This window comes from Cheilinus undulatus, linkage group 1 (assembly GCF_018320785.1).
Source record: "Cheilinus undulatus linkage group 1, ASM1832078v1, whole genome shotgun sequence".
NCBI classification, from domain to species: domain Eukaryota; kingdom Metazoa; phylum Chordata; class Actinopteri; order Labriformes; family Labridae; genus Cheilinus; species Cheilinus undulatus.
Window position 1 is genome coordinate 1,777,132 of NC_054865.1, and position 288,358 is coordinate 2,065,489.

The following is a 288,358-nucleotide window of genomic DNA, read 5'->3' on the forward strand; positions in this document are numbered from 1 at the left end:
GGTTTATCAGGGTCCATTCTCTGGGTTTATCAGGGTCCATTCTCTGGGTTTTTCAGGGTCCATTCTCTAGGTTTGTCAGGGTCCATTTTCTGGGTTTATCAGGGTCCATTGTCTGGGTTCATCAGGGTCCATTCTTTAGGTTTGTCAGGGTCCATTGTCTGGGTTTATCAGGGTCCATTCTCTGGGTTTGTCAGGGTCCATTCTCTGGGTTTATCAGGGTCCATTCTCTGGGTTTGTCAGGGTCCATTCTCTGGGTTAATCAGGGTCCATTCCCTGGGTGTAACAGGGTCCATTCTCTGGGTGTAACAGGGTCCATTCTCTGGGTTTATCAGCGTCCATTCTCTGGGTTTGTCAGGGTCCATTCTCTGGGTTTATCAGGGTCCATTGTCTAGGTTTGTCAGGGTCCATTGTCTGGGTTTTTCAGGGTCCATTCTCTGGGTTTATCAGGGTCCATTCCCTAGGTTTGTCAGGGTCCATTCTCTGGGTTTATCAGGATCCATTCTCTGGGTTTATCAGGGTCCATTGTCTGGTTTCATCAGGGTCCATTCTCTGGGTTTTTCAGGGTCCATTGTCTAGGTTTGTCAGGGTCCATTCTCTGGGTGTAACAGGGTCCATTCTCTGGGTTTGTCAGGGTCCATTCTTTGGGTTTGTCAGGATCCATTCTCTAGGATTGTCAGGGTCCATTGTCTGGATTTTTCAGGGTCCATTCTCTGGGTTTGTCAGGGTCCATTTTCTGGGTTTATCAGGGTCCATTGTCTGGGTTTATCAGGGTCCATTCTCTGGATGTAACAGGGTCCATTCTCTGGGTGTAACAGGGTCCATTCTCTGGGTGTAACAGGGTCCATTCTCTGGGTTTATTAGGGTCCATTGTCTGGGTGTAACAGGGTCCATTCTCTGGGTGTAACAGGGTCCATTCTCTGGGTGTAACAGGGTCCATTCTCTGGGTGTAACAGGGTCCATTCTCTGGGTTTTTCAGGGTCCATTCTCTGGGTGTAAAAGGGTCCATTCTCTGGGTTTATCAGGGTCCATTGTCTGGGTTTATCAGGGTCCATTCTCTGGGTTTATCAGGTTTATTGTCTGGGTTTATCAGGGTCCATTTTCTGGGTTCATCAGGGTCCATTGTCTGGGTTTATCTGGTTCGTTGTCTGGGTTTGTCAGGGTCCATTGTCTGGGTTCATCAGGGTCCATTGTCTGGGTTTATCAGGGTCCATTCTCTGGGTGTATCAGGGTCCATGGTCTGGGTTTTTCAGGGTCCATTCTCTGGGTTTATCAGGGTCCATTCTCTGGGTTTGTCAGGGTCCATTCTCTGGGTTTGTCAGGGTCCATTCTCTGGGTGTAACAGGGTCCATTTTCTGGGTTTGTCAGGGTCCATTTTCTGGGTTGTCAGGGTCCATTCTCTGGGTTCATCAGGGTCCATTCTTTGGGTTCATCAGGGTCCAGTCTCTAGGTTTGTCAGGGTCCATGGTCTGGGTTTATCAGGGTCCATTGTCTAGGTTTGTCAGGGTCCATTGTCTGGGTTTTTCAGGGTCCATTCTCTGGGTTTATCAGGGTCCATTGTCTAGGTTTGTCAGGGTCCATGGTCTGGGTTTATCAGGGTCCATTCTCTGGGTTTATCAGGGTACATTGTCTCGGTTTGTCAGCGTCCATTGTCTGGGTTTTTCAGGGTCCATTCTCTGGGTTAATCAGGGTCCATTCTCTGGGTTTATCAGGGTCCATTCTCTGGGTTTATCAGGGTCCATTCTCTGGGTTTTTCAGGGTCCATTCTCTAGGTTTGTCAGGGTCCATTTTCTGGGTTTATCAGGGTCCATTGTCTGGGTTCATCAGGGTCCATTCTTTAGGTTTGTCAGGGTCCATTCTCTGGGTTTATCAGCGTCCATTCTCTGGGTTTGTCAGGGTCCATTCTCTGGGTTTATCAGGGTCCATTGTCTGGGTTCATCAGGGTACATGGTCTGGGTTTATCAGGGTCCATTCTCTGGGTTTATCAGGGTCCATTCTCTGGGTTTGTCAGGGTCCATTGTCTGGGTTTGTCAGGGTCCATTGTCTGGGTTTATCAGGGTCCATTGTCTGGGTTTATCAGGGTCCATTGTCTGGGTTTATCAGGGTCCATTCTCTGGGTGTATCAGGGTCCATGGTCTGGGTTTTTCAGGGTCAATTCTCTTGGTTTATCAGGGTCCATTCTCTGGGTTTGTCAGGGTCCATTGTCTGGGTTTATCAGGGTACATTGTCTGGGTTTATCAGGGTCCATCATCTGGGTTTTTCAGGATCCATTCTCTGGGTTTATCAGGGTCCATTGTCTGGGTTTATCAGGGTCCATTCTCTGGGTTCATCAGGGTCTATTCTCTCGGTTTATCAGGGTCCATTCTCTGGGTTTATCAGGGTCCATTGTCTGGGTGTATCAGGGTCCATTCTCTGGGTTTATCAGGGTCCATTCTCTGGGTGTATCAGGGTCCATTGTCTGGGTTTATCAGGGTCCATTCTCTGGGTTTATCAGGGTCCATTGTCTGGGTTTATCAGGGTCCATTCTCTGGGTTTGTCAGGGTCCATTCTCTTGGTTTGTCAGGGTCCATTGTCTGGGTTTGTCAGGGTCCATTTTCTGGGTTCATCAGGGTCCTTTGTTTGGGTTCATCAGGTTCCATTCTCTAGGTTTGTCAGGGTCCATGGTCTGGGTTTATCAGGGTCCATTCTCTGGGTTTATCAGGGTCCATTGTCTGGGTTTATCAGGGTCCATTCTCTGGGTTTATCAGGGTCCATTCTCTGGGTTTATCAGGGTCCATTCTCTGGGTTTATCAGGGTCCATTGTCTGGGTGTATCAGGGTCCATTCTCTGGGTTTATCAGGGTCCATTCTCTGGGTGTATCAGGGTCCATTGTCTGGGTTTATCAGGGTCCATTCTCTGGGTTTATCAGGGTCCATTGTCTGGGTTTATCAGGGTCCATTCTCTGGGTTTGTCAGGGTCCATTCTCTTGGTTTGTCGGGGTCCATTGTCTGGGTTTGTCAGGGTCCATTTTCCGGGTTGTCAGGGTCCATTTTCTGGGTTCATCAGGGTCCTTTGTTTGGGTTCATCAGGTTCCATTCTCTAGGTTTGTCAGGGTCCATGGTCTGGGTTTATCAGGGTCCATTCTCTGGGTTTATCAGGGTCCATTGTCTATGTTTGTCAGGGTCCATTGTCTGGGTTTTTCAGGTTCCATTCTCTGGGTTTATCAGGGTCCATTCCCTAGGTTTGTCAGCGTCCATTCTCTGGGTTAATCAGGGTCCATTCTCTGGGTTTATCAGGGTCCATTCTCTGGGTTTATCAGGGTCCATTGTCTGGGTTTGTCAGGGTCCATTTTCCGGGTTGTCAGGGTCCATTTTCTGGGTTCATCAGGGTCCATTCTCTAGGTTTGTCAGGGTCCATTTTCTGGGTTGTCAGGGTCCATTGTCTGGGTTCATCAGGGTCCATTCTTAAGGTTTGTCAGGGTCCATTGTCTGGGTTTATCAGGGTCCATTGTCTGGGTTAATCAGGGTCCATTGTCTAGGTTTGTCAGGGTCCATTCTCTGGGTTTTTCAGGGTCCATTCTCTGGGTTAATCAGGGTCCAGTCTCTGGGTGTAACAGGGTCCATTCTCTGGTTGTAACAGGGACCATTCTCTGGGTTTATCAGGGTCCAATCTCTGGGTTTATCAGGGTCCATTGTCTGGGTTCATCAGGGTCCATTGTCTGGGTTTATCTGGGTCCATTGTCTGGGTTTGTCAGGGTCCATTGTCTGGGTTCATCAGGGTCCATTGTCTGGGTTTATCAGGGTCCATTGTCTGGGTTTATCAGGGTCCATTCTCTGGGTTTATCAGGGTCCATTGTCTTGGTTTATCAGGGTCCATTCTCTGGGTTTATCAGGGTCCATTGTCTGGGTTTATCAGGGTCCATTCTCTGGGTTTATCAGGGTCCATTGTCTGGGTTTATCAGGGTCCATTCTCTGGGTGTATCAGGGTCCATGGTCTGGGTTTATCAGGGTCCATTCTCCGGGTTTATCAGGGTCCACTCTCTGGGTTTGTCAGGGTCCATTCTCTAGGTTTGTCAGGGTCCATTTTCTGAGTTGTCAGGGTCCATTCTCTGGGTTCATCAGGGTCCATTCTCTGGGTTTTTCAGGGTCCATTCTCTGGGTTTGTCAGGGTCCATTCTCTAGGTTTGTCAGGGTCCATTTTCTGGGTTGTCAGGGTCCATTGTCTGGGTTCATCAGGGTCCATTCTTAAGGTTTGTCAGGGTCCATTGTCTGGGTTTGTCAGGGTCCATTCTCTGGGTTAATCAGGGTCCATTGTCTAGGTTTGTCAGGGTCCATTCTCTGGGTTTTTCAGGGTCCATTCTCTGGGTTAATCAGGGTCCAGTCTCTGGGTGTAACAGGGACCATTCTCTGGGTTTATCAGGGTCCAATCTCTGGGTTTATCAGGGTCCATTGTCTGGGTTCATCAGGGTCCATTGTCTGGGTTTATCAGGGTCCATTGTCTGGGTTTATCAGGGTCCATTCTCTGGGTTTATCAGGGTCCATTGTCTTGGTTTATCAGGGTCCATTCTCTGGGTTTATCAGGGTCCATTGTCTGGGTTTATCAGGGTCCATTCTCTGGGTTTATCAGGGTCCATTGTCTGGGTTTATCAGGGTCCATTCTCTGGGTGTATCAGGGTCCATGGTCTGGGTTTATCAGGGTCCATTCTCCGGGTTTATCAGGGTCCACTCTCTGGGTTTGTCAGGGTCCATTCTCTAGGTTTGTCAGGGTCCATTTTCTGAGTTGTCAGGGTCCATTCTCTGGGTTCATCAGGGCCCATTCTTTGGGTTCATCAGGGTCCATTCTCTAGGTTTTTCAGGGTCCATTTTCTGAGTTGTCAGGGTCCATTCTCTGGGTTCATCAGGGTCCATTCTTTGGGTTCATCAGGGTCCATTCTCTAGGTTTTTCAGGGTCTATTCTCTGGGTTTATCAGGGTCCATTCTCTGGGTGTAACAGGGTCCATTGTCTGGGTTTATCAGGGTCCATTCTCTGGGTTTATCAGGGTCCATTCTCTGGGTTTATCAGGGTCCATTGTCTGGGTTTATCAGGGTACATTCTCTGGGTTTATCAGGGTCCATTGTCCGGGTTTATCAGGGTCCATTCTCTGGGTTTATCAGGGTCCATTCTCTGGGTTTATCAGGGTCCATTCTCTGGGTTTATCAGGGTCCATTCTCTGGGTTTATCAGGGTCCATTCTCTGGGTTTATCATGGTCCATTGTCTTGGTTTATCAGGGTCCATTGTCTGGGTTAATCAGGGTCCATTGTCTGGGTGTATCAGGGTCCATTCTCTGGGTTTATCAGGGTCCATTCTCTGGGTTTATCAGGGTCCATTCTCTGGGTGTAACAGGGTCCATTGTCTGGGTTTATCAGGGTCCATTCTCTGGGTTTATCAGGGTCCATTGTCTGGGTGTATCAGGGTCCATTCTCTGGGTTTATCAGGGTCCATTCTCTGGGTTTATCAGGGTCCATTGTCTGGGTTTATCAGGGTACATTCTCTGGGTTTATCAGGGTCCATTGTCCGGGTTTATCAGGGTCCATTCTCTGGGTTTATCAGGGTCCATTCTCTGGGTTTATCAGGGTCCATTCTCCGGGTTTATCAGGGTCCATTGTCTGGGTTTATCAGGGTACATTCTCTGGGTTTATCAGGGTCCATTGTCCGGGTTTATCAGGGTCCATTCTCTGGGTTTATCAGGGTCCATTCTCTGGGTTTATCAGGGTCCATTCTCTGGGTTTATCAGGGTCCATTCTCTGGGTTTATCAGGGTCCATTCTCTGGGTTTATCAGGGTCCATTCTCTGGGTTTATCATGGTCCATTGTCTTGGTTTATCAGGGTCCATTGTCTGGGTTAATCAGGGTCCATTGTCTGGGTGTATCAGGGTCCATTCTCTGGGTTTATCAGGGTCCATTCTCTGGGTTTATCAGGGTCCATTGTCTGGGTTTATCAGGGTCCATTCTCTGGGTTTATCAGGGTCCATTGTCCGGGTTTATCAGGGTCCATTCTCTGGGTTTATCAGGGTCTATTCTCTGGGTTTGTCAGGGTCCATTCTTTGGGTTTGTCAGGATCCATTCTCTAGGTTTGTCAGGGTCCATTGTCTGGGTTTATCGGGGTCCATTCTCTGGGTTTGTGAGGGTCCATTGTCTAGGTTTATCAGGGTCCATTGTCTGGGTTTGTCAGGGTCCATTCTCTGAGTTTGTCAGGGTCCATTGTCTGGGTTTGTCTGGGTCCATTCTCTGGGTTTTTCAGGGTCCATTGTCTAGGTTTGTCAGGGTCCATTCTCTGGGTTTTTCAGGGTCCATCATCTGGGTTTTTCAGGGTCCATTCTCTGGGTTTGTCAGGGTCCATTGTCTGGGTTTGTCAGGGTCCATTCTCTGGGTTTGTCAGGGTCCATTGTCTGGGTTTGTCAGGGTCCATTCTCTGGGTTTGTCAGTGTCCATTGTCTGGGTTTGTCAGGGTCCATTCTCTGGGTTTTTCAGGGTCCATCATCTGGGTTTTTCAGGGTCCATTCTCTGGGTTTGTCAGTGTCCATTCTCTGGGTTTTTCAGGGTCCATCATCTGGGTTTTTCAGGGTCCATTCTCTGGGTTTGTCAGGGTCCATTGTCTAGGTTTGTCAGGGTCCATTGTCTGGGTTTTTCAGGGTCCATTCTCTGGGTTTGTCAGGGTCCATTGTCTGGGTTTGTCAGGGTCCATTGTCTGGGTTTGTCAGGGTCCATTCTCTGGGTTTGTCAGTGTCCATTGTCTGGGTTTTTCAGGGTCCATTCTCTGGGTTTGTCAGGGTCCATTGTCTAGGTTTGTCAGGGTCCATTCTCTGGGTTTGTCAGGGTCCATTGTCTAGGTTTGTCAGGGTCCATTCTCTGGGTTTTTCAGGGTCCATCATCTGGGTTTTTCAGGGTCCATTCTCTGGGTTTGTCAGTGTCCATTGTCTGGGTTTGTCAGGGTCCATTCTCTGGGTTTGTCAGGGTCCATTGTCTAGGTTTGTCAGGGTCCATTCGTCAGCTCACCATATTTCTTAGTTCTATATTGGACAACTTTGCCTTAGCTGCCTCTGACCACAGGAGAAATATTTTAATGAGCCGCCATCTTGGAGAGGGGTTGCCATGGCTCAAAATGAATGTAAGTCTAGGATGGCAGGAAGTCTGTCACATGTTAAAATGTTCATAACTGAAATGTGAATTGTTTTTGACAGGAATTGTTTTCTCACAAAGCTTCGACGTGTATTTTTGATGCTCCATCTTATATATAAATTATTCTATATAAAATTACCTCTGTCCTTTTGGGGCCCACATCGGGGCCTCTCACAGCCCAGGAAGAATGATCTCATGTAGATATCGCTGAGCTTGTTCAGTCTGAGCCGTGTTTAGATGTCATTTGTCTTTCTGTGAGCTTCATTGTCCCAACAGATGGCCCAACAAGCCTGAGCAACAGTTTTTACAGGTAGTGTCAGCATTGGTAGCCCTACCTCTCACTTAGACGTAGAGTTTACTGGAGGGTTAAGTACAGGGAGCTTAAAGGAAGCGTGTGTCCATTAATTGAAATCTTGTACATGACCACTAGATGCCACTATATCCTTCACCCTGCTTCTTCAAACATTTGTTTCAGACTCAGCTCTGACTTCCTGATGCTCAGAGCTCCACCGTGACAGGTTGACTCCAGTCATTAACTCTGTCTATCTTTCTGCACATCCAGCTTTCTTCTTCCCTCTTCAGTGTGGACTGTCGACAGTTGATGGAAGATGAAGATCTTTTTATGCAGTCAACTGAACACCAGACCTCCTCTTCTTCTGTCCTCTTCTCCCCTCTCACTGATCCTTCCTCAGGAGACCTCGTCCTGCCCAAAGCCTTCCTTCGTTTGATGATGAGCTCTTTATCATGGAGGCCTCTCAGCTCTTTCTGAACTCTCCTTCATGAGGACTTTTTTCTTCTTTTCAAACTCCATCCTCATTATCCACATCTGTGCCCCCCCTCTCTCTGAGGAGCTCGTTTCCTCCTCTGGCTTCTCCTTCTGTTGTCGTCTCCTCCTCATCAACATAAAGATCTTCTCTGTATCTCTCACACGCCAGTACCTTCAAATGAAAAATGCAAAACTTTGCTGAAAAATATTGACATGCAGATATTTTGGAAAATATAAAAGGACTGGTCTTTTGCAACAGGGACTTCAGGTTTTTTAAACTTCTAGGGGACGGTTAAATGTCTGAAATCTTTAAATAAATACTTTATATTCAACATCTTCTGTGTGCATTTTGCTTTTTTTTATTGCATTCTGAGGTTTTCCAAAAATATATACATATTTTTACCAGCAGATAAATTCAAATGACTATTTAAGGATGTAATTTTAATTTTGTTTTATCTTTTTTTTCCTGATTGTCATCACTACTTGTCCTTTCTTTGTTGGAATAAAAAGTAAAACTCCACTGAATATCTACAAAGATTCATGGTGACAAAAATCAAATGTTGAAAGTAGAATAAAGAGATAAATTAGAAAGTGATTTAATAAATTTGAGGGTTGATTTGATGAAAGTTGTTGACGTCTACCCTGAAGGCCTCCTTCATTAACCCTCTGGTATCCCTACAAATCGCTGCCTAATTTTCCTCCTAGTGCATAAAAGCACAGGGAGGTTATTACTGTAAATAAAACAGTTATATTAGTTTATTTTTAACTGTTTAATTTTTTCCTTGTTTCATCACCTTGTGCCATTAACAAAAATATCAAATACTCAATAATTGCCATATCTTTTAACCCTTCAATTGCCATGTTTGTAATGTAAGCAAATGATTTTTTTAATGAAAAAAATAAAAATTGATTTTTTTTTCAAGATACTACGCTCAAAGTGAAAAACGTATTCATGGCTGACTGCAGCCTGGCATATGTCATTGATTAGTAGCATCATTGGTTAAAATGCATTATTAGTTTTTCTGTGAGGTCAGTTTTTCTAAGATACTCACGTTTTTCACCCTTCTGTGCAGAAATGCACACCTTTAAATCATGTTATAAATATCATACATTTAAAACTGTTTTACTGTTATTAATTATATTATTCTCATTTAAGGTCAGCCCTAACCATAAATGTCAAATACTCATTCATTTTAATTTTTTAACCCTTTAAATGCCATGTTTCATTGATGATGTCACTGCATTTTTAGATGCAAAATACACAAAACATGATTTTTTTGCAAGTTACTACATGAAAATGAGAGAACTTGTTTTTTGATTATTGCACAGACACACTCACAGACTCACACACTGATCTGCACTGAAACAAAACCTCAGTTAGTGAGAAGGGGAGCAGAGGGCAGTAGAGCACTGAAATCTGGTGGAGAAAACATGGATTTCCTGCCCTCGCCCATATATGGTAAAAATGATGTCACAGGGTAAAAAAATGGTCCAGGTGCAAATGTAAAGCCCCAACTCTCAAATGAAGCCCAGAAACCAGGAAATGCATGATTCATGTCTTAATGGCGTATGGATCTAAAGACAGCAGGGATATTAACGCTATAAAAAAGGTTTACTTTATTTCTGTTGGCCTGATTGTTGTGGCCGGGACAGAATTTTGACAATTGTGCAAAAATGAACAAAAAATACAAAACATGATAATATTAATTGTGAAAGAGGACAAAGTTTCTTTTGTTTGTTTGTTTTTTTTTTAAATAACAACTAAGTATGCATTTTTAGCACAAGGGGTACCAAAGAGTTAGATGAAAAAAAAACGTTTGAACTGTTAATGGTAAATAATTAATAGGAAACTTCTAAATGTTAAAAATTTGCCACTGTTTTTGTCAAATTGCAACAATTTTCATCAAATCAACCTCAAATGACTTAAATTAATTATAATTTATCGCTGCATTTGCATCACTTTATAATTCAATTCACATGAGATTTTAGCACATCCACTTGTATCATTTAATTTTCGTTAATCATGGTCTTTAGTTCCCAAACATTGAGAAAATATGCGGATCCACGTCAGCTGGTCAGGCCTGGTTTGGTTTAGAGAAGTTCCCTCTCTGGCCGCTAGATGTCGAGGAGTGTCTCAGAGTGATGCTGATTGGCTGCCAGAGAAGAAGAAGAAGAAATTACGGAAGTTCGGCTTCCAAACAGATTCCCGTTGGAAGAGTAAAATACATTAGCTCATCTTCCTTTCCTAATTTATTTTCAGTCTTGGAATAACCACTTCTGAATAAGACCATGGGCACCAGGGATGATGAATACGATTATTTGTTCAAAGGTAAAACAGAGTTTTTTTCGTTATTGTGACAGCTCTGCTTTCCTGTTAGCCGAGAGGCTAACATGCTAACAGGCCAGCTGATTAACTGTCAGGCTAGGCTAGCTTAGCAACCGTCAACCTTTGTGCTCTGACTGGTTTTCAGCGAGCTTTCCGGGAAATGTCAGCAAGTTTAGTTCATCTACATGATCCAAAGCGATCTTTTTCTCAACAATAGAATCATATCTAGTGACCAGGTGGTCACGTTATATCGGCTATCGATTAACGGAGAGCTTCTTGATCGTTGGCTAGCGTTAGCTGTTAGCTGCTGTTAGCTTGTTTCAGTGGGCGCGGACCAGCCTGACGTCGGACACACCTAAACGTTAACCGTTATCACATTTCCTTCATGAGACACGCTCTAGGAAAGAAAGCTACTAGAAATATACCAGGAGAACGCCAGATGAATGAAAGAGAGGTAAATGTAGTGAAATAGAAAAGTACAGTTTTAACCAGACTGAACCTAATCATCGACAGAACTAAAAGGAGGTCAGAGAGAGTAAACAAACACCTACATTTAACTAACTACTGTTAAATTTATGATTTATAGCTTAAACAGTGTTATTACAGAATTATTTGCTGTATTTTATCCTTAATTTTTGGCTGCTGCTGAGTCCTCTTATTTCTCTGTTATATTGAAACTTGTCGTGTTTTCACGTTATGAAGTCATGAAAGTGAAGTTATGTTATCTATTTATTTATCTATTTATCTATTTATTTATTTATTTACCTTTATATTGAAACTTGTCGTGTTTTCACGCTGTGAAGTCATGAAAGTGAAGTTATGTTATCTATTTATCTATTTATTTATTGATTTACCTTTATATTGAAACTTGTCGTGTTTTCACGTTGTGAAGTCATGAAAGTGAAGTTATGTTATCTATTTATTTATCTATTTATCTATTTATTGATTTACCTTTATATTGAAACTTGTCGTGTTTTCACGTTGTGAAGTCATGAAAGTGAAGTTATGTTATCTATTTATTTATCTATTTATCTATTTATTTATTTATTTACCTTTATATTGAAACTTGTCGTGTTTTCACGCTGTGAAGTCATGAAAGTGAAGTTATGTTATCTATTTATTTATCTATTTATCTATTTATTTATTTATTTACCTTTATATTGAAACTTGTCGTGTTTCACGTTGTGAAGTCATGAAAGTGAAGTTATGTTATCTATTTATTTATCTATTTATCTATTTATTTATTGATTTACCTTTATATTGAAACTTGTCGTGTTTTCACGCTGTGAAGTCATGAAAGTGAAGTTATGTTATCTATTTATCTATTTATTTATTGATTTACCTTTATATTGAAACTTGTCGTGTTTTCACGTTGTGAAGTCATGAAAGTGAAGTTATGTTATCTATTTATTTATCTATTTATCTATTTATTGATTTACCTTTATATTGAAACTTGTCGTGTTTTCACGTTGTGAAGTCATGAAAGTGAAGTTATGTTATCTATTTATTTATCTATTTATCTATTTATTTATTTATTTACCTTTATATTGAAACTTGTCGTGTTTTCACGCTGTGAAGTCATGAAAGTGAAGTTATGTTATCTATTTATTTATCTATTTATCTATTTATTTATTTATTTACCTTTATATTGAAACTTGTCGTGTTTCACGTTGTGAAGTCATGAAAGTGAAGTTATGTTATCTATTTATGTATCTATGTATATATTTATTTATTTACCTTTATATTGAAACTTGTCGTGTTTTCACGTTGTGAAGTCATGAAAGTGAAGTTATGTTATCTATTTATTTATCTATTTATCTATTTATTTATTGATTTACCTTTATATTGAAACTTGTCGTGTTTTCACGCTGTGAAGTCATGAAAGTGAAGTTATGTTATCTATTTATCTATTTATTTATTGATTTACCTTTATATTGAAACTTGTCGTGTTTTCACGTTGTGAAGTCATGAAAGTGAAGTTATGTTATCTATTTATTTATCTATTTATCTATTTATTGATTTACCTTTATATTGAAACTTGTCGTGTTTTCACGTTGTGAAGTCATGAAAGTGAAGTTATGTTATCTATTTATTTATCTATTTATCTATTTATTTATTTATTTACCTTTATATTGAAACTTGTCGTGTTTTCACGCTGTGAAGTCATGAAAGTGAAGTTATGTTATCTATTTATTTATCTATTTATCTATTTATTGATTTACCTTTATATTGAAACTTGTCGTGTTTCACGTTGTGAAGTCATGAAAGTGAAGTTATGTTATCTATTTATTTATCTATTTATCTATTTATTTATTGATTTACCTTTATATTGAAACTTGTCGTGTTTTCACGTTGTGAAGTCATGAAAGTGAAGTTATGTTATCTATTTATTTATCTATTTATCTATTTATTTATTGATTTACCTTTATATTGAAACTTGTCGTGTTTCACGTTGTGAAGTCATGAAAGTGAAGTTATGTTATCTATTTATTTATTTACCTTGTTAGGGTTCTTATGTCACCAGTCTGTCACCCATTATAGTTAACTTTCATAATACCACTGGGATGAACCACATTAGTGGAATTATCTGTATCAGCAAATATGTGCATGAAAAAGGTAATTATCAGCGCCATCAGATATGAAAATCTCTGCCAGCTGAAGTATTTGCCAGACACATCAGCAACGTAAATTAAGGATGCACAATATTGCATTCCTGTTAGAACATTGGATTTTATATATGTCCTTAAAAAACGTTTGTAGAATATCTCCACCAAAATATCTACATTAGTTTAAAAAGCGACAATTTCAAGTGTTGCATTTTTTTAAAAATGTAACCTGTTAAGCCCGAGCCTCTTTTATTAGGCTACTGCTCCAAATTTCCAGCCCATCTTTAAATGAGTATAACTCTGTAACTCCAAGGTCTATTTGAACGATCAGGGTGCCATTATGAAGAGGGCACTTGTGAAATTTATTCAGAAGTGTAAATATGTTTATATATGTTACTGGATCAGAGAAAATCAAGTTGGCAAGTAAAAATTTTTTTTTCAATTTTAGCATAAACAGTGCTAGATAAATGTATTAGACCACCCTAACCCTAACCAACGTAAGGTTTATGCCACAGCTGCCCTAAATTAACAGCATTGGTAATTACCAAAATCATTTTTATGTTTCTGCAATGGTTAATACACCAATATGTAGAAGCTCTTTAACCCAAATGATATTTTTAATGCTAAAATAGAATTATTATTGTTATCCATGAATTTTCAAATTTACTTTTTACAAAAAAACTGAAAAAATAGTAAAGCACATTATTATTTCTTGATTTATATGTCAAATTATAGTTATTTACTGTTATTCCTGAAGAGAAAAATAGTTTTAGTGGTTGAATGTTATGCTTGATTCATTTCTGACTTCTCAGAGAAGCCCAGTGAGCCGGCTCAAATTTGGGTGAATTCAGTTTGAAATTCCTCATTCCTGTTCAAAATGGTAAAACGTGGAGAGCTGACTGAAAATGAAAGAGTCCGCATTAAAGCACTTCATGACGCTGGATGGTCTCTGAGACAGATATGACAGGTGGTCTAATACATTTGTTAAGAACTGTATATCCCATAGAAATAATGCAGTTGAAGAATCTCCAGTAGGCCAAAGCACCACATTTTGACTTTACCTCTTTCAACTTTCATGCCACTAAAGGGTTATCAGCACAAAATAAGAAAGATTTTAGTAAAAAAAAAAAAGAAAAGAGCTTGGGTTAAAGAGCTTCTACTTATTGGTGTATTAACCATTGCAGAAACATAAAAATGATTTTGGTAATTACAAATGCTGTTAATTTAGGGCAGCTGTGGCATAAACCTTACTTTGGTTAGGGTTAGGGTGGTCTAATACATTTGTTAAGCACTGTTTATGCTAAAATTGAAAAAAAAAAAAAATTTGGCGAAAATGAAATTTTTTAACTGCCAACATGATTTTCTCTGATCCAGTAACATATATAAACGTATTTACACTTCTGAATAAATTTGGCCTGGTACATCTCATTTTTATCTTATTAAGTGGTCCTAAGATGATAACAGACTTGAAGTTTAAGGTAATGAAAATTAATCATTATCAGTAATGAAGTCGTTTGATTTTTGAATGGCAGGTTTGCATCATGTTTTTAGTTCAACACTGAAACTACTGACACTAATGGCTTCACTTGAATGTATATTGATTCCAAATATCAGCTGTCAGTCACCTAAACTACGCATAATTGCGGTCAATATCAGCCATTAAAAAATAAAATAAATCAACCTCTGATCATGACAGTGGGCCACATTATGTATTATTAAAAGTGACCCAGTGATTTCCTCCTCCACGGTACATCTGCTTATGCAAACTTGTCCTTTGTAATATATGTAGACACTCCAGATTTAGAGTCTTGCCCCAGCTAGATGATGATAAAGGAGGTAAATGAGCATGAAGAGCACCAAAACAATGGACTCAGATGTGCATACTTTTTGTATCAGCATGTGAAATGTTGAAAAATGTTCTGTTTTAAATCAAGACATTATTCGATAAGTTGGATGCAAACAATTAAAAAAAATGGTCTCAATAGTGAGGCAAGGAGGTGAGCTTTAGAATAATGAATGACAAAGGAGAGTGATTACCTTCAGACTGCTTGTTGAGTAAGTTTGTTGTTTCAGCTATTATAAATTTTATCACAATACATTTAAGGTATTCTGCACATGGGAGCACATGGTTTACATCCATATTTACCTTAAAATGAGAACAGGGAATACTAAAAAAAAGACAAAATGTCTTTTTTTTCATCTTGTGTTTCAGTGGTCCTTATTGGAGACTCAGGCGTGGGAAAGAGTAACCTGCTGTCTCGTTTCACCCGGAATGAGTTTAACCTGGAGAGTAAGAGCACCATTGGAGTCGAGTTTGCCACGCGCAGCATCCAGGTGGACGGGAAAACAGTGAAGGCTCAGATCTGGGACACAGCTGGTCAGGAGCGCTACCGTGCCATCACATCAGCGTACGTACCGACCATGAGGTTCTGAAGGAGCTGTTAAAACCAGTGCTGGCTAAAAATGAACATTTGCCTTGGACAGGGCAGTGTTGGTTTTGGCAGCTATTTTAAATCTAGTCTTAGTTTCAGTCTTTAGAGGTGAGCTGATTCTTGAGACCAAGGGCCTAAACTACCCTGCCTGTAGTGCAGTTTCCTGCGAGGTGAAGAGTTACCTAGTTACCAGTAGGAGAGTAAGTCACTAGTGGCCCCACGATACGATATCATCGCGATACTTGGGTCACGTTTCGATATTATTGCAGTCGTTGTTAAATGTCATTTAGTTTTGGTCACATTTTAGTCATTTTTAGGACTTAAGCACTGACCTCAGAGTGAGAACACTATTGAAACCCTTAGGGCAGGGGTGTCAAACTCAGTCACAGCAAGGGCCAGATTCTGGATTCAGGTCTAACCTGAGGGCCTAACAGGGTCAACTTTTTAACCATAAATTGTCAACCTCATTTCACCAGTAATAAAATATGAAAAAAAAAAACAACTTAGCACTGATTGTAATTGATTTTTATTTTTTACAGTTTAAAGGCTCACAATCTGAGAAATGTAAATTTACTAGTTTTAAAAGGTAAAAAAAATGAAATTGAAAAATGATGTTTTTAAAGGCAAATATATTGGAAAGAAAGTCGAAATCATGAGTCTAAAAGGTCAAAATATTAAAGAAAATTTATAATCATGAAATTAAAAGTCAAAATATGTTTCAAAATTTTAAATTGTGAGTCTTAAAGGTCAAACTATGGGATTATAAAGTCAAAGTTTGGAGTTGAAAATATGAGATAAAACACAAAATAATTTGTTAAAAAGGTCAAAATATAACTTAGAATTACGAATCTTAAAGTTTAAAATATTTGAGAAGTGGAAATTATGAGTTGAAATGCTCAAAGTATGAAATTAAAAGTCAGAAAGTTTGAGTCCTAATTGTGAGATACAAAATTGAAAATATGAAATGAAGACACAAATAATTTCTTTTCCCACATTCCTGACTTCTTATCTAAATATTTTAACTTCTTACTTTTTTAGATTTCATGACTTAACAAGGAAATCTTAAATCATCAAGGATGAGTTCACATTTTTTATACTTGCAGAAATCTGCAGACCTCAGACTGATGGGCCAGTTATAACAAAAATATGAGATAATCTTACGGGCCGGCTATAACTGCTCCACAGGCCGGATTTGGCCCCTGGGCCTTGGGTTTGACACTCCTGCCTTAGGGTGATTATTAACCTTTATAAACTCGAAAATATGTAAGCCTAATTTTAGTAAAAGAAAAAGTAGTCCTTACATTTTAGTCTTTACTTTAAGTTACACCATTTTTTACTGATTTTAATCAGCCAAATTGTAAAATCATTGTTAATATAAAGCACTCACATTAATGCTCTGTCAGTGCTTACTTTACTTCCATTAGACTGATGAAAATATAGACAGACCTCATATGCACAGTGAAGAAATATCATGGAGTTTGAATCTCCAACAGCACTAAGATTTTAGTCTCCTTGATGAACGCTAATCTTTCTTTTGTCACATATTGAAATAATAAAGATCTGTTTTAGCTAGTTGTAGTCTCATCTTCATCATGGAGAAGGAAGTCTACTGAACATTTGTAGTCATAGATTCAGTTGACAAAATGAACTCCGGTACAGGACAATATTCTCTTAATTTCAGAGCATTTTAGTATTATTGTAGTGATGCCTTTTAGTAAGACAAAACTAAACATACAGGTAATGTTAACTTTAGCAGCTATCTGAGGTATAGTCTCAGGCTGTAGTTATGGATGAATATTGGAACAATATACACGTGTAGGTTTTCTCTTCGTCACAGTCTTGTCTTCATTGTTCAGGGTCGTAGCCTGGAGCACAAACATAGAAAATGAATCATATAACCCATCATGATGCATGGTGATATCCTGTTGAAAGGATAACTGTATTTGAATAGAATGTGATGTTTGTTTTTGTGGATCCTGGCGCCTGCTTTTCCTTTGAAAGTCATTATGAAACACAATGTTTAGTCCCTCACTGTGAATTCTCCCCTTATTTCCCTCAGAAATAAGAAGCTCTCTTAGAAATGACAGTCAGCTAAATCCTCTTTGAGCATCCCTCAGCTATCCTAACCCAGCTCTGTGTGGAATCAAGTTTCTAAAGTGCTCCAGCCAAGCTCTCTTTAATATCCCATTGATTTATCTCTGATGCTAATGCTGCGATGATGAGTCTGCTGCGTCTGCCTGCAGGTACTATCGCGGGGCGGTTGGAGCTCTCCTCGTCTACGACATTGCCAAACATCTAACTTATGAGAACGTGGAGCGCTGGCTGAAGGAGCTGAGAGATCACGCTGACAGCAACATCGTCATCATGCTGGTGGGAAACAAGAGCGACCTGCGTCACCTCCGAGCTGTTCCCACTGACGAGGCTCGGGCTTTTGCTGGTAAGTAAGAGGCAGCGATGTATGGTTCAAAAGTTATTAAACTTTTTATAAACTGTGTCATTTTTTGTCATGTATGACAGAGCCGGTCTGGAAGGCCTGAAACGACCCGTCTTTACGGAAAACTTTTTCAAAATGAAACGGCAATATATCGTTTTCGTCTCCATGTGAACAGGGTCTTAGACTTTGAGACAATGGAACCAGGTTTACTAAAACACTAACTCACCTCTGGGTTTAGGACTCGTTGCTGCAGCCCTCTATTATGGCCATGCTGTTGTACATTATTCAGCATTTCAGAAGACTCTAACACTATCAGTCTCCCTCAGATTAATCTGTGCCAGTTTAGTACCAAAATTGTTTTTTTTTTTTCCTAATCAGGACATGTTGCAAACATTGATATCCTGTAAAAATGAAGAAGAGCAGACAGACATACAGGCTGTGTGTAACAGCTACTATTATGCACTCTTTAAATGTGGTCATATATCATATAAATATCACAATTCTTAACCTGTTTGCACATTATATATATCTTAAAATGTCCAGTCCTACTCTATACCACCAGACAGCTGCACAGGAAAGGAATGAATCCATTAGGAATTGCAGGCAGTCAACATCAGACAAAAACATTTAGAAGACAGTTTGAAGGAGCTTGCCTGCAATTCCTGGATAACTGAAGACATTAGATCACCCAGTAATCAGGGTCCAGGACTTGTATTGTTGTTACCATGGTATTCAAAAAGGGAACTCTGTAATTGTGTTTAGCTAGACTTTTAACAGAGTCATAAATCCTAGTATTATTACAACCTTTTGTCCTTGTAGAATCTTAATTTGTCAGTCAGTTAAGAATAGTTATTACTAAAACGGTTTCTTATTTCAGAAAGAAGAAAACAAACAAACTAATGGTGTGATGATTAGATATTTGTTCACTGCTTTGATGCTCACAGTCTAAATTCATCAAAATCGACCAAGAGCTTTCAAACCAGGCCCTGGTACAGCGATTTATGCTTTACATGAAAGAGAAAGCTCTGAGTCACGTGCAGAGGGAGGATTTTATAAATGAACTTTGACTGACTGGGATACAGACTTTAATTACTTTAAGCTGTGGAAACATGGCAGCATCCTCACAAAAGCATTGAAACTGAGGTTATAAAGGGGCAAAACAGAGGTGTGTGAGACAGAGAGGTACGACGAGTTTTAAGAAGTTAGCAAATTTTGAACACAATAGTCCTTTTAAAGGTCTGACTAAATATGGCCTGTTTGGTGTGAGTCTTGGGGCTGTGTTGATTTTAAAACTCACTTTTTTTTTACAGTACTGGTTAATTAAGATTGAAATGAAATGTTTTAATTTAGTTATTTCTTTAAATTACTTCACCAGGGAAACCTCATTTTGATCTGGGAGCTTATTTACAAGAAAGTCCTGGCCAAAACAGGCAGCTGCACATTTAACAAAGTGAGACATGAAACAGAGCCGTTAGAATCACTGATCAACCCACCCTGACTCACAGAGCTCAGGGTCAGTCGTCAAAACATCTACAGCTAGGGCCTGGCGATTATGGCAAAAATCAAAATCAGGATTAACTGAACTTTTTACCTCAATTATCCCCCCCCCCCAACCCCTGACTCTGTTCTGTAAACATTCATATTATTTTAAGACAAACAACTAAAATGAACAGGTACAGATTAACAATTTATGTTTATCTATTGAAACATTTGAAATCAAAACACACATCGGCTGAAATGAAAACGTTTTTCGTATAAAGTCAAAGCTTTCCAAGAAAAGGGGAAAAAAATGAAATAATTGGCATGGCAGGTTTTCATTGGTTAGAGGCTTTAAATGTCGGTTTTAATTGTTTTTCGATTAATTGCCCAGCTCTATCTACAACCCAAATCATCGTCCTTCAATGCCTCCAATCTACCATTAAAGAGATTTAAGGACACCAGGCCGCCAAGACAAAAATCAGATATATCACCTGAATGACCTTTAATACTCCAGAAGAAGGGACTGCAGTTATCCTGCTGTCTCTATTTTGTGTTTAACCATAAAATCTGGGATGTATGCCAGCCCAGCATATAATCTACAGTGGCTTGCAAAAGTATTCATACCCCTTTAAATTTTCCACATTTCTTCACGGTACAACCACAAACATAAATATAATTTATTGGGATTTCATGTGATAGATCGACATAAAGTGGTGCATTATTGTGGGGAAGTTCAAAGCAGGGTTAGGTTATAAAAAATATATCCCAAGCTTTGAACATCTCACTGAGCACTGTTCAATCCATCATCCCAAAATGAAAAGAGCACGGCACAACTACAAACCCATGGAGAAATGCCTGTCCACCTAAACTTACAGGACAGGCGAGGAGAGCATTGATCAGAGAAGCAGCAAAGAGGCCCATGGGAACTGTGGAGAAGCTGCAGAGATCCACAGCCAAGGTGGGACAACCTGTCCGCAGGACAACTATTAGTCATGCACACAACAAATCTGGCCTTTGTGGAAGAGTAGCAAGAAGAAAGCTATTGTTGAGAAAAAGCCCTAAGGAGCCTGGTTTGTGGTTTTCCAAAAGCCATGTGGGGGACACACTAAACATGTGGGGTACACACCAAACGTGTGGGGGACACACCAAACATGTGGGGAAACACCAAACATGTGGAAACACCAAACATGTGGGGGACACACACCAAACATGTGGAAACACCAAACATGTGGGGGACACACCAAACATGTGGGGGACACACCAAACATGTAGGGGATACACCAAACATGTGGGGGACACACCAAACATGTGGGGTACACACCAAACGTGTGGGGGACACACCAAACATGTGGGGAAACACCAAACATGTGGAAACACCAAACATGTGGGGGACACACCAAACATGTGGGGGACACACCAAACATGTAGGGGATACACCAAACATGTGGGGGACACACCAAACATGTGGGGAAACACCAAACATGTAGGGGATACACCAAACATGTGGGGGACACACCAAACATGTGGGGAAACACCAAACATGTGGGGGACACACCAAACATGTGGGGGACACACCAAACATGTGGGGAAACACCAAACATGTGGAGGACACACCAAACATGTGGGGGACACACCAAACATGTGGGGGACACACCAAACATGTGGGGTACACACCAAACGTGTGGGGGACACACCAAACATGTGGGGAAACACCAAACATGTGGAAACACCAAACATGTGGGGGACACACCAAACATGTGGGGGACACACACCAAACATGTGGGGAAACACCAAACATGTGGGGGACACACCAAACATGTGGGGGACACACCAAACATGTAGGGGATACACCAAACATGTGGGGGACACACCAAACATGTGGGGAAACACCAAACATGTGGGGGACACACCAAACATGTGGGGGACACACCAAACATGTGGGGGACACACCAAACATGTGGGGTACACACCAAACGTGTGGGGGACACACCAAACATGTGGGGAAACACCAAACATGTGGAAACACCAAACATGTGGGGGACACACACCAAACATGTGGAAACACCAAACATGTGGGGGACACACCAAACATGTGGGGGACACACCAAACATGTAGGGGATACACCAAACATGTGGGGGACACACCAAACATGTGGGGAAACACCAAACATGTGGGGGACACACCAAACATGTGGGGAAACACCAAACATGTGGAGGACACACCAAACGTGGGGAAACACCAAACATGTGGGGGACACACCAAACATGTGGGGTACACACCAAACGTGTGGGGGACACACCAAACATGTGGGGAAACACCAAACATGTGGGGGACACACCAAACATGTGGGGGACACACACCAAACATGGGGAAACACCAAACATGTGGTGGACACACCAAACATGTGGGGGACACACCAAACATGTGGGGAAACACCAAACATGTGGGGGACACACCAAACATGTGGAGGACACTCCAAACATGTGGGGGACACTCCAAACATGTGGGGGACACACCAAACATGTAGGGGATACACCAAACATGTTGGGGACACACCAAACATGTGGGGGATACACCAAACGTGGGGAAACACCAAACATGTGGGGACACACCAAACATGTGGGGGATACACCAAACATGTGGGGACACACCAAACATGTGGGGGACACACCAAACATGTGGGGGACACACCAAACATGTGGGGACACACCAAACATGTGGTGGACACACCAAACATGTGGGGGACACACCAAACGTGGGGAAACACCAAACATGTGGGGGACACACCAAACATGTGGGGAAACACCAAACATGTGGGGAAACACCAAACATGTGGGGGACACACCAAACACGTGGAAGAAGGTTCTTTGGTCAGATGAGGCCTAAACTGAACTTTTTTGGCCTAAACGCAAGGTGCTATTTGTGGCGGAAGTCCACACCTAATTCCCAGTGAGAATCTGTGGCCAGACAAGAAAGTTGCTGTTCATAGACGCTTTCCATCAAATCTGACTGAACTTGAGCAATGGGCAAAAATGTCTGTCTCTAGATGTGCAAAGTCCCCCAAAGGGTTAAAAGTTTAAACTGGATATGCCATAGCTGTCCTTCTAAACTGCTAAATTCAGATATCCAAATTAGCTGGGTTTTCAAGTTAGTTAAAAAAAATTATCAAATTTTTTCTGTAAACAAGGCCCTAACATCATGGTGGTAGCCCTTTTAAATCTTGAATGAAGCCTCCCTCCTCAAGTAGCCGTAGCCGCTGTAGCTTCAGTTAACGGCTGTTACCGTTCTACCTGCACTTTGCTGGATGTAAACATGAGAAGCTTAGCATTAGCCTAGCGTTAAACATGTTAGAACAGTGGCAAGTTTTAACTAGAAAACAGAGATAAAGTTGTATGTTGGCTGATTATGGTTATACTGGAGTATAAATACTACATTAAGCACAATGATCTTTAAAGAGGAATGAGGGCTGGTGGAGCAACTGTAGCTACACTCTATTTAGCATACAGGCCTCATATAAACCCAATGGCCCTGTGATGCGTTTGACTGTTTGAGCATTTTCTTCACTCTAGGCTAGCCAGACAGGAAAAAAGCTACCTTGAAACATTCTTAAATGTTCTCCTTTGTAACAGTTTCCATGTAATTTATTATCAATGTCTAAAAGGTGCAATTTCTGTGCAGCTGTGTTGCTCTTTTTGTCCGTCTGTTGTTGTTGTATAGTTTAGTATTAGCTATATTACAGTAGCTGTGCTCTCAGCCTGCATAGGTTTTTGTATGACAGACTCTCTGCTCACTGCCTTCCTCTGCCAGTCACTTCTTGTCTTTACCTCAGGAGTGTTTTCAGTCAAACTAGCGCTCCTCAAGCTTTATTTACTCAACAGTATTCTCCATGTTTTCTTTGTATGCAGGATTTTGATCTAATGAAGGAGAAAAGTGGTTAAAAAGTGGCATTAACACACCCTGGTTTGGTCTGTGTTGTTGTGTATTCCAGCACTTCTTGAGCAGTGTAGCAGAGCTTAAAAAACACGAGTGTGAATTTCAGTTGTAGGTATTGAGCGGTGTGTAACAGTGGCAGCCGTACCCACATGCAGCAATAATGGTGCATGTTTCAGCTCTTTATACTGGTATATTGGCCCAACTGGCATACAGGACTCAGTCAACTTTTAGATGTAAAAAATAAGTTGGTCTCATCTGCCACATTTTAAGGTAAGTAATAAATGAGAAAATGAATGATGGAACCTTTGACATCAGACAGATTGACATGTTGAGTAGGACATGACATCCCACAGACGTCCAGCTGAAAACTAAGTCTGGTGTAGCTGTGATGAATCAGAAACAAGATTTGGTAATTCCGTTTATAGGGGATGCTTTCATACTAGGCCAGTTGTTTCAAACTAGGCTGCAGCACCGTTATTGCCTTTGCATCTCATCACACTAACTCCAACTTGTGTTCATCCGTAAAGTGAGTGAGAACAGACCGCTTGTTGACTGGATTCTGATCATCATTTACGCCTTTTATTGAGAAAAATGTGAACAAACTGCCACGCTGGGGAAAGAAGTTTAGTTTTTACAGTGGTATCATAAAGCTGATATGACGCTCTGTCCCGTATTGGGGCGCGGTTGCACTCACATCTCATCTGAACTGTGCCAGAGTCCACTTTAATTGCGCCCGAGACCCCCTACCCAAGTGGGTCTGGTACCTGGTACCAGGGTGCGGTTCATTTGCATTCACACTAACCAAAATGTGAATGCAAATGAACAATACAGAAACGTTCATCCTCTCGTAAGGACCATTGTATAAGACGAGTTAAGCCATACCCAATGCAAGAAATTTAATGTAATGTTACAAAGCACCTTATTGACTATGCCTACCAAGTGTAAATAAGTATATAAATGAACAACTGGAGTATGACAGAAAAGAAAATCACAGAATTGAAGGAATGAATTAGTCTAGATTTTGGGCGGAGTTCAGCCGTCTAATGCTAGCAGCCACGATGACTGGGTGTGACAAAGTTAGTGACTGTGTCTATTTTTATATGTTTTTGTTAACTGTGTCATTTGGACAGTGATAGTGGTAAAGGTAAATTCAAGGTTGTTTATGTTAGGGTTTTCTAACCTACCCAGGAAAGGGCTAAAGATGGCACACAAACATTTGTAGTATTAGAAATAAGGTAACAGAAATCACAGAACTCTTGGAGAATTTTCATATTCTAGCAGTATCTGAAACACATCTCGATTCATCATTTGCTGATGCAGTTCTAAAGATACAGGGATTTAGCATTTTTAGGAGGGACAGGAGTTCGTTTGGTGGCGGGGTGGCATTTTATATCGGAGATCATATTCCAGTAAAAATCAGGGATGATTTGATGCCATCAGACATTGAAGCTCTGTGGTTGCAAGTGAGTTTGCCTCACATAAAACCGATATTGATAGGTTGTTGTTATAGACCACCAAGTGCAAATAGTATTTATTTAGATGCATTATGTAATATGTTAGAAAATGTATGTGGCTTCAACAATGAAATTTACTTTATGGGTGACCTGAACATAGACTGGAGCTCACATGGCTGTCCTCTGAAAAACAGACTCCAAACTGTTACAGAGGCATGTGGGTTAGCACAAGTCATCAAAGTGCCAACAAGAATTAGTTTAAAAGATGATGGTACTCACAGCTCTACATGTACAGATCACATTTTTACAAATGCAGTTAAACTTTGTACTAAAGGAGTTTCTTTACCTGTTGGTTTTAGTGACCATAATATAGTTGCAACTGTCAGGAAAGTGAAAGTGCCAAAACCAGGACCTAAAGTCATTTTGAAGAGAGTTTATAAAACATTTGATGAGGATAAATTTGTTGACGATGTGAAAAATTTAAATTGGTCAAATTTGTTACTGGAAAAAGACCCTGAGGTTGCACTAGCTAACTTTGGAGAAATCTTCTTACCGGTAGTAGAAAAACATGCACCTTTAAAAAAGTACACTGCAAAAAATGTGAGTGCACCATGGTTAGATCAAGAGTTAAAGGAATATATGTATGAATGTAACCAAGCTAAAATAAGCGCTAACATGTATGGTTTAAAATCTGATTGGCAAGTATACTGTAAGTTAAGGAAATTTGTAACAAAATTAAATAAGAAGAAAAAGAAATTGTACTATGAGAATAGGATTAAAAACATTAAAAATGACAGCAAACAATTATGGAATACATTAAATGACTTATTGGGCTCCAACACCAAGGTCACACCAGCATACTTAGAAACAGAAGGAAACTATCTAACTAAACCAACAGATATAGCTAATCATCTTAATAATTATTTTATAGGAAAAATGGATAACTTAAGGAAAAATATGCCAATAGTAGATAATAACATATCTTATTTATTAATTGAAAATAAAATTATGAAGGGAGAAAATTATGAATTTAAATTTGATAGTATAAGTATAACGAAAGTTGAAAACATGGTAAGAACTTGTAAAAATAAATCACCTGGTGTGGATGCGCTTGATGGGAAGCTCTTTCAACCAGTGGCTGGCCTGATAGCACCAGCGATCTGCCATATTATTAATCAGAGTTTTGATAAATGTTTGTGTCCACAAGAGTGGAAGATAGCTAAAATTATTCCAGTTCCTAAAAATAGTAAGTTACCTTTCTCAGGACCAAATAGTCGTCCAGTTAGTTTGTTACCTATATTGAGCAAGATAATGGAGCGTGTAATATATGAACAAGTTAAAAGCTACTTTTGTAAACATAATTTAATTACTGATTTTCAACATGCGTACAGAGAGGGACACTCGACAGCTACTGCTCTGACTCAGATGACAGACAATTGGCTGAGAGACATTGAAGAAAGGAAAATTGTAGGCACTGTCCTGCTAGACTTCACAGCAGCGTTTGATATCATTGATCATGAAGTACTATTAAAAAAGTTGCAGTGTTATGGTTTTCATTTAAATGCTTTACAATGGATCAGGAGTTACTTGACTGGCAGGATACATAGAGTGTTTTTTAATGGTAGTTATTCTGATGTTAGAGAGGTAAGCTGTGGAGTGCCACAAGGGCGCTGCCTTGGTCCATTATTATACACCATTTTCACTAATGATCTGCCGTTAGTACTGAAAAAGGCTAAGACGGCCATGTTTGCTGATGACTGTACCATATACATGTCTGCATTAACACAGAGAGAGTTAAAGGAAGAATTAAATCCTAATTTAAAATCAGTGCTTAAATGGATTGAGCAAAATAAATTAGTTTTGAATATTGCTAAAACAAATAGTATGGTTCTGGGTTCAACTCGCACTCTTTCCAATCAAACTGAACTGAATCTTTGTATAAATGACAAGCCTATCAACCAAGTGCAGGAGGTAAAGCTCTTAGGTTTTATCTTAGACTGTAAACTGTCATGGAAGAGTCACTTGGATAAGAGCAGCGAAAATGGGTTATGGTGTTTCAATTATTAAAAGATGTGCAAAGTTCTTAACACCAGAATCAAGAGGACTAGTGATCAAGGCTTTGATATTGTCTCATCTGGATTATTGTCCAGCAGTTTGGTCCAGTGTTACAGTGGATAAAATCAGGAATTTGCAGATAGTACAAAACAGGGCAGCACGGATTGTACTTCACTGTGGGCACAGAACAATCGTGTTTCTATGCATCATCGTTTATCTTGGTTATTGGTAAAAAACAGGTTAATATACTCTTTACTGGCATTCCTTAGAAATATAACTGTAACTAGAATTCCGACTATATCGTTTAAAAATTTAATGTTTAGCTTAGAAATACACACTTACTCAACTAGGCATGCAACAGGAGGGAATTTCATTTTACCCAAAACCAGAACTAACTCTATTAAACGAACGGTTATGTATAGAGCAATGTATGAATGGAATCTCCTCCCCAGACATATCGCACAAGAAAATAGTAAAACTAAATTCAAGCTTTTATTGAGGCGGTATCTTTTGACAGAACAGTGTGAATAACTGGACAAAATTGGTGGGTATTGGTCAATACTGCAACTAATGAACTAGGTTAATGCAAATAATTAAAGGCTGTTGACGTAGCTGGGGAGTTCAGTCTGTATCTGTGCTCACAGTAACACCAAGATTTGGTTGTGTGTGCATCAATCAAGTGTGTATTTGTATATAGTTGCAAATACACATATACACATCTAGTATAAATATACGATGTGTGTTCAAGAAGTTAAAAAATTAGAACTGAAACTCGAATCAAGTCAATAGATACATTTGAACATTTGAAAAGGATTTGTATTTATTTATTTATTTATGTATTTTTTCTTCAGGAGCTGTCCTTGGTTTTGTTTTGTTTTTGGTATTGTTTTTGTTTTGTCTTGTCTTATTGTAGTTACGTCTTTGATGTCTGTTAGTGCTGTAATGTCAATTGTGAAGGCAAAAGATGTCATTGAATGTTCTGTATTTAAATGTTATGTTGATGGTAAGTACTAAATGTTTTGACACTGTCATACTGTAAAACTGTTGTGGACCCCAGGAAGAATAGCTGCAGCAAAGCAGCAGCTAATGGGGATCCTAATAAACAAACAGACAAAACAAAATGAAGCGGACTTTGGGCCCAAGTGCCCAGATCTGGGACCGGGCCCCTAGTGCGAATGCCACCTGTCTGTTTCCTATGATTTAAAAACATGAATGGAGCTCAGATTGAATGTGTGTTTGAAGTGTGTTGCAGTGAGCACGCACTCTCGTGCCTGTTGGTGTTATAGCCTCCTCTCTGACATGTCTCAGTTACCGGGTCAGACTGGTCTCTTATCTGTGGAATGCCACATATTTGGTTTACGGTTAACGTGCTCTGTTGCTTAACTTTCCCCCACAGAGAAAAACGGTTTATCTTTCCTGGAGACATCGGCCCTGGACTCCACCAACGTTGAGACGGCCTTCCAGACCATTCTGACAGGTCTGTACTACATCTGAACCTTCAGCACTGACACACATAAAACAGCCCTTAAATGTACTCATTCATAACATTTACACTCCCTTCACTGTGAGCTTCAGCTCTGTTACACCTCTTTTTACTGTCAGTGACCTGAGCAGTGCTTTTTACGAGCATGATTACAGAGGGAACGTAGGTGTCAGTGAACTTCTGTTTCCTGGTAAAAACACTAAAATGCTCTAATACTTAAATACTTTTAAACACCGCATTTAGGAAGACACAATCTCTGCCATTTGAAAGACTGATGGTTCACAGGGCCCTCGGATTTCCGTGTTAACGGAATCGTGGACGGAATGGCGAAATTGGCCAATAAAAACGGAATTTACAAATCAACGCGGAAATTGAATAAATTTGACTGAAACGTCCTTTTCTTTTAGAAAGAGGAATGTATATTTGAGGAAATGTTCTGGGGGGATCACTAAAACGGGGCACAACTTGTCGCTTACTTCACAAACACTCACCGCGCCCCCTCCTAAACAACGTGAAGCATGTCAAAGCATCTGCACGATACACCGGCAAACATCATGTAGCTCTGGCAACATAATGTTGCACCTACAAGAAAACTCATCTGTGCTTCGAGTTATTTTATCTCCCCACACCAGAGAGTCACAGAGAGAGAGAGGTGTGTGTGCACGAGGCTCACAGCTGAAGTCAGCTTGAGGACCTGCTCACCCCTTGGAGGCTTCAAACTCGAGTCGGACAGACTGGAGATTTTATGAAGTCCTGCAGTCTTAATGATGTTAAATTCAAGTAACAGTTTAATAATTCCTTCCGTAGATACTGTAGATCCCTAACTTTAACGCAACCTCTTTATTAGGTTACTATCACTCTGTGGTTGAGAGAACAGAAGAATTTCTCAACCTACATTATAAACATCAGTTTCGATGTGGTTATACACATCGATGTGTCTTAAGATGTTGGAAATATCTGACTGTTAGACTGGTTATATTTATTTTATATCAGGGTTATCCAAACAACGGCTCCTGGGCCAACTGTGGCCCTTTTTCAATAAATTTAAAGTTATTTCTATTTAATTAGTGAACATTTGATTAATTTACATAAAGAAGACACTCTTTTTATGGTACAAATTAGTTGAAAGGTTAAAAAATGGAATTCCAAAAAATTAAACGGAAAAAACGGAATTTGGAAAAAAATAAAACGGATTTCATAGCGCCCTAGGTACAAAAAGCTCTAAAAACCTCCATCTGTTACACAGGACAGGTGTGTGATAGACGTATGAATCTATTAACACTGCAGTTAAAGTCCTGCAGGCCGTATAAATCTGGGATTGATCCATCACTGTTAGTACAGCAGCCGTTCATATCAGTGGTGCAGACAGTTAATGATACTTTTGATACTACGTGTTTTAAACCGCTCGTTTTCTGTTGTTTAAATGATTGATAGTAACAGAGAGTACTATAAATGTACATAACTTCAATCATCTGTCCTATTTTTGACTCAAAGAGACTCTGTCACTGTCTTGGTTGGATATATACGCTGACAGTGTGTCCTAACTAAACTGTGTCTGAATGTGTGCATGCAGCTGCACAGCATGAACTTTCTTACATCATGTTGTCTGAACGGTTCATCTTTGAGGCGTGGCCGACCCTCTGATCACAAGTAACATGACTAACAGCAAAGATAAACTGTAACAGTGTGACGACAGATGCAAATCATTAACTCAGGGAACATCATGCCTTCATTCACCAGCATGTCGAGTGGCCATGTGCTGCTTTGAACCCTTCCTGGTCCTTTTAACATGAGCACTTAAGTAACCCACATGAGCTACAAGCACAACTGAAGGGGGTTTCTGGCTTCATAACAACTTTTAAAGAGGTTCAATGTTATGTCAATGTTGATCATAGCAAGCACTTTCAATGTGTTTTTTCAATGTCTAACATCAATGTTGATTGCAATCTTCAGCCTGACCATATCACAATGTTGATTCAATGACTTTTTGCTATCTGGGTTGTCAGCGAGTTGTTGAGTTTTTAGTCTCAGACTAAGATTTTGTAAAGACTGGGGGTCACTAACTACAAGAATAGAATGTGATGTCTTTTGAGGTTATTTTCCACCAGGCATCTGGTGGAAATTCACAGCAGCATTTTTTTGGGCAGAGAAGAAGATGTAGATGGAAATGAAGATAGTATATGAGTTGATATCTCTTTCAAACGTATGTTTTTTAAAATCATTTATTAATTTGAGTAAAGACGATGCATGTTACTGCAACAACCAAAGAGCTACTGTGTCTCAGAAACACTTCAGATTAAAAGTGTATGAAAATGTGAGTCGTCTCACCACAAAACCAAACTGATTGGACTTTTACTTTGAATAACCCAAGGGAACTTTACCATACCTGTCATGTTGTAGTACTGGAGAGCGATCTTGGTCTTGTCCACCCCCAAATAACCCCCCCCCCCCCCATATCAGCACCATTGAAATGATGTCAATTCAATGTAGGGCATTTCAGCATTGAAAAATCATCATCTATACTACACTGATTCAACAACAGCTGTAACTAATCATTGAAACAACATAGATTTTTCAGCCTCAACCAAGAATAACCCATCTGACCAAAATCCAACATTGAATTAATGTCTTTTGCTATCTGGGTTGTTTCAAAGAAAATCTTGGGGTTGCTGAAAATACAGGTCATGGTGTGTTTAAAGCATGCACTATCAGAAGGTTTCAAAGAACTACAAAAATGTTGAAAAGCATTTGTGCAGAAAAAATATCATCATTTTCTCTCTCCCTTCTCCCCCCAGAGATCTACCGCATCGTCTCTCAGAAGCAGATGTCGGAGCGTCAGGAGAGCGACATGTCACCTAGCAACAACGTGGTCAACATCCAGGTGCAGCCCACTGAGAACAAACCAAAGATGCAGTGCTGTCAGAACATCTAGCCCGGCCACGGATCTGCTGCTCCCTCCTCCCCCCTTTTCTCCCCCCTCCCCTCACCCTCCCCCCCTTAAGTCCTTACCTTGCTCACAGCTCCTGAAGCCCCGCCCCCTCAGAGAAGAGACTGCCTCGGTGTACTGTGTGGTGTAGGAGGAAGGAGCCACGGCTTCCTGGCTGTGACCCCCACTCTGCATCAGCTGTACCTGCTCCCCCAGCCCCGTCCCCTCCCTCTCCACTGCCCCAGGTAAATATATCCCAGTATAAGACGTCACCGCGTGGGGTGGCCCCCCGGCAGAGCCCCTGTGTCGTCAGGCTTCTGCAGGACAGCAGGCAGCAGGCATTTCATATCACGTTAGATTTCATTACTGTAGATGCGCTGACATGTCACAAAAATGTCTTAATATATGAATGTGATGAGTTTCTTCTTCATCTTTGTGCTCCTCTTCTTTTCTCCACCTTTTCTAGGATCTCTCTCTGTCTTCTGTCATATATCTACTCTTAGGTATATATGAATTAAAGCACATCAACGTTGCTCTGAAGTGTATTCCTATATTCAAGCTGTCATATTAGCCCCACCCCCTCCTCTTTAGTGCAATGTACTGTTTCGGAAACCACGTGGATGTACGGAGCGCCATGTAAACGTGTGCTCCGGTAGTGTCATGCCATGTTGATCTGATTGCTGTGAATACGACGCTAATGAAACGTAGAAACTTGTTGAGCTTCAGTGTGTGCAGCAGGAGGCGTGAGTGAGCCAGCATGAGCTTGCATGCAGTGCGTCCTCTTCAAGTCTTTGTTGTGACTCAGTACGTTTACATGCCCTTACAGGAAGTCAATTTATGGTGTTTTTACACTAAAGCTGGACTTGAAATCCATTTAAACGTAAGTTTAACAGCCGATCTAAATCAAAGTCCTCATAGATGGAGACGGGGACAGGCAACAAGTTTCCAATAATTTATTTATTAAAAAACTAAGGATCTCATGGAATTCCTGAATTAAAATGTGTTTTTATCCATCATTTTTACTGGTGCCTATGTGTCATGTGGTCCTTTTGTCAGACGGTGGCTGTAGCACATCTTAAAGCTGCCATCAAACAACAAAAGAAGAAGAAGGCTGTGAAGTTCGGTGACCCTACCACAGTGTTAAGAAACTAACTTTCCTACTATTATTTTAGGAAACAATCCATTTTACTAAACATCTTTATGTGTTTGATCAATTAAACCAGTGATACTCAACCTGTGGCTCTGGAGCCACATGTGGCTCTTTTGTGACTCTTTTATGTCTTAATTTGAAATTTACCCAGAAAACCATAAAAAAAGGAAAGTTGACCTCATAAATTATCCATTGCAACTTACATTTTCAGTTTCCCACAATTGGCTTTGATTTTAACCAATAATTTTTGTCTGTATGTTTCCATTGCCCTTATTTGAAAATTTGCCCCTTTTTTCGTTTTTTCGCCACTTTTAGCTCATTTTTACTGCTTTAAGCCCACTTTAGCCACTTCTTTTTGCCACTCTTTGCCTGTTTTTGCCACTGTAATCCCATTTTTGCCCTTTTTCGCCAGTTTTTGCCTCTTGCATCCTGCTTTTTGCACCCCCCCTTTTGCATTTCTTGCCACTTTTTGCCCATTTAAGATGCCTTTTGCCATTAAATGCCACTCCCCCCATTTTGATGCTTTTTGCCCATTTTCCCCATCTTTTTTTTTTACTATTTTTTGCCTGTTTTAGTCACTCTTTACTAATTTTTGCCATGTATTTGTTGCTCTTTCATCATTTTTGCCCCTTTAATTCATTTTTTTGCCCCCTTTCACCCATTTTTTCCACTTTTTGACCATTTTTTCATCTTTACCCTATTTTTATTGCCACTTTTACCCATTTTTTGCTTTTTTTTTTTTTTCCACTAAGATTGTGGTTTTTGCAAAGGTATTTTTCAACAATTGGGCTTTGGTTGAGCAGGGTTGAGTAACACTGACTTAAACTGTCTGTTCAGCTTTGTATTATAGCGAAATAGATCTGTTCTTGAGCTAAAATAGGCACTAATGCAAAAATTGGTAGCCTGCTAATGGTGACTTCAATGAAGTGTTAGCATCAAGCTAACAAACATGCTTTTAGGTCCATTTCTTAGAATCTTCAGATATTCTTCCAGTAATTGCCCATAACTTTCAGAAAGTAATTTTCCTTGAAATGCACAATCCTAGTTTCAGATGGATTTACTCTTGCTTGTTTACCCCTCAGCTGGACTCTGTCGGGACTAGTAAGCCTGTGAATGCCCCATTGTGTTGACCCAGAAGTCAGGCCCATACCCCACCTCTCCAGGTATCCTCCCAGCTGACCCCGCCATGGTGCATGTGGTTGACCCGGGGCCTGGTCAGGGTTTACTGCATAAATGCTAAGCATAGCAGAAGCCATGTTGTTGTATTTGTTCCAAAATGCACAGCACTGTAAGATAGTTCATGTTTTTACCGTTTGACTTGTAATGAGTTAGCTCAGGATATGCAGTGGTGTCAGACATTCTTCTGTCAATAAATCCCATCTTTGTGGGTGCTCGTAGACTTGGTTCAGGACAGTAGTCCAGTTAAATGTCCTCATTGGGTCCTCTCCTGTGCATGTAAATGTACTGAGTGTGCTTCCAGCAGGTGACGATGTTTGGGCTTTGCATGTCTTCACAGACGGCTCCCTGCTGTGCTGCGTGTTAACAGGTGGAAGAGTCGACCTGGACTCTGTGTGGAACACTATCTTTGCCTTCAGGGTGTTATTTTAAACTGAACTAAACTGTCTACTCGGGCGTTTTCATCGCCCTACCTTACGTCTCGGTGTCGTACGGAGTGTCAAACTTCTACTGAGAAGGATTTTCTGATTGCTGCTCCAGCATTAAAGAACAGTATGCTTTCATTTTTGACTCATTTGACAACAACTATGCAGAAACTAGCACATGGCTGATTGGATTTGTTTTCTTAGCGCACCTCTTGAGCAAATGAAGGATTTAAAAAGCCTCTAGAAAGAGGAGCTTTTCTCTTATCATATTCAATAATGTTATAATCCAGAGTCGAATAGTAAATCGAGCTTTGCATGTAACCACAGAGTCGTAGTTAGGACGCACAGAGAACGTAGGGAATGAGTAAAGTCACTCGGTTTGATTTCATGAGCGTGAAAAAGTCAAACTGTTGCACTGAAACCTTAATAGATGATCTAGTAAACATGCTTTCTTGTCTAGGATTAGATGAACTGCACATTGAGAACCTGGACCTCCTTTTATCAGACTGGATGCACCGTTTTTTAAGACGGTGCCACTTTTCATAAACCAAACTGTTCAGCCCAAGGCCGGGCCTCAAACGTCTCTCCTTAAGTCCTGCGTGCTCTGAAACATGTTGAGCTTGAACTCAAAGGAAATAAAGGAGAAACTTTTGGGATTTCGGTGGATTCTTGCTAACTCCTGGTCACAGTGCCTCCTTCACCAAGAGAAAAACGCCTCTCATTCACCTGCTGACAACTGCCCATCATCCCGCCTCCCTCCTTAACCAGTAACTCTGTCCGTCTGTCCTTTAGCGAGGCAGACGGCCGTGTCGTCCCGTCACATTAAGCCTACGTACACCGAGCTGCCTCTGACTTCAACACAATGCATGGCTTTCTTTACGACTGCACCTCCACGTCGTATCGCCTTATGTAGCTAACATTGTCATTCCTGTCCATGAAATCTGCTGAGGGTTACGCTTGGCTAGCTAGGATGATGCTTCAAAAGCTAACTGTTGTGTCCAGCTGACAGACGCCTCACTAGCGATCTGTGGCTAAAACTCCCCGGGTGTGTGTTCTGTAGAAAATCCAGGTTAGCCGTGTCAGTGTGTGATGGTGTTAGCAGACATATACAATGCCTGATTGGTGTGAGTGTATGTGCGTGTAGAGGCAGAGGGTAGATCGGTAGCTCTGGAGTGTGCGAGCCTGGCTGGCAGTGCCAATGGCGTTTTTGTTCGAACAGACGGCGCCGCCAGCCGAGCCTCTTAGACTCACTAGCTGGCAATCTGTGGACAAAGTGATTCCTTTTCTTCTGAGAATCTGATTTCTGATCCTGTTTCATGTACCTCCATTGTTCTGTGTTTTTTTAAGAAGTGTGTTTTGATTTTTTTCTTTTTTTTACTATATTGAATTCTATAACTGACTGTAATTCCAGTGTAAACGTGTGAAATGATGTCATTTCAATGAATTTGGAGGGTCAAATGTGAGAGGGGGGTCAAAATGAATGGTTTTATGTTTTGTACAGATTGATAAATTGTACAATTGTGTCTATATCTTAAGTTATCAGTTCATCTTAATAAAGCGCACCAGTCATAAACCTTTACATGACCTGCTGTTTTTAATTGTGCTTCAGAGCTCAACACCTTCATTCATAATTTAATTTAAAAAATAACTTCCATATATTTCAGATTTATCTCACACAAAGTAAAATACTTCAAGACTTTTTGGTTTTTATCTTGACAATTAACGCATAAGAGCCCCCACCCATTCTGGGTGGTAAAACACATTTCTGATTTAAAAAACACCTATCTCTGATGTCAAGGATAGGAAATGTTACTTATATGTCACGTTTGGCTTTTGTGGTTAATTTATTATCATCTATTATTGGAAAATGCATTCACTTTCCAGTCTTGATTGCAAAGTGGTGTAATTTCATCTTTTCATTTGTATTTATACAGCATAAGTTAAAATCAATTAGATTTAACAAAAATCATTTTCAGGGTATTTTATCAACACATAAACCCGGTGAATGGGCCCTCCACAGTCATGATTTATTGATGACATCAATGCATGTGTGCTGGATTGGTGAAAGTGGGGCTTTTAAAACCTTTTCACCACTGTTTCTGTACATTCATGCTCACTCTGCTCATTTTTTGTAAACCCCCTTTTACCACTATTGATGCCCATTTTTGCCATTTCTTTGCCATTTCTAATTTTTGCCTCTTCTAACCCATTTCTGCTACTTTTAAAATCCCCTTTTCCCCATTTTTGCCATTTCTGACCAATTGTAGCTATTTTTAAAGCATTTAAATTTTTTTTAACAAAAGGATTGACATTTTGAGAAGGCTATTTACTACACAAATTATTAAAAAAAGGTTTGTTTCTTTGATAAGAGTGGTTATTTTTTTCCAGGTTAAATATGAACTATAGATATCACAGCTTAACTTTACTATGGACCATGGTTTTGCTGACCTCCATGGTCCTCCAGTTTGGCTGGGCCCCAGAAAGCTCTCCTTTAAGCACGGCTTTGTCTGAACATGACTATTCCTGAATGTGCATGGCTGTGTTCAACCACCTTCGGGTACAGCGGGGGTCCCTGGTCTCTGGCACCTTTATTTTGGGGGTTGCGGGCTGAAAAGGTTGAGAACCCCTGCTCTAGAAGTGTATGAGACAGTTTCTCTTATCTCTGAGGGATTCTCTTCTAAAGAACAGCAGCTGAGTTCAATGACAAGACACCACTCCCCTGAGCTATGAAAACTTTATTTAGTTTAAAACAAAAACAACCAACAAGCAAACGACAGTAAATCTGCAGTAAAACTATTATCAGGATCTAAGCTGAAGAAAAGACGTACAAGCAAGATAAAATTACAGCAGATGGAACAAAAGCAGCGAGATAAAGGTGAAAAAATGGCTGTTTACATCTGATTGTCACCATGTCCAGTTATTGCTGTTAGCAGAGCTGACCTAGCTGACCATCACGGCTCTATTTCATGGTAAAGGAGACACATTTGGTAAAACTACAGCTAAAGCAATGTGGAAAGGGGTTAAAGTAAATAAAGGTACTAAAATTTTCAGTGGTCATTGGCCTCTTCAGTGCATCTGACTTTGGCCTCACTGCAGCAGAAGCTTAAATACAGAATAAATAAATCACTGTAAGATTCATGGGAAAAACAAAGGCAAAATAACATTCTGAGAGTTTTTCAATGAGTATGAATGAAAAAGTCATTTTTAAGATTTTGCTCAAAGGAGGATCCCCAACTCTTTCCTTATTTAAATTTGGCCGATTGGAAGAAAACTGAATCTTAATGAGGAAACAGAGCTGAAGGCTGGTTGGTAGTTAAACTGAGCTGAGAGTAAACCAAGCCGCTGTGAGCGCTGCATACCTGCATGCAGCGGTGTCCGTGTAGCTCTGCAATACTCCGGCTAAGCACTAACCAGCAGCCATGTCTTTGCTAGTTCTGGTCCCATCATGCTCTCTGCTTGTTTGTTTATTGGTAACTATGGCAACTGAAAGCAAGCATATTGTCTTAGAGCATATAAATATTGATTAGCAGTTGATTAAACTGCAGTTATACCAGACATCAGAGGTCGATATTACTCAGAGACATTCTGGCTGCAGACCACCACTGTCAGACTCCACCACTGTCAGGACACAAACACACACAAAAACTTTCAAAATAAAATCGGAGTACACGTCCAGTTAGGGCTAGGTTGGGGTAAGAGCTAGTGTCGTTCAGACTCAGACATGAGAATTAGAAATACGTCCAGTTCTGCTGAAACTGAGCGTGTAAATGTGGGTAGTGGGGCGCACACGTGTTGGAGATTCCTCCTCCTCATTTACAGACATGTCAGTGGGACAGGCCACTGTTTGCTCAGCTGAACAGTTTGTGTGCAGTTGGTGTGGACTCTGCATGTGCTCTGTAAATAATCCTTCCTGCTATTTTTACAAAAAAAAAGCAAAAAAGCCGTGCTGTTCTTCAGTGGATCTGCCCCACAGAACATTCTAGAGACGGCCTGAAGAGAGTATAGACAGAGAGCCTGTGATGTCGCTCTCTATGTCATCGTTTTTCTAATATTTAGCTGTAAAAGTCACAATAAGTAGCAGGAAAACAACTATAATTGTGGCTTAGAGGCTGTAAACTACCATTGTATTTGCCTTGTTCTGAGTTCACCGTAGGGCTAAAATAAAGGGACAATTTTCCATGGCACAGTTGGTCCAGATAATTCCCACTGGTAACGAATAGTTATCCAACGCTCTGGTGTGGGAATCAGTACCAGCAAGGAATAGAAGGTACTGGAACATCACTAGTAGAAGCTCAGCGTTCTCATAAGAGTGCTGCAGGGGGCATGAGCTGTCAGGATGAGGATGAGTCAGGTAGGAACGTCTAAATAACAAAGTTATTGTTTTTATTACAAACTTTGGGCTTTTTACACCAAAACTTACAGTCCTGACCTGGAAAACCTTGATAATCAAATGTTCACTGTAGCTGACTAAACAGTGAGCTCACAAAAAAATTCATCCTCCATGAAAGAACAGCGCTAAAGCTGGGATTACACCGTGGCTGTCAGACAATTCAGTCACAAAGTTTACGACACAAATCACTTTCAGCCTGATCATGCATCATTTGGCGTGCTGTGTACAGGGGGGCACAGCAGCCTCTCCTGATTGGTCAGATGGATTTCTGACATGTTTGATGCTTTGGTCTATGAGAGTGAAACAACAAGCATAATCCTTACCTTTAGGGCATTTTTCCTTCATAAGCTGTCAGACAGCGTCTGAAATCACAATAGCAGGAAAGTCTATTTGGTGTGTCCCTGCTATAATAAAGGAAATAAACTAGCAGGTAATTAGCCGACCTGTGGAACAGGATCTGGCTGCAGACCTCGAGCAGACCTCTACACTGGGGCGTTCAGCAGCAGACCTCTACACTTGGACGTTCAGCAGCAGACCTCTACACTGGGGCGTTCAGCAGCAGACCTCTACACTTGGACGTTCAGCAGCAGACCTCTACACTGGGGCGTTCAGCAGCAGACCTCTACACTTGGACGTTCAGCAGCAGACCTCTACACTGGGGCGTTCAGCAGCAGACCTCTACACTGGGGCGTTCAGCAGCAGACCTCTACACTGGGGCGTTCAGCAGCAGACCTCTACACTGGGGCGTTCAGCAGCAGACCTCTACACTGGGGCGTTCAGCAGCAGACCTCTACACCGTGGTGATGGCGTATATTGCCTGAGCCAAAATTGCAGTGTGAGCTGATATTCGACCAAGACTGTGATAGAAAATTGCAGCGCACGCCTGGCTTCCGTCCTGACGGCGGTGGTGTTTCACTGTGGTCTGCAGTGTCCTGCTGCCAGACCCCTCTCTAGTCTTCCAGTACTACCCAGCGGACCAGTCTCAGGGCTTCTGGTCTGCCTTGTTTGACATGTAACTACATTTCCATCACCAACTTATGGCATCTGCTACAGCGTAGAAAGAGGCTGAATATGAGTGAATTCCTGCTGCTTCCTATCCCTCCTTGCATCCTGATTTTTGGGTTTGGGATTTTAATGAGCAGAAATATTAGTTTGAGATTAGTTTATAGTTTGAGACTGAAGTTGTTCCCATGTTCAGACAGTCAGATGATCAGTTTGCACCAAATGAAGCAAAGAGGAAATTCTTGGCTAACTATTATAGCTTGAACTGTCTTTGGCATGCATGTGTAGTAAGCTCGAAACAACAAAAGAAAACCACAATAATAATCACTAATGTACAGTAAATACACAACTTCTCTACAGTACATACAAAAAGAACCTTCCAGAGAGAAATATGGATCCTGGAGCAGATCTTCACATGTAAACAGGAAATAAGAAAGCAAGTGTAAAAATAGGCGACCTGTACAGGTAGTCTGATCAGACTGCAGTTTGTGCATTTCTTCACTGAGCCCCTTTGTAAGCGGGATGAGCACCGTTTTTCTCCAGAGTTGAGGCTGTACAAGGTTTCTAAAATGTTTCTTTGTATTCTACAAGAGTTTTAGATCCACTCAGTCCGACTGTGACGGTTCTCAGAGTAACTCCAGCTTCATGAAAAAGTCCAGACCAGAATAATTTACATGAGAAAGTCACTGATTTTCAGGTTTTTGTCTCCAGAGCCAGGATGCTTAAAAAAAAAACAAAGACATGTGAGCATTGGTGCGAGTAGATTCCCTCTGACGGTGGGAATAAAACTACTCCAATTCTTTGGATATAAATAAGAAAAAAAATGAAATTCCAAACTCTCTCTCTCTAATGCAAACATACTCATGAAAAGAAGATTCAGTAAAAGTGATCTCAAACCAAACATGCCCTTGAGTTCATCCTCTGAATGCTCCTCTGCTATCAAAGGTCATGAAACTGCGCCTGTCTCAGTTTGCAGTCCCGGTCCAGAGTCCAGTCTTGGTGCTGGGGGTCTGATGGGGGCGGGCTTAGAGCAGCGAGCTGGTGGGGCTCCCAGGCAGGGGGGGGCTGTGGCTCTGCATGGTGAGGCTCTGGGTGTGGGAAGGACTGGGGCGCATGGGCAGCAGGTCGTAGTGACTCGGGATGTGGCTGTTCCTGGGCAGGTCGTATGGATTCTGAGGGTACGCGGGGACCACGATGCCCCCCGCTCCCTGCACGATGCTGATGGTTGGTTCTGAGAAAAATAAAGACAGGAGAAGGAAGAGTCAGGTAGTTCTGGTTGAATCAGGTGTTTAAATAAATCAATACTCAGGAAAGAACGAGAAGGGAGAAAGGTTTGAGGTTGTAAAAGTGGATCAGACAGTTGTAACGGTCTCAGAGGCTGTACCATCAGGAACATACTTGTTTAACCTGATTTGGCCCTGGACTGGCTCTGCCGGGCATCCTAACACCCTGTTTAGATCAGGGGTGTCAAACTCAAGGCCCAGAGGCCAAATGCGGCCCATGGTGCAGTTTTACCTGGCCCGCAATATCATTTCATGTTTTAGTTAGAAGTGGCTCACCTGAATGAGGTCTGCAGATTTCCTCCAGTATAAAAATGTAAATTTAACCTTGAAGATTTAAAAAAAAAAAAATCCTTGTTAAGTTAAAAAAATCTGAAAAAGTACAGAGTAGATATAGTCAGGAATGAGGGGAAGAAATTAGTGTTTTCATTTCATATTTTCCATTTTGCATCCCAAGATTATGACCTTAATTTAGGATTTTGACTTTTTATTTCATATTTTGACATTTTAAATTCATAATTTTGACCTTTTCTCTCAAATTATGACCTGTTTGGTTCACAATTTTTCATTTTAGCCTTTTAAACTCCTAACTTTGACTTTTATTCCTACATTTTCACTTTGTAAACTCCTGATCTAGAATTTTATTTTCTACATTGACCTTTTAACTCTCTATCTCTGTGTTTGCCTTTTAAAAACCTTATTTTGACTTTTAATTTTGTATTTTGACCTTCAGGACTTATAAAATTGACCTTTTATCTCAGATTTTGAGCCTTTAAACTCATTTATTTATTTATTTAGCATTTATTTAACATGGACACACAGTAATATTGATGCTGTGATATTAAATCATTTTGACTTTTTTTTTTTTTTGAAATCTTAAAATCCTTTATCATCACTGTTTAATTTCCCCTATAATTCATTACCTGAGAAAACAGGGTTGACAGTTTTTTGGTGAAATCTTGACCCTGTTAGGCCCTCAGGTTAGACCTAAATTCAGATTTTGGCCCCTGCTGTGGTTGGCCCTGGTTATGATACATTAACATGGATTTTAACCTGATTTAAGCCTTCCAGTGGAAATCCTTCATACTATCTGATAGCTGAGCCTGCACACAGAGGGGGTCTGGGACGTCTTCAGCGGGACTAGACTGGTTGTATGATTGCACACAACAAATCGAACAAGTCATGGCTCAGTTCAGGGACAACAAACGTTCATGGTAGAGAAATGTTGTTGGTTTTGAAGATGTAGTGTGTGTCCTACAGGTGAGGTCAGGAGTAAAACCTACGGTTTATTCCTGCCACCATGTGGACCAGGCCTAAAAGTCAGAAGAAACGGTGGTGTTTCTAAAGGTATTTTTGTACCCATGTCGTAGACGTTCTTGGCGGGCGCTGTGGTCGTGGTGGTCGTGGTGATGATGGCGGCAGAGCAGCAGTGTGTCATATGATCGTGGCGAGCCGGCGACTTCATCTCCACGTAGCTGCTCTCCGAGTGTTTGCAGAGACCGGGGGGGTCATTGATGGTGGCGTACGGGTTCTCGCTGTTCAGGGAGCAGGTGCTGGACAACGAGCCCTTCATGTAGTCTGAAAGAGACCAAAGGAATAACGCCGAGGAATAACGCCACGTGTCTTAGGTAACACCCCGAACACAGTTAAACCGGCGTAGTTACTGGGCAACAAATAAATAAGCGCTTACTGTTGTGAACCACTGCTATGATTGAGGAGTGTTAGCGTTCCCTGTGGGGTGTGTTTGAACTGTTGGTGTAACAAGGAGCTGAACTGGCGTTGAACTCTGCAGTAATGATGGAAACAGAGAAGAAGCTGCTCGCTGTCGCTGCTCACTGAGAAAAAGGCCGACTGCTGCTGATCAAAACCACTAAACCCAACAGAACGCAGCCTTCAACTCCAACTAGACTCTGATAGCCAGAGAGCTTTTAGAGATGCTTCTGCAAACAAAGCTCCTCAGAACCCAGCTGCTTTTCTACAATAACAGAACATTTTTCTATCTTGCATCAAGTATTCCACAGAAATGAAGACTCAGACTTTCTGGTTATCTCATGTGTAACCATGGCGACCAGATTCATGTCTGGGTGATGAGCAGGACTGCTCTTTAGGGTCTCAGGACTGAGATTTCTGAGATTTCAGCACTGTAGATTACATTTCTGTGGACTCTGGATAAGTTTTAAAATTGCCCTGCTCTGTCTGTGACACTGAGGCTGCTGTGGATGTCAAGCTTTCCAAACAGTGCAGAAACATGGAGGCAGATTCTAGAAAAGGCTATCTTACTCTAACTAAAGCTTTAAAACAGTGTCGTTCAAACAAGAGGAGATAGAGGTTGGTTTGGGACTATTTTCATCAACCGTACTTGGTGCTCTAATGCAGTGGTTCTCAACCTTGGGGTCAGGACCCCCTTGGGGGTCGCGAGGCACTGAGAAGGGGTCTCCAAATGACCTAAAAAAACTAAGAATGTTTTTTGAATTACACTGTTGTCACTTTATATCAATTCTGTCAAATTTGAACCCATTTTCCTTATTTTTTTCCCCACCAATATTGAACACTATTTTTGCGCATTTCCTGCTTGTTTTTCCACTTCTAAACTGATTCATGCCACTTAACCCTAATGTTGCCTCTGTTGATCCATTATTGCCAATACAAACCACTTTTTATGCCCCATTTTGTCCCAATTTACCCACATTTCACTAATAATTCCATTTTTGCCAGTTTAACCGATTTCTGCCAATATCTATTTTCTCTTTCTCTTTCTGGTTTATATCAATTTTTCATCCGATTTCACCAAATTTCCACCCATTTTTACAAATTTAAGCCTCTCAGTCACTTTTAACTCCCTTTTACCACTATTTATACCACTGTAACCCATTTTTGCCTGTTTTTCTATTTTTTTGCCATTTTTATCTAATTTTTGCCACTTCTAACCCATTTCTGCTGCTAAAATCCAATTTCACCACCTTTTCCACCATTTTCTTTGCCATTATTAACCCATTTTAGCTGTCTTAACCCATTTTAATTTTTTTTTTATTTTTAACAAAAGGGATACTGAGAGGGGGTCTCCAGATTCCCCTAAAAAAGAAAAAAATAAGAATGTTTTTGGAATAACGCTGTTGCCGCTTTACAGCAATTGTGTCAAATTTTAACCCCTTCTTTTCAGTTTTTTTCCCACCAATTCAAACACATTTTTTCCATTTAACACTTATTTTTGCCCGTAGAAACTTTTTCCACCACTTTTTTCTGCCTGTTTTGTCACTTCTAAACCAATTCTTGCCACTTAAGCTTAATGTTGTCTCTGTTGACCCATTATTGCTACTATTAACCCCTTTTTACCACTTTTTATATCAATTTTTATCCCATTTTAACTACATTTCACTAACTGATATACAAATTTTTGCTAGTTTAACCAATTTCTGCCTATTTTTTTCTTTCTCAGTTAACCCTTTTTTGCTAGTTTATATGAATTTTTCATCCAATTTCACTAAATTTCCTCCATTTTTTCCCATTTAAAGCCATTCCAGCCACTTTGTAACTCCCTTTTACCACTATTGATGCCCATTTTTGCCATTTCTTTGCCATTTTTATCTAGTTTTTGCCTCTTCTAACCCATTTCTGCTACTTTTAAAATCCCATTTCGCCACCTTTTCCACCATTTTAAACCTATCATAGCTATTTTTTAACAATTTTAATTCTTTTTTAACAAAAGAGATTTACATTTTTAAGAAGGCTTCTTACTACACAAATGATCAAAAAAAGATATTAGTCTCTGTGATAAGAATGGTTATTTTTTCAGGTTAAATATAAAATATAGATATCGCAATTTAACTTCACAATTTACCATGATTTTGCTGACCTAAATGGGCCCCAGAAAGCTTTCCCCCTTATACCCCCTTATCCCCTTATGGACAGCCTTGTCTCCACATGACTGTCCTAGAATGTTCATGGCTGTGTTCATCCGCCTTCAGGTACAGTGGGGGTCCCCAGTCTCTGACACCTTTATTTCGGGGGTCACAGGCTGAAAAGGTTGAGAACCCCTGCTCTAATGAACACTGGAGCAGCAGGATCTTCCTCTCTAATGGCATGTAAAAATATAATCTAAATTTGTTGAGTTATAAATTAAAAATCAGGATATGAACAGCCTTTTCTTAAAGAAACACGTTAGAGAAGTCATTGCATGGTTGGACAACAAAGGTTAAGCTGCACAGTAACAGAAGCATACAGAACCTTTGAAGGGTTCAAATAAAAGACAGTCTGGGAAATCAACATCATGTTGCAGGGAAACAAAGATCATTCAGTTATGTAGGGGAGAGATTTTCCAGGTGTGTTTCAGGGAATTATGGGGTCAGAGCAGGAGGACGACCCCCCACCGAGAGGGGAGACACACAGAGGAGAGGAGACGGGCTCATCCTGCAGAGACACAAACACATCTGGGAGCAATAACATCCAATCAGTACCAACATCCATCAATGAAAAGATCCAATCAGGTGAAATTATTTCAAACAAACAAGGAAGAGAACAGCATTCAGGTTCAGACATGCCATTAAAGCTATATTAAATATGTGTTTATGGACATTTCTGTCCACTCCAATGCATATCATATCATCAAAAACCCAATATTATACATTAAAAGCTTATATTCAAGCATTGCTTTGGCACCAGATTTAAAAATATCAGTTTAAGACCAGTATCAGAAAATCCCCAACGACCCCCACCCCTTACACCCTAACCCTAGACATGAACCACGATGTAGGGGTAGGACTAAAGCATGATTGACACGGGATTAGGATTACCTGATAGTCCACGAATCACCCACTAACTTCAGTGTTTGGCACCGGGCATTAAGTCAGGATAAGTGTAGTCTGTAAAATACACCTTATGGACAAAAGTATTTGGCCACACCTGGTAATTATTGAACTCAGGTGTTCAATCAGACCCACAGGTGTATAAAGTCCTCACCTAGCCCTGCAGTCTCAGACATCTGTGATCCTAAACGGGTCGTTCTGAAGAGCTCAGAGACTTCCAGCATGGTTCTGTAATGATGACACCTTTGTAAGAAGACAGTTGGAGAAATTTCATCCCTGCTGGATATTCCACAGTCAACTGTAGTGAAATTATTGGAAAGTGGAAGGTTTTAGGAACAACAGCAACTTAGCCATGAAGCAGAATATCATGTTAAATCAAAGAATGGGTCAACGACTGCTAAGGATCATGGGTAAAAGTCTCTGCTGATTCCACAGCTGAAGAGTCCTGAACTTCCACTGGCATTAATGTAAACACTAAAACTGCAGCAGGAGCTTCATGATGGGTTTCCATGGCAACAGCTGCATGCAAGACTCACATCACCAAGTCCAACGCCATGGGTCAGATGGAGTGGCGTAAAGCACACTGACACTGGACTGCGGTGCAGTGGAAACATGTTCTGTGGAGTGACCAATCATGAGTCTGGGTTTGGAGGATGCTGGGAGAACGTTGGCTGTCTGACTGTGAAGTTTGGTGGAGGAGGGATAATGGTGTTTTTCAGGGTCTGGGTTAGACCCCTTATCTCCAGTGAAGGCCAATCTTAATGCTCCAGCAGACCAAGACATCCTGGACAACGCTATGCTTCCAACCGTGTGGCAACAGTTTGGGGAAAGTCCTTTTCTATCCCAGCGTGACTGTGGCCCAGAGACCAAAGGAGGACTAGAAAGACATGGTTTGATGAGTTCAGAGTCCTGACCTCAACTCCATCCAGCGCCTTTAGGATGAACTGGAACAGAGATTGTGAGCCTGGCCTTCTGGTCCAACATCAGAGCCTGACCTCATAAATGCTCTGCAGAATGAATGGACACACATTCCCACAGAAACTCTCCAGATTCTTGAGCAAAGCCTTCTAAGAAGAGTTTAGGCTGTTGGAGCTGCAAAAGGGGGACAACTCCATATTAAAGTACATGGATCTGAATACAGCGGCATTACAGTCCCTGTTGGTGGAGTGGTCAGGTGGCCAGATACTTTTGTCCAAATAATGTATCTTACATTTCTGCAGGGAAACATGGATGTGCTGCATGACAGCAGCAAAGAATAACCCACTGTGCATTCTTGTTCTTAAATTCACACAGACACTTCCTTTATGTATCCCACACATACTGAGGGAAGAAATGAGCTAATAAAAAGGAACGTTTTTACAGTAGACAGCCAAATAACCCATGGTATTAACCCCTGCTGTACATAAAGAGTGCACGCTTAATACACTTCATTACGGCTTCAGTTAAAGGAGGATCATCATCACAGGGAAATGCAACATGAAGTAAAAGCCAGGCAGTGATTTGCTGCAGGAAAAGTTCGAGCAGGAGGATTGGTTGCAGGGTCAGAGGTCGCTCAGCTGTCGACACACTGTACCTCTGTAGCGTGGCTCCATGTGGTAACTGAACCGGCGGTCAAAGCAGTAAACGCCTGTAAAAGACAGAGAGAAATAGGGATATTTAACAACTGAATATCAGGAATGAACAATAAAGTCATCTTCTTCCTGCTTTTCTTCTTCTTCCTTCTTTAAAAAGACTCAAAGATGCTGAAATAACTACATCATGATGCTGATCTAATTGTAGATCTTAATTTGTCAGCTGTGTCTGCACAACAAGACATCAGTTCTAAAAGTGAATTTTCTAAATTTATTATGCAACAATAGAATATTAAAATTAAACTCTTAAAAATCTGCAGCTGTGCTTATTTGGGAGTGACCAGCATCGGCTGGCACAAATTTTCATCCTGAGTCTGTTTCTATGAGCCGGTATCCTTGGAGTTCAGTGTAACCTGCTGTGCAGAAATAAACATTTCAAGCAGGGGAATATTGATACTGACCCAGATCACTGAGGTTACAGTAGGCCCCCCACTCTGGAGCACTGTTCCTGTGCCGCTTCTTCGTCTTCATCTATAAAACAGATTAAAACACATCAGAGAGGAAAAATGCTGCACTTCTTCCTATAGATTTGGGATGTAGTGCGTAATGTAAATTGAACCAGGATGTGATGATTTAGAAAAGACTAAAAACCCGGTATGGCTGCATGTTGGTGCAGTGGTTCGTGATGCCTAACAGAAAGGCTAGAGTCCAATCACTCAACAGGATCCATCTTTATGGACTTTTCATGTTCTTCCTCGGTTCTCTCCAGTTAGTCTCAGGGATCATCAGGATGTTTTTAGTCAAATGTGAGATGAGCCTTTGTGTTGTTGGAACTCTCCCATGATGCCATTGTTGCCCAGTCTCTTTCTGATTGTTGGATCATGAACTCTGACCTTAACTGAAACATTTTTGGAGTTTAAAAGTCTTAAATTTACTAGTTAAAAAAATCAGACATCTATGAGGAAAAAAAAGAATCACATTTTTGGAGTGTAAAAATAGTAAAACTCTTTAAAAAGGTGAAAATCATGTGGATTAAGAAGCTTTAAATTTCAGAGAAAAAAACAAATCAGAGTTTTAAATTATTATTTCTGACAAAAAAAAAACAACAACTCTATTTTGGAGTTGAAAAATGGTACATTTAAAAGAAAAAATACATTAAAAAAAAAGAAATTTAAAAATGGGAAAACAAATTCAAAAAGACTTCATTGATTATTACTTGATGTTTTGGAGTTTAAGAAGTTATGAATTTACAAAAATATGTAATTTGTAGTTCTGAGTCATACATTTATAAGAATGAATTTGGAATTTGAAAGTTCCTCTTTTATACATAAAAATATCAAAATTTTGGAGTGTAATGATGTTTGCTCATTTAAAAAGTCTAAATTTGGGGATTAAGAAGTAAATTTCAAAGAGAAAAAAAACAGAGTTTAACAAATTAAAATTTTCAGAAAGAAATTGTAAAAATAAAAAAAAAATTAAATGTTGTAAAATTACTATAATGTGCAAATTTTGCAGCTTGAGAAGCTGTGAATAAAAAAAAACATTTTTTTACAGTTTCAAATTCAGAAAATTACGAGAGAAAAATGTGAGTTCTAAAAGTCATGCATTTACAAGAATAAAATATGAAAATTTGGGAGTTTGCAATCCATACATTTATGAGAAGAAAATCATATTTTTGAGGCCTGCAGGTCTTTGGATGTTCTGGGTTCTTCCGGGACCTCCTGGATGAGTAGTCCATGTTCTCTTAGAGTCACGTTGGTAGGCCGGCCACTCCTGGGAAGGTTCATCACTGTTCACAGTTTTCTCCATTTGTGGATAATGGCTCTCATTGTGGTTGTCTGGAGTCCCAAAGCCTCAGAAATGTCTCTGTAACCCTTTCAGACTGATAGATGTCAGTGACTTTGTTTCTCATCTGTTGTTGAATTTCTTTAACCTGGCATGCCAGGTAAACCTCTCATAGACAGCGTTATGGAAAGGGCAGAGGCTTTGAAATAAAACTCTGAGGGTGATTAAATGAACGTTCTGTCTGTCAATCAGAGCAAGAAAGCATGTGACGTAGCCGCTACTGAGGAGTAAACTTCACAGAGAACTGCATAACGTGAACCATGGCGACTGTAGACATGTCAGTACACGACTTTCGTGGTTTTGAAAAGAAAACAACTCACTGCTGTTCTTTGTTCTTTTAATGAAGAAATGTTATCAAGTTCTGATAAAACTGGCGTTTTAGCAGCATCCACACTAATCTCTTCCTCCATAACTGCACTGGCCTCTTGTTGCTGCTTGCTTACGTCACGACTCTGCTGCGCCCGAAAGTACTCCCCGTCATCACTGATTAGTCCTGTCACTTTCTAACTGGGTTCAAACGGTTCAGAAAGGAGCTTTGTAAGATGGATTCACCAGTGAGAAACACGGAAACCAGCGTTCAGCCTGCTTCATTTTGTCAGACCGGTTCTATTTAAGGGGTTTCTTTAAATCAAATATTGGGTTTTTAATGTTTTGAAAAACATCACATTCTGGTTTTTATTTTATTGTTTGAGTAAAACACTCGATGTCCCAACTTATTTGGAATCAGGGCTGAGAAACTTCCCTTCATTCCTGAAGGACAAAATCCAGTGGACACTGAAACTTCCTGTCTTCGTACTTTTTGTTTCCTTTTTCTACTGCTATCATCTTTCTACTTTAACACTCCACTATTATTTCCTTTAGTCTTCCCTTATCTGAGTGTGTTTCTGCCTCCATGCTGCTTAAACAGCAGGATTTTCCTTCTGCAGATCAATAAAGCCTCTTCTTATCTTATCTCATTTTAAAATGGCTTTAAGAAAACTTGTCAGCATCCTGCAGCTCAAAGCAATAGGCTGTGGGAGTTTTCCTGTAAGTTAGAGTAAGACAGTCCTTCAACGCACCTTGTTGGAGCTTCTCTTGTGCGGCTTGGCGTAGTGTGTGGCGTAGGTGCAGGGCCCCAGGGTGCGGTAGCTGGGGTTGGAGAAGCAGCGTCCTACAGAGCTGTTACTGGGAGAGGAGTCTGCAGAGGAGAGCAGGCCAGTGCACTGCAGCCCTGCTGTCACACCAACATCAGCACGGTGTAGAATATAACCCCCCCCATACATCATTATAATAAAACAGAACAGCTGACCCAGGTTAGAATCAGAGATCTCCAGCTGGAAAAATCATTCATTCACTTTTCATACTGCATAAACTCACACAGAGCTGATCACAGCTGGAATCCAAAGCTTAATATTAGATAGAAAGAGATAGAAAGGGGAATAAACAATGAGTGTTTTTGGCAAAAAAAAAAGGTAAAAATTAGGTCATACTTTGTGCAAAAATGTCCTTAAATTCTCCCTCTGATTCAGATTTGAGATTTTTTAGCTTTATTTGGTTTGAACTCTTGTTTTTTGATTGTAAAAATGAAGAGCTGAACTTCCTCTGCTCCCTTGTCATCAGTGTTCATTTTGGCAGATGGGCTCAGAGTGGAGAAACTTGGGCTCCAGTAGGGGGGACCTGGAGTCTTGGTCCTGATCTAAAGTCTACTGCAGGGATGTTCAGGGATGTCTAAACATCCCAGATGTGTTAAAAAAGGACCTAGAAGATAAAAGGCGTTAACTAACACAGATGCAGTGGGTTCATCTCACCAGAGAGGGAGTAGTCGGTGGAGTTGATGTGCAGGGCGGGGGTGTAGGTGACGTTGGGAACATGGTGGCCTTTTTCTCTCTGTCTGTAGCGGAACCAGACGACGAGCCCAAGCATGACCATGATGAGCAGCAGCAGAAAGATGATCCCCAGCACGGCGCCGGCCGACTGGCGCTCTGAGGCGAGAGCCGGGCTGATCTTCGTGTACGGGTTCAACTCCTCCATCATCAGAGCCGCTGAGGAGGGGAAACAAGAAGTGTTGGGTCTTTATTTTCCAAAATATTGTTGTGCATTTTAATGGCATCTTTTTTTCATTCTATTTTTATAGTTGTTATAAATATACAGCGCTTAACAAATTTGTTAGACCACCTGTCATATTTGTCTCAGAGACCATCCAGCATCATGAAGTGCTTTAATGCGGACTCTGTCATTTTCAGTCAGCTCTCTACGTTTTACCATTTTGAACAGGAATGAGGAATTTCAAACTGAACTCACCTTTTTCTACCCAAATTTGAGCCGGCTCACTGGGCTTCTCTGAGAAGTCAGAAATTAATTAAGCATAACATTCAACCACTAAAACTATTTTTTCTGTTCAGGAATGACAGTAAATAACTATAATTTGACATATTGATCAAGAAATATTAATGTGCTTTACTTTTTTTTAAAGTTTTTTTTGTAAATCAGTAAATTTGAAAATTCATGGATAACAATAATAATTCTATTTTAGCATTAAAAATATCATTTGGGTTAAAGAGCTTCTACATATTGGTGTATTAACCATTGCAGAAACATAAAAATGATTTTGGTAATTACCAATGCTGTTAATTTAGGGCAGCTGTGGCATAAACCTTACTTTGGTTAGGGTTAAGGTGGTCTAATTCATTTGTTAAGCACTGTATGTCACACTGAGCCTGAATTACAGATTCATACAGTAAATAAATCAACACTTTCTGATCTCTCTCTCGTTGGTCTCACTCTATCCTCAGAATATGGTCAGCTCTGGCACCAAAAACACCACAATCACTGGAATGAGTCAAAACTGTTAAGAATACTCATGATGAAAAAAACATTTGATTTGGCATAAAAAAGGAAAATGAAGTAAGTTTAAGACTGGGGGCTTATTTTTCTCCAACAGGGAAGGCACTACATATCCCATGATCCATTGCAGCTCCTTTTATTGAAAGCTAATGATAGCTTCACAAACCTACACCCATCTTTTTTTAACTCCATCCTTACTTATCAAATCAAGGTGACGTCTTAAATGTCGTAGTTCAGAGTTTCGTGTGTAATAACATGCTAACAGCCGCTCCAGCACACAGAGACGTCACTGTAACACCCTAGGATTGTGGGCTGTGTAGTGTCTTTACAGGAGGGCATGCACAGATTTACTCCATTTTCTGGTGTGAGTGGTTTCTGATTGTTTTCTCGAGAAATTAACACAAAATCACAAACAGCTGTGGTATCCAAACATAAGAAATAGAAAAAAATATATGGATGTCTTAGGGCGTGACATTATCGACATTTGGGGTCCCGACCCACAGGAGCATGTCCCCTCGTCTCACTCTCAGGTGTCTCAGGCTAAGGCTACCATGGATGGTTATGAGAGTAAGGCCAATAATAAAAACCACCATGGAGAAAAGGAGTTTTTCTGCAGGAACCACACTGTTGAGATTTATTAAATTTTCAAAGACCCTTGTCTAACTTCTCTTCAAATGCATGAGCTGACTTATGAATAAAAGTTAACATCAAAGGAATTTGCACAATAATTTGGCCAGAGCTATAAAAATACACACATTGGTCCTTTAATATTGTTTGCACCTCACAGAGATAAAACTCCTCTGTCTCAGAAGTCTGTTTGTTTGGTCTCTTTTATTCGCCATGATGGCAGCCTCCTGTCATCTCCTTCCTCTGAATCTCTCTGAATCTTTGTATTAACTCGCACAGCAAAGCCTCAGACCCTCTCCAACTCCATCTCCTCCCCCCGCAGGACTCCATTATTCCTCACCCTGGTCACAGCGGATCCCTTTGAAGCCGATGCTGCAGTAGCACGTTCCCGTCACGTAGTCACAGGTGGCGTTGTTCATACACTCACACAGCTGCTGGCAGCCGTAACCGAACGTCCCGGCTGGACACTCTGCATGAGAGGAGGAGGATTAACACAGCTCTGGAATGATGAAGACGTCGGCTAAAGATCAGTGATGAAGATTTAATCTTCAGTTTCATTCACTCTCTGTGTCTACACGCTATCCTGTTCTCTACATTACACCAGTGTTAATTTTGGCAGCTATTTTAAATTTTAGTCTTAGTTTTAGTCTTTAAATGAAATGTCTTTCAGTTTTAGTCAAATTTTAGTCTAGTTTTAGTCATCTAGATGCAAACTAAACTTAGTTTTTGTCAGTTTTAGTCATCACAGATCTACTTTTGTTAGTCTTAGTCTAGTTTTTGTCATGGAAAAAAAGGCTGTCAACGAACATTTTTAGTCATGGTTTTAGTGGACTAAATTAACACTGCATTAAACTACAACAATGTGCACAAAATGCATCTGAAAAAAGTCAGCAGCAAAAAGGCTGCACTGGTTGCTAAATTGGTTATCAATGTACAAACCCTGATTACAAAAAAAGGAGGACACTTTAAAAATATGAAAAAAACTGAATCAAGTGATTTACTAAACAGGTTCAAGCGATATTTCACTGGATACAGCTGAAAGAAAGGGTTTTAATGCTTAAAATGCTTAACTTTTCTGAAATTTACACACATACTGAATTAAATGTCCACAATATTTTCCAAAAAAGTTGGGACAGGAGCATTCAAAGACTGGGAAAGTTGTGGAATGCTCCAAACACCTGTAACATTGACTGGTAAAAGGCTGATTGGTAACAAGGGACCTAACCATGGTTGGGCATAAAAGGGAGCCTGTAAGGCTCAGCTGTTCACAATCAGCTAGGGTCTAAAGGTCCAGACTCTCTTAAATACCATGTGGGCCAATAGTCCAGCAGTTTATAAACCATGTTCACCACCGTACAGCTGCACAGAATCAAGAGTTTTGACAGTCTGCAGTCCATCAAACCAACAAAAGATGCTGGAGCTCTGGGCTGAGGAAGACACGGTTATATATTTAATTTTCATTTTGTTTTCACTCCTTGTTTTCATTCTCAGGTTAGTTTTCATTCATTTTTCCTGCTGGTTTGTTAGTTTAGTTAAGTTTTAATTTAGTAAAATGTTCCTTTATTTCCGTTAGATTGACTTTCTTTTCTTGTGATAGAAGGGAACTGATCAGGGGCGACACCCAAAACTCTTGAAAAAGTAAATATCATACAATTTAAAAATATATTTTAATCAGCTGCTCATCAATCTTGGTTTTATTTATTCAACTAAAGACCTAAAACCGCCCTTTTGTGAAGTCTTTAACGCCGAATCAGGCAGCTGTACTCCCCAGAAGAGGGTGGCAGTGGAGAGGGTCCAAAATATTCACTTTAATACCAGAGAATAAATCGGATGTGATTATTGGAGACATGTTGTTGAACGGCAAATACATGCCATGTACTCGTGTGTGCACTCACAATTACTGACCCTCCTGCTTAAGTCCATGAGTCAGAGTCCCAGAGAACAGCTGTCTTTTTAAAAAGTTGAATACTCAAGAACCTCAAACTTCGACCCTAAACCTACCTGTAAATCACAGGGATGTAGACCAATCATAAAGGATGTGACTGTCAGTCTGCACGTGTCAAAGACTGACAATCAGGAGATTTTTTCTATCATCATTTCATTTAATTAGTTTTGTAATTATAGAATGCTGTTTTGTTTTTTTGTTTTTTTGCAAAGCCTTGTTTTTTTTTTTTTTTTTTTTTTTTTTTTTTTTCCATAAACTAAAATGATGGTTTTAGTTATTTAGTTAGCTTTAGTTATAACCTTGGAGGCTGAACACTGAATGTCTGTGACCTTTGACCCCTCAGGTGGCGCTGCATTAAAACCGTCATCATTCTGTGATGATATTACAACATTGGCTCAGGAACATTGCAGAAAAACACTGTCAGTAGTACTTTACTTCACTGACAACAATCTCACCTGACAGATCAGCAGGTTAAGTTTTGATAATGTGTCTCCTAAATATTTATCCCACATATTCATTATTTTCATCCTTACATCTGTTCTTTTCCCCTCAAAGATAGAGACAGAGACTCACTGAGCTCACAGCTCTGTCCGATGAAGCCCGTCCTGCAGGAACACTGCCCGCTGATGTGGTCACAGTCTGCCCCGTTCTGACAGCGACACACCTCGGCGCACTGAGAGCCAAAGAATCCCGAAGGACAGCCTGAGGAGGAAAACACAAAAACAACATATCCTTACAGGTTTATCCTCTCAGTGATTGTGAAAATGAGAGACGATCCATGGATGAGGGGAGAAGACGCCTGGCTGCCTCTCTGAGATTAGATAATCTGATCTGTCGCAGTGGAACTAACCAGGATCCTCTCTGCAGACTGAACCAAACCAGGATTGTCTATCAGGCAGATTTGAACAACTACACAAAGTACCAAGAGGAAACTTTTCCTTCTTCTGGTTTCTGCTGATGAAAAATAAACCCAAAGACTGTGATTCTTTTGGTTTAATTTAAAAAATGTGGTGTGAACAACAGAAAATAACCAGATTGGACAAACACATCTTTGTTTTGATAAAAAGGAATATACTGAGCCAAAGGTGGTTTAACCATGAATAAAAAGTAGGCGTTTGCCTGGGGCCTTGTGCTCTGAGGGCCTCAAAGTCTCAGCAAAGATGAAGTATTCTTCAGTCATTAAGCTGAGCATTTAAAATGGTGGCCAGAGTTTATAAACTAGTCTGATAGAACTGAGTCCCTCAGAAATGAAAGCAGAAGATGTGAGATAAACTTTTAGAACAGGTTTTAATGTATATAAAACATATCCTCCATTAGCCATTAAACGATTCATGGCAGCTGGTAAACATCAAATGTGCAATGTGCAGAAACATTCATTTGGGTTTTAATAAGGTGTCCAGAGTGCATGAAGCAGCACCAAAACTGAGAATTTAAACACAAAATTTCCCCCTGAAAGCTCCAGCATGTCTTCACATCCCAGCACAGCCATGCCTGCTAGAAAACGGATCGTCCTCCTTTAAAACAAAAGCTCCATTTCTGTAGGCATCCGTCCTGTTACCTGACACTTAGGCTGTTCAAGGTATTTAAAACAGGAAGGATGGAGGAGGGCGTGAATGATACTGGGCTGTAGTTCTTCTATCTGCCACTAGATGGAGCTGTAGGTCTGAGGTATTTAAAGTAGAAGCACGCCGCTGCTGTCTTACGTTGAGTACAGTAGAGTCCTGTCCAGCCAGGGCTGCAGTCACACTCTCCGTCTGTGGCGCTGCACTGAGCTCCGTTATGACAGTTACATGTGTGGATGCAGTCTGGACCCCACGACCCCTGAGGACACGCTGCAAAAATACACAAACGTACGCACACCGAGAGAAAGAGAGGAAACATCAGCAACTGCACATACAGAGGAACAACAGCTGGAGGCTCAGACATCATCATCAGAGTGAGATCTGCTCTGCACATGAAGCATCACTCATGTCAAATATCACAGGTAGCTAGGGCTGCAGATAGGATGAGGCATTAAAACACCTTTGATACTGCAGTGTGATAAATTAACAACATTTCTGTCTGTGCTTGTTAACAGTGAGTTCCTCCTGAATCTAAAATGAAACCTACAGTAGTTTCCTCATCACTTAAGCACTGACTAATCTAAGGGGATCTGAAGGTGGCCTCAGACTGTATGACAGATAGAGCAGGTAAAATGCACCCATGCTGATTTAGACAGCACCAAACTTTGACTGAGCAGGTAATTGATATTTGGATGAAATCACAATATGGTCTATTAAAATTTATATAACCTGACATACGTGTCTAAATATCAGTTTAATACAGCAGAGATGTTCCACTCTACACTCCCTTCAACTGTCACTTTTTAGAACAGCTCACATCTTCAACATCTTCTGATTTAACATCTTCTTCGTTGTTTTCTCCGTGTGTCGCCGTCATGTTAATAGAAGCAAGTCCTCCAAGTACGGAAATACAAGTAGATGAAAAATTTGTGAGTTTTCAGGTTAACAAGCACAGCAATAACATTACATTTATTTTAATGGATCGATTTATGATCCAAATTCACTGAGCATAGAGATAATATGAGACAGGAGATTGGCTGGCTGGACGTCGACATCGCCGCCATGTTGCCAGAGGCAAGTCGATACATCATCCAATACAGTAGACAACGTTTTTGGAATAAAAAGCTCAAACAATGAGATTACATGGATTTTAATGAATCATTTCTAATAAATGATCCATGTTAGAATAATTACTGACAGTGAAACATAAAAGCAGAATCCACTTTCTTGTATTTTCTCAGTTAAATGAAAAGATGCACTCCATGATTTAAATAAAATAATTTTATATATAATACAGTTTCATATATGTATATATGTATATATATTTTTATTTTGAATCTTCATACACATATTTATATATTAATCTGACCTTTTTATTCCGATAACTTGATTAACAAGGCCTTTATCACGCGTATATGAAGTACTTCTGGTTTAGCATTTATTGTGCCGGACCACTTCCGCCAAAATCGATCGTCTGCACGAGAAACAATTTATGACTTATTTACATATACTTCTATTTCATTATCAGTCATTATTTTTATATGGATATTTTTTAAATGATTCTTTAAAATCCATGTAATTTGAGCTTTTTATTCTGAAAACGTGCACAGTCCTTGTCTACTGTATTCAATGATGTAGAAGACTGGCAACATAATGGCGACGTCAGCATCTGGCCAGCCAATCTCCAGTTGCATATTATGTCTGTGTAAAGTGATACGTGAATTTGAATTATCAATTGATTTAGTAAAATTAAGTTATGCAATCGCTGTGCTTGTTAGTCTGAAAAGTCACATATTTTCTGTCTACTTGTAGTTCCTTATGTGACGAACGTGCCTCTACTAACATGGCGGCGACACACAAAGAAAACAACGAAGCAGACGTTCAGTTCAAGTCACTTCCGGTATGAGAAGACGAGATTTGGCGGCGCTCATCTAACTTCTGGTGTGAAGTGGAGGTCCTCGGATGCATCCAGGTCCCTCTCTATACGTCACAGGAAAGCTGTGTAGTTCATGTTCCTGCAGCCCTTAGATCTCCTCTAGAGGTTGTTCCAGACTGGGTGTGTGTATGCCAAGGTAATTAGAGTTAACTAAAACTAACTAAATAACCAAAACTAAAATTCAAAAATCATTTTAGTTAATTGAAACTAAATCAAAACTAAGCTTTACCAAAAAATGAAAACTAACTACAACTGTATAGTGCGCTTACAAAACGAACTAAAATAAAATAAAAATAGAGACAAAATATCATTAGTTTTAGTCTGTGATACAATCATACTGACTCGCACCTACACCAGAGTCTGGGGAGTAAAATGGCCTGATCTGATTGGTTAAGACTTCACACAGTGGTAGTTTTATGTCTGGAGTTGTATTCAAACATTATCACTAAGTAAATAAAATCATAAGTGAAGATTAGCCTGTTAGAATATGTTTTTAAAAATGTATGACATTCCCTCAGCGCTGACATGTATCCATAAAAAACTAAAACTACTAAAAACTAAACTAAAACGAAGTGTTTTTGTACAATAAAAACTAAACTAAACTAATAAACCAGCAGTCAAAACTAATAAAAACTAAACTGTCATTGAAAAAAGAAAGTGAAAACAAAATAAAAATAAAAAGGACTGAAAAATCCAAAACGATCATAACCTCGGTGCGTGCTGTGAGGCTGCGGTGTGTTTCACCTATGGTTTGTGTCATTACGGCATGGTGCCGCCTGTTGGCTGTGTCTCTCTGCAGCCACAGCGCCTTCTAACTTTTTAAAGTTTTACCTCAATAAATCTTTCTACAAGTGGCCACTCGTAGGACTGAGCTGGGAAAATGTCAGAATAAAAGCATTCTGTGCAGCCAGGGGAGTTTCTCCACAGTAATGCCAAACCAGGCTTTTACTTTGAAAAGCACCAACTATAACTGCAGCTGCACAGTGCAGTGTTCATTTTGACAGCCATTTATGATTTAAGTCTTTGTCTTTTGATTACATGTCTTTTAGTTTCAATCAAATTTTAGTCATTTCTACCCTTGTTTTAGTCTAGTTTTAGTCCATATAAAGTCCTCACATTTTAGTCTTTACTTTTAGTCCAAGCATTTATTTTCTTGCCTAAATCTGGTACCAAATCATGGTAGTGTGTTCTCTGCACCCTGCCAAACCTGGGGTCCCTGCTTTCTACAGCTGAGAGGAAGAATAGATACAGATGCATTGTTTTTTGACAGATTTACCCACAGTGGAGAAATATCACGGATTTTGAATGTCCGATGAAAACTAGATTACATTTTGTCAGTTTAAGTCTAGTTTTTGTCATGGAAAAAAGGCTCTCAACAAACATTTTAGTCACAGTTTTAGTCGATGACATTAACACTTATACAGTGTTTATCTATTGTGTGACATTTTCTACTGATGTGAACAGACATATCTGCTCAGACCAGGCCACTGTGGCTCTCTGTCTCTGTCCTGTCTACTTCAGCCCAAAGACACTTAGTGAAAAAAGACCATTCTTTTATTCTCTGGGTTCTCAGTGCATGATGGGTAACAGACAGAGGCAGTCTGGAGACCTGACCTCTAACATGGCGCCAAAATGAAAACCAGACCGTTACACAGCTGCCAGACATCCAACCGTGCAGCCCTTCAATTAGAACAGCTGAGATCTAGAAGTGTTAGATCAGAACAGGTGAGATCTACAGGTGTTAGATCAGAACAGCTGAGATCTACAGGTGTTAGATCAGAACAGCTGAGATCTACAGGTGTTAAATCAGAACAGCTGAGATCTACAGGTGTTAGATCAGAACAGGTGAGATCTACAGGTGTTAGATCAGAACAGGTGAGATCTACAGGTGTTAGATCAGAACAGCTGAGATCTACAGGTGTTAGATCAGAACAGGTGAGATCTACAGGTGTTAGATCAGAACAGCTGAGATCTACAGGTGTTAAATCAGAACAGCTGAGATCTACAGGTGTTAGATCAGAACAGGTGAGATCTACAGGTGTTAGATCAGAACAGGTGAGATCTACAGGTGTTAGATCAGAACAGCTGAGATCTACAGGTGTTAAATCAGAACAGCTGAGATCTACAGGTGTTAGATCAGAACAGGTGAGATCTAGAGGTGTTAGATCAGAACAGGTGAGATCTACAGGTGTTAGATCAGAACAGCTGAGATCTACAGGTGTTAAATCAGAACAGCTGAGATCTACAGGTGTTAAATCAGAACAGCTGAGATCTACAGGTGTTAGATCAGAACAGGTGAGATCTACAGGTGTTAGATCAGAACAGCTGAGATCTACAGGTGTTAAATCAGAACAGCTGAGATCTACAGGTGTTAGATCAGAACAGGTGAGATCTACAGGTGTTAGATCAGAACAGGTGAGATCTACAGGTGTTAGACCAGAACAGCTGAGATCTACAGGTGTTAAATCAGAACAGCTGAGATCTACAGGTGTTAGATCAGAACAGGTGAGATCTAGAGGTGTTAGATCAGAACAGGTGAGATCTACAGGTGTTAGATCAGAACAGCTGAGATCTACAGGTGTTAAATCAGAACAGCTGAGATCTACAGGTGTTAGATCAGAACAGGTGAGATCTAGAGGTGTTAGATCAGAACAACTGAGATCTACAGGTGTTAGATCAGAACAGCTGAGATCTACAGGTGTTAAATCAGAACAGCTGAGATCTACAGGTGTTAGATCAGAACAGGTGAGATCTAGAGGTGTTAGATCAGAACAGCTGAGATCTACAGGTGTTAAATCAGAACAGCTGAGATCTACAGGTGTTAGATCAGAACAGCTGAGATCTACAGGTGTTAAATCAGAACAGCTGAGATCTACAGGTGTTAAATCAGAACAGCTGAGATCTACAGGTGTTAGATCAGAACAGCTGAGATCTACAGGTGTTAAATCAGAACAGCTGAGATCTACAGGTGTTAGATCAGAACAGGTGAGATCTACAGGTGTTAGATCAGAACAGCTGAGATCTACAGGTGTTAAATCAGAACAGCTGAGATCTACAGGTGTTAGATCAGAACAGCTGAGATCTACAGGTGTTAAATCAGAACAGCTGAGATCTACAGGTGTTAAATCAGAACAGCTGAGATCTACAGGTGTTAGATCAGAACAGCTGAGATCTACAGGTGTTAAATCAGAACAGCTGAGATCTACAGGTGTTAGATCAGAACAGCTGAGATCTACAGGTGTTAAATCAGAACAGCTGAGATCTACAGGTGTATTTGATGAGTTTGATGAGGGAAAGCCGGAATACCATCTTAATACTCAAGCTTACATTGAGTTGGCACAGCAGGTCCCAACTCGGCAGCGGCGATCTAAAAATAGCTTGCACCGACAACTAAAGGTAACGAACCTGTTACTAAGACTTTTGGAATTGTGGCAATGGATGAATTTGCCAAAATGTTGAAGTATCCCTTTAAACAAAGACTGATTTATTGACAGAAAAACAAATCTTTACTATTAGTGGTCAGCTGTTTAAAGTAAATAAGCGCAGTGAAAAGGTCCTGAAGGGATGAAGAACAGAGACAGAGGTAAAGAGAGGACAGGTGAAGTGTCTGAGTCTCACGTTTGGAGCAGTCGTCTCCGATCCAGCCCGGGTAGCACTGACATGAGCCGTCGATGGGGTTACACGTCCCGTTGTTGGTGCACGAGCACGTCTCAGCGCATGCTTTACCAAACTTCCCGCTGGGACACACTGTGGAAACACACACAGGAAACTCTGCAGTCCACGGCTGTAATAGGAGGAGAAGCCCTTAATGTAAGGCTGTTTTAGAAGCTCTGGGAGGATATGGATCAACATCTTAGACTTTAACCTGTTTCCACAGTGTCAGCTTGACTTTTTTCACCTCACTATCTTGAGATAACAACGCTGTTTTAACAGGGAAATGGGTTAATTTCTCAGATTCTTGGTGAAACAAAAACAACCACACTGACATTTACCTGAAATTAACTAAAAAAATATAAAATGATGATGCACGGCCTTCTTGTGTTGTAGCAAGATGTCGTAGGACAGGGGTCATCAACTACATTTGCACAAGGGCCAGATTTAGTCCCTGGGGGCCGGACTTCCAAATTAGGAAAAATTAAATCCATATTTTGTTCTGATTAACATATATTTTTATTAGTATTTGTATTTTCTTTCAAAACAAAGGACACTTTTAGGCATTATGAGTGAGATCTATCCTGATGCCGTAGATCACAAAGAGACAGGCCTGTCCACAGAATCCCAGAGAATGGGCCCTAAACAATTATGATTTAGCAACAATATGAACTTTTCACTACTTCACTGCCTTATTCGGACATTTCTGCAACATTGTGTGCCACTTTTTGCTTGTATCACTCTTAAACCCTCTTTCCCGCCTTTTCACTACTTTGCTTTTGACTATTTTTGCACCATTTTGACACTTTTTACCCATTTTTGATACTCTCTACCCTTTAATTGCCTTTCTAACTCAATTTGTTTCCATTCTTTAACTCCTTTAAACCACTTTTCTTGCCTGTCTTATCCCTTCTTTTTCCATTTTTAACCCTTTTGGTCTATTTTTGCCACTTTTCATTACTTTTTTCACCATTTTTGCCACTTTTTACCCATTTTTGATCCACTTTTTGCCCCTTTTTTTCCTCTTATACTAATGGTTTGCCACATTTTAACATCTTTTCACCACTTTTCCTGCAAGTTTTTGTCCCTTTGTGCCACTCCACAACCCATTTGGATCTTATTGCACATTTTTACCACTCTCTAATGCCTTTTCACCACTTTATCTGGCCATTTTTGCCATTTTTAAGACATTTTTAATGATCTTCTGGGGGACAGACAGGAAGCTTTGGAGGGCCTGATTTGGCCCCCGGGCTGCCAGTTGATCAGTGTGGTAGGATGTTGAGAAGTGTCTTTTGGGACATCTGAATGTTAAACGGATGTGATGATGAAACATTTATTTGAACATTGGGGATATTTAACCTCTCATAAAGTATAACGCTGTATTTGATTGAGGTGCACAAACACACTTTAAAGGAACCATGGAGGGGATTACTGCTAAACTAAACTGAGTTTAATTTGATATGTAATAAAAATCAGATAGAAAAACAGGCTTAAAACAGTAGCAGCTAACATTGACCACTACGTGGAGCTGCAGCAGCCGGCACTCCTCAAAAAGAAGAAGCCTTTTTACAGAACATAACAGAGATCTTAATTCAAACTGAGAGTTTTTGTCCTGTTGAACCCTTCTACAGCACAGAGAGCCTTTTAAATGCCTGCAATCACAGACAGAACCTTTAGTGATGTTTATATAGCAGTAAATCCTTCTCCTAACACACGGGTGTCAAACTCAAGGCCCGGGGGCCAAATGCAGCCTGCAGTGCAATTTTACCCAGCCTGCAAGATCTTATCTTAATTAGAGCTGTCCTGCTGCTATGAGGTCTGCAGATTTTCTCCAGTATAAAAATGTAAATTTAACCTTGAAGATTTAAAAAAAAATCCTTGTTAAGTCATAAAATCTGAAAAAGTAGAGAGTAGAAATAATTACATAAAAAGTCAGGAATGATGGAAAGAAATTAATTTGTGTTTTCATTTCATATTTTCATTTTGCGTCCCAAGAATATGACTGAAACTTAGAATTTTGACTTTTTATTTCATATCGTGACCTTTTAATCCCATTCTTTCACTTTTTAAACTCCTGATCTAGAATCTAATCTCATATTTTGACCTTTTAGAATCACAATTTTGAATTTTATCTTCTATTTTGACTTTTTGAAGTCTTGATTTTGTATTTTATCTCATATCTTGACCTTTAAACTCATGATTTTAACTCTCTATCTCATATATTTGCCTTTTAAAAACCTTATTTTAACTTTAAATTTCATGTTTTGAGCTTTAGGACTTTTTTAATCTCAGATATATTGATGCCGTGACATTTAATGTTTTTTCCCTTTTTTTTTTTTTTTTTTTTTTTTAGAAATCTTAAAATCATTCATCATCACTGTTTACTTTCCCCTATAATTCATTACCTGTGAAAACACAGTTGACAGTTTTCAGTTCAATCTTGACCCTGTTAGACCCTCAGGTTAAGCCTAAATTCAGATTTGGGCCCCTGCTGTGACTGAGTTTGACACCCCTGTCCTAACACCTCCACCACTAAAGTCTACAAAAGTACGGACAGTTTGATGAGTTTGGGTCAATGATGCTGCGATAATAATGAAGTCCAACAGCAGCATAGGCGAGTGCTAATTAGCTAACATTAGCGTATAGACGTTAGCTAACCCTCAGCTGTGAGTCAGTGTTCTGCTGCTGCAACGTTAGTCCTGATCTTTAACTAACGCTAACGATAGTTAAAAACCAGATGCTACAAGAAAACTCAGACTGTGATTAATATCAGCAGGTAAGAAGGCGACCAGGACATCCCTGGAATAAAGTCTCTGTCCAATCAGGACAGCTGAAGACTTTCTCTGATCAAACCTGGTCAGAAAAGATGCTTGATAACAGATTTATAGGTTTATAGAAAGTAAAAGATGAAAAGCATCTTTAGAAAAGTCAAAGGAAGCATCACGACCTTCTCTTTTAATGCATTTATTATGAAACTCCAGTTAAACACTTGAACTATCGATAGCTGGTTCATTTAACGAGGACTGTTTCATCCCCTGCCTTCAAACATCTCTGATTATGATAAAGACGACGTATCAGCTGGAAAAAAAAATATTTCTGCAGCAAAAATCTGCATCTGTATGTTGCTTTGGGATGTCATTTTTCTCCTTTTATTCAGATTTGATGGAATTAATTTCTCAGATAAAATACGAAGACACAGATGCTGCCTGGTAATAAATTAACGTGCTGCAGCACGTTTGGATTTTTGCACATTAACACGAGAGGACAAACTGAGTTTAGTGTTCATTTTGATGACTTTATTAAGCATAAAGTTTAAAAATATAAAACTTTCTAAAGTCTATGGCTTTATTCCCTGGACGGCAGGAGCTGAAGAAATATCTCATGATGACATTTTCAAACGGCTCAGAGAGAGAAATATTACAGCATGGCATTAATCTGACCTGAGTGTGTCTCATTAGAACTAACTTTAATGAGTGTTTGCTGTTACACAGACACTTTGTCTTTGTAAAACACTGCAGCTGATTTATTCATTTATGAGGCTGTGTCAGCGCTCATAACATTAACGTTTAGGTAGAAATGAGCTCTGCACAGTCATTACTTTACATTTGGTTTGCATTTTAAAGCTTGTTTTATTAAATATAATATAAGATTCAGTGCTATTAAATATGAAAACACACATTAAACATGAACATATGTTAATATTTTCAAGCTTTTTTTCCTTTTTTTATTTTGTAATACCTTTGGCCCCCTACATAAAAGAACTGTGCTCCATCTACACCTGCACAAACGATAGTGTGCAATCCACAGAACATGTGCAAAGAGAAAATTAATGCAAACTGCACCCCAAGGAGAAAGTGTCCTTGGTCACTCTCATTTAATACTGTGTAAACTGAGGAATATTTCATAAAAATCTGGTGCAAATTTCCCCCTTTCTTCTGTGAATAAGCCTTGTTCTAATTTCCCTATCTCCCTTTCTGTCTACTCAGTTGCACGTGTTAGATCAGCGTTACTCAACCCTGGACAACCTGAGCCACAATCTAAGTGGTGAAAAGCGGCAAGAATGGGTTAAAGTGGCAATAAAAATAACTTAAAGGGGGGAAATGGTCAAAACGAGGCATAAAAAGGTGAACAGGGGACAAGTAGCATAAAATGCCAAAACCAAAAAGTGACAAAAATGGGGAGAAAAGGTTGCATAAAGGGCAGAAAGTGGCAAAACTGGGTGAGAAATGACACAAAAATGGGTTGCATGTGTCAAAAATGGTCAAAAAGTGGCAAAAACATGACAAAAATAAAAAGAGTGAAAAGAGACTAAAATGTGCAAAGGCAGTAAAAGGTTGGAGAATGGGCAAAAAGCAGCAAAGATTGGCATGAATTGGGGGGAAAAGTGGCATTTAATGGCAAAACACAGCTTAAATGGGTGAAAAGTATCAAAAAGCAGGACAAATGAGTCAAAAACTGGGGAAATCGAGCAAAGTGACTAAAGAAGCCTTAAAGCAGTAAAAATGGATTAAAAGTGGCAAAAAATTGCAAACTAGGGCAATGGAAATCTACAGACAAAAAATAAAGGTTAAAGCCAAGAGTGGGAAACAAACTGATTAATGTGACTTGCAATGGATAATTTACGAAGTCAAAGTTTCCCTTTTTTAAGGTTTTCTGGGGGAGTAATATTTCAAATTAAGACATAAAAGAGCCACAAATCATCACAAATGAGCCACATGTGGCTCCAGAGCCACATGCGTTGAATATCACTGCTAGATAAACATTTATTTATTTCATTAATAACCTTATCTGTTTCATTTAAAACTTATTAAAGGTCTTATTAATGCACTGTTACGGCTCCAAACATTTCTATGAACAGATTCTATCAGCTGAGGATCTGGACTGACCACGGTGAACTTCATCAACATGGAATTACTAAAGAGACGGCACTTTCAGTTTCCTGTTTACTCTCTGCTGATTTCTGCCTCCAGCCTGAACTTTCTACAACTCAGCAGCTGGAACGGCAGACTGGAGCTTCATGTGACATCACATGCAGATCCTCTACAGTCTAGCCACCACATGAGGGTATGGGTGTCTGCGGAAACACACACTATTTTGGTGTTTGCCATACCGGACCATACCAAACTCAACCAAACCAAACTGGACCACCTGATGGAAACGCAGCTTTAGTGATTACTGACAGTAGAGCTGATATCAGGCTGGGATTAATGAAGGAGTGAAGCCGGCGCCTATACATCAGGTCATGACTTTCAGCACCAGGGTCAGCTCCTTTAGCTTTGAATGGAGGGTTTCTGTTTTAGTGAGGGGATGTGGGTCCAGGTCTCTGCAAAGATTCCTCAGTCTGAAACAGTAATCTTTCCATCATTGCTGAGTTTACGGTGATGATGGCACTAAGCCACGACACGCTGCAATCCTGGTGCAAACTGCTCTGCTGATAAAACTTTATTGGCAGGTTAGCTCAGGCATATAATCTGTGCATTTTTTTAGCAAATAAGAGCTAATTCCTTAGATTTGTTTGGTGTGATTATTTATGTTTCTTATATGACTGTATATGTTTATGGTCATTTCGATATTCTACCTGCTATACTGGGGCTGCACAGCAGTGCAGGGGTTAGCACTGTTGCCTCACAGGAAGAAGGTCGTTGGTTCGCTTCCTGGTCAGGGCCAAGGTCTTTCTGTGCGGAGTTTGCATGTTCTCCCTGTGCACGCCGGCTTCCTCTCACCACCAAAAACATGCTCATTAGATGACTCTAAATTGCCCGTAGGTGTGAATGTGAGCGTACCTGGTTGTCTGTCTCTATATGTCAGCCCTGCACTTGACTGGCGACCAGTCCAGGGTGTGCCCTGCCTCTTGCCTGATGACAGCTAGGATAATAAAAAAAAAATAATAAAAAAGAAATTTTCTGGTATTGTGTGTCTAGGTCTCCTGCCATTAACCAGGTAAATATCTAATTTGTTTTTTAGTAAAATCTCATTGAAGTCCTAGATTCTGGTATTGTAAGTAGCCTGTATTAAAGATCCATAGCGCAGCTACACTAAGGAAGGACTGTGCTGTGATTATACATGGAATAAAGATGATGATAAATGTTTTAATGAAGGCTCTTACATCATGTAAGAGTTACCACAGTGTGAGTAGAGGGTCTGTAAAGTTTGGATCAAAGTGTGTTCAGGACTAAACCAGGAGAGTTTAGCAGAAATAATTAGCAGTAGAGGGACCGTTCAGACGCTCCCTCATGATCGTCTGCTCACTTTTATTAATTCTTCTTTAATAATGATAATAATACACTTCCACATGGCCCCTTAAAGGCACGAGTCCTCGCTATCAAGCAGACACCAGAACGATGCTGCAGATTCTCTGCTTCTGCATGTGAGTCACAAACCGGTCCGAGTTCCAGCTGAAAGGGTTTCATTCAGGGTCAAAGATCAGTTTTAGAGTGACTTCACTGAACCTGTGTTTGAAAATCTAAACTTAAAATGATGGCTTAAACCACCAATGTGGATGATGGGTGCGGTGCTAAGTGGGGCTAATCTTAAGTCTAGATCAGGGGCTCTCAAACGGTGTAGCAGGGTGCACTGATTGGGCCTTTTAGCAAGTCTAGGTGTGCCCTGGAAATCTTCACAAGCATACAGTAATACTACAGCTATACAGCAACTAAAATACCATTATATGTGTTTGCAACTATCAATGATTTAAACAGTCATTGTAACGACTGCATAATTTAAAAACATGCAATATCTACCGAGAACACATGTACTGTTTTTTTTTTTTTAAATTGGCCTTTATTTCATGTATAAGGTGAATATTTTAAAACAGAAAGTTGTATTTGCTCCAAGCTGTGAGTCAGCCGGCCTCTGTAAATACGGGTGGGATGACTGAAATCTATGCAGCAGAAAGATCCACCTTAGCATGCATGTGTCTAACTCAGTGGTTCCACAGTGGTGTACCCGGGCATGTCTAGGTGCGGGGTGTAAGTTTGTCTGAAACCAGGATAGTACCACCACTACTTCAGAGAGTGATACTGTGACACATGCTGCAGTTTGTGTGGATATACATACTGTAGAGTGTCCTGAGGTCCTGGGTTGATTTGATACCACTGGTCTGGATGACAAATGATTCTGGGCTACACTCACAAGAACTTCCTTGTTGCTCAGTCCCAGTGAAAAGGAGAGTTTGACCAGGCTCTTGACTTCTGTATTTGTGCTGGAAAACAGTTTAATATAACCTTGCAAAGCAGATAGATTTGCCTGTTTCTGTGTTTCTCATTGGTGAATCCATTTTGCAAAGCTCCTGTCTGGACCATCTGGGCCCGGTTAGAAAGTGACAGGACCAATCAGCAACGAGGGGCAGTACTTTCAGGTGTGGCAGAGACATGACGTAAACAAGCAGCAACAAGAGGCTGGTGCAGTTATGGCAGAAGAGATTAGCGTGGATGCTGCTAAAGCGCCAGTTTTATCAGAACTTGACGACATTTCTTCATTAAAAGAACAAAGAACAGCAGTGAGTTGTTTTCTTTTCAAAACCACGAAAGTCGTGTACTGACATGTCTACGTGGTTCACATTATGCAGTTCTCTATGGAGTTTACTCCTCGGTAGTGGCTACGTCCTGTGTTTTGTTGCTCTGATTGGCCCATAAAGATGTGACAGACAGAACGTTCATCCAATCACCCTCTGATTTTTTTTTAAAGGCTCTGCCCTTTCCCAAACGCTGTGGCGTGCCAGGTTAAGTTTAATATGGTCTGCAAATATAGGAATTTCTAATCATCAACATTTGTGTGTGTGTAATTGAGGCAGAGTAAAGATGTTTGCTTGTATGATTTATGAACTGACCCAGAGTTAGATGACTAAACTTCTGTTTTGTTTTAATTAAATAAAAGAAGAATCAAAATCATTTGATCTGAACTAGAATCATCTTTGTTTGTTATAGGCCTCCAGTAGTCTGTATTGCTGTCTTAACTATTTGTTCCTTGTAGTTTTATTTATTTTTGCATTTTATTATGTTTTATTTTATATTATATTTGTTTTGTATTAGTATTTGTATTGTAACTATTATATCTACATTTTTTATTATTATCATTTATACTTTATTATCATATACAGTGCTTAAAAAATGTATTAGACCACTTGTCATATTTGTCTCAGAGACCATCCAGCATCATGAAGTGCTTTAATGCGGACTCTTTCATTGTCAGTGAGCTCTCCACGTTTTACCATTTTGAACAGGAATGAGGAATTTCAAACTGAATTCATCCAAATTTGAGCCGGCTCACTGGGCTTCTCTGAGAAGTCAGAAATGAATCAAGCATAACATTCAACCACTAAAACTCCTTTTTATGTTCAGGAATGACAGTAAATAACTATAATTTGACATATTAATCAAGAAATATTGATGTGCTTTACTATTTTTTCAGGTTTTTTTGTAAATCAGTAAATAATGGATAACAATAATAATTCTATTTTAGCATTGAAAATATCATTTGGGTTAAAGAGCGTCTACATATTGGTGTATTAACCATTGCAGAAACATAAAAATGATTTTAGTAATTACCAATGCTGTTAATTTAGGGCAGCTGTGGCAGAAACCTTACTTTGGTTAGGGTTAGGGTATTAAGAAAACTGTTAAAGCTTTTGAATCTCATGTTTTAGTCTTACAGGGGATAGAGATGTTTTTCACTTAAATGCAGCTGATTTTTTTCCCTGGCTCTAACCGTCTCTGATATCACTATCTTCTTCAAAAGCGTCTCAATTATGGAGAAACCACAGATGAAGATGGACGGATCTTCAGGCGGTGTAAAGTCCTGGTCCTGGTCCTGGACATGAGATTTATCAAAGCTGGGTGGATTATCTACGAGCTGCTCAAAGATGCAGCGGCCAGCAGAATGTTTAATGCAGGCCGGGGCATAACGAAGGGCCGTTCATGTTTAATGATGATGAATATTTCACAGCTCTCTGCCCCTCTGTCTCTTTTGAAAATTGGACCAAAGCTGAGCCCTCTGCCTTCAGAGGAGAATTAACACCTGTTTAACCTGCAGAGGAGTTCATCCTCACTGAAATAATGATGTTCAGGAGGAACGCGCTGAAGATTATTCAGGTGAAATGAAAAGGTGGCAGGTGTTTTAAAGAGAGACAAGGGAGGAGCTTAAGGTTTGCTTTTTCCACGTATTACCTCCATTTTGAATGAGATCCAGGATCAAGGGCCTTAATTGTGTGAAACATATCGACTCTGAGCTGCAGTTATAAAAGATGTCAGCTTTCAATAAAAGGCTGAAAAGACGAGGATGTCAAGAGGATAAACTATGTACCTCTTGTGTTCTGTCGCTTTTCTAAATTACCTTCCAATAGTTATGAAACAGAGTTTTGAAGGCTCTGTCACATTTGAAGAGGACAGACGAGCGAGACAAGGTAATCATAAAAACATTACATTAGGCCGAGGCTTACAGGGCAGGAATTTCAGCTGAACACAGTAACTCTGTTGCATCGTGGCGATTCTGGCCATGGATACCTCAGCAGCTAGAGTCTTTTAGTGGACGTACACGGCGGTTGACATCCAGACATCTACATACATGCTGATGTTTCTTAAAAAGATCAATCAGCTCTAAATCTGATACTAAAATGGACTGAAGCCAGCAGATTTAGAGCTCCACCTGCTGGCTGGCTTCTGAACAGGTCATCAAACCTTCCTTCTCCAAAGTGAGAGCATAACAAAGATTAGTTTGTTGAGGTACTATACAGTTCTGGCTCCAGCCCTTCCCTCAACCGCCTATAAGGAGCTTGGGAGGAGGAACTGGGGATGAAAATGTTGGGGGTGACCTGGCAATTTGCAGCAGAAAACATACATAAATCTTAATTTTGTGTGAGACATGGTCTACTTCAATTTAAGGTATTCCACCGATTGCAACTATGCAGAACACAACTTGCCAGGTTTTACTCTGAAATCGAGCCAACCTGCCAGAGGTGCCATGCTGCCCCCGCTTCTCTATATCAAACGTTTTAGTCCTACCAGTCAATCACCCCATTTTGGCTTTTTGTATTTAAAATTTTCCCACAAATGTGTTCCTGTACTTCACTACCTAATCATGGGGATGGTACGGGGGGGGGGGGGGGGGGGTGTACTGATTACCTGGCCCATTGAGAAGCCTGAAATGAAAAGTGTTTTTTAATTTTTCTTAGTAATTAGTGTCAATATTGAATCAAAAGCAACTGAATGAATCGGTCAACAGACTGAAATTTGTATTAAATAGAGTAAAATAAAATACTGGGGGGTTCTCTGTTCCTCCCTTAATAATGTCCAAATAGTATAGTCCAGCACTGTGAAATAATGGAAGTTTAACCACAGTAGAAATATTGCTCATAAATGTGGAAATTATGATTCCAAAATGCATTAAAATGCAGAGATATTTGTAAAAACTTTGTAAAAGCCGGCTAAGGGGGCCCTGTATAATATTCTTTCTGGAGGCCCAAAATCCCTAGCTACGCCCCTGTACCTAATCCTATAAGCAGAGGGGTATCCCTTTCAAAGCTCAATTAAACTCCCTGTGATTCGTTTCTCTTCTGGCCCGCTGACTCATTCTAAAAGGAAGGACCAGGCTCCACCACCACATGCCCCGTGGGTCAGAGATGTAATGGCACATCTAAAATTGGAGGAGCTAGGATACCATACCAAAGGTTCTATTGTGAAATACCATCAGATATGGCTACCCTTCCTGGATTACTGTAATAGCCTTCCCAGTGCCAATGTTTGTGGCTGAGGCCTGCATACCCCCCACACCCACCAACCCCACCCCACACCCACCACCTAGCTAGTTCTTCTTTTGTTTTAAGTCTTCAGAATAATTATTGATGTTGGTAGTGGTCTAGAAATACGGTCGTTAAATGCCTTTGATGCACTTCATCTCTCCATGTCCAACTTGTGAGATGGTTTGTGTGGCTATGTTTTAACATGAACATATTAAATGAGTGATGTGATTGATTTAATGAAAATTAATTATAAACAGTTGAAATAAGAGATAAGTTTGTTGTGAAAATCTATGATCTTAATCATTAACCACAGCTGTGTAACTGAACATGCTCTCCTTTAAAAGGAACCCTGTACGTTTAGTCAAGTTCTCCTGAATGGACCGACATGTCTGATGGAGTTACGGGTTCTATTGGTGTTCCACTGGAAATGCTGTGTTTGAAGGGCCATGCAGCCCTAGCACTTAACTCTAACCCTCCTTTCAACAAGAACTAGGACAGCAAAGCACTGAGGAGCCCTCGCACCACGGTGCATGTCAGGATGTGTTTCCACCATCAGTGTTCATTTTGGCAGCTATTTTTACTTCTAGTCTTAGTTTCAGTCTTTAAATGAAATGCATTTTAGTTTTAGTCACATTTTAGTCATTTCTATCCTTTTTAGTTTTAGTCTAGTTTTAGTCAACGAAAATTTTAGTCTTTATTTTTAGTCTAAGCATTTATTCTCTTGTCTAAATTTGGAACCAAATCATGGTAGTGTGTTCTCTGCCAAACCTGGGGTCCCTGCCTTCTACAGCTGAGATGCAGATGATACAGATGCATTGTTTTTTTGACAGATATACCCACAGCGGAGAAATATCACAGATTTAAATGTTAGATGAAAACTACATTACATTTTAGTCTAGTTTTAGTCATCTTGATGAAAACTAAACTTAGTTAGCAGCACCAGCCGCAACCAAGCAACACTGTGGAGGCCCAGAAGGGCAGCCCGCAGTGTCGGTGTTTGGTCCAGCCTCACCTAGATCTCCCCGGGTGTCCTCCTGTAGCACCATGTAATGGTTGTGTCCGTGTCTGTGCAGCCAAACGGTGTAGTGCTTTGTTAAAGCTCCACAATAAAGAGCATGCACTAAAGCTTTGTAAATAATTTCAATCACAGCAAATACGCACTCATGCAGAGATGTTGAGCCATTATGCAGTTATTTTGGTAAATAAATGATGATAAATGATGTGTCAATAAGGGTGGTAAATTTTACTTTGGTATATTGCTAAGGCATAACCAGGAGCTAAATCAGTCTGAGTGGACAGTGGTGGGTGTGGACATCACAGGTTGCAGTAATCTCAGAAATCTAGCAGGAGTGGGATTAAGAAAAGGCCCACGCAGGACTCTAGTTTCCAAAATTTACAGCAAAATTTAAACTAATGAATATTCTACTTTGAAAAAATGCATGTTACCTTTTTTAGCCTTATAAACATGAATTTAATTTCCCTTTTCCTATTTATGTGCTTGCAACATCGTGAAACCAGCTGTCTGCCACAAGATCAACTAAACTGTAGAAACATCATCAGGGCCTGATTCCAGCCTCAACGGCTCGGTTCAGACCACTGAGACGGTCGCCGGAAAGTTCTTAAAAGGCCTCATTGTGCCATGAATCTCTGGTCTGATCTGGGCTTTACATCCAAAACTGATCTGAAGCATTAGATTAAAGATTTTTAGAGTCTGAGTCAGGAATTTCCACTGTTACTCTGCTGAATTGTTTAATGTCAGTTTCATTAAAATAAAACTTCATATTTTTATAAATTATAACACTGCAATTAAAAGTTCTGATGTAGAAAGTTTTTCATGAACCTTTATTTTTGATTTCAGTTTTACTTTGCACATTTCCTTCTCTGAGTTAATGAGAATTCATGACTAAAACTTTCCTCAGGGCTTCATTCTGTTCTCGTCTCTGCACACTGAATCCAGAGCTAAAGTTTGGATTTCTTCTAGGAGAATAAAACAAAACCTGGAAATAAAACTCTGCTGTTTGGACAGAAAGTAGAAACACAGAGAGGAGAAGTCTGACTTTTTGTGGTGAAACTGGAGAAAAACCCAGACTGACCTTGGTTACAGAGGGAGCCGAAGAACCCGGAGAGACACTCGCAGTGTCCGGTGATGTGATGACAGGCTCCGTCGCTGTGGATGCACTGAGGACACGACTGACTGCAGCGCTGGCCGAAGAAACCGGGAGAGCACGCTGCAGGAAAAACCACAGTGAGAGATGAGAGAGAGGGAAGTCCATGCAGAGTGTAAGGGAAACTTCTGATTAGTTCTTTGATCATTTTAATAATAGATTTCATGGTCCACTTAATCCTAATTTAAGCTAACGTCACAAATATGAAAACGTCATAGCTGTGCCCACCACACCTCTCTGTGTGAGCATGTGCAGGCTCGACCTGTTGGCTCCATTATCGGAGTTCTCCTGGCTCGTCTGTCTTCTTTCCCTTCTTTAATTTGTGTTAATTGATGTTCCTGTGAGCCATGCAGGCCGCTCTGCTACTCCTCTCACACTACACGCTTTTACTAATGAAGATAATTACCTAAACTGTGCACTCAAAGTCCTGAAATTTATCATTCTGGTACAGAGAGAGGCAGAGGAAAACAGCAGGGAGTCCCTGTGTTCATCAGACATTGGCAGCAGCTGCAGACCAAACGATCAGATTTAGATCTGAGCGGACGAACACAGAGGGACTAGAAATGCTGGTCTGGAAGCTCAGGATTAATCAGTTCATGACCAACACAAACATCCAATGAAAAATAAGTCTTATGTCTATTTACAACTCCAATTCCCAAAAAGTTGGGTTGCTATAAAGTAAAAACAAAATAAGAAATCAATTATTGTCAAATCTCATAACCCCATATTTGATTCTCAGTAAAACACAAACAACATATCAGATGTTAAACCGAGACATTTTAACATTTCATGATAACATTAGCTCATTTTGAATTTGATGGCAGCAAAAAAATCTCAAAAAAGTAGGGACAGGGCCATGGTTACCATCTTCTTTTAACAACAGTCTGTAAACATCTGGGAAGTGAGAAGACCAGCTGATGGGAGAGGAATGTTGTCCCATTCTTGTCTGGTGTAGGATTCGAGCTGCTCAACAGTCCTGGGTCTTCTTTGCTGGATTTTTTTCAAATGTTTTCTATCGGTGAAAGGTCTGGACTCATGCAGACCAGTTCAGGACCTGGACTCTCCTCCTGTGAAGGCATGCTGTTGTGATGGATGTGGTATGTGGTTTTGCATCATCTTGCTGAAATAGTCTTCCCTGACAGAGACGTTGTCTGGATGGGAGCATATGTTGCTCTAAAACCTCTCTCTACTTCTCAGCATTGAAAGTTCCTTTTCAGATGTTAGAGCTGCCCACGCCATAGGCACTAATGCAACCCCATACCATCAGAGATGCAGGCTTTAGAACTGAGCCAGGAGAACAAGCTGGATGCTCCCTCTCCTCTTTAGTTCACAGGACACGGCGTCTGTGGTTTCCTCTGACCACAGAACAGTTTTCCATGTCTCCTCAGTCCATGTTAAATGAGCTTTGGTCCAGAGAAGACGGCGGTGTTTCTGGATCCTGTTCACATATGGCTTCTTCTCTCCATGATCCAGCTTTAACTTTCATTTGTGGATGGCACGGCCAACTGTGTTGGCAGACAATGATTTCTGGAATGTTCCTGAGCCCAGGCAGAGATTTCAGATACAGAATCACGCCTGTTTTTAATGCAGTGGCCCCTGAGGGCCCCTTCAGCCTTGTCCCTTGCTCTCAGAGATTTCTCCATAATATCCTGTTGATGATATCATGGACTGGAGATGGAGGGATTTAATGTCTGAGCAATTTTACATGGAGAAAAATTTTAGACTCAGTTTTTCACAGATTGGTGAACCTCTGCCCATCTTTACTTCTGAGGGACTCTGCCTCTCTAAAATGCTCCTTATATACCCAGTCATGTTACTGACCTGTTGATGATTAACCCTTTAAAACCTACCATTGTGCAAGTCTGCCAGGACATATTCTTACATTTTTACATACTGTAGTACCATTTTTGGGAGTATGTTTGTTTGCTTTACATCAATATAACCCTTATATCCCAAGTTTTAATAATATGTATTGAATTATGTCTTATCTACTACAAGCAATTGCTTAAAAGTGCAATAAACCTAAAAAAATGAAAATTGTTCTTGTTTTTTTCACATATATTTCAAAATACAGAAATTGCACAGCTGTATCCCTCAAATTTGTAAACGTAAAAAGTTGTTCAATATCCTTTGGGACCACAGGAAATTTATTTGGAGTCTGTAAGTAACTTGCTTTTTGAGATATAGTCAATTTTGTAACCTGTAAAAAAACCGAGCCAGATGAGTAGTTGGACTCTTCATCCAACACTGTAATTAGTTAGAAAACCTCGTGCCAGCTCTAAAACTGTTCAGCATGACCAGGGTTTTTGCAAATCCATAACTACATATGTGTGGAAGTGTGTCAAAGGTGTGTGTGTGATGATGTCTGGTGTGTGTGGGTTGTGTGTCTGAGTGTTTTTGTAAAAAAGTAGGGCTGAAATAAGAGCAAGGGTGAGTATGTGTGCAGGCTAAGTTCTTCAATGTATTCCGTGGAAAAAACACAACTTCCGGGAAAATAGGCCACTTCCTGTTGTTGGGGTGGGGAGTGTATGAGGTAGGGACACTTAAGAATCATGTAACAGGTCATGTCCACAACGTGATGATGTTTATTTCAACGAAGGAAGTGCTGCAAATACCCGTGGTCTCATTTATAAAGATTTTTGTTATGTGCATGTTATTTTGTATTTTTACAAACCCATCACTGCAACGAAAAAGTGCTGTGAAACATGGTGAGTGAGTGAAATGTTAGTGTAACTCCTCAGGTTTTATATGCAAAAACAATGATTGATCCATCTTATCCGGTTTCAAATCTACCGCCAATCAAAAATGGAGATGCTTATCTATAGGGTTGACCTAAGTAGTTGCAAAATGTGCCTCCGTCTGTTTTTTTTATTAGTACCACTTACTTTTCCAGCGTTTGCTGCCCTCGACCTACTTTTTTGAGATGTGCTGCTGCCATCAAATTCGAAATGAGCTAATAATTTCATGAAAAACGTCTCAGTTTAACATCTGATATGTTGTTTATGTTCTACTTTGAATAAAATATGGGTTTATGAGATTTGACAGTCATTAAATTCTGATTTTATTTACATTTTTCACAGTGTCCCAGCTTTCTGGAATTGTGGCTTGTAGTTGAGTGTAACATCCAAAATAAAAACAACTTTTACCTATAACAACCATTCAGTGTTTTTTAATTGGACACATTGTGATGTCAGGTTAAAGAGAAGTTTAAATCATGCATCAAGAAGCCCATGTTTCCACAAGATCAAACTTCAAGCCTGTGTGTGATCACACGAAGCTCAGATTTACAGAGCAGAGAACCAAATGTACGAGCCTCTGGTGTGCAGATTAAAAACTCTGTTGCACAAATTTGCAAATATTCCATAAAACCAAAAGCCCTTCAGAGAAGTATTTGGAGTTATATAACTCTCCATATGCATCAAAGTTAAATTAAATTTCAAAATACTGCAGAAGTTACAGAATTAGTGTAATTCTTCCATCACTGCCCTGCAGCCACCGCGGCAGAGCTTCAGCGTCTTACTTCGTCTGCAGTTGGTGCCTCTGTAGCCCGGAGCGCACGCACATGTGCCATCCTCAGGGGAGCAGGAGCCTCCGTTCATACAGGTGCAGCTGTAGGAGCAGTTCGGCCCCCATCGACCTTCTTCACACACGCTGTCACAGTGAACACCTGCACATGAACACACACACACACACACCCCCACACAGTAACACAGTAACACAGCCAGTCTGAGTGTATGATGAAGTAGGAGCCTTTGTTCTTCAGTACCCAGCTGCTAAGTGAAGTCAAACTGACTCTCCATAAGTTTCAGAGGTTTCACTGAGGGCAGAAAAGGAGAGTGAGTGATGTAAAAAGATGAGAGAATGTTAGCAAAGACATTTAAACACCTGAGCAGGTACAGAGGCAGCAGGAGGGAAGGGGAGGGAGGGAGATGTAAGGAGGAGGATGATGGATATGAGAGACTAAACTTCTCTGTGTCTCTGTAAAAGCAGCAGACTGCCAACCGTCTGTACTGGAAAAGACCCAAGCCAGCTCTGAGTTCATCTACTGTTAAGAAACATCCAGGAGCTGGCTGACTTTTGAATATCCGACCACCGTTTTTCCTTTAAGAAGCACCAGGAGTCAAACTGTGGCTCCGCATTACAGCCAAGGTCATGTAAGGGCCGGCCATAACAACACAGCTTTTCTTGATTTTATGATAGGGATCGTCATGTGATGCTCCTCAGCCAATCAAATCCTTTGCTCTGACTGGGTGCATGAGTGAACCTGGAAATCCAGAGGTGAGCGGTGCAGACAGGAGAGTTTACTGAGAGGTTATCAGAGCGAGTCAGTGACCAGAGATGGTCTGATCATGAAAAGAAGACAGAGGGAAACAGCTTTCTTCAGAAATGGATCAACTGTGTAACGTTCACTCTCCCCCTCTTCAACCAGTGTCACGTATGTTTCATATCTCTGTCTGGAGCTCAGTCAGTAACCGTTAGGTTCTTGGGCTCCTCTCTCACTAAGACCCCTCTTCCCCTGCTCTGTTTGGTCAGGTGACCAGCTCTAGAAGAGTCCTGATTGGTCCAAACTTCTTCATGTGAGAATTCTGGAGGCCACTGTTCTCTTAGGAACCTTCAGACTAGCAGAAATGTTTCTGTAGCCTTCCCCAGATCTGTGCCTGTCATCAATCCTGTCTCTGAGCTCTGCAGGTAAATTCACAGTGTTGTTTCAAAGGCTCTGAGTACTGATGCCGATGTGATATTTCAGTTTTTTATTTGAAAAAATGTCTAAAATTCTATTTCCCATGAATTATGATGGAGTACTGAGTGTAGATTAATCAGAATAAAAATGTTGTATTTACTGTAGCATCAGGCTGCAAACTAACAAACCTGAAAAAGTGACAAAAACGTTGCACAGACATACTGCCCCCTACTGTGTGGTCTTTGCACATGCAGAAGCGTGCTCTGGAACAATATTAGTAACAGGACAGCTAAGGCAGGACCATCCCAGACCAGATCTAAGTACTTTATTGACCAAATACCTGCACAACATCAGAGACATCCTCTCAGTCTAAACCTGAATGGAGCTTATCATTAACTGTTTGCATCAGAATGAGTTTTGGAACCATTTTTGTCATATTTTCACTAATGTTCACACCTGTCTTTGCCAATTTTAACACACTTTTGCCACTCTAAACCCATTTTTGTCCATTTTAACCCTTTCCACTGCCATGATTTTGGGTTTTGATGTGTTAATTTTGAGTTACCTAGGTTTCTTGTGCTCCTTGTGTTTGTTTTTCTACTGCCCATTTAAGCTACTTTTTGCTATTGAATACTAATTATTTCCTGTTTTTGCCCATTTTTGCCACTTCTTTTTGCAATTTTCCCCATGTCTTTTCACCTATTTTTTGCCACTAAATACCACTTGTTTCCTATTTTTTTCCACTCTTGACTGCTTTTTGTCCACTAAAGTCAATTTCCATTCATTTTTGTCAAGTTTTTGCCACTTTTGGACCATTTTTGCCACCTGTAACTCATTTTTTTGTCACCCCTCACCCATTTTTGCTGTTTTCTGTCCCTTCTTCCACCTGTGGCTCTTTTGTGACTATTCGTAGCTCTTTGATGTCTTAATTTTAGATATAATGCCCCTGAAAACCTTACAAAGAAACTTTTTTGACCCTTTTCACATTTTTTTTGCCACTTTTCACCCATTTAAGCTTTTCCATTAAATACCACTTGTTTCTTTTTTTTTTTTTGCAAATTCTTTTTGCCAATTTTATCCCACTTTTGCCCTTTGTCACATTTATGCCCATTTAAGCTACTGTTTGCCACTAAATACCACTTGTTTCCTATTTTTTGCCACTCTTGATTGCTTTTTGTCCATTAAAGTCAATTTTTTTAGTCAATTTTTGCCACTTTTGGACCATTTTTGCCACCTGTAACTCATTTTTTGTTGCTTCTCACCCATTTTTGCTATTTTCTGTCCTTTCTTCCATTTTTCTTCCCATTTTTGCCCCTTTTCACACATTTTTGCTGCTTTTTGACCATTTTTCCAACCTTTATTTTATTTTTAATGCTACTTAAGCTGTTTTTGCCACTTTTCACCACTTAGATTGTGGATCTTGCAAAGGTATTTTTTAACAGTTTGGCTCAACGCTGGTAAATACTAAAGCATAAAATAATTTTTAAAAAAGATATTTGATAAGAGAGGTTAAATATAGGATATGGATATCACAGCTTAACTTTATAATGGACCATGATTTAGTTGACATCCATGGGCCCCCAGTTTGGCTGGGTCCCAGAAAGTTCTCCAGTTTTCCCTCTGATGGGCAGCCTTGTCTGCACATGACTATTGTAGAATGCTCATGTCTGTAATCAGCCACTTGCGGGTCCAGTGGGGGTCCCCGGTCTCTGGCACCTTTATTTTGGGGGTCGCGGGCTGAACCACTGCTCTAACTGACGATGTTAAATCACGTTTTTACTCTGAAGTTTCTCTACATGTTCTGAAAAATGTGTGTATCTTTATAATCACTGAGTAAAGAATAAATATATAAATATGATGCTGTGCTAAAAATGAAAGAAATAAAGAAAAACACAGGAGAGAGCACATTTCCCAGGCTGCAGTCTGTGAGGAATATTTCACATGCTCTCATCTTAAAGATCAAACTGTTGCTGTAATGTTTTCCTGAATTCTCATATAAAATGTTTGCATTTAAAAATGTCTCTTCATATGAACAAACATTTAAGGAAATAGCCCGAATTCCCCCAAATCCTGCTCAGACTTTGGGCCTTTAATCAGGGGATGGAGTGTCTCGCTCTTTCATCACTCTTGCATGTGTGTGGTTGAGTGTGCGCCGGCGTGCAGAACGGATCAGAGCGCTCTCTGCTCGCAGGAGACGGTCTGACACTGCAGCACACAGGAGACTGACTTTACATCCACTCCCAGTTACACTCTGACACATGCAGGAATAATCCTCCATCACATTTACTGTAGGTCTGTAAAAACACAGAGAGGAGGCAGAGTAAATACAGAACATCCCTCCGTCTGTCTGCAGATAATTAGAGACTTCCTCTGAACAGAAGATCTGAGCCAAGCAGGAGCCAACAAATGCAATAAACACACAATTCTCCAGATAAAGTTGGTGGAAATCAGGAAGAAGGTTGATGGATGTGCAGCAGGAAAAGGATGCGTTTCTTTAGCTTGTCTGCAGTCATGTGATCCTGACGTGAAAGTCGGGCTAGTCCATCTCTGTGTGAGCTAACGTCATGTTTATGTCTTTGTAGTTCCTAACATCTCTTTATTCAGCAGAATTTACACAGAAAGTTCCAGTACAGTTCCACCATTTTCACGTTATTCTTCACAGTTGTTTTGCTGAATTATTATTTTTGTATGTCTCCATCAGGAACGGACATCTTTAGACACTGACAGGGCCACATTTATCTGATTATTTCTGCCAGAGGGACAGGTTTTAGTTTTAATTTATTAATTCTAATTATTTAAAATTTAATGTGTGGAAGAATATATATCTGTCATCACAATCAATTATATCCTTTATATTTTCAAACTCAAATGCAAACAGTAAACTCAGTCAGCTCAACAGAACTTCAGCCAATAGAGACTCTTTCTGAATGAACTGTCTATGATGCTCACAGCAACTCTTATATCTAAATAAATATAGAATTAATGATGCATACGATTTTTACAGCAATCGTTACAGACATATATGTTTATAATTTCGTACATTTACACTATATTGCCAAAAGTATTGGCTCACCTGTATTGACTGGCATATGAACTTAAGTGACATCCCATTCTTAATCCATAGAGTTTAATATGTTGTCGGTCCACCCTTTGCAGCTATAACAGCTTCAACTCTTCTGGGAAGGCTTTCCACAAGGTTTAGGAGTGTGTTTATGGGAATTTTTGACCATTCTTCCAGCAGCACATTTGTGAGGTCACACATTGATGTTGGATGAGAAGGCCTGGCTCTCAGTCTCCGCTCTAATTCATCCCAAAGGTGTTCTATGGGGTTGAGGTCAGGACTCTGTGCAGGCCAGTCAAGTTGATCCACACCAAACTCTCTCATCCATGTCTTTATGGAGCTTGCTTTGTGCACTGGTGCACAGTCATGTTGGAACAGGAAGGGGCCATCCCCAAATCTCTTGGTATGCTGAAGCATTCAGAGTTCCTTTGACTGGAACTAAGGGGCCAAGCCCAGCTCCTGAAAAACAAGCCCACACCATAATCCCCCTCCACCAAACTTTACACTTGGCACAATGCAGTCAGACAAGAACCGTTCTCCTGGCAACCGCCAAACCCAGACTCATCCATCAGATTACCAGATGGAGAAGTGCGATTGGTCACTCCAGAGAAGGCGTCTCCACGGCTCTAGAGTCCAGTGGTGGCGTGCTTTACACCACTGCATCCCACGCTTTGCATTGCACTTGGTGATGTATGGCTTGGATGCAGCTGTTACCATGGAAACCCATTCATGAAGCTCTCTACCACTGTTCTTGAGCTAATCTGAAGGTCACATGAAGTTTGGAGGTCTGTAGCATTGACTCTGCAGAAAGTTGGAGACCTCTGCACTATGACCTCAGCATCCTCTGACCCTGCTCCATCATTTTACGTGGCCTACCACTTGGTGGCTGAGTTGCTGTCGTTCCCAATGGCTTCCACTTTGTTATAATACCACTGACAGCTGACTGTGGAATATTTAGAAGCCAGGAAATTTCCCCACTGGTCTTGTTGCACAGGTGGCATCCTATCACAGTACCACGCTGGAATTCACTGAGCTCCTGAGAGCGAGCCATTCTTTCACTAATGTTTGTAGAAACAGTCTGCATGCCTAGGGGATGATTTTATACACCTGTGGACATGGAAGTGACTGGAACACCTGATTTACATTATTTGGATGGGTGAGTGAATACTTTTGGCAATATATAGTGTATGATTATCAAAGATAATTACAGATTTTGTTCTGTTTCTCATCGTTTCCTGTCAGGTTTGATCAAGATTTCCTCTGTTTACATTTTCTTGGTATTTGCAGCTGACCTGGAGGCTACCAAAATGTAGAAATGTTACTGAGCTTTCTCTCTCAGCTCTGGTATTTGACCTTTTTATCACTCCAAAAACTAAATGAAGCTTAGCGTAAGTGCAGTCAGGAAGACTGTATTCTCCACGCTGGTTTAGTAGTTCATGCCTGCACTATCTCCCTCCTTTATGCTCTCTGCCACATCATAATCAGCTGTTCACATCACCTGGTCACACCTGTCCAATAGCGCTGCTCCACTCCCTCATTGTTAGCCTATCATATCACTGCTGCCCCTTTTAAATCTGGCTTTCTCCTTCATCAGTTCATTCATGGCGGTGTTCTGAGCGACCCTCCTCCTCCCCATCACCACCAAGTCTACAAGTCCATTGTTCAGATGGACTAAGACGACTTCTTCAGCCATCACCACCACCACCAGTGTCTGGACTCCACGGGGGGGTAGATCCTGCTCAGGGCAGACACCCTTTGATGACGCTATGTCCTTGTGGAGTTCAAGCGCCAAAGAGACTCTGACAATAATTCAGTATCACATCATCTATGTGAATAAATTTAATTCATTATCACACATGTAAAATAAAATGTGATCTTTAAATCAGTCTCCATCCTAATTCTCTCCTCCTTCCTGAATGTTCTCTCTCACTGAATTTAAAAACAGCAGCCATTTCCAATGTGCCGTTGATGGACTTTATCTTCCCACAATGCTTTTCTCCAAAGAAAGGGTGCTGTGTTCAGTGCTCACACGTGCAGCTGACGGGACATCGCAGGGAAAAATATTAAATTATACAGAAACATTCAGCTTTCTCTTTGTTCTGTTCCCAGATGTGAAACGTCTCGGTTTGATCCCTCAGAAGCACGTTTAATAATCACAGACTGATTTTATTCCACCTCCCAAAACCTGAGAGAAGATTTACAAATACAGCCATGCCCCAGTCCTGATCTGACAGGTGGATAGACACTCATCCATGTCACGGCACATATTTCACATCCACCAGGAAACAACACATAGAGAAAAGGGCAGAGACTTTACTCTCACTGAAGCCGTTTAGGTGAAGAGCTCAAACATCTCTAAGACCAAGACAGTCTTTCAGTCTGGTTCTTTGCTTTCCAATAAAGAAACGTCCACTTCTGATCAGACTGCTGCTGTAGCTGCATCCACGCTGATCTCTCCATCAGCAGCCATAGTTTACAGGACAGGAGCTACTTCCACTAAACCGACCGTAGCTACCACCTCTCTCCTCAGAAGACAGTGACTGAATTCACGCACTACTCCAAATGTAAATAAGATTGTTTCTGATGAGCCGAAACAACAAAAGGAACCTGAACATGACCGGAACAAAGCTCAGGGAGAAAAACAGTGATGGAAATGTCTTTACTGAAGTCAGAAATACAGGGAAACACAGGGCTGTGATGGCAGAGAGATGCAGCAAACACATGGGCAGTAGGGGGGATGATATAGTGCAGGGGTGTCAAACTCATGGCCCGGGGGCCGATCCGGCCCATGGTGCAGTTACACCTGGTCCACAAGATCATATTACATTCTTCTAACTGGCCCTAAAGTATGAGCTCTGCAGATTTCCTTCAGTATTAAAATGTAAACTTAACACTGATGATATCTCACATCCTTAAGTCATAAAAATGTGAAAAAAATAAAGAGTAAAAATAATCAGATAAAAAAAGAATTCATTTGTTTTCATATCATATTTTCAATTCTGCATTGCACAATTATGACTTCAACCTATTATTTGGACTTTTATTTTATATTTTGACCATTTACATTTATAATTTTGACTTTTTATCTCATATTTTGATCATTTGAACTTATAATTTTGAGCTTACCTGATAATTTGGGCTTTTTCAGTTTATAATTTCAACTTTTTATCTCATATTTGACCTTATAGGTGCATTATTTTAAATTCTTAGTCATATATTTGCCTTAAAAACATGATTGGGACTTTCTCTTTTCATACATATTTGCCTTTCAAAAGCATTATGTTAACAAGGTCCTGTTTTGACCTTTTGAACTAATAGGTTTGAACTAATCATTTTGACTTTTTAGATCTTAAAATCATTTATCATCAGTGCTCATTTTTTCACCATATCTTATTACTGGTAAAACTGAGGTTAAAAGTTTGGTTAAATGTGGACCCTGTTAGGCCCTCAGGTTAGACCTTAATTCAGAATTTGGCCCCTGCTGTGATTGAGTTTGACACCCTGATAAAGGGGAATAATGAAAAAGCTGTCAGGGGCCCAGCCCCATGGGGGGGGCATGAAGGCTAGCAAAAACATGGTCCATCCTTTCTTTAAGCAATAACAACATATCATGTTTAAGCTAAAGTACTTCAAACTGATTTAAAGGAACAAAAACAGCGGTTTCTTTTTTGGTGCTTCAGATATTGTGGACTGCTTTAAAATGTACCGTCATGAGCTGACCCATGGAACGGAACTTTTAGTTAATGCTTGACTTTGTAAAGCTGCTAGGACCTGAAAGATTCAGGATTCTGGAAAAGGTGACTATGATCCCAACACAACAAACGTGTTTCTACTTCAGCTTCAAAGCTGATCAGAGCCAGGCCAAGGCCACTGCTAGCCAGGAGGCTAACACTGACGATAAATGTGCTGATATCATTAAAAGACATCTGAGAGGGCCCTTTTCATTGGTCCTACGAGGGGCCCAGGAACTTCTGTGGTTGGGCCTGAACTCCTGTGCCTGGTCCGGATGGAGCTGTCACACAGCCAGCACCCACTCAGTCTTAGAGGGGTGTTCTAGTTAACTAATCATCATTTTAAGGTTCTCTAGTTCACCAGTAGGGTCTAAATGAATCTGACTAGTTCACCTGGAGACCTAATGAGGGTCTTTCCTGTCTTCTAGTGGAGTCATTCAGTGTTGCACCAGTAACGTGACGCTGTCAAAAGATGCTTTCGTGGTGAGTTCGTGCAGCAGCAGTAATGAAGCTTTGCCATCAGGGATGAAACAGCATTTTTACTGATACCACGTCTATAAATGCCAACAGCTTTGCAGCGAGCACAGCAGGAGCTGAGCTCACAGTCAGACATGCACACACAGTTCTGTATCCCCCCCGCCACCGCCGCTGCCTCTTTTACCACCTCCACAGCTGGCACAGAGAGGGGATCACCTCTCCCCACCTCTGCAGCATTTATTTAGTTTTTGTCAAGATGACTAAAACTAGACTAAAATGTAATTTAGTTTTTGACATTTCTGACATTCAGAATCCATGACATTTCTCCACTGTGGGTAAATCTTTCCAAAAACAATTAATCTGTATCTATTCTGTCTCTCAGCTGTAGAAAGCAAGGACCCCAGGTTTGACAAAGTGCCGAGAACACACTACCATGATTTGGTTCCAGATTTAGACAAGAGAATAAATGCTTGGACTAAATCTAGACTAAAACTAAAAAGGGTGGGAGTGACTAAAATGTGACTAAAACTAAAAGACATTTCTTAGTAGATATCCTGGCTTAAACGGTACTGTTAACAGGGCTGAGGACTGAACCACAGCTGGAATCAGACTTTACCTTTCACATTATTAGCAGCTTTCCACAGCAGTGACCCTAGCATTACTGAATGAGTGTTTTTGAAATAGTGACCGCTGACATGAGGTATTAAATCTCATAAGACAACGTGAAGAAAGCCTTTAAAGTGTGGCGAATTTACCCTTTATTCCTCACCTGCGGTCTCTGACAGATCACAGCTTACTTTATTCTCTGTACACTTTCTTGTGTGCATCATTTTCAAAGAAAAATTACTCTGCAAACTGTTCAATTCTTCTCATGGAGTTTTTTTTAACCACTGGAAGCAGAGAAAATGACAGGAGGAGAAAATGAGACAGCTGCATGAAGTCTAAGATAAACACGATCATTTATTTCAGTGAAATAAAATCTTTATTTCAGTCTGACAGGACTAATTCTCATTCACTGTTTTATATGTAAAAACTGAAATACCTGAGGCTACACACTGGAGCATGGCGAACATACTTTAGTGATGGTATTCTGATTCTAGGGTTGTGGCTGAATATTTGTCCAAACCATGCCGGTGTCCATACTGCTGCTTTAATGCTCTCAGTGTGGAATCTAATGATCATATCTGATGTTTTTGTTATATCTGGCTCCTTAGAATGAAAACCTGAATAACAATGAGAGTGAGACCAGCAGCATGACCAACCAGATACTGCATACTTCTACAAACATGGAAACAGAAAATAAACTGTCTATAGCAGGGTATCAAATTCAATCACAGCAGGGGTCGAATTCTGAATTTGGGTCCAACCTGAGGGCTGAAAGAGGCCAACATTTAACCGTAACCTGTCAACCTCATTTCACCAGCAATGAATTATGGGGGAATAACCCCTAGCACTGATGATAAATAATTTTCAGATTTTAAAAAGTGAAAATAGTAAGTTTAAAGGCTCAAAATCTTAGATTACAATTCAAACTTATTAGCTCAAAAGGCATTTAAAGTCAAAATCATGTTTTTAAAAAGCAAAGAAAGTTTAAATCATGATTTTCAAGGGTTGAAAAATGAGATAAAAATTTGAAATCATGAGTTTTAGAGGTCAAAATAGGAGATACATTTCAAAATCATTGGTTAAAAATGTCAAAAACTGAGAAAAAAATAAATTTTGAGTTTCACAGATCAAAATATTACTTAAAATTTAAAATAGAGTATACAAAAAGCCAAATTATGAGATAAAAGTCAAAGTAAGGGGCTCAAAAGGTCAAAACGTGAGAAAAAAAATTAAATTATGAGTTAAAAGGTCAAAATATTGCTAACAAATTTTAAAACTGATCAAAAAAGTTAAAAATTAAGAGAAAAGTCAAAAATGTGAATTGAAAAGGTCAAAGTATGAAATAAAAAGTCACAACCATAAATTGGCCTGATAACTGTGAGATGCAAAATCAAGAATATAAAATGAAAACAGAATTTTATTTTCCCACATTCCTGACTTTTTATCTAATTATTTTAACTTTTTCTTTCCTTCTGTTTTTTTTTATATTTTTAAGCTGGAGGAAATCTGCAGATCAGTGGGCCAGTTATAATAAAAAAATCACATGATTTGACGGGACAGGTACAACTGTGCCACAGGCCGGCTTTGGCCCAGAGGCCTTGAGTTTGACACCCCTGGTCAATGCCATCCTGTCAGTAAAACTGATGCTGTGTTCTTTATCACTCCGTCCTCCTCCATGTCTGTTTTTCTGCTAAAGTCCTGACTGATCCTGTGACTGTCAGTGAGGTCTCATGTCTGGAATCTTCACCTGGTTTACAAACAGCAGGGATGTGGTCTCATGGTCTGGACCACTCTTTGAGGGTGTGTATTCAGAAGATTATAATATTAGACTAGACTAGCCGGGCTCTCGGCCACCTCGCCACCGAGGAAGAAGTAGTCGATCTGCACGATGAAGGATTCAATGACGGCCTGCTTCAGCTTGGTGGTGGAGAGCCTGTCTTTGTTCTCAAAGTCAGGCCGCATCAGCATCAGCATCAGCATCAGCATCAGCATCAGCATCATCCAGAAGCAGATGGAGAGGTTATAGGTCATCATCAGGGCGGTCTTGGTCTGGTACTGTGCTGGCTGACCCTATTGAGATGTGTGATGATGTATCTGAAGACCTGGTAGTTCACAGATGGAAACTTCTTCACAATCTCCTGAAGAGCCTGCAGATGCTCAGTGTAGTATCTAATAGTCTGGTAGTCTAGAGCAGTGTTACTCAGCCACAGAGCCAAACTGTTGAAAAATACATTTGCAAAAGCCACAATCTAAGAGGTGAAAAGTGGCGATTAAAATAAGTTAAAGGTGGCAAGGGAGAAAAGTGGTGAAAAAGGGCAGAATATGGCAAAATACGTGGGAAGTGACAAAACAATAAGATAAAGGTGGCGAAAAATTGTCCAAAAGTGGCAATAATCTGACAAAAGGTAGGAAAAATGGGCATTAAGTGGAATTTTACTGCAAAAGGCAGCTTAAATGGGCGAGAAGTGGCAAAAATAGACAAAAAGGGGCAAACACTGAGGGAAAAGTGGCAAAAAAAGAGTTACAGGGGGCAAATATGGCCAAAAAGTGCCAAAAAGGTGGCAAAAATCATCAAAAAGGTGAGAAAAATGGGCATTAAGTGCAATTTTACTGCAAAAGGCAGCTTTACTGGGGGAGAAGTGGCAAAAATAGGCAACAAGGGGCAAAAAATTGTAAAAACAGGATAAAAGTGTCAAAAATGGGTGAAAAGTGACAAAAAGAAGTGGAAAAAATTGGCCAAAAGCAGCGAACACCAAGAGAAAAGTGGCAAAAATGGTCCAAAAGTGGCAAAACAGTGGTAAAAATGAATGAAAGGTGACTAAAATTGGCAAAACACATCAAAGAGTGGCAAAATGGGAAATAGGTGGCATTTAATTGCAAAAGGCAGCTTTAATGGGGAGAAAGTGGCAAAGAAGGCAAAAAAAGGGAAACAATTGCAAAAAGCAGGATAGAAGTGTCAAAAAGAAGTGGCAAAAATGGGAAAAATGTTTCAAATTAAGACATAAAAGAGCCACAAATCATCACAAAGAGCCACATGTTGAGCATCACTGGTTTAAAGGATTATAATACTAGAAATCAGCTGAAACTGTCTTCACATCTGTAGTTTCCCATGAATTTAGAATCAGTGAGGTTTAGAAAATAGTCCAGTCTGATGTGTGCTGTTTCACAGCAGGTTGGGGTGCCTCAGTCTACATTTTGCAGTCTTGAAGTCTGATTGCATACCCGTGCACAGACCACATTACGTCTTGTGCAGTGTGGTGTTGCAGCTGCATGCCTTTCCTGTAATGACGTTCCATGTTTCATCACTTTGGCATACAGGTCACCCTGGTGTATAAGCTGCAGGTGACTTTTAGATGAAGGTATTAAAAGTTTGGTTACACACTGGATGATGATGATGCTACAGATTCATCTAGTTTCTTTTGACTTTAGCGTGAGGTCAATGTTAACAGACATCAATAAAAGGACGTTTGTTTGAGTGTCAGCTCTTCCCTCTAACCGGGTATTAAAACATCCTTTCATTGCGTCTAAATGTAGGTACAATAAGATGAGCTCCAGCGTAGTCATGGCGACTATTCCAGCTGAAGCTCAAGCTGAAGGTTTATGCTTGTCTAAAACTCGTCCTGAGTCCCGTCTCGGCTGAAAGCTTGTTGTTCGTCCACGCTGACCTCTGGTGCCGCTGAATTATTAAAGAGAGCCGAGCCGTCAAACCCATCCAAGTCTGAGTCTGCATCACTTTCAGAATTATAGCTCAGAGTTTTTGTGTGCGTATCATTGATTTGTGGTCTCTGGTATCGTCATGCGGTGTTGCTGGTCTGGCCTCGGACTCTTTCACCTCTGAGTCTGTTCTGGTTTTTTCCACAGCGGCCTCAGTCACCCTCTGAAAGCCAACAGTGAACTCTGTCCTCAAAAGAACTCCCAGGACAGGGGTCTTTCTTTGGCTTCTTTAAGAGTCTCACTTTTTATTCAAGGCTATACCTGATGTATTACATTTAAACCCAGGGCCATGTTTGCAATGTTTCCCGTCTGAGGGATGTCTATGCAATAAGTTTAGAAATAAGTAAATAATAATAAGGTTAAAATTTTATAAGTTTTCATGCCCTAAAATGATACAGTTATCAGTACTATCAGGTTATGGTATAATTCAGTGGTGCACCAATGTGTAAAAGATGCAACAGCGTCAATGGTAGTTAGTGATGATGGTCAAATGTCAAAAACAGAAATGATCTTAAGTTCATGCTGCTGTGAGACAGAATGCCAAATTATGACAAAATCAATGGAAGACAGTGGTTTGGCAAGTGTATGCTACACACAGTACCAGCATTTGTGGATGTGGAAGCATTTGGCCGAAACTGAGAGAAGGAATGACCCGACCTTCAAGTCATATTTGTAACCCTAAGTTCCTCTTCAGTTAACCTTGTAGAGCAGAGAGATTTGTCAGACTCCATCTCTGTCATCAGGCAAATCCACTCCTCAACGTTTGTGCTGATTGAACACAGTCCGGACCAATCAGCATCATTTAAGGAGAACAAGGTGGTAGCTATGGGCGGGGTTTAGCCATACTCAGAGCCGTTTGTAATGGCTGCCATCAGTGTGGTGATTAACTCTATATAGCTCTAGTATAGCATCAGTTTGACCAGAACTGGACTGTGTTTCTGCATGAAATAAAGAATAAAATCAACACTAAAAGCTTTCAGTGATGGGAAAGATGTTCTTCACTCATCTGACGACCTGCTTCAGCGTGAGTTTGTAAGAGTTACAGGGGACAGGGTTAGTCGTTAGTCAGCTACTAGTGGAGTGATTAGCTCAGACTTAGCCACAGTGGCAGTGAGAACTGGGCAATGTTTCTTTATCTAATACAGGACAGAAAAGATGTTTTTGCTCTTCTCCAGGTCAGCTTCAGCATGAGTATGCAGTCATCACGGGTGGGGTATTCCCGTGTATCTAATGGCTGCTGCCATGGTAGCTGTTAGCTCAGATGTAGCTCAGATGTAGCTGTAGGAAAGCAGCAGTTTTAGACCTGATCTATCTTTTTTGTTTTTTTTAAAAAGAGCATAGAGCCACACTGAAAGCTTGTCTCCACAGAGAAGAGGTTTTTGCAAATCTCTCGACTGGCCTTGGCATCAATCTTATTCACCAAGCAGCTCCACCATTAACAATCTAAGGCAGCAGTAACCTATCAGCTCCATACAGAGATATGAAACAGTCTGTTTACTTATCAGTCCTCATCAGTAACAATAGAAAGGTTAAAATGGTTACTCATGTTTTAAGGAAGAGCTTGAATGAACAGATAAAAAGATCATGATGTCATATTTATTTTCTTCCCTCTCACATCTAAAGACAGTTTGTCAGCAAGCTGTTGAGTTTTTTAGTCTCAGTCTGAGATTCTGCAAAGACTGTTGGTCACTAACTACAAGACTAGAATACGAGTCCTTTTGAGGTTATTTCCCATCATGCATCTGGTGGAAATTCACAACAATAGTTTTTGAGCAGAGAAAAAGATGTAGAAACATAAAGATGGAGTTTGCATTTGAGTTAATATCTCTTATAATCCGCTGTTTTTAAATAATTTACATTGAGTAGAAACGAAAGGAAAATTAAACACCGATGCAACTTTGCATGTTACCGCTACAACCGAGGAACTATCCCGGAAAAACTTCAGAATAAAAGTACCATATGAAAACGCGAGTTGTCTCACCACGGAAACAAACCGATCAGGCTTTTACTTTGAAAATCCCAGTGGCGGTTTACCGTTCCTGTCATGTCAGCCTGGCATGAACCGACACACAAACACACAGGAGCAGAGATCTGGCTGCAGCTCTGAGCAGAAACGTTTTTAATCTCGAGTTCTGAGTGGATATTCAGCTGCTCTAGAATGATCTACACTCACATTCATGATTGAAGAACGAAGTGAAATGATGTGCTCACGCACAGCACTGGCTCCCATTGGTTGTTGATGATGGTCGCATCACTGACAAACACAGTTTGGATATTGGATATTATCGTAACTAAGGCCAGCCACACATTAGACGATTTTTTAATCTGAAACGATTTTAAAACGGTGAGAGACCACAGACTTCAGGACAATTTCCAAAGATTTTTCATCTTTAATCCTCTGAACGCACACACTAGATGACTCAGCCAGACTGTCAGATCACTGGAGACCACACACCTGCCAACCTGCCTATGACCTCGCATGATCACGTGACTTCAGAAAAAAACAAACAAACAAAAAAACAAACAAAAAAACACGGATGTCTGTCGATACCGTCTTGCTGTCTCTCCACAACAGGCTGTCCTGGCATGCGTTACAGGTGAAGCAGAAATCATAATATGAGGGAAAGACTCAGGATGAAATCATGGCTTAAATTAAGTTAAAGTTGTGTTCATGGTTGTGAGGAGTGAAAGATATTTACGATTTGGGATCTGGAGGCTCCAACGCGATTTGGAGCAGTAAAACAACCGTGTTGACACAACACACATGCAGACTACTCGGACAAACAGTCGTTTGCGACGAGGCTCCTCTCGGGATACGCCCCCATGATCGTCAGGGAGGCAAATCTTGCCCCAAATCGGGCTTACAATCCTGTAGTGTGTGGCTGGCCTAAGACTGAAGAAAGACCGCCTTAAAACAGCTAAAATGACTCTTATGACCACTGTAGACCTAATGACTGAGACAATGGGAGTGAGCTGCAACTTTAGAAAGACTCCCATGATTTTACTCCAACTTTGGAATTTTGTCTGCGACTTTGAAATCGTAGGAAAAGTTGTTTGGCTAAAGGCCGGCCTTTGTCGACCTACTTGCCTTTTTTCCACATGCCTCATGGTGTGCTGTCTGAAATTATTACTATGCATGGCTACAGCCAACATTTTCAATGACAGTTTTTAAGATTTGAACATTTTCCTCCCTGACGGTGACACAGACAGTAATGGCTGCAGCATGGATCAGAGTGTGTCCACTAAAGTGGCCTGGCAGTGTTAAAACAACCTATACTGGACACTTAGATCCATTTAGGGTTATGTTGCAGGCGTTACAGCCACCAGTGGCAGGAGGACCCTGCTTGAGATGATCAGACTTTTTGTTCCTGTTCATTATGAGCGTATGAATTTCTGAGTGAACTTACAGGCGTGCTTCTTCTTTGTCTCCTCTCAGGGGTCTATAACATTTGGCTCCTTTGTTTTGTACCGTGCCTGGGTACAATCACTCCCTCCTACCCTCTCACTCGTTGGTCTGCTTTCGCATAAGTTACATGACTCCATGTCCAAGAACATTATTATTATTATTATTATCCATTCTAAGACGCCAACAATGACTCTTCTTCTACTGAAACATCGACCATGAAGCATGGATGATTAAACAGGCCTGTCCTGCATGGATAGGATGGTTTATGAAGAGACGTTTAGAACTGACTTTACAAATGTTCGCTGACCAGTGCCCCAGTATGGTTCAGGATAGTTCAGCCACATCTTGCATGTGCCGTGCCCATTTACAAATGAATCATGCTTGTCTTAACACTGACCAAATGGAGCCTGACTTTGGGGTCAAATCCACTCAGATCCAGGCCCAGGACCACTAACTCACACTGATCTTTACACAGACTGATTGTCAATCTCATCTCCTCATAAATGGTCTTGCTCGGGCATTTAAGCTCTCACTGAAGCTGCCAGAAGTCTGATGGTTCATCACTCCCCAGCTGTCTGCATCTCTCACCTGTCCATCCTGCTACACAGCGACAGAATCCGTTCACAGGATCACAGCCGTCAGAGTTCATGCAGTCACATCTCTCTCTGCAGTCCAGTCCGTACGATCCCTCCTGACAACAGCAAAGAGAAAAACACCCATCAAAGATTGCACAGTCCTCAACACATCATAACGATCTGCTGACTGCTCTGAGGACTCACAGGACAAGGTTCTTCACAGTAGTTGCCCCTCCAGCCCGCTGAGCAGGTACAGGTCCCATTGACGGGGTCGCAGGCTGCCCCGTTAACACACAGACATGTCTGATTGCAGTTCAGACCCCAGGTACCACTGGAGCATGGGATGGAGCAGTCCACACCCTGCCAGCCTGCAGAGATGCAAGAACCATGAAGAAATGATGAGATCAGCGAGCAACAAGGTAGGATCTTTAGTAATGGTCTGTCCATCCAACTAACCAACCACCTGTCTGTCCATCCATTCAACCAACCATCCATCCATCATCCATCCATCCATTCATCCATCATCCATCCATCTATCCATCCATCCATCCATCCATCATCCATCCATCCATCCATCCATCCATCCATCCATCCATCCATCCATCCATCATCCATCCATCCATCCGTCATCCATCCATCCATCCATCCATCCATCCATCCATCCATCCATTATCCATCCATCCATCCATCCATCATCCATCCATCCATCCATCCATCCATCCATCCATCCATCCATCCATCATCCATCCATCCATCCGTCATCCATCCATCATCCATCCATCCATCCATCCATCCATCCATCCATCCATCATCCATCCATCCATCCGTCATCCATCCATCATCCATCCATCCATCCATCCATACATCCAACCATCCGTCCATGCGTCCATCTGTCCATCTATCCAACCGTCCGTCCGTCCTGCCATCATCCATCTATCCATCCATCCATCTATCCATCCATCCATCCATCCATCCATCCATCATCTATCCATCCATTATCATCCATCCATCCATCACCCATCCATACATCCATCCATCCATCCATCCATCCATCCATCCATCCATCATCTATCCATCCATTATCATCCATCCATTCGTCCATCCATCCATCCATCCATCATCCATCCATCCATCCATCCATCCATCATCCATCCATCTATCCATCATCTATCCATCCATTATCATCCATCCATCCATCATCCATGCATCCATCCATCATCCATCCATCCATCATCCATCCATCCATCCATCCATCATCCATCCATCCATCATCCATGCATCCATCCATCATCCATCCATCCATCCATCCATACATCATCCTTCCATCCATCATCCATGCATCCATCCATCATCTATCCATCCTCCCATCCATCATCCATCATCCATCCATCATCCATCCATCCATCCATCATCCATCCATCCATCCATCCATCCATCCATCATCTATCCATCCATTATCATCCATCCATCCATCACCCATCCATACATCCATCCATCCATCCATCCATCCATCCATCCATCATCTATCCATCCATTATCATCCATCCATTCGTCCATCCATCCATCCATCCATCATCCATCCATCCATCCATCCATCCATCATCCATCCATCTATCCATCATCTATCCATCCATTATCATCCATCCATCCATCATCCATGCATCCATCCATCATCCATCCATCCATCATCCATCCATCCATCCATCCATCATCCATCCATCCATCATCCATGCATCCATCCATCATCCATCCATCCATCCATCCATACATCATCCTTCCATCCATCATCCATGCATCCATCCATCATCTATCCATCCTCCCATCCATCATCCATCATCCATCCATCATCCATCCATCCATCCATCATCCATCCATCCATCCATCCATCCATCCATCACCCATCCATACATCCATCCATCATCCATGCATCCATCCATCATCTATCCATCCATTATCATCCATCCATCCATCATTCATTCATCCATCCATCCATCCATCCATCCATCCATTCATCATATATGAAGTTGTGGGCTCTCTGATTTACTTTAATAATCCTGGGAGAAATTTTCAGACTAAATTATAATCATTAATCTGTTATGAAGAAATTAAAAGTACATAAAAAGTAATTAAAACAGATCAGCCATACTGACCTAGCTCAGTGCTTAACTGTTTATTACCTACTACTTAATATTGTTAGTTTTTAAATAGCTGTTTTGCTTTCTAATGATGAGTCCTTTTGTTTTTCTCCCAGCCTGAAACTCCTGACCGTACAGAAATGTAAAGTTCCTATCATAACCGACTTCAGACCTTGTTTTTGTTCTCTGCTCCCTTATTATCTCTCAATATCAGCATCTTTAAATATTTATGTGCCACTAAACCTTGTGGGGGATGCTGGGTAATTAAAGTGGAGATACTTCTGAGTCGGAGCGCTGGGCGAACGGCCCGGGAGCTTCAGCTGAACCCAAATGTCTGACTTCACCCTAAATAACCTTATTTTCAATTTCTGTTAAAAATGCTGAAACTTAGAACAATCAGAATGGTATTAAAAGAAAATATCTGATCACCAATTAAGAACTGATCTGTTTCCCCAAACAGTTCAATATGAGGAAATGATACATTTACTCCTGGTTTTATAGAAACGACATTTAGAGGGGGAAACAGGATGAGCTCAAGGAAATATATATTTAAATCTCTAGGTAGACATCTAGCACATATTTTCTCAACAGCTCAAAGAGCAGTGATTGACTAAAATATTCAAATTAGGTCTTAAGTCTAAATGCATCATACCCTGCATTTAGAGCCTTTGTCTCTTCCTTTTAAAAAGCAAACAGAAGAGAGGAGCCAGCCTCTCTCTGACGTGGATCATCTTTTCACTCTTTATACCCAAGTGTCCGTGCATAAACCACAAAGAAGTGGGGTTAAAAAAGGACAAACTTATGCAGCTCGGAGGTTTGAGTTGCAGCATTTGATCCTTGGTTCCTGCAGCCACTCATCGGTGTAAGAGCAGACGCCGTTCACCCAAATTTCCCTGCTGCAGCAGTGATGTGTGAATGTGTTTCAATGTGTATGAATGGGTTAATACTTATGTGAGAGCTGTCCAGGCTTCATTTACACAGTGTTGCCAGATCAGGCGGTTAAATGCTCAGTTGGGTGGTTTTACAACGGATTGTGTGGGTTAAAACAGTCTTTGCAGGGCTGACATAAGTTTTAAATGCATCTTTACAGACTGGTTTACCTTCTCAATTCTTCTGTTTAGTGAATAAAATGACAGTTATGATGGTAACTGAGTTCTCCTTGATGTCAGTGAACACATCAAACTGGCAGCAGTGCTCCTGGCCTGTCGGTCACTGCGAGTGTCCTGTAGAGTTCAGCGGACATGTCCAGTTGTGACCATAGACTATAGAAAGAATTGGACAAACCCCGTGTGACGTCAGTCGTGGGCTTTTGAAGCCCATTCATGGATGCTTCCATATTGAAATCGCGGTCTCAACCAAACTTTGGATCAACCTAACGGCCCGCCCACAAAGCGCGACTTCCTGTCAGCCTGCCAGCTAGCATTCCGGTTGACAGAAACGGATCCTCTGCCTGCCGAGCTATCTGTCAATCAAATGAGACGTGCCAATCCCCATGTAGTGAGGTTTATCCAAAATATAATCCAAACGATTGTGGTACAAAAAAATTCACCCCCCGTACAGTGGGAGCACAATAAGACACTAGCTAATGAGACACGTTTGGTGTTTTGAACCAGGCTGTAAACCAGTTTATTTTGTGTCTCAAAACCAGCTGCTAACATGTGTGCAGACAGAACTTCTGGTTTTCCTGCAGCCAGCCTTAAGTGGACACTCGCGGTATAGCATTTTTTTGCACTTCCGCATTGGCTTCATTTTTCAGGACTGGAGGTTGCCGCTTGGTTGTGACTGGGAGAGAGATGGGCACGTATGTCAGGCTGTGGGTGTGTTTATGTGGATGTGTGCAAGACAACCAAACTTCTGGATATCGAAAAAGACTGCAGATTTTGCTGTTTTAGTGTTGTCTACAGCACACAGAAGCCTGTGTTAAGTTAAGCAAAGCCCATCCAAAGCTGGAAAACATCCTGTTGCAGGAAGAAGGGGGATTCTGATAAAAAAGATGGTGGAACTCTTCAGTTTTATAAATCATAGTTAGCAAAAGCATTCTGTTCAGAGGAGTTATGGATTAGACTACTGTGACATAGATTAGTGCTGCAGACAGCTATACTTATACTAAGTTACCCCAGGGCCTCATTTATAAAAGTTGCTATTGTGGGTCACTGCTAAAAACCTTTGATTTGCTGGCTCATTATGATTCATTTCCATTCATAAGAACTGTTGCATTTGCAGGTCTGTAAAGGAAAAGAAGCAGATCAATGTGAGCACATTTCCAGGTGGATTAGGATTTATAAAGGGAGCACTGAAGAAAGATGGACATCTAAATTATTCTTGGGTTTATGGCGCATGCACGGTGATAGTCTTAAGGTCTTCACACGCTGGGTCCGTAAATCTGAAAAAATGTCACACTTGAACCCTGCACTCGGAGTCCTTTGTGTTTCCATTTGCCTTCGCTGCAAAAATACATTGAATGTGGCGAATTGTTCCGTACAGCGAGCCTGTCTCTGTCAGCCCTTTAAAATCCCGCTGGATCCATCCTGACAAACAGCTCCATACAGCACATGCTCATGCGTCATGGCACCGAGCCAAGTTAGAGAGATGGAGATCAACTCTTTACTTCAGTCTGTTATGACATGTTTTCATGTTTCCACGGTTAAAGTCCACATAACACAGAGACAAACCACAGTGTTTAAAGTGAGGGTTCAGTGTGAGAGGGAAAGAGAGAGAGTGAGGTGAGGGGAGGGGGCGAGTGAATCATCATGAATCCTCAATCACCATCGACATGAATTGGACTGATCAGAAAATTTTCATAAACTCAAACCCGTTCCAAATAAAAACATGACGGACGAAAGTTTGGGCGTTGGTGTGCAAACATGATTAGAACAATGTGAGATCGCATTTCTTTTTAAATGTGCTGAGAATTGGGACGAACAGACTCAGGGTGCAAAGGCCCTCAGTCCTAACTTAGTGAAGTCTTTAGTTCTCACAGCACTGCAGCTCGTTTTATTCCTAGGATTTACAGATTTAGAGGGGAAGTTTAGAGGGATTAATTTCAGGACAAAATCAATAGATTTGAGGCTAAAAAGGATGCCAACCAGAGAGCGTTTCACAGAGCTGATATTAATTTAACCCTTTATCTACTGAGTCTAAAAATGGCGATTTGGACATATTTTATTATTCTGGCTGTAAAATAGTCAGGAAATGCCCTAAGTCTGAGAGCTTTGGTCCCTTTTCCCAGGAGTACTTGAACTTGACTTTTCAACATCTGGTTAATGATTATTGCACAATTTATGGAATTGTCAGCAGTTTAAAAGAAGAAAAACACAAAAACTGATTTGTTTTTCATGGTTTTTATGAGAAGAAATGTTGTTATTGCTCATGAAGTTTTAATTTGACATTTGAAATGTGAACCTATACATGTTTAGAACAATCAGCAGCCATTTTTTGAGTCTAGGACTCTGGGTGTGCAAAACACAGTGCAAAAGATAACTATACACATAGGCCACAGTTGGTCCAAATAAAGGTGGAAAAATGCATTCTCAACATTCTCAGTAACATATTTTTATTGCACATGACAGACACGCAGAAATGCCACTATCTAACGCTATTTTTGAAAACAAAACACCACTCTCGCTCACTCTCCTTTTACTCTCTTCCTTCACTCTCCTTTCTCACTCGTCTTCTGCCAAAGCTGCCATTTTCGTGGTGCTGTTGGACATTACCGTAGTATATATACCACACATCATATATTGCTGGAAAGCACAGATTCTCAGCTCTCTGTCAGCGTTGGAATGTTTTAGATTGATCAAACTTTCGAGGATTTACAGTGTTGAGAATCGGTGTAGCGGTCTCGCAATACTTCTGGTGTTTTGCTATGAATGCCCACGTCATATAGTTGTGAGTACCATAATGAACCATATATGTGCGCATGCCCACAATTCTCAGCTTTCCAACGCCATTAGAATTTTTCTGATGGGACAAACTTTGACAGAGTTATGGTAATAATACTCCGGACATATAAAACACAGTGCCAGTGCCGGCTCAGTAGGTAAAGGGTTAAAAACAAACTGGAATGGTCAGCTGCAGGAGGAGTGGATATCATCTTAAAGGTTAGATGTGCTTCATTTGTGCTTCCTGATGGAGTTAATTATCTTTTTTTGACTGTTGTAATGGGAGTTTAGCTTCCTTGTCTCACCTTCCCCCCTCCAACACCCCCAGTTCTCTTTTCAGTGGGGCCTACCACCTCTCCACCTCCCACAGACATGGGAAACGATAGGGCTAGGAAGGTGTCGACTTTACTGCATATGTAAATACGAAGCAACAAAAGATGCCTATGCTAGTTCTTGAATAAGTGTTAAACCTGGAGCCCATGACTCTATCAAAAGGTCCTTTTGTATTTTAAATTGTGATGTCCAGACCGCCTGGAAACAAAGCCCTGTGCTGGTGTGGATTCTCCCCAGACAGAGGGGTGTCAAGAATACCTTGGGGGGCGTTACCTCAAGCATAAATGTCCTAGTCTCCCCATGTTCTGGGTCTCTCTTCATACTGACCGCTCGTGTGTGATGACGGACCTTTCTTCATGAAGAAATAAAGGCTTGTCGGCCGGCAGATGTCTAATGTTTCATTTGTTCACCAGCAACAGAGAAAAATTGGCATAACACTGTTAGCAGGATTTCACAGTCAATGAAGTGAGAAGAACAGAAGGGCAGAGATGCATGTCACAATGAGACACCTGGGCAGGTGTTTGTGATGAAAACGGAAGATCAGAACACCTCCTGATCAGTGAGGCCTGCTAATTTGTGTCTATTATAAACAACCTCAAAGACTGATGATCTTGTTCAGTTACATCTTGTTTGAACTGAACCATCTTGAAACAGATTCACAGCTGTAACATTTAGACCAGAGCTGGGCACAGATGTTTCATTTACATCTGTCTTGGTCCAGACCTTTCCTGTTGGTTTACTGATTGTTTGAGCTCTCCAGCATATGAGATGGTTTAAGAGTAGAACATGTGAAAATAATGCCATAGTCAGAATTTCACAGGTGGTTGTTGCTCCACTGAAGAGAAAAGCAGAAATCAAACAGCAGCTGTGGAGCTGAGGGACGTTTCTGGGGCTCACAACAAAGCTGAAGACTATTTGTAAAAAGTTAAAAACCTCTGAAGAAGCAAAGATGAGTTCCTCCTCCTAAAACAGCAGAGAGGACGCCAACACAGAGAGGTGTGCTTTGAATTAAAGCTACCGCTGCTGTATTTACACGGCCAACCTGAAAAAGAAGCTCTCAGATTGTCGACAGGCATTCAGAGGAGAATCAAAGCCCAGAAGGTAGGGAGGGTTTTCTGCTGTAACTGTTGTGATTATTTGTAATTTAAAGGTCTGCTGCTGGAGTCTGGCATGTTGATAACAGGCGTCAAACACCTCTGCGTTTCTGTCACATCGTCTCTGCAGAAATAAGAACCGAGCAAGCATCAAAAACAGTCATTAAAAAAACACACCTGTTTTTTATGCTTGGACATCCTGATCTCTAAACTACAGGAAGCTGTGGTCTTCAGTGCTGAAAGAAAACGGCGCTAACGGCTGATAAAAATGGCTGTTACACCTGAACACTTAAAGTCAAACATGATTTTAGCTGGTTCTAATAATCAGAGGGTCTACAGCAGTGGACTACAGCCAACAGAAGACCTCCAAATGTGGACTCTGGTTTAAACCAGGGCTGTTAATATTAACGCAATAATGCTAATTAGGGCTGAAACGATTCCTCGACTTATCTGGGTAATTCGGTTAAAAAAATTCCTTGAGGCAAATTATCTGCCTCGAGGCTTTGCTCAAGTCAGTCCTGTATCCATATAAGGACATGCTGTAGCCTGGACATCGCGCTGTGTGCTGCGCGGCATGCTGTGTTTCGCACGGATGGCTATTTGTGTGCCCTTGTTTTCGCTGTTACTGTAACATGTATGATATGAGGCATGAAAATCACGAGGGAAGAGAAGTTGATGCAGTGATGTTTACAGGCACTTGTCCTGCGTTTTTACGCATCCATTGGCCGCGGCTTTATAGCAGCTACGGCACTACGCCTGCACCTGTAAACCTATGCAGATCTCTGAGTTTACGCGCTGCCTGCATGAGTCGCAGCACTCATTTTGTGTCTGCAGACTTCAGGGAACTTTATAAACTTCTCTGATTGACCCGACAGTTTTACAGAACACCGTCAGGCTTCAACAGTCAAGTCCTGTTTTGGTGACCCCCCTCTCTCTTTTCTGCATGTGCACATTATACATTGAATTGTAAATGATCTAATAGTCAGCGCACTGACGTCTTGATTGCAGTGTATTTTTCAAAATGTTTAGCATCCCAAATGATTTGATAAGATTTATATTGATAATAAATTGACACCAAATAAATAGAAACACCTTATTGCCACAGACTGTGACAGAGACGAAGTAGGTTAAAGTTCATCATCATACAGTCAGGATTCAACAGGTCACAGAAGCAGCTTTATCCCCTAAAATGTGTTCTCCATGTCAGTGGATGGTCCTACAGATCAGGTTTTTATGGTGGATGAACTCACAAACAAAAATGTGCAAAAATTGAAAGTGAACACCCTTTTGAAAAATATTCCTGTAATCTAAAGGTTCACCTTTCAGACATCATCAGACCGCTGTGTGAATGATGGAGCTTTATTCTTGCTAGAATGTGAAGTAGTTTATTTAAGGGACCCAGCTTCTTTTCTCATTTGTCTAGTACTACTTCTCTTGAAAAAGCAAAAGTGACTGATTAAAAAAATGCAATCTTTCTTATTAAAGTACTCGATTAATCATCAGAAGAGTCGATAGAATACTCGACTACAAAAAGAATTTATTACTGCAGCCCTAATGCTAATCTTTAAACCTGAAACCAGGTCTGCCTAATGGCAGTTTTCTTTTTAAAAAGCTGGAGAAGGTTAGTTCAGATAAAACCTAAACTGTGGGTACATGCTGCAGTGATGAACTGTCTTTACACCAAAGCACAACAAGTCTGAAGTTCCAGCTTCAGGCACAGCACATCTTTGCTAATGTTAGCAAAAATGCAAACAACAACACGGGGTCAAGCCATGGTCGTCAAGCTACAGCGGCGGAGTCCAGCAGACGTGGATTTGTCCACACAACAACAACATCTACGCCAACTCATGCAATCAGTAATGGGTCACCAGAGACCGCAGACCATCGACATCGTTGACAACAGGGGGCTTAGAGATACGGATGGGGATCGATACCAGGTTCTGTGTTTTTAAAATACCCGAAAATCAATAACCTGTTAGCTTATCGATACTGCTATATCCATGGAGAGGGGCCTCAGCGGAAAATCATGTCTCTAAAGATAAATGCCATTTAACACACTGTTACTCAACCCTGCTCAACCAAAGAGCCAAACTGTTGAAAAATACCTTTGCAAGAGCCACAATCTAAGTGATCTAAGCTTAAGTAGAATTAGAAATAAATCAAAAATTAAATTATCTGGTCTAAAAGCAGCAAAAATGTGTGAAAAGGGGCAAAAATAAGGAGAAAAGTGAAAGAAGGGTCAAAAAAAAGAAAAAATGGGTGAGAAGTGACAAAAAAATGAGTAACAGGTGACAAAAAATGGTCCAAAATGACAAAAATGTGACAAAAAATGAGTGGGAAATGACTAAGATGGGCAAAAAGCAGTCAAGAGTGTTAAAAATGGGCAAAAATAGGAAACAAGCAGTATTTAATGGCAAAATGTAGCCTAAATGGCCAAAAAATGTGAAAAAGGGCAGAAAATGGGATAAAGGTGGAAAAAAGTGGCAAAAATGGGCAAAAATATAGGAAACATGTGGTATTTAATGGCAACAGGTAGCTTAAATGGGCAAAAGTGGCAAAAAATGGGGAAAATGGGAAAATATCAAGTGGCAAAAATTGGATAAAAAAAGTTGCAAAAAAATGTGGTAATAATGGGCAAAACATAGGAAACAAGTAGTATATAATGGTAAAAGGTAGCTGTAATTGGCGAAAAGTGGCAAAAAATTGTGAAAAAGGGCAAAAAGTTTCCATTTAACCCCTTAATGCCTGTTGTCACATATTTGATACATACTTTTATGATACCTCTATCTAATCAATATGCTCAATAAATTACTCATAAAAAAACCTCTGCATACAATCTGATAAATGATAAAAATGCCCTCAAGAGGATTATCAGTTACCAAAAACACCAAATGAATGAAATGAGGCACTAAAATTAATACTGTTAAATTTGATTGAAATTTTGATTTTTTTTAAAATTTCAGTAGAAAGTTAAATGAACATTTCAGTTCCAAAATAAGAATTCTCTGGCTGTAATTTGTGTTTTCAGGCTTTAAGGGGTTAAGGTTTTCTGGTAACCTTGCAAAGCAGATGGATACGCTCGTTTCCGTGTTTCTCAGTGGTGAATTCATCTTGCAAAGCTCCCATCTGAACCGTTTGGGCCCGGTTAGAAAGAGACAGGACCAATCAGCGACGAGGGGCAGTACTTTCAGGCGCAGAGGAGTTGTAACGTAAACAAGCAGCGACAAGAGGCCGGTGCAATTATGGCGGAAGAGATTAGCGTGGATGCTGTTAGAGCGCCAGTTTCATCAGAACTTGACAACATTTCTTCGTTAAAAGAACAGAGAGCAGCAGTGAGTTGTTTTCTTTTCAAAAACGACAAAAGCCGAGTACTTACATGTCTACAGTTGCCATAATTCGCGTTATGCAGCTCTAATGGAGTTTAGTCCTTTGGTAGGGTTGCAGGCGCAGCTCGCAGCTATGTCACGTGTTTTGTTGCTCTGATTGGCCCGTAAAGATGTGACAGACAGAAGTTCATCCAATCACCCTCTGAGTTATTTTTTAAAGGCTCTGCCCTTTCCCAAATGCTGTGTATGAGAGGTTTTCCAGATGAAAGTGTGAAACAAATCCATCTGGCGTGCCAGGTTAGTTTTCTGGGGAATAATATTTAAAATCAAGACATCAAAGAGCCACAAATAGTCACAAAGAGCCACATGTTGCTCCAGAGCCACATGTTGAGTATCACTGATTGAACACCAGTAAACAGTAGGGGTGTAACGGTATCGCTCATACCGCTGTAAAGGAAGCATCCACATCCCGTCCCGGACATGTGACGGTTTCAAATATGTCTTCAGGGCAGAAAGCGTAATGTTTTAGAGGAGCAGACCTAATAGATGTGGAATCTACAATTCCCACTGGCACTTGTGTACCCACCATGCTTTGCACTCCACTCGCTTGCTTGATTCTACAACACAAAAATGGCGGATGCACTGAGTAGCGAGGAAGAGATGAGTGACAATGTTTTTGAGACTGCGGAGGCTCCAAGACTTATATCTGACGTGTGCAAACATTTTAGCCTTCTGGTGTCCAGAAATGAGAGAGGAAGGGCGCACAGATGGCTTAGTGGTTTAAGGCGTGACCCATGTACACGGGTGGCTCGGGTTGAGTCTGGCCTGTGGCCCTTAGCTGCACGGCTCTCCCTGCTCTCTTCCCCATTTCTGACTCTATCTACTGTCCTCCTCTATCCAATAAAGGCACAGATGCCTTAAAATAAATCTTTGAAACAAAAAAAGAGAAATGAGAAAAAGTGCAGACAAACTTCAGACAGTATGCAGACGCTGCCAGATTACAGCGACACATTTCATGGGGAATACGAGTAACATGATGAACCACTCGATAAATAAGCATCCTGAAAATATCCGTGGAGATCTGAGGAGCAAAATCCGACCAGACCAAAGACTCTTAACCCTCACTCCCTTGTAATTTTTAGCTCCATCTGTCCTTGTTTGTCCAGAAAACTGTGAAGTGAGGGCGAAGTTGGAATTGCCCAAATGTCCCCCTTTCTTAGTCCCAGACTGCAGAACTCAGAAGTAGTATTTCTGACTGTAAACACTCCACTTACAGCATGTCAGATTGTAAACATAGACGCAGATTTGCACCCGATCACACACGTAGGAGTACACAAACTTTTCCTTACACATGTAGCCCACCAGACATCCATATCTAGTGGCATGAATCGGTTCATTTAATTCTGATGATGTTTAGTGGGTGAAATAGCGCTTCAAACACTCTGAGTCCATGGAAGGAAAACCATGTGTGTGCTGCCAAAGGGGTTAAATGTCGTGCTGGCACCATGTGCCGGATCCCTGTGGAATGGTGAAATTTAGATCCCCGGTGATTGAGACACTGCAAAGAAACAGTTGCTATAAGTTGTTTTGGTGCCATAGACACACAGTCAAAAAACATGTTTTTAATGGAAGTCTATGTGTCCGATTTCGGACAAACAAGGATGGAAGGAGCTATTTCACTTCAATCGAGTTCTATGGGCAACACATTTTTTTTGATCTGAAGAAAAATAATAACTGGGACCAAATTTGATGCCTCAATCTATAAAAATGTGACTATCAACTCAAAAATGATGATAAAAATAATGAATGTCCTCAAAACAGACATAGTAGGGTTGAAGAGGTAGTGAACACTTTAACATTTTTTTTCAACTGTACACTGAGGTATCTGACTGAACTATAATAAAACACATCAGTGTTGATGTTATAGCTGAAATTTGCACCAAACTGATAAAAATCTGGAGTTTACGTCTTCTAATTAGCTCAAACGGACATCTGCCTTGAAAAATCTTTTCTGAAAAGGTGGGGCTTATGTGATGTAGAATCTACCATCGGTAGGTTTCTACCTCACAAACTCTATATAAAAGGAGGAGGGTTACCGCCTCTAACTGACTTTACCATTCAGAGACCACTCCCATCTTCTCCTGCACTGCTTCTGCTCTGAGAGCTCTGGCTATAGCAATGCCACTGCTGGAGCCAGTGGACCGACCAGGTAGTGCTCAGGACCACCACTGCCTCTCCTGCATTCCCCCCTTTTATATGCCTTTGCCCTGTCTAAAAATATGACTGTTAGCTTCTATACTTCTCTAAATAAATTAACTGTAAGAGAACAAAGAGGGAGGCGAAGCTGAACTGAACCTTCTCTGCAGATGCAGGAGCCGTCGATGTGTGAGCAGGACATCTCGTTGTGGCAGGAGCAGGAGGAGGTGCAGTTTGTCCCGTAGAGACCCAAAGGACAGCTGATGGAGCAGTCATCGCCCTGAAAACAAGGGACAGAGAGAAAATAGAGAAGTTTAACTGAAAGCCTTTGAATGTGTGACCATTTAGCACATCTTTACTGGCTTATGCAGTTTCATTCTCTATGCTAGAGTCATCCTGTTCCCTACTGTGTGAGCATTTGGACTTTTAGGACAAACCCCACCAGCAGAAACATCCTCCCTCCTGCAGCCAAGTCACTTTTTCTGCTCAGGCTCATCTTTAAATTCATTATAAGAAAAGGACAGCATTAAACCTGCTGGAGGAGCTGCTGCAAACAAACCCATGTATAATGGAGGAGAGACGATGAAGACGGAGGCGTCCCCGCAGAGGAACATGATGTCTGAGCTCGTCCAATCACCAGAGGACATGTTCAGAGACAGCTCGGCGTTAGCAGGGTGTCAGAGCGTCTGTTAGCATGCTGTGAGAGCGAGCTGCACGCTGTCACATTGATCAGCACCTTCAACATCTAAACTGTGCTAATTAAAGTTGCCTGGTCCGACCTGCCGCCTTTACATTGTTATTAATCTAATATTCACAAAGCGTGCCAAATGTGCACCGACAGGAGAAGAGAGACCTTATTAAAAAGTTGGTGAATGTAGGGCTTTTTTATCAGGGCTAACTTTGTGAATAAATAAGGCCTGCGCAGGTTAAATAAGGAAAATCGTCAGAATTACCCCTGGGATGGAGGAAGTACAAGGTGACCTCTGGAATAATAAATACGTGCCGATCGATGGATCCTGATATTTATCACAGATTTAAATTCTGAGGGCATGTGAGAGCTTTATCAGCCTGTTGTTTTAATCTTTATTATCTAAGGTTCGACTGCAGAGACAATAAAAAAATAAAGAGTTTAGTTTTCAGCTAAAAGGTGCAAAAAGATAAAGAATAAAAATAGCAGCGGCGGACTGACTCCTGTTTTTACTGTATGTAAAATGGTGTTTATAGAGACTGTTTATGGTCCATATGCATGAGGGACAGCACTCTCGTACGACTGAGTGTTTTCTCTGGCACAGGTAAGGACCTTTGACCTTGACCTTTGACCTCCAAAATCTCAGTACTTCAGCTGTGAGTTATAATGGACATTTCTGCACAGTGTGATGGAAATCCTTCAGCTATCTCATTAAAAAGAGTGAAAATGCCTAAAATAGACCATAATGATGAACACAAAGGCTCATTAAAGGGATAATGCGCTGTTTTTGTGGTTGGGTAAGGTAGTAGGCTAACGGTAATATCAGCATGCTTTGTTCCTCTATCCACCTAATTTAGTGAGTTTAAAAAAAAATGTCCTAATGACTAGGGCCCTGTGAAATAGGTCTTATTTTTATTTTTGCCAAATTCATTTTTTAATGTTTTAATTTCATGGAATTCCATTTTTTCACCTTTACACTAATTTTCCCATAACAAAGAGTATCCTGTCTATGTAAGTGAATAAAATGTTCATTAAATAGCAATAACCTTACATTTATTGAAAAAGGACCACAGTTGGCCTATGAGCTGCAGTTTGGATAATGTTGATATGAAATAACTACAACCAGTGTAACAGTCAGATATTTCCAACATCTTAAGAGACATCCACGTGCACAATCACATCCTAACTGATGTTTATGATGTAAATGAAGAAATCCTTCTGTTCTCTCAAACAGACACACATATTAACTTAATAAGAAAGTCACATTAAAGTTAAATGGTTCAAAGTAAACCTGTTACCTTACTCTCTCAGTCTGTAACAGTCCATGCGGTGTGATCAGTCACGTGCACAGACTTTTTCAAGAGCAGGGGCGAAAAGAAAAAAAAGGGCACATACAGCGTGTTCTCGCCACTGAAGAGGGCACTAAGTTTGGCGTGTTTTCGGGGGCACTTTAGACATGTTTATATGTTCTACAAATGGCACATTATACAACCTTAAAACAGACTAACTAGACAGACTACTCAAGTTAGTTTGTAGTTAGGATCAGCATACACAAGAACTGAGTAGAGTCAACGTTGGACTGTGAAGAACACAGAAGTAAATAAATAAATCCCTAGAGGGTCTGGGGGTCTTCCCCCAGAACATTTTCAATGAAGTAGATGCCATTTCCTGTATTCTAGTGCATTTTAACACCATATTAGCACCAGATAATCCAAACTGGTTCTGTGTGATATAGTTCTGGCTCAGTATAGATTAAAAAAGGGACCGACATAAAAGTCATTGCAACAGTAATGTTTCGTAGTATTTCTTGGTCCTGATGGTCTTCTGGAGTTTAGTGTGTTTTTCTTCACCCAAGAGGGCAGTTTAGTGTGTTTTGCCAACGAGGAGGGTACTTAAACATGCCTTTTTTCCACCCAAGTGGGCAGTTTATCATGTTTTAGCCAGCCAAGAGGGCAGTTTAGTGTGTGTTTTCTCACACAAGAGAAGAGTTAGTGTGTTTTGCCAGCCAGGGGGGCACTTTAGCGCACGTTTTAGCTCCCAGGAGGGCACTTTAGCACGTGTTTTGGTTCCAAAGAGGGCACTTTAGCACCTGTTTTGGTTCCAAAGAGGGCACTTTAGCATGTGTTTTGGTTCCAAAGAGGGCACTTTAGCACCTGTTTTGGTTCCAAAGAGGGCACTTTAGCACGTGTTTTAGCTCCCAGGAGGGCACTTTAGCACGTGTTTTAGCTCCCAGGAGGGCACTTGAGCACGTGTTTTGGCTCCAAAGAGGGCACTTTAGCACCTGTTTTGGTTCCAAAGAGGGCACTTTAGCACGTGTTTTGGTTCCAAAGAGGGCACTTTAGCATGTGTTTTGGCTCCAAAGAGGGCACTTTAGCATGTGTTTTGGTTCCAAAGAGGGCACTTTAGCACCTGTTTTGGTTCCAAAGAGGGCACTTTAGCACGTGTTTTGGCTCCAAAGAGGGCACTTTAGCACCTGTTTTGGTTCCAAAGAGGGCACTTTAGCATGTGTTTTGGTTCCAAAGAGGGCACTTTAGCATGTGTTTTGGCTCCAAAGAGGGCACTTTAACACACATTTTGCCTCTTAAGAGGGCACTTTAACATGCATTTTGGCTCCCAAGAGGGCACTTTAGCATGTGTTTTTAGACAATTGGGCCACGAGGGGGCATGACTGCCCCCCCTGCACACCACCGGGTGTGATGCTGCATTGTATTCTCCTCCATCCTCGCTGTCTGTCTGTCTGCCTCACATCAGACCGCTACGTTAACGCAGACAGGTAAGCAACCAAAGGGAACAGTATCTACAGGAGGAATTACTCGATTGTAACATAGACTACGGGACTTAGTAAAATCTCTGACTCGAGTTTGAAGCATTCGAGGGACGAGTGGGTCTTCTGTTAAGCCTGAAGAGGAGAAGTCTCTTCAGATTCAACAATATTATTGCAGTTCAGGTCCAAGGCATGGACAGCATTTTGGACTGGACAAGGAGTGGTAGTAGTAGTAGACACAAGAGCCTTTGCCACACCTTTTCCCTTTGCATCATCCTACCAGTGTGAGGAGGTTGCAAAAGGTTGTTGCCTTGACAAAACAAAATCAAATCATAGCTAGACATCGAAAAATTAACTGAGAGTCACAGACTGACGCAAAAAGATCTGTGGCACCAAATATGCCCACAGATGTCTCTGAAATTATTGCAGGACTGGGTTTTTAAATCTTAAAGATGTTCATTAAGTTTTTATTTTCATGGAATTGTTCAGTTCCAGAGAGTCAGATTTTTAAAACTAAAACTTTTTAGGTTCATGTTGTGGTAAATTTAAAAAAAAAAAAAAAAAAAAAAAAAAAAAAAAGGAATTTGTTCACAAAATTTATGAATAACGGTTTGTTTGTCTTTGGTAGAACAAGGTTGAGTACCACTGATCTAAACAGTGACAAGACTGTGCTCACTCTCTCACCAGCATCACCAGCAAGCACAAGTGGCCGAATAATAACAAATATCAGCTGGAGCTCTGCAGGTAGGTCTGTATCTGTGTCATTCACTGGGGGGGATTATAAATCCCACCAGGTCTGGGAATGCCTCCTAGCCCCTCAGAAGAAGGCTAGAAGCCTAACTGGACTGACTTGCTTAGTTTCTGCCATCGTGACCTGGCCCTGGAGTGGAAGATAAAAGGTTGGATGGAATATTTAAGGAGGGCTAAGATCTTTTTTTTTTTGTTTGTTTACATTTTCAGCGTGCCTGTTTTCTGAGTCCAAGTCTGTAAAAACACTTTTGAAGGAAAACCTGCTGCCTGTCTTTACTTTTTCACTAAAACTTGACAGGCGATTCTGACGCAGCAGTGTCATTGCTCTGCAGAGCCGGTGTTGCACATGTTCACAGATATTAAAGACCCTGTAAGGTGAAATCCAAAATTTGTGTCTTAACACTCTAGAAATGTTGGAATCTGGTTGCTGTAAACATGTGAAAACACTGAGATCTGCACGTGACTGAATTCTGGATTTAGACTGTTAGAGAGGAAAGGAAAGCCAGGAAAGTTTTTCACCTCTTTCCTGGCTGGGTTTAACGTGGGCGGGGTAAATATGTGGGCTCATGATGTCACGAGCCCACAGAGGGGGATGGCCCCGCCCCTCTAACACTCCAATCTAAAATCCCAGAGCAGTTCATCTCAGTCCAGTCTGTTGTTAGCTGATGTCACTGCTTTTATTGAACTTTAACAGTCAGTTAAATGCTGTTTTTTTGTTCATTGTGAGGTAAATTTACCAAATCTATCAGCCACAGAGGTCTATGGATCATTTAAAGCATCAGAACAGAGATTTGAGCCAGAAAACAGACTTTGTCTCTTCTTCCAGGGTCAACAAAAGGTCAAGAGGCAGGATAATAGCGTAAGTGCTTTCCTTGATTCATGTTGTAACATTTTTTTAATCTGAGAGGATTGTATTTCTCCTGAGTGGGCGTGGCTTAATCTCATCCAACAGACACGCCCACATCATCCTGGAGCAGATTTTACTGCCTCATTTTTCATGATTTTGAAGCTTAATTTCATAAACTCAGAGATGTTTTATCTGACTGAAATTTGACCTGGGGGTTCATAACACAGTGACCTGTCATACTAGAAACCTACATACAGATTTTTTTTTCACTTTACAGGGTCTTTAATCCACCTATCTAACATGGAGACAGCAGCACATATCAGTTTTGTTTTAATTTCATGTGCTGCAGAAATCTCCTTTACATCACTGAAACCACCGAGAGGACTTAAGGTTACGGATACAGACCAAACAGCCTTCATTCTCTCCAAATCTCTGGTTTTCTCCATCTAATTATCAAAGTGTCCGTCATCTCGCCGCTGTGGCGTTTCATCTCCGCTCTGTTCAGAGATCAGTGAGCACAGCTGGGGGCCGAGGCACACAGTCGGTTCAGCAGCGGTCACAATCACAGCTTTACATCACTTCAGTTTGACATTTAGAACCAGTCTGTGATCCTGATTTTACATTTGCCTATAAACCCATGTTCTCAACTAAAATATATGCAGTTACACTACACCACACAATTTAAAAGATTATTTATATTTTAAGATATGGCCTAGTGACTGTACTACCAACACTGCTGCCGGGTGATAAACAAACCTGTGGTTTGCTGCTGGCTCCTGCAATCTCTCTGCAAAGACCTGCTTCAGGATTCAACAGGAGGTGAACAAAGAACAGCATGTTTGGTTCTGAAATAGAGTTTGATTGGTGTCCAAACAAACCAGGCCAGAAAGAGAGAACGCCTCTTTGTCTCAGAGAAACTTCTCTAAACCACCCAGATACCCCCCCCCAACACACACACACCTTCAACAGCCTTTTACAAATGCTGACACAAAAGTGATGTCCAACAATTTCTCCAACTTTCCTTCCATATCCTGATGCAGAAGAAGAAAAGATGCACTGGACCAGGGGTGTCAAAGTCAGTCACAGCAGGATTCTGAATTTGGGTCTAACCTTATGGTCTAACAGGGTTAATATTTTACCATTGACTGTCAACCTAAATGATTTTGAGATAAGTCAACATGAAAAGTTAAAAACTCAAAATCTGAGTCAAAAAGTCAAAGTTATAAGTTTTAAAGGTAAAAACATGATATTCAAATTCAAAATAATATCTTTAAAAGGCAAAACATGAGATAGAATACTGAAACCATGATTTTTAACAGTCAAAATATGAGATAAAAGTCAAAATCATGTGTTTTAAAAGTCAAAATATGAAATGAAATTAGAAATCATGAGTTTCAAAGGTCAAAATATGAGATAGTAGTGAAAGTTAGGAGCTGAAATGGTCAGCAAAACTGAGATAAAATTCAAAATCATGATATTTAAAAATCCAAATATGAGATAAACATTGAAATTTTGAGTTCAGAATGTCACAATATGAAAAAAAATGTTAAATTCATGAGTGTTAACAGTCAAAATATGAAATAAAATAAAAAAATCATGAGTTTTAAAGGTAAAAAATGAGATAAAAGCCAAAGTTAGGAGTTGAAAAAGGTAAAAACATGAGATAAAAGTCAAAATCATGACCTTTAAAGGTCAAAATAGGGTTTGAAATTAAAAATTATGACTCTAAAAGGTAAAAATATGAGATAAAAATGAAAAGTTATGAGATGTAAAGGTTAAAATATGAAATAAACAGTCAAAACCATAACTTTTAGTCATTATTGTGAGATGCAAAATTGAAAATATAGAGAAAACACAAATTTCTCTTATGTGTCTGACTTTTAATCAAATTATTTCTACTGTTTCCTTTTTGTAATTTTTATGACTCAACAAGGTCATTATAAATCACCAAGGTTAAGTTCACATTTTTATACTGGAAGAAATCTGCAGACCTCATCCGCTAGGCCAGTTTTAATAAAGATATGATATGATCTGGTGGGCCGGGTATAACTGTACCACAGGCCGGATTTGGCCCCCGAGCCTTGAGTTTGACACCCCTGCTCTAGACAAATAGAAACAGGCTCTCGTGCAGAAAGGCTGAAAGCTCCATTTTACTGATGTCCACATTAAATGAACACACTCTTACTACTGCTGACACACGCACCAGCGCTCTGACACTCACACCTTTCCTTCTGCAGGTCGCCCTACATCAGGAGTTTGCAGCTGCAGCAGCCTCGCCGCTCTTCATCACATGACATGTAACTGGACTGCAGAGTCAACAGCAGCTGATAAATGAACCTCAGAGCGAGCCGTGCACCTGCAGCTGCAAAACCTGCAACCATACTAAAGGCAGACATCATCGACTCTGTAGCTACTGCCGAGAACTACGTTAACTCTTAACGAGCTCAGAGCTGCTTCACTGTTCAGACATTTATGAGAAACACATTTAAAGGTAGAGGAAATAAAAGAACATATTTATATAACTGTCTCCTTTGTAAAGCTCAGTCTCTGCTGTCTGCTGTCTACTGCGGTTGAACTTTCTTTGTAACTTGTTGTGATGGCATGCTGTGCAACCACGGCAACCTAAGACACCATTTAGAGAGTCAACGCAGGATCTGGTTTTAGTCTTGTAAACAGCAGTCTGTCTCTGTAGTTTATAAAAAGGAGTAAACACGAACAAAATCAGCAGAGAAAAGCAGAGAAATCCTCTCACAGAGGCAGCTGGAACAGAGAATGATTGAAGTTATGCTTGATAACAGCCTTCAACACTTCCTTTTTTACATGTTTGCAATAAATTCACTACCCACCAGTTCTGGAACAGTTGTGTCTTAAGGAGGGTGGATTTGCCTTCTCTTTGATGATGTTACTGTGTTTGTCTTTCTCCATATTTGCATTATAGGGTGATATCCCTTTGGATGATTTAGTCCTTCATTCTTGGTGTGGATGCACACAGAGGTGGTCTGGGATTCCTTTATCTGGACTGGTTTGGCCAAGCCTTGGGTCTGGGACCTCTTTAAGAGGGGTGCCAAAAATCTCAGACAGACTTTCAGGACTGGTCAGGAGGATTTCTGGCATGTTTCATATTTTAATTGTACGACTCCTGACACTTCACAGTGACAGCAGAAACGCGAGCAGAATAAACAACTTTGGGGGATTATTTTTCTTTGTAAACGGTGAAACAATGTCCTAAATTACCATTACAACAGCTGGACTGACTTTCTGATGCACCCCACCATGATAAAGGAAATAAACGAACTAAAAATATTCCTACCCGCAGCAAGAGGGTCTGGCTGCAGCCCTCGAGCAAACCTCTACGCTGGGGTGTTCGGCTGGAGACCTCTACAGTGAGGCGAAACCTCTTCACTGGGGCGCGACGTACATTGCCCAAGCCTACGCTGGGGCGTGCAGCGTGTTAGCTGTTGTTAGCATGACCTAGCTGTTGCTAGCATGACTACACCACTGTGCTTATGACACATTAGCATTGGCTTTGCCCCAGCGTACGGGGGGCTAGGGGTCTATGCTGGGCTAGGGGTCTATGCTGGACCGTGCAGTAGCAGACGCCAACCCATACGTATGGGTCTATGCTATTAAAACCCGACTGCTTCGGTTTAGGCGTTTAAATCCAACTGGTTAGGTTTAGGGTCAGCCTATTGGCAAGCGGATAGAGCTGAAATTTCGTCGTGGGTAATATACGTCACGCCCCAACGTAGAGGTCCGCCGGCTCGGGCAATATGCGTAATGCCCCAGCGTAGAGGTCCATGGCTTGGGCAATGTACGTCACACCCCAGTGAAGAGGTTTGCTCGAGGGCTGCAGCCAGATGGCTCTCACCCGCAGACCTGCTGCTGACACAGAGGTGATGCTGTTTGTGTGTGTGGGATAGAGAGAGAGAGAGCAGGGGAGAGAGAGAGGGGGAAAGAGAGAGAATATGACTGGAGACACTTCAGCCTGAGTGTGTGAGACTTTTTAAAAAGGAAACTCAGCGGGTTTCTGTATTGTATTCTGTATTGTGTTTTGCATAGAACTATATCACTAATGTTATATGGTATATCTGTTGCTAAAGTACACTGACGATAATTCTAGAGTGAACTCCGAGTTGAAGTATAATAACATCTGTCTGCCACTGTCATTGTAACCTCTGATCCAAGCACATTGCTTTAGGCTGGTGATGATTCCCGAACAACTTTGGCGTTGAAACTTGGGAACAGGAAATCAGATCCGGTTCTCACAAAAAGTGTTTCACTGTTCAGGATGGGTGTTTGGGGTGATGAGCGGTAAAAGTGGGGTCAATGTATGTTCAGACAATTGTGTGGCAATCTCAGGAGATGCTTTGATAGGAAATCGAAAGAGTGTTTTGATTGTTGCTAAGGATATGTGTGAGAAGGGAACATTTGAGAACATCAATATGTTTTGATTGCATGGGTGAAAGAGTGTGTGTCTAGGAGTGTGCGCTAGCTCAGATGGTTTAAAAGAACTGTTGGCTAGTTTCGAGGCTCTCTCTTGTTACGTTCCTGTGTAACTCTGTACACGTGCTTTAAATAAATAAATATTGGCCAGGTCACACATGATCTCACTGTCTCTAGACTCTTGTTTTCGTGTAATGTCTGTGTGTTAGATTCATGCCTCAACATATTAGTGGCACACAAGCGTGTTTTTGCCTTCTGGGGGTGCGAGCTCGGTGGGGGGCTGCGGCCGCTCACAGGATTCAGCAACATTCGGCGCCTCGTACAGTCGTACAGTGTGAGCACACAACTCAAACACGGTGGTTGTGCGTTGTAAGTGATTCAGTCGTACAGTATGAGATGACATTCTGACACGACTGTTGTATGGTCAGCTTGAAATCCCACAGTGTGTGCCTGGCTTTAGGGGTATATCCACTAAGATTTTTATGCTGTGCCAACATTAGTGGAGATGTTCTAATATAGTTTTTTCCTTCCCGATTCTGATACCAAGCTGTTGGGTATTGGCCGACACCAAGTACCGATACCAGTGTGAACTTTTTGTGCAGACTAGAAACTCATTTAAGACCTATATTTAACTCAGAACAAGGCTCAACAAATCAAATGTACAGCATCTCTGTGAGCCTAAAGTTGTTTTCTACTTCCTCTGATTAAACAGGGATAAGTCTGTCTGGAAACTCTTCTGTTTTATTTGTTATATTTATATTAAAATGTGCTGCTCAGATGTTTGATTTAAGACTGTCAAATATTTGAAACCATTTCAAACTCATCGCTGCTCCTCTAATACTTCAGCTCACAGGTTGTTTTAAGCATAACAATATTGCTTGTTGATAAAAGGAGGATCTTAGGATAGTGTTATGACTGTGAGTCATAATTAATTTAGTGTGTTAACTGTATTGTGTAGAGGAGCACTGTTTTTTTCTCCTCCCCTCTCTCTGTGTGTCCTCCACTTTACGCTGTCCTGATTGGACGACAGCTGAATGTGTGCACCAGCTGCTGACTGGAGGAGTGCTGTTGCATCATGGCTTGCGATTGGGTCAGATCTCTTAGATATGTGTAGGGGGATCTTCAAGGAAAAAAGGTTGAGACCTCCTGGTGTAGAGTACAAGTACTGGCAGGTAATAAAGACAGAAAGTGCCTCTCAAACTAGATTTGGCTGTGGCGGTGAACAAAAGGAGCCAGCTGTAAGCACCAGCTCGTCTGCTAACCACACATCGCTATCGGTGTCTGACGGAGGGAGGAGAGGGGGTCAGGTCAGCATGAGTTAGATTGTTCTGGAGTCTTTCTGTACTTACTATGTATCCCGGCGCGCACACGCAGGCTCCGGTGATGCCGTCACAGTCGGCCCCGTTGGCGCAGGAACATGGCTCCCTGCAGCCCTCGCCATAGTAACCAGCTGGACAGGTCTCGTTACAGAAAAGCCCCGCCCAGCCTGCTGCACAGGTACACTCACCTGACAGAGGATGGCAGCTGAGAGAGAGGAAAGGTCAAATCAGATGATTGATAGAAACTTTCTGAAATATAAAGACCAACAGGAGAAACCTTCAGGGAGGCTCTCAGCGTGTTCCTCCTCAGGACTCACAACCTCCTCCTTGATGACAAATCACTTACAGCACTGTATGAACGAGCGATATCTGATTTGAGAGTTTGTAGTGGTTATTTTATATCTATATCTATCCTGATACTACATTTAGCATTAAATGGATCTTTGTGGTTTTTATTTGGAGCAGAACTTCGTCTTCTGTAGAGCTAGTAAAGGATTTCAGATATTTGGAGTCCAGGGTGTGATTTTAATTTAGAAATTACTGATGTCTCCTGTGTGCCTTCTTTGTTTGCACACAGCCCTGCAGTCTCATGCCCTTATATGGGCATAAAAGGGGCATGTATATGATAATGGGAAAAATATGCACAAGCTTCCAAGAACATAAAACTCTTCAATTTAACACCACAGGATGATTCAACCGTTCAGTCTTATGGGATTGTTTAACATTAGTCACACTCAAGCTGCTAAGTGCAAAAAATGTGCTTTTCATACAGCAGCTATAAAAAAATATTATAAATTATTGTATTGTATTTTGAGCTTTAATTAACCTACAACTGACCCAATTATTGATACGAAATATGAATTATTTTTTGAAAGATTTTAACCTTTGAATGCCAGTTTTTTTGTCGTGATGCCACCATGTTTTTCAAAGGAAATAAACAGAAAAATGAAGCATTTTTAATATACTACATGACAAAGTGATATTTTGTATTGAATTATTACAGACTAGGATATGTCAGTGCAACCAACAATGATTTTTATGCTTTTTTAACTTTTAGCATATTTAGCATGTTTTCTCTCTAAATGCCAAATATGGTCAGAATGATGCCATCTGGTGGAGAGAAGTAAAAAATGATCAAGTGCAGATTGACACCCAGATATAATAAAATGCATGTATGATGCTTTAATGGAAGTGAGATCTTAAATGTCAGTTTGAATGGGTTTCAATGGGGCATTTTTGGCTCTTTACAGCTTGAGTGTAACTTTTGCTTGTAAAAAAGTGCATTTCAGACTTACTGGAAATGGAAATAAAAAAATCAGAAAAAAATGCGCAATCGTGCCTAAATTCATGCCGTATATACATGAACAGAGCCAGAACTATTAAAAAAAGAAGAATGAAAAAACCTCCTCTAAGGGTAAACAACATGTCATGAATCTGATGAAGGTTTGAGAGACTTTCTGAAGGACAAATTTAAAGAAAAATCCTTGAATGATTTTGATGAAAGAGCTCATAGTCCTTGTTAAAATGCATTTTGAGTCTGGAATGCCATTTTTCCGTCATAAAGTCAGATGTGTCTTTTTGTTCTGCAAAAATCCTCGGCTCTGCTTTCAACAGTCTGTCCCATCTAAAGCTCATTCAGTCCCAACCATCTGCTGTTAACTGTCCTCTCCTCACATAGATCTCGATAAGAAACACTTGAAGCAAGCATTAAAGGTGCTGTTTGTCTGAAAAGAGGGAGCGATGTTATACAGTTTGCTGATTTAGAGCAGATTTCAGCTGGAGAATGCTGTACCTTTTAAATGAGGTTGTGACACAACTAAGAGAAAGAATTGTACACAAAACATTTGACATTGGAGCAAAAAATAAATAAATAAGAATCATCAGTAATTTCACATTGAAGCAGCGAGCTGCAGATATTCAGCCTTGGTCTATTCATTCTTTTCTGGTATGAAAGCACAGATGCTTTCTCTCCGCTCTGAGCTCATGTTCAGTACCTGAGTGTGTTCTCGGCCTTGCAGGGGCAGTATTTGTCACAGATGAGTCCGTACAGGCCGGCGGGGCAGAAGCGGTCCTGACAGCTGGGGCCCTTGAAGCCCTCGTTGCACAGACAGGCCCCGTTGATGTGGTAGCACTTGGCCCCGTTCTGACAGTCACATTTGTGGGCGCACTGCGGCCCGTACGTCCCGACCGGGCATTCGTCCTGGCACCTGGATGAGAATAAAAACAACAACAATGGCTCTGAACTTTCAGTGAGTCTCTGAAAATGTGTCAGGAGGAAACGAGTGGATGATGCTGATAAACCAACCCTTTCATTTAGAGCTCTGCTGGTTGGTTATCTGTGAGATTTAGAGATCTAATTATGCCCCAACAAAGACAACAATGATTCTGATTCAAGTTCATGAAAAATTAAACTAGAAGGAACCATTAAACAGAAGATACCTGCTGAAATGCAGTCCTTGTGCAGCTTTCTTTATAAGATTGACCTCAAATGTCATCCTGCAAACACTGATTTGTGAACTGCTGATGGTTGTTTGTTCACCAAGTCAGTGCCTTTATTTTCAGCCAATCAGTGAGTCCCAAAGTCAAAGGTCATCAACACCAAACTCAGGGGTTTTCAGTTAGCTGTCATTTTAAACAAATAAAACACATAACCATGGAACAGCCATGTTCTGCAGAAGGAGCCGGTGACTTCTGGAAGACAAATAGACAAGTTGATATGACGTGATGATGTGGAAATAAGACAGTTAAGGTCACAAGCTAATAAACAGTTATTCACTGGCCCCTATTGTTGACCATGTCCTGCGATTTACTGATGCCTTGTCACTAATGGGAAGGGTTATTGTAGGTTTGAAATGTGGATAATTTAAATGGTTTAAAACTAACCCTGAACTTTATTTATTATTCTTCCCTGTCTATTAATAAGAGTCTCCCCTCTATCTGACGGGCCGTGGATAATGATCACTCTCTGTGCATGGCACAGAGAGAAAAGGGTGTATGGATGAATTTATTAAATTAAAGTTCATTTCATCCATATCATCCTGATACTGTGATTCTGAAGAGAAAGCTGTTTCTGGAACAAAAGGCTCCTTCTCTGTACCCTCTGTGGGATTAAGCTACGGGACATTAAGATAATAAAAGCCACAAACTATGAAACCAAATACAACTCAGGCATGGAGTGGACCAGAGTCACGCCACCACTAAGTAGGAACAGGGCCGCCCCTGGCCAAAGTGAGGCCCTGATACTCAACTTGTGGCTCTAGAGCCACATGTGGCACTTTGCAATGATTTGTGGCTCTTTCATGTCTTAATTTTTAATATTATTCTTTTAAACTTTGACCTCAGAAATTATTCATTGCCAGTCACATTAATCAGTTTGTTTTCCCACACCTATACAGAAGTTTAAATTGTCAACCTTAATAGTTGACTTTTTTTTTTCTCTGTTTATTCCCATTGCCCTTCTTTGCAAATTTATGTCCCTTTTCTTACATTTTTGCCATTTTTAATCCAGTTCTGCTGCTATTAGCCCATTTTTAAAAACTTCTGTCAGCCACTTTTCAACCATTTTTGCCCTTTTTCATGAGTTTAAGCCACATTCTGCATCTTTGCACTGCTAATGGCTAAAAAAATATGGTAAATTTAAAAGGAAATGTAAAACATTTAAAAATATCTTATTTGCTTATTTAACAATCTGCCCCCACAATATCTGCCCAGAAAAACATTTGTCCCTTGTGAAAATGTAGCTGGTGATCCCTGATATGGAGAAATGCAAACCAAGCAGAGGGATGAAGAGCAATACAAAGTGATACAGAGTGATGCAGAGGGATGAAGAAGGATGCAGAGGGGTGTAGAGGGATGCAGAACAATACAGAGGGATGAAGAGGGATGTAGAGGGATGCAGAGCAATGCAGAGGGATGAAGAGGGATGTAGAGGGATGCAGAGGGATGAAGAGGGATGAAGAGGGATGTAGAGGGATGCAGAGGGATGCAGAGGGTTGTAGAGGGATGCAGAGGGATGAAGAGGGATGAAGAGGGATGTAGAGGGATGCAGAGGGATGAAGAGGAGTGTAGAGGGATGCAGAACAATACAGAGGGATGAAGAGGGATGTAGAAGGATGCAGAGCGATGCAGAGGGATGAAGAGGGATGTAGAGGGATGCAGAGGGATGCAGCGGGATGAAGAGGGATATAGAGGGATGCAGAGGGGTGTAGAGGGATGCAGAGGGAAGCAGAGAGATATAGTGAGATGCAGAGGGGTGTAGAGGGATGCAGAGGAATGAAGAGAGATGCAGAGAGATGTAGAGGGATGCAGAGGGATGCAGAGGGTTGTAGAGGGATGCAGAGGGATGCAGAGGGATGAAGAGAGATGTAGAGGGATGTAGAAGGATGTAGAGGGATGTAGAGGAATGCAGAGGGATGCAGAGAGATATAGAGAGATGCGGAGAGATGTGAAGGGATGTAGAGGGATGCAGAGGGATGAAGAGGGATGTAGAGGGATGCAGAGTGATGTAGAGGGATGAAGAGGGATGTAGAGGGATGCAGAGGTATTCAGAGGGATGTAGAGGGATGCAGAGTGATGTAGAGGGATGAAGAGGGATGTAGAGGGATGCAGAGGGATGTAGAGGGATGCAAAGTGATGTGCTTTACAGAGCAGTGCAGCCTGATGCAGTGCAAAGCAGAGCTGCAGTGGAAAACAAGAGTAATATGGATCAATGCAAAGCAATGAAGAAAGAATGATTGAGGCAGAACAATGCTCTATGATGCATCATTTTCGTTACATTCCATTTTCTCTTCTATCACATGGCATGAATAAGGAAAGAGGAATAAGGGTGATAGGCTCTCTGAGTGTCCTACAGGAAGATTTTCTTGATCATTTTTCGCTTGCCTCACTCACATAGCTTGTCAGCTTGTTTTACAAAGTAGAGATGCATTAATAATATCCAAATATCCACAATTTGATATATTGTGAAACAGAAAACTGACATTTTCAAAGCAGAGAAATAAATATTTAAGAGATGCAGTGAGTTTCCAGTGCTGCTGTGATACCTGACCCTAGCCTGCTGTTAGGACAGGCTGTTAGAGACTCCATAGCTCATTTAGTCTGTACGGCTAGTTTTCACTGTGGATGTGTCAAAGGTGAGTTTTTGCTGCACAGCAAACCTCAAAGTTGAATCTAATAATCACTGATGGTGGGTTTGGTCGTACAAAAGGCATTAAAAAGGCTCTAAATCCAACAGGGCTCATGTGGCTTTAAGTGTACATTTACATTTCAAAGAAATCCTCATAATTCTTCTTCTACTGCTCCAATAAAAAGAAGAGTGATATGGCTGAGTGCTCTGCACTTCTCTCACAGATGACATCTCTCTCTCTGATGGTCCATTCATGCTGTTAGCAGGTCAGCAGGCGCCACATCCCGCTGACACTCTGAGAGCTTTCTCTATCGAGCAGACTGAACTGAAGAAAAAGGAAATTTGTTCAAGCTAAGTTAGAGCGGGACATCTCTGTCTCATTCTCAACACGTCTGCTAGTGGAAACATAGAAATAGACAAATCGCTCCATTAAAACGGCTCAGAGAGGATTTCTGTTTGGTGTCACGTTTAAATCACGCAGACTTCCTCGGGACTCTTATCTCCACTAATTCCATTAGAACGCGGCCGGGCTGGAGGAGAACTCAATCTCAGAATTATTCCATGTAGGCTAATTCACCTGTCTGCAGCCTGAACGAATGGAGGTAATTTGGCTCATTTGGGAGTAACGATGGAGACGGAGAGAGAGAGAGAGATGGACGGGGCTGATGGAGGAGGGAGACATGGAGATGAACAGACGAGGGGGGTTGTGGAAAGCCTTTTTCTCTAAATAGATGCAGATGATAGAGGAATTAAAGAGAAGATGTTTGGTGAAGAAAAATACCTGCTAGGAAACACTGAGTGTTATCATAATGAGGGAAGCACATTATCATTTCTACACTGTGCATAAAGACTTCCTTTACTATTGCTTTAGACTGGCAGGGCTTCGGTTCCTGAACCTAAATTTGAACTAGCCGGTGCGTTCAAACCAGGATAAAATTGGTTAGGGTTAGGTTAACCCTTACCCTAACCATGACATCATCAGTGGCCGTGTCACATTCTAGGTTGTGAAGACGATCAGAAAAAAAGAAAAAATTGGTCTGCTGGGGAGACAAAATGTTTGGTTGTGATCTGGGCTTCGACAGAATTCCAGGTGAAGCTGGAGAGTAGAACAAGGAAGGGCACGTTATATGCTGAACTTGCAGAAGAGAAGGTGAAGGCTGGGTTCACCTGAACTTCAAACCAAATAATTGATTTACTGAAGAACCTGAAGAAGGAATACCAGAACAGCAGGAAAGACCTGGGCAAAAGTGGAGCAGGACATGGTGATATGTGTCCATCATGTCCTCCCACTTTGGTTCTGCTTAAACTGGTGTGAATGCGGGCTGGTTCACCAGAAAGCACCAAGGTTCTGAGTCTCCAGAATGGAACCAGTGCCAGAACCAGAACCGTGTCTGTCTGAAAACACTCTTAGGGCGCATTTACACCTGAGCTGTTATGTCCTCTTTAAACAAACTCTGGTCCGTTTTCCCAGATAGTCTGGTTTGTCTGGAGTGGTGTGAAAGCTCACACGAACTCTGGTGCGGACTCTGGTCCGCGTGAAAACAGGGGGTCTCGGTCCGCTTCCAAACGAACCCTGGTGTGGTTCGTTGGAGGTGTGAAAGCAAAGCAGACCAACTTGTGAACCAAAGACAGGAAGTGGCACAAAGCGTAATGATATACGAATTTACATGTGATTTAATACACTCAAATACACATCAGTACCTCGCTTGGCGTCTGTGTATCCGTGGCAACACGTCGTAGTCCGTGCTTATTTATTCGTCTCTTGTAAAGAACGACATGCTAGATAGCTCACCATCTCGCTGATTGCTCTTTATGCCCCAGTGCAAGAGCAGAAACCACAAGACAGCATAAATTCTGTGTTTTTTCATTGTTTATGTGGAATAAAAGTGGAAGGAGTTTCGTCCTTTTCTACGCCTTCTGTTCTTCTTAGTCGCCGTTTGTTTGTGGCGACAGTGCCCCTAGCAGGCAGAGGTTGTAGGGGTTCAGACGGTTTGGTCCGCTTGACCGAGAGAGCAGTGTGAATGCGAACCAAACCAAAGGAAAGGTCAACAGTGTTGCCATTTCTGTTCCAAAGTGGACCGAGTCCTCAGACTATCAGGTGTGAAAACAACCTCAGAGTCTGAATGTCATCACAGCTGTATGCTGTCACCTCGAGATGGAGCAGAGGTAAATGTTATTAAACTATTAACAGCTGGAAGCTGTTCTTAATCTATCAGGCTCAGAATTATCAGTAGAATCTTAATAATCCATATTCAGAGAAGCAGCTTTATATCATCTGCATGTTCATGTACATGAATGTTTGTCTCTATTCACTATTAACTATTCTATTAACTCCTTCTTACCAGGTTTTCCACCCATTTGTGCCCATTTTAACTACATTTTAAACACATTTCACTATTTTTAATGCCCAATTTTGTAAGTTTAAAACACTTTCTCACTTTTAAATCCCATTTCACCAAATTTTCAACACATTTTGCCACTTTTAACCTATTTCTGCCACTTCTTAATCCCCTTTAACCACTTTTTGTGCCTGATTTTTGTCACTTTAACCCTATGTTTGTCTCCTGCTCTGTTCAAAGACAGGCCCTCACCAAACACCAGCTGTCCCGCCTCATCGTTTTCGCAGGTTTCCCAAATGCATCAGCTGATTGATCTTTGTCTCTGCGTGCCATGGGATGATTTTCCGGATGAGTCTGATTAACTGTTACACAATCTTTGATAGCCTACCTCTCTCCGATGTACCCGGCGGTGCACTGGCACTGACCGCTGATGTGGTCACACAGGCCATCGTTACGACACGTGCACTCCTCGGAGCAGTTAATGCCGAACGATCCAAACGGACAGGGCTGAGCGCACACCGGGCCCTGGGGAGGAAGATCACATGGAACCTTAACACAGCGCTCAGTCACAGTAGGCAGCAGCGGTGACTGCAATGTGATCTGTGTTTGACAAACGTTTGGGATCTTTTTAACATGTGCAAATAGTCAAATCTCTGAGATGATCCCTTCAAATAGGGTTAGAGTGCCCACATCCAATCAAAACATAGAAGAGCTTGCTGCTTCCTGTCATAATCTGACTCTTTTAAGCGTTACATTTCTACTCATCTGCAGCTGCTGCGAACAGAAATACATGCTTGTTCTACAGTGCTGATGTTTCCTTGAATAAAAGGAAATATCAAACATACAGAACTATTTAAAGCATTCCTCATGGGCTCTACAGAGGGAGGCAGAAGTCAACTATTGTAGCTGAGCAACGACAGACACGGGGTAGAGGCACTCTGAAACTGAGGTTGGAGGTCCCCCAGTGCCATAAAAATGTGTTCCTAACATTATCTGTAACACTGGATTGAAATTCTTTGTATTTTCCTTTAATTAAAGAAATATCAACAAGAAAACATGAAACCGATGTAAAGAATTTTCTCCTGACATTAGCAGCAGCTGTAGACCTGCATCGTTCCCCAGAGCAGTGGTTCTCAATGCTGCGGTCATGAGACACTTGAGGGGGTCGCCAGATGCCTAAAAAAAACCTGAATTGTTTTGAAATGCTTCTTTCCTGCCCAGTCTTGTTTCTAGTATTTGCCACTTTTCATCAATTTCTGCACAGTTTGGATCCATTTTTGCCTCTTTTTCACACAGTTTTGCCACTTTAAACCAATTTTGCCAAATTTTAACTCATTTTCATCACTTTTTCCACCAATTTTTGCACATTTTTGCCACTCTTAACCAAATTTTGTCAATTTTAAAACCTTTTCACCATATTTTTCTGCCTTCTTTGCCAATTCTAAACAATTCTGGCCATTTTTCACCTATACTTGCCTCTGGTGACCCATTATTTCCACTATTAACTCCTTCTCACCAGGTTTTCCACCCATTTGTGCCCATTTTAACTACATTTCAAACACATTTCACTATTTTTAATGCCCAATTTTGTAAGTTTAAAACACTTTCTCACTTTTAAATCCCATTTCACCAAATTTTCAACACATTTTGCCACTTTTAACCTATTTCTGCCACTTCTTAATCCCCTTTAACCACTTTTTGTGCCCGATTTTTGTCACTTTAACTCTATTTTGCATTTTTTTTTGCAAATTTTGCAAATTCATTTTTAACACTTCTCACCCATTTCTGCTACTTTTATACTCCATCTAACCAACTATTCCACCACCTTTTGTTGACATTTTTACCCATTTTTGATTGGATTTACATTTTTAAAATGGCACAAAAAAGGTATTTGTTGCTTTGATAAGTGGTTATGATTCAGGTTCAATATAAAACATGGATATCACAGCTTAACTTTACAACAGATCATGATTTTAATGACTCCACAGGCTCCCAGTTTGGCTGGGCCCCAGAAAGGGAAGAGCTTTAACCTGAAGAATAACCACTTTTACCAAAGAAGCAAGTATATTTTTATTCATTTGTGGGGTAGATAGCCTGCTTAAAATTGGGTTCAAATCCCTTTAGTTAAAATTGAAAAAATAGGTGAAAAAAATGGCTAGAATAGGTTAATAATGTCAAAAAATAATGAAAAAGGTGTTGAAAATGCATTTTAAAAGTAGCAGATACTGGTTAGAAATTGGCAGAAATTGGTTAAACTGGCAAAAATGAGTATATCAAATAGTGAAATGTGGTTGAAATGGGCGTAAAATGTGGTAACAGAGGCAACAATAGGTGCAAAGTGGCAAGACTTAGTTTAGAAGTGGCAAAAACAGGCAGAACAAAGCGCTGGAAAGGGTTTGAAATGGGAAAATCGGTTTTAAGTGGCAAAAATGTTTTAAAATTGTCAAAATCAGTAGGGGAAAGTGATAAAAAACGGTTAAAATTGAGCAAAATTAGTGTAAAGTGGCAACAGTGTAATTTAATAAATATTCTTAGTTTTCTTAGGGCATCTTGTGACCCCCTCCTAGCATTTCACGCCCTCCTTGGGGGTCCCGACCCCAATGTTGAGAACCGTTTTCCTAGAGAAAGATGAGTCACATCATGGCGGACATATTTTGCTTTTTCCTCCAAAAAGTTGAACGACCTCTGTCTCTACTAATTTTTAATGCTTAGCTTCAAACACAAACTTTTATTTTAGCTTTTGGCTCATCAGCAGATCTTACCATCCAGCCTGCTGGACACGAGCACGCTCCGGTGACATGATGACAAGTTCCTCCGTTCTGACAGGGACAGCGCTTCTCACACAGGGAGCCATGTTTACCTGGAGGACACGGCTCCTCACAGCTGCAGGGGGAAACCAGAAGAAGAAGGTTTATGTTGAGGAGGGACGCCAAAGTTCATAATTAATCATTTAATAACTGGAAACTCTTGAATGCTTTTCCAACTAAGGCTGGCCACACAGTGGATGGCTGATTTTAGTTCAGATTTGCCCCCCAGTGATCAGGGAGATGGACCTGATTTAAAGATCGGTGCAAACAACTATTTGTTTAAATAATCCTCGAGTGTGTGGGGTCAATACGATTAACTTAACGCTCCCTGTTATGTCAAAGCCTCCCTGATCTTGAATTGTGATGATTAAACATGTTTGAATGATTTTGAGTAACTAAAGAAAGAGAGTCTCCTTTGTCTGCAGTCTCAGCTCTAAGTCTGTGTGGATAGGTCTCAGTCAGGATCAAACATCTGAACTCTGGAATTTTACTCCATTCTTCTTTGATAAACTGCTCAAGCTCTGTCAGGTTGATCAAGGAACAGGGTGAACAGTCCTTTCCAGCCACACATTCTCTATTAGATTGAGGTCTGGGCTTTGACTCGGCCTCTCCAGAACATTCCCCTTGTTGTCTTTAAACCATTTCAGACTAAACCAGACTAGCAGTGTTATGTTCTAAGTTTTACATGCTGGGGGATTAAAAAGTCCTGAAAGGACTCACAAGGCCCCGGTGTATCCAGGTGCACACAGGCACTCTCCGGTCTGATGGTGGCAGGTGGCGCCGTTGAGGCACTGACACTCCAGCAGGCAGTCCTTCCCATAAAAGCTGGGGTCACAGGGCTCCTCGCAGCGCCAGCCCTGGTACCCGTCTGTGCAGACGCAGGCTCCCGTTATGGGGTTGCACTTGGCCCCATTCCTGCACTGACAGCGGTTACTGCAGTGAGGGCCCCAGAAGTCAGTCTCACAGCCTGCAGGGAGGAAGAAATAATCAGCAGGTTGGTTCATACTGTGTGATCAGCGTCTGCCGCATGTCTGTGGAGGGTTCTTAGACATCTGGAAATAAAACAATCAGCTGTGAGTTTGAAAATCAGGGACATGAAGTAAGGTCTGAGAGATCCAGTGAGGAAAAACTGAAGCAGTAAAAGTGGTCAAACTTTCACTCTTTCAAACCAAACAACAGGCACAATTCAGAGTAAATGCAGAAATTCCAATATATTGCACTTCCTTGGGTGTCCACTTGAGGCTGTGTCATGAAGTGAGTCAATCCCCATAGACCCCCATGTTAAAGTGTCACACTTCACAACAGGAATGAACATGATTACAGCAAAGGGAAAAACTGTTTTGGTCACTAAAATGCATTGATTTTTTTCATGAAAACTGTAAATGTATACTAATCAGCTCTCTACATTTTATTTAGGCTCAAAATGATGTGGAATTTGATTAATTGATTGGTTGATGGATTGACTCTGATATCTTAAATCATGCTACATCACAGAACCCATGAGTCTTAGTGGCAGTTTAAGGAGCTAAAACATGATTGATTCTCAGGTTCTGAAGAAATGCAGATCCAGGTTTAAATCCAGAGTCCCTCACTCAGTCATATTGATGTCAAATGTTTTGGTTCACAAACACAAAGGTCAGGTCAGGATGGCTAAGTCCTCGTTTCAGACCCAGTCCTGGTCAGAGAGTTTGTGACCTGGCTCTTTCTGATCTGAGTCTTTTGGTTTCTTGGTATTTTCAACATTGGTTTTACTTTGATTACTAAAGAAGCGGCGTTAATGAAGAGAGTGAAATATTTAGCATTTCATAGCTGATGTGAATAATTCAAATCAAGAAAAACAAACGTTTGCCTTAATAAAATCTGGCATTCATAGGATGTGCTCATTTGAGCTCATGTTAGGACAGGGGTTCTCAATGTTTTCAGCCCGTGACCCCAGAGACCGCGGACCCCCACTGTACCTGAGGGTGGCTGAAGACAGCCATGCACAATCAAAAACAGTCATGTGCAGACAACAGGGGGTTAAATGGGGGAGCTTTCCAGCCAAACTGGGGGCGGATGGAGGTCAGCAAAACCATGGGCCATTGGAAAGTTAAGCTGTGATATCCATATTTCATATTTAACCTGAAAAATAACTCCTCTTATCAAAGAAACCAAAATCTGTGTAGTAAAAAGTCTTCTTAAAAATTTAAATCCCTTTTGTTAAAAAAAAAAAAAACTAACTAAAATGCTTTAAAAATTGCTGAAATGGGTTAATAATGGCAAAAAAATGGTGGACAAGGTGGTGAAGTTGAACTTAAAAAGTAGCAGACATAGGTTAGAAGTGGCAAAAATTAGATAGAAATGGCCAAAAAAAAGAAAAAATAGGCTAAAATGGGTTAAAGTGGCAAAATGGGCATTTACAGTGGTAAAAGGAGTGTGGCTGCAATTGATATAAACTGGCAAGAAAGGGAACTGAGAAAGGAAAAAAGTGGCAGAAATTGGTTAAACTAGCAAAAAGTGGGCATATCAAATGGTGAAATGTGGTTAAAATGAGAAAATAGGGAGTAAAAAGTGGTTTATAGGGTTAATAGTAGCAATTATGGGTCAACAGAGGCAGCATTCAGCTTAAGTGGCAAGAATTAGTTTAGAAGTGGCAAAAACAGACAGAAAAAAGTGGTGGAAAGAGTTTACACCGCTTTCCACGTTATTAAGCAAATGGCATTTTTCTCTTATTTTCCTAAATATTAATGTGAATGACAGCGTACTTTTCAAGTCATCAGCCATTAGAGCATAATTCAAGTGTTTTGGAACAAACTTCATAATGATAACCATTATTTTTTTTTAAATAAAAACCTCAAAATGCACTTTCCCACATTATTAAGCAGGCCACAGGTTTCAGCAATATGGGAAAGAAAAAGGATCTCTGCTGCCGAAAAGTGTCAAATAGTGTAATGCCTTGGACAAGGAATGAAAACATTCGATATTTCATGAAAAATTAATCATGATCATCGTACTGAGAAGATATTTGTGGCTGATTCAGAGCACAGACGGGTTCCTGCAGATAAAAGTATAATGAGGAAGGTTTCTGATGGACAAATTCATCAGATTAAGAGAGCAGATGCTAAAATGTCATTACAAAGCAGCAAACAGGTATTTGAAGCTGCTGGTGCCTCTGGAGTTCCACCAACCTCAAGGTGTAGGATCCTCCAGAGGCTTGCAGTCATGTATAAACCTACTATTCAGCCCCCCCTAACCAATGCTCACAAGCAGAAACGGTTGCAGTGGGCCCAGAAATACATGAAGACTCATTTTCAAACAGTCTTGTTGACTGATGAGTGCCGTGCAACCCTGGATGGTCCAGATGGAGGAGTAGTGGATGGTTGGTGGATGGCCACCATGTCCCAATGAGGCTGTGACGTCAGCAAGGAGGGGGCGGAGTCATGTTCTGGGCCAGATTCATGAGGAGAGAGCTGATAGGCCCCTTTAGGGTCCCTGAAGGTGTGAAAATGACCTCGGCAAAGTATATAGAGTTTCTGACTGACCACTTTCTTCCATGGTACAAAAAGAAGAACCGTGCCTTCTGTAGCAAAATGATCTTCATGCATGACAATGCTCCATCTCATGCTGCAAAGAATCCCTCTGAGTCATTGGCTGCTATGGGCATAAAGGAGAGAAACCCATGGTGTGGCCCCCATCCTCCCCTGACCTTTAACCCTACTGAGAACCTTTGGAGCATCCTCAAGCTAAAGATCTATGAGGGTGGGAGGTAGTTCACATCAAAACAGCAGCTCTGGGAGGATATTCTGACATCCTGCAAAGAAATTCAAGCAGACACTCTCCAAAAACTCACAAGTTCAATGGATGTAAGAATAGTGAAGGTGATATCAGAGAAGGGCTCCTATGTTAACATGGAACTTGGCCTGTTCAGATGTTTTTAATTGAAATAGCTTTTATTTCAGTAAATATGACCTCCTAATGCTGCAAAGTCAATGAATGACCAGTTTCAGGTCTGTACAACCTATAAAATCTTGTAAAACTCTGTCATGGATAATAATGTGGAGCAGTGCATTTTGAGGTTTTTGTTTTAAAAAAATAATGGTTATTATGAAGTTTGTTCAAGAACATTTGAATTATGCTCAAACAGCTGATGACTTGAAAAATACTCTGTCATTTGCATTAATATTTAGGAAAACAAAAGAAAAATATAATTTGCTTAATAATGTGGAAAGCGGTGTAAAATGGACAAGAATAGGTGTTAAATGGTAAAAATGTGTTAAAACTGGTGGTAAAAATGATGACAAGGGGTTAAAAAATGACAAAATTGATGTAAAGTGGCAACAGTGTAATTTTTAAAATATTCTTTGTTTATTTAGGGCATCTGGAGACCCCCTCTCAGTGTCTCGTGACCCCCATGGGGGTCCTGACCCCAAGGTTGAGAACCACTGTGTTAGGAAGTTAAACATGTTATAATTCCATGAACAGGTGCAGATCCCTAATGCTAATGGTAAAAACCAACATTGGAGTCTACTGCACTAAAGCTGCTCCGTTGAGTGATGTGGAATAACGTTCCCAGCAGACAACAGCGAGTTTGGCGGCCCCGAAACCGTCTCCATGACCGCTGTCGTACATCTGAGTGAATTTTGTGGTTGGGCTGTGAACACTGGTGGAGCAGATGTGATTCCTCTAAAATGTCTCTGAGAGGCTGAGAAGTTGTGATCTGCAGCTCTCATTAAAAAGAAGTAAACTTCATACAGACCGCCCATGTTTACCAGGCCAGCTGCTCCGTCATCTCCTCATACCAACGCATACCTCACTAAATACAGGCAGAGCCGACCTTATTTAGACAGGGATTTTAAAACTACACACCCTCATACACCAAAGAGCAAAAATAAAGTTAAAGAGGCTTTTAAAATCTGACGTTTGAGGAGGAGAAACCCACAGAGATGATGCAGCTGCAGCAAAAAAAAAAAAAAAAAAACCCTGACACTGATGTTGGTTTATTTTGGAAACATGAAAATCATTTTACTTTCAGAGTCATCAATTATACATTTGAGCTGCATAGAAAGTGTCCATACAGCGGTCTGCTCCTCCTTTAAGAACATTCCCATACCTTTAAACAGGACCTGGGATCACTCTGAGACTTTCTGCAGTAGTTCGGGAATCTATGGTGGACTTAGTGACCTTTAACCTGGTGAAGATGATGGCCAGATTTCATGTCTGTCATCAGATGGATCCATCCTGCACACCTTCAAGCTGATTAACTTGTTCACCGTCAGAGAATGAACGGACCAATCAGAGTCATCTGAGCAGGAAGAGGCAGTGGTTACATGCATGGTTTAGCTGAAAGAGACTGCCGACCTGTAAACAATGGCGGCCGGTGAAGAGATTAGTGTGGATGCAGCTATAGAAAAACCTTTCTTTATTCAAAGAACACGCGAAGACAGGGGTGTCAAACTCAAGGCCCGGGGGCCAAATCCGGCCCCTAGCACAGTTATACCCGGCCCACCAGATCATATCATATTTTTATTATAACTGGCCCACCAGTATGAGCTCTGCAGATTTTCTCCAGTAAAACAATGTAATTTGACTTTTTATCTTATATTTTGACCATCTAGATTTACGATTTTAATTTTTAAGTCATATTTTAAATGTTTTAAACTCAGGATATTGAATTTTATCTTACATTATGATATGTTGAACCCCTAACTTTGAATTTTAATCAGAGATATTTACCTTCTCTATTTAAAATCTTACATTTTTAGCTCATCTTTGGACCATTATAAGGTGGAGCTCATATTTTGACTTTAAAAACTCATTATTTAGAATTTCATCTTATATTTTGACCTTAAAAACTCTTGATTTTGAATTTTTTCTCATATCTTGACATTTTCAACCCCTAAATATAACTTTTAATCCCAATTCTTGAACTTTTAGATTCAAAATTTTGAATTTTTATCTAATCTTTTGACCTTTATAACTCATTGTTTAGAATTGTACCTCATATTTTGACATTAGAACTCATTAGGGCTGAACGATTTGCAAAAATAATCTAATTGCGATTATTTTACCCATTGCGATTTAATGTGCGATTATTTTTAGGTTCCCCATCTTATGTGTTGTTTAACAAACACAAGCAATAAATCACTCTTCATTAAAAAGAGCACCATATTAGATAAACAAAACTAGGAATACATAACTTTATAAAAAAAACTTTTCTTGTCATTCTTGTTTTGAATAAGAAAAACACATACATGAGGGAGAAAAGTAAGATTTTTGCCAAAGAAACTCTGTTTGCATATAGTGTAGAGCAGTGATACTCAACATGAGGCTATTTATGTCTTAATCTGAAGTATTTTTCCCCCAGTAAACCTTAAAAACAACTTTATTTGCCATTTTCACCATTTTTGCCACTTTTCACCCATTTCAGCTGTCTTTTGCCAATAAATACTCCCTTTTTGAGGCCATTTTGCAACTTCTTTTGCCACTTTTTTCCCCATGTATTCCACTGTAATCAATTTTTTTTCCCTTTTTCACCATTTTTTGCCACTTTTTGCCCATTTTAGCGACCTTTTGTCATTACATACCACTCGTTTCATTTTTTCCCAAAATTTTTGCTTCTTTTTTTTGCCACTTTTTTCCCTTTTTTGCCTCCTTTCATCTAAATAAGCTAACTTTTGCCATTAAATATCACTTTTTTTTCTGAAATTTTTGGCTCTTCTTTTTGCCACTTTTTTCCCCATTTTTGCCCCTTTTCACATTTTTTTTTGTCATTTTTTTGCTCATTTAAGCTACCTTTTGCTGCTTTTTGACAGTTTTTGCCACCTTTAACTTATTTTGATTGTACTTTATGCCGTTTTTGTCACTCTTCACCACTTAGATTGTGGCTGTTGCAAAGGTATTTTTCAATGATTTGGCTCTTTGGTTGAGGAACGCTGCTGTAGAGCATAAAACATCTACTGTAAAAAATCACTGTATCTGCTATTCTGACACATTTCAGGTTAAAGAAATTTTGTACTGTCTGCGATTAGAATATTGCAGCAGGCCATATTGTGATTCAATCTAATTTGTGATTAATTACCCAGCCCTGGAACTCGTAATTTTGAATGTTTTTAGTACTTTATTGTTAAAGATCACAATTTTAACTTTTGACTTTTTTGGTCATTCATCATCAATGTTACGTTTTCCCTCCTATAATTGGTTACCGGTTAAAATGAAGTTGACAGCTGATGTGAAATTTTGACTCAGTTAGGCCCTCAGGTTAGACCCAAATTCAGAACTCGGCCCCTGCTGTGATTGAGTCTGACGTCCCAGTTTTATCAGGTCATACTGCCCCCTGTAGGACGTCCCAAAGCTGACTGGCCAACTGCTACAGCAGCTGATGGATCAGAACACGACTTTAGATCAGTGAATTCACTCAGTGGTGATCAGAGAACGTCAGCTGCATAAAACCTGATCAGAGCATCCCTCCCATCCTCCACTGGTCCAGAGACTACCTCTAACAACATCAAGACCTGACTTCATGAATCATCCTCTCATAGACAGAGCCTGAAAAGATAAAGGCAGACTCACATGAGTGAGGCCTTGATATTACCGGGTACATTTATTTATTTTCAGCCTCTTTTATGGAACTTTAAGAATAATAAATCATTTCTTTGTTTTTCTCCTCTTTATCTGCACTGAGGACTGGATTCAGACTCAGCATCCGTCTCGGCTCTGTAGGTGGATAAAGCGGTCGTATAAATCACAACCTGAGATGAAAACAAGAATGAATACAGAACATAAGGCTGTTTATAACATTATCTAGTACAGAATCAATCAGGACTGCTATCTTTAAAGAGAATTAAAGTCAGGGCTGCAGAGAAGTGAATGAATGGGCGGATGGGAAAGCCCTGGCTGTGATGGTGGAGGGGAGATGGGTGAAATAAGGAGTCTTCCTCTGAAGACGTGGGTGGTTTTACAGATATTATAGTGTTAAATGTTTCATCAGGAGTGGAGTGGACAGAGCTGTGAGCAGACAGAGCATAAATCACACTCTCCCTCCATCTTCCTCTAATTTACTCTCTTCCCTCCATCCTCCTCCTCCTCTCTCGACGAGGGGAGTTCTCCTTATTCCTCTTAACTAGTGAGCCAGCGTAGTCAAATCCTTTATCCTCCTGCAGCCTCAATTATTCAGCAGCAAAGAGTCCAAATCAAGTGACTAATGACTTTGATCAAGAGTAGCTTGCTGGCGCTAAGAAGAACTTTGGGCACTAAATTAAGAGCTGGCTGATATACTTTGGCAGAGCTAACTGTGAGAAAGGTTTCCAGGTTTGTCTGCTGTGGAGTCTCTCTGCAAATAATAAAAGCAGAGTTTTTCTTTTAAGTCTAAAAAGGAGAAACTCACCTGGATTACAACCCTTACATTCCTGAACACGGTCCTGAATTAAAGCACAAAGTGGTGCCTGATCAAAAGAGTGGTTGGATGAAAAAACCCAGAGTCAGTAGAAAGATGAATGCTGCTTTCATTTATGCTTGTTTTAGATGTACAAGACATGGACAGAACCAGGAAAGGATCAGCTCCTCTCAGTGTTCATTCTCAGAGTAAAAGGCCTTGGGCTGCAGGAAAGTCAATCATCAGGAGATATTAATGACCAATGACCAATATCAGCCTACGCTGGATTATGTCTGAGTAAGTCTGAGGATTTTTAGTCAGGACTTACATCAGATGAATCTTTTTCTTTTGCACATCCTCATTCTTTAAACCAGGGGTTTTCAAAGTGTGTGAGAGTGAGCCTCCCCTAAGAGAAAATTATTCATTCAGTGGACCCCCACCCACATAAAGATCCAGATTTTTTTTTAAAAAAAGTAACCACATTTTAAAACATTTATGTCTGATTTTAAATATTTTTAACATTTTTATTATATCTTTGATATTTTGGTCAAATGTTCTTAAACATCTGTCTTTACCAGGTAATCAGTTATTTGGTTTCAGTGATGAATTTATTGCCAATACTACCTGATTATTCTGCTCTGATATTCCTTAAAGCAGTGTCACTCAACCAAAGAGCCAAACTGTGGAAAAATACCTTCGCAAGAGCCACAATCTAACAGGTGAAGCAAAAACAGCTTGAAGTAGCAATAAAAATAAGTTAAAGATGGCAAAAATGGTCAACAAGCAGCAAAAAATTGGTGAAAATGGGGATAAAAAGTGAAAAAAGATGGGTGAGAAGTGACAAAAAATGAGTGACAGGTGGCAAAAACAAGGCAAAAAAATGAATTAAAAAAGCAGTCAAGAGTGGCAAAAATGGGAAAAAAGTAGGGGAAAAAGTGGTTTTTAATGACAAAAGGATGCTTGAATGAGTGAAAAATGGCAAAAAAAACAGGGAAAAATGTCAAAAAATTGTATAAAGTGGCAAAAAGGGGCAAAAAGTAGGAAAAAAGTGGTATTTAATGACAAAAGGATGCTTAAATGGATGAAAGTGTCAAAAAAGGGTATAAGGGGCTGAAAAGTTTTCCTTTTCTAAGGTTTTCTGGGGGAATAATATTTAAAACGAAGATATCAAAGAGCCACTAATAATCACATGTTGAGTATCACTGCCTTAAAGTTACTATCAGTCTATTCATTTTCCTCCATGCACAGCAGAAGTTAGCAAAGCAAATCATTTTTTTTTCTGGTTTATGGTTCCTTGCCTCCCCTGAAGTTCTGTGGCGCCCCCCAGGGGAGGCCCGCCTCACACTTTGAAAACAACTGCTGTAAACTTTAAAGCATGGCTCGCTCTCAGGAGCTCAGTGAATTCCAGCGTGGTACTGTGATAGGATGCCACCTGTGCAACAAGTCCAGTGATGAAATTTCCTGGCTCCTAAATATTCCACAGTCAACTGTCAGTGGTATTAGAACAAAGTGGAAGCCACTGGGAATGACAGCAGCTCAGCCACCAAGTGGTAGGCCACGTAAAATGACAGAGTGGGGTCAGCAGATGCTGAGGTCATAGTGCACAGAGGATGCCAACTTTCTGCAGAGTCAATGGCTACAGACCTCCAAACTTCATGTGGCCTTCAGATTAGCTCAAGAACAGTGGTAGAGAGCTTCATGAATGGGTTTCCATGGCAACAGCTGCATCCAAGCCATACATCACCAAGTGCAATGCAAAGCGTCGGATGCAGTGGTGTAAAGCACGCCGCCACTGGACTCTAGAGCAGTGGAGACGCCTTCTCTGGAGTGACCAATCGCGCTTCCACATCTGGCAATCTGATGGATGAGTCTGAGTTTGGCGGTTGCCAGGAGAACGGTACTTGTCTGACTGCATTGTGCCAAGTGTAAAGTTTGGTGGAGGGGGTATTATGGTGTGGGCTTGTTTTTCAGGAGCTGGGCTTGGCCCCGTAGTTCCAGTCAAAGGAACTCTGAATGCTTCAGCATACCAAGAGATTTTGGAGGGAACAGTTTGGGGATGGCCCCTTCCTGTTCCACCATGACTGTGCACCAGTGCTCAAAGCAAGCTCCATAAAGACATGGATGAGAGAGTTTGGTGTGGATGAACTTGACTGGCCTGCACAGCGCCCTGACCTCAACCCCATAGAACACCTTTGTGATGAATTAGAGTGGAGACTGAGAGCCAGGCCTTCAGACAAGACGATGGAGGACCAGAAAGTGATCGCTGATCTGAAGGCCGGACTGAAAACCCTCAGAAAAAAGACAGAGGAGGAGATTCAAGGGCAGAAGGAGAGTTCCTCAGCAAAGGAGAGGGATCTTCTGAGCGAGTTGACAAGTCTTACAAATCAGCTCAGCCTCCTCCAATACAGGATGAGGAGAGGAAAGATGAACAGGAGAGACTGGCTACTGCGCTACAGCTGGAAAGGGACAGGAACCAGCGTCTTCTAGAGGATCTAGGACTGGAGAAAGAGCGGACCAAGCTTCTCCATACAGGGAAAAACTCTCAGCTGATTTTAAACTGGAAAAGGAGAAGTATAAACTTCTCCTTCAAGAACAGGAGAAAATAGCTGCTGAGTTTCAACTGAAAAAGGAGAAGAACCAGTGTCTTCTAGAGGAAAGGCAGAAAAAAGCTGCTGATCTCTTACTGGAAGGAGAGATGAACAGGCTTCTTCAGCTAAAACTGGAGAAGTCTGCTGCTGATTTCAAGAAGGATAAAGAGATCGTCCAACTTCTTCAAGAAGAGCAGTAGAACCTCCAGGGTTCATCCAATGACCTTAGCCAAAAGTACGAGACAGAGGTCCTCACAGTCCAGCATCAGATCAGCATCCTTCAAGGCCAAGTACAGATGGTTGTTGAGACTAATGCAGCCAGGGCAATGGAGGACCAAGAAGTCATCAGGAGCATCTACAGATGGTGTAGAACATCCACACCCTGTAGGAAGAGTCATCCAAAAAGGAGCAAGATGTCTTGAAGAAGGTGAGTGTGATGGGTTGAAGATCAGATAGCCTTGGATTTACTCGTCTACATTCACTTGAAGAGGAAAAAACTCCCACAGGACTCCTAGGTAAAACTGATAAAACAAATTCATTTAATCCACAGTTTGTTGAACAATTTACTGGATGATTCAAAGTCAAGCTTTCCTAATCCATGAACCGTGTTACGGTAAAGAAACCATGTGGCTGGGTCCTTGCTTGATCCTCAACTCTCTGACATCAGTCTAGCCCTGACACAGCAACAAAGAGCTCCCTCTCTCTTAAAGTGACAGTAACCTAACTCACTGCTGAAACAGCAATATCATACTGCTTTCAAACTTTACAGAAAATCCCCATGAGTTAAATCAAATTACTTTTAGCTGACTTTTAACATGTTTTATAACTTAACCTATATAATGAAATCCCCAAATAAGGATTAACTTTCAACCCAAAATTACATTGATTATTTATTTTACTTTAACATGTTAAATGTAACATGTGACTGACTGAGCTCAGCTGCCTAAAACTTCTTAAAAATGACTTTGAGAAGCTGAAAGAGAGATATGAAACCAGCCAGAAGAAGCCTGTCAGATCTGATGAGGACCAGAGACTCATCCAGACCTTGATGGCTTCACAGCGGGACTTCATGAGGAAGACAGAAGAAGAAGGGAGGACCCTGAAGGAAACAGTTCAGCAGCAGAAAGTTTACCAGGACAAGATGGTGGAACTAGAAGTTCAGCTGAGACTCCAGTCCTCTCTCGACCTTTAACTGTCTACCCAGCTTCAGGCGGAGAGAGAGAACCACTTGGAGGATCAGGAGACTGAGGCACGTCTGCAGAGACCTCTGTCCCTGCTGAAGCTGTCCCGGAGCTATTGACTGTGTTTACATGGACTTAAGTATCCCGTTTTCTGTCGGGTTTTTTGAGTATCCAGTTTTCTCTTTGTTCATGTATACACCTGCAGAAACCAGGATATTACAGAATCCCGTTTTTGAGAAACCCGTTTTTGCTACCTGAAGAACTCCAAAAGAAAACGGGATACCGTGCCATGTATACGCAGTATCCCGTTTTCTGGCTGCTGTAGACTTACGTGTGCAGGCGCAACTTTGATTGAACTTAATTTAACTTCAGATACGGTAAATACTGCATCTGTCTGGGCGGCGGAGGATCAGCTGATCTCTGCCCGGAGAGAGTGACAGTTTAGTGGCTGTGTCTGCAGAGGATCAGTCTGTGATCTGACGGCAGTCAAAACGCTCTGATATTTAGATAAAACGTGAATTTTCAGCCATGAATGAAACGTGAGCATAGTTTACTGAGAATGACCGCTTACGCCATGAGTTAGAGCTCTGTGAGCTGAAGATGGAAAGACGGCACTCGGTAAGCGACCTGCACACCCCGTCAACTCCTCCCAGTGCTGACATTTAGAAACAATGACTTTTCCAGTGTGTTTTTCAAAATAAAAGCGTAGCCTTTTTAAGACCCACTTTGAGCTGCCCCCGTTTTCACAGACTTTTATTTTGAAGTCGTTTCCGGGAAAGTTATTTAGTGAAGTCAGTCGACTGCAAGATGCTTCGCTGTTTCTTGGCATCTCTGCCAAACTTTCGTCGTGTTAATTAATAATAATAATAATAATAATAGTAATAATAAGTGCTTAATAAGTGATAAAAAAATTTAAATATGAAGTTATAACAAGCTTATTCATTTGAGATCTCCTTTTCGCTCCTCATCATCCTCTCAGTCTCTTTTTTCTGCAGATGCTTTTTAAGCAAGCGTTCTATAAACCAGATTAGCTTTGTTTTCTCCCCTTGTTGGAACGAGGTGGGTACCATTTTTGCTGCGTAATGCTGGCATTTAACTGTTTTAAACCCAAAATAACAGTGATCTAATTTTTCTAAAAATTCTAACTTTCTGGTGTTGTAAAATAACATCAACTATCTGCACAGCTATGATTCAGTGATCAGAAACCGGGATACTACTTCCTCTCATGTATACAGGGATATGAATAACTGGGTTTCTACGTGCACATGTAAACACAGTATCCCGAATATGTTAAAAACCGGGATATGACTCATAACCGGGATACTCAGGTCCATGTAAACGCAGTCATTGTGACATTTATCGTATTGTGAGGCTGGGGGAATACCCAGCCCTATTAGCCACTGCAGGAGATGTATTAAATAATAATCAGTGGAGCTCCCAGGATTAAGGAGGATAAATCAGGCTTTAGAGACAGACTGCAGCCTCCTCTGTAAGGTGCATCTTTCTTCTTAACTCAGTGAGCCTGTGTTAGGAAATGAACTAAAAGGCCTCACTGCTGTGTGACATAGCGGCCTCTATGAGTTGTTTACCAGATAAATGAAGGAGTGTACAGTCGCTTTGCAGCCGCCATTAAACTCAAACTTATGGGTTTAAACACGGCAAAGATGGATGCTGCTGAACGCCTGCTCAGCTGTTCCCACAGTCAGTCAGCTCTACAGCACTGAGGGCTGGAGATTTATCCATTTATGATTCAGTGGCATCTCTGTCAAACACCTATGGAACATGGAGACAAGAGATCTGCAGAGCCGGTCACTGCTGCTCCACTCCAGCAGGCTCTGACTCACTATTATCTATTATTAAAAGTCTAAACAAACTTCTGCTGGAGCTTTCACAGCCACAAACATGATCATTAAAGAGCTGAACAGGAAAGGAAGCCTTCTTTTTCTTTGTTTCTGTGGCACATTATTTTATTGTGGGGGTAAAAATGTGTTTCATTTATAAGAAAAGATTATAAATGATTCCTTTAGGGCACAGAAAGTCAAATACAGGCGGGAGTTTAAGTGAAATGTCCCGCGGGCTCATTGAGCGGACGCTCACTATAGTACACAGTCATGAAGAACATTTATTTTTCCAGCTGCACGCCGCTCTGCCCGCCATGCAGCACTTTATTCAGGACCGCAGCGCCGCATGAGTAAAAACTATTTTCATCAGCTCGCTGTCACACAGCTGCCCGGCTCTCCTGATGAATGAGTAAACAATACTTTAGAAAAGCAGCGGCGGAGGCCAGCGATTTCCTGTTGTAAGCCACTTTTACCTCCAAAATAAAGCTGATGAAAGTCTCCGATAACAGAGCTGGGGATGTCAGAGAGTGTGGCTAACTGTGTGTGACCTGCAGCTGAGTTTTTAGTGAGGAAAACAGACCATAAATAAAATCATCTGTGACTGGACCGAACCAGGGTCTAGACGTTCCTTAAGCTGGGAGTTTAGTGGCAACTTGGTCAGTACTTCCAGACCTTTCTTTTCCATGTTTAGACAAATAAATCTGTTTTTCATGAACAGTAGAATCTTACAGTTCCCCCGCATGGCTTTGATTGTTGTCCTGTATAAAAGTCAACGATAAGAAATAAGTAGGGCTGTTAATATGAACGTGTTAACACTTGTGATTAATCCAGAAAGCTTAACACATTAAAAAAATAATAACGCACTTTAATCATATGGCTAAGTTTGACCACTGCTTCCTCCCATAGTCCTCTTGTGCGGATGTTTACATCCCTGGGGTGAAAAGATTGAAGGCGGGTCAAACGCAGCCAGCAGTGATGAGTGAGGAGACAGACCCAGGTCTGCTTCACAGGAAATTTAGATTTAAAAAGCTGCCTAATGAAGTCTGAATGAAACTAAAGTTGTGTGTACATACTGCAGTGATGAACTGTCTTTACACCGAAGTACAACGAGTCTAAAGTACCACCTCTGGGCAAAACGCAACACGGGATCAAGCCATGATAGCTAATGTTGCTAATGTTAGCAAAGACGCTAAAAACAACAGCACAGGATCAAGCCATCACGCCAAGCTACACCGGCACAGTCCAGGACCTGGATTTGTCCCCAAAATGACAATATCTAAGCTAACTAATGCGATCACTAATGGGTCTCCAGAGACTGCAGACTATTGACGTCATTGATGACAAGGGGCTTCCAGACGTCATCCTGGTCGCCTCTGATGACCCGTACCACAGAACACCTACGAGAACTACTGTCACAAGAATCCATGAACTGTATGACAGCTAAAAAGAAAACTAAAGTGGAGCAGCTGGCCTGAGCTACATTTATTACTCTGACCAGAGACCACTGGACATCAGTCAGCAACTTCAGCTACCTCGGGGTAACAGCACACCTGATCATTCACTTCACAGCACGTTATTTTCTACCTGATGTGTTTGTCTGCTGGGCTCTACTGCAGTTTATAAATATTACTGCTCAGTGAATTAAGACACTCTGATTTACAAACCACAAATAAGGGCGCACTCACACTAGGCCATCCGTACCGTGCCGTATTCTAACCGTGCTGAAGCTCATTTGACCCCCTCTCCTGTCCCCTCTTTGGCCCGCACTCACACTGCTCAATGCATCCAGGCCTGGGCACGGATACGTCATGCACCAACGTCATTACACGAAGCATCCACCGTTGATGACTCAGTATGCATAAGTGTTGCTTTTTAGGCTGAAAAATAGTTACAGATTTATACGATATCTGATCTGACACCAGAATTATTTCCCCTGACCTGGAATCAGCTGCGTTAACTTTACAGAGACAGTGAGGGGAGAGAGAGGGAAAAAGCTGTTCATAGTGGAGAGCTATTGCTCACAGCATATAATCTGGAGCCTGCTCAGAGTTCCAAGCACTTCTGCTGAATGAAACCTGGACTTTTTAACTCGTATGAGCCCCTACAGTCATTCCTCTACTATCTGAATCCCCTTGGCATTCCTTTATGAGCCAAGAACTGCGCCTTTTCTCAGCGTAATCCTGGATGCCTGATGCACCAAACAAGCTCTCATGTGTCCAGAGCAGGATTAAATATTCAGTTGAAAGTGCTTTTTACCGTGACGAGAACAATTTTAACCGTCTGATGAGAGCTGGAGGTGAAAACACCTCAGGATTAATAAATGATGCTCCATTCAAACGTTAGTGATCACGACCCTACTTTCATTTCTTAGTGGCATGAAATAGAATTAGAGGTAAGTTATTTCAGTGGAGGATACTTTGGTATTATGTTTTTTAATCAGAGAGGTTAAATCAGCCGTGTGATTAACCCCGGCACACACTTGTCCGTGTATTTGGCACTCTTCTTTACGCACGGAGGATGAAGGGTGTTTGTTATCCTGTGAGCTGCTGTTTGTGACTAAAACAAGGGAAGAAGTTTTATTTACAAACCAAAAATCCTCTCACAGTCATTAAAGCCTGACTTTGCCAGAAACTGGTCAGAAATGTGGACTGGACTGGGATCCTGCTGTCTCTTAGCATGCAGCTGCTGCCTGCTGGGCTCTCTGGGGCGGGTCCTCTTGTTGCTACTTCAGGCTACGTCACATTCCCACGCTTGTGCTCCTTCATTTGCATCCGTGCCGTGCTTAGGCCCACCTCGTCCATCCGTGACTGGGCCGCGAAGCGTGCCACGCTGAAGCACGGAACGATTGCACTCACACTGGCCAAACGTACCGGACTTTAGGCTGAAATGGGCCCAGGCACGGTACGGATGGACTAGTGTGAGTACACCCTGAGTTTCAAAACTCTAGTTTGTTTAATATTTCTTCATTTAAACAACATACTTGCACTAATTTATCTCAAACAAAAATGCAAGTAAATGGCAGTATTTTAAATGTCAATTTATAGATAATAATAATAATACTAATACTAATAATAATTAAAAATAATAATAATTAATAATACATTTTTTTTGGTAAAAAGCGCATTCAAAGTGCTGTTTAAATAAGTTAAAATAATGGAAATAAACACCTGATAATACAAATGTTTAGTGATGTGATTAACTTGATTAATTTTTTTAATCAATCGACAGAACTAATATTGTAATATTATAATATTAAGTTTCTTCGACTCAGCAGTCAAAGAGGATGCCAGAGTGTCGCCCCTTCACTCGCCACATGAGGCCCTCTGGTTATAACTCAATAAAATATGTTTCTGACATTTAAATACTGCGAACCTGTTAAATAAACACTATAATAATTAGAGAGTCAGAGTTTACTGTGGAATAAAAATGTAGGTTAAAAACCTCCAGCATCTTTCAAGTTTCTGTCTGGTAACATGGTCACGTCTCTGGTCTGGGTGTAAAACCAGGACAGATGAATTCAGTCTGATGACCTCGTGGCCCCTCGCCCGCCCAGCGTCAGACTTTGAGCGTGAATATGAAACCTGGTTACGACTCAGTCCTCAGAGATGGTGGAGTTTTCCTGATACTTTGATGGTGGACCAAAAAACACTTGTTGAGGCCAAGCATGAAAAAAATCTGCTTAAAAAGTTCTGAATTTCCTAGAAACGTTCCTTTCCAAATCCACACAAATTCCCTAAAATTCCAAAGAATTTACCTAAAATTTCTAAATTCTAGAAATTCTAGAAAATATTTCTAAAGTATCCCATAAAAAGTATCCAGAGTTTTTTTTTTTAATATTCCACAAATGTTTCAGTGAATCTTTACCATAAGCATAAACATTCCAATATACATTTTCCAATAATTCCATGTTAATGCCTGAAAAACTTCAGTTATTTCCCCCTGAAATACCTAATTAAATTTCCAAAAATGTACAAATATATTCCCCACAATTCCATAAGATTAATGGAAAAACATTCAAGGACATCTCTATTCCAAAATAAATTCCCCAAAAATTACAAATAAATTTCCAAACACTCTAAGCACATTTCCTAAATTTCCATAAAAGTGCTTTAAAATTTCAAAAAAAATGTACCTGATTCCCATGGAAGTGCTGACAAATATCAAATTTGCCCCAAAACTTCCAATGAAACTCTCCAAATATACAAATTTATCCCCAAAATTTCCACAAAAATAGTTTAAAATTCCTCAGAAAATTCCCAAAAATATCCAGACAAATTCCCTGAAATTTCTATGAAACTCCTGAGAATTCCATGGCAAAGTCTCCCAGCATTTCAAGCAAGTCACCTGAACGTCAAAGGAAATTCCAGACACTGGTGCACAGGTGTGACGTGTCGATAAAGCTGTCATCGGCATCGCGATGAAAACTGAGACCGTGTTTGCAGATGATGAGACTGAGGGGGAGCACGAGGATGATAAAGGTTGGACTAAAACAGGAAGTAATGCCTGGGTGGTGGGATAGGCGGTTGAGGAGGATGGTGTGGGAGATTGTGTTGAAGGCTGTGGAAATGTTGAGGAGGATGAGTCAGCTGATTCATTCTAGTGAACATTTTTTCCCACTGCTTGAATGGGAAACAGGTTATATAATCATAGAACAAAACAGGAAGTAGATAATCCACGTGCTTTAAGAAAGTCAGGGTTTATCCATGATCTCAGGCATCAGCACTGCATTACCCACAATCCTAGAGTGTCCCATCGATGTCTCTGATTGGTGGAGCGTGATCTTCAGACGTCACAGCAGATCAGCTGTGGATGAACGCATCGTTTTCACTTGTTGTTATTTGATACAAAGTAAGAATGATCCTGGTTTAGCATGTTAGCTTCTTAGTTTAGCATATTACCATCTTAGGAAATGTGGTTCACTAACAGACTGTAACGCTTCACTGCAGCAGACACGTTCAACTCCTCTAATACTTCTGCACAAGTCTGGATGAAGTAAAGGATGTGTGTATTATTGCCTCTTTGTTGATAACTTTGTCCAGCTCAGCTGAGTTATTAGCAGATAGCCGACCCACATACAAACACACAGGCTCCTGTTTAATTCAGAGCCATTGATTTCCTATTTTCAATTAATAATTGTAATTAGTGTCTGCGTGGCTCAGGCTGTGCGGGCCGCGGGTCGATGAGCGGGGAGGCGGGAGCAGATGGATGACACAGTTTAGGGCTCAAAGCTGGAGAATAAAGCGTCGGTTTATGTTGACTGACTCGATATGACTGTGTCTGTCTGTGATTGAGTTTTCACAGATTCTCTCTTTAATGAGGCCATTCTGGTGCCCAGATAATAAGCTGGGAAAGTCAACAGGGTGCTAATCAATGCTACAAACGGTCTTTTAAGACCTCTGGGTAAAGGCGTCAGGCCTGCGGTGATTTCTGCTCTCCTTATGAACCTCCTCGCTCTGCACTTTTACTTCTTTAATGCCATTTGCGTTGGTCAAAAGCTCTGCAGAGTGCTGCAGCAGATGTTAATAGTTTAATGTGTTTGCTGGACTTGTTACAGTCCGGTCTGGCTTGATTTCCTGACTGTTGATAGCTTTTTAATGGTCTGCTCTCATGTAGACTCAGGCTGATAGTGAGTTCAGGTCTGAGAGCTCCTGTTACACAGTCGGCCTCCCCTCGACCCCCTACACATACAAAGACATAAAGGTCAGCGTCATACAGCAGATGGAGCCATCAGACGCCAGCAAAGTGATGCTGCTGTCTTCCTATACTCAAACATCATTCAGAGAATCACAGCTTAACAAAATAACAGCTGAGCTGATTCAGAGTTAGTAGGACAACGTGAACTAAAATGTTGAGATGTGACTGAGCCTGCCTTTTTCTAGCTGCATCGTTAATTTGGAGTGCAGAGCCAACATTCTTTTCTTATTCTTGTTTCTGAAGTCCTGAGGGAAAATCTGCAGCTCTGTCTGCTGATGGGGTAGAGTGTCATTTCTAGTTTTATTACATGTTAATGGAAATATCCTAGTCACCTGCTGCTGCAGGCCATAAATAATAAAAGATGTTGAAGTACTGTATGTTGAATATCTGATGTGAGCTGACTAAATGATGCAGTGTGAATTTGATAGTTTTAGACATGGGTTATTAGAATGAAGTTCTCAGACAGCCAAGGCTTTAGGCAGGTCTACAGGTGCTGTGATTGTTCATCCATTAGAACTACAACCACACTACTAAAGACACTGGGACATGTGCTAAAGATGGCATGGGTATGAATGTGGTAGTCCTAAAAGAAAGCCTGAAAAACCATGGTCTAGGACAGGATATACCTGAATTTAGATCTGATCAGCTGGTTTTTCTGTTTAAAAAAAGGGTGGCACATTCAGAGCAGGTCTGGAGGGTTGGATGAAGGGGTCTGACAGTCTGCCTTTGTTAGAGTAGACTACAATAGCTGGGCAATATGGTCTTAAAAAATATGTATTTATTTATTCAAGGTGGTTTTCTCCACCTTCTTATTGACTGAATAGTAGAACTATATCTAGAACTATAAAGGTTCAAAATGACTGTAACGGGAGTAAAACTCTAAGGGCCAGATCTACTAAGATCCCAATTGCGTGTACTGATTTGCGTGCACAATCTAGAATTTTGCGTTTGGGGTTGGACCGGGTTTGCGGGTGATTTACGAAGAGTGAATGAGCAAATGACAAGAGGTGCAAAGGTGTTGGAGATATGCCTATTTAAACGAGGGTTTTGCGTGTTTCATAGTTTGCCGCATGAGAGGCGAACGCGCAAAATGAAATCGGACCTTACAGAATTAGAGGAGTTGATGGATGAAGCCAAACACTTAATGAGCTACAGTGAAGAAGCCCTCGGGGAGTCTGGGAGAAGAAAAAGAGTTTATAGACTTTTGCCTTTGTGTTTACGTGAGTCATAGACATTTAAAAAGACTTAAAAACACTTAAAAGAGCTGGGATAAGGACGAGGTTGCTGTTTTTGTTAGATTTGGACTTTTAGTTCATTATGAAATCATAAAGACTGAGATAAAAATCTTTAATTTTGTTGTGACCTACATTTCATTTGAGTTTACGCACGATGTGCGCATATGTTCTGGGGAGTGGTCATTAAATGGGAAGCGCTTTAAACTCATTACGTTCTCTTGAGAGATTTATTGATTATATTTGTTCAGAATTGTTATTTATTGCATTTTGATATATTTTTGATATATAGGTTTTTCTATTTTCCTTAAAAAAAAGTGTTACAACTTCACACAGAACATCAGAAAAACGGGACTGGGAGATCCCAGCTGTGATAGCTACCGTACACTGGAATGATCCAGATGGAATAAAAAGTGAACTTACAAGGAGTTTTGTCATTGCAGGTATTGTGTGACTCCTTCTCAAGGCTGGCTCCAAATCCGCTCTGAGTTCCTCCAGCAGCTCCAAAATGGCAAGGCTGGATAGGCGTTATGTTTTAATGACTGTTTCCTCATTCATTCTAAAAATGTTCACACAAGGGTGGAAAATGCATTCTCTGCATCTTCTTTCATCGTTTTGATGTCTCCTTCTTGCCACAATAACTGCGTAATTACGCATACAAACCGTTTGCACCTCCCTTCGAAACGTGTTAAATATAGACACAGTTTCTATGAGCAAAATTGTTTTTAGGTTTGATAAATCGCTCTGCGTGCGCTAAGATAATATATTTACATTTTCTCTTCCCAGCACATGCACAACGTGTAAACACCCCATATTGCATGTTCATAGCGGTGAACGTACTAACTGGATGCAGCCACACTATTTTGCACCTTTGAAAGATGCAACCCTAAGCACGCACTGTTGGTAAATCAGTTTGTATTTTTTTTGCGTGTGCAATGAGTTTGCACACGTTTTTATACACACAAACCTTTAGTAGATCTGGCCCTAAGGCATTTTAATTTAAAAACTAAGTACTGGCCACACACTGCAGGATTTTAAGTCCGATTTGAAACAAGATTTGCCTCCCCCGACGATCATGGGGGCGTTTCCCAAGTGGAGCCTTGTCACAAATGATTATTAGTCTGAATAATCCTTAAATGATATCAAACATGTCTGATATTTAGGATTCTAGGTTGTAGTCTGACAGAGTACCCACAACAACCAATGAGAGTGAGCAGACAGGCAGCCTTACAGGCCGGATCATACGTACTCCCACCTCTCTGAGCATACACACAACTGTAGCTTCATACCAGGGCGGCCTGTTGTGGAGGGACAGCAAGAGGGTCTCAACAGACATCTGTGCTTGTTTTTTTTTTTTTCCTGAAGTCATGTGGTCTCGTGAAAGATGGCGTTTATAGCTGAATTAAGGCGGTTTACTCCCCACTGGTTTCTGTCTGTCTGCTGGAGCAGCAGAGACTCACACTGACGTTATTGTGGCCTGTTTTCCACTGGATGCATCAGTGAGGAAAAGTTAAATAATCTCAGTTTATTAATAAACTCTGAGGTGAAGCGGGATGATTTGGGGGGGTTGTTTGATTGTTTGTGAGATGTGGTCTCACCCATTCACTTCCTGTTCCTGTTAATTGTGAACTACAGAGCAGTGACATGGTCCCCCTTCGTGCTCTTTCTTTGTTTCGTGTTTTCCTCTCTGCCATCTCCTCTCCACCTGGAGGACTGTCCTCCATCAGAGATCAGCCAAGTGTCATCTCATCCTAAACCCTGCATTGCTCTCTGCTCCGTCCCAGAGAGAGAGCCGGCTTTAGAGGATCCTTTAGGAATCAGCAGACCGGCCTTCCCTCTCACTGGAGGTCACACAGCTCCTCCTCAAACCCCTTTAAAAAAGGTCAAGACGGCTTCAAGAGCAAAATGAGTGAAAGGGGAGAAGAAGAGGAAATAAAGAGAGCGGGGAGGCTGAGATAGCGCTCTTCTGCTCCCAGGAAATGTAAAGTGGAGGACGGAGACAGCCGATGAATAATTCCCAGCCGTTTTCAAAGTCAAAGTGAAGTCAGCCGTGTGGGGACGAGAGGGATCTATTCTGCCGGCCACTTCAGCTGAAAGGCGGAGGGACGATAAACAAGTTAGTTTGGGAATTAATCAGAGAGCTCAGAGAAGAGAGAGAGAGTGAGGGCAGAGCAGAGCGGGCGAGTCGTTATAGTCCTTAATGGTGTGTCGCTCATGAGGTTGGGCGGCGTGGGCTCACGTGGCATTAAAGGGAAAATGGGTAATGAAAAGGTTTCTGAGGTGAGGAGTCTGTTTCTGCTCTGACTCTCCGATGGAAGATTGATGACGTCCAGCAAGACGAGAGAGAGAGAGAGAGAGAGACGGACTCTGAGGGGAAACCACCGCCACAAATAGTTTTTTTTCTGATGCTGGCTATTCACCAGGAATCTGTTACACTAGCAGCTGAGGCACAAAATGTAACGGAGGAAAATCAGACTGGTCAACCTCAGAGTGAGCTAATGACCTGACCCAACTTTGAGTCTTCTACACCTGCACCTTCTACTACTACTACAAATAATGAAATGTGGTTAAAATGGGCACGAATGGGCATAAAAACTGGTAAAAAGGAGTTAATAGTGGAAATAATGGGTCACCAGAGGCAGGTATAGATGAAAAATGGCCAGAATTGTTTAAAATTGGCAAAAAAGGCAGAAAAATATGTTGAAAAGGTTTTAAAATTGACAACAATTGGTTAAGAGTGGCAAAAATGGGCTAAAATTGGCAAAACTGGTGGGAAAAAGTGATGAAAATGGGTTCAAATTTGGCAAAATTGGTGTAAAGTGGCAAAACTGTGTGAAAAAGAGGCAAAAATGAATCCAAACTGTGCAGAAATTGATGAAAAGTGGCAAATACTAGTAACAAGACTGGGTAAGAAAGAAGCATTTCAAAAATATCCAGTTTTTAAGTAGGGCTGGGCAATTAATCACAAATTAGATTAAGTCAGTATATGGCCTGCTGCAATTTTTCAAATCGCAGAAGTTGCAATATTTCTTGAACTTGAAATCTGTCAAAATACCAGTTTAATAAATCATTTGTTGCAGAGATTTTATGCTCATTATGTAAATATTGTCAGTTTTTATAATGGTTTACAAAAATCCTCCTTTTAGTGTTTTATGTATGTTTTTCTTAATCAAAATGAGTGACATAAAATGATAATGTCCTCAAACAAAGCAAATGAAATCACTTTTGCAGTAAGAGCAAAAAAGTTAGCTCATTCTATCTGAAACGGATGAAGCCTAGCGTTACTTCATGGAAGTCATACCCCAGCTGTGATCAGCTGGTAGCCAGCCTCACCTCCTCCACTGCAGCTGCCTCCTTTATAGCTTAAAGCTTGATGCACCCTCATATTCAGATTCATGCTACTATGGATGAATTGCTTCTGAAATAATTTCATTGTTTTCATTACACATGGTCTTATTTATGGAATTATTTATTGCTTGAATTTGTCAAAAAAATACATAAGATTGACCTATGAACAATCGCATATTAAATCGCAATCGCAATGTTTGGGAAAAAAATTGCAATTAGAATATTTTTGCAAATCGTTCAGCCCTAGCTTTAAGGCATCTGGCGACCCCCTCTAAGTGTCTTGGAATCCCCAATGGGGTCCCGACCCCAACGTTGAGAACCGCTGGTGTAGAATAATGCATCCCTGACCGGACAGGGCAGATAAACTGTTGCACATATCTGGGGCATGGGATGTATTTCACATTGATCTGGGCAACACCCCATAGACGGTGTTTGGAGAGGACTTTCAAAAACTCTGCCCGTCACATTCAATAAGATCTGAAGAGTCAAAGGTTAGATCCTCTCTGTTCTATCAGTCAAACAGCTCTTTAATGGGATCCAGATTCCACTGTTTATATCAGCACCCTGCTCTTTAAACCACCTCGTTTATGAACGACACATCCCTACTTCTAATCCAGGCCTGGGTTTGAATCCAGCCTGTGGCTCCTTTCCCATGTATGGTAGCCCTCTCTCCTTCCAGTTTCTGACTGTCAGTGCTCAGTGTCTGTAATGGAGGCATAAAAATCCACTAAATGAATCTTTGAAGACGCTTTTAGAAGCCAGTGAACAGAGCTTTCACTCCTACCATCCAGATTAAAGTTAGGTGCTGTCTTACAGAGCTGACAGGAGCTCACATCAGACAATCTGACATCAAACTCAGAGACAATGTTCCACTGTTAGCTGGGATAAGAGGATTTTAGAGTCTCACTGACATTTATGAAGTGGTTTCATCAAATTTTACAGAGTCTTAGCCGTGACTTTGAGCCGTAACAGCGATGAGATCGGAGTCAGGAGAACTTCCCTCTAATAGAACTGAATCAGAGATTCACAGACAGAAAGTCTCGGAGGACGATTAGACCCTTCTTATTCTTTAGACATATTTGACCTTCGGCTCAATGGCTTTGATATTCCAATTTCTTTCCATTGTCGTCTGATGTTTTCTGGCATCATGAAAGTCTGAAAAATATTAGAATGAAACACAAGAAAACTCGCTGACATTTGAGCTCTTTCCTTCCTGTAGTCAGGGAATCTGATCGCTTTTCTCGCTGTAATTTAGCAAACTGTTAGAAATGCTGAAGGATCATTTTTCAAACAACGGCGCACAATCAGCCCAGCCCTTCATGGAGCTGAATGAGCTTTTCAGGAGACGAACACAGCACGGAGCGCGGAGCCCATCAGTCCTCTGGGGCCAGGCTGAAGTGTGATTAAAAGTTTGTTGGTAAATTAATTTTGACCAAACACACACAGGAGGCGGCTGACGCTGCTGCACAGGCTAATTGGAGCTGGCAGGGGGGGTGTGGAGGTAGAGTCAGAGTTGTGTTAAGCAGGACAATCGGCATCCCTTTGGACGTGTTATCACCCAGGACTTAAATGAAGTGGCAGGATAAACAGCCACACACTCTCTGACACACACTTTTTATTAAGCTTCATGAATGGAACCACGACAAAAGAGTGTCTGATGCTGACTGCACTGCAAACAGAGCTGAGAGTGGCTCAGAAACTCAGAAGCTCACAGCTTTAGTGCAGCAAACTGTGGAAGACAACAGAGAACTCTGTAGCCAGCCTTGATGAGCACAAAGTCGCAGTCCTTCTGCTTCTAGTCTTCCCCATAGCCCTGCTGTCCAGACCTGCTAGTCTACGTGTGTGTTGATGTGTGTTTGTGTCGCCTTGCAGTTCTCTGCCCAAACACCAGGCAGTGCTGTCGTTTTTATGCCAGTTTATGGTCCTGCTGCTTTGTTTCCTTGTTCCTGTACAGTAAACCATGATGACTGAACCTGAGGGCAGTATGTTGGAGTAAGAGCTGATAAATACTGATCAGCAGCTGATTGGCCTGCAGAAATCCATCCATCATCCATCCATCCATCCATCCATCCATCCTCCCATCCATCCATCCATCCATCCATCCATCCATCCATCCATCCAGTCATCATCCATCCATCCATCCGTCCGTCCATCCATCCATCATCAATCCATCCATCATCCATCCATCCACCCATCCATCCACCCTTCCATCATCTATCCATCAATCGATCCATCCACCCATCATCCATCCATCCATCCACCCATCATCCATCCAGTCATCATCCATCTATCAATCCATCCATCCATTCATCCATCTATCCACCCATCCACACATCCATCCATCATCCCTCCATCCATCCATCCATCTATCCATCCATCTATTCATCCATCCACCCATCCATCATCCATCCATCATCCATCCACCCATCCATCATCCATCCACCCATCCATCCATCCATCCATCATTCATTCATCCATCCATCCAACCATCCACACATTCATCCATCATCCCTCCATCCATCCATCCATCCATCTATCCATCCGTCCATCCATCCATCTATCCATCCATCCATCTATTCATCCATCCACCCATCCATCATTCATCCGTCCATCCATCATCCATCCATCCATCCATCCATCCATCCATTCATCTCTTCACCATCTATCATCCATCCATCTATCCATCCATCCATCCATCCATTCATCCATCAACCATCCATCCATCCATCCATCTATTCATCCATCCACCCATCCATCATCCATCCATTCATCTATTCTTTCATCCACCCATCCATCATCCATCCATCCATCCATCATCCATCCGTCATCCATCCATCTATTCATCCATCCACCCATCCATCCACCCATCCACCCATCCATCCATCATCATCCATCCATCCATCCATCCATCCACCCATCCACCCATCCATCCATCATCCATCATCCATCCATCATCCATCCATCAGTCCATCCATCCATCATCCATCCATCCAACCATCCACCCATCCATCATCCATCCATCCATCCATCCATCCATCCATCCCACCATCCATCCACCATCCATCCATCCATCCATCCATCCACATCCATCCATAATCCATCCATAATCCATCCATCCATCCATCCATCATCCATCCATCCAGCAACCAAACCATCCATCTGTCTATCTATTCATCCATCCATCCATCCATCAACCAACCCACTCATCCATCCATCCATTATCCATCCATCTGTCCATCCATCCATCCATCCATCCATCCATCCATCAACCAACCCACTCATCCATCCATCCATTATCCATCCATCTGTCCATCCATCCATCCATCCATCATTCATCCATCAATCTGTCTAGCCATCATCCAAACATCCATCCATCCATCCATCCATCCATCCATCCAGTCATCATCCATCCATCCGTCCATCCATCCATCCATCCATCATCAATCCATCCATCATCCATCCATCCACCCATCCATCCACCCATCCATCATCTATCCATCAATCGATCCATCCACCCATCATCCATCCAGTCATCATCCATCTATCAATCCATCCATCCATTCATCCATCTATCCACCCATCCACACATCCATCCATCATCCCTCCATCCATCCATCCATCTATCCATCCATCTATTCATCCATCCACCCATCCATCATCCATCCATCATCCATCCACCCATCCATCATCCATCCACCCATCCATCCATCCATCCATCATTCATTCATCCATCCATCCAACCATCCACACATTCATCCATCATCCCTCCATCCATCCATCCATCTATCCATCCGTCCATCCATCCATCTATCCATCCATCCATCTATTCATCCATCCACCCATCCATCATTCATCTGTCCATCCATCATCCATCCATCCATCCATCCATCCATCCATCCATTCATCTCTTCACCATCTATCATCCATCCATCTATCCATCCATCCATCCATCCATTCATCCATCAACCATCCATCCATCCATCCATCTATTCATCCATCCACCCATCCATCATCCATCCATTCATCTATTCTTTCATCCACCCATCCATCATCCATCCATCATCCATCTGTCATCCATCCATCTATTCATCCATCCACCCATCCATCATCCATCCATCCATCATCCATCCGTCATCCATCCATCTATTCATCCATCCACCCATCCATCCATCCATCCACCCATCCACCCATCCATCCATCATCATCCATCCATCCATCCATCCATCCACCCATCCACCCATCCATCCATCATCATCCATCCATCCATCCATCCATCTTCTCCCAGAGTTTCATCACTACTTTCTGCAGACGATGTGGTTCTGCTGGCTTACTCAGCTGGGGATCTCGAGCAGGCTCTGGAGCAAGTATGAGAATAAGCACCTCCAGGTCTGAGGCCATGGCCCTCTGCTGGAAAATGGAGGGAACTGAGTCTTTGGTGAAGAGGGAGCTGAGCTGGAAGGCTCAGCTTTTCATTTATCAGTCAATTTTTGTCCCAACCTTCATCTGTGGTCAGGAACCCTGGGTAATGACCGAAAAAATGAGATCGCAGATGCAAACAACCAAAATGAGATTCCTTAGGAGGGTGGCCCAGCTTAGCCTTAGAGATAGGGTGAGGACATCTAGGAAGAGGTAGAGCTGGGACTTTTGCACTATTCCTGGTAAAATGAGATTCATTAGAGATGAAGATGAAATCAGGTTTCTGCCCCACTGTCAGGTCTGTGCGTAGCAGCACCTTTACGTTTCCTATGAACCAGTTTCATTAGTCATTTTGTTAATGAATATGAATGTATAATGTTACTTAGAGGTTTAATTATCAAAGATCTATTTTTAGCTAGTCACAGCTCCATCTTCCTTGTGGAAAAAAGTATTCAACAAACATTTTTAGTTCTAGTCAACAGAATCAACACTAGAGCCTAACACGTCTGATGAAGACGTACCACAAAACTCCTCTCCTGTTGTTTTCCTGTTGTTTTTCGCTGTTATCAACACACTTAAGGACAACGCCCTGAGCGCTCTGATTGTCCTCCATCTTTGTTTTTCTGCCTGTTTCTGTTTCTGCCTGTTTGTCTGTGAAATCTCGTCGTGGACCCTTCACTGTGACTGTACTGTAAAATTTGTTAGCTTGTTGGCAGTCTGAGCTACTAAACATTAAAAGATGCACAGACGTGAAAATAAAGAGAGACAGATTGTGTTCTGGAGTCGTTGCATGGCTGTTTGTACTTGATCTCCAGCAGGCTTTAACGTAATGACAGGTGTTGTATCCTAGAGACTCTCAGACCTCTGAAAGCTCCATCAGCTCCATCCGTCCCTCCTCCTCCTCCTCCTCTCCACAGACCAACTCTTCCTTAATGACTGACTGAGCTCCGTCTGTTGTCTAATCACACACAGTCATAAAACGCCAATCTTCTCCTGAATGGGTTCAGAGTCAGACGAAGCTCAGAGGACAGACCCGCTAATGTCTGCTGACCTCCACGTTCACCTCCTCAAAGAGGAGGAGCAGATATTAGCGGCTAATGAAGTCCATGCTAATGAGGAGCAGAGGGAGTTCAGAGTGGTCGACTGAAGGAGGAGACACAAAAACATGGAGCTGACAGACTGGCCTGAGTTTACACAGAGAATTAAACCCAGTCAGACAGGAGGAGAGAAGTAGAACTACAGTCTCTGCTGAGGTTACTAATGTTTAAATGCACAGATATCCGTCTCTACTATCCCACAAACAGGAAGTTTTCTCAACAGCAGTTCCAGCAAAGGACATTAAAGTCCATTACACGATAAAAGTATAGCAGGGAACTGTCCTTCAAGGTCAGGTCAGGATGGCTAAGTCCTCGTTTCAGACCCAGTCCTGGTCAGAGCGTTTGTGACCTGGCTCTTTCTGATCTGAGTCTTTTGGTTTCTTGGTATTTTCAACATTGGTTTTACTTTTCATTACTAAAGAGGTGGCGTTAATGAAGAAAGTGAAATATTTAGCATTTCATAGCTGATTTGAATAATTCAAATCAAGAAAAACAAACATTTGCCTTAATAAAATCTGGTATTCATAGGATGTGCTCATTTGAGCTCATGTTAGGGCAGTGGTTCTCAACCTTTTCAGCCCGAGACCTCCAAAATAAAGGTGCCAGAGACCGGGGACCCCCACTGTACCTGCAGGTGGTTGAACACAGCCATGCACATGATAGTCATCTGCAGACAAGGTCAGCCATAAGGGGGGTAAATGGGAGAGCTTTCTGGGGCCCAGCCAAACTGGGGGCCCATGGAGGTCAGCAAGATCATGGTCCATTATAAAGTTAAGCTGTGATTACCATGATTCATATCAATCAATCAATCAATCAACTTTTATTTGTAGAGCCCTTTACAACACATAAAGTGACCAAAGTGCTTTCCAAAAAAATCAAAGCATATGAATAGGAATAATAAAACAATATAAAACCACTAAAAACTACAATAAAACAAATACAAGTAATGTGTCAGGACTGAATGTTAAAAGCCAGTCTGAAAAAAAGGTTTTAAGCCTGGATTTAAAAAGGCAAAGTCAGTGATGGTTCCCATGTCTGGGGGCAGATTGTTCCAAGGTTTTCTGGGGGAGGACCCCTAGACCCTCAGATGGATTACCTGGAGCCCATGTGGTCTCAGGGCTTCTCCTCAGGTTTACTGTGCTCTCTGATAGTGCGGAGTTTTCTGGAATAACATCATTTTTGTCTTCTATGTTGTGAAATGTTAAATGTGGCGGCTTATCATCATCATCATCAAGTCTCTTGCTCGGCTATGGAGGCGACGCCATGCGTAGAGCCAATCAGGTTCACCAATCTTCTCCATTTGGGTCGGTCCAGTGTTAGGGGCTCAGCTTCAGCAAGTGACAGGCCCATTTGGTGTAAGTCCCCAGTGACGGCATCCATCCATCAAGTGCGGGGGGCACCGTGGGGCCATTTCCAGCCAGCAGCTTTAGAAGTGGGGGGTGTCACCTCCAATGTGCATTAGTTTTGTTTTGGGCCAGATGACTTTCAGACCCAGTTTGTTGGCTTCCTCTTGGTAGATTTCCAAGGCTTCTTTTAACTGGTCAAGGGTAGAGCAGACAGGAGTGTAATGCCTCTGTGGTTGCTGCAGACCATTTTATCACCCTTGTGTTTCCAGAAGGGGAGGATGATGCCCCAGGTCCAGTCCTCCAGGGGGTGCTCAGTTATCCAGACATGACTGATAATTTCGGTGAGCCAGTCAATGGTAGTGTCACCCCCAATTTCATCATTTCAGCTGTGATGTTACAGATACCGGGGGCTCTGTCATTTCTCAGTTTGGACAGAGCTTGCACGACCTCTTCTTTGGTGACAGGGTCTATGCTGCAGTTGTCATTAGCGCTGGCATTCTCAGATGAGATGGTGAGAATGGGGTCAGTATGGGGTGCGGGATGATGCAAAAGGTCACTGAAATGCTCCTTCCAGCGACTGATGCATTCATCCTCAGAGTTCAGTATGTTGCCCTGTGCGTCCTTTACCTGGACTGCCTTCTGTTGGGGGCCTGATTTCACTCGCCTCAGGGTTCGATACACTTGGGTGAAGTTATTATTTTCTGCAGCGGACTCCAGACATTCTCCTTCTCCTTGCCAGAATCTCTACCTGTCTTCTTGTATCGCAGTATTGCGTATGCAATTTAGGTGACGGTATTCAGTCATGTCACCCCTAAGATGGGGGGCTCTGCGGAGCTCTATGATTTCTAGGGTTGTTGGTGATATCCAGGGGTGCCTAGGTGTATGGTGAGGGCGTCGGATGGAGTCAACAGCTGCCTGATTAATTGTAGACACGAAAAGGTTCCAGTTGGTGAGTTCTTCTTTGGCTGGGGTATTATACCGGTTGGAGATGGAGCGGGTAAACACTGAGGTGATGGTTGGGTCCTGGAGATGGGAGGATCTCAGTTGAGGTGGTGCCCGTGATGATGAAACAGCCTTTAATTTCAGTCTTAGCTGGGCAACCAGTAATCGGTGGTCCGTGTTGTCTAGCTGGGCACCACGATACACATGGCAGTTGGTAACACTGGATTTCCAGCGACTGGAGATGATGATGTGCTCTAAGGCCTTGCGAGTCTTGCCATCATTGCTATACCACGTCCATTTGTGTATGTTCTTCCTGGGGAACCACGTGTCTACAATTGATAGGCCCCCAGCACTGCATAGATGCTGGAGACGGTCACCATTGTTGGTGATGGGATCTGGAGATTCTGGGCCAATGATGTTTTTGGTCTGCGAGTCCCGTGAAGCAGAGGAGACGGTGGCGTTGAAGTCTGCTAACACAATAGTGATGTCATGTGGGGGTATCTGCTGGATGACCTGATGTAGCTGATCAAAGAAAGCGTTCTTCGCCTGGTCGTCTGCGACCTCAAATGTGGCGGCTGGTGATTAGTGTATTTAGTAAATGAGTGAGATGAGTCTTTTCTGTTTAATAAAACCAGTCCAGCCCCTGTGTGAGTCCCTTAACATCACTTTAAATATGTGGAGATGAATTTCAGAGGTAATCTAATAAAAGAGAGCTGATTTAAACAAAGAAAACATTTCAGAGTTCTTTAAGTGAATCCTTTTTAAACAGACTCTTTTTTCCTGTGACATCTCATTAACCCCGGTCAGAGCTGAGCAGGATTACCGTTTCAGAGGAGCTGATGTGTTCAACTTTTATTGCTCGTTCATTCACTTTAATTTCACACAAAGGAGAGAATAATGACACAGGAGGGGAGCTGAACCACAGCGACTCATCCTGATCTTTCACCAGAATGTTTTTACTCTCCTGTACTCACTGAACAGAGATAGTTTCACTCTTTACACATCTCTGAGGCTGAATTCACTTTAGATCCTCTTCTGCTACATGTTTAAGTGGGCATCAAATGACAGTAAAAATGCAGCAGTTATAGAAAACAACCCACAGCAGAGGGTTTGTGACATGGAATAAGCAGAAGTTCAAATTCTCTTAGCTGTACGTGAGGATTAAAATGTTTGGGCGCCATTATCCTGCTGGTATGTGCTGGGCAGTTCATCTATAATTGTATTTATTTATGTTATTTTCAATCATTTATTTTCTAAAGCAGGGCTGTCAAACTCAGGAAGCAGGAATCTGAATTTAGGACTAACCTGAGGGTCTAACAGGGTCAAGATTTAACCAAAAACTGTCAACCCTGTTTTCACAGGTGATGAATTATAGGGAAAATTAAACTGTGATGATAAAGGATTTCAAGATTTCTAAAAAAAAAAAAAAAAAAGTCAAAATGATTCAATATCACAGCATCAATGTTACTGTGTGTCCATGTCAAATAAATGCTAAATAAATAAATACATACATAAATTAGTTTAAAGGCTCAAAATCTGAGATAAAGAGTCAACTTTCTCAGTCCAAAAGGTCAAAATACAAAATGAAAAGTCAAAATAAGTTTTTAAAAAGGCAAATATATGAGACAGAAAGTTAAAATCACGAGTTTAAATGTCAAGATATGAGATAAAATACAAAATCAAGAGAAAATAGAAAATAAAATTCAATATTTATGACTCTGAAAGGTCAAAATATGAGATAAAATCCTCGATCAGGAATTTAAAAAGTGAAAACATGGGATTAAAGTCTAAGGGCCAGATCTACTAAGATCCCAATTTGCGTGTACTGATTTGCGTGGCAATCTAGAATTTTGCGTTTGGGGTTGGACCGCGGTTTGCGGGTGATTTACGAAGAGTGAATGAGCAAATGACAAGAGGTGCAAAGGTGTTGGAGACATGCCTACTTAAACAAGGGTTTTGCGTGTTTCATAGTTTGCAGTATGAGAGGCGAACGCGCAAAATGAAATCGGACCTTACAGAATTAGAGGAGTTGATGGATGAAGCCAAACACTTACTGAGCTACAGCAAAGAAGCTCTCGGGGAGTCGGGGAGAAGAAAAAGTTTTCCCTGTTGGATTATGCTTCCTGGATTTGGGTGAGATCGTCTTGTTTTTGTAGTTTTTACCTGGTATACCACTAATTAGCGGTCGATCACATATTTTTTGGTTTTTGGGTTTTTTTTGCTGTGTGGATTTATTGTGGGGGTTTTTCTGAGGAGACTGGTGGATTATAGACTTTTGCCTTTGTGTTTACGTGAGTCATAGACATTTAAAAAGACTTAAAAGACACTTAAAAGAGCTCAGATAAGGACGAGGTTGCTGTTTTTGTTAGATTTGGACTTTTAGTTCATTATGAAATTATAAAGACTGAGATAAAATCTTTAATTTTGTTGTGACCTACATTCCATGCGCGAGTGTAAAAGGTCACAATATGAGAAGAGGTCAAAATTATGACTTTCAAAGGTCAAAATATGAAATAAAAAGTCAAAATCCTAAGTTTCAGTCATATTCTTGGAATGCCAAATGAAAATATGAAATGAAAACACAAATTAATTTCTTTCCCTCATTCCTGACTTTTTATCTAAGTTTTTCTACTCTCTACTTTTTCAGGTTTGTATAACTCAACAAGGCTTTTTTTACATTTTTATACTGGAGGAAATCTGCAGACCTCATAGCAGCAGGCCAGTTCTAATTTAGATATGACCTTGTGGGCCGGATAACACTGAACCACGGGCCACATTTGGCCCCCGGGCCTTGAGTTTGACACCCGTGTTCTAAAGGGTCAAGAGTGTCTTAGTTTGATAAATGCATGTGCTGCAGATTAATAATCGTGATCAGACTTATCATGATTATGATTATGGCCGTAACAGAGCGGCCCTACTGTGGAGGATGTCTGTGAACAAGCAGACAGTCCAGGTTCAGGTCTTGGACCACTTGTCCTTCCTCTCTCTCTCTCCAATCCAGACAAAGTTCAGTAATCAGTTCTTGAAAGAGTAATGGACCTATTGAGGATCTTCTGCAGCCGTGGTTGCAGAAAACAAAAAGAAATCACATGAAAGCAGAGGAACCATGGATGAACTGGAACCTTGAACTCTCCATCAGAGCAGAAAACTCAGAAACAAACTATCCCGATAGAAACGATCAAACTGAACAGAATGATCCATGTGAAACAATGCAGAAAACACTGAAAACTTCATGGAAGTTCATGCTTGCTACATGATCCACTGCATGGTGAGAACAGGCTGAGCTCTGCAGGGATCTTCATGTTTGAGCGTACAGCTGTGAGAGGAAGAACAGCTCACTTTAATCTCAGGGTTTATGGTGATACAGCATCCAAGAAGCTGCTGAAGTCAGCCATAGTACAAGGGTTTCATGTCCCTACCTCCAGTTTTTTTATGTTTTTGTGGGAGGTGGCCATATTTGGATCGGGTGATGGAGAGGGAAGAGGGCTTAGAAACTTTCTGAGGGTTCTTTGAGTAGTGGCCAGTGAAAGTGCCCCAGTTAAAACCCCAAATAAACCCCCTCACACTTCCTGAAAGTGTGTGATACTTATGTCAATGTTTTTTTCTTGGCTGATTTGCAAATCAACTGCTTCCCCCTGTTTTTGCCAAGTTCGAGTGCTGATGGGCGACCCCTGAAAACACCGGCTATGGGTAAAAATACAATAAATGATTTAGCAGGTATGTCAGCAGGTAAAAAGGAATGAACGTGTAAGCTGGTGGCAGGTGAGAATAATGAAAAAGGAATGCTGGGCTGTATGACAATGGTTTCTATGACTTTGACATCTAAATAAGTGAAAGCTGTCCAGTATGATCAGTCAGCTCCGTGAATCTCTGAGGCCATTTTAGGCCCATTCTTCCTCTATCAGCTCATATGTGGATGTTCTTTGGCAGATGTGCTGAAGTCTGAGGGCTTTCTCTCATCGTGCCACGCTGCACACAGCTGTAAGTTGAATCCTTTTATGAACAGTCTTTGGTTAAACTGCAGTGGTCTATTGTTTTTAACCGTGTATTGGCTGATGTATGCATGTGTGTGTGAGTGTGTATTTAGTTGGTGCTGTGGTACCGCTGCTTATCTGTGTGCAAAATGTGCACAAGTCTGTGAATATTAGAGAATATGCATCACTGCCCTTGTTGTTAGCACAGCAGCAAAATAAACTTAAGTCAGTGACTGGATATATATATCAGAGGTGGAAAAAGTACCACACTATTAGACTTGAGGAAAAGTTACTTTGCATACAGTTTACTAAAATAGAGGAGTAATCTATAAATCTACCCCTAGAACCTAGGAAAAATTGATGCTAACAGGTCAGGTCTTGGTCCTGAGCTCTACTGGTGTGGCTGGATGCAGGTTTGCAACACTAGACCTGTGCAGGTCTCTGGGCCAGGGCAAAGAGCAATGCTTCTAACGTGAAAGCAGACCAGCAGGTTATAGGGGACGAGGGAAGCAGTCAGACTCAGGTGCAGAACAAAACAATGGCCTGGAAATCAGCATCAGCTCACTGCTAAAGCTATCTACAAATGTATAGTAACATCATATTTATTGGCTTGTTTTGTTTTAAATGTGCAGTCCTGTTCATGGAGACTGACGCTCTCCTTTGGTCACAGCGGCTCACATTCATGTTCTGTAGCATGTTTCATTGCTGATTTTCACCCAGCAGATCTGGAAGCTTCTGTTTGTTGTTCATGCTGGTGAAAATGGGAAAGAGCTTGTCTCCGATATCATTGTATAAAGCAATGGTTCCCAACCTTTTTTCACATATCTAAAAGGGATTGGGGCCCCCACAGCCCCACACAAAAGTGACTTATGCTGTCAAAATACACATCAATTTGAATTGTTCTCATCATTTAAAGCCAAACAAAATAGCCAAAAATACACGTGTTACTACCAAAAGGCATTTATCTTGATTTTAGATCATTTGAATGACCCTTATTTAAACAGTCTCAGAACAGACAGACCCCTGCACCCCCCCGAAACCTCTTGACCCCGGGTAAGGAACCAACAGTATAAGCAGAGGTTCTCAAAGTTGGGGTCGGGACCCCATTTGGGGTCGCGAGACACTGAGAGGGGATCTCCAGATGCCTTAAAAAACTATGAACATTTTTAAATGACACTTGCCACTTACACCAATTTTGTCAAATTTTAACCCATTTTAATCACTTTTTCCCACCAATTTTATCAATTTTAACACATTTTTGCAACTTAAAACCCATTCTTTGTCAATTTTAAACCCTTTCCACAACTTAATTCTGCCTGTTTTTGCCACTTCTAAACCAAACCTTGCCACTCACTGCTTATTGCTGGTTCTGTTGACATATTATTGCCACTATTAACCCCTTCAACCACTTTTCAAGCCACATTTCCCAATTTAATATACCCATTAGTGCCAGTTTCTGACGTTTTCTGCCTCAGCTATCCCTTTTTGCCAGTTTCTATCAATTTTCATCCCATTTCACAAAATTTCCACCTATTTTTGCCACTTTAACACAATTTCAGCTACTTTTGAATCCACTTTTACCACTACATAAGCCAATTTTTGCCTTTTTTGGTTATTTTGACACGCTTATCTAATTTTTGGCATTTCTAACCATTTCTGCTCCTTTAAAAATCCAGTTGCACCACCTTCCCACCATGTCTTGCCATTATTACACAATTTTAGCTATTTTTATTGTATTTGAATTTTGTTTTCAACAACAGGATTTACATTTTTAAGAGGGCTACTACACAAATGAATTAAAATTAGTTTCTTTGATAACAGTGGTTATTAATCAGGTTAAATATAAAAAAACACAGCTTAACTTTACAATGGACCAGGATTTTGCTGGCCCCCAGTTTGGCTGGGCCCAAGAAATCTCTCCCATTTTTTCCCCCTAATGGGCGGCCTTGTCTGCACATGACTAATCTCTGAATATGCATGGCTGTGTTCAACCACCTTCAGGTACAGTGGGGGTTCCCGGTCTCTGGCACCTTTATTTTGGGGGTCGCAGGCTGAAAAGGTTGAGAACCCCTGGTATAAAGGATAGATTTTAAGGTAGTGCGGCTCTGTTTCCACCTCCTGTTGGCTGCAGTGGGTGCAGTCTTCCCTCTTTAGGGGTCCAGCTTCGTCTATGGCGTCCTCTCTCGATGGTAAGGTTGCGCTCACTGACTCTGCAGGTGCTCAACAGGTGAAAACAGGTGCAGCACAAAACAATCAAGCCTAATAAAAAGATGCCGTTAAATCATTTTCAACATGGTGGAGTTTTGAAAAATCCCAGAAAGCCCCCACCTGACTCCTCCCCCTCTTTCTGGTCCCTTTGACTTGAAAAGGGACAATGATTTAATAAATGACCATCATGCTGTGTTTGAGAAGACTTGAAATTAGAGATAAAGGCAATAAACTCATTGGGAAAACATTCAATGAGGGGATAAATCAGCTGAAAAATTAGAGCAGGTTATCATGAATATTTATGGTTGAGTTGATGTCTGGTGGACATGAGAAGAACATTTCTAGACTCTTCCTCATGGGCGTCACTCATCTTTTCATCCACCGTCTTCCTCTGGTTCTCTGTTCAGCAGAAGTTTGAGGTAGAAGAGGAGCTGTCGACTCTGAGGCCCAATCCCAATGTCCACACTCACACACTCACTGACTTTGAGGCGCGCTCCCGCAGAGTCTGTGAGGACTTAGGGTTGTCCCACTGTCAAATCATAAAGTGCGTGAGGGATCTCTCGCTGACTTTTTGAGCCCTTCATGTACGCTTTCCGTGAGTGGGCATCTCTGCAGACTTAGCGTGAGGGAATTACCCATAGTTCATTGCATTGTGACGTATGGCAGGGATTCACGTGGGATGCCCGCCAGTAAACCCTATAAAAGTGCTCTACAAGATGCCGACTGTCAACAAAAAAACAAAGGGCTGTCCCATTCCTGTTTCTACCCTTCAAGCCCTTGCAGCCTCACTCACTCAATCACTTTCCAGGTGCAGTCAGTTAAGTCAATGAGGGCTCAGGGCTCAGGGTTTAGGGAGGAGATTGAGATTCAGCCTGACTTTTCCTTCTTTTCCACTGTTGTCCCACATTAGCAGCTCCCTCAGACTGGCCGCTTCCTGTCAGGTGCTGGACCATGGGCAGGTATAATAAGGTGGGTCACTGGGAATGCCGTCCATCACCCAGTCCACGGCACCACAGACTGGGGATTTTTCCCATTATTGTTGGAGTGTTTAATGTAATACTTGATGTCAGGATTTAAAGTTTTTTTTTTAAAACAAGCATTCCCAAAATGTTTGTAGAAAAAAACTCCTCCAGCTTTAAACCTAGACCTTCTATCCCACTCTGTACTTTCAGTGGATTTAGGTTAAATTAAATATGTCTTTGTGTCTTGGGGGCTTGAACATATCTGCTGTTGAGGACACTGAATTTCATGACTTTTCAGATAAAAACATTAAATAAAGGGATGAGTGAGCCCTGCTGTGTAATTGTAATGGAAGTAATCTCCATGAAAGGCCACCCTGCACACCGGGGGCCCTCGGGGTTGAGTCTCTTGCAGCCAATCAGCTGGAACAGGGAGCTTAGTTCCTCCTGTCCTGTGGTGAATTAGCTCCAGGTGGCCTCAGCTTTGTTCGCTCTTGTCTCCCAACAGAGGGACGACCTTCCCGTCCCATTCAAGACTGCAGAGTCACCGCCTATAGACCCAAGGGGATCGAGAGCTCCTCCGTTTCAGAAACATGTCACGTCTGTCTCCTCACTACTGTCTCTAAATCACAGCTCAGTCTCCTCATTTAACTCTCCTTCAACCTCACACACCCACTACTCCCTGATACTAATGTCTCCTGAAATACCCGTCTGCTCCTACAGCACCAGTTACAGCAGGCAAAGACACGGGGCAGTGAGCTGGTTTCTCCTCAAACTAAGTGTTTCTGTTATTAATAACCTCATGCAAACTTTGGCATGGTGGGGGCGGGACATGATCCCAGATGCCTCACTGCCAGGTTAATGCCAGATTAACGATTTTAACCGTTTAACCAATTAACTGTAACATCTTCTGCCCTCGCTGCTTTCACAGCTGGAGGTTTTTTAGGAACAGCGAGGAGATGAAGAGAGGGAGAAAAAGGGCAGCGGGTCTCGCTGCTCTGCTGGGGACGGACTTTCTTCTTTGTGTGTTTTAATGTACTGGCTTCTTTCCTCTTCTTTGTTGGTGGTTTAATAGCAGTTAGCAAACACACTTACCAGCATTTGTTTTCTTTTCTTGTTTTAATGTTTTCGGACATATTCACTGTGGGAGTACATGCATTGAACCATGACCCCCAAACTGTGATGGTTTGGGACAAATTCAAAAATGGTTACACCCCCTAGTAATTAGTGTTGTAAACATTTAAATAAAATAAAGTGATATATTAACATTCTTTATTTACATGACGCACTCATGCAGAGAGCAGCTGCTGAAGAAAGGGTACTGTGAGAGGTTACAGTAAGGTGGCTTTCCCACAAGGGGCCTGGTCCCGGATCCGAGTGCACTTGAGCCCAAAGTTCGTTTGGGTAGTGTGAATGCAAACGAACCGCACCCGGGCACCGGGCCCACATGGGGAGGTGGTCTCGTGCGCGATTCAAGTGGACTCTGGCACGGTTCGGATGAGATGTGGATGCAACCTCACTCGCTACAGGACAGAGCGTCCAATCAGCTTTATGACGTCATCGTAAAAACTAAACTTCTTTCCACAGCACGGCAGTTTGTTCACATTTTTCCTCAATAAAGGGCAGAAATCATCAGAATCCAGCCAATAAACGGCCTGCTGTGACTCACCTTACAGATGAACACAAGCTGAAGTCAGTGAGAGGAGGTGCAAAGGCAATGAAAGTCTCCTGTCAACTTCAAAACCGCTGCATCTGTGCAGCGCGAGCCCATTTAACCCTCTAAGCTGCAGTAGATGTGCAGAAATGAAGAGCGAATTTGCTGGCATCTTAAACATTTTGCCAGGTCAAAACAAAAATTATCTTCGCTCAGGTCATGACCCCAGTGGTTGCCACGGTAGCTTCTTCTTCTTTCTCCTCCTTTAGAGAGTTGTAAACCAGCTACGTATATACCCCCACCTGCTATTTCAGACAGTAAGTGCGCCCTGGCGTGGTTCAATGTGGCTAGTGTGAAAGCAAGCCGGGGGGGGGATCGCGCCGTGGCGCGGTTTGAAATAACTGGGCCTAATGTGAAAATGCCCTAATTCTAACTGCACTGCGTTGTAGTGTGATTCCAAATGCAGACAAGACTGGCCCTGGGGGGGGGGGTCAGCAGAACCATGACCCATTGTGAAGTTAAGCAGTGATAACCATGTTTTATATTCAACCTGAAAAAATAACCACTCTTATCAATGAAACAAAGAAACAAATACTGTTTAAATTATTAGTGTAGTACATAGCCTTCTTAAACACGTTAATCCCCTAGTTATAAAAAAAAATTACAATGGATATAAATTGCTAAAATGGGTTTATAATGGCAAAAATGGTGAATAAGTTGGTGAAATTGGATTTTAAAAGTAGGCAAAAAATAACCAAAAAAAAGGGCCTATATAGAGGTAAAAAGGAGTTTAAAAGTGTCAGAAATGGCTTTAAATTGGCAAAAATGGATGGAAATTTGGTGAAATAGGATGACAAAATTGATATAAACTGACAAAAAGGGTTAACTGAGAAGGAAAAAATATGTAGATATTTGCAAAAATTGGATAAACTAGCAAAGAATGGGCTTATCAAATAGTGAAATGTGGTTAAAATGGGACAAATTGGGTGAAGAAATTGGTAAAAAAGAGGGGTTAATAGTGGCCATAATGGGTGGACAGAGCCAACTTAGGGTTAAGTGGCAAGAATTGGTTTAGAAGTGGCAAAAACAGGCAGAAAAAAAGCGGTGGAAAGGGTTAAAAATGGCAAAAAATAGGTGTTAAATGGTAAAAATGTGTTAAAACTGATGGGAAAAAATGATGAAAAGGGGTCAAATTTGGCAAAATTGTTGTTAAGTGGCAACAGTGTAATTTTAAAAACGTTCTTAGTTTTTTCAGTGATTTTGAGCCCCCTCTCAGTGTCTCCCGACCCAAATGGGGGTCTGGACCCCAAGGCTGAGAACCACTGTGTTAGAAGACTAAAGATGGAGGTCCAAGCACAATGTTAGAGAGACTAGCAGAGTCCTAAATGGACGTGGATCCTCGTTGTATCTGGTGGCTCCTCTATACATCCTGAAGGGTAGAAGAATATTCTAGTAAGAATGCATGCACTAAAGAAAAGGATGGGTACAGGAGAGTTAGTTTGTCAGGCACTGAAAGGAGTGTAAAGAAAACCGATCAGAATTGATCATCAGGATTCCATAATCAGTTTGCATCAAATCAGATTGAATCAGGCTGAATCATTTAGTATTTTCATGAATTGTTAGGGAAATCTGTGAACTGAGATTTGAATTCCACGGTCTTGTAAAGGAGAGATTTAGAGCTCTAATAGGAACTGGAGGTTTAGGAGACAAACTTGTAATTATTCAGCCAATTATCAGATTTCAGAGACCGGACTTTGGAGTCCTGCGTGTAAAACTACATTAGCTTTAATGTGTGTTTTAGATCATGAAAATCCAGGACTAGTCTGTCTTTGGTTCCTCCTTAAACCTGTAGAAGAGCACATAAATACAACCAGTGTAAACTGTCCAAACATACCAGGATGAGTGAAGTCGCTGGTAAAAGAAAGCCGTCTAGAACCGAGTCTGCGAGAGTGAGGAAAACAAAACAAAAGCTTCCAAACACAAACAGCAGCTGAGGCAGAGCTGCTCTGAAATGGATCTGTATGGATTTAGTACAGTGGAGCTGAAGAGTGGCATCCAGAGATAAGCCCAGAGAAACACAGCGCAGAGAAAAGACAGAACAGACCGCATTATGTCGCTGCACACCTTGACAGGCTTCTCCCAACATGACGCCAGAGAGAGGAAGAAAACTCTGAGAGGACTTATTCTGCAGCTCAGAAAGGAAAAAACTCTGAAAGTCTAACAGCCAGCCTCCTCCATGTGAGTGAACACGTGTTAGTACTATCAGCATGAGCCCAGCTAAGACCAAGGTCCAGCCTGGTGACGAGAGAGCCACACCAGAACCTCCTGACACAGGTTTAAGCATACCAGGTCTGGAAGTATGACTTTCAATAGTATCTAAATCCCAACGTTTGGACGAAATAAACATAAATACAGCAGTAGTTCACCCAAGCCTGCCACAGGTGGAGAGAGAGAGAGTGCACAGAAATGGTATGCAGATTAAGAATCATAAGCCTAGGTTAAAAGGTGAGTGAGAAAGAAAGTTTGAAGAGGGGGAAATGATCACTCAGCAGCAGGGGGCGCTGTGACATAGTGATGAAATTGATGCACAAAGGTATTCAGAGTCAAAGTGTGATCATTCCTGTAAAGTTACCTGATGATTGACAGAAGCACTGTAGAGTTAAATAGAATCAAAATAGTCGGCACACTTCAAAAAATATGGAAAAAAGGTTTTCCAACTTTGGGCCCCGCTCACAGCTCCACCCTTTGGTGTTAACTCACAGTTCGCACAACTTTAGATCTCCATCTTGTCTAAAATACGCAAAAAAATTTGGAGATACTCTGATAAAATCCTTAGGTGGGGATCCTTCATATGTGACAACAGTAATGCTGCCTACAGCAGCCAATAAGGTGTTTCCTGTACGAATTAGAGGATGGTCACAGGTGACTCTCATTTTGTCTAAATACATATAAGTACCCATTTTCACACACATTGCTCTTACCCCGTCCCGTACGTCACACTGTGTTAAATGGACCTGCACGATTCCAAAAAAACACAAAAATTTCCCCTCAGAACAATCTTATGGAAGGCTTTGAGACTTTTTAGGCAGGTCAAGGCCCCAAAACTTTTCAGGAACATGATATCTAAGAAGACCCACTGATACAATAAGGTCCTCACTCTGAAGTCAGTGCTAGGGCCCTAAATATGGACCTTCAACCGGGTTGTTTGTCCTAACCTAAAGTTGGGAAGAAATTTGGAATCATTCTCTCACTGTGTGTTTGTACTGACCGTCATGTGACCGGTCATTTTCATGTGGCTGAAAGACGAAGGCTCGGGCCTCCTTGTCGTGGATTTGAGTGTTTATTTTCTTTCTTTCTTTCTTATTTTTCTAGTGATTTTAAAAAGTACTCAAAAAAGTAGAAGTACATAAAAAAGCTACTCAGTTACAGTGATTTGAGTAAATGTAATGAGTTGTTCCATCCCTGCTGAATTCTTAGTTTCTGCTTTAAGGTGACCTGACTCCACCCACAGCGAGGTCTTCATACCTGCCGTGTCCGTCCATGTGAACTCATTAAAAAGTTTTTCTGTATCTGGCAGTCAAAGTCCATCCATTACAGCAGACACAAACAGCTGGAGTATTCTTTGAAGTCTCCCAGGCTCCTGGTTTCTCATCACTAAAAGGTTTCCTAATGTAATGTGTTCAGGCTTCGTTTGTTTCCATAGCAACAAATGGAGGCCGGTGTCAGATTCATCACTGATGGCCGAGGGAGCCACGGAGCCAAGATTAAGGATGGAGTTTACAGAGAAGCTGATTGTTGTACTTCTCTTCTCTGACTTACTCCTCCCAAAGCCTCCGAGCAGAGAGAGCAGTGAGGCGAATTACCCATAATCCCTTGTGTTCGTGGGTCATTTCTTGTCACCTCCATTAAACCGCTACAGAGTTCTTCTAACAGAGAGCAGGAGTTTCAGCTGAAAGTGTTAGCTGAGAACATTTGGACAAAAGAGGCTAAATCAGACGGTTCACATAGAGAACACGTTCTCCTGGAGATTTAGCAGATCCAGCTTTTTAGTCACTCTTTACTCGGACTACATGTAGAGTCTGTTTCTGTCTTTTTCTGTAGAGGTAAAAAAAAATCACTTCATTCATTGGTGCACTCTGCTCCTGGACCAGAACCACTTCTCCCTGTGAGGACACAGAACTGTCCATATAACCCAATCCTAACAGAGCTGAAACTTTGAAAGTGAGTTTTAGTGTCTGACTCAGTACCTGGGTCTCCAGCTGAAGCAGTAATCACTGTTAATCAGTTATCCAATTAATAAATTGCCTATGTAGCAGCCTGTGCTGTCTTTAAAGTGCTTCTCTGCATTACTCTCTGTCTTCATCTCCTCCTGATAATCTCTCTCATCATAATCACCATCTTTACACCATAATTACCATCTGAATTTGTACTTATCTACTACTTTCCCTCCTACTTTTGAGTCCTCTGCTGACACTAACTCTTCTGTCCTCTCCGTCTCATCCTCTCGTTGTTTCACCTCCTTTCAGTCCGAGCTATTTATAAAGCTGGCAGAGCAACAGAGTTCTTCTGCTGGACCTGAGTTTAGAGTTTGAAGCTGCTGAGGCTCAAACATCCACTCTACGGCTAATCTGGTTAGCTTCAGAGGAAGACAATCCTCCTGTCTTCCTCTTTCTCTCAGTGTCCTTACTGAAGTCTGTTCACATAACCCTAACTCAGACAGTCCTGGCCCCCCTTTGTACCATCTTTTCTTCTTCATAGGGTCACAAGCACTGTTCCCTCTAAGGGGTTTTACTGCGCCTCTCCACCTCTCTGCGCAGAAGAAATAAAAGTTGCGCACTCAAATATCCCTGATGAGTTTTCATCGTTTGTTTCTAATATATCTGTGATTAAAGATGCATTAATGCACAGGCTAGCTGGTACTGTAGTCTAGGGTTTCTACCTCCATGGGGGTCTCGTAGATGTAAAGTGTGGTCACCACATAATGTAACAGCTGATGACAGGGCCTGATATTGACAGCTGCCGAATGTGGGTGGATTCCTGCCAGGGAGGGTTCCTCAGTGACCCACTTTGGTGAGTTGATGTTAAAATCCTCACACATTCCACCTCCCTCTAACTGTGCTTGGCTCTTAGTGCCAGTGTGTGAATTAGATGTTTCAACGACTGATTTACTCATAAAGGGAGGATTGCTTTCCTGAAATAGACCAACTGCCATGTGGCCAAGTCCATCATGCATCTTTGCGCAGACACATTTGGCTTCATGTCCTTGACACAGCGATGCAAACACTTACACCACTCAGACAGACAAACACAAGCTAGCGTGTTGGTGGTGTAGACCTGAGGGTTCGTTCTGCAGAGGAGAAAAGGATTCAACACAGAGCTGAACGCTTCTCCTGCTTTAAAGCTCCTCTCTGACAATGGCGCATACGTGCGTCAGTGCTGTTATACGAATAACCACTTTCTCCATGTCCTCTCTCTCTCTCTCTCTCTCTCTCTCTCCTTAGCGAGCTGCAGACTGTTAAATCATCATTTTATTAACTTTCCACTTCTATATTTTATCATTGTAACCCGTGGAATTATATTGCCACACAGGATACAATAGCTTCTGGGTTCTTGTAGCTGAGTTTTTATTTTAACAACTAAAAAAATATGGCAGTGGCCTTTCCAGTCTCCACCTATAAAACAAAAAATAAAAAATGTACATCATGTACTCTTTCTTTCAACATCACAAAATCACATGTGCTACTCAAACTAGCTAACATTACCTACAAGCTCAACAGTGCTCGCGGATGGCGCAGACAATCCGAACACATCTACCTCAGCAGAGCCTAAAACACACCATCTTGTTAAAATAGTTATAGAAAACACTTTGTTACAGTAAAATCCAACAAGATGTCCACGTTTACTCACTGTTTTTAACCTTTTCACAAGCACAGAAACAGCACAGTCATTTCAGCAAAACCCCAGGATGTCGCGTGGTAAACAGGAAGAGAACAAGACCATGATGCACTTGGCGGAGTGAAGTTTTTTGCAACTCGATGCTGCCACCTAGTGACCATAATCAGCAACTACCTGTGGAATTCCTCTTACAGTCTGATTCTTCATTCAGTACAAAACAATGTCAGAAACATAAGAAAACAACATAGAAAACGTTCATTTATGTTCAACAAACAGTAGAACTATAAATACTCAGTGGATAAAATATATTTATTTACTATTTTACCACCTGGTTACATCATAGCAACATATCCTAATGATTAAACATCAGTATATGAGTCCTTAATCAAAACATTTGATAGGTGCCACGTTGCAGGAAATATTATAGATTTACTGTATATTGATAATTAACCATCAAAAACATCATAAAATCTTTGACATCCTGATAGCTGATGAGCAGGGCAGTGAGAAACAGGCAGACAGGAGCCAGGAGGAGAAAACTTCTACAGAGTTAAAGACTTCAGCTGAAGAGAGTAAAGCTGTGAAATTCTCTGTTTTATCATTATATTTATTAATATTTATTATTAATTACATTTATCAGTAATGACAGTTAAATCAGCTGATGACATCTTTCCAATGTGTTAACTTAATTTAACACATTTAAATATCTCTCATTTAAATAAAGAACTATTAATAATTTACAATAATAAATAGATGTCTATGTGTCTATAGATGTTTATAATAAATGAACGTGTATTTTTATGTAAATACGGTGCTTTTAAGAATAAATCTGGCTAAAATGATCTACAGTGAGACCAGGACCAGTTGGTCTCCTATAATGGACTGATAACAAAAAGATTTAAGCCCTGATGTTTCTATCAGTGTGACACATTTCTCTGTAACGTGCTGTTTATCTTGTGCAGGTAGAAGTCCTTTAGGAGAGCTGACTGTGATTAAGTAGATGAAGCATGGGAACAGAGCATGTGTTTTGTCTCATCCATCATTAAGCTTTCTGCCTACAAACTTTGTTAATGTCTGTTTTCACCTGAGGACAAATGCTTGTAAGTTAGAATCACAGTTTACTTTTACATTTTAAGGACTGTAAATCCTCGAAATGTAAACCTGGATTATATTAAACAGAATTTCCAGACATCATAATTTCGGCAAGCTAAAACGGTGAATGGTGAATGGTGAAATTCATGACTTGAACGGTTATTATTAATCATTTTAATTAAAGCCACTTGTAACGATATTTGGGGTTGGAGAGGTGACGGCATGGTGCTGCCATTAAGATGTAGCGTACGCGTCAGATGTCGCCCACAGCTGATGAAGTAGGCGCTCAGGGGAGTCGAATGTCTGCTCAGGAGTTTTAAAAATTAGAGGGAACATTGGCCATAATCCTGCGCCTAGATAAAACAGCAGGATACTGCAGGGTGGGACATTAGCACCGCCATAAACCAAATGTGGGTCATTTTGAGCAGTGTGGGGAGTTTGGCCGACCTCCCAGCCCCCCGTGTAAATAAAAGGAACAGAACAGAATGATTTTATGACGTAAACAACATAAATTAAGTCTCAGTTTTCTGCTTGTTTCCACCAACTCTACAACCAGAGCCCACCTAACCATGAACTGACTGATGGACCCTGCTTCAAATGTTTAGAGTCAGCCGTGCTGGAATGGTTTGACTCAGTCTCAGAGTAGCCCTGCAGCTGGTCTGCCTGATAAAAGTATCTTTAAAACACAATTAAAGTCCAGGATGGTTAAACAAGGCCTGATTTCATTATGAGACTGCAGGAATTGTAAACAAATATTAATTCGCTCAAGTCTGACAGACTGCAGGAAAACGCTGCATGAAGTGACGGAGCCCATACAGCAGCAAATGTTTGCATGGACCAGCACAGGACCAGCTGGTCTAAAACAGTCTGGATCACTGGTGAACTAAGGCCCTCTTAGTTATGATCTTGATTGAGAAACAAGATCTTGAAAACTTCACTATAACACTGAATACTATTATCTTTTTACTTTATTTTCTGGCTTTTTATTCCTTTATTGGAGAGAAAAGACAGTGGAAAGAGCTGGAAACAGGGATGAGAGGGTGGGTAATGACATGGCTGGACCTGAACCTGGACCACCCTGGTAAATAGGCTGCTACCTAACTAATAGGCCATTTTCACCCCAATTCTTGATGTTCATATTATGCCTCATGCTGCCTGTGAAAATAAAGCAGCTGATAAAATGTAAGAGGCTGGTAGATTTTGGAATCCACCATTCACAGTGCCAGGTTGGTTACAGTTCATTTCCAGCCCTGGAAAACACTGATAAAGCTGGTTTGACTTAACCTTGCAAAGCAGATGGATACGCCCATTTCTGCGTTTCTCACTGGTGAATACATCTTGCAAAGCTCCCGTCTGAACTGTTTGGGCCCGGTTAGAAAATGACAGGATCAATCAGCGACGAGGGGCAGTACCTTTAGGTGGGCAGAGTTGTGATGTAAGCAAGCATCAACAAGAGGCCAGTGCAATTATAGCGGAAGACATTAGCGTGGATGCTGCTAAAGCGCCAGTTTTATCAAAACTTGACGACATTTCTTCGTTTAAAGAAGAACAAAGAACAGCAGTGAGTTGTTTTCTTTTCAAAACCACAGAAGTTGTGTACTGACGTGTCTACAGTTGCCATGGTTCATGTTATGCAGTTCTCAGTGCCAAACCCAGAGGCTTTTTGGATAAAAAAACAATTCAAAACGATTCCATAGATGTCTGTCTGAGCCTCTATGAGGCATAGAAACGGTTCCTGTCTGTAGCGGTGAGCCTAACTTCCCTGCAGGTACGACCAGTCAGTCCTTAAAGGGGCGTGCTCACTGAGATCATTAAGGGCTGATGCCATTGACAGGTACCTCATATGACCTTACTTCAAAAATACAGAAAAATCCCTGTAAGACATGTAGGAGGCAACCTAGACTGTCTACTTTAAAGCACACAGCAGCAGGATCTCTTTATGCCCAGCAGGGGGCAGAGTGATGCCACTAGTGTGACATCACGTGAAAGCACACACTACCAAAGTACAAACCCAGGTAACCTGGATACTGACATCAACCAGCTCTCATTCTGGATAGGTCATGTTTATTTGAAGCATTTTTACCCTGATCAGGCTTTTTTAACGAATACTTGTCCTGTAAACATGACAGAAAGCATCCGCTCAGAGCGCTGGTTCTGTTCCGCTAATGAGTCGAGAAAGAAGGACCGGGTCTAACCAGCATTCAAGGATCACTGTAAAGATAAAACTCCACTTTAATTTAACAAACAACATGGCACATTTCCTTAAATCTAACCAGACAGTTTCATGTCAGCACATACACAGGATGAAAACACTCTAGTAGCCAAGTGTAGGTTTATTAAGGCTCTAACTGTCAGGAAGGATTGAGTACTTTGACTAAATGTGAGCTGAACTGTGGGGGACCATGCTGAAGTAGCTACACCCTATTAAGCCAGTTTGTTAGTTTATTAGTCGGAAGATACTCACCTTTTCTCACTAACCAATCAGGAACAAGCTCTGAGTCTGCTCTTCCTGTGTGATATCCAGTCTTTAAATGTACCCGTAGATGATCAGAGAGTATCTGCAACATCCTCATGAAACCACAGCTCTCATCCTGAGACTGAGTGTATTTAAAATCAAACAATAAAAAGATTCAATACTGAAGGAGCGATGGGGCCTCCAGCGACCACAGGACCTGTTTCCTCTGACCAATCAGGTGAGGGGAACAAATCTCAGCGTGTGAGGGCAGACTCAATATCCCCGTAGGAAGGACAATTCAGTCTGACTGTGCAGCGTCTTTACTGAAAATTACATTCTTCTACAAGTAATGAGCATCTGAGGAACTCTCCCAGCAGCGTGAGGAGAGACTTTACTCCACAGTGTGTTAATCAGAGATGTGATACTGGGACAAAAACACGGTTTTAATCTGTTCTCCAGTCCTCAGAGTCAGCTGCAGCTGTGGAGACGAGGCGTGAGGACTTTATCTCTGAACAGAAAACAAGATACAGGAATGACAGAACTACTTCTGCTTATCTACAGACATCTGACCTCAAAGACCACCACCAGCTAAGAGGTTCAGGGGGAAATTACTTTTTCACACAGGGCCAGATTATCGGGGCCAGATCGGATTATTTTTACCCTTAAAAAATTAAATAATCATTCAAACACTGCATTTTTCATTTACCTGGGTTGTCTTTGTGAAATATAAATATTGGTTTGATGATCTGAAACATTTAAATGTGATAAATATGCAAAAAACTCAGGAATTAAAAAGGGGCAAATACTTTTCACATCGCTGTAGATCAAACTTTGAAACATGCTGGCTGTAATGTGATGCACAACAACACTAGCTGAAAAAGACTTTAATTCTTTTTAGTTTTTTAATCATCCTACATGCTGCATCCTGCAACAGAAACACCAGGCACATGTTTAAGAAATGTTAATTTATCTTTACACATTTTGATGTGAAATGTAGATAAAGTGAAGCGGTGCTTTTTGGTTATTTTAGCTGCTAAAGTAGTCCGTAACTTTTTATACACCTCCCATAATAGAGGATATAAATAGCCTAATATTTAAGTCCAATCTTTTAAAGCACATGGGGCACAGCATCACATCAAGGTTATGGGAGTTTTTGATTTTTCAATTGTTTTTATTTTTATTTTGTTTTTCAATTTCAGTTTAGTTTTTATTAGTTTTGACTGCTGGTTTGTTAGTTGCCAACACTTCCCTTATTCATGCACTGCATGAATAAGAAGGGAAGTGTGTGACTATGAAGCACGTTAGATCAGTAACAGGTCAACAGTTTGAGGTTAAAATGGCCTGAACTTCTACAGTGTCTGGGCCTTTAGAGACTGAGCTGATCGACGATCTGCTCCTCCTCCTCTCAGTCTAAGTGAAGGAAGATTTACCTAACCTCTGCCTCCACTCGGCCTCGCTCCCCCATCACCCGAGCAGCAATAAAAACAGGTAAACAACAGGCTGGCAGAGTGGAGCAATAACAGAGAGGGACTAAAGGAGCTGTGTGACTCATTAAGTGTCAATACCCCCACAAAGCCCCTCCCCCCAACAAAAACACATAAACACACACAATACACACCAACACACAGACACACAGACACACGGCTGTTTTCAGTGAAGAGGAGTCACTGCTCCTCAGAGAGCAGAGCGAGCATCAGAGCAGGAACCAGAGAGAGGAAATGAGATTTATATTGAGAGGTAATAAGCTTTATTTCGGGGCTTTAGAGCTCAGTGAGAACTCTTTTTCTGCTCCTCATCATAAAATATTTCAGGATGTGGGTGAGAGAGTTTGATAGAGCTACCGACCAGAAACCATGACACAAATATCACCAACATTTCAGCTGCAGGAAACCTTAGCAACCTCCAATGAAAACATGAAGCCAATGCAGAAATGCATACAGATGCAGTTCCTCTAGTGTCCACTGGAGGCTGTCTCCTGTGGTGAGTTAATCCTCATAAAGGCCCATATTGAAATGTCTAACATTACAGCAGAAATAAGCCTGCTTCCCTCTCTGTCTAAGTTTAGCAGCCATACTAGATTTAATCTTAGGCTTAATATCCTGAAAAGGTCACAACTTTGTAGTCACATATTTTTTCATTTGAAATTTTTGCTTTTTTTGAAATGTTGTAGACTTTAACTGATGGAGACATTAGCCTACATGGCATACATCGGTGCTTAGTGCCGCATAGCTCTGCTCCCCTAGCTGTACGGCAAAAGTCTCGTTTCCATCTCAGCACATCATAGCTGAACAATAAAAGCTGCTCTAATTATTCTGAACATGGTTAGCTCCCAACAGGACTCAGACATGCTAATCCAGTTTTTACATTCATGGTCCTAAAGAGACTCAGCAGTGAGAGAGTTTGCTCTTCTCAAACTTCACTTCTAACAAAAACTAAAGTGGCATAAATTCATTTGAATTCTAAAATAAGACAACAGATTTAGGGCAGAAAGATGGCTCAGAGCGAACACTGTCCGTGCCAATAACACAAAAGTGGGTTCATCAATGTGTCCCACTTCCTCTCTGTTATTATTGTGAATCAGTCTCTGCTCCATCAGTAACCTTGAACTTTAACTTTCATCACTCCAACCACCAAAAACTCTCCCACATTATAAATTATGACGCTTGTCTCGCTCATTTAACACCCCAGTATTTATCTGCTCACAGATTAACGCCTACTGTCTAAACCTGCTCTCTTTATCACCACAGAAGGTTAACATCACATGACTTACTGTCCTTTAAAACTCACAGCTGTGGACGTTACGCTGAGACGATAGTAAGGCTCATTACACATGGCTCCAGCCGCACCACTGATTCATGAACAGAAGGTTTAATGTAATACATTTACCAGTCATTCATGTCCTTACATTTTTGGAAATTCCCTTTCTCACACACACACACGCTTCACAGACATGAATGATCCCCCCTGCCCAGTGGTATGCACGGGGGGCCATCATGGCCCAATTGTTAAAAAACGGACGCTAAAGTGCCCACTTTGTAGCCGAAACACACGCTAAACTGCCCTCTTGGGTGAAGAAAACACACTAAACTCCAGAAGACCATTAGGGCCGAGAGACACTATGAAACATTACTGTTGCTGTGACTTTAATGTTGGGCCCTTTTTTGATCTATATTGAGCCAGAACTATATCTCACAGAACCAGTTTGGATTATCTGGTGCTAATATGGTGTTAAAATGCACTAGAATACAGGAAATGGCATCTACTTCATTGAAAATGTTCTGGGGAAGACCCCCAGACCCCCTAGGGATTTATTTATTTACTTCTGTGTGTTCTTCACAGTCCAGCGTTGAATCTACACAGTTCTTGTGTATGCTGATCCTAACTACAAACTAACTTGAGTAGTCTGTCTAGTTAGTCTGTTTTAAGGCTATATAATGTGCCATTTGTAGAACATAAACATTTCTAAAGTGCCCTCGAAAACACGCCAAACTTAGTGCCCTCTTCAGTGGCGAGAGCGCGCTGTATGTGCCCTTTATTTTCTTTTTGCGCCTGCCCTTGGAAAAGTCTGAGCACGCCACTGCCCCTGCCTCTGTACAGTGAGATGAAAGCAGGGCGCATTTTACCTTAATACAGTCCGTTGTCTATGCCTTCACTGGAAGTTAGCCGCCAGCTGAATGGTACCTACCATCCACAGTGGCTGATGGGTTATTAAAGCTAACGCTAACCCCAGACTCCTGCCTCTCTGCTCAGACTCAGGCTGTTTGCTGGAGTGATAGTCTCAGGGTACCTCAGCCCAGCCCACCAGGAGCTAACTTCTCTTCCTGCTGAAAGTGTGTTGAAACCAATGTTTGCCTGTCTTTAACCTGGATGATTAGAAAGAGCATGTTGTGGCTGTGTCTCTCTCAAAGCAGCTGCTCTGCTAGCGCCATGATGCTTAAGTTTAGGAAGTATCCGACAATAGCCACGTTCTACTTCTGCCAAAATCATTACAATAAAAGTCCCTGCTTCTTATGTTGGAAAGACTTTTATTTGAAGGAGCAGCATCAGGACAGAGTGTATTCAGTAGGAACTTAATGACTGGGACATCTCATAAAAATGAGACTTCACTCCACATATACACCTGAACGCTGAACATTAGGATGTCTGATCATGTGTTCGTATGCAGAATGAGAGGATGATGTTTTAGCTCTGAACTCAAACATGAATTTCTCTGGAGGCTCAAACACAGAGCAGACAGTCCAGAGGAACAGACAGACGAGTCCTCAGTTAGGATGGTACTTCATCTTTTTCTTTCTCATGCGTGGGCGTGTCCTAGACATCCAAGAGCTCATGTCACCGTTCCAGGATTTTAAAACAATCACGTCTACCGAGGGGTGTCTCATGATTGGACTTTGACCTGGTGTTTAATAAAACAGCCATCTGTCATACAATAAAGCTAAGATACAGATTTTCATGCATCACTACAACATTATGTGTCCACTACAGAAACAGACAGCTGAGGTTAAACGTTCATCATCAGCGATGTTATCGTCCAGCCTTCACACATCGACCAAAGAATCAGAATCAGAATCAGAAGTCTGATGTAACTGAGGACTCAGCTGTTCCAGGAGGATAATGATCAGACATTTTCAGAATTACAGAGTGAAAGCATGTTTCTGAGATCAGGGGTTTTATTAGGCCTTTTTTTAAAGGAGGGTGGTTTGAAGTGACCTGGAAGGATTTCTAAGATGTGCTTTTATTCTGAAGGGCAAGTCTCCATCTCTTTGTTTGCTGAGATCTCAAGTCCAAATTGTCCTGTTTTCTTTAAAATCTGGTTGAAATTAACTCATTGAGTGTCATTGACGTATATACATGTCAAAATGTTATTTCAGCGGCTGGCACAAGGGGGAGCTCTCACGCTCCCTGTGAGTAATTTTGGGGCTTCTGGGATACGTAGTCGGAACACGGAAGAGACGGTAGATCAAAGCCACAGAGATCAGAGCAGGAAGTGGAGAAGCAGAAGGATGGAGGTAATCTAAGCTAAAAATTTCAAAATATTCATTAGCGGCTCAAAATGGCCCCCAAAAAACTGAGGGATCAAGTGGCCAGTTTTGCCAGCAGACGCTGGAAGAAACTTCAAACTTTTGCGTAAGAAATCGGTCACTCACTGAAACCGACAGTGAGTCCAGGGATCAGCGTGGTCATTCATCTGCCTCTGCCGGCCAAAAGGCTACAGAATGCCGCCAGGTGCGTCAGAGAAAAGGCACCTGCTATCCAGCTGGATGTATACAGCGACAAAACTTCAGAGACTTTTCTGACCCAGACTCTGAGGAATGGCTGCCGAGTGAGCGGAGCGGATCTTGTTCTCCGTCCCAGAGTGAGGGAGGTAAGTTAACGTAAGAAACCCACTGATTATTCAGGAAATATAGCCAATGAAACCATCACTCATGCTCCTGTGGTTTCACAAGCAGACTTGAGAGAAGAGCGAGCCCCATGCACTTCTACAACACGGTCTGTTGGCACAAAAAGAGGCAAGAACAAAAAGATTCTATATCATAGATTATATATTATATGTATAACATATTATATACTATATTACTTCTACCGGCAGTGCCGGGGGACAAGCAGGAGAGGACGTGGGCGTTTCAGGGGTCCAGTGGCGGCCATCCAGTTGTATTGTGCTTTATTTTGTATTTATTTTATTTGTTTTACAATAAAACAACATTTCTAATACAATTTTCAGATGTCTTTTATGTCATTGAAGGCAAAATTATAACATTCAAATCACTGTTTTGCTTGACAGACTCTCTTTCACAAAAATGCATTTTTCTCAGCTTTCTAGAAAGAAAAGTGGTCTTTTTGGTGAAACTAGCCTCTATTCAACTTCAGATAAATCAAGAATAGAACAAGCTGCAAACAAATGTTTTTTTTCCATGATGAAATAGAGAGTTTCTTCTTTCATTTGAGCTATTGGGTGTTTTCAGAGTCATAGTACAAAATATTCTGTGGGTCTTGAAAGATGACTCAAAATGGCCAAAAACGCTGGCACAAGCCACTTTCCATTTTATAAAAGGGCTGGCACTCAATGAGTTAAAAATGTAAATCTGAAGTTTTAAGCAGGAGGTGGTGATGGGTTCTGATGTCAGACCAGGTGAGAAACACTGCTCTAAAGGATGAAGAAAGAAGCTTCACTGCCTCCTGTAGCAGATGAACACCAGCCTAGCCTTCACCAAAGGAGAGAAGCAAATACAAACCACCATTCCCTGCATCAGATTCATTTAAAGTGCAGCACCTCTCAGCAGATCATAGCACTCTGTGAGTCTGATGTAAAAGACTAACCTGAGTCACCGGGCTGGTGTTTCTGTCCTATCTTACTATAGAGGGAGTATTTATCCAGACTCTACAGCAGAGCATCCATGTTGGAGCGTGTGCACACTTTTGTGTAAATGACATACAAGCAACAACAGAGAGACAAGTCAAACTCCGCACAAGTGTGTGTGTGTGTGTGTGTGGCTGTTCAGAGTTTCTTTAACATGAACTCACCACTGGAACAGTCCAGTCCTCCCCAGCCGGGCTCACACTGACACGTATCAGGAGACACACAGCGACCGTGGGCGCACTCTTCAGTGCACAATGCTGAGGAAGAAGAGGAGGACATGAAGATTAATGTAAGAATAAGAGTAAGACTGTCTATAAGGACATTTCAGTGTCAGAGGAATCAGACTGACAGCAAATACATCCTAGTATAGATTAGATAGATTAGTGAAGGCATTCCAGGCATCATTTACATTCAACATTGTGGGCGGGTTAGCTGATCTACCTCATAGCTGTGCCACACAAAGGGAGAAGAAACTGAAGTCATGTGCGAGCTTTAAATACCTTAAAACACATTTTAGTACCAAACAGTGTTGGATGGACAGACAGCAGAGTCAGACACAGGGAGGAGAGAGTGGGGAGTGACATGTGGGAAAGGGGCCACAGGACAGACCTGAACCCGGGCAGCTCAGGTACACGGAGCATGACCTGATCACTCGGCCACCTGCACCCCAGTGCTATCTAAGTTTTGATGTTATAATACCTTCCACAGTTATTCCCATTGTTTACTGTAGAACTGTTGCATGATTCAGAATCCCATTACCCAGCTCAGACCAAGAACACGACGTAGAATCAACTCTTAAGTGCAGATCACATGTCTCTAAATGTGTTTCATTTGTTCATCTTTGTCAATGAAAATAATTTAAAGTTGATTTATAGATTCTGGTTGTTTACTCTCGAGCTGAGCGCACCAGCCGGACTGAAATTGAGGTGGTCTCGTCTCCTACACTGGATGTAGCTGTGACCGACTTCTAGGCCTACCTTTAAACCGAGCATAATGGACGTCGATTAGCGCTGAATGTTGTTACATACTGCACTTCCCTCCTGTTCCAACTCCTATCAAACCTTTCTCAGAAAATGAAATGAACAGAAACAAAAAAAAAGAAGTCTTTATTTCTTTGTAGAGCCCTCTTATGAACCAGCATGATGATGTCTGATCAATATAGATGACATGTACAGTCATGGACGAAAGTATTTGGCACCCTTGGAATTTTTCCAGAAAATACACCATTTCTCCCAGAAATTGTTGCAGTTACAAATGTTTTTGGTATCCACATGTTTATTTCCTTTATTTTCATTGGAACAACACAAAAAGCAGAAAAAAAAAAACATGTACCCAAAACTCAAAAAATGGGCCAGACAAAATGATTGTCCCGCTTTTAAAACTGTGGGTAAATCATTTTATTTCCAGCATGTGATGCTCATTTAAACTCACCTGTGGCAGTAACAGGTGCTGGTAATCTAGAAATCACACCTGAAGCCAGTTAGAATGTCTAAAAGTTGACTCAACCTTTGTGTTGTGTGTCTGTGTGTCACACCAAGCATGGAGGAGAGGAAGAAGAGCCCAGAATTGTCTGAGGACTTAAGAAGCAAAATTGTGGAAAATCATGAACAATCTCAAGGTTACAAGACCATCTCCAGAGATCTAGAAATTCCTTTGTCCACTGTGTGTAATATAATCAAGAAATTCATAACCCATGGAGCTGTGGCTAATCTCCCTGGATGTGGACAGAAGAGAAAAACTGACAAAAGAATGCAACACAGGATAGTTGGAATGGTGGATAAACATCCTCAGTCAACTTCCACACAAATTCAGGCTGTCCTGCAGACTCAGGGTGCAAAAGTGTCAGCTGGGACCATACGTGGTCATCTGAATGAGATGAAGCACTATGGCAGGAGACCAAGGAGAACCCCACTGCTGACAAAGAGACATAAAAAAGCCAGACTGGAGTTTACAAAAAAGTACCTGAGTGAGCCTCAATCCTTCTGGGAGAACATTTTGTGGACAGATGAGACTAAGGTAGAGCTTTTTGGAAAAGCACGTCATTTTACTGTTTACAGAAAACAGAATGAGGCCTACAAAGAAAAGATCACTGACTGTGTGCAAGGAATCATGAAATCTGGAGACTATCAAAAGATTTTGGGCCGCAATGTAGGGCCCAGTGTCAGAAAGCTGGGTCTGGGTCAGAGGTCATGGGTGTTCCAGCAGGACAATGACCCCAAACATACCTCAAACAGCACCAAGAAATGGTTGGAGACAAAGCTGGAGAGTTCTGAAGTGGCCAGCAATGAGTCTGGATCTAAATCCCATTGAACACCTATGGAGAGATCTCAAATCTGCTGTTGCAAGAAGAACCCTTCAAATCTGAGACCTGGAGCAGTTTGGAGAAGAGGAGTGGTCCAAAATTCCAGCTGAGAGGTGTAAGAAGCTTGTTGATGGTTATAGGAAGTGATTGGTTTCAGTCATTATAGACTTCAAAGAGAAACACATTCAACATTAAACCCAGAGAGACATCAGAATGACTTTTAATAAAACAAACTCGTCTTTTCACATTCAATTGTTATGTCATTGCATCAGAAAGCAGCAGCATTAAGAGCAGCTCTGCAGGAGAAACTGACTTTAGGCTGTAAAATGTTACTATTCAGTCTCTATATGTGCTTTATAATACAGCTTTCATTCAGATCTGAATGAGGAGGAAACAGGGCTCTGATCAAATATGAAACATTAATGAATGCATTTACTATCTGGATGTTTTTTTAAGTTTGGGTCTTTAAATGATTTTTATATCAGTTTTAAACTCAGAAACACAAAACATCTCCTGGTGGGCATTGAAGGGTTTAAACTGCTGCACATTTTTACTAAAGCAACAGTCAAAGGAACTATTTCTGCACAAATGATCATCTTTAAGATTGCATATAAATATACATACATTTACAAAATATAACCTGTAACCAAATTTGCAAAATTCTTCAAAATAAAATTCTTTTTGCTGGTTTCCATCCACTCACTTTAGGGCTTGTGTCCATAGCTGGAGTTTCTGCCTCAGCTCGCATTGTCAATACAAAGATTTCAACATTCAGCATCCTGAACAGTGAAGACAGGTCAGTAGGGGGCGCTAGGGCACCACTCTGTGATTAACATGTACCATAAACAAGTAGATTCACCATAAGACCTTTGGAGAGAAGAATGTTAGAGTCAGACCTTTGAAGAGAAGAGAATATTAGAATAAGACCTTTGGAGAGAAGAGAATGTCAGAGTAAGACCTTTGGAGAGAAGAGAATATTAGAGTAAGACCTTTGGAGAGAAGAGAATGTTAGAGTAAGACCGTTAAAGAGAAGAGAATATTAGAGTAAGACCTTTGGAGAGAAGAGAATGTCAGAGTAAGACCTTTGGAGAGAAGAGAATGTCAGAGTAAGACCTTTGGAGAGAAGAGAATGTCAGAGTAAGACCTTTGGAGAGAAGAGAATGTCAGAGTAAGACCTTTGGAGAGAAGAGAATGTCAGAGTAAGACCTTTGGAGAGAAGAGAATGTTAGAGTAAGACCTTTGGAGAGAAGAGAATGTCAGAGTAAGACCTTTGGAGAGAAGAGAATGTCAGAGTAAGACCTTTGGAGAGAAGAGAATATTAGAGTAAGACCTTTGGAGAGAAGAGAACGTCAGAGTAAGACCTTTGGAGAAAAGAGAATGTTAGAGTAAGACCTTTGGAGAGAAGAGAACGTCAGAGTAAGACATTTGGAGAGAAGAGAATGTCAGAGTAAGACCTTTGGAGAAAAGAGAATGTTAGAGTAAGACCTTTGGAGAGAAGAGAATGTCAGAGTAAGACATTTGGAGAGAAGAGAATGTTAGAGTAAGACCTTTGGAGAGAAGAGAATGTTAGAGTAAGACCTTTGGAGAGAAGAGAATGTTAGAGTAAGACCTTTGGAGAGAAGAGAATGTCAGAGTAAGACCTTTGGAGAGAAGAGAATGTTAGAGTAAGACCTTTGGAGAGAAGAGAATGTTAGAGTAAGACCTTTGGAGAGAAGAGAATGTTAGAGTAAGACCTTTGGAGAGAAGAGAATGTCAGAGTAAGACCTTTGGAGAGAAGAGAATGTTAGAGTAAGACCTTTGGAGAGAAGAGAATCTTAGAGTAAGACCTTTGGAGAGAAGAGAATGTTAGAGGAAGACCTTTGGAGAGAAGAGAATGTTAGAGTAAGACCTTTGGAGAGAAGAGAATCTTAGAGTAAGACCTTTGGAGAGAAGAGAATGTTAGACCTTTGGAGAGAAGAGAATGTTAGAGTAAGACCTTTGGAGAGAAGAGAATGTTAGAGTAAGACCTTTGGAGAGAAGAGAATGTTAGAGTAAGACCTTTGGAGAGAAGAGAATGTTAGAGTAAGACCTTTGGAGAGAAGAGAATGTTAGAGTAAGACCTTAATCAAATAAACAGATTTTTTTTTACTGGTTAGTAAATAAACGTTTCTTTGAAAGGAGTTCTGAGTTCAAAAACAGAAAGTAGCATGGCGCTCCAATTTGAATGCATCGATGGATCATTGGTGACCATATTGATTTAGTTGGAAACAGTTCAACTTTTGGGAAAGTGAATGCTCATCAGTGTCACATTTTTACCTCACTGGCCAAACAGAGTTAAGACGAGGCGCCCTAACTGAACACAGGCCCTGTAGTCTGGTGCTTCAGTGTTAACAGGAGCAGAGAATGAGCCAGTGTAATTAGCTCAGTAATTATTAACATTCCTGAAACCATAGACATGGAACGCTGGCATTTAAGAAACAACCAGAAGAAACTGGAGATACTAGTATTTTGTGATTTGATGCAACTGTATAAATGACAGATGGAAATGATTTTATCTACCAGGCTCTGCATGTACAGCAGCACTGCTCACAGTCCCTGTCCTTTTCACAGCCAGTCAGCCACTCTCAGTCCCTGGTATGATGTACATGTCTTCTCTCTGCTAGATTCCCCTCTTTGTCTAGTTGTCACAAACAGATCTTCACCTGTGTCCATGTAGGCACAGAGACGAGAGCTCTGAGATATAAATATCAGCCCAGTGTCAAAGTGTCAGCCGTTTGTGCACGACTATGTTCTAGAGCAGGAGCTCAAATTCTGCTCATATTACCATGGAAGTCACCAAAATTTAACTCTGACCTTTGTCATTCATTTCATTCAAAGTTTTTTTTTGTTGTTTTTAACACAAAGACAACAAATCAGAAGGCTACTGACAACAATGGAGAACAGATGGAGTTGGCTGAAAGATGACATGCAGGCCTATCTGGCTCATCCGGTAAAGGTTAACACACTTCCTCCCTCCTCCACAGTCGAAGTAGGATCCTTCAGTGAATCAGCTCTGCATGCTCACATTAAACATACAGAGTGTCACACAGCAAAATCGGCAGTGTTAGATTAACACTGAGAGTGTCAAATCTAACACTAGAAAAGTGTTTATATGTGTCCACACTTTTGAGCGTTAACTTAACACTTTTCAAAGTGTTACTTTTTTTACACTGAACCAGTGTTACTCCAACACTGTATGGTGTTAAAAATTTACACTGAGTAGTGTTGATAGTACTCTACACTGGTGTCAGTGTTAAAAAAGTCAACTCTACTGGACTTCATGTAACTCTAGTGTGACAACACTAGAGAGTGTATTACAATGAACTCCAGTGGGTGCAGAATATTATCTTTTAATAACTAGATACAAGATGTGCAAGTCTCTAGAAAAAATTTAAATCAGTTACACCCAATGTCATTGATTCCTATCTCACATTGTATAACTGAAGTAACGTGAGGTATTTTAAGGCAATCATGGAGCATTGAGGCAGACTCTGAGTTGGAACCTGCTCTGAGTTGACAGACCGCACTCTCTCCAATAATTTTATTAAAGCCATTCACACAGTCAGGAGGTAATCAACCTAGCAGACGACTACACTCATGGTGCAAAAGTGATAAACGTCAAAAACTTAAGAACTCAAGATAATTCAAGAAACATGAGCAAGTGAATCCCAGCAGTGATCCCTGTACAACAGGCAACACTTAAACACAGCTAAACATCTGAATACATCGAAAACATCTAAAACACATCTATACATACTGCACAAAGGCATGATGGGAAAACTCTGCCCCCCAGATTTGAAAATGCAGTAGGCGGGGCTTGGATCAATTGACATTCTACAGTGTTAGAGTAACACTGGTGCATCAACACTGTCAAATAACTCCAACACTGAAGACCATTTACTCTGAATGGAGTTAAAATAACACTCTGAGTGTTAAAATCAACACTGAAATTTTTATGATCCAGGTTCTGATTTGTTAGGTTATGAGTTTTTCTAGTGTATTTCCTGTGTTTAGTTTTGATCCCTCGTGTTTTCCTTGTTCTGTGATTTCCATGTTTTTAGTTTTACATTGTACTTAGGTTTTCTAGTTTGTATATTTCTGGTGTTTAGTTCTTAGGTGTTTCTTACAGTCCTTGTGTTTCTGTGTATTTTGAGCCTTATGTTAGTTCATGTTCATGTTTAGTTACTCCTTGTATTTCATGTCTAGTTTATTCCTTGTTTTATGTCTAGTTTTACTCCTCATGTTTCATGTTTAGTAATTCCCTGCTTCCTGTTAGTTCTACATTCCCTGTGTTTCATGTTTAGTTAATTCCTGTGTCTCATGTTTAGTTTTCCTCCCTGTGTTTCTTGTGTAGTTTATTCCCTGTGCTTCTTGTTTAGTTATTCCATGTTTAGATTTACTCCCTGTGTTTTAGTCTCCCTCCTTGTGTTTGGTTCTTTGTATCCTCCTGTGTTTGTTCAGCTTCTAGTGTTCAGTTTTGTCATTCAGTCCTCGTGTGCTTCTTGTGTTAGGTTCCATGTTTCCTGTTTTACTTTGTAGTTTTCCTTCCCTTGTGTGTGATTCTAGTTTTGCTTCCTGCCTGAGTTTCCCTCCACCGTGATTACCTTCACCAGTTCCACCTGTGTCTGATTGTCCACACCTGTCCTCCGTTGTTAATCACTCCCTGTGCATTTAAGCTCTGTGTCTCCCTGTGTCTGTGTCGGTTCATCGTTGATGTCTTCCTCGTGTCAGTTACTCCTCGTGTTTCCCTCGTGCTCCTGTGGATTTTGTTTTGTTTCTTTGATTTTGATCCCAGTGTTTTAGTTGTAAGTAGTTCTTTTGTTTGTTTGTTTCATTAAACCAGTTTCTCCTAGTTTATCTGCATTTTGGGTCCTTCTCCTTTTGTTTTTGGATTTTGCCTGCCTGCCTTCTGTGACAGAAATGTTTAACACTGAGAATTTAACACTCCAGTTTTTGCTGTGCAGCTTTGCTACAGACAGTCTGAAAAGCTGACCCACAGAATGATAAGGTGACTCTTTCACCCACAGTGAAAATGAGCTGAAAGACACTGTTTACATCATAAATCACACTCACAGGGTTTCATGATTCCCTCGCCATGCCACAGACTGAGTCTCTGCGCTGGAGCTTCTCTGAGATGCTGAGCTGTCACACAGTAATTTGGTGAAAGTCGTCCCCTCTCTGTGCATATTGACCTCACTGTAAACACCTCTCATTTAAATACAACACCACTAACAGCCACGGTCAGATTAAAACTGTCTGCTGACGGCTGCTGCAGACTGAGCTGTAGATGTTATAAGAGGCGGGATGTGCATGACTTCTGCATCAGCATATCAAGTTTGTAACTATGACTCTGACTTGACTAGAGTTGATAAAACCAGGGTTAAAGTCAGTCTGGGGCTGTCAGCGACTCAACAGCTCAAACATGTTGTTTCCCTCGAGTCGTCCTGTCTTGCTCCGTTAGAGAGGAAGCTTTAATTCAAACCATGAAGAAATCGGTCTTTTATATGTATGTGATGCTTAGTTAAACGCTGTAGTTTAGCCTGAACATTTCAAGTGAATGGTCAGAACTGTGGGCACATGGGTGGGAGTGGATACCACAAACTGTGGTAACAGGATTAAGAAAACTCGAGTCACATTCAACACCAGGTCAGATCCGACTGACGTGCACCTCCACAAAAAGCCTGTTGAACATGACTTCCTTCATAACTCTGCTCTCTACAGTCACAGCAGCATAAAGAGGACCAGACGAGGCTCATTTTCTCACCAGTACAGAGAGATGCTGATACATAAGTCAACCCTGTGGCTTCATGGAAAACTCTGCCTGAGTCTGTATACATATCAGTGTTAAGATGGAGTTAAACTGTTGATCTGATAGTCGATCTTCTCCCTGATGTGTTCTGGGGATTAAGAAGCAGCATTTCTACTCCAGGTGCAGATCAGCACTTTGGACAGGAACAAGTGACCTGGTCTTTCTGCTCACATAGCTTTCATCGATCTGACATGCTTGCAGCACACATGTTCTGATAGTCCAGACTGTCCTGAAAGAGCACGTTTTAACTTGATTGTTCTTTAAAGGGCTGAGCTGCTACAACACAGGTGTCAAACTCAAGGCCTGGGGGCCAAATGCGGCCTGCGGTGCAGTGTTACCTGGCCAACAAGATCATATTTTATTTAGAACTGGCCCGCTGCTATGAGGTCTGAAGATTTACCCCAGTATAAAAATGTAAATTTAACCTTGAAGATTAAAAACAAAATCCTTGTTAAATTATAAAAATCTGAAAAAGCAGAGAGTAGAAATAATTAGATAAAAAGTCAGGAATGAGGGAAAGAAATTAATTTGTGTTTTCATTAAATATTTTCATTTTGCGTGAGATTATGACTGAAACTTAGGATTCAGATTTTTTAATTCATATTTTGACCTTCAAAATTCATAATTTTGACATTTCTCTCATATTGTGACCTTTTAGAGTCACAATTTTTAATTATATCTTCTTTTTAAACTCCTGATTTAGTGTTTTATCTCATATCTTGACCTTTAAACTCATGATTTTAACTCTCTATCTCTGTATTTGCCTTAAAAAAAACCTTATTTTGACTTTTCATTTCATATTTTGACCTTTAGAACTTATCAAGTTGAATTTTTATCTCAGATTTATTGATGCTGCGATTTTTTAATCATTTTGACTTTTTTCTAGAAATCTTAAAATCATTTATCATCACTGTTTAATTTTCCCTATAATTCTCTACCTGAGAAAACACGGTTGACGGTTTTCGGTTAAATCTTGACCCTGTTAGGCCCTCAGGTTAGACCTAAATTCAGATTTCAGCCCCTGCTGTGGTTGAGTTTGACACCCCTGCTCTACAGACATGTAGAAGGTCCAGGTTGACCAAAAATAGCAAAAACTGGCCTGGGGTTCCAAGGGTTAAAGAGGACTCGTCAGTGGGGCTTGGCCTTGGATTCCTGGATTATTTCTTCTGTGTCCGGTGTCTCTGTCGGTTCTCGTTGTGTATCAAACCGATGTTTCTTGAGGAGATGGAGCAGGGAGCCACAGAGCCACAGCTGCCTTACATTATGCAGAATATTCCCCATACCAGTATTAATTTTTCTGACAGGTTCCAAATTCTCCTCATGGAAATTTGAATGATTTTTGCAATTATTCATTTATGACATTCTTTTATGTAACTAAAGGACCGAGTCTAAGCTTAGAGACAAAGAAAGCTGCAGGTGCATGCTGCATTTACATCAGGTACATCATGACTTATTCATGAAGTCTATAGACTGCAATTTGTCACTTCTTGCATTCATTGATTAGGCATTATTTCATCTCAGCCTTTTTCAGTAACTCCTGGTTTCATGAAGGAGACTTAAACATCATTTCACAAAGACATGACTCAGTGCAGATCGTAGTGTTTCACCTAGACCACATCGCTGACATGATGCCTGTGATTGAGGAAAATATATTTACGTGATAACAAGGCTATCCTTGTAAAAATGTTTGCTTGATTTCTTGCCACGAGTTTGATGAGGTGATCAATATCTCTGATGTTTGCTAAGTATGGAGCTGCAGCCAAAAGACAAAATGCTTCCTGTGGCATAAAAGGGGGGAAAGAGACAACCAAAGTCAGCTTTACCTTCATTTTTGTTGTTTGGTTAATTTTGTACATGAGCTGACTGTGTAAAAGGGACTATAATAAAGCTGATTCTCATATTTAAGCACACAAACTCAGGCAAAGTTTACAAAACGATGATTTCAGTCATCTTTGGTTGTATTGTTGCAGTTTCATACAGTGTCCTGTGTTTGTTCAGTGAAATGAGAGAAGTTTTAAGATCTTCTGGAGTTCTGTCTACTAAAGAGTCAAAATTAAAACTACAACATCAGCATGTGTAGTCAGTGCTTTACACTCTGGCTGTGTGTTGGGGACGTGCTCTTTAAGACAGCAAATTATAGACAGAGACGGCCCAAATCCTTGAAGACAGACCACTTTATGCCGTCGACGTAGGGCCCCATATGTTGTTTAATGGTGTAAAGATTCAGCCTTCTCCTCGTCTCTACCAGTCCTCGTTAAAAGTGACGAGCTGAACTTCATCTAACATCCCCTCCAACTCCTTTATTGAGCCTCACTTGTGTATCTCAGTATGAATAGTGCATCATACATCAGGTGGAGCGGGTGCAGGGAGAAGACGGGCTGACAGCTCGGAGACTTCAGCTCCTCCATCACACAGATACGAGGAGCTGCAGCACGCCGTCTCTGTTTGTGCCGCTGAACAAATGCACATCACATAAATGAAAAATAACACTGCATTAAATCCATCTCCTGCACATTCATGCTATATTTTAACAAAGTTAGCTGTGTTTTAGGGCTATGAGGTGTAATTTAAAATCAGCACCGTGCACAGAAAGTGAAGTGCTGAGTGTGAGGAACTCTTGAGGAGGTGGTGAGGCAGAAAGTGTGGACTGGCCCCGGAGAAGCGGGCTGTTTCTGCAGCCACAGAGGGCTCGTCCTCTCTGAATTTATGGTGGCAGGGTGTTAACATTTTACAGCTTTCTCTCGTGCATTAGGACAGGAATCCTCGCAGCCATGTGGACTTGGCTCTGCTCGCTGAGTAAAGATTTATACGACACAAGATGAGAGGAAGGAGACTCAGGTACTGCCTCTATTACTGGAAGTATAACTCCTGCCCCACTAAGACAACCTGAGTTTTTCTCTCTGATTATTAAGTCTGACTCATTTTCATGGCAACACAAACACAACTTTCTATTCAAACGACATTCCTTAACCATCAGACCAGCTGTCATGGGCTGGTTTTTGTGCATTCAGACCATTTCAAGGAACTCTTTAACATCTTCTATCTCCTGCACTCAGGCATGGTTGAGATTACATCTTCCACTTCCCGTACTTGAGTCCACATCCATTTTTCCTCTTTAAGCAGACTCAGGTACCACACCTGAGTGTGATGTGTGTGTGTGTTCACACTGACATTAAAAAAAAAAGACTTAGGAGGCATGGAGGGAAATCAGCACCGCCACCAGCCAAATGTAGGTATTTCTGGCAGAGTCAGGTGAATTTTCTGAACTTACACCCACTGGGGCAGCTAAAAGAAAGCAGCCTTACCTAAAAGAGATATTTAGTTAAACGGCATAAAATAACCCCCCTTTTTTCTGCTTCTTCTTTCTGACTTTCTGACTTTTCTTCCTCCTCTCCTCCCCGTGTCAGAGCTGCTGTCAAATGTTCTCAGGCATCAGTGTGCTGGGATGGTTTGACTGTTTCATATCAGAGTAATTCTCCACTGTAATTAATTTATCTGTTAAAGAAATGTTTGAACCGATGTATCTTGAAAGTTCAAGAAAGTTGATCAAATCCTGAAGATGGCTTGACTGCAGAAAATCTGCAAAAAATATCTAATTCTAGCAAGTCCATACAACGTATAAAACAGGAAAATGCCTTTGAGTTTACATCACCCCTGTAGCAAGCACAACCAACGTTTGCATGGATCTGGTAAAACCAGTCAAAAACATTCGTTAACTCATTGAGTGCCATTGACGTATATATACGTCAAAGTGTTATTTCAGCGGCTGGCACAAGGGGGAGCTCTCACGCTCCCTGTGAGTAATTTTGGGGCTTCTGGGATACGTAGTCGGAACACGGAAGAGACGGTAGATCAACGCCACCGAGATCAGAGCAGGAAGTGGAGAAGCAGAAAGATGGAGGTAATCTAAGCTAAAAATTCTAAAATATTCATTAGCGGCACAAAATGGCCCCCAAAAGACTGAGGGATCAAGTGGCCAGTTTTGCCAGCAGACGCTGGAAGAAACTTCAAACTTTTGTGTGAGAAATCGGTCACTCACTGAAACTGACAGCGAATCCAGGGATCAGCGCGTTCATTCATCTGCCTCGGCCGGCCAAAAGGCTACAGAATGCCGCCAGGTCTCCCACGTGCATCAGAGAGAAAAGGCACCTGCTATCCAGCTTGGTACATACAGCAACAAAACTTCAGAGACGGACTTTTCTGACCCAGACTCTGAGGAATGGCTGCCGAGTGAGCGGGCAGATCTTGTTCTCCGTCCCAGAGTGAGGGAGGTAAGTTAACGTAAGAAACCCACTGATTATTCAGACAAATATAGCCAATGAAACCATCACTCATGCTCCTGTGGTTTCACAAGCAGACTTGAGAGAAGAGCGAGCCCCATGCAGTTCTACAACATCGTCTGTTGGCACAAAAAGAGGCAAGAACAAAAAAAAAAAACTATATCATAGATTATATATCATTTAAATAATATATTTAACATATATTATATTACTTCTATAATTTACAGGCAGTGCCGGGGGACACGCAAGCAGGAGGGGACGTGGGCGTTTCGGGGGTCCAGTGGCAGCCATCCAGTTGTATTGTGCTTTATTTTGTATTTATTTTATTTGTTTTACAATAAAATAACATTTGTAATACAATTTTCAGATGTCTTTTATGTCATTGAAGGCAAAATTATAACATTCAAATCACTGTTTTGCTTGACAGACTCTCTTTCACAAAAATACATTTTTCTCAGCTTTCTAGAAAGAAAAGTGGTCTTTTTGGTGAAACTAGCCTCTATTCAACTTCAGATAAATCAAGAATAGAACAAGCTGCAAACAAATGTTTTTTTCCATGATGAAATAGAGAGTTTCTTCTTTCATTTGAGCTATTGAGTGTTTTCAGAGTCATAGTACAAAATATTCTGTGGGTCTTGAAAGATGACTCAAAATGGCCAAAAACGCTGGCACAAGCCACTTTCCATTTTATTAAAGGACTGGCACTCAATGAGTTAACATGAGCAACAGTTCTGATTATTTAAACAACAGCTCCCTCTCAGTGAATTGCCTGTAGCTTGAATACTACCAGCCTTGATGCTTGTGTTAAGTAAGGGTTAATACTATTGCTGGGCCGTTAACAGCATTAACGTGCTACGTTAACGCGAGACTCTTATTGCGCGATAAGAAAATTATCGCATGTTAATCTATTCACTACAGGGGCTTACAGACACACCGCCGAGCACATGTAGCGGGCTACCAACACACCTCCAGTCATTTCCAGTGGGAGGAGGGAGGAGGCTTGGGTCTGCTATGAGCAGACTTACGCTCTGCTGAACTGGACAGCGTCTGTTTTTAATGAAAGAGTGGATGCTTGGGTGTGTGATTACAACCAGTAGCTGATATTACATGTTGTTTGCACATAAGCACAAACCTGAGGTTGCGCTGGGACAGAGCGCCGTATCAGCTTTATGACATCATCATAAAAACTAAACTTCTTTAAACAGCGCCGCAGTTTGTTCACATTTTTCTTCAATAAAGGGCGGAAATCATCAGAATCCAGTCAATAAATGGTGTGCTGTGACTAACCTTACAGATGAACACAGGCTGGAGTCAGTGAGAGGAGGTGCAAAGGCAGTAAAAGTCTCCTGTCACCTCAAAAACCGCTGTATCTTTGCAGCACGAGTCCATTTAATCCTCTGAGCTGCATGCAGATGTGCAGATACGAAGAGCAAAATTACTGGCATCTTAAAAGTGACTTTAATCATCCATGGATGCATGACGGACTTTTTGCCGGGTCAAAACAAAAACAATCTTCTTCTTCTTTCTCCTCCTTTGCGGGGTTGTAAACCAGCTACTTGCATACCGCCACCTGCTGTTTCAGACTGAGTAAATACGTAAGTGCACCAGGGCACGGTTTGATTTTGCTAGTGTGAAAGCAAGCCTGCAGGGGAAGGGGGAGGGGGAGGAATCACGCCGTGGTGCGGCTCGAATCAACTGGGCCTAATGTGAAAGCACCCTAAAATCCCGCTGGATCCATCCTGACAGAGAGCTTCATACAGCACACGCTCAGCCATCACAGCGCTGAGACAAGTTGGAGGGATGGAGAACAACCTTTTAATTCTGTCTCTGTTAGGACCTGTGAGTAGGCTACAAACGTATGCCTTTATCTGTTAGATTTTCATGACGGATACCATGGACACTACGGTGTTAAAGTGAGGTTTCAGAGAGACAGAGGAGAGTCAGGCGGTGGTGAGCGAGCGAGAGAGAACAGGCGCTGATCTGAATCATCCTTCACCATCTCTCTGTTATATTTCCATGGTTGAAATCCACATGATAAATGAGCAAACTCTGGTGTTTAAAGTGAGGGTTCAGTGGTGAGCAAGCGAGGCGTTCTCAAGCAGTCTGTGATGCATTTTCCTTAATATTTAGATAGGTCAAGCATTTTTTTAATGATTTGAATTTAGCATCTTAATCTAGATTAATCTAGATTATCTACAGGATTGCAGTGAGATTAATCTAGATTTAAAAAAATTAATCTATGCCCAGCATTTGTTAATACCCAGTAAAGTAGCCAATTATCAGGGATTAATGGACGACGTGGAGGCCTGAACCGGAGGACGGCTGCCTCCATGAAATGCTCTGTTGTTTCACCAGTGTGTTTCAGGTCATTATCTTTCTGCATGATGAAGGATTTCCCAATCAGTTTGGTTGCATCTTTCTTTAAATGATCAGACAGAATGTTTCTGTAGACTTCTGAGTTCATGTTTCTGCTGCCATCATGTGTTAGATCTTTAAGAAGATTAATGAGCCCGTCCCAGAAGAAGCCATGCGAGCCTGACAGGTTCATCTTTGTTTCATCAGTCCAGAAAACTTTGTCCCAGGATTTCTGTAGGCTTGTCTCTAAAGTTTTTCACTAATTCTGGAAATAAAAGCTGAAATGTTGATATGTTGTCTCATATTCATCTTCTGATGTTAAACCCAAATGTTTTCAACGGCTGAGCTGTTCTCTCCTGTGCTCTGATGAATGCCAGGTGCTCGTAGGATGGAAGCACATGCACATTTCTCCTAATTAGCATAGAGAAGTGCTCCTTTACCCCCATATAAGGGCATGAGACTACAGGGCAGTGTGCAAACACAGGAGTGAGAGGAGAAGAAGAGTGATAGCAGTATCATCTAAATTGGAATAAACTTTAAGAACAATCAGAAAACTCTGAAATACTCTGATGGTTGTGTAGTGGATGTAGTTCTGCTCCTAATGACACCAAGAGAGGAAGATTTCAATCTTAGCGTTATCGTTGGATATTAAATATATGCTACAAACACATTTATATGGATGAAAGCAAGGGTTCAGATGGAGCTTTCATCAGTCCTCCAGGTTCTGAACTCTTGAACAGAGTAAGAGCAAACAGGAATCATAGTCTGGGAGGTCGTCAGTCCAGAATATTCATAGAAAGACAGAACAAAAGAGCCAAAGACACATGCTCATATAATCCTGGAGGAGAGTTGATAAATCATTAAACTGCTGTCTAATCCTCTCATCCCCAGGATGGGAACAGAAACACCAACACAGAGGATTACATCAGCAAGATTAATGGACATCAAATGAAATAATCACCCTCTAATTCCTGCTATTGTCTGTGCATGCTGAAGCAGTCTGCAGTGCCCTTCAATCTTCCCATCATCATGAGGAGCAAAGAGGAGGAGAGAGCAAACATCAGTGAGCAAAAGAGCACGGCGGACATCTTTGACCTCAGACATGTAAAAATGCCCACGCAGCTGATCGACACTGCTCGCTAAGAGAAAAAGATGTTTGGATTCTCCTCCTCTGAAACTGTGGACAGGACTGGAGATTTATTTGGACACACACACCTCTCAGCAGCGACGGTTGCCAGGTTATTATTGATTGGCCAAACTTTAGAGAAGTTGGCAACCATTTTCTTGGCCTTCAGGTGCCATAAGTTGCAATGGGACAGCAAAATGTGCACCCATAAATAAAATGCTGCTTCCTAAAGTGGACGATTGGAAACATCAGACAGAAAATAAACCCTGGAGAGCTGGCTGGAGCTCTCCTCTGGCTGCATCACACCAGGATAATGCAGGAGCAGAAAAGTGATTCCTCAGAACAGCAGAGACTCTAAAATGAGTCCTGAGAGATCAAATCAGTAAAGTTTACATTCAAATCTGAATTTCTTCCATGCTACTCTGCAGAAACAGGATATAGAACAAGTGCAGCTGCTGCTTTAGCTCAGGTTAAAGTAGCAGGAAGTTTTCAGCACCAGCTGAATTATACACAGATGTTCTGCTCATAAGCTGCTTAGGATCACTTTAGAGCCCTGGGCGAACGCTTTTTTGGAGTCCCCTCTCATGAAACATACCCAAACTGATGTATAACCAATAATATTTTAAAAAGTAAACCACAACAGACTCCCAACTGAAAAAGGCCTGTATTATTCTCTGCCAACAATCCTCCATCCTCTAAGTCAGGGGTTCCCAAAGCGTGTGAGAGTGAGCCTCCCCTAAGAAGAACTGATTCATTCGGTGGACCCCCACCCACAAAAAGGATTCAAACTGAAAAAGATTAGACAACAACTTTTCAAACATTTACGTCTAATCTTTAAACATTTTTCACATTATTATATTTTGGATATTTTGGTTGAAATGTCCTTAAACATCTGCCGTTCCCTCTTTTTCAGTTATAATGCCATTAAATACCCTTTTTCATATTTCTTGGCCATTTTACAACTTCTTTTAGCCTTTTTTCCCCCATTTTTTCCACTTTTATCCCATTTTTGCCCTTTTTCACCTTTTTGCCCATTTTAGCTACCTTTAATCATTAAATGTCCCTTTATGTCCTATTTTTTTGCTCATTTTTGCTGTGGTTTTTTGCCACTTTTTCCCAATTTTTTTGCCGTTTTTTTTTACAATTTTTTGCCACTGTTCGTCCGTTTAAGCTGCCCTTTGCCATTTGATAACACATCTTTCCTTTTTGCCCAATTTTTGCCCTTTTCACAATTTTTGCCACTTTTATCCAAATTTTTCATTTTTTTCCCATTTTTTGCCACTTTTTGTCCATTTAAACTACCCTTTGCCATGACACTACTTGTTTTCTCTTTTTTTGACAATTTTTGCCACTCTTGACTGCTTTTTGCCCATTTAAGTCACTTTCAGTCCACTTTTCAGTCACTTCTCACCCATTTCTGCTACTTTCTGACCATTTTTCCACTTTTCCTCCTCATTTTTGCCCCTTTTTCACCTATTTTTTTTGCTGCTTTTTGACCATTTTGCCACCTTTAATCTATTTTTATTGCTACTCCTAGCTGTTCTTGCCTCTTTTCACCTCTTCGATTGTGGCTCTTTGGTTGAGTAACACTGCTCTATAGCATAGTCCTTAGAGTAACTATAAGTTTATCCATTTTGCTCCATGCACAGCAGAGGTTAGCAAAGAAAAATCACCTTTTCTCTGGTTTATAGTTCCACACCTCCCCTGAAGCTCCCCAGGGGAGGCCCGCCTCACACTTTGAAAACCACTGGTCCAAATAAAGCTGCAGTTCGGCATCACTGCATGAAGGCTACTGTTAAAAGAGAGTCTGAGGGAGGCTGGACGGACTGATCTAACAGCCTCCACTCTTCTTAAAAGGCTTTCCATGTGATTTGGCATGTTTCTGTGGAAATGTGTGTCCATTCATTCTGTAGACCAGGCTTATTCAACTAGCTGCAATTGTTTCGTCTGCTTTTGTCATGTTGCCAAATTTTAAAGTGATACTATAAATAAAAAGTGCATATTTTTTCATCAAATTGATCTGTATTGGTTTGAAATTTGACATTAGCAGCTGCTTACTGGGCGCCCGGCTACAGTTGTTGATTCTAAAGCTTGACCCAGTTGATTTGTAATTGAATAGTCCTGGTGTAGAGCATTTATGAGGTCAGGCTCTGATGTTGGACCAGAAGGCCTGGCTCACAATCTCTGTTCCAGTTCATCCCAAAGCTGGAGGTGGTTGAGGTCAGGGTACTAGGTGGACTCATCAGTCCTTCTTCGTGCACTGGGGTACAGTCATGTGACATCGGTCTGACGGAAACATCTGAATCCAGTAATTAACAGGTGTGGCCAGATACTTTTGTCCATATAAGTGTATCTGAGATGAGGAAAGCTTATGTCTGGAGCATCATTCATACGTGTAGCTTTTACAGATAAAGACGGGGAACAACAAACACAATTATTCTGAAAAAATGAAGATTTTAAACAAAGTTTGTGACAGGGGTGTCAAAGGGGCCGGATTCTGGATTTAGGACTAATCTGAGAGCCAAACAGGGTCACCTTTTTAACCAGAAACTGTCAACCTCATTTCACCTGTGATAAAATATTACAAAAAAAAAAAAAAAAAAAAAAAACAGTGCTGATGATAAATGATTTTGACATTTAAAAAGTTAAAAAAAAAAAAAGAAAAAAGTTTGAAGGCTCACAATCTGAGAAAAGTAAAATTTATTAGTTCAAAAAGGTCAAACATGAAATTGAAAATGAAAAATAATGTCAATATATTAGAAAGAAAGTCAAAATCATGAGTTTAAAAGGTCAAAATATGAAAGGAAATTTGTCATTATGAAATTCAAAGTGAAATTATGATTCAAATTTTTTTTTTTATTTAGTGATGCAAAACAGATCATGACAAGTGAAGACAACACGCAAGCAATACATACAGTTGAAACCAGAAGTTTACATACACTACATAAAAAGGCACATAAACTTTTTTTCTCACCGTCTAACATTAAATCAGATTAAACTTTTCCTGTTTTTGGTCAGTTAGGATTACCAAAATTATTTCTATTTGCTAAATGCCAGAATAATGAGAGAGATCAATTTTTAGACAATTTTTTATTATTTTCTTGAGAGTCAGAAGTTTACATACATTTCATTAGTATTTGGTAGCATTGCGTTTAAACTTTATGACTTGGGTCAAACGTTTTGGATATGCTTCTACAAGCTTCTCACAATAGTTTGCAGGAATTTTGGCCCATTCCTCCTGGGAGAACTGAGCCAAGTTTGTAGGCCGCCTTGCTCACACATGCCTTTTCAGCTCTGCCCATAAATTTTCAGTGGGATTGAGATCAGGGCTTTATGATGGCCACTCCAAAACACTGACTTTGTTATCCTTAAGCCACTTTGTAACCAGTTTGGCAGTATGCTTAGGGTCATTGTCCATTTGGAAAACCCATTTGCGCCCAAGCTTTAACTTCCTGGCTGATGTCTTGAGATGTTGCTTCAGTATTTCCACATAATGTTCTTTCCTCATGATGCCATCTATTTTGTGAAGTGCACCAGTCCCTCCTGCAGCAAAACAACCCCACAACATGATGCTGCCACCCCCATGTTTCACAGTTGGGATGGTGTTCTCAGGCTTGCAAGCTTCCCCCTTTTTTCTCCAAATGTAACGATGGTCATTATGGCCAAAAAGTTCCATTTTAGATTCGTCAGACCACAGAACATGTCTCCAGAAATTAAGGTCTTTGTCCCTGTGTGCATTTGCAAACTGTAATCTGGCTTTTTTAGGCTTCTTTTGGAGTAATGGCTTCTTCCTGAGAGAGTGGCCTTTCAGCCCATGTGGGTACAGGACTCGTTTGACTGTTGATAATGACACACTCTTACCAGCTTCAGCCAGCATCTTCACAAGGTCTGTTGCTTTTGTTCTTGGGTTGAGATGCACTTTTTGGACCAAAGCACATTCATCTCTGGGACACAGAACCCGTCTCCTTCCTGAGCGGTATGATGGCTGGACATTCCCATGGTGTTTATACTTGCGTATAATTGTTTGAACAGATGAACGTGGCACCTTCAGGCATCTGGAAATTGCACCCAAGGATGAACCAGACTTGTGCAAGTCCACAATTCTCTTCCTGATATCTTGGCTGATTTCTTTTGATTTTCCCATGATGTTACACAAAGAAGCAGTGTGTTTCAGGTGTGCCTTAAAACACATCCACAGGTGTGCCTCTAATTAACTCAAATGTTGTCAATAAACCTGTCAGAGGCTTCCAAAGACATGACATCATCATCTGGGCTTTCACAGATTGTTTAAAGGCATAGTAATCTTAGTGTATGTAAACTTCTCACTCTTAAGAAAATAATTTAAAAAATGTCTAAAAAATGATCTCTCTCATTATTCTGGCATTTAGCAAATAGAAATAATTTTGGTAATCCTAATTGACCAAAAACAGATAAAGTTTAATCTGATTTAATGTTAGATGGTGAGAAAAAAAAGTTTATGTGCCTTTTTATATAGTGTATGTAAACTTCTGGTTTCAACTATACATACAGTGGAAACAAGACAACTAAGGGAGTAAAGCAGGGACTCATAACATTTAGATATTTTAGGTTTGAAGGTGTTGGAAGGCTATGTTTTGAAATTAAATTAAAACACAAATTAATTTCTTTCCCCACATTCCTGACTTCTTATCTAAATATTTTTACTCCTTACTTTTTCAGATTTTGTGACTTAACAGGGAAATCTTAAATCATCAGGATAAGTTCACATTTTTATACTTGAGGAAATCTGCAGACCTCAGACTGATGGGACAGTTAGAACAGAAATATGAGATCATCTTGTGGGCCAGATTTGGCCCCCGGGCCTTGAGTTTGACACCCCTGGTTTATGAACATATAAAACCACCATTACCTGGTTTAAGGTGCTAAAAAGAAACAATGCACTCATCTAGAAAAGGCACGCTGTCATACAGACAATGGGGCTCACCACCTCTCTGATTTGTTAGAAAAGCTCTAAGCCCACTCTGATCAACATCTGAGAGTTGATATGACAGGATAAAATGTAATTTTATTTTAAAACTTTGCAGTTATTTTTCCATGAAGGGAGGGAGAAACCGCACAGGCTGTGTAATTCATTTTAAGATGTGATCAAAAATCAGATTTCAGATTCTCAAACTTTCTGTGAAGAAATGGCTAGAATCAGAGCTGGTTTTGGAAAGGGGAGGGGGAGGGGAGGGAGACGGGTGAAGACTGAAGCGGGTCAATCGGTGATGAGGTCACAGAGGTGAGCGGCTCGGGTTCAATGGCCAGAGAGGAAAACAAGTTCAAGGAGGAGGAGGGTAAACGGTGAGAAAAGAGGTGATTGAGGGACAAATGAGAGTGAAAGGAGAAAAACGACCCAGGCAGTGATGAGAAATAGCAGAAGGTTCATGGTACGTGTGAGACAGTGAAGTTTAACTACAGAAGGTTTATCAGTTTGATGGTCAGGAAGACAGAAAAAAAGGGAGAGCTCCTTTAAAGAACTGCAGATTAACATTAAATGAAAACCAGAGCAGGAAACAGAGAGAGGAAAGCCCTCTTATCATGTTAGGACCCCCCACCCCCACCCCATCCTCTTTTGTGTGTTGGAGAGGAAAACCTTTCAATTAGCTCAAGCTGCTCACGTCACTGGACAATAGAGCTGTCAGAGGATGTTAGCGTTAGCCGAGCAGGCAGGCGTCTCCTCCAGGATCACATCGGGAAATTAGCTTCAAGCCATCAAACCAGCGAGCCTCACAATAGAGCACGGGGATATTTGTCTGCCTCCCCTCAGAGAATCTAATAAAGTTGTTTACAAGCAGACATTGAATAAAGACACACAATACGCTGGTCCTGACCCCCCAGGCAGACCCATTCACTCTGTCTCTTTATAAGAAAGAAGAACGTGACTCTATAGAGTTTACCATCTAGACTGGATAATTCATGATGGAGGGAGCACGAGGCTGAGATGGAAGCACGAGCAGGAAGATGTTCTCTGTCTCTGACAGATGTTAAAAGAGGTTTATAAAAGGCTTCACAAGTGAATTTACACATCTAACACTTAAGTTTGTAGAGTGGGGGGACCATCAGGAGCCCAGAGCAGTAGAGGGTCGAGGATGAAGCAGCCTGGACCCTTCATATGCTCCTGTACCTGCAGGGGCGTGGCTAGGGATTCAGGGCCCCTAGAAAAAATATTACACAGGGCTCCCCTTAGCCGGCTAGCCAAGCAACAAATGTTGCATCATTTTAACAAACAAATATGCATTTTGATGTTTTTTTTTTTACATAATTTCCCAAATTATGTGCATTTTTTTTACTACAGCTAAATTAAATGTACTTGCATTATTGCATTATATAATAAATTATTCTGCTTAATATCCTGCTCATAAGCAGGGCCTTTTGAGCATGGTTTGGTTCAGCCAAACTGGTGATGGTAAAGCAAATCAGCACGGCTTTGTTTGGCACGGCGCAGCCAAAAGCCGTAGTAGAAAAGCCACATAAGTTGGTTGTACATGTACAACCGATGTTGGACGAGAAGTCCTGGCTCTCAGTCTCCACTCTAGTTCATCCCAAAGGTGTTCTATGGGGTTGAGGTCAGGACTCTGTGCAGGCCAGTCAAGTTCATCCACACCAAACTCTCTCATCCATGTCTTTATGGACCTTGCTTTGTGCACTGGTGCACAGTCATGTTGGAACAGGAAGGGGCCATCCCCAAACCGTTCCCACAAAGTTGGGAGCATGGAGTTGTCCAAAATCTGTTGGTATGCTGAAGCATTCAGAGTTCCTTTGACTGGAACTAAGGGGCCAAGCCCAGCTCCGGAAAACAAGCCCACACCATAATCCCCCCTCCACCAAACTTTACACTTGGCACAATGCAGTCAGACAAGTACTGTTCTTCTGGCAACTGCCAAACCCAGACTCATCCATCAGATTGCCAGATGGAGAAGCGTGATTGGTCACTCCAGAGAAGGCGTCTCCACTGCTCTAGAGTCCAGTGGTGGCGTGCTTTGCACCACTGCATCCCACGCTTTACATTGCACTTGGTGTTGTATGGCTTGGATGCAGCTGTTACCATGGAAACCCATTCATGAAGCTCTCTACCACTGTTCTTGAGCTAATCTGAAGGCCACATGAAGTTTTGAGGTCTGTAGCCATTGACTCTGCAGAAGGTTGGAGACCTCTGCGCACTATGACCTCAGCATCCGCTGACCCTGCTCCATCATTTTACGTGGCCTACCACTTGGTGGCTGAGTTGCTGTCGTTCCCAATGGCTTCCACCTTGTTATAATACCACTGACAGCTGACTGTGGAATATTTAGGAGCCAGGAAATTTCACCACTGGACTTGTTGCACAGGTGGCATCCTATCACAGTACCACGCTGGAATTCACTGAGCTCCTGAGAGCGAGCCATTCTTTCACAAATGTTTGTAGAAACAGTCTGCATGCCTAGGTGATGATTTTATACACCTGTGGACATGGAAGTGATTGGAACACCTGATTTACATTATTTGTATGGGTGAGTCAATACTTTTGGCAATATAGTGTATAAGAATCAAACCTTTTAAGGTTCTTTGGCCTTTTTGCTTGTATTGATCAGAAAGCTAGAGGGAGGGGAAGAGTGTGAGGAGAACAAGTACCAAACAGAGCTGGCACCAGGAACTGATCATGTGACCAGTGCGCCTCTGTACATGGTCCCCGCTCTACCTGAGCCTACCTGGGGCCCAGGGCTCAAACTTTAACCTGCATTTGTTTGATTTAAGGTCAGACACAATGAGAACCTGAGTCTGTAACAGAAATACTTTTCTTCTGGGTGTCTTAAAAACCATGTCCCATCAGCTTGTTGTGACTCACCATTAAATCTACTGTGTAATCTGATTAATTTTCATGAACCAGACTAGAGGGCAAAATAAATCCACGTCTTATCTATCCTTTAGATAAACAAATGCAGCTGAAAAGAAGCACACAATATTGATTCATTTTAACATTGACCATGGTTCAGTGTGCTCTGTTATTTCTGTTTAAATGAAGGCTCGGTGTCAGGAGTATTAGCTAATGCAAAAGAATAAATTAGTCAACTGTGTGCATGCTTTATTCATTTAAAAACACACATTTTTAATGATTGTTCCCCTCCATGGTACTTGCAAGGGTATGTTGAAACAAGAGGAAAGAAAGGAGGGTGACAGAGTCTCTGTTCAGCTTTGGTGTGAATATGAAAACATCGAGAAGACGGGAATGATTCTCTCTCAGTCGGCTCCTGAAGCAGCTTTGACTGTGAACACCGGTACTAGTGCTGTTATCTGGAGCACAGAGGTGAAATGTTTACACCATATGAACCTGTTAGCTTTGGTTAATGGCTCCATTAGACATTTTTAGTCTTTTACATCAGACTGTGTCAGACCAAGTTCGTGCAGAAAATCTCTTTCTTTGGATCACAAAGATTAAAGCACGGGTGTCAAATTCAAGGCCCGGGGGCCAAATGTGGCCTGCGGTGCAGTTTTACCCACAGGCCCACAGATCATATCTTAATTAGAACTGGCCTGCTGCTATGAGGTCTGCAGATTTCCTCCAGTATAGAAATGTAAAATTAACCTTGAAGATTACAAAAATCCTTGTTAAGTAAAATCTGAAAAAGTAGAGAGTAGAAATAATTCGATAAAAAGTCAGGAATGAGGAAAAGAAATTAATTTGTGTTTTCATTTCATATTTTCATTTTGCATCCCAAGATTATGACTGAAACTTATGATTTTGACTTTATTTCATATTTTGACCTTTTAAATTCATCATTTTGACCTTTTCTCTCATACTGTGACCTTTAAGATTCCCAGTTTTTCATTTTAAACCATATCTTCACCTTTTAAACTCCTAACTTTGACTTTTAATCCCATGTTTTCACTCTTTAAACTCCTGATTGAGAATTTTATCTCATATTTTGACCTTTTCGAGCAACAATTATGAAATTTTATCTTCTTTTAAAACTCTTGATTTTGTATTTTGTCTCATATCTTGACCTTCAAACTCTGATTTTAACTCTCTATCTCTGTCTTTGCCTTTTAAAAACCTTATTTTGACTTTTCATTTTGTATTTTGACCTTCAGGACTTATAAAGTTGACTTTTAATCTCAGATTTATTGATGCTGTGATATTTAATCATTTTTATTTTTTTTTTTTTTAGAAATCTTAAAATCATTTATCATCACTGTTTAATTTTCCCTACAATCATTACCTGTGAAAACACGGTAGACAGTTTTCAGTTAGATCTTGACCCTGTTAGGCCCTCAGGTTAGTCCTGAATCCAGAACCCGGTCTTGCTGTGATTGAGTTTGACACCCCTGGATTACAGGAATAGAAAAGCTGTTATTACTGACAGTATGGGATCATGGTTAGGAGCTATAATGTTAATTTATATAGTTTTTATAGATTTGGAGTTCTCATACATCCTGACGCCTGCAGAGACAAAGACCTGGTCTTGGTCTACAGATGGACTTGAGAGCAGACGAGGCGCTGGGATGATTGGGAGCTCTGTCAGATGTGCTGAGATAAAGAGCAGAATAAAAGGACCAGATGCAGCGTGTTTTTCTTCCTCCAACATTAAAAACAGAAGCCGATGTCTGGATTTAGAGTGAAACTCAGACTCAGATGTTTGTGTGCTATCAGCTCTGAGACAACATCTGCCGTCTCGTCTGCTCTATCTAATTGTCTGATGTTCTGTTTTATGTTGGATTCGTCTTTTTTCTGTGACTTTAATGAGAAAATGTTGCTGGTTTTATCACACTGACCAGTTTTTACTGAAAACAGATCTGTCTTACACTCAAAGGCACAAAGCTTGTAGCAATTACCCTCCTTCATGTGTTGATGATGAGGATTTAACAAATATCAAGGAGTTTAAAGGTTTTTTTCTTCTCTAAATTAAAGACGGAGAAATAAAGAATGGAGCCAATGAGACTCTATCTCTGACAGCACATCTGCAGAACCAGACACAGATTTATTTAAGAGGGATATTTGATCAGCACTGGCTCTTTATTAGTAGGTGTTTTGTGCCTGCAGGGTGAATTTTCAGGCTGTTTTTCCTTTTCTATTTTATTTTTATTTCTGTGTTTTTCTGTTTAAGTTACACTCAAAGCTTTGTGGGGTGAAACTGTACAAGCAGAGACGTAAGCGGCTGAGATTGATCCAGGTATGACAGCTCCAAGCAGAGATAACCACCTGACGCAGGTGAGGAGATAACCACAGAGATTGAATCACTGTTCCACATCATTCGCTGCAATTTTAACAAGCTGGAATCCTGCATGTGCACGGAGTGGAGAGAGAAAATATAAAGTTTGGAAATAACGATGCAGATGACAGGAAAATCATTCTGTTTGTTCGGAGACAACGTTTCTTTGAGGTGCAAAACAGCTGAATCCTGGAGACGGTGACGTCTGATGGCAAACAGAGGGGATGTGCTGGTATTGATTTACTCTGTATTTTTAAAGCTGGTCTGATTGATCATTTTTGGGACAATAATGCCAAACATGGCCAGCAAAAAAATGAAAGAAAGAAAAAACGGAATAATTTAAAGCAGTGATACTCAACGTGTGGCTCTTTTATGTCTTAATTTGAAATATTATTCCCTCATTAATCAATTCATTTCCTAACCTGACACGCCAGAGGGGTTAGTTTCACACATCCATCTGGGAAAGCTTCAATAGGAAATGTTTGGGAAAAGGCAGAGGCTTTGAAAAATCTCAGAGTGTGATTGGATGGACGTTCTGTCTGTCACATCTCTACGGCCAATCAGAGCAACAAAACACGTGACGTAGTTGCTATCGAGGTGCGCGTGCGCAGCTACTGAGGAATAATGCGAAACATGGCGACTGTAGACATGTCAGTACACGAGTTTTGTGGTTTTTGAAAAGAAAACAACTCACTGCTGTTCTTTGTTCTTCTTTTAACCAAGAAATGTCGACAAGTTCTGATAAAACTGGCGCTTTAGCAGCATCCACGCTAACCTCTTCCGCCATAATTGCACCAGCCTCTTGTTGATGCTTGCTTACGTCACGACTCCGCCGCACCTGAAAGTGCTGCCTCTCGTCACTGATTGGTCCTGTCACTTTCTAACCGGGCCCAAACGTTTCAGATGGGAGCTTAAAGGGATACTTCAACATTTTGGCAAATAATAATTGTAATGTTACATAATTATACGTTATTATTTCATAGCGTGGTGAATGTGCAGGTCACAACTTGTCCACGAGAGCGTTTTGGAGTTGTTGGATTGTGTATTTGATGAGTTTGATGAGGGAAGGCCAGAATACCGTCTGCTTACATTGAGTTGGCACAGCAGGTCCGAACTCTCGACGGCAATCTAAAAATAGCTTGCACCGACAACTAAAGGTAATGAACCTATTACTAAGACTATAGGGATTATGGCAATGGACGAATTTGCCAAAATGTTGAAGTATCCCTTTAACAAGATGGATTCACCAGTGAAAAACAAGGAAACGGGCGCATCCATCTGCTCTGCAAGGTTATTCATTTCCCACATTTATACAGTAGGGTTTCACTGTCAAACTGAATTGTCAAGCATTATTTTTTACCCTTACTGTCCTTTTTTTAAAATTTTCTTGCCACTTTTAATCACCTTTTTTTTTTCTTTTAGCCTATTTTTGCCACTTTAATCCTGTTTTTGCCTGTTTTTCATCAGTTCTGCCACTTTCATCCTGCTTTTTTGCTACTTGCAATTTTTCCCCTTTTTTGCCTTGTTTTACCCGCTTAAGCTGCCTTTTGCCATTGATTGCCACCTTTTCCCATTTTGCTGCTTTTTATCCATTTTGGTCACTTTTCAACCATTTTTCCCCCGTAACTGATTTTTTTGTCACTTCTCATCTGTTTTTGCCACTTTTCAACAAGTTTTTTGCCATTTTTTTATCTCCATCCATCTTCTTCCGCTTATCCAAGGTCAGGTTTGCAGGGCAGAAGCTTAAGCAGGGAAGCCCAGACTTCCCAATCCCCGGCCACTTCATCCAGCTCTTCCCGGGGGATCCCAAGGCGTTCCCAGGCCAGTCAAGAGACATAGTCTCTCCAGCGTGTCCTGGGTCTTCCTCCTCCCAGTAGGACCTGCCCGGAACACCTCACCAGGGAGGCGTCCAGGAGGCATCTGGACCAGATGCATGAGCCACCTCATCTGGCTCCTCTTGACATGGAGGAGCAGCAGCTCTACTCCGAGTCTGTCCTGGATGGCTGAGCTTCTCACCCTATCCCTAAGGGAGAGCCCAGACACCCTGTGGTGGAAACTAATTTCGGCCGCCTGTATCTCGTTCTTTCGGTCACTGCCCACAGCTCGTGACCATAGGTGAGGGTAGGAACATAGATGGACCGGTAAATTGAGAGCTTCGCCTTTAGACTCAGCTCTTACTTCACCATGACAGACCGATGCAGAGAGTGCATCATTGCTGACGCCGCACCGATCCGCCTGTCGATCTCCCGCTCCATTCTCCCCTCACTCGTGAACAAGACCCCGAGATACTTGAACTCCTCCACTTGGGGCAGGATCTCATTCCCAAACATTTTATACCTATTTTGTCCCTTTTCACCCCCCTTTTTTTTGCTACTTTTAACCATTTTTTCTACTTTTAGCTTATTTTGGTTGCCACTTCTCACCACTTAGATTGTGACTCTTGCAAAGGTATTTTTTGACAATTTGGCTCTTTGGCTGAGCAGGGTTAACACTGATCTTAACTGTTTTTAGAAGTACAGTACATATGAGTTAGCCTTGTCGTTTGCTCAATCACTTAGCTTTTTATGACGTTAATACTTGAAACAGCAGTGTGGTATATTCTGAAGAGCAGCTCTGACACAGTCTAAAGTCATTTTCTATGTCGACGCATGGCCCAGAGTGTAAAAATGACAGCGGAGGTGAACACCTAAACACTTTACACAGAGCGTATGATAGCGCCACACACCTCTGCTCTCACCCACCTGTGCAGCAGACAGCTGGGTCCAGATGCAGTAAAGGCTCTGCTGTGTGATGCTCAGAGGGTCTACAGAGTGGTTCATGAAGACCATGAAGCACTGAGCAAACCTACACCTTAATAAAGTCAATATAGAGGAATACTGAAGGACTTACGAACACAGAGGTTTCCGCTCTCGTAGAAGCCTGGGCAGCACTGTGAGCGACGTCTGTACATGGTCCGAACTCCTCGCCGGTACGCCGTCTTGTAGCTGATCCTGGATGTAGAGAACAGCAGAGTGAGGACTGAAGCTACATGAACCTCTCTGTGGTAGACCTGTATCTATGGAGGAGGCCGGTGTGTGGTTGTCGGGTATTTCTGTTCACTTTGGATATGAGTCTGCTTTGTTTCAGGTCTTCTAGCATTAAACGTGAATGTTTTGGGTTGTTTTGTGAGTTTATCATGTCTGCTAACGCTGTTTTCTCATTCTCCATTACTGTTCACATGAAACCCAGATAAATGCCATATATCCTTACTAAAACCATCACGTTGCTCCCTTAACTTTAATGTGTCTTTGTAATCATTCTTGTTTAGGCCTGATTGTTATTTCAAGGATAAAACTACCGGTCTGAAATCATCTGTTCACGCTGATGCCGTGTGTTGTGGTGTTGCTGGGATAAAGTAAAACTGTCTTTACTTCTCCTTTCTTCTTTTAAACCAGCGACACTTTAACGTTTGAGGTTAGAGTTTTCTTCTCTCCTTCAAGGACGTCGATGTTGTCTGTCTGACATTTTCAGCTTCAGATCAATGGCGACGCCTTAAAGCTTAATGTGGTCGTTAAAGGCGATATACCGCCGGTCGCTCATCACGACTGCAACAAGAGGAGGAGATAGATAGAGAGGAGACACCATCACTGATAAAAGATGGAGAGGCTTTGTTGTTAGAGACATCGGTCACTTAGATAGAACATCCTTCTATGAAAAGGTGTCACTATTTATAGTTTAGTCCAGTAAAAGTACCTTTAAGTAATTCCCCAGATAAATAGAAGTCCTCTAATTTAGTTTGTTTGCAAACTGGTTTAAAGAGCAGACCTCAAGCTGCTTTACCTAGATCAGTGATACTCAACGCCTGGCTCCTCTGTTTTGTGGCTCTTCTGTGATGTTTTGTGGCTCTTCTGTTTTGTGGCTCTTCTGTGATGTTTTGTGGCTCTTCTGTTTTGTGGCTCTTCTGTTTTGTGGCTCTTCTGTGATGTTTTGTGGCTCTTCTGTGATGTTTTGTGGCTCTTCTGTTTTGTGGCTCTTCTGTGATGTTTTGTGGCTCTTCTGTTTTGTGGCTCTTCTGTTTTGTGGCTCTTCTGTGATGTTTTGTGGCTCTTCTGTTTTATGGCTCTTCTGTGATGTTTTGTGGCTCTTCTGTGATGTTTTGTGGCTCTTCTGTTTTGTGGCTCTTCTGTGATGTTTTGTGGCTCTTCTGTGATGTTTTGTGGCTGTTCTGTGATGTTTTGTGGCACTTCTGTGATGTTTTGTGGCTCTTCTGTTTTTTTGGCTCTTCTGTTTTGTGGCTCTTCTGCTTTGTGGCTCTTCTGTGATGTTTTGTGGCTCTTCTGTGATGTTTTGTGGCTCTTCTGTTTTGTGGCTCTTCTGTGATGTTTTGTGGCTCTTCTGTTTTGTGGCTCTTCTGTGATGTTTTGTGGCTCTTCTGTTTTGTGGCTCTTCTGTGATGTTTTGTGGCTCTTCTGTGATGTTTTGTGGCTCTTCTCTTATGTTTTGTGGCTCTTCTGTGATGTTTTGTGGCTCTTCTGTTTTGTGGCTCTTCTGTGATGTTTTGTGGCTCTTCTGTTTTGTGGCTCTTCTGTTTTGTGGCTCTTCTGTGATGTTTTGTGGCTCTTCTGTGATGTTTTGTGGCTCTTCTGTTTTGTGGCTCTTCTGTTTTGTGGCTCTTCTGTTTTATGGCTCTTCTGTGATGTTTTGTGGCTCTTCTGTGATGTTTTGTGGCTCTTCTGTTTTGTGGCTCTTCTGTTTTATGGCTCTTCTGTGATGTTTTGTGGCTCTTCTGTTTTGTGGCTCTTCTGTTTTATGGCTCTTCTGTGATGTTTTATGGCTCTTCTGTGATGTTTTGTGGCTCTTCTGTTTTGTGGCTCTTCTGTTTTGTGGCTCTTCTGTGATGTTTTGTGGCTCTTCTGTGATGTTTTGTGGCTCTTCTGTTTTGTGGCTCTTCTGTGATGTTTTGTGGCTCTTCTGTTTTATGGCTCTTCTGTGATGTTTTGTGGCTCTTCTGTTTTATGGCTCTTCTGTTTTGTGGCTCTTCTGTGATGTTTTGTGGCTCTTCTGTGATGTTTTGTGGCTCTTCTGTGATGTTTTGTGGCTCTTCTGTTTTGTGACTCTTTTATGTCTCAATTTGAAATATCATTCCCCTAGAAAACCTTTAAAAAGGGAAACTTTGACCTCAGAATTTTCCACTGCAAGTCAAATTATTTTGTTTGTTTTCCACATTTACACAGTTGTCTTTAATTGTCACCCTTCATTTTGTGTCTGTTTATTTCCATTGCCTGGATTTGCAGGGTTTTTTGCTAATTTTTGTCTTTTTTGCCACTTTTAATCCATTTTCACTGCTTTAAACTTGCTTTGCCACTTCTTTTGCAGCTTTTTGCCCATCTTTGCCACTTTTATACCATTCTTTAGCCCAGTGATTTTCAAACTTCTTTCATTTTTCATTTTCAAAGGCACACCTAAGGTTAAGCCAGAATCTCAAGGCACACCTTATTTAAATTGATAGAAAATAGACTTTTTAAATAATGTTACAGTCAAGGTGGCCTATAAGGGGCGATAAAGGGGAGAGCTTTCTGGGGTCCAGCCAACTGGGGGATCATGGAACTGGCAAAAGGTGTCTGAAAGGTGGCTAAAATGAGTTAAAAGAGAAGAAAAAACATGGCAAAATTGGGCAAAAAGTGGCAAAACACAGTCAGAAATTGGCGAAAATTGGTAAAACAAGTGGCCAAACTGTGGGTTGAAATTGGCAAAAACTTGCTGAAAGCGTCAAAAAGATGCTTTAACAATTTTTTCTCCCAATTTTCACCCATTTAAGCTATCTTTTGTCATTAAATAACACTTTTTTTTCCTAGTTTTTGTCCCATTTCAGACACTTCTTTTTGCCACTTTTACCCCATTTTGCCCACTTAAGCAACCTTTTGCCATTAAATACCACTTTTTTTGCCCAATTTGACACTTTTTTTGAAACTTTTTACCCATTTTTTGCCTCTTTTATCCAATTTTTGCCCTTTTCCACCTTTTTTTTGCCATTTATCATGCATTTAAGCTATCTTTTACCAATAAATACCACTTTTCATACTTTTTCCCATTTTGACACTTTTTTTAACAACTGTTTGCCCATTTTTTTGCCCCTTTTCACAATTTTTTCTCCCAATTTTCACCATTTAAGCTACCTTTGGTCATTAGACATCACTTTTTTCCTAGTTCCTAGAAATTGGCAAAAACTTGTAGAAAGTGGCAAAAAGTTGGCAAAAATTGGTTACAAGTGGTCAAAAAGAGTTAAATGTTGTTAAAAAAAAGATGGTAAAAATTTTTAAAAGCAATCTAAAAGGGCAAAATTGGGCAAAAAAAGTGGTCAAACAAAGGCAGAAGTGGACAAACATTGGCAAAAGGTGGCAAAATAGATCACAAGTGGCAGGAAAGTAGGTTACAGTTGCTAAAAGGTGGTAAAAAGTGTTAAATGTTATGGAAATAATAGCAAAAACAGCCAAATAAATGCAAAAGTGGTCAAAAAGTGGCAAAAAGGTAGCAATAAAGGGTTAAATGTGGCCAAAAATGTTCCAAAAAAGTGGCAAAAATGGGTCAAAAGTAGTAATAAGAAGTGGCAAACAATGCTATAAAGCAGCAAAAGGGTTAAAGTTGTCAAACAAGTGGCTAAACTGGGTAGATTAAATTGTCAACTTGGTTAAAAGTTGCATGAATTAATAACTTCAACACTAACTTCAACCCATGCTTTTCAGCTCTAAATGAGGTAAGTGTTTATCAGGATGCTAGCACCAATGCTACTGATCCAACACACTGACATCGTCAATAAATCACTATTGGGGAGGGTCCATTCTCAGGGTTTTTTCAGTACTTGTGACAAAGTTACACTAGCGTGCCCTGTCTCACCGTTTGAGAACCACTGCTTTAGCCCCTTTACTCTGCTTTTTGCTATTTGCATTTTTTTTTTTTTTACGCTTTCTGCCCATCAAAGCTGCCTTTGCCATTAAATGCTAGACTACCCTCTACAGTATTTTTGCCACACTTTGGTGCTTTTTTCTTACCTTTTGCTTGTTAAGTCACTTTTACACTCATTTTTTTGCCCTATTTTTTGCTGCTTTTTGCCACTTGCTGCATTTTTTGCCGCTTCTTCTCCCCATTTTTACACTTCTTACCCAGTTTTTGCCATTGCAAACACAGCGGTTGTGTCAGAGAGGTGGTCTCACTACCAAACCAACCCTGCAGCGGTTTGTTTGCAGTGAGAACACAATGGAACCAGCAGCCAGAGTAAATCCCCCGTTTCTTCATCACAGCAGAAGTGTAAGCAGCAGCAGAGGTGGTAATAAGATGGTGATGGACATTCTGGATCACAGCTGATGTTAAAATAATAGGATTGGTATTAAACCCTGCTGGTCTAACGGCTGAAGAAGGGGAGGAGTTCTCCTCTAGCCGTCACATGGCTGACCACAATGAAAAGGCTATAAGCTGCAAACCTTGAACACTTAACATGCTTGAACGTTGAATGTTAGCTAATAATTCACAGCTGATCCTTGTGTGGGATCAGTTTACATCACGAGATTCTGAAAGAGTCACAGCTCTACTGGTAAAGAAAAGCTGTGATTGGGTGGCCTTACCGATGTCGGGTGCATTTGAACCAGTTGAGGATGTCGGTGCAGCGGGTGTAGTAAACCTGGTCGAATGGATGAGCGTATGACTCCTGCACCGTCACGGCGTAGCTGTAGGGATGGAGGAAACAGATCATCAGGATCAGCCATGTTTCCCTGATTAGACCGGCCCATCTGATCTTTAACTGATGACGCTGGCCCCGAACCCTCAAAGATTCCATCAACATGTACAGAAATAGAAAGGAGCAGGTCTTTAAGAGCCTAAGATAGTGCAGCTGCACAGGTGAATGTTCACTGACAACCCTAAACCCAGGAAGTTCTGCAAAAAACATATGACATCTGGAATAAGGACCAGTATCATTACATTATAAAATAAACCTTGATGTGTGTAAGAGTGTGTGTTCAGACTCTCAGGCAAACGGCCGGTCATGTGACCAGAGATGTCATTAATGGGACCACATTCCTACATTTTAACCACGTTAAAGCGTGTCTAAACTCTAAGAGCAGGGGTGTCAAACTCAATCACAGCAAGGGCCTGAATCTAAGTTTAGGTCTAACCTGAGGGCCTAACAGGGTCAGGATTTAACTGAAAACTGTCTACCATGTTTTCACGGTAATGATTATAGGGAAAATTAAACGATTTTAAGATTTTTTTAAAAGTCAAAATGATTAAATATCACAGCATGAATAAATCTGAGATCAAAAAAAGTCAACTTTAAAGTCCTAAAGGTCAAAATACAAAATTAAAAGTCAAATAAGGTTTTTAAAGGCAAATATATGAGAAAGAGAGTTAAAACCATGAGTTTAAAGGTCAAGATAGGAGATAAAACATAAAATTAGAGTCTAAAAAGTCAAAATAGAAGATAAAATTCAAAACTGTGACTCTAAAAGGTCTAAATATGAGATAGAATTCTAGATCAGGAGTTTAAAAAGTGAAAATATGGGATTAAAAGTCAAAGTTAGGAGTTCAAAAGGTCAAGACTTGATTTAAAATGAAAAATTGTGAGTTTCTGTTCTAAATGTCCATCAGTCTGAGGTCTGCTGATTTCCTCAAGTATGAAATGTGAACTTATCCTGATGATTTAAGATTTCCTTGTTAAGTCACAAAATCTGAAAAAGGAAGGAGTAAAAATATTTAGATAAGAAAGCAGGAATGTGGGAAAAGAAATTTATTTATGTTTTAATTTCACATTTTCAATTTTGTATCTCAGTTAGGACTCAAACTCAGGATTTTGACTTTTAATTTCATACTTTGAGCATTTCAACTCATAATTTTGACTTCTCATAGAATATTTTGAGCTTTTAGATTCATAATTCTAATTTTTAAGTCATATTTGGACCTTTTTAACCAATTATTTTGTATTTTATCTCATATTTTTAACTCCAAACTTTGACTTCATAATCCCATAGTTTTACCTTTTAGACTCACAATTTAAATTTTGAATCATATTTTGGCTTTAAATTTCATGACTACGGATTTTCTTTCATATTTTGACCTTTTAAACTCATGATTTTGACTTTCTTTTTAACTATATTTGCCTTTAAAAACATTATTTTTCACTTTCATGTTTGGACCTTTTTGAACTAATAAATGTACAATTCTCAGATTTTGAGCCTTCAAATTTACCTTTTTAACTTTTTAGATGTCGAAATCATTTACCTGATGAAAAAAAAAAAAAATCATTTTGCATCCCAAGATTATGAGTGAAACTTATGATTTTGACCTTTTATTTCATATTTTGACCTTTTAAATTAATAAATTGGACTTTTAATCCCATATTTCACTTTTAAAACTCCTGATGGAGAATTTTATCTCATATATTTACCTTTTAAAAACCTTATTTTGAATTTTGATTTTGTATTTTGACCTTTAAGACTTATAAAGTTGACCTTTATCTCAGAATTATTGATACTGTGATATTTAATCATTTTGACTTTTTTTTTTAACAAATCTTAAAATCAATTATTTAATCTAATTATTTATTCTCTACTTTTTCAGATTTCTATAACTTATCAAGAATTTTTTAAATCTTTAAATTTACATTTTTATACTGGAGGAAATCTACAGACCTCATAGCAGGACAGTTCTAATCAAGATGTGATCCTCTGGGCCGGGTAAAACCGGCCTTGAGTTTGACACCTGTGTCTTAGGGTCATTGATTCTTTGGTTTATGGTAGAAAATGTGGTAGATTGTGTTTTTTAGATATATTTGATGCTATAGTGTATAGCGTTATCTAATCCAGTGGTTCCAACCTTTTTCATCAAGCCCCTCTACTTGTAGCTAAGAAAATGTGAGCCCCCCGAGGACCGACAAAAAAAATAGTGATACTTTGTGGCCAAAATGAACATAAATTTTTATTATTGTTTGTGTAAATCCAAACAAAGTAGCCCTACGCACCATAAAAACCCGTGTATGAATTATTTATAAGGGTTACACCATGATTCCTGTATATATAATGTTAACAACCTCAGGACAGAGCCTGGCCCCCCTGAGATCACTGGCGCCCCTAAGGGGGTCCTGGACTCCAGAATTTCAGATTCTTCTCAAACTCTCTGAGGGCTGAATCTTAAAAATCAGAGCATCACTATGTTTGAAGGAGCTACAAGTTCTTCTTCTCTTAATTTTCCTATAAAAGCAGAATAAAGACAGCAGGTATTGATCTCAGAGAGCGTGGTTTTAAATCTAAGGAATGTTTCAAAGCATCGATTCTCTCAGAAAGCTTTATTTTATTTCCTAAAATGGTCCAGGTTTTTATAAGAACCCTTACACAGGCCGGCCCTCATCTTGAATGTTGTGTTGCTGATTTGCAGGCTGATGCTTTGCTCTCCTCTCTGCTGCTGAGTCCAGGTGACGGACTGACTTTAACCTTTCTGAGCAGTGAGAACAGTAAAAGTCATCAGAGCTAATATCCATTTCCACAGCTCCTCGTCATGATTACTCTGAGAGATGATCGATCAGAGCGCCTGCACTCTGCCGCCTCGCTCTCGGCTCAGATGACATTGTGCTTTTCCTCTCGGAGCACCGGGACCACTCAGGCAGTCACATTAGCATCGCTCTGGATTTACGGCCCCCGCGTGTCCCCTGGAGTAAACCTCCTCTGATTATCGGCAAACCCTCAGAGCTGATTTGTGGCGGGGAGTCCATTAGTTCTCTGCAGCATTTTGAGCGCTGCTTTTTCACTTCAAATATTGGAGAAATGACTGACCTCTCCCAGTGGCTGCACACGTTGGGGTCGTCCGGGTTGAGGGACAAAGCCAGAGGGACCACAGCGAGCAGGGCGAGCCACAACAGGGCTCGGGGGGAGACCCCACCATCCCCCATCGTCCTCCTCCCTCCGTCCTTGAAAAGACAAAGATAGAAAGAAATGAGATCTCACCTTTGGAAAGATTTGGTTTGCTTGGATATGGATCAAAAAAAAGCATGAATGAAATACTGGGATGTCTACCAGGACTGATCAGAGCTGTAAAGAAACAAGTCTAACCCCATAGATGGGTCCTGAATCCTCCATTTAAGCCTTGAATGAATCCACAATATCCAGCTTCTTCATTCTTCTTTCTCTGCATCTTTGACACTTAAATGTTTCAGACCATCAAACTAACGTTAATATAGAGATAACCGGAGTAAACACAACAGTCAGTTTTTAAATCATGATTTTATTTATTAAGGGAAAAACCCAAGAGTACCTGGATGCATTCAAGGACCTCCACTTCTCACCGGAAGTCAGAAAATCACCATCATATCTCGTCTTCTAATACCTGAAGTCACTTGAACTGAATGTCTTCTTTGTTGTTTTCTCCGTGTGTTGCCACCATGTTAGCAGAGGCAAGTCCTCCAAGTAAGGAAATACAAGTAGACAAAACATTTGTGAGTTTTTGGGTTAACAAGCACAGCGATAATGTCACATTTATTTTAATGAATCAATTTATGATCCAAGTTCACGTATCACTGAGCAGAGACATAATATGAGACAGGAGATTGGCTGGCCGGATGTCAGCGTCACCGCCATGTTGCCAGAGGCAAGTCACTACATCATTCAATACAGTAGACAAGGACTGGATTTTTGGAATAAAAAGCTGAAAACGACGAGATAACATGGATTTTAATGAATCATTTCTAATAAATGATCCATGTTAGAATAATTACTGACAGTGTAACATAAAAGCAGAATCCACTTTCTTAGTTAAATGAAAGATGCACTCCATGATTTAAAATAAAAGTAATTGTACATATAATACAGTTTCATATATATATATATATATATATATATTTTTTTTTTTAATTTAGAATCTATATATAAATATTTATATATTAATCTCACCTTTTTATTCTGATAGCTTGAACAACAAGGCCTTTTTCACGCGTATATGAAGTACTTCTGGTTTAGCGTTTATTGTGCCGGACCACTTCCGCCAAAATGGACAGTCTGCACGAAAAATGATTTACGACTTATTTATATATACTTCTATTTCACTATCAGTTATTTTTTTTAATATGAATAATTTGTTAAAATTATATTTCCTTATGTGACGAACTTGCCTTTATTAATATCACGGGATGCACAGCGAAAACAACGAAGAAGCCGTTCAGTTTAAGGGACTTCCGGGATTAGAAGACAAGATATGGCGGCGCTCATCCGACTGTGAAGTGGAGGTCCTCGGATGCATCCAGGTCCCTCCCGAAAAGCCTACCTGGCCCTATGAGAAGAAGTCCCTATTCAGTTTGACTATCCACACCCAGACCTGATTACTGCCAGACCTGTTGGATCCAGAATCCCTTAAACAGAACCTGTCTGACAAAGTGAAGTAGGCTAAAAGATCTCCATCACATCATGGAACCATCTAAAGAAGAACAGATGAGGAACAAAAAGTCTCTGACATCTATCAGTCTGAAAGAGACATTTCTGAGGCTTTGGGATTCCAGCAAATCACGTTGAGAGCCATTATCCACAAATGGAGAAAACTGTGAACAGTGGTGAACCTTCCCAGGAGTGGCCGGCCTACCAACATGACTCCAAGAGAACATGGACGACTCATCCAGGAGGTCCCAGAAGAACCCAGAACAACGTCTAAAGACCTGCAGGCCTCACTGACTCAGTTAAACAGTAAAACATTTCTAAGTCATTAATTGTGATCTATCAGCATCCAGACTGCTGTATTATCGATCACATATTTTTAGTCAGTTTTGGAGATTTTTGAGTCTCCAAATGTAGTTAATAATCAGTTTTGATGATTATTGATTACTGATTTTAACCACTATGGAGGTGTGATGCATCAGCATCTTTATAGATGGGGAAACCCGTCATTCCTCATTAATGCAGACCAGCAACACTCACATCTCATGGAGTTCTCTGTTCCTGTCTGTGAGTGCAAGTGTGGAGATGTTCCTGTGTGTCTAGTTATAAAATTAAACGCTTAGTTCCTAAAGCTGTGCTTTTTCTGTGCAGCAGCATCTTATGAATGTTGTTTAAAGGTGCTACTGTGATTTAAGGTGCATATGCAGATATTGACAGTGCAGGTTTTGGCTTCAAATTCATATTAATTTACTGTCATAATACTTTATTTAATCTGTTACTAATTTTACACCATTTCCATGTTGTATTATGTTTTTATTTAATGATTGACTCTATTCTTGTGAACATAATTGAGCCTAAAAGGCTGTTTTCAACATAGTTAAAGAAGAGATGCTTGCTGCAGAACCATGATGACATAAAGCTCATGGATTACTGGATTTCTGCACCAGAGGGAAAAGAAAGAACCAGAACCTGCATACAGTCTCCTGATTGGTCCTTCACCACCCAAAACACGAGCTAGACCACACACAGGTTACACACGACAATGACAACCAAGCCGAGCCGGTCACTGTGGCTCCGTCATGACAGCCACCATAAGGAGGTCGGTCCTGTCAGAATCATGGAAAAACTGTCCATACTGTACCTTTAAAACTTTTAATGAACGTATTTGTCAGATTGTCTTCAGCCATCCAAAGTCTGAATGAACTTAAGAATGAGAATGTTGAAGTTCAGAGTATGACAGAAGAAAATCCTGTTTGGTGAGGTGGAGTAAAGCCAGCAGGAGGAATAAAGATGTAAATACTGGTGCACATTAGAAATGCCCATAGTCAACCAATGATCAAACTAATCATGACTCGGTGTGAAGAAATAAATGAGATTCGAGCATCAATTCAAAAGCAGCCTCAGCAGGATCTGTCACTGTCAGCCAGCAATGTCAGGGCACAAAAAGCAACAAGGAAAGCAATGTTCCCAGAGCGTAAATATGGAGATTTCCTCAAATTTACAACAACAACATTACATTCAGAATCACAAAAAGAAGAATGCTCTCCTCGGGGGGATCCTGTGTTATTTTCTGTGGAGCAGAGGGAGGCTGAATGCTCGTCAAGAGGGAAACGTCTCTGCTGAAAAGTAGAAATCTTCCTCAACTTTATGCAAATCTAAATAACAGGGCCTGTCTGCAACGCTGAGGCAACAATCAGCACCCAGCGCTGTGCTAGAAACATCTCTGTGTGTGATTGTGAGCAGAAATCACTCTCTGCTTCACATAAAGGGGATTCAACAGAGCGGGCAGCAGGAAAACATCACCGTACCTTTATCTGTTAGTGACCCTTTGTTGGCTCTCTGAGAGGTAAACAGCAGTTGCTGGCTGCTGCTTGGACAAATTTTACTGGAGACAAGCTCTGTGGACTGGATAAATCCTCCCAGGTTCAGACCAGCCGCTGTCCTGACCAATTAGATCACACCAAACACTGAGGTGTTAGTGTGGAGGCCCTGGCATCTGAATGCAAACACCTTTGATTGGTCAGAAGCTATGACAGTTAAACCCTGGGCAGAATTTCACAGCCTAGAGACAGCAGAGGTGAATTCTGATTGGAGGGTAAGCCACAGAAGGTCCCTGCTGAAAAGTCAGGCTGGATCAGAGCAGATTCATGGAAAAATGACTGAAGGGAAGTGTGGTGGCCAACAGGGATGAGCTCAAAGCAGATTCAAGAACTGAGGGTCCCAGAGTCTGGAGGAGGATCAGAATGCTTCAGGTCTTGAAGTCCAGTGTTTCCAGTCTCCACAGGCAGTGATGGTTTGTGGTCCACGTCATCTGCTTCTGCTGGTCCTCCGGTCTTTATCAAGTCAACCGTGGTCTGAGCTGAACCCCTTAGAGAACCTCTGGGCTATCATCAAGAAGACTCCAGACTCAATAATCCAGATGAGCTGAAGGCCGCTTTCATAGACCTGGGCTTCCCAACACCCCAGCACAGTGTTCCTCAACCGTGCTCAGCCAAAGAGCCAAGCTGTTGAAAAATACATTTGAGCCACAATCTCAGTGATGAAAGGCGGCAAAAATGGTTAAAAAGTGGCAAAAATGGGTGAAAACGGGCAAAGTTGGCATAAAATTGCACAAACTGGAAGAAAACTGACCTGTAATGGATCATTTCTGAGGTCAAACGTTCCCTCTTAAGGTTTTCTGGGGGAATAATATTTCAGATACAGACATAAAAGAGCCACAAACACCACAAAAGAGCTGGAACTGGGCTTAAAAATAAACCACAATCCAGCTGACAAGGAGAGGAGCTGGACTGACATCACTCCCAGGATGGATGTAGCAGGGAGCTAATGTTAGCCACATGTAGCTCGTTTACTCTGGGCCGTGTGAGGTTTGGAGTTTCAGACTCTGGTTGTTGGTGAATCTGTTAGACCAGTGTTACTCAGTGTGTGCACTGTAAAAAGCAACATCCTTTTTACTCATAAACATTGAGTTGAAATTACTCAGTTCTTCTTAACCTGTTCTAAATACTTACTATAAACAAGTTAATTGTACTTCTTGGCCATAACAGCAAAAGCGCTTGATTTACTTAAGTTTACTTAGTTTAAAAAAATTAGGTAAAAAGGGGGTATAATTAAGTTGTGTTAACTTAAAAATCCAAAACAGCGATTTGAACTCTATTTTTATGAGCTGATGGAACTTATTTCAGTTTTAAGTGAACAGTACTCAAACAATTTAAGTATTTTTTGTTATAACTCATATTATTTGAGTTGTGGCAAATCAGCAGTTTTCCCAGAATGCCTTTGGGCACTAAACCTTTATGCACTCTGTTTGCTGCAGCTGTCTTTGCCAGGACACTTTTGAAAAAGAGATTTTTTAATCTCAATGAGGTTTTCTCCTGGTTAAAAAAAGGTGAAATAAGATAAAGAAATAAAATGCACCACGAGTGAAGTTGCTGTCTCAATTAAAGATGTCCTGCCCACAGGGGGCGCTGATACTGTTATCAGCATCAGTGAAAGTTGTATGGTACACTGTCGTTGATGAAGTGGGTCACCAACAGCCATTGTTGCAAATGGTGGCACAAGATAGTCCACCTTAGGTGAAATTATGACTTACAAAACTTTTGTACTAGCTGATGTTCCAAGGTAATCTGCTATCTAAAATATTATGAGTGCTATTAACTTATCAGTGTTTACAATGCACTAAAAATGTTAAGTATTACACACTCAAAGTAGATGATTTAGGCTAAGTCCTGCAAACTTAAATTAACATTTGAATCTCTGTTGTGAAAACTTAAAATAATTGATTTTAAACTAGTAGTGAATACTTAAATAGTTCAAGTAGAACAAGTACTGCACACTACTAACACACAAGTTTTTATAACTCACGAAAGTCAGGTGTAGTTTACTTGTTATTTTTGAGGCAACGGCTTTCCATAATTTTTTTAAGTAAGCTCAACTAATTTTTTCTTACAGTGTGGCTCTTTAATGTTTTATTTTGAAATATTATTCTTTAAACTTTGACCTCAGAAATGATCCATTGCCAGTCTCATTAATCAGTTTGTTTCCCACACTTACACACAAGTTTTAATAGTCAACCTTTATTTTTTTCTCTGCATATTTCCATTGCCCTTATTTGCACATTTTTGTCCCCTTTCCTTACTTTTTTTTGCCACTTTTAATCCATTTCTGCTGCTTTTAGCCAATTTTTGAAAACTTATTTCAGCCACTTTTGACCATTTTCACACTTTTGCCCTTTTTCATGAGTTTTTGCCACTTTTATCCTGCTTCTTTGCAATTTTTCACCCCCTTTTTCACCATCTGTGACTCAGGTTTTTGTGACTTTGCACCAATTTTTGCCACTTTTCTCCCAGGTTTTTCCATTCTTTGCCTATTTTGCTCCTTTTCCTCCATTTTTTTTTGCCACTTTTAATCCATTTTAGCATATTTTTACCACTTCTTTCAGCCACTTTTTGACTATTTTCACACTTTTGCCTTTTTTATGACTTTCTGCCACCTTCATCCTGCTTTTTTGCATTTTTTTCAGCTGCCTGTTAGCCATTTAATGCCACATTTACCCCGTTTTCCCACCTTTTTCCAGCTTTTTTGCCCATTTTAGTCACTTTCACCGTTTAGACTGTGGCTCTTGCGATGACATTTGTCAACAGTTTGGCTCTCTGGTTGAGCTGGGTTGAGTAATACTGAGTTAGTGTGTGCTGAGCTGGACTGGTCATCGTGTTGCACATTCTACAAACCAAACTGTGTTTTATCCCGTGGGGGTCTCTTGTATTTATAACATCAGCTAAGATTTTAAAAATCTTTTCATGTGAACCAGATTTTAGTAAGCTCATGAAAATTTCTGACAAAATTATGACCAAAGGCTTCTGCTCCAGAATAAACATGTCCGCTGAGGCTCCTCTGTCTTCAGGATGTTCCACAGTGAATGTTCCCCAGGAGTGCTGTTGACAGCTGTGGGCATGACAGTGACACACGACTCCACAGCAGACAGATTCCTAACGCCATCGGCCCGTTTGAGCCGCACACACACTGACAGCCCGGAGAAATCACGGAGATGATGAATAAACCTGAGTGACACCAGGCGCTACGAGCCAAGTCCTCCTGCCCACACTGTCCCATAAAAAACCCACGGTGATGTTTTCAGCGGTGGACAACAGCAGCGGCGTTCTCATTAGGAGTAATATGAGTGATACCAGCAGCAGACACAGGTGGGACGGGCGCCAGCGTGGAGACAGGTGTAACACAGGTGAAGCAGTGATGAGGAGCAAACATCCACATGCCTGAAAACACACTGATCATGATAATAGTGAGCAGAGAGGCGCAGAGATGTGTGTGGGCTTCCTGGACTTTTATACATCTTATTTCACAAACAGAATCACCAGAGCATGAGCAGAGAAGAAGTCATCCCAGTGTGAGCTCTAATCTCATCGATCTGATGTCAAGATGTGGCTGAAACGTGCAATTTTATCAAATGAGCTCAAAGGTAAAATATATTCATGAGAAAAGCTCCCCACATGAAAACTGATTTTTCAATCCCAGCAGAAACTAATCTAAACAAGAATCAGTCTGAGCGCCGATAGAAACAAAATAAGAGGAACATTCTGGAGCAGGAATCAAACAATAACAGAGATTGTAGACTGATTTTTTTAGGATCATATTAAGTAACCAGACTTTTCTTTACCCTGACACAGCTGCTGAGTGAGGCTGACCACGCCGTAGAGCAGAGTTACTCAACCCAGCTCAACCAGAGAGCCAAACTGTTGACAAATGTCATCGCAAGAGCCACAGTCTAAGTGGTGAATGTGACTAAAATGGGCAAAAAAGCTGGAAAAAGGTGGGAAAATGGGGTAAACGTGGCATTTAATGGCAAAAGGCAGCTGAAACGGGCGAAAAATTGCAAAGAAGCAGGATAAAAGTGGCAGAAAGTCATTAAAAAAAAGGGCAAAAGTGTGAAAATGGTCAAAAAGTACCTGAAGAAGTTTTTAAAAATGGGCTAAAAGCAGCAGAAATGGATTAAAAGTGGCAAAAAATGAGGGAAAAATGGGCAAAATAGGCATAGAATGGAAAAACCTGGGAGAAAAGAGGCAAAAATGGGTGCAAAATCACAAAAAATTTTGTTACAGGTGGTCAAAAAAAGGCAAAAAATGAGGAAAAAAAGTGCCTAAAATGTGGGAAAAAGCTTTAAAAAGGTGGGAAAATGGGGTAAAAGTGGCATTTAATGGCAAAAGGCAGCTGAAACAAAAGTGAAAAATTGCAAAGAAGCAGGATAAAAGTGACTAAAACTCATAAAAAAAGGCAAAAGTGTGAAAATGGTCAAAAAGTGGCTGAAAGAAGTTTTTAAAAATGGGCTAAAAGCAGCAGAAATGGATTAAAAGTGGGAAAAAAATGTGAGAAAGGGGACAAAAATGTGCAAATAAGGGCAACGGAAATATGCAGAGAAAAAAAAGTTGACAATTATTTTTGACCATTAAACTTGTGTGTAAGTGTGGGAAACAAACTGATGAATGTGACTGGCAATGGATAAATTATGAGGTCAAAGTTTAATAGAATCATATTTCAAATTAAGACATAAAAGAGCCACACATTGAGTATCACGGCCATGGAGCAATTTTAAAGGGATATTCCAGTATTTTTTAGTGGTGTCATTTTCCCCCGTGGTCTCAGCGTGCGGTGCCCCTTTAAGAAGAGCGGCTGTGGGCGGGGCAAGGAAGCTACAGGCCACAGACAGGTACCGCTGTTCTGCCTAATCAAGCAAATTAAAAGTAAGAATTGTCTAAAAACAACGTCCTGATACCTGCAGAGACATGAAGCAGCTTACCTTGGACCAAAGAGAGTCTGATGGACTATGAGATCCTGTGATGGAGCAAATCCTCCCTGAGGACGGTGGTGCTGGTCCTGGAGCTCAGGTGAGACACCTGTGGTAAAAACAGAGACCACAACACTGAGAATGACTTCCTGTTATTACCAGAGGCGCACATAAACACCTGAATACAATCCTGTTTATTGGGGTTTGAAAACAAAGGTAAGGGCTCTTTCTCTGTTATTGATCGGGGTTATTGATTAACAGTTGAACATATTTACATGGTGGAGGATTTTCTCCATTGTTATGTCGGGAAACTTAAAGACTGACATCAAAATGTTCCTTTTGTAAGAAGTCTGACAAATCGGTGTTTGATTGATTGTCCTGAATTACTGACAAAACACTCGAATGTACAAAACAGCAGAGAGAGAGCACTACAGGAAGAAGAGCTATAATTATAGTAATATCAGATAAATGAACCAGTATGTTGTTTACTCCAGCTTTCAGAATTTCTATCTTATAAGCATTAAATCATACAGTGGCTACACGTGAGCAAATCAGAGCGCCTAAACATGAGAAGAGCTCAGAACTGATTTATACCTTCAACGACTGATCTAACCCAAACTCAGTCACAGCAGGGGCCGGATTCTGGATTCAGGACTAACCTGAGGGTCTAATAATAGTCACCTTGGTCACCTTCTTAGCCATAAACTGTCAACCTTGGTGTACCAGTAATGAAATATTTTTTAAATGAAGATGATAAATGATTTTGGCATTTGAAAAGATAAAATGAGAAGTATAAAGGCTCACAATCTGAGAAAAATACATTTATTAGTTCAAAAAGGTCCAAACATGAAATTGAAATCGAAAAATATTTTAAAAGGCAAATATATTAGACAGAAAGTCAAAATCATGAGTTTAAAAGGTCAAAATATGAAATAAAATTTGAAATCATGAAATTAAAAGTCAAAATATGTTTCAAAATTTTAAATTGTGAGTCTAAAAGGTCAAACTATTGGATTATGAAGTCAAAGTTTGGAGTTGAAAATATGAGATAAAATACAAAATAATTGGTTAAAAATGTCAAAATATCACTGAAAAATTAGAATTATGAATCTTAAAGCTCAAAATATTCTATGAGAAGTCAAAATTATGAGTTGAAATGCTCAAAATATGAAATTAAAAGTCAAAATCCTAAGTTTGAGTCCTAATTGTGAGATACAAAATTGAAAATGTGAAATTAAAACACAAATTATTCTTTTCCCCACATTCCTGACTTCTTATCTAAATATTTTTACTCCTTACTTTTTCAGATTTTGTGACTTAACAAGGAAATCTTAAATCATCAGGATAAGTTCACATTTTTATACTTGAGGAAATCTGCAGACCTCAGACTGATGGCAGTTAGAACAGAAATACGAGATCATCTTGTGGGCCGGATTTAACTGTTCCACAGGCCGGATTTGGCCCCCGGGCCTTGAGTTTGACACCTGTGATCTAACCCTATTGATCAGTTTTAGCATTGATTAGAATTAATTTAGCTGTTTCTCACAAATGTGTGAATATAGACTGTAAAGTGGAGCAAGAAGCCTCAAAATGTTCCCACACTTTCTTTTCAGTCGCAGATCATTCAGAAAGAAGTACCTGGTCAATAGAGGGCGCCAGAGCAGCACCCCAGCACTCTTTACAACACGGTTACTCATTGCGCCGCTCGGGAGCCATATGCGGCTCATCAGTCTTTAATTGGCAGCTTAAAATAACACGATAACACAGCCAATATATGGATCTGATAAATATATACTGTGTACAGTGCTACAAACTTAAAATAGATGGCATTATATTTGAACTTTGACCTAATAATTGTTGTCCCTAAAAGGGTGCTCAATCGTCAAACCTGGCAAACAGCACACTCGCGGTGAGTGTGCAGGCGTTGCATGTGTTAGCTTTTCACAGCTTCTCATGCTAGCCAGCGTAATATGGATCCATTTCTTGTCAAACCGAGGCAAAAACCAGATGAACGGGCTCAAAGCAAGGTGAGAAACGAGGAGGATGAAAATGCAGAGAAAGCAACAACCGAAAAACAACAACAAGAGGATGTCGGAGAAGGGACCAGCAAACAGATGAAAACGAAAACGAAAGGTACGAGGCATAGAAGATGAGCACAGGAAATTTCAAGAAAAATGGACTGAAGAATTTCTATCAGTCCTCCATGGAACGAACCCACTGTGCTGAACATGCAAACAGACCCGCTCTGGTTTAAAACGTAGCAACCTAGAGCGCCATTTCAAAACTGCACATCCAAATTTCAATGAAACCTACCAACCTGACAGCGAACTCAGAAAGAGGCAACTTTTGAGATTGCGTGGATTCTGGCTCGGGCAAAAAAAAACGTTCTTAGACTCATAAATAGTAAAAGAGTGTTTTTTACAGCTGAAATATTATTCACAGATTTATGCAACAAGGACGCGATCGTAAAGCAAATAAAAGGACTACAGCTGTCTGATTCAACAGTAATGAGGAGGATAGAGGGCATTGGTAAGGACTTAAGAGGGCGGCTGCAGGCTGATCTGCGTGTGGCGCCGTGTTTCAGCATGGCGGTGGATGAGAGCACAGATGTCACCGATGTTGCTCAGCTGTGTGTGTAGGTGAGGTTCCCAGAAGAAAACTCCTGTAGAGAGGAAATGCTGAGCTTACTTCCACTTTGTGGCCAAACAAGGGGTGAGGATATAATGGATGCACTTTTGGCCTTTTTTGAGCAAAAACATCTCAGCTCCACTCTTGCTAGTGTTTGCACAGATGGAGCCCCAAGCATGCGAGGCAAAGAGAAGGGTCTTGCTGGTCTCATGAAGAAAAGAGAGGAAATGCCAAAAGTTTTCACTGTATCATCCACCAGGAGCCATTGGTATCAAAACTCAGGAACACTGATTTCCAAAATGTGAAGCATGGTTGTGAGTGTGGTAAATGTCCTTGTGTCCAGAGCATTAAACCACAGGCAGTTCCCACAGTCAGCAGAAGACTAGGACACTGGATACATGGATTTAGGGATGCACAGTGAAGTCAGATGGTTGTCCCGTGGAAAGGTGCTGGAGCAGTTCCTGAGCCTCCTTCCTGAGATCGGCACATTCCTGAACAGCAAGGGGAAACAGGAGCCAGAGTTGAAGAGCCCACATTTGATCATACAGCTTGCCCTACTGACTGACATTACCTGTCACCTGAACACTCTCACTTGAGCTTCAAGGGAGAGATAGGCTTCCTAGTGACATGCTGAAGGCAATCAGAGCATTCCAAAACAAAATAACAGTCCTGTGGATTCCTGACAGAAACTCAGAGCTACAACCACAAGCGAGCCATCTCTGCTGCAGCACTTCAGCCACGGAGCATTTGTTGACATTTTGGAAGAGCTCAAGGGTGAGTTTGACTCCAGATTCAGGGATGTGAATGAGCACAAGTAGATTTTCAGTTTTATTGAAAACCCCTTCAACGTGGATGTATCCTCTCTCACTCCAACAATATCAGAGCTGTGTCCCAATAGTCATGCTACTCTGGAAAATGAGATCGTTGAGCTGCAGACAAATGTCACTCTCAAAGTTGAACTACAAGCAGGTGTTGGTCACTTCTGGAGTTTGGTGTCTGAAGCAGACTTTCCCAATTTGAAACCACTTGTGCAGAAAGTGACGTCTTTTTTCATGAGCACATAAACATGTGAGGCAGCATTTTCAACCATGAACATTATCAAGAGAAAACAGAAAGCGGCTGACACATGCACATCTTGAATGCCTCACAGTGATTGTAACAACAAACTACAAATACAACATGAAGAAAGTAAAGGAGATGCATGCCAGTCATCACAGTGTTCAGGTAACGCTGGTTTGAATTAAATCACTGTTATCACTGTGCACTAGGTTGACATCTTAGTATTCAGTAATGTTTTTCACTTTTGGTGGCTTTGGGTTTAACTAAAGTGGCTCTGCTGCTGTGTCCGTCCTAGCGAGGATCCCTGCTCTACAATGAGAATGACAAGCCTTTTGGAATGTAGTTACAGAGAGATAGAAGCTGGGTTTCCATTACAGTTTTTCACAAAATAAAAGCGATGTTCCTTAAATTTCGATTAAGTACAATTGCTCTTTGAATGCGTTTCCATTGAAAGGAGTTTTGGGCATAGGCCTTGCAATTCTTGTAAAATCTCATCTCACGTAAATCCGCTGCAGGGAAGCTTGACGCTCAAAACCTGTTGCGTGTCGGTACGGTTTTGGTTACATCTACGGCGGTTGCCTCGATAAATTTGAACAAAAGACGAAGGCAATGGATGATATTTCAGAGGTAAAGTCCGAATGTACGGCAAAAGCCACGTATAAGGGAAGAAGTATGATGTTAAGAAAAGTCTCGTCTCTTCTTCTGTTCACACGTACCACACCATGTTGTCTCGGAGTGACTGGTCATGTGACACCGTGCGTCACGTCCCATGACTTGTAAATGTGGGAAAAATGTTTACATTACACTTTTGCGATATATTTCTATATCGAAATGCCTGAAAAACCTCCTCATGAAAGCATACAAACTTTTTAGCAATATTTTAGTTTTTTTTTTCGGAATTCAGGTGTTTCCATTACCAGTTTTTTAATGCGCTATTTAGATTTTGCGCATTTCCAAGTGTAATGGAAACCCAGCTACTGAGACCCCCAGTCTGTTTCTGGGGTAATGAATTACAAAGTAAATGATTAGAGTACTCAGATTACTTTTTGATGTAATGAGTAATAATGTAAGGTGTTCTGTAAGTTTTGCCGTCTTGCTAATCCATTGTGAGGTTTTTTTCATAAAAGTATTTATTACTGATAAAAAACAAACCTTTTATCTTTTGTTGCAACAAAAAGAAAAAAAAAGCCTCCACAAAGTATCTGCACTGTTTCTGTTTCTCTCCTTCCTGTTGCCATGTGGAGGTGTATCAGTGGAAGGTAAAAACTGCTGTGTCAGCGCATGGCCCTGTCACTAGCTTATTGATCTGGAGGCAGATGCACCATAGAAGTATCTCCATCATGATGAATGTCTGGATGAGAATTGTGGTATTGTTTTCACTGAATCAGCTGTTCCAGATGACATTTAATATTACGCACAGTGTTTGTGTGGTGCCATAGGCCAGCGGTTTTCAACCTTTTCAGCCCAGGACCCCCAAAATAAAGGTGCCAGAGACCGGGGACCCCCACTGTACCTGAAGGTGGTTGGACACAGCCATGCACATTCTAGAGTAGCCATGTGGAGACAAAGCCATCCATGAGGGGGGATAAAGGGGGAGGTTTCTGGGACCCAGCCAGACTGGGGGCCCATGGAGGTCAGCAAAATCATGGTCCATTGGGAAGTTGAGCTGTGAAAACCAGGTTTTATATTTGACCTAAATAATAATCACTCTTATCCAAGACAAGAATATCCCTTTCTTTTCATTTGCGTAGTAAATAACCTTCTTAAAATGTAATAACTTATTAAAAACATATTAAAGATGGGTGAAAATTTGCTTAAATTAGTGAATAATTACAAATAAAATGGTGGAAAAGGTATTGAAATTGGATTTGTTAAGAACATAAATGGGTTTAAAGTGGCAAAAATTAGATAAAAGTGGCCAAAAAATAATCAAAAATTGATTAAATTGTCAAGAATGGGCACAAAAGGTGGTAAAAGTAGATTAAAAAGTGTTTGAAATGGCTTTAAAGTGCAAAAAAAAATTGAGGGAACTTTGGTGGGCTGGTATGAAAAATGTATATAAACTGGCAAAGATGTGATAACTGGTTAAAATGGGCAGAAAGGGGTATAGAAAGTGGTTATTAGTGGCAATGACGCAACAATAGTCAGAATGTGGCAAGAATTGGTTTAGAAGTGACAAAAACAGGCAGAAAAAAGTGACGGAAAGGGTATAAAAATGACACAAATGGGTTTTAAGTGGCAAAAATGTGCTTAAATTGGCAAATTTGGTGTTACAAAGTGATGAATAAGGGTTAAAATTTGGAAAAATTGGTGTAAAGTGGCAACAATGTAATTTAGCAAATTTTCTTAGTTAGGCATCTGGAGACCCCCTCTCAGTGTCTCGTGACCCCCAATAGGGTCCCGACCCCAAGGTTGATAACCACTGCCATAGGCTTCTGTCCTGCATGTTGTCAGATTGTGAGCATAAAAAAGAGCTGTAAAGGATCTGTCCTATGGTGTCAGGCTGCAGAGTTTTGAATTATGGGCTGTAAGCTAGGCCGTAGAATGACAGTAGAGTTTAACATTCAAAGGAAGACGTTGGAATGAGAAGTAGAAAGATTTTAGTTTTTGGAAACATAGAAATACTCAAATGCACAGTGATGTAATGAGTTACTTTAAAAGTAATGCTACCCAGTATGTGTAATGCCTGTTTATAATAATGCCTTAAGAATGTAGGAGACAATAATGCAATCAGCTGATTGTCAGCTGATTGCAGCTGTGTTTATGATGATGACCTGGACCCTTGGCTGTGAGGAGGGGTCTTTAAACCATCAGATGTCCTCTGGCTGCAGGTTGTAAGGTAGAAATGTACATATCAGTGCTAATGGCCAGAAAAGGCTTCTCTTGAACACAAAGAATTGTTGGTAATTTCATTAGAAAAGCCACTCTTCATAGAGGCCTCAGTGCTCGTTTTGTCCTCATTCTGGTGTTCTGGTTAGTAATACGTAGATTTAAAGCCTAATGTTCCTCCATCATCACCTTCAGTCTGATCCACCTGAGGACAGAGAAACTGCAGAGAAGCCACTTCTTTAAATGAATCCACACAGAGGTGGAAGTTAAACCTGAAATTCTGAGGATTCAGAGATAATTCAGAGGGAATCTAACATTCAGTCAGCACTGTTTTACCTGAGCTCAGCCATTTTTTATCAGCAGCATCACCTCCAAAGATCTGCCCGGCTCTCCAGCGCGTCTGTGTGTGCATTAGGGTCTGTGTACAGTTTGTCATAAACAGGCTCCCGTAGAGACAGAAAATCAATAAAAACCGTGTTATTGTTAGTCAAACAATATTCTGCGACCCTGATGAATGTGTGTACATGAAGGCTGAGCGAGGCGTAGCGCTAACACAGCAGCAGGATGTCACACAGACAGAGCAGCGTTAGGGTTTATTAAGGGGAGGAGACGGTAAATAACTCCAGAGAAAACATAAAAATAACCACATTAACAGGAGCAGACAAGAAACAGACCAGATCAAGAGGATCAGACGGTGGGGAACATCCGTTTGCTTTTTGAATCTGCCACAAACAAACACAGAAAATCCAGCATTTTAATAGATTCTAGTTTTCACTTGTTAGAGCATCAATGCTGCAGATCAGATGTAGCGACTCATATCTGGTAAAGATCAGGAGGAAGGAACAGACTGAAACAACCAACAGAATTAGCCTATTATAAAACATACACTGACACCAGACGGCTGCCCAGTATGGACTGAGCTGGAACAAACAACAACTGGTTTATATGGAATCTAATGTATGTTTCAGAACACCTGATGCTTCACTGCTGCAGTGAAGCGTCACCTGCCTGTGTCCACGTTAAAAATACTAAATCACATGATGAGAGACTTCGTCAGAACTGGCACTCACTGAGCAGAAAAGTGGACTGGTGGACAAGTCTGTCCTGTCTTCTATCCTCATTTCGGTTCCTCCTCGTCTCGTCTGATTTTGTCTCTTCTTGTCCCGTCTCGTCTTTCAAACCTCGTCTAATCTCATTGTTTCTCTCATCTCGTCTCTGTCTTCTCCCTTCTTATCTCATCTCATCTTGTTCCTTTGTATGTTGTCATCTCTTGTCTTAACTCTCCACATCTTCTCATCTCTACTCTTCTCATCTCCTCTTGTCTTATTATGTCCTGTATTGTTTCTTCTCTTATCTCCTCTTGTTTTGTGTCAATCCAGCCCATCTAATCTCATCATTTCTCCTCTCGTCATCACCTCTGGTCTCTTCTCTTCCAGGCTCGTCTAATCTCACCCTAACTTTCCTCCTCTTGTCTTGTCTCCTCTCACCTTTGTCTTATCTCCTCTTGTCTCGTCTCTTGTCTCTTATCTTGTCTCTTGTCTCTTATCTTGTCTCTTATCTTGTCTCTTATCTTGTTTCTCGTCTCATCTCCTAACTCGTCTCCTCTCTTATCTCCACTCCTCTTGTCTCTTGTCTCGTCTCTTGTCTCTTATCTTGTCTCGTCTCTTATCTTGTCTCTTATCCTGTCTCTTGTCTCGTCTCTTGTCTCTTATCTTGTCTCTTGTCTCTTATCTTGTCTCTTATCTTGTCTCTTGTCTCGTCTCCTAACTCGTCTCCTCTCTTATCTCCACTCCTCTTGTCTCTTGTCTCGTCTCTTGTCTCTTATCTTGTCTCTCGTCTCGTCTCCTAACTCGTCTCCTCTCTTATCTCCACTCCTCTCGTCTCTTGTCTCGTCTCTTATCTTGTCTCTTATCTTGTCTCTTGTCTCTTATCTTGTCTCTTATCTTGTCTCTTGTCTCTTATCTTGTCTCTTATCTTGTCTCTTGTCTCTTATCTTGTCTCTTATCCTGTCTCTTGTCTATTATCTTGTCTCTTGTCTCTTATCTTGTCTCTTATCTTGTCTCTCTTGTCTCTTATCTTGTCTCTTGTCTCTTATCTTGTCTCTTATCTTGTCTCTTATCTTGTCTCTTATATTGTCTCTTGTCTCTTATCTTGTCTCTTATCTTGTCTCTCGTCTCGTCTCCTAACTCGTCTCCTCTCTTATCTTGTCTCTTATCTTGTCTCTTATCTTGTCTCTTGTCTCGTCTCCTAACTCGTCTCCTCTCTTATCTCCTCTCCTCTCGTCTCTTGTCTCGTCTCCTCTCGTCTCTTGTCTCATTTCCTCTACTCTGGTTGTGTCTAATTGATTCCAGTCTTCTCTTCCTGTCTCATCTCCTCTAATCTGTTTTAACTTTGGGGCTTCTGACTCGTAAATGTTTTTAGAAACGTGGTTCCCTCTCATCCTGTAAAATGTGTATTACATTAAGTATTCTACAGCGATCAGGAGTGAATCCATCGTGTTCCTGGAGGTCTACTGTAGCTACCAGTGTGTTAGGAACTTCCTGTACAGTGAGGATAAAGCAGAAACATGTTTCCTACATGAGCCAACTGCAGGTGTTTGGAAAGGAATAGATCTCCAGCTTAGTAAGTACTGCTTCATTTTCTAAGCCAGGCATCCAGCTAAATGTTATCATAAGCTGAGAGTTATACGTTCTCTAACGGCCGGTACCTGCTGCTCTGTTGGTGGTGCTAATAACCAGACAATTATGTTAAATATGTCTTTAACAACAGCATTCGAACAAGCTGTTCTCTGACTGCATCATACATGTGATTCTTTAAACTTTAATCTAACGTGAATTATGCTCTTCACACGCTAACAGAGGGACTACTGGTGAAATAAGAATACCAGTAAACCCACAAACTAAAGGGAGCTCTGACTGGGCTTTACATCTTCTTTGAATTATATGAGGCTGGCTCCTTTAACTGAACAGTATTGTTCCTATAACCTGGAAAATACTGATAGGGAGCTAACAAAGTTAGCTTTATACGCTTTATACTCTTCAGTTTCCCTCTCCAGTAGAAGGTGGAGGAATAATTATTTTATCCTGTTTTAGTTGTAAACAATGAAATCTCCAAACCCCCCAATAATCAGGTTCAGCTTCATGGTTCTGTATCAGGCGGGCTAGATATAAGGTGGGTCTCAAATTTCTCCTCTGGGGATCAGTAGAGTACCATCATCTTTAACCTGTCCTCTCCTTTAACTTGTCCTCATACTGGAGAGTTTGCTTACATGAAAATAAAAAGAAAGACGACTTAAATAGTTCATTCAATGTGTGCAGAAAAAAATCTCCTTTTAGCCCTTTTATAAGCCTGAACCAGTGACGATCCTCTCATTGTCCCTCAATGCAGGACTACACACAGAGACGGGGGTGGAGAGGACAAAATCTACAGAGGAATGAAGAAAGACGTCTCTGTGTGTCTGTCCTCCACAGATCCAGACAACTCTCCATTGACCTCTCTCTCTCGGTCCATGTTTTGCTACAGAGGGCGGTGCTCAGGGTCAAGTTGATCAAATGAGAGGTTCTCAAGAATGGCTCACTCCAGCAGCACTTCTGCAGAGGCCAAGCATTCAGCCAAGACAAGCAGGCCCTGAACGGAAGAATTAAGACAAAAAATGACAATATCCAAAAATGCCTTGGTCTTCCTCTCAGCACTGACCCTCCTACCTATCAGAGGGTCATGAAAAATTTACCGTTTTACAGAGTTTTAGTCGACTGCTCCTAAAATAAGTTTGAGAAGACCTCAGAGAGGGTTACAGATGGTCTAGAGGTCAGGTCACACCGGCAGCTTCTGACTCCTATTCACTGTCCTTCATCTATCAATAAAGACATAAAACACCCAGCAAAACTACAAAAAGATGTCAGAGAGAGAAAAACGAGGGGGAAAAGGTCCTACTGATGAGTGAGCCTGATCCTTACTGACAGACCCGGAGGACAAAAAGACCAAAACTTTATTTAAAACACCTAATTCATCCCCATTTTATGTGTGTGATAAAACTGTGTGAACAAATCCTTTAGCATAGAGGAGTTTCAGAAATTCCAGTCTGAACTCATTTATTTCATTGTTTATAGATCGGAATTAGGAGACCATCAGGGGATTCAGGTGAACTCCAAATGGGCCAACCAGTGGTCATAGAGCAGGGGTGTCAAACTCAAGGCCCGGGGGCCAAATCCAGTCCATGGAACAATTATATCCTGCCTGCAAGATCATCTCATATTTGTATTCTAACTGGCCCACCAGCATGAGGTCTGCAGATTTCCTCCAGAATAAAAATGTAAACTTCAGCTTAATTATTTAAAATATCCTCGTTTAGCCATAAAAATCTGAAACAGTAAAGAGTACGAAAAATTTCATAAAAAGTCAAGAATGTGGGGAAAAAATTAACTAGTATTTTTATTTCATATTTTCCATTTGCATCTCAAGATTACGACTCAAACTTATGGTTTTGACTTTTCATTCCATACGTTGACCTTTCAACTCATGATTTGGTCTTTATTTGTCACATTTTTATTTTTTAGACTCCCAATTTTACATTTCAAGTCATATACTGACCTTTCAACTCATTACTTACTACTCAAATTTTTTTTCTCATATTTTCATATTTTAAATAAATAATTTTTACTTTTGATATCATATTTTGACCTATCAGACTCCCAATTTTAAATTTAAGTCATAATTTTAACTTTTAAAGTCGTTATTTCGAATCCTGGCTCTTATTTTTATATTTTAAACTTCTAATTTTAGCTTTTTAATCCCATATTTTGACCTATCAGACTCCCAATTTTAAATTTGAAGTCATATTTTGACTTTTAAACTCATGTTTTCAAATTTGATCTCATATTTTGACCTTTCAAACCTTGATTTCAACTTTCTCATTGTATATCTGCTCTTTCAAAACATGATTTTTCTATTTTTAATATCATGTTATGAACTATTAACCCCTTAAATCCTGTTGTATCATATTTATAATAAATTATAAATGATAAAAAATGCCCTCAAGTGGATTATCAGTTACCAAAAACACCTAACGTATCAAAGGAGCTAGAAAAATAAATATGTTAAATTTTATGGAAATTTTGAATTTTTTGGATTTCAGGAGAAAATGAAATAAACATTTCAGTTCCAAAAATAAGAATTTTCTGGCTATAATTTGTGTTTTCAGGCTTTAAAGGGTTAAATTGGAATTTTTATCTCAGATTTGAGCATTTAAACTTATTATTTTTACTTTTTTGAATTTCCAATTGATTTGTCATCAGTGCTGTTTTTTTTTTTTTATTACTGGTGAAGATGAGGTTGACAGTTCTGGTTAATGTTGACCCTGTTAGAATCTCAGGTTAGACCTAAATCCAGACTCTGGCCCCTGCTGTGACTGAGTCTGACCCCCCTGCCGTAGAGTTTGATCAGGGTCTGATCTCACTGGGTGTACTGGTCCCCATCGGATGCCTGTCTGGCCCGGTGCAGACAGCAGCACAGCCTGTGAGACTGGGCTGAGGGGGATACGAGCGGCCCCTCACAGTTTGGACAGACCCTAGTTTCAGAAGAAATTGGTTTGGCTCATGCAGGCTTTTCAAGACATAAAGCTAGATTCTCTGCAGATTCCTGAAGTTGTGAAAACTTCAGAGATAAATGAATGAGGAGAAAAGAACTGGCTGGTGCTCAAAGACTAAGAATCAGAAATGAAGGCACAGATGCAGCATAATGTAAGAACTGGACAGTTTTATAGGTTGGAGGGTGCTGTTAGCCTGACATGAAACAGGCCGCTGCTGCTGAAGCCGGACAGAGCAGCCGACAGGCGTACCACCAACTCCTGTCCTCCATGCCGCCCTGTTGTTCACAGCTCCTGCTTCAAATTCACCACGTGATCCACAGACTGATGCGAGTAATCACCACAGTTTTTCCTGCCTTTAGTTCACATTATGATAACATATGTATTGACCTTTATGCCTTAGAGGTTGTTTCCGTCTCCTTGTATAATGTGCTTTGATTTTAATAATGGGCTGAGTCTGTTAGTCTGAGTACCAGCGGTCTGAATATTTAAATGTGATGCATCAAAGAACAGCAGAGATATGTGAGGCGGTGCAGAGATTGCAGGAGTGGTGAATCTTAAGAATAACCAACATGCAGAGCCTGCACCCTAATCTTAAGGCCTCTCCTTCTCCAAGTCCCAGTACGTCCATGATTATATTAGGATCATACTGGGAAAAATGCATTCTTGAAGCATTAACAGCTGCTCATATAAAACAGACAACACTGGGGGGGGGGGCTTGTGTTTGCATTAGGGGCTGGAGCTGCACCAGCTTAGCACACACTATAGGATAAGGATTTTGTCCCTGATGTACTTCCTGGGTGATGTGTTAACCCTCTAACTCCACATGCTCTGTCTACGCAACAATCTGCAAGTGAAGCTCACTCCAGAGAAAATCACTCCCTCTGGTCAATTTTTGCAAATACACTGCACACACTCTGGTCCATCTCAGGCACGTCACAGAAGCACCGCTCTGCTCTGCTCCAATAGAAATACAGGCCAGCTCTATTTTCAGCTGCAGCCAAACTGAGTCAGTTCAAGTGGAGCAGATTGATCCAAACAGCAACAAATGTGCAAAGCATCCGGTCATCTTAAAAACACAAAGATCGGACTCCTGATAGTGAATCCTCACTACATCAACATTACGTCTCATCCTGTGGCACAAGCTACAGGTTGCTGGTCGATCAGCAGGTCACAGAGCTTCTACATGAAACCACACAAACCACATCAAAGGCAAAAAAAATAATGTAATGGTATCGAAATAAAAGGCAAGCCCAGAATGACAAAATAATCTGCGCATACTCTTCCTGCATGAACGTAGGCCTTCTTTCCATCTTGCATCATAGCTGCTCCGAGCCGCTCCGTTGTGCTGTGCTCCAGGAATGATCCAGTGGACGAGGGCAGGCATCAGCTACTGGAGGAATCTGTGGAGAGGCTCTGTGCTGTTTGCACATCTTTCCTCATTTAATTCTATTACTGAAGACAGTACAACAGAGATACCCAGTCATGGGCTTCTCCATGTAACAAACCCTTTGCAAAGGTCATCCTCTCTCACACGGTTTCATTACTATGTCCGATCTTCTCTTACACAGCGAGCCTTCATGTGACACAAGGATGCACATTTCCTGTCTGTAGTAAAACGAGCCCCCTCTCTGGATTTAAAACTCCCAGATCTGCATACATTCAGAGCTTTAATATGTGACTCTAAGCCTCATTGACCCGTCAGGTCCCGTGTGACCAGCACTCAGCGCCCTGTAATGGAGAATTACAGTCTGCTGTCAGCACAAAGACACCAGTCGATCTCCTCCATGGTCTCATGGGGCTCTTTGGTAATCTAAGCTCAGAAATGATGGCAAAGCAGCACAAACTCCACCTCATCCTGGGCTGCTGCAGTCGAATGTGACCAGTGATGAATTAAACTGATGTTTATTGGTTCCTAAGATCAGGCGTTAGGGGGCTGGCGTGCTTCTGTAAGATTAGAAAGTCCCTTCATGTGTCTCAGCAGCAGCAGCATCAACAACAGGATGAATAAATTAATGACACGGTTTATCAGAGAAATATTTCACCACCTCTGAAGTTCTGGGAGCAGAATCCTGAAGCCTTCAAACCAATCTGAATAATTACCAACCCTGTCAGAGAATCCTGGATCTGATGCTAATGTTTAAAACTGAAAGAAGAATGTTCACTTCTAACAGCAGGACATTGATGAATGGAATAAGAAAAGCTTTACTGGAGCAGTGCTTCTTAGTTGGTCTTACCTAGATCTGTGATCAGGCCAGTCGTTCTCAAATTGTGTGGCAGGTCTAGGTGTGCCTTGGGATTTTGTAAAACTGTACATTATCACTATGAAAAATACTGTAACCATGTCTGCCAACTGAATGAGCTGAGCCCCTGATAAACCCTGAGGTTGGGCCCTCCCCAGCTGTGATTTTTGGATGATATCAGTATGTTTTGTGAAATGTTTTTGTGTTTTGTGAAATGTTTTTGTGTTTTGTGAAATGTTTTTATGTTTTGTGAAATGTTTTTGTGTTTTGTGAAATGTTTTATGTTTTGTGAAATGTTTTTGTGTTTTGTGAAGTGTTTTTATGTTTTGTGAAATGTTTTTGTGTTTTGTGAAATGTTTTTATGTTTTGTGAAATTTTTTTATGTTTTGTGAAATGTTTTATGTTTTGTGAAATGTTTTATGTTTTGTGAAATGTTTTTATGTTTTGTGAAATGTTTTTATGTTTTGTGACATGTTTTTGTGAAATATTTTTGTGTTTTGTGAAATGTTTTTGTGTTTTGTGAAATGTTTTTGTGTTTTGTGAAATGTTTTTATGTTTTGTGAAATGTTTTTGTGTTTTGTGAAATGTTTTTGTGTTTTGTGAAATGTTTTTGTTTTGTGAAATGTTTTTGTGTTTTGTGAAATGTTTTTGTGTTTTGTGAAATGTTTTTGTGTTTTTTTAAGTTTTTTAAGTTTTGTGAAATGTTTTTGTGTTTTGTGAAAGGTTTTTGTGTTTTGTGAAATGTTTTTATGTTTTGTGAAATGTTTTATGTTTTGTGAAATGTTTTTATGTTTTGTGAAATGTTTTTGTGTTTTGTGAAATGTTTTTGTGTTTTGTGAAATGTTTTATGTTTTGTGAAATGTTTTTGTGTTTTGTGAAGTGTTTTTATGTTTTGTGAAATGTTTTATGTTTTGTGAAATGTTTTTGTGTTTTGTTAATTTTTTTTTACGTTTTGTGAAATGTTTTTGTGTTTTGTGAAATGTTTTATGTTTTGTGAAATGTTTTTGTTTTGTGAAATGTTTTTGTGTTTTGTGAAATGTTTTTGTGTTTTGTGAAATGTTTTTGTGTTTTTTTAATTTTTTTAAGTTTTGTGAAATGTTTTTGTGTTTTGTGAAATGTTTTTGTTTTGTGAAATGTTTTTATGTTTTGTGAAATGTTTTTGTGTTTTGTGAAATGTTTTATGTTTTGTGAAATGTTTTTGTGTTTTGTGAAGTGTTTTTATGTTTTGTGAAATGTTTTTGTGTTTTGTGAAATGTTTTTATGTTTTGTGAAATGTTTTTGTGTTTTGTGAAATGTTTTTGTGTTTTGGGAAATGTTTTTGTGTTTTGTGAAATGTTTTTGTGTTTTGTGAAATATTTTATGTTTTGTGAAATGTTTTATGTTTTTTGAAATGTTTTTGTTTTGTGAAATGTTTTATGTTTTGTGAAATGTTTTTGTTTTGTGAAATGTTTTATGTTTTGTGAAATGTTTTTGTGTTTTGTGAAATGTTTTTGTGTTTTGTGAAATGTTTTTGTGTTTTGTGAAATATTTTATGTTTTGTGAAATGTTTTTGTTTTGTGAAATGTTTTTGTTTTTTTAGTTTTTTTAAGTTTTGTGAAATGTTTTTTGTGTTTTGTGAAATGTTTTTGTGTTTTGTGAAATGTTTTTGTGTTTTGTGAAATGTTTTTGTGTTTTGTGAAATGTTTTTATGTTTTGTGAAATGTTTTTGTGTTTTGTGAAATGTTTTATGTTTTGTGAAATGTTTTTGTGTTTTGTGAAATGTTTTTATGTTTTGTGAAATGTTTTTGTGTTTTGTGAAATGTTTTTGTGTTTTGTGAAATGTTTTTGTGTTTTGTGAAATGTTTTATGTTTTGTGAAATGTTTTTGTGTTTTGTGAAGTGTTTTTATGTTTTGTGAAATGTTTTATGTTTTGTGAAATGTTTTTATGTTTTGTGAAATGTTTTATGTTTTGTGAAATGTTTTTTTGTTTTGTGAAATTTTTTTATGTATTGTGAAATGTTTTTGTTTTTTGTGAAATGTTTTATGTTTAGTGAAATGTTTTGTGTGTTTTGTGAAATGTTTTGTGTTTTGAAAATGTTTTCGTGTTTTGTGAAATGTTTTATGTTTTGTGAAATGTTTTTGTGTTTTGTGAAATGTTTTTATGTTTTGTGAAATGTTTTATGTTTTGTGAAATGTTTTTGTGTTTTGTGAAGTGTTTTTATGTTTTGTGAAATGTTTTTGTGTTTTGTGAAATGTTTTTATGTTTTGTGAAATGTTTTTGTGTTTTGTGAAATGTTTTATGTTTTGTGAAATGTTTTGTTTTTTGAAATGTTTGTTTTGTGAAATGTTTTATTTGTTTTGTGAAATGTCTTTATGTTTTGTGACATGTTTTTGTGTTTTGTGAAATGTTTTTGTGTTTTGTGAAATATTCTATGTTTTTTGAAATGTTTTATGTTTTTTGAAATGTTTTTGTTTTGTGAAGTATTCTATGTTTTGTGAAATGTTTTATGTTTTTTGAAATGTTTTTGTTTTGTGAAATGTTTTTATGTTTTGTGAAATTTTTTTGTGTTTTGTGAAATGTTTTTGTGTTTTGTGAAATGTTTTTGTGTTTTGTGAAATGTTTTTGTGTTTTGTGAAATGTTTTTGTTTTTTTAGTTTTTTTAAGTTTTGTGAAATGTTTTTTGTGTTTTGTGAAATGTTTTTGTGTTTTGTGAAATGTTTTTGTGTTTTGTGAAATATTTTATGTTTTGTGAAATGTTTTTGTTTTGTGAAATGTTTTTGTTTTTTTAAATGTTTTTTTTTTTTTTGAAATTTTTTTTTGTTTTGTGAAATGTTTTATGTTTTCTGAAATGTTATTGTGTTTTGTAGAAATTTTGTGTTTTATGTTTTGTGAAATGTTTTTGTGTTTTGTAGAAATGTTTTATGTTTTGTGAAAATGTTTTTGTGTTTTGTAGAAATGTTTTATGTTTTGTGAAATGTTTTTGTGTTTTGTGAAATATTTTATGTTTTGTGAAATGTTTTATTTTTTTTGAAATGTTGTTGTTTTTTGAAATGTTTTATGTTTTGTTTAATGTTTTTGTGTTTTGTGAAATGTTTTTGTGTTTTGTGAAATGTTTTTGTGTTTTTTAAATTTTTTTAACTTTTGTGAAATGTTTTTGTGTTTTGTGAAATGTTTTATGTTTTTTGAAATGTTTTTGTTTTGTGAAGTATTCTATGTTTTGTGAAATGTTTTATGTTTTTTGAAATGTTTTTGTTTTGTGAAATGTTTTTATGTTTTGTGAAATGTTTTATGTTTTGTGAAATGTTTTTGTGTTTTGTGAAATGTTTTTGTGTTTTGTGAAATGTTTTTGTTTTGTGAAATGTTTTTGTTTTGTGAAATGTTTTTGTGTTTTGTGAAATGTTTTTGTGTTTTTTTAATTTTTTAAAGTTTTGTGAAATGTTTTTGTGTTTTGTGAAATGTTTTTGTGTTTTGTGAAATGTTTTTATGTTTTGTGAAATGTTTTTGTGTTTTGTGAAATGTTTTATGTTTTGTGAAATGTTTTTGTGTTTTGTGAAGTGTTTTTATGTTTTGTGAAATGTTTTATTTGTTTTGTGAAATGTCTTTATGTTTTGTGACATGTTTTTGTGTTTTGTGAAATGTTTTTGTGTTTTGTGAAATATTCTATGTTTTTTGAAATGTTTTTGTGTTTTGTGAAATGTTTTTGTGTTTTGTGAAATGTTTTTGTGTTTTGTGAAATATTTTATGTTTTGTGAAATGTTTTTGTTTTGTGAAATGTTTTTGTGTTTTGTGAAATGTTTTTGTGTTTTGTGAAATTTTTTTAAGTTTTGTGAAATGTTTTTGTTTTGTGAAATGTTTTTGTGTTTTGTGAAATGTTTTTGTGTTTTGTGAAATGTTTTTGTGTTTTGTGAAATGTTTTTATGTTTTGTGAAATGTTTTTGTGTTTTGTGAAATGTTTTTGTGTTTTGTGAAATGTTTTTATGTTTTGTGAAATGTTTTATGTTTTGTGAAATGTTTTTGTGTTTTGTGAAATGTTTTTGTGTTTTGTGAAATGTTTTATGTTTTGTGAAATGTTTTTGTGTTTTGTGAAATGTTTTTATGTTTTGTGAAATGTTTTTGTGTTTTGTGAAATGTTTTTGTGTTTTGTGAAATGTTTTTGTTTTGTGAAATATTCTATGTTTTGTGAAATGTTTATGTTTTTTGAAATGTTTTTGTTTTGTGAAATGTTTTTATGTTTTGTGAAATGTTTTATGTTTTGTGAAATGTTTTTGTGTTTTGTGAAATGTTTTTGTGTTTTGTGAAATGTTTTTGTGTTTTGTGAAATGTTTTTGTGTTTTGTGAAATGTTTTTGTGTTTTGTGAAATGTTTTATGTTTTGTGAAATGTTTTATGTTTTGTGAAATGTTTTTGTGTTTTGTGAAATGTTTTTATGTTTTGTGAAATGTTTTTGTGTTTTGTGAAATGTTTTATGTTTTGTGAAATGTTTTGTTTTTTGAAATGTTTGTTTTGTGAAATGTTTTATGTTTTGTGAAATGTTTTTGTGTTTTGCGAAATGTTTTATATTTTGTGAAATGTTTTATGTTTTTTGAAATGTTTTTGTGTTTTGTGAAATGTTTTATGTTTTGTGAAATGTTTTATGTTTTTTGAAATGTTTTTGTTTTGTGAAATGTTTTATGTTTTGTGAAATGTTTTTGTGTTTTGTGAAATATTTTATGTTTTGTGAAATGTTTTTGTGTTTTGTGAAATATTTTATGTTTTGTGAAATGTTTGTGAAATGTTTTATGTTTTGTGAAATGTTTTTGTGTTTTGTGAAATTTTTTTGTGTTTTGTGAAATGTTTTTATGTTTTGTGAAATGTTTTTGTGTTTTGTGAAATGTTTTATGTTTTGTGAAATGTTTTTGTTTTGTGAAATGTTTTTGTGTTTTGTGAAATGTTTTTGTGTTTTGTGAAATGTTTTTATGTTTTGTGAAATGTTTTTGTGTTTTGTGAAATGTTTTTGTGTTTTGTGAAATGTTTTTGTGTTTTGTGAAATGTTTTTATGTTTTGTGAAATGTTTTTGTGTTTTGTGAAATGTTTTTGTGTTTTGTGAAATGTTTTTGTGTTTTGTGAAGTGTTTTTATGTTTTGTGAAATGTTTTTGTTTTGTGTAATGTTTTATGTTTTGTGAAATGTTTTCGTGTTTGTGAAATGTTTTTGTGTTTGTGAAATGTTTGTGTTTTGTGAAATGTTTTTATGTTTTGTGAAATGTTTTTGTGTTTTGTGAAATGTTTTATGTTTTGTGAAATGTTTTTGTGTTTTGTGAAATGTTTTTGTGTTTTGTGAAATGTTTTTGTGTTTTGTGAAATGTTTTTGTGTTTTGTGAAATGTTTTTGTGTTTTGTGAAATGTTTTATATTTTGTGAAATGTTTTTGTGTTTTGTGAAATGTTTTATGTTTTTTGAAATGTTTTTGTTTTGTGAAATGTTTTATGTTTTGTGAAATGTTTTTGTTTTGTGAAATGTTTTATGTTTTGTGAAATGTTTTTGTGTTTTGTGAAATATTTTATGTTTTGTGAAATGTTTTATGTTTTTTGAAATGTTTTTGTTTTGTGAAATGTTTTATGTTTTGTGAAATGTTTTTGTGTTTTGTGAAATGTTTTTGTGTTTTGTGAAGTATTCTATGTTTTGTGAAATGTTTTTGTGTTTTGTGAAATGTTTTTGTGTTTTGTGAAATGTTTTTGTTTTTTTAGTTTTTTTAAGTTTTGTGAAATGTTTTTGTGTTTTGTGAAATGTTTTTGTTTTTTTTATTTTTTTTAAGTTTTGTGAAATGTTTTTGTGTTTTGTGAAATGTTTTTGTGTTTTGTGAAATGTTTTTATGTTTTGTGAAATGTTTTTGTGTTTTGTGAAATGTTTTTGTGTTTTGTGAAATGTTTTTATGTTTTGTGAAATTTATTTGTTTTGTGAAATGTTTTTGTGTTTTGTGAAAGGTTTTTATTTTTTGTGAAATGTTTTATGTTTTGTGAAATGCTTTTTTGTTTTGTGAAATGTTTTTATGTTTTGTGAAATGTTTTTGTGTTTTGTGAATTATATTTTTGTTTTGTGAAATTTATTTTTGTTCCGTGAAATTTATTTATGTTTTTTGAAATGTTTTTATGTTTTGTGAAATGTTTTTATGTTTTGTGAGATGTTTGTGTGTTTTTAAATGTTTTATGTTTTGTTAAATGTTTTTGTGTTTTGTGAAATGTTTTTGTGTTTTGTGAAATGTCTTTTTGTTTTGTGAAATGTTTTTGTGTTTTGTGAAATGTTTTTATGTTTTGTGAAATGTTTTTTTGTTTTGTCAAATGCTTTTATGTTTTGTGAAATGTTTTTATGTTTTGTGAAATGTTTTTATGTTTTGTGAAATGTATTTGTGTTTTGTGAAATATATTTATGTTTTGTGAAATATTTTTGTTCTGTGAAATTTATTTGTTTTGTGAAATGTCTTTGTGTTTTGTGAAATGTTTTTTATGTTTTGCGAAATGTTTTTTTGTTTTGTGAAATGTTTTTATGTTTTGTGAAATGTTTTTATGTTTTGTGAAATGTTTTTGTGTTTTGTGAAATATATTTTTGTTTTGTGAAATGTATTTTTGTTCTGTGAAATTTATTTGTGTTTTGTGAAATGTCTTTGTGTTTTGTGAAATGTATTTGTGTTTGGGAAATATATTTTGCACTTTATAAATATTTTTTTCCTATTGGCCTTTAGAGCCACTATACACAGGAGGCTTTTGAGATGATAAAATAATAAAAGTAATAAGAGAAGAGAGAGAAGAAAAAAGTGCAGTGTACAATAACATCACAACAATGAAAGAGAAGCAGTTTTCCCAGATTAAATATATACATAAGCTGTAAAGCAACGGCAACATGATCAAGCAATCATCCAGTCAAAGTTATTCATGTGAGCACTGTTGTTTTGATTTTAGCCATTGTTTGAGTCCTTTGTTAAAAGCATTACTATTGGTCTCCAGTTTTAGATTAATGGGTAGAGAGTTCCAAAGTTTTGCCCTTTTACAGAAAGAGCAGACTGACAGAATGAAGTTTTGTATCTTGGGACAAGACAATCACCACTGGTGGAGGATTGTGTGGCCGCTCTGTGAGAGCTCTGACGCCTGGTGGCCAGTTCAGAAAACAGTAGTGACACATGATTGTTTAGACATTTAAAAAACAATTGAAGAGGACTAAAATTAAAGTTTTTTAGTTTTGCTCAACTTTACGACAATTTTAACCTTTTTTAAAACATTTTTTGCCACTTTTTTACCCATGTTTGAAGGATTTGGATATTTAGCTCTATACCAAATCACAAAGCAATACAAAATATTTTTCTACTGCTTTGGTAAGAGTGTTTATTATTTGGGTTTCATATATATTGGTTATCTCAGCTTGACTTTACACCATGGTTTTGCTTACCTCTATGATCCCCAGCTGGCTGAGACTCTGAAAGCTCTTTCCTTTATCCCCCTCATTGGCAGCCTTGACTGGACATTATTTAAAGCAGTGTTACTCAACCAAAGAGCCAAACTGTTGAAAAACACCTTTGCAAGAGCCACAATCTAAGTGGTGAAAAGTGGCAAAAACAGCTTGAAGTAGCAATAACAATAAGTTAAAGGTGGCAAAAGATGGATAAAGAGGGCAAAAATGGGGAGGAAAAAGTGGAAAAAAGGGTCAGAAAGTACCTAAATGCGTGTGAAGTGACAAAAAAGAGTTACAGGTGACAAAAAATGGTCCAAAAGTGGCATAAACATGGCAAAAAAAAAAGAGTGAAAAGTGACTAAAATTGGCAAAAAGCAGTCAAGAGTGGCAAAAATGGGCAAAAGAAGAGGAAACAAATGGCATTTTCTGACAAAAGATAGCTTAAATGGGGGAAAATGGGGAGAAAAAATTGTGGTAAAGGGCAAAAATGGGATTAAAGTGGCAAAAAATAGTAAAAAGTGCAAAAAAGTTTCCCTTTTCTATGGTTTTCTGGGGGAATAATGTTTAAAATTAAGACATAAAAGAGCCACATGTTGAGGATCACTGATTTAAAGAGTCTATTTTCTATCAACATGAGTAGGGTGAGCCTTGAGATTTTGGTGAAATTTTCAGGAAATGGCAGAAATGGCAGAAGGAAGAACTGATTAGATTTTGGGACTGATCCAGATCACCGTCTGGATTCAGGAATTTTTTAAAGGATTCTGTGCTATTTGGAGATAGGGCTAATGGCAGAGGTCTGCGCTGTTACCACTTTACACCAAGAGATGGCGGACATGAGTAACTTCAATCCCAGCAGCATTTTGGCTGTGTTTCTATTCAAAGTTTTGGAGTTTATAGAGTTTGAAAGACGCACGCCCAGTCAAGGAGATGAGTCGGAGCGTAATGGAGAGAAAGACAGCCAATTGTAGCGAGAAAACTGACAATGCTGGGAGGAATAGAGGAATATTCACCCTCTGACATGACTTCCAGTTGTCCAGTGAAACCATGGGTGAGACTGTCAATGCATCTGTTGTCATCAGCAGGCAATGCTTCCACCATGACAGTCCACCCATAGCGAAGCCAATGCTTTCCTCACCATGTTTCCACCCCACCGGGGAGGGAGTAATCAGCAAATGCTGTGGTGGGGGGCACATGGGGACGGATCCAGGAATTTTTTAAAGGATTCTTCACTATTGGGAGACAGGGCTAATGGCAGAGGTCTGCGCTCTCTGAGTGCCATTCTAGTTCCTCTGGTATCAGGGGTTAAACACTCGTCCTGGAGTCCTCTTCTCTTAATAAGCTTCCCAACAGACTGAGTAATGTGGTACCCTAAGAGATGGAGCACACCCTCCAGTCCCTGTTTTTATTTTTAAATGAGAACCATCAGCCCGGACTGCCTCTGTTCCAGACCTCCATGTGACTCTGTAGAGGTGAAATGGCATCTTTGTAGATAATGCAGTCTCTAGGTATGGGCTACAGCTCTGATAACCATGGTGGAGTTATTGGACAGTAACCTCAGTGACCCTCTCTCCATCTGAACGCCGTGTCTTTAAGAGCTGCGCTCCATTGGCAGCCCACCAATCTGTGAAATCACCCTAATCCGCCCATTCACCCTTCATCTCCTCCTGATCAATGGTCACCTATGGGCGGAGGGAGCTGGGGCGGAGGGGAGTTATTGACGGTCATGGAGCCAGTTCAATAAATGGATCCTCTGAGTCCCTTCTCACTCTAAGACGCTACTTTTGTTGATTAAGGGATTCTCACTTCTCACTGCGGTGGGGTTTTCAAATATTAGCTCTTATTTAACTTTTAAAGCGCTCACAGATCTTTACAGGTCAACACAAAGACAAAACTTTATTAGAATTATAATGCATGCATGACTGTATCTCTGAGTAAAGGACAAATCTGCTGTTTTTACTGTAGACAAATCCAATGAGATGACCAGCCCAGTGTTTCAATAATCTTTAACACTGCCTCCTTCACCTCCACTCAGCCTTTACTGTGGCACAATGCATCATGGGATTGGCCTTTAAACAAACGAGTCAGCAGGGTTTGAGCTGAGCTTCAGGTGTCAATTGGAAAGACTTAAAAGTAAAGCCTCTCTGTCCTCTCAGTGAGGCAATAGAAGCCTTAATTATAGTGGCAAACACACTCTCACACAGAGCTGGTGATCTAGCATGAGCCTTCTCTCCAAATATTACACCTTCAGTGGCGTGGTGTGACGGTTGTTTTGAGGAAGCCAAGTGAGTCAAGACCTTTAAATCTACACAGCATTTTTTGGGCTACGGTTTTCATTTAAAGAAAGTGTGTCTGCTCCTAATGTCGCCAGATATGCTTTTATAGTTTCAGGTTTACACACATGTATGTCACATGTATAGATGCAGCCCTTTACTACCACATTGTGCTCTCTCACACACACATGCACACACGTGCTGTGCTCTCTTGCTCTTTCTCTCTCTCGCCCTCACTCTCATCAGTGAATGTCCGTGACAATTTCTGTTACTACTACTACTGCTCACAAATGCACTTAATTTATGGCTTAAATCATGTTAGAAATTCAAGAGAAGTTTAAAGTTGTGTCTGTTCACATCATATCAGCTGGCTTAAGGCAATCTCACGCAAAACTTAACACACCTCGTTGTCAGCATCTGACTCAACATGCAAAATCAAGTCTCACTCTTCCATACATTGTAACAGTATGATAGCCAACTCATTTAACAACATATGAAAACAACAACAACAACACATAACTGACAACCAATGTATCTGCCAAACCTAGAGAGGCTAAATCAATGACAGCGACAGGCACCATCTGTGGTGCTGATATTCTGCATGTCGGTGGTGTTTGAGGCCATTTTTAGTGCACAAGTAACTGCGGTAAAATCTCCATTTCACCTTACTGATTAACTCACACTGGTAAATCCAGGTAAGCAATGCAAAGAAGCAAATTGACTATGAACATTTTATAACGCACGCATAATCAAACAAGAAGTTTAGCCAAAAGAAAAGCAAAAGAGAGAGAAGAGGGTAGTTTCTTCACTCACCCTACTTGAAGAGGAAGGCCTTTCTCCTGCCCGTCATCCTAGCAAAGTGGTCAATAACCATGCATCCCCCCTGGCCTTTACGCTAGCCACAACAGCAGAGTCAATGGATAGTTTTGCCCAGATGTACAAGTCTGTCCTGTCTGCAGCTGCTCCTCGGATACATTTTGAAGAAGACATAATGCTGCAACAATAAGCCTCATTAGAATCTCCCGGTTTTTCTTCACTTGTTCCTTGTGCTTTTTTGTGTTGATGCTCCTTGCTAACTTCAGAGCCTCGTCAATCCTTACACGTCCAAAAGCAAAAGCTTCGAGGCACAATCTATGTGACTTTTGGATTTACTGTGACAGATTGGCAAGGTCATTGAATCCAGTGGTGACCCAGAGATTATTTAGGGACGATGAATCTTTGTCAGAAAGCTTGGCGCTACCAGCTAGCCACTCGGTGTGCCGATAAATGTCCTCCTTAAAAGTCCGGTTCCCTCCTTTTTCTCCTCACAGTCCTTAAGCTCAAGTTTTGGAGTGGGCCTGCCGTTGTTTTTTATTTTTAGTTGGTGTTCCAGTTGTAGTTTTGTAAAACTATTTCTTAATTAAAAAAAAAAAAAGTCCAGGTCATCCTCTTCACCCTGCATGACTGCACCGTTCCTAATCACCTGCACCTAATCACAGCGCTACAGTGTCTTGACCATAGCGCCATATGATTGGTTGATTCTCAATGTTTGTTTTTTTTTTAACCAAGTGAAGCAAATTTCAGTGAGCATCCCCGGAGAAATGCAAAGAGTAAAACAGTTCACGGCCACTGTACTTTCATGGCATAGCTTCCCTGTATCATTCAGAAGGGCGCTGTTTCACAAATTGTAAAATGAGAAATGGGGAAGATAACTGAGAGAAGAAACAATACTGAAAAATCACTTACATGGCTGAAGGAAGAGTGTTATTTAAATGAAATTCACAAACTGATAAACCTGGGGAAGCTTGGCTTTCCTTGGCTTCTGTGGGAAACGCCACTGGAAATAAAATGTATTTAAAAAGAGGCATCAACTTGGTGGAATCCTTTTTCAGAAAGTGCTTTATCATGACGTCAGAGCTCTGAGAGCTGGAAGCTGTCTCCTCATGCAGGAAAAACCCTGGTGTATGAATGCCAAGCTGGTGTGAGCTGTTACACAGAAGCACAGCAGCCGTCACACAGCAAACACACACCCACTCTGAAAGACTGAACCAACTGTGAACCAGTACCAGCTCTGGAACCAACCTGGAAAAGGTGACCTGTCGGCTGTTGTGGTGCCTACCTCAGATCTTACATGGTCCATGGAGGAACTTGGGTCATCCTTAAATCTCTCATTTGTTCAAACATACCTGTTTAAGATCATGAAACTTTTCCGGGGGAATCATAAAACCTGCTGTCTCTAAGTGAAGGTTTGTTTTCTTGAGGATTTATCACATGAAGGAGCAAAAGGTCAGTGTTTTAAGGCGTAACATTAAGACTTTCTGGAGGCAGAACACTGACCCCCCCTTACCCGCCATGTTCTCTAATGTCTCTGGTTCCAGAGGCCTTTAACTAAAACTTAATGCATAATTAGCCTGAGGAAAACTCCAGCCCTCCTGTTTCCTGTCAGCATACGGGACAATGAAGTAATCACTTTTTTAGAAGGAGCTCGGTGTGCAGGAGAGAGCTGAGAAAGCATTTGTGCCTGCAGGAGAGAGAGAGGGCAGCGGGCGAGCAAAAGCATCCATCATGTAAACATGTTTTACTACAAAACTGCACAATCCCTTCAAATACAGCACAATCTAATCTCACTGTAGAGACCCCCGCCACTTTATTAACGGGATAATTTGTCTCTGGACGTTCAAGAGATTCTGCTGGAGCAGCTTTTTGAAGTAAACCCAGGAATAATGGTCCACACAGGAGGCCGACTGAAAAAGGTTTGCAGCAGACAAACTCCTTTACCAACCTCAGTGTGGCCCTTCATCATTTATAAGAACTTATAAATATGCAAAACATGAGTCTGCACTTTTAAAGTTCATATGCAGGCTGCTAAAAGGCGTCTTATTGTGTTTTTATTGTAACACCCTATTCTAATCTCTGAAGTTTGAGACGATCAAAGCCCGTCTTCTTCTGTGGTTAATTAGTCCATTCATCAACTCTGAAAGAGTAACACTCATTTCAATATTTATTCTGTTTACCTCGGGTCATTAAAGCGGAGGGAGTCAAGCTGAAGCACATATTTGATAAAGAAACTAAATGTTTATTAAATCCACATCCTTACAGGGCTGGCTTTGGGCGCTTTGGTGGTGCCAGAGGCCAGAAAATGTTTCAGCTGTGTCTGACACAAACCCTCAGAGAAGATTCACAACATTTCCAGACATTTCATTCCATTTTAGGAATCAGTAGATACCGAAGTCACTGTGTTGATAATTCAGTATGAATCTAACTCAGTCTAAAGACCTTGTTAGGCTTCATGGCCAGCAGGAGAGCCGGGCATCCACCAGGGAATGTTTGTACATCAAACACAGAGATGCTCCTGTAGGCTAATCAGATCACATCAGCAAATACAAATTATCTACATATATAATGTTTAGTTGACTAAATTAAGAAAGGACTTACGAAACAGGCAAAATCAAGCAGATTCCATTTTGTTAGGGGTCCCAGCAGCAGCAGGTTAACAATATGAAGTTGGTTGCAGTGTAGCTAACGTTAGCAGTTAATGCCCACTTCCCTGAGACCAATGTCGTGACTTTCTGCTTCACTTACATGTGAGCAGGGCTGTAGCTAGGGATTTTAGGCCCCAAGAAAGAATTTACACAGGGCCCCCCTTAACTGGTGGGACAAGCACCATATGTTCAATCTTTCTTACAAATATCTCTGCATTTTAATGTATTTCTGAAACATAATTTCCCCATTTGTGAGCAACATTTTTACTACAGTTAAATTAACTTTACTTGCAATATTTCGCACTATACTATAGCATCTGGATATTTTTAAGGGAGGAGCACTATTGTATTTTACTCTGTTTTATGCAGATTTCAGTCTGTTGACCAATTCATTTAGTCCAGTGTTACTCAACCCTGCTCAACCAAAGAGCCAGATTGTTGAAAAATGCATTTGCAAGAGCCACAATCGAAGTGGTGAAAGTGGCAATTAAGATAGGTTAAAGCAAAAAATGGTCAAATAACAGCAAACACTGGGGGAAAAAGTGGTAAAAATGGGAAGAAAAAGTGGCATTTAAGGGCTAAAAGTGGCATAAATGGGTAGGAATTGACCAAAAATGTATTAACGGTGGCAAAAAAATGGTCCCAAAGTGGCAAAAACATGTCAAAAAATGAATGAAAAGTGACATAAATGTGAAAAAGCATCAAAGAGTTGCAAAATGGGAAAAAGAGGCATTTAACTGCACAAGGCAGCTTTAATGGGCATTGAGGATCACTGCTTTAGTCACTTTTGATTTAATAATGTCACTTATTACTAAGAAAAAATAAACCAAAACACACTTTTCATTGCAGGCTTCCAAAGGGTTTTTGAAAAGAAAACAACTCACTGCTGTTCTATGTTCTTCTTTTAATGAAGAAATATCATCAAGTTCTGATAAAACTGGCGCTTTAGCAGCATCCATGCTAATCTCTTCCTCCTTAACTGCACCGGCCTCTTGTTGCTGCTTGCTTTCGTCACGACTCCACCACATCTGAAAGTACTGCCCCTCGTCACTGATTGGTCCTGTCACTTTCTAACTGGGCCCAAACGGTTCAGATGGGAGCTTTGCAAGATGGATTCATCAGTGAGAAACACGGAAATGGGTGTATCCATCTGCTCTGCAAGGTTAAATAGTTTATACATCTGACTTAATATCTGGTGCTTCTCTTAAACAATGTGTTGCTGTTTATTTCTTCCCCAGACCTGACCTCACACTGTAAAAAAAAACATCCTTTTTACTCATAAACATTGAGTTGAAATTACTCAGTTCTTCTTAACCTGTTCTAAATACTTACTATAAACAAGTTAATTGTACTTCTTGGCCATAACAGCAAAAGGGCTTGATTTACTTAAGTTTACTTAGTTTAAAAAATTAAGTAAAAAGGGGGTATAATTAAGTTGTGTTAACTTAAAAATCCAAAACAGCGATTTGAACTCTATTTTTATGAGCTGATGGAACTTATTTCAGTTTTAAGTGAACAGTACTCAAACAATTTAAGTATTTTTTGTTATAACTCATATTATTTGAGTTGTGGCAAATCAGCAGTTTTCCCAGAATGCCTTTGGGCACTAAACCTTTATGCACTCTGTTTGCTGCAGCTGTCTTTGCCAGGACACTTTTGAAAAAGAGATTTTTAATCTCAATGAGGTTTTCTCCTGGTTAAAAAAAGGTGAAATAAGATAAGTAAATAAAATGCACCACGAGTGAAGTTGCTGTCTCAATTAAAGATGTCCCGCCCACAGGGGGCGCTGATACTGTTATCAGCATCAGTGAAAGTTGAATGGTACACTGTCATTGATGAAGTGGGTCACCAACAGCCATTGTTGCAAATGGTGGCACAAGATAGTCCACCTAAGGTGAAATTATGACTTACAAAACTTTTGTACTAGCTGATGTTCCAAGGTAATCTGCTATCTAAAATATTATGAGTGCTATTAACTTATCAGTGTTTACAATGCACTAAAAATGTTAAGTATTACACACTAAAAGTAGATGATTTAGGCTAAGTCCTGCAAACTTAAATTAACATTTGAATCTCTGTTGTAAAAACTTAAAATAATTGATTTTAAACTAGTAGTGAATACTTAAATAGTTCAAGTAGAACAAGTACTGCACACTACTAACACACAAGTTTTTATAACTCACAAAAGTCAGGTGTAGTTTACTTGTTATTTTTGAGGCGACGACTTTCCGTAATTTTTTTAAGTAAGCTCAACCAATTTTTTCTTACAGTGCAGAGCAGTGGCATGCACAGACTTTTTCAAGGGCAGGGGTGAAAAGAAAAAAAGGGCACATACAGCGCATTCTCGCCACTGAAGAGGGCACTAAGTTTGGCGTGTTTTCGAGGGCACTTTAGACATGTTTATATGTTCTACAAATGGCACATTATACAACCTTAAAACAGACTAACTAGACAGACTACTCAAGTTAGTTTGTAGTTAGGATCAGCATACACAAGAACTGAGTAGAGTCAACGTTGGACTGTGAAGAACACACAGAAGTAAATAAATAAATCCCTAGAGGGTCTGAGGGTCTTCCCCCAGACCCTCTAGGGATGAAGTAGATGCCATTTCCTGTATTCTAGTGCATTTTAACACCATATTAGCACCAGATAATCCAAACTGGTTCTGTGAGATATAGTTCTGGCTCAGTATAGATTAAAAAAGGGACCGACATAAAAGTCATTGCAACAGAAATGTTTCGTAGTGTTTCACGGTCCTGATGGTCTTCTGGAGTTTAGTGTGTTTTTTCCACCCAAGAGGGCAGTTAAGCACGTGTTTTGGCTCCCAAGAGAGAACTTTAGCATGTGTTTTGGCTCCCAAGAGGGCACTTTAGCACGTGTTTTGGCTCCCAAGAGGGCACTTTAGCATGTGTTTTGGCTCCCAAGAGGGCACTTTAGCATGTGTTTTGACTCCCAAGAGGGCACTTTAGCATGTGTTTTGGCTCTCAAGGGCACTTCAGCTTGTGTTTTGGCTCTCAAGGGCACTTTAGCGTGTGTTTTGGCTCTCAAGGGCACTTCAGCTTGTGTTTTGGCTCTCAAGGGCACTTTAGCGTGTGTTTTGGCTCCAAAGAGGGCACTTTAGCACGTGTTTTGGCACCTAAGAGGGCACTTTAGCATGTGTTTTGGCTCCCAAGAGGGCACTTTAGCACGTGTTTTGGCACCCAAGAGGGCACTTTAGCACTTGTTTGGCTCCCAAGAGAGAACTTTAGCACGTGTTTTGGCACCCAAGAGGGCACTTTAGCGTGTGTTTTGGCTCCAAAGAGGGCACTTTAGCACGCATTTTGGCTGCAAAGAGGGCCCTTTAGCATGTGTTTTGGCTCCAAAGAGGACACTTTAGCATGTGTTTGGGTTCCAAAGAGGGCACTTTAGCACGCATTTTGGCTGCAAAGAGGACACTTTAGCATGTGTTTTGGCTCCAAAGAGGACACTTTAGCATGTGTTTTGGCTCTAAAGGGCACTTTAGCGTGTGTTTGGCTCCAAAGAGGGCACTTTAACATGCATTTTGGCTGCAAAGAGGGCACTTTAGCGTGTGTTTTGGCTCCAAAGAGGGCACTTTAGCACGTGTTTTGGCACCCAAGAGGGCACTTTAGCACGTGTTTGGCTCCCAAGAGAGAACTTTAGCACGTGTTTTGGCTCAGAAGAGGGCACTTTAGCATGTGTTTTGGCTCTCAAAGGCACTTTAGCACGTGTTTTGGCTCCAAAGAGAGCACTTTAGCACGTGTTTTGGCTCCCAAGAGGGCACTTTAGCATGTGTTTTGGCTCTCAAGGGCACTTTAGCACGTGTTTTGGCTCTCAAGGGCACTTTAGCGTGTGTTTTGGCTCCAAAGAGGGCACTTTAGCACGTGTTTTGGCACCCAAGAGGGCACTTTAGCATGTGTTTTGGCTCCAAAGAGGGCACTTTAGCACGTGTTTTGGCACCCAAGAGGGCACTTTAGCACGTGTTTGGCTCCCAGGAGAGCACTTTAGCACGTGTTTTGGCTCAGAAGAGGGCACTTTAGCATGTGTTTTGGCTCTCAAAGGCACTTTAGCACGTGTTTTGGCTCCAAAGAGAGCACTTTAGCACGTGTTTTGGCTCCCAAGAGGGCACTTAAGCATGTGTTTTGGCTCCCAAGAGGGCACTTTAGCACGTGTTTTGGCTCAGAAGAGGGCACTTTAGCATGTGTTTTGGCTCTCAAAGGCACTTTAGCACGTGTTTTGGCTCCAAAGAGAGCACTTTAGCACGTGTTTTGGCTCCCAAGAGGGCACTTAAGCACGTGTTTTGGCTCCCAAGAGGGCACTTTAGCGTGCGCTTCACTGTGCACTGAAGAGGACTGAGCCGGGGCAGAACAACAACCCCTTTTTGTCTTAAAACTGTTGCCAACAGCATAATCTGGCTAGCTAAACAAGATTTCACTAAATAAATCCTGATAAACGTGGAGCACATCCTGAAACATGGCAGCACTTGAGGGTAAATTGGTTTCCACCTCTCTGGTTTTTGTGATTCTTATCAAAGATGGGACGGATGTTTTGATGAAGTTAGTGATTATATGAACTGTTCATAACCCAACATGCCCCCATTGTGATCAACAAACCTCTGACCCTTCTACTGTATAAAAACGCTGCTAAACGAATAGGAGGTCTCCATGTGGCTATTAATATAACCTCCTTTCTTTACCGTCCTTACAGCCATGAATGCTCTGAGATGATTCATGTGAGAGAAGGACAGAGTCTGCAATTATAATGCAGGGCAGGTTGAAATGAAGATATTTTCACTCAAGGATACAATTCAGGATGATTAATCGCCATGAGATTTCTTTATTGATTAGCTGAGGGCTGTAATCTGCTGTAATAACGTCCTTCTGTTGGGAAATTGTTCTCTCAAAGTCTATTAAAGTAACCTGGCAGAGCAGATGGAGCGGCTATGTGCCATGTCTGTCATCAGGCAGATATTACAAATGATCAAGCTGATAGGCTCGTTCTCTGTCAGAGAGAGACCAGACCAATCATGTGAGGAGCAGAGGAGGTAGCTACAGGTGTGGTTTACTCAAACTGATGCATGTCTGTAACAATGGCAGCAGGAGAGGAGATTAGCGTGGATGCAGCTATGTCAGCAGTTGGTTTAGAGCTGGACAAAGGTTCTAATCAAAGAACAGCAAAGAACCACACAGACAGCTGTTCTTGGTGGAAAATGTGTTTTTGCTCTTCTCCTGGCCTAAGTTGAATTTTAGTCACTGGCACCGCTAAAAGTGAAGAATCTTGGTAACAATGGCTGCCTGTCGAGCTCGCTGTGTTGATCTGTCTCTTATTTGCCCACGATGAATGAGATGAGCTTTCTCGTTCTGTTTTCCTCAAGGTTGCCCGTCTCGTAGCATAGTGGAGTGGTGCGTCTGCTACACACTAGAGACATCATAACCCAGCGCTGTGCTGGAGACGGGCATTAGAAGAAGCAGTCTGCTCACAATATTTGCTCAGTCTATTTTCAGCAGATCCTACTGCAATTAGGGATAGAGATTGTTCATTTTTACAGGAAACAATTCCCATATCAGTACTCTTTTTTGATCCAAGTCCTTATTAATACCACACTGTAAAACCAAACGAGTTAAAACATACTCTCAATTTTTGTTGATACTGATTACATTAAAGTTTTTAAGTAGTGGAGATAACTTTCTGAGCATGGACCCAAGTTTAAATTTATTATTAACATTTGAGTTATTAGTCCAAACATTAGCAGTAACTGATGGTTAGAGTTGGAAATGCGCATTTGTGATTCATATCCTACATATATCCTCTGATTTTTTATGCCTGTACATAAAATAAACCTAACATGAACAAATGCATTTGCTCGCATATGATCTGGTAGAGGAGGAGGCTCGAGAAAGGATGGTAAAACTGGCATGTTTTTCGCTCTGATAGACTCATCTGTTTAGCATGGATGCTATCTCACTGAATCCAAGTCATAGGCATAGTGGACAATAACTGGCATTAAAAGGGTGTAACATTGAATTTTTCTTTTCTTTTTTTTAGCCGTCAGGGTTGAAGTTGGTGAAGAGATTTGAGGCAGTGAAGATTAAAAAAAACAAAAAAACATGGAGAAATGATTATTTTATTAACATGTATCTGCATGTCTGATTTCTGGACATGCTGGCCTCAACCATGCTTGAAATTACAGGTGAGTGAGGGTTAACTGTTTTTCAGTCAAACTACAGTGTGGAAACTTTCCTACACTTAAATATCGGTTTATATCCATGTCAAAACAACTTGTTCAAGAATTCTAATACAGCTTCATGTTCTTCATGCACAGAGATTCTCCCTCTCACTTAACCGTGAACATCTGAGTCGCTCACCACTGAAGTGGCAATAACTGAAAGGAGAACACTGGACCAGGAAGTCCTCTTCCATCCTGTTCAGTATACCATCCACAGGAGATTGTGATTGCTCCTTAGCTTCTGGACTTCTCCAATTGAGTTAGTAACTTCACTCATGGTGCCAAAGTGTCTAAGGCCAAAGGCATTCTGGGAAAACTCTGTAGATTAAGAGATTATTGTCACATAATTTGAATGCAGTTGCAAAAAAATACTTAAAGTGATTGAGTACTGTTAACTTAAAACAGAAATCCTATCAGCTCAGAAATCTAGAATTGAAATAGCGGTTTTGGACTTTGATAAGCTTGCAAAGCAGATGGATCTGCCCGTTTCCTTGTTTCTCACTGGTGAATCCATCTTATCCTATCCATCTCTGTGAGGACGCTGGCGTGTTTGTCGCCGCTTCACAATCCTAAGAAAACTGTCTGCTTTCGCTTAACATCGATTATTTCTTGTAGTTCTGCTGTTCCTCTGCTGTTGCTAAACCATCCAGTCGAGCGCTGATTGATATCAGTTAGCTCTAACTTTGTTACAACGAACCTTGTGTTGTTGTCAGCTGAAGTACTCACTGCCCCAAAGCTGTTAGTGTCCTCCGGCTAACCTCTAGCCCCCTGTCTTAGCAAGTGTCCCACCAGAGCTCCGAATGTGCTTTTCCCCTTCGAATCTTGAGCATTCTCTCCTGACCACCTGTGGATCTTCCATTAGGTTTTCCCAGCTAGACGCCTGTTAACCGTAATTCCTCTCAGATTACCTGTTAGCTCGTAGCCGCCGATCAGCTGTTAGCGTCCTCCGGCTAACCTCTAGCCTCCTGTCTTAGCTTGTGACCCACCGGTCACTAGCTAACCGGTCCCCTTCGAATCTTGAGCATTCTCTCTTGACCACCTGTGAATCTTCCATCAGAATTTCCCGGCTAGACGCCGGTTTAGCTGTTAGCTTGTAGCTGCCGATCAGCTGTTAGCCTCTGTGGGCTAGCGGCTCGCTAGCTAGCAGCAGCCTGCTCCCACTGCTTCCACGCGCAGCTAACATGGTGCTCCTCAAATATTCGCCCCAGCAGCTTCTCAACCTCCTCTCTTTCTCCACTCCAACCTGTCTTACAGACATTAAATCCCTCAGCCTTCTGCATCGTCCTCGTTATATCCACAGAGCACAGAAACTAAAGTTTGTTTACTCCAGCCACGCCGTCCCCACAGTCCAGTCGGACCGGCGCCCTGCCCACTCTCGACGACATCATCACAACAAACCACACGTACAGCTCAGTAACCTGAGACCTCTCAGATGCCCCAACGTCCCTCCCACTCCCCTCTGCTTATCATCTTCAAACATTTCCACAACATTTATGCTGCAAAATGCCCGGTCCATAAACAATACAGCCCACCTCATCCACGACATCATCACAGACAGGAGAGTAGACTTCTTATGTCTGACTGAAACCTGGCAAAGCCCAAATGACTACTTCACACTAAATCAAGCAACCCCACCTGGCTATGTGTATATCTAAAAACCTCGCACCACTGGTCGCGGTGGGGGGCTGGCCGTGACATATAGAGAAGATTTCCAGGTTAAGGAGCTACCAGCACCCAGCACCTCAGCTCTCGAGTGTCTAATCATCTCTCTCACTGGATCAGCTCCGCTTCAGATCGTCCTCATCTACCGGCCTCCCAAAGCAACTACCTCCTTCCTGTCTGACCTGTCTGAGCTCCTCACCTCTGTCTGCTCCAGGTCTTCTTCCATACTTCTCCTTGGAGACTTCAATATCCACGTTGACTCCACCAGCTGCACACTCACCTCCGAATTTCTATCACTACTGGACTGCTTCAACATCACACAGCATGTCCAAGGACCCACCCACTCCAAGGGTCACACACTGGATCTTGTGTGCTCCACTGGTCTCACCCCATTCATTCCACAATGCCTGGACTTAGCCATCTCAGATCACCATGCTGTTTTTTTCTCTATCCCCACCCCCCTCCCCAGACAGCTTACAAAACGCAACATCACTTTCTGTAACCTCAAGTCAATAAGCATCCCAGCCCTCAAGAACATGTTAGCTACCAACCTGACCACTACACACCCTATAACCACAGTTGATGCCCTGGTGAATCACTATAATACAGCACTATCCCTCAGCCTGGATTCTCTCGCCCCTCTGAAGACTCGCTCAGTCTCCTTTACCCACCCAGCCCCCTGGTACACTGCTGAACTCTGCTCCATGAAGGCGTCTGGCCTACAGCTGGAGAGACTTTCTAAAAAAACTGGCCTCACCGTCCATCTGGAGGCCTATAAAGAGCATGTGCGCTCCTACAAAGAAGCTCTCTCCAGAGCAAAGTCCAGCTACTACTCATCCCTCATCAGTGACCAGCAAAACCATCCCCGGATGCTCTTCTCCACAATAAATCGCCTTCTCCGCCCCATTGACAACCTTCATCCCCCAGCCAACTTCAACCGCTGCACTAGGCACAGTTTCTGTCACAGTTTTCTATCCTGCAGTTTTTCCAGGATAAAGTTGCCTCCATCCAGCAGCAACTTTCATCTGGACCTCCACCTCAGGATTTCACTTCACACCAGGACACCACCCCTCTGGCTCACTGCCGTCTTTCCTGCTTCCCACCCATGGACACTCTCCAAGTGGCTGAATGGGTCAAGAAGGCCAAGGCATCCACCTGCTCCCTCGACCCCATGCCCACACCACTGGTGAAAGCATCTCTGTCTGTTCTGTGCCCCATCATGGTAGACATCATCAACATCTCATTATCATCTGGAATTGTCCCCAGTTCCTTCAAAACTGCCCCAGTAACCCCCATCATCAAGAAGCCTAGGTCAGACCCGGAGGACCTCTCCAACTATCGACCGATCTCCAACCTTCCCTTCATCAGCAAAATTCTCAAAAAAGCAGTTGCTGCCCAACTCCAGCAACACATGTCCAACCATGAGCTCCATGAACCTCTTCAATTAGGATTTCGCACTCACCACAGCACTGAGACCGCCCTTATCAAAATAACCAACGACCTCCTCACAGCTGCAGATTCTGGACACATCAGCCTCCTCATTCTCCTTGACCTAACCGCTGCCTTCGACACAATATCCCACACCGTCCTCCTTGACCACCTGTCCTACCATCTTGGCATCACTGATACAGCTCTCTCCTGGTTTCTCTCATATCTCTCACAAAGAAAACAGTTTGTTACCATCGGCACCTCTCACTCATCCCCCGCCCCAGTTAACCAGGACGTGCCTCAAGGCTCTGTTCTTGGACCTCTCCTTTTCACCATCTACATGCTTCCCCTTGGACAGATTATTCACAAACACGGTCTCAGCTTTCACTCTTATGCAGATGACACCCAACTCTATCTCAGCACCAAACCATCCACTCAGCTCCCTCCCCACTCCCTGGTAAACTGCCTCCATGACATCAAAGCCTGGATGACCTCTAACCAACTCAAACTCAACAGCAATAAAACAGAGCTCATGGTGGTGGCCCCCAAAGCACTGCTGCAGAAGGTTGGAGATCTCATGCTCGATGTGGACGGGACCTCCATCTGTCCGTCCTCCGAGGTCCGAAACCTGGGCGTCATCCTGGACTCCACCCTCTCCTTCCAGTCCCACATAAAGTCTGTCACCAAATCTGCCTTCTATCATCTCAAGAACATCTCCAGACTCCGACCATCACTCCCTGATTCTGTGGCTGAAACACTCATTCATGCTTTCATAACCTCCCGTCTGGACTACTGTAATGGAGTCCTGTCTGGAGTTCCCAGCAAAACCCTGGACAGGCTTCAGTACGTCCAAAACTCTGCAGCTAGAGTTCTCACCCGCACTAGACTCTGGCAACACATCACTCCGACCCTCATCCACCTCCACTGGCTCCCTATCAAGTCCCGTATCAACTACAAAGTCCTCCTCCTCACATACAAATCTCTCCATGCTCTGGCTCCCCAGTACCTTTCTGATCTCCTCCATCCATACACACATCCCGCAACCTTCGATCTTCAGACACCGGCCTACTTTCCATGCCCAAAACCAAACTCCAAACCTATAATAATAATAATAATACATCACACTTATATAGCGCTTTTTTGGACACTCAAAGACGCTTCACAAACAAAGCAAAACAAACGAACAAAGGAGCTCAAGAAAATGCAAGTTTGAACAGGTGAGTTTTGAGTAGTGACTTGAAGTTTTGTATAGAGTCCGAGTTCCTGATGTTTTGTGGGAGTGAGTTCCATAGGGTGGGGGCGGCTGCAGCGAAGGCTCGGTCCCCCAAGGTCTGATGCTTTGTCCTGGTGGTGGGAGTGAGGAGGTTGGTGTTGGCTGATCTGAGGTGGCGGGTGGGGCAGTGCTGCTGAAGGAGATCGGTGAGATAGGGAGGGGCCAGGTTATGGAGGGACTTGTAGGTGATGAGGAGGATCTTGTATTGGATACGGTATGGTATGGGGAGCCAGTGGAGTTGTTTGAGAATGGGGGTGATGAGGTCTCTGGAGTGGGTGCGAGTGAGGAGGCGGGCGGCAGAATTCTGGATATATTGCAGTTTTTGGAGATGGGTGGAGGGGAGACCATACAGGAGGCTATTGCAGTAATCGAGTCTGGAGGTGATGAATGCATGGATGAGGATTTCAGCAGCAGGTTGTGAGAGGGAGGGGCGGAGATGGGCGATATTGCAGAGATGGAAAAAGGATGTTTTGGTGATGTGAGTTATGTGCGTTTTGAATGAGAGAGTGGAGACAGAGCCTTCAGTGCTGCAGCTCCCACCCTCTGGAACACTCTTCCTGCAGACATTCATAGCGCTCCATCTCTGGACATTTTCAAAAAACGTCTCAAGCACCACCTGTTCACCACAGCCTACAGTTTTCACTAAACCACCCCTTACACTCATTCTACCCCTCACATAGTTTGTCCATGTCTATGTGTTCCTGTAAAGCGTCCTTGGCTTTCTTGAAAGGCGCTAAATAAATTCAAGATATTATTATTATTATTATTATTATTATCTTGCAAAGATCCCATCTGAACGGTTTGGGCCTGGTTAGAAAGTGACAGGACCAATCAGCGATGAGGGGCAGTACTTTCAGGTGTGGCGGAGTCGTGACATAAGCAAGCAGCAGCAAGAGGCCAGTGCAATTATGGCGGAAGAGATTAGCATGGGTGCTGCTAAGCATCCATGCTAATCTTTCAGATCATGCCAGATAAGACTGAAGTTATTTGCACTTACTGTCGACATGAACTGAGTTACCCAGAGTTCATAGCATCTGAAAAGTAATGTCAGGTTTCCATGCATCTGCTCTGATTTGAGCTGAGCTGTGCTGGCCCTCAGACGGGGACCCAGTGGTCAAGGGGTATGCTGTTGGTTAGAGCAAAATCATGGTCCAGACAGAACGCTGCAGTCAGACCATGTGGAATCTGGGGGGGGGGTTACTTTACAATGTTTAGAAGCTGCTACCTCAGACTGTTGTGAGTGTTTCAGGCCCACAGGGCCTGCTGTTTTATCTCTCAGTGAATGAGGATATTTATGGGTCCTTTATTAGCCTGATTTCAGCCCATAAAGCTCATTAACCTACAGCAGGTCCCTGTCTGCACAGTAATGGGGAACAAAGGCCCAGTCGTGTTTCACAGAGGCCCACCAGTGTTTAGACAACAGATGGACGGAGCTGTGTGTCACCAGTGGATCCTCTGGAGAGACGAACACAAGTGCTGATGGCTCTGCTTCAACTGTCTCCTCTTCCTGTCACCTGATCACTCCAGGCACCTGTTTCTATGCATACCTATGTTAAAACAAACCATCCAATGAGAAGTTGAACCCTGCAGAAATCCACAGATATCGTCAGTTAGTTCTGGCCTTTATCTCTGCATCATCATCAGTCAGTCTTGTATCACTAATCCATTACCCTAGTCATCTCAGGACCATACTCTCTGGTTTTATACATATATACTTTATTCTAAGGCTTACAGATACGGCCCGACTATCACAGAAACACCAGTAATGAGGGAAATGTGGACGACAGCAGAGCAGCAACAACACAACAAAGAAGAATCACTTGGTAAATGGGGCCGATTTACTGGAACATTCTGAGGAATATTTATTAATAAAGGTTCTTAGTAGAGGATCATATCCCGGTGAAGGGCTGTCTGGATGGAGGACAGGAAGTGATCTGCATAGAGAAATGATGTTAATGTCTGTTGCTGTTTATGGCTGAGCCGAGCCGTCGACTTTCAAACAAAACTGAACAACTTCTGAGTCCAAGAGTAGTGACTGATCATAGCCTAAAGCACGGGTGTCAAACTCAAGGCCCGGGGGCCAAATGCGGCCTGTGGTGCAGTGTTACCTGGTCCACAAGATTATATCTTAATTAGAACTGGCCTGCTGCTATGAGGTCTGCAGATTTCCTCCAGTGTAGAAATATAAATTTCACCTTGAAGATAAAAAAAAAAAAAATCCTTGTTTAGTTATAAAAATCTGAAAAAGTAGAGAGTAGAAATAATCAGATAAAAAGTCAGGAATGATGGAAAGAAATTAATTTGTGTTTTCATTTCATATTTTCATTTAGCGTCCCAAGATTATGACTGAAACTTAGAATTTGACTTTTTATTTCCATATTTTGACCTTTTAAATTCATAATTTTGACTTTTTCTCTTATACTGTGACCTTTTGAGATTCAGTTTTTCATTTTAAATAAAGTCTTGACCTTCTAAACTCCTAAATTTGACTTTTAACCCCATATTTTCACTTTTTAAACTTCGGATCTAGAATTTTATCTATATTTTGACCTTTTAGTGACACAATTTTAAATTCTATCTTCTATTTTGACCTTTTAAACTCTTGATTTTGTGTTTTATCTCATATCTTGACCTTTAAACTCATGATTTTAACTCTCTCTGTATTTGTGTGGTGTTTTACTTTGTATATATGACTTTATTTAGGTAACTTTCTGCTGGCCGCTAACTTGATTATGCTTTCCCTGAGGCATTCACCCCCCCCCCGGTGCTGTGGAGAGGATCACACCTGCAGCATGTTACTCATCACGCATGCACTATTTAAGACCAGCTGCAGCTCTCCATGGCGCCTGAGTTTTGACTACCTTCCCTGTGGTAAACTCAGCTCCAGGCTCACACTCTCTCACGAGAACATTTTGAGAAATTTCCAGTGCTTGTTTTGAAGAACCTGTTTCTAACGTGTCTCCTCCTTTTCCCTTCCAGTGCCTCGCTAACCGCTCACTGCCACCAGCTCCAGCACTTTCTCCTCGTTGCCTCTCACTCCCCTGGACCTGTGGATTTCCCTTCCCCCTTCACTTACCTGTACAATAAACTTCTGCATTCTGGGTTCAATACAACTTACACAACAGTTTGCCTTTTAAGAACCTTATTTTGACTTTTAATTTTGTATTTTGACCTTTAGGACTTATAAAGTTGACTTTTTTTATCTCAGATTAATTGATGCTGTGATATTTAATCATTTTGACTTTTTTATTTTTTAGAAGTCTTAAACTCATTTATCATCACTGTTTAATTTCCCCTATAATTCATTACCTGTGAAAACACAGTTGACAGTTTTTGGTTAAATCTTGACCCTGTTAGACCCTCAGGTTAAACCTAAAATCAGATTTGGACCCCTGCTGGGATTGAGTTTGACACCCCTGGCCTAAAGTTTACAAAGTCCTCAGAGAAACAGCATCAGACGTGGATTAAAATCCTCTGTTTCCATTCTGGAGGGGCGGAGTCAGGCAGAGCTCACATACGGTCTGTTTCCATCAAGTGGTCCGGTTTGGTCCAGTCCAGTTTGTCACAGTAAACCAGGATCTTTCTTGTGTTTCCACTGCTGATGTCTGTCCTACCTCGCTTGTTGTGATGGGAAATCTGTTCAGAGATCTGGATTAGAAATAAGAGGCGGTCTTTTGGCTCTTCATGTGGGACCAGTTTGGCTTTTTAAATGTGGATTAAATACAAACGGGAGAAAGGAAACTAGCTGTCAAGGGTGCCATTGAGCTGTTGTGTAGAGCTTGTTAGGGAGTGAAACATGTCTCAGTCTCTCACCTCAGAAGACTAACTCACTTAATAGTATATCAGCATCTCCATTAAAAGCATGTTTCGGATTAAATGAGGGAGAAAAGCTGTTGAAAAGGTGCACATATCCTCTTAGTTCAGTCTTAGACTCCTCTAGACTCTGGTCTCCTTCATCAGTCTAGACCTGTAGTAGGAGGTCTGCAGGACTATTAGTGATCTGGATCAGCTCCTCTCCAGGTAAACAGCACACCTATGGTAAAAAGCCCTGTGTTGTAAAGTGTAGGGATCACAGCTGATAGATGTAGAAATGTTCTGATGAAGACTGCAGCATGCAGCGCCACCTAGAGCTTCACATTCACACTGATTCCTGACTGCTGTTTTTTACTTCCTGTCCACCATCGGACATTTGAGCATCGCTGGAATCATGTGACTACAAACAACCTGATGTGATGACAGGGGTGGAAACCTAAGACCACAAAATATTGCCAAAATAATCCAGGTCCAGGCGCTCAGTACAGGATTGAAAATTGTAAAAATGTTTTAAATCACAGAAACATTAAAAATCCATCCAAGCACATCTGCAGCCTTCCTCAGTGTAGTGACAGTCATTATTACTGCAGTCACGGGTGGTGCAGGAAACCATGCAACACCGTGTTCTCTGGCCTCCAGGGCCATAACAATATAATTCATAAAATACAAATGATATGACAGTCCTTGCATGGAAACCAACATCAGCGCACCGCACTGAAGATAACAGGAATGTAGTATTCCAACATGCATGGATTTAAACAAATGTAAGGGAGCATAACTGCATCCGCATCCTCTCAAAGCTCCATTCATTCCTTCCAATCACAGCGCCACAGAAACCAGTCCAGCCCTCCTCCATACTTTCACCCTCCACCAACTGGAAAAGAGGCGTCTAACCAGCAGGTTCATTCTAATTCTAGTCTGATTTACCTTTCAGAGCTCTGAGCCGGCTGGTCAGGAGGAATGTTGGATTTAGCTTGAAGAAACGATTGTAATTATGAGAGCTACAGTGTCATTTAGAGTAAGTTCTGGAAACCTCATGCTGAAGGATGTATTCTATGACTTCCTCATTGGTGTCTCTCTGTGAGTTTGTGCATGGAGAGGAAATAAGCATATCTAACCTAAAAAACCAAACTCCTGCCGGCAGACAGCCCTGCTCATTCCGGTTTATACCACCAATCTATCCACCGTGATTAGAAAAATAATCCTCTCAGTAATTGACCTGCTTTCCCAGAGGACTTATTGAGCGTGCTCAGTGTGAAGCATCACTAAAACTCTCCAATAGTCCTGACCATCCTGAAGTGTTTTTATACAAACTAGTACACATCCTGCAAATGAAAGAGGGATCGATGTACTCAGAGCGTAATGAGCAGCAGCTGTATAATGACTTTCTCTTTGAACGTATGTCTGAATGAGGCTGGGCTCTGCACAGCATTAATACTTGATGTGGCCGGAGTCTCTCACATACACACCCAGGGCCTTCAAAACATGGCTGCCCCACTTTCTGCTTTCTATTATGGAGACTCTCCCAGGACTGAGCACACAGAGGAAGACCAACAATGTCAGAGGAGGTAAGAGTTCACAGTCTTTGCACACGAGCAGCAGATGGTCGTGGTGAAGTGGAGCTGTCAGATTTCTGTGGTTAGAGCTTCAAAGTAAGACGGCTCTCTGAAGGACGTTTGTCAAGTCTGATTGTGTGTCAGTCTCACCCAGGGGTGTCAAACTCAGTCATAGGAGGGGCCGGATTCTGGATTCAGGACTAACCTGAGGGCCTAACAGGGTCACCTTTACAACCATAACCTGTCAACCTTGTTTCACCGATAATAAAATATGAAAAAACTTACTGATGATGAATGATTTTGACATTTAAAAACTTACAAATATAAGTTTAAAGGCTCACAATCTGAGAAAAGTACATTCATTAGATCAAAAAGGTCAAAACATGAAAGTGAAGCAAAATGTTTTTAAAGGCAAATATGTTAGAAAGAAAGTCAAAATCATGAGTTTCAAACGTCAAAATATGAAATAAAATTTGTAATCATGAAATTAAAAGTCAAATGATTCAAAATTTTAAATTATGAGTCTAAAACAGGGGTGTCAAACTCAAGGCCCAGGGGCCAAAGCTGGCCCGTGGAACGTGGAAAGAATGTTGGGAAAGAAATTAATTTGTATTTTAATTTCATATTTTCAATTTTGCATCACAAAATTACAACACAAACTTATGATTTTGACTTTTTATTTCATACTTTGACCTTTTAACCTCATAATTTGTACTTTATATGCGATATTTTATCTTTGTAGATTCACAATTTTTAAATTGTAAGTCATATTGTTACGTTTTCCACTCATTATTTCAAATTTTGTATCATATTTAGACCTTTTCAACCCCTAACTTTGGCTTTTTAATCCCATATTTTGACTTTTAAACTCATGATTTCTTTTAGACATTTTTAATCCATAATTTTTACTTTTTATCTCATATGTTGACATTTTAGACTCACAATTTAATTCATGTTTTTTTTTTTAAATCTTTTTTACTCATTATTTTGAATTTTAGCTCATATTTTGACATTTTTAACCCTAAGTTTGGCTTTTTAATCCTGTATTTTGACCTATTAGACTTACAATTTAAAACTTTAAGTCATATTTTGACCTTTAAAATCATGATTTTAATTTTCTACTCATATAAACCATCATTCTTCTATTTTTAATATCATGTTCTGACCTTTTGAATAATAAGTTGGACTTTTATCTCAGATTTTGAGCCTTTAAACTTATTGTTTTTACTTTTTTGATTTCCAAATGATTTAGCATCAGTGCTGTTTGTTTCATATTTTATCACTGGTGAAAATGAGGTTGACAGTGTTGACCCTGGTAGGCTCTCAGGTTAGACCTGAGCCTGCTGTGATCGAGTTTGACACCCCTGGTCTAAAAGGTCAAACTATGGGATTATGAAGTCAAAGTTTGGAGTTGAAAGTATGAGGTAAAATCCAAAATAATTGGTTAAAAAGGTCAAAATATCACTTATAAATTAGAATTATGAATGTTAAAGCTCAAAATATATATGAGAAGTCAAAATTCTGAGCTGAAATGCTCAAAGTATGAAATTAGAAGTCAAAATCCTGAGTTTGAGTCCTTAAAGATGCAAAATGAAAATGTGGAATTAAAACACAAATTAATATCTTTTCCCACATTCCTGACTTCTTATCTAAATAATTTTACTCCTTACTTTTTGAGATTTTGTGACTTAAGAGGGACATCTTAAATCATCAGGATAAGTTCACATTTTATACTTGAGGAAATCTGCAGACCTCAGACTGATGGACCAGTTAGAACAGAAACATGAGATCATCTTGTGGGCCGGATTTTACTGTTCCACGGGCCGGATGTGGCCCCCGGACCTTGAGTTTGACACCTGTGATCTAACTGAACCTCCTTTTTACTCCAAATCAAGCAAGAACTCATAGCAGCCAGTCACATGACCAGTGTGGAGGCAGCTAAGGATGGTAGCAGCGAACACTGACCACTCTGTGGAGCAGGCATGGTACTGTCTGTAAATGGTGGACCTCACCTGACAGTCCCAGAAAAACAGAGATGTTCATTTAAACTGTGAGTTTTTATACCGTTGCCCCTTGTTTAGATAGTAGGACAATTGATGCTGAATGAAAACTATCACCAATCTTTTTAGATGCGTTAAATCACGGCTGTCAAACTCAAGGCCCGGGGGCCAAATGTGACCCCCGGTGCAGTGTTACCTGGCCCGCAAGATCATATCTTAATAAGAACTGGCCTGCTGCAATGAGGTCTGCAGATTTTCGGTTTAAAAATGTAAATTTAACCTTGAAGATGAAAAAAAAAATTACTTGTTTAGTTATAAAAATCTCAAAAAGTAGAGAGTAGAAAAAGTCAGGAATGAGGGAAAGAAATTATTTTGTGTTTTCATTTCATTTTTTCATTTTGCATCCCAAGACCGAAACTTAGACTTTTTTATTTCATATTTTGATCTTTTAAATTCATAATTTTGACATTTTTCTCATATTGTGACCTTTAATATTCACAGTTTTTCATTTTAAATCATGTCTTGACCTTTTAAACTCCTAGCTTTGTCTTTAATCCCATGTTTCCACTTTTTAAACTCCTGATCTAGAATTTCATCTCTCATCTTGACCTTTTAGAGTCACACTTTTGAATTTTATCTTCTATTTTGACTTTTTAAACTGTTGATTTGTCATTTATCTCATATTTTTACCTTTTTAAACCTTATTTCAACATTTAATTTCGTAATTTGACCATTAGGACTTATAAAGTTGGCTTTTAATCTCAGATTTTCAGCCTTTAAACTCATTTATTTATTTAGCATTTATTTGACATGGACCCACAGTAACACTGATGCAGTGATACTTATCATTTTGGCTTTTTTTTTTTTTTTTTAAATCTTAAAATCATTTATCATCACTGTTTAATTTCCCCTATAATTCAGTTCCTGGTAAATGTTGACCCTGTTAGGCCCTCAGGTTAGACCTAAATTCAGATTTCATCCCTGCTGTGATTGAGTTTGACACTCCTGTATTAAAGCCAAAGCTGCATGTAGTGGTGATATTCTTACTGGAGGTAAAAACATGCTGGAAGTGTCCAAAAAATACCGAAGCAAAGTCCAGACAGCTAAAACCTGACTTTGAGCTCAGCAGCAGACAAACGTGAACCGACACCTCACAGCTTCCTTAAAGCTCCTTCTTCAAATCACTGATCAGCGTCACGCTGTTCAACGTTTCATCAAAGTGATGACAGGTGAGTCTGAAACCTCGACTGAGGTATTCCCAGGTTTCTTTGTTAGCCTACTGTATTTAAAGTGAACACTGGGCCCAGACTTTAAAGGCGTTCATGTCTAGAAGTGCCGTCACAGAGAAGGAGGTGACGAGCTTTTCATGGTCTGTGAGAACAAACAACTGATGCAAACTCTCGACATCCCGACAGGAACTTTTCTCCCCCGAGCGCCGCAATGTCAGCTCAGTAATTCATGAGTGACGGCTGTCAGGAGACGAGCGGCGGCGAGGGGCCCGGCACGAAGCACACAACTCAACACCACGGCTCGCTGTGTAATTTATCAGCCTCCATCTCAGCCACCTTTACACTGATTAGAGGGCTAAGAATAATGCTGATGAAGCAGGAAGCTCAAAGTTCAATCAGGGATGTTTCAGACTTCATAGATTTTATGTTTAATGTTTGTTCTGAAACTGTTTGACTTTGGCTGGAAATTCTCCAGAAACTGTCTGGATGGGTCATAACCACAAACATGGGCGGATCCAGCAGCACTTTACTCACAGTGATAAACAAGAAGACGCCACCACTGGAGGTTCGCTGGTTCCCATTAAGTGGGTCAGATGGTCAGACCTGCAGAAACCAGTTTATCCCAACGCTGGTGTTCTGACTTTAAACATCGCAGGAGGCTCTGGATCAGAACAGGATGGATTTTTCTATGAGGATTTTGTTCTAGTGCTGGCCAAGCTTAGATGGTAGTTCTGGATTTTTCATGAGTTTTTATTTAGTTTTTCCTTTAAAAGCTAATTCATGAATTTTTACTGCTGGTTTGTTAGTTTACTTCTTATTTTTACTTTGTTTTATTAGTTTTGATTAGTTTTAGTGTTAGTTTTATTTTATTTTTTTTAAATATGGGAAACCTGTCAGGGACACAAAAGGGCTTTTCATTTTTTATTTTTTATTTTATTTATTCAATTTTTATGTTTGTACTCAAGACCTGACATTACCAATCTGTAGGAGTGAGAGAAAAAATCGATACAGCCTCAGGACCTGCCAACATCTCTGATGACAAATCACGACCCAAATTTCCAAAGATTTTCAGCAATGCATGTTTGGTAAATAAAATGTTGCACTAAAGATTTCGGATGGAACAGAATTTATGACAGGAGCAGGAGGCAGGACAAGACTGACATGTTTTACACCCTCTTGAGAAGTTGCTTCATTAACATGGAAAAAGCAAGAAAAGGAGACAAATGAGTTGAAATGTTGTTAAACCAGTGATACTCAACCTGTGGCTCTTTGATGTCTTTATTTTAAATATCATTCCCCCAGAGAGCCTTTGTTGAGGAAACTTTTTTTGCCCTTTTTCACAATTTTTTTGCCACTTTTCACCCATTAGAGCTACCTTTTGACATCATAAACTACCTGTTTCCTATTTTTTGCCTTTCACTGCCACTTGTCTTTGCAACTTTTTTCCCAATTTTTGCCACTTTTATCCATTTTTTCCCATTTGTTGCCACATTTAACCCATTTAAGCTACCTTTTGCCATTGTTTCCTATTTTTTCCCATTTTTACTGTTTCTTTGGCAATTTTTTACTTTTGGCCTTTTCACCACTCTCACCTATTTTTTGCCATTAAAAACACTTGTTTCCTATACTTTTGCCCATTTTTGCCACTTTTATCCAATTTTGCCACCGTTATCCAGTTTTTTTCCAATTTTTTGCCACTTTTCGCCCATTTAAGCTACCTTTTGCCAGTACCACTTGTTTCCTATTTTTTTTGCCCATTTTTGCCACTTCTTTTTGCCCTTTTCCCCCAATTTCACCTATTTTTTGCCATTATTTACCACTTGCTTCCTAATTTTTTTTCTATTTTTGCCACTTATTTTTTCCACCACTTTTCCCCATTTAAGATACCTTTTGCCATTAAATACCACTTGTTTCCTATATTTTTGCCCATTTTTGTCACTCTTGGCTGTTTTTTGCCCATTTTAGTCAATTTACACTCATTTTTTGGTCACATTTTTGCCACTTTACGACCATTTTTGCCACCTGTAACTCAGTTTTTAGTCACGTCTTCTCACCCATTTTTGCTATTTTCTGACCCTACTTCCACTTTTTCGCCCCTTTACACACATTTTTGCAGCTTTTTGACCATTTTTGCCACCTTTTATTTATTTTATTTTTTAGTACTACTTAAGCTGTTTTTGCCACTTTTCACCACTCAGATTGTGGCAAAGGTATTTTTCAACAGTTTGGCTCTTTGGTTGAGTGAAACTGTGTTAAACATTCAAATTTACCCATTATCACATAAAAGAGGAAAATAAACAGTATGGTTGCATGTTCTTCATAGACTTTCGCCACCATTTTTTCTAAGACACACATTGGCGACCCACTAAAAACTTCTCCACACGACCCACTTTTGGGTCCTGACCCACCAGTTGAGAACCACTGATTTAGTCTTTATTTAATAACCTTGGTGCTGACAGTGAACTTCCTTACTGTCTTTACAGGGAACCATTCCGCTGAAGTTTGTCCCGCTCAGTTTTAAAACAATGAACACAGCTTTGAACACTGGAAACTAGTCCATTTGACCTGCTGCAGTTCCTCGCTGGGCGCTATAATGAACGAGAAAACACTTTGGGTCTCTTGTTTTTTTGGGTCATTGGGTCTGAGCAGAGAGAGGAAGAGAGAAGACCAAAGTTTCTGCCAAAGACATTCAGTCCACATTTGTTCTTCTTACTGAGAGCTGAAATCTTTCTTAGAAAACAGAAGATTTAAAGCTGCAAAATACAGAGTCCTGCTTAACTAAGCAGACATCAGCGGTTATCAAACAGCTGCTGCAGCGTCACATTCTTCTTCTGTAGTTCTGGTGAACTCTAAATAAAGCTGCTTTGACATGTCCATCAGGGCTTATAAAGCAGACAGATTTATTTCAAACTTGTACGTTAACCTGAAGTGAACCATGAACCACTTTGATATTAAAGGTCAAAGGTCAAGGTCATTGAGCCTCATGTTCATCCCTTACTTTCCTGTGAATAATTCATTCTGTTTTAGGACTAGGTGGAACATCCCTTTAAAGTGTTCCCTAGAATGAGCAATTTTCTTCAATCTTTGTACTAATATTCACTCTTCACAGCGCCGGTTAGAGCTATGATGTAAACCTGATACCCCTGACAGACTGTTTAATATATCAATCACATGATATACAGTATATACACATCCATATGGGCAACACACAAAGACAGAGGCTTGAACAAAATCTCAGAGGGTGACTTGAGGAATGTTCTGCCTGTCACATCTATCACAGGTCAAGCAGAGCGACAGAACATACGGTGAAGTCGATGTGCACCACAGCAGGGGAGTAGACTACACAACAGGCAGCTGGCATTGATGTTGACTATCACAGATACATGCAGCTCTAGCTGAAGGAGAGCAGAAACCAGCTTCTCCTGTTCAGGGTCACAGGGGGGCTGGAGCCTATCCCAGCTGTCATTGGGCAAGAGGCGGGGTTACCCTGGACTGGTCGCCAGTCAATCACAGGGCTGACATATAGAGACAGACAACCAGACATGCTCACATTCACACCTACGGCCCACTTTTAGAGTCACCAGTTAACCTAACGAGCACGTTTTTGGTGTTGGGAGGAAGCTGGAGAACCTGGAGAGAACCCAATCGTGCATGGGAGAACATGCAAACCCTGCACAGAAAGGCCCTGACTGGAAAGTGAACCAGGGACCTTCTTGCTGTGAGGTAACAGCACCAACCTCTGCGCTGCCATGCAGCCCTCTCATCTCAACCTCTTAACTTATTTGAATGTCCAGGAGGATGTGCAGCTGGGTGGAAACTGTCAGCAGAGGAGAAATCTGCACAATGTGAGCTAGACAGGAAGCCGCTGCCATTACAGTCCAGGATTCTTCACTGTCAGTGGGGCCAGATGATAAATTAAACTGTCGCTAATGCTGGTCAGGAGAAGAACAAAAACATCTTTACCACCAAGAAATGCTTTAACGGCACCAGTGTAGCTCAGTGGGTAGAGCAGGTGCCCATAAGCAGAGGCTGGGGGGGTCACTTTTTCTATCCCAGTAAATGTCTTACCCCACTCTCTCTCCTAATATTTCCTGTCTCTAGTTGTCCAGTCAAAATAAAATAAAAAAAGATGAAAAAAAAAAAAAGAAGACGATTTCAGTGTGGTTCTTTGCTCTTCTTTCAGTGATGAAATGTCCAGTTCTGACCTCCCTCTCTCCTCAGTGACTCTCATTGGTCCGGTCATTTTCTGACTGGAACAAGCGTTATCGGCTTGATGCTTGCAACATGGATCTGCCTGATGGACATGGATTCTGCATGGCTATGATATTTAAGCCTTTGAAACATTCACCCCCCTGAACATCATGGGTTGGCCAACCCTCCACGCCCTCTTTGGAGAAAGATGGATCAGCAGAAACCGCAGGAGAGCGGCTGAGTGCATGTATGGCCATGTCTGGAGCTCTCACTTTCCTGCAAAGCTAAAACGCTGTGAGAGGACAGACAGGGACGTGTAATATCACACTATCATGGTGTCAGTATGAATGTCGCTACGCATAATGATGACAAAGCTTCTTTACTGTTCTGGCATGGCTATGCACAAAGAAATCACCTTCTGACTCAACGATGAAGTGATTTAATTTTCAAGGTCAAAGGTCAGGTCATTAGGCTCATAGCCAGGCCTTAGTTATAAAATATCTATGAACCCCACTACCACAGAAACAGCCAGACCTCAGAGGCATAAAACCAGCAGCAGTTCTAGTATCTTCTACAGAAGACTCCTCTGTCAGCTGAGCTCTGTGTTCGATAGAGTTTGTCTGGTGTAGTTTTATAATTTGTCTTCAGACCCACCACGGTTCCTCTCTGTGTTTGTCTGCTGTGATGAAATAACAAACAGTCTACGTCAGTCAGGTTCATCTTTTATCCTCACAGCAGGACGTCTGTGAGTGACTGATGGAGACTGATGCGCTCCCAGCCTCATCACCTCAGCAGGGCGCTCCGTGTTTCATTCAATGCAGGCTTTAAGAGCAAGAAAAAGATGTTTATAACGTCATATACACTCACCGATCACTTCATTAGGTACACCTGTACATCTGCTCAAATATCAGCCAATCATATCGCAGAAGCTGATAAATTTAGGCATGTAGACATGGTGGAGACAATGAGCTGAAGGTTAAACAGTGGCTTTGAACAGTCTGTTTTTTTAATACATTAAATATTTATCACAGGTTTCAGGAGGGAAAAAACAATTAAATAAGGATTTGACTCTAACTCAGAAAGAGCAGAAATCCTCCTGTACTTCAATAACTGGCCAAAATGCTCGTCTCTGCCCCAGGACCTTTTATTGTGAAAGGCAGCTTCACCTACAGGAAGTCATGTACTTGAGCCCGGCTGGTGTTGCCAGATTAGGCGGTTTTACGGCCACTTGTGTGGGTAAAAATGGGCTTGGGTGGGTTGATATCATTTGGGCTGGTTTTCCTTAAGTTAGGGGGGTTTTTAACTGCATCTTAACTGACTGAATTACATTCTTAATTGTTTCTTAGTTAAGTAAAATGACAGTTATGACAGTCCGTGAATTCTCCTTGAAATCAGTGAACGTATCAAAGTTACAGCAGCGCTTCTGAAGCCTGTCAGTCACTCTGAGTATCCTGTGGAGCAGTGATTTTCAACTACTGTGCCGTGCACACTACTGTACCGTGAGAGACGGCCAGGTGTGCCGTGGGAAATTATCCAATTTCACTTAATAGGTTCAAAAATAACATTATTTAGTCACTGCACGTAATTGTTCTGCATCTGTGCCAGCAATGTGGTGGCTGGTAAGGGTAATACTCCTCCATGTCAGTGGGTGGCAGTAGGGAGCACAGAAATTACCTTATTAATTCAAGACAACATAATTAGTAATGCATGATAAATGTGGCGGTGATGAGAAGTGTGAAAGCAATGGATAAATATTTGAAAAGGAAAAATGAAGACTCTGACATGGTCAAAATTCTAACCAAGAGGAGACGCCAAGTGTGAGTGGTGGTCAAAAGAAGCCAAAAGTGGTGAGTTCAAAGCAGTACAGCGAAGTTACCTTTCATTTGGATTTACTTTCACCAGAGAGTCGACTGTACTGACTCAGTTATTCTTGGTGTGTGGGGAAAAGCTATCTAATAGGTCGTTTCCAACAGTGCCATGGTCCCAAGCAGACTATAAACACCATCTCCAAACAAAACACCCGTCACTTCAAAACAAGAACGCAGACTATTTTGTTTGCCTGTGGGAACAAACTAAGAAACAGGCAACTTTAATGAAAAAAAACACAAAGGTGTCTGAGAGAAGCTACTCAGTAGCTGTAACGTATCATTTTGTAACATTTTTGGCTTGCGGTGTGCCTTGGGATTTTTCTTAATCTAAAAATGTGCCGTGCCTCAGAAAAGGTTGAAAAACACTGCTGTAGAGTTCAATGGAGGGAGCCGTGTTGTGATTGGGAGAGAGCACGCAAGAGAGAGATGGTTGTTCGTGTGTGTGTTTTTATGTGTGGGTTTTTATGTGTGTGTGTGCAGGAGAACTAAACTCTCGTGGACCGATAAAGACGGCAAATTTTGTTGTTTCTGGCGTTGGCTACAGCCCACAGTAGCCTGCACTGAGTTAGCGAAAGCTTATACAAAGCTGGAAAACGTAGTGTTGTACAGGAAGAGTGGGGGTCCTGATAAAATAAACGGTTAAACTCTTCAGTATTATACATTATAGCTAGCAAAACATTCTGGTGAGAGGAGTTATGAATTAGCCTCATGTTATTGTATAGCACACCCAGCTGCCACAAACACTGATGTAGACAGATGTTATGATCAGATGTTTCTGTGCTCTTCATCGGTGTTAAAGGAGCAACCCCCAGCATCTAAAGGTGAGATAATACAACCATGTCTGTAAGATTTGCTGTTTTTTAAGGAATAGAGATGCAGGTGGAGGTCATGCACCTGAAATCAGTGTGTTGCAATAGTTGACTGTTGTTGCTTGTTGTTTAAGGAGTTATTTTTGGTGTACTCAAGCTGTCAGTGGACTTTTATGGAGTTTTGTATGTTCGTCAAAAGAAAAAGCACTAAATATTGATTATTGGGAGGTTTTTTTGTGCATTCTGGCAAGTTTTAGACAAGTTTTGGGCTGGAAACTATCAGCTGTATCTGGCAACACTGAACCCAGCTACAGTGAGTCTTGAAGTGTTTATTATTTGTAGATATAATCTGTGGATCATCATGGATGACACGATTAAATCTTTGCTGTCAGTGACTCTACAAATCATTGTTTGTTTGTGGGCTGACAGATGCATAGATTTTTTTTGGTATATATTTGTGGTGATCAGGAGGAGGCTCTCTGACAGCCCAGGCCAGGCTGTTGAACCTTCTTATGGTTTCAACATTAATGTTAATCTTCATTAACTACTGCTTTTGTTTCACACATCCATCTGGAAAACCTTCACTAGATGTTTGTGAAAGGACAGGGCCTTTGAAAATAAACTCAGAGGTGATTGGATGAACTCTCTGTCTGTCACATCTTTACATATGATGTAGCCGCCAGCGAACTACGCCCCTACCAAAAGAGTAAACTCCTACAAGCTGCATAACCCGAACCATGGCGGCTGTAGACATGTCAGTACACGACTTTTGTCGTCTTTGAAAAGAAAACAACTCACTGCTGTTCTTTGTTCTTCTTTGTACTAAATTTATTCTTTTTCTGCCTTATGTTTTCTAGCTCTCCAATTTAAACTTTTCCCCATTAAATTCTGAAAAAAAGACTGATCCTTTTATATTTTATTGATTATGATTTCTGCAGATTTCAGCAATGCGGATTCAAATATACATGTGCATTACTAAAATTTAGAATATTACATAAAGGTCCATTTTGAAATGTCGTCATGTTCTGATGTAACTGGTGCTTTAGCAACATCCACGATAATGTCTTCCTCTGTAATTGCACCGGCCTCTTGTTGCTGCTTGCTTACATCACGACTCTGCCACACCAGCAAGTACCGCCCCTTGTCTCTGATTGGTCCTGACCCAGACGGTACAGATGGGAGCTTTGCAAGATGGATTCACCAGTGAGAAACATGGAAATGGGCGTATCCATCTGCTTTAAAAGGTTAGACTTATTTGGGGAAAAGCCCCAAACAAACCTTGTAGCCTACTCCTCCATATCATTCCTTTTCTGGTCATTTTTGCAATTCCACTGCACATGCTCTGATCTGTCTCAGGCCATCCCAGAAGTACCAATCTGCTCCACTCAGGATACGCACCAGGTCTATTTCAGCGCTGGCCGCTGCCAAACCACGCCAGTCTATGCAGAGCAGATCAATTCAAACAGGAACAAGGATGTTCAAAGTAACTGGTCAATTTCAAAATAAAACACAATACACAGACTCCTGATTGTAAGTCAGCACTATATCAACATCATGCCTCATCCTGTAGCACCAAGCTATGGGTCATCACAGGGTCTTAGAGCTGCTTCTGCACCACTGATGAAGAAAAGTTCACTTCTGGAAAGCAGGATCCATGCATGTCAAATCCACACCAGAAAGGCAAAAAAATCTTTCTATGCTTCCTGCATAAACTCAGAGTTCTCACAGGATCTCGAGTCTCCAGTAGCTCTAGGCTCACCTGTGCAGTGCTCCAGGAACCCTTCCAGCTGGGATGGTGCAGAGCCCAGAATGCAGTGCAGGCAGAGTATGTAGAATTTGGGGATCAGGACCCACTGCCACCTCCTTGATGAGAGACTATGACCAAAATGTCTTATATTGTTGGACCAATCAGATTAATTGAATGCACACCAGCACAGACTGGATATCAGACAGCACAAAATCCAGAAAAATCAGAGGGACAGAGCAAAACCAAAATATTTTAAAACAGTTTTATGAACTTTTTGGTGCAAATCAGATTTTCAGATCTTAAACCAACTAAAAAGGGCTCTGTGACCCCCCCCCAAGCTGACAACCACTGGTTTAAACTGTGCCTGATGTAAGGGGGTGTCACATGATCGTATAAGGTGGAACTGCATGAACTTTTCTATGAATAAAGTGCTGTTTGATTCTTTTAGAGTGCACATGAATGGAGCATTAGTTGGATTCAATCTTATTCCACTGAAGTTTTCTGCTGTCATGCGCATAATTTTCTTTATTTTTCACCACATTTCAGTGTTTTTATTTCTTCCAAATGACAATATCTGTCCCTACAGCCTCTAATCACCAAACCAGCAAAGCTTCCCTGCAGTTTCAGAACCTCTGCCTCCAGTGAGAGTAATTGGTAGCATTCAGTGAAATATCTTTTCAGATGTTCTGCACATGTGTTACCTCATCTGGATCCAGCAACAGTGGAGGGCAGCAGGGATCATTAGTAGTCAGTGTTTCTAACTTTTGAAGACCGTAACCCAGACCGCCTCAGTTTGGAGCTTGGATGTCTGATCTTCTCACCGCTGACAACAGAGGAAGAAAATGTTTAAAAGCCTTTTGTCCTAATCGATCAATGGTAATCTCATTGGGAAGGTTATGAAATATTTCTGCATGGTTATGAAAGTGACACTGCTTTAAAAAAAGGAAGATCCTTGATCAGAGAGAAAAAAACACATCAGCAGTAAGTAATAAACAGTTTATTCCCTGCTTTTATTTACAGCTTTTTCAAAGTTGCAGAAACTAAATAACACTGCCTGTGATACAAATACCTGAAGGCCAAGCCCTCTTTGAACTACACCGGGGTCATTTTCCATCTAAAGAGCACGCTGTACAGCCTGCTGAGATTGAAGGACTTCACAGTAAGTTTACACGAAGGTTATTGAAAAATATCAATCACAGGTAGGATGCAGAAAGGTTCTCCTGGCACCAAATATCCCTCAGAGTGCACTAAAGTCCAGCATAAAAATGTAAAGAATATGTCAAAGCTGTAAATCTGCCTGCAGCAGACCGTCTGAGGGGGGGTTGTTGAGTTACGGAGCCCCCCCAGAGACCTGAGGCAGCTGAAGGAGCAACAGAAACGTATGGACAAGTTGGGAGCAACAGCTTCCTGGTTCATAAACGAGACTCAGATTCATGGAGGAGAAAAAGCCACAGTTCAGCAACGAAAGCCACATTTTGGACAGCTGTCTAATTACAGCTCTGTCTGTCACAGCAAGAGTTCATCCTAGTTCATACACAGCCATGACACTGGCTTCACAATACTCCAAACAAACTCCACAATGAGATTTTTATGCCAGTTCCTGGTCCTGCTGCCACCATTTCTACTTGTTTATGTACAGCAGGGGTCATTGAGTACATTTGTACAAGGGCCAGATTTAGTCTCAACAGAAACTCTCCGAACTTTCAAATACACAAAAACTGAAGAAATATTTTGGTCTGATTGAAATATTAATGAAGGAGTATTTGTATTTTCTTTTAAATCACGGGACATTTTTAGTCATTAATGTGAGATCAATCGCTCTTATGCAGCAGGCCAAAAGGAGACAAGCCTGACAGCAGTATTGGCTGGGCCCCTGAAATCCAAGAGAATGGGCCCTCCCAAATCGTCATTTAGCAATGTTAACCCATTTTGGACACTTTTAACCCCTATTTAGCCACATTTTTGCACAATTTTAACCCCTTTTGAACCACTTTTCCTGCATGTTTTATCCCCTTTGTGCCACTTTTCTTCCATTTATACCACTTTTTAACCTAAATTCATTACTTTTTTGCACCATTTTTTGACTTTTATAATCAATTTTTGATACCTGTTGCCCCCTTTTTTTCCTCTTTTACCATTTTTGCCACATTTAACCTCTTTCCATAACTTTTCCTGCCATTTTTGTCCCTTTGCACCACTCCACAACCCATTTTGCCATTTATCCCCCATTTTTGCTACTCTCTGACCACTTTTCACCACTTTATCTGTCATTTTTGAAGCACTTCTGCCAACTTTAACCCTTCTCTAAATATCTACTAATTATGACAGTAAATTTCTGTAAAAACAGAACAACTGTAAAGTCATTCTAAAACTATTTCAGTGTTAATTGTTTGTGGAATGGATTTAACAGCTGCAGACATTTAAAGCCAAAGGATACTCTTAAAACCACAACATCTTCTTATTCACCAATTTAATGATTTTTCTGGGGCCGGACAGAAAGCTTTGGGGGGCCTGATATGGCCCCCGGGCCGCCAGTTGATGATCAGAGATGTACAGGAAGACAAAGTGATACAGTTTGTCCGAGCAGAGGCAGAGATGAAATGTACCTAACCGATAGAAACGTATCATCAGAGGAGGGGATATCAGAAGCAGAAGGGAGGAAGTATACCACGTGCCATACACCGCCTGAAGGCCAAGATCCTCAGAAATCTGACAGTGTAAACGCTTCCAGGATAAAGCCATCCCAGCAGCCATGAAATATGCAC

General features: G+C 40.7%; 2 protein-coding genes across 2 annotated transcripts; one reads left to right on the forward strand and one right to left on the reverse strand.

Annotated features, from left to right (window-relative positions):
- The first annotated feature begins 10,080 nt into the window (after positions 1–10,080).
- rab11a (RAB11a, member RAS oncogene family) lies at positions 10,081–32,262 on the forward strand. The gene is made up of 5 exons (XM_041786538.1): positions 10,081–10,229; positions 15,045–15,240; positions 17,508–17,701; positions 28,017–28,097; positions 30,899–32,262. The coding sequence occupies exons 1-5, from the start codon at positions 10,190–10,192 to the stop codon at positions 31,033–31,035; spliced, it is 648 nt and encodes a 215-aa protein (XP_041642472.1). The 5' UTR covers positions 10,081–10,189; the 3' UTR covers positions 31,036–32,262.
- A 7,935-nt stretch (positions 32,263–40,197) lies between these two features.
- LOC121511398 (multiple epidermal growth factor-like domains protein 11) lies at positions 40,198–222,052 on the reverse strand. Its single transcript, XM_041790064.1, has 24 exons — positions 221,937–222,052; positions 218,739–218,840; positions 214,030–214,130; positions 185,207–185,299; positions 129,133–129,379; positions 128,368–128,488; positions 125,994–126,130; positions 120,136–120,348; positions 118,172–118,346; positions 107,490–107,610; positions 94,570–94,733; positions 94,379–94,481; positions 77,635–77,781; positions 74,043–74,177; positions 61,182–61,310; positions 55,769–55,897; positions 54,639–54,767; positions 52,461–52,589; positions 50,458–50,691; positions 49,729–49,883; positions 47,287–47,356; positions 46,828–46,881; positions 41,812–42,030; positions 40,198–40,403 (listed from the first exon to the last, which is right to left on the reverse strand). Exons 1-24 carry the CDS (start codon positions 222,050–222,052, stop codon positions 40,198–40,200), a joined length of 3,429 nt encoding a protein of 1,142 aa, XP_041645998.1.
- Positions 222,053–288,358: the final 66,306 nt, after the last annotated feature.

What these genes read in the sequence shown, in the direction of transcription:
- rab11a (XM_041786538.1), top strand. Translation starts at nt 10,190, where the DNA reads ATGGGCACCAGGGATGATGAATACGATTATTTGTTCAAAG. An exon ending in ATACGATTATTTGTTCAAAG is followed by an intron (nt 10,230 to 15,044) that starts GTAAAACAGAGT and finishes CTTGTGTTTCAG; the next exon opens with TGGTCCTTATTGGAGACTCA. An exon ending in TACCGTGCCATCACATCAGC is followed by an intron (nt 15,241 to 17,507) that starts GTACGTACCGAC and finishes GTCTGCCTGCAG; the next exon opens with GTACTATCGCGGGGCGGTTG.
- LOC121511398 (XM_041790064.1), bottom strand. Translation starts at nt 222,052, where the DNA reads ATGGGGGATGGTGGGGTCTCCCCCCGAGCCCTGTTGTGGCTCGCCCTG. An exon ending in AGGACTGGACTGTTCCAGTG is followed by an intron (nt 129,380 to 185,206) that starts GTGAGTTCATGT and finishes TCCTCCCTGCAG; the next exon opens with GCTGTGAGACTGACTTCTGG. An exon ending in CGGCTCCCTCTGTAACCAAG is followed by an intron (nt 61,311 to 74,042) that starts GTCAGTCTGGGT and finishes GTGTTTCCACAG; the next exon opens with TGTGTCCCAGCGGGAAGTTT.